Source organism: Oryzias latipes, chromosome 4 (assembly GCF_053564925.1).
Source record: "Oryzias latipes strain Hd-rR chromosome 4, Olatipes_Hd-rR_3.1".
Taxonomy (NCBI): Eukaryota; Metazoa; Chordata; class Actinopteri; order Beloniformes; family Adrianichthyidae; genus Oryzias; species Oryzias latipes.
Window position 1 is genome coordinate 9,971,774 of NC_136240.1, and position 281,819 is coordinate 10,253,592.

Consider the following 281,819-nt stretch of genomic DNA (forward strand, 5'->3'; position numbering starts at 1 on the left):
TACATGAAGAAGAAAGACAGACACATTTGTTTTTACACAACAACACTACACAACTCAGAATACTGAAGGTGTGCTGGCCCCCCAGGAAAAATTATGTTTGTCTCCAGAAAGGACTTCTCTGCTCCCAGGAAAAGTAAACGAGGCCTAAAAAAACAAGAACTTTAGGTGAAGCTGCAGCACCAGAACACATGCAGGCCTCAGTCGTGTTTAAAGGTTTCAGCATCTAAGCAGAATATTTATGGTACTGCAGTGAAATCCACCGTGTGGCTTTTCACCAGCTTAACACCAAGACGCTGCAGGGAGATGGTGGAGACGGACACAAAATGCAGGATGGCAAACTAAACTTTTCAACTGGAACTGAAGGGATCAACAAGATGAACTGAGGAAGACTGAAAACCATGAAGACAAATGACAACTGTGGATGATTGACAACCAGAAGCGGGCGTAACTGACAGGAAAAACCTGAAACAGGACAAAATGCTGTGGGCGACAGGTCATAGTGAACACTTCTACAACACATAAAGAGGAAGTAGGCGAGATACAGGTGCGTTGTAGGGATTTTTCACATTTTCACCCCTCTCCCAAATCCTGCAGACTGTACAAGGATCCCGTTAGTGCTGTTCATGTGATACGTGCGTGCTCCTTGCTGCAGCCGGAATGAAGAAATTAGACAATCAAAGTGTAGTTTGTGTGGATATGCAATGGCACCTGCGGATCCTGCATCCACCCCATGAGTGCAGCATTTGTGTGGTCAGTAAGGAGCCAGTACTACAGTGTGGCGTAAAGACGCCGTACGACGGCATCACCCGCACGTCATAACTTTCATTATCCTCACAAATACTTCCCAATGCGTATGCACAACAATAGTACGTTCCATTTTCATCATGTCCCTTGGAGAGGTCGTACAAGCCTGAAGGAAACTTCAAGACACACGTTAGCTCCCCTTCAGATGCCGCCACTCCTCTCTACAACCCTTCACGGACTCGGACAACCAAAAAACCTGCAAAAGCCGTAGAGGTCAACCCCCAAACTGTTTCTGTGACTAAAGCTTGAAGTGAACAATCCTTACAGACACATCTGGACTCTTCTAATCCAGATCAGGGTGGTCCAAAAACCAGAAAATAGTTTTTCTGAGCAGAAGAGGACCGTCGATCATTATTTCTGTGATCTTTCTGTCTGGAAGTGGAGAAATGGATCCTTTAACTCCAGGTTTTGTTTAGTCCAAATTCAACATGTCAAAAGTTCCATCTGTGGTTTTAAACCAGCTCTTGTTTCAAACTATATAAGAAATAAGGATTTTAGGGGTTTTTCATCAAAAACTCCTGAATGAATGAAGCCTGCCTTCAGCAGGAAGGCTGTTCCACTTCAGCAATTTCATGCAAAGTCACAGTCAGGTCTGCAGCACCTTTGTGATGAAAGAAAAAGAGAAAGCGTATACACATTCATGAATTTTAAGTCAGCCTTTGATCCCGTTTCTTTAAGACTAAGACTTACTTTTGAAAATAATGATCTGCTGCAGCCTGAAGATCCTAACTGTGAATCCCTGAGTGTGAGAGATTCCAGGTTAAATTAAAAAACTGCTTCTGTCGGTTCCGATGAGGTTTTCTTTATAAAACCTGGAGGATAAATTAACTTTTTTCTGCTTCTGCTGTGTTTTCTCCCTCCAGAATGGCTGCTTGCTCTGCACACAACCAGGAGCTGCAGAGAAAAGTGTCGCAGCTGGAGAAATGCAACATGTAAGAACAGAGTAAAGAGTAAAATCTCTTCTGATGTCACAGCTTTAATGCTTCTTATCTGCTTTTTATGACATTTCTTCTGATAATAACCTGCTTTTCTCTGTTCCTGCTTCAGTAGTTTCTGTTTGTCTCTTTATCCCGTTGCTGTCTGCAGATCCTTGATGGACCAGCTGCGCAGACTGCAGGCTCTGGTCATGAGTTCATCTAGCAAACCGGCCCAAACTGGGACATGTGTGCTGGTACATGCTCTCCTAAAACACCTGGGTTATTTCTTCAACCCAATTCTTAGATTATTCATGTTGGGATATATTTTTGGGTAACTTTATGCAGCGATACCAGTTTTGAGGTAATGGTCATTTTATTTGAACCCAATTTATGTTTTCATCTGAGTTTTCTTTCTTGAGTTAAAATTACTTAGAAAGGTTAGTTCCTTTTTAACCTCTGAGTTGAATTAAAATCAACTCAACTTGTGTTATTTTTATCTATGGAGATTTAGTGTGTTTGTGTGTTTGCATCATAAAACAATAAAATAAAAAAGTTGAAGTCTAATTAAAAAATGTCACCTGAACAGCAAAACATAACAAAAGGAGTTGTTTCATGATTGTCAGTTTATGAAAACAGACAAAACAAATGAGAAAGAAGACCGGAGGGGAACGGAAACCAGCTGCTGTCCCTGAACAACAGCTGGGTTTTAGCCTGACTCCCATCACGGAAAAACCTGTGTGATCTTCTTAACCCCAAACTCAGCTGGTGTCTTCTGTTTTCTGGTCCAGGTGCTGCTGCTGTCATTTTCTCTGATTCTGTTCCCGAACCTCAGACCTTTCTCTGACTCCAAGGTCAGCGATGGAGACTTCAGCCCCGTCAGAAGTGAGTGACCTCCAGCTACCTTCTATATATTTATGACCAATCCATCCATCCATCCATCCATTCATCCATTCATCCATCCATCCATCCATTAATCCATTCATCCATCCATCCATCCATTAATCCATCCATCCATCCATCCATTAATCCATTCATCCATCCATCCATCCATCCATTAATCCATTCATCCATCCATCCATCCATCCATTAATCCATTAATCCATCCATCCATCCATCCATTAATCCATTCATCCATCCATCCATCCATCCATTCATCCATTCATCCATCCATCCATTCATCCATCCATTCATCCATTCATCCATTCTTCCATCCATCCATCCATTCATCCATCCATCCACTTTCTAACCTGCCCTAACCCTTACCGGCCCATTTATGACCCGTGTGGTGAAACAATAGAACTGCTTTTTCAACTTTAGGGGATTATTTTTAATACTTCCATGAAGATATCTGTGTGTAACTGAGAAAGTTTTTTGTGTATCTGACATGTTTAACATTTGTTTGTTCATCTTCATCACCATCATCATCTCTCTAGCTGCATATCTGTGGTTTCAAATGCTCACAAATGAGTTTGGGATCGGTCTCGTTCGATGCACGTGTGCTTCACCTGTGAAATCCGACTCTCCGTCATGGCCAGTTACAGAGCGAGCTTCCCTCAGGGAGGTGTCACAGGTTAAAAACCACAACGGGTTCAAAGCTGAGTCTGGAGATGAGCTGGTGGACAAATTGCTCCCAGAATGTGCAGCACGGAGCAGAAATCTGTGGAACAGAAGGATGAAGTGCAGGATGGGAAAGGACTGTTTAATTGGTTCCTATAGCCTGGGGGAAGGAGGAACGAAGGCGACGCCTGTTTTTTGTTCCCTACTCTCTGAGCTACTGAAGTCTCAGGGTATAAAGATGGTAAAAAATCCCAAACTGTTGGGTCAGCTTTGATTTTTCTTGCCGTCTTTCCTTTATGGCAGATCGACCTTTTATGAAGGAGAAACGGTCTGTGTTTCAGAGGGACTTTATTCAGAGTTTGTAATATTTGGGGGTCTGTGCAGACTTCAGGTTTTCATTTTAGATGCTCATAAATAGCTCTAACGTGTGGCTCACTGAGTCTTTTCTTCTCCCTCAGTCCAGTCCCGGTCCCTGCAGAACCTTCAGGCCTCCCGGGTGCTGCATGTGGTTGACTCCCGCTTCTCCTCAGAGGAAGAACCGGATCTTCTGGGCCACCGGTTCCCTAAAGAGCGGGAAATGGAGGAGATTTCTGAACTGATGAGGACTCTCAGAGTGAAGCAGGAACGCTCCGGTCTGGAGTCTCAGAACGTCAGTCAGGAAGAAAGCCATTTCCATGTCGACCCGATCACAGGTCACGTGTCGTCTGTGACGCTGAACCCGCAGCGCTACGACCGTCTGCGGCCGCATGCAGACGACATGTGAGCCAGATGAGAACCTGCTGGTCACACCAGGCGCAAGTTTATTTTCATCCTTCAACACCAGTTTTTTTATGAGAAAAAGGATTTTACTCTTTATTGACGTTTCCTGTTGACAATAGCTGCATGTTCTTTGCCTCCATTTGATAAAGTTTACTCTGTGCCTGAAATAATCAATTACAATATTGATAACAATGAAGCTGTGATGGTTTGTTCAATTTGATTGAAATCAGATCAATTGTTTTGATTCTGTTTTTGGAAGCTTGTTTATCCCGAAGAACTGATTCCAACCCAACCTGTTGTGTTTCTGAACCTAAATAAAGGAGATTTATCGTCTGACAGTTCTTCCAGAGGAACTGATTCCCGGTTTGATTGGGGGGGGGGACTGGGCCAAAGGTGGGACGGTCTGGCTCTTATCTGTTGAGTCAGATCAGACTGACATGCTGACGTGGCCGCTTGTTGTAGACCGTTTGCAGACACTCCAGCAGATGCAGTGACTGAAGAGGTCTTCATCTCAACGTCACTTCCTCTGATGTTCAACAGGCCACCACCGCCGCCGCCACCGCCGGTCCGAGTGCAACAACAGCCTGCTTACAATCTTTGATGTTTATTCATATCAGAAAAGTTTATCAAATGAAAATCTGATCAAATAAAAAAGACAAGCTGAACAGATAAACCTGATGTACTTACATGTATCTACATGTGTTGTGTCTGCTTCTGCACTTCATAAAAGATTTGAAAGCATTAAAATATCAGTGAACACGTGTGAAAACAGCTCGTCACATTGGGAAAGCTCTGACCAAAACCAACGATGTTCAGATCCTGGATGTGAGTCTGTCTGCAGCAGTGAATGAAAACAGAAAGAATACCAAAAAGTGCAGCAGCTGACTGCTAAACTAGACAGATGTAGCTAAACTGAGCATCTCTGCCCTCAGACCCTCCTACTCTGGAAAAAAGAAGAAGAGACATCTGTGGTGTTTTGGAGGTTTTCACCACCTGTCTGGAATCCATCAGAGAATAGATCTTCTGTTTTTGGTGACTCCTCATTGGACAGCTGGCCCTTCTGGCTGTCTTTGATGGTGCAGCGTTCTCTACCTTGGCCACTTGTTTCTTCTGTGAAGCGCTCTTGTTGAAAGCCGTTTTCATGGACTGCAGATCCCCGCTTGTTACATCCATCCATCCATCCATCCATGCATCCATCGATCTATTCATCCATCCATTCATCCATCCATCTGTGCATCCATCCATCCATTCATCCATCCATCCATTCATCCATCCATCAGTGCATCCATTCATCCATCCATCCATTCATCCATCCATCCATGCATCCATCCATTCATCCATTCATCCAACCATCCATCCATCCATTCATCCATCCATTCATCCATCCATCCGTGCATCCATTCATCCATCCATCCTGATCTCCAATCCTGCAAAACAGATTCATGCTCATGCTCAGACTCAGACACCAAAGCTGCCAGTAGGAAGTGAAGAAGACACTTGCCATCCATGTGACAACAATCTGCTTGACGTAATCACAGAGCCGGGGCTGGCTCATCTCTGACCCCCATCTGTCCTCATGTTTGACTTTGTCCCTCTTTGTCTTTAATCAGAGTAAAAGTCTCTCCAGCATCATCTCATCATTCAGCACCTTAACCTGTGGCTTTGATTCTCTGGGTCCCCGTGGAGCCAGAGGGGTCTGAACATCAGCTTCCTCTGAGGGAGGGCGCAGAGGTCAGCCATCAATCAAAGCCTTCTCTTTTCTCTTTTAATCTGCAAATGGACCTTTGGTGCACCGCTTAAGCCGCCAGCCTGTTACCCTGTTTGGTTGAATTTTCCTGAGAACCTGAAGGACTTTAGTCTTCAGGAAATTACCTGTCTGAGCATCTGAACTGTCTTCTGAATTTTACATCACAGAAATGTCCGAGTAGTTTCAGTTTCATGACATTTCTCAGATGGTAAAAAGATGAAGTAATACAAAAAGACGTATCTTTCCATTTTCTTCTCTTGAGGTGTATCTGTTTTTCTGGAGGTTTAAATTTCCAGAAACCCAGCAGCTTCTGAGACTTCATCTCAAACATAAGGAAGTCTGCAGTTCTGTCTTGGTCAAATCCAATGATCTCCACCGTGTCATCGGTTACGTTTTAGGTTCTGTTTATACATGTTTTGTTTTTTATGGTTGAGTTTAATCTGTTTGTTTAGTTTCATCCATGAAGCTGAGTCTCACACAAATGGGCCCTCCAATGACCCCCCCTCTCCCTGACCGAGCCATACATTAGCCCCCTCCCACACACACACACACACACACACACATCATATTAACCCTTGTGCTGTCCTAGGCACTTTAACATTGGGAGTGGGGTCATCTAGACCCACTAGACAGCGCTCTGAACCTTTTTTCTTCAATGATTTGTGATCTTCACTGGTGTCCATGGATTACATGAAATCTTTCCACCTTTATCCACCTTAGTCATGGTAGGGAGAACACGTCAATGTAAGGGTGGGGTCATCTAAGATAGCACAAGGGTTGAAGTCATCATGGCAGCAAAGCTACAATGATCTTTCATCTGAGCTCATTTTGAATCCTTGTGGTCTCGTGAGCACATTTCACCAGACACTGCCTTCTCTTCAATTCTATTCTATTTTATTTACACAGCCCAGTATCACAACACACTTGTTCCAATGGGTTAAACACCAATAACTGTACAAAAACATAGAATCTGTCATAAGATATATAAAATTTAATATAAAATAGCTGATTGCTAAACTAAAATAGACAGACTCTGGACAACCCTGCCCTTAGATCCTCCTTCTTATGAGTCTCATTACATCAAACTTTATTTATTTTATTTTATTTTAATCTATTTCATTTTATTTTCATTACAGAGTGAAGGATTTCAAAGGCCTGAACATAAAATAACCAAAAAACAAAAACCTTAGAAGACATGACAAGCATTCTTAAATTACTTATTGACACAGCAATTTCAATATGATGAACTGAGGGTCATGTTGGGGAAGTGGAGCGAGTGGAGGGAGGGGTAAGTTGTTGTAAGTTGTGTTTCATACACCATAGCCCAGCCTGACCACAGACAGCGGAAAGCAGCTTAGAAATAAATAAATAAATAGAGACAAAAATGTTAAAAAAAAAACAACTTTCAGACAGATTTATTCATGCTAAAAGATTTATTAATAAAGTAAAATAATTTTTGGTATCAAAGCTAAACAGACAAAAGCTGACCCTGGTCAGGGACCAGGAACCGCTCTTGAACCCATTTTTGGAGGTGGTCTTGGTCCGTTTCCAATCAGAATGAGCTTTGGTTTGCTCTGAGTGTCCTCAGTCTGAAAACAATTTGTCCTCTGAGCGCAACAACTAAACCAAAACGGCCACCGTAGCCGGTGGTGACATGATTTAAACACAGTAGGAATGAAGCAACAGATGAGCCGCGGTCAAATGTAAAGCAAGGATTGTTGTGTTATCAAACAAAAAAAAAGGATCCAACTGTTTATTTGTTAGAACCTATATTTTAACATCGCTGAAAACACTTCTTACATGCTTTTCTGAGTCTCGTTATGCGGCACGCGCACGGTGCTACTGTGACGTCATCCCAAAAGCTACCTTGTAGTTTCTTAATTTGAATTCTGTAAAACAATACCATAACAACACACAACTCATTGAAATGTGGTGGGATGAATTCAGGCTCATTAAAACAATTTTTAACATGATCCACACCACTTCTCACTGTTTTACCGACAATCTACAGTACAGACCAAAGGTTTGGAGACACCTTCTCATTTAAATGAATGGGAAGGTGTGTCCAAACTTTTGGTCTGTACTGTATATGTCATTAACACTTACCAGTGTACCTTCATACCTGGCATCTCCTCAGTAACAGCCTTGCAGCACGCCTCCGCCGGTGTTGTACCTGACGATGATACAGACGTTTTAAAATGGTCAGTGAAATATAAAGTTTGATAGTGAATTATCCTGACAAGGACTGCAAAGCGCAGTACTGTCTGACTAATGAAGACACTTGGATGAGCACTGAAACGTGTAACCCTTGTGCTATCCTAGGCACTTTAACATTGGGAGTTGGGTCATCTAGACCCACTAGACAGTGTGCTGAACCTTTTTTCTTTCATGATTTGTGAACCTTACTGGTGTCCATGGATTACATGAAATCTTTCCACCTTTCTCCACCTTTGTCAGAGTAGGGAGAACACGTCAATGTAAGGGTGGGGTCATCTAAGATAGCACAAGGGTGATGAAAGAAGACTCTAAGTCCAGGTGTCATGACTCGACGTCAAAACGTCACCTGTATAAATGAAACCAACTTTTTACCACCAATCTAGACTTAGTTATTCACATAAAAAAGGGTTTATGAGAGACATAAAATATAAAGCATTTGATTTTTGATCTTGATTGCCGCATGGTCTCACCTTTCTCCGGTGCCATGCAGTTAAAGATTAACTGATGGTTTTTCCTTCATCTGCAGTGAGACATTTAATATTCTGAGACATCCTCCTGAGATCATTCTCCTGGAATGCTTCACATGCATGAAGAGTTGCTTCTGCAGGACAGTTCCTAACAATGAAGGACATCGTCCAGCCAGGAGATGACCAGGACTTTGAGAGACGACAAGAATCCACCTCAACATCGGTCACATTTAATCTCCATGAATAATAAATTGACTGATGTTTTGAGCAGGAGAAAAGACTCTTCCCATCAGTGTTTTTACAGAGATTCAGGAAAACAAAGACAGCTGCTGGCTTTTCATGAACCAGCCCGGAATGGAAAAGACACTCTAGAAATGTGTAGATGTCACTACAGGTTCTGCAGGCTTTGATCGGCACGTCACGTCAGGGGCAGTCAGACGACAGAAACATGGAGCAGAGGGTAGCGTCCATCAAATATTAGTCATGCCGATTAGAATCTGGAATTGTTCATCTTCCACACTGCAATAATAATCAATAACAGGTTGTTTGTCCAGAGCCTCCTCTGCAGACGGGGGTTTGGTCTCATGATGGCTCTTTTTCCTCCACCATACCGTCACTCATTCCCTCTAAACCGGCAGTGTTTTCACGTTATGTCTCTGTGAAGGTGTGTTTCAGGTGTGAGGCATTCCTCTGCTCAGCTGAGTCAAGTGCATGTCATCTGGGATGAAGAGAGAAGGGACTGTTTACATGCAGAACAGCTCAGTCAATACTCTGACTAGCAGAAAGAGAGGAGCATCATCAGAGGAGCTTTCCCTGTTTATTATTTCAGAACACTCTTATTTTTGTATATATTGTTTCAAAATGTGTATTTGTTAATTACTGTCTGTACATACTTGTGCCAAACTCCATGCTACTGTGACAAGGAAATTTCCCATTCGTGGGATTAATAAACTAATCTAATCTAATCTAATCACCCGCCCCCACCATCAGCATCACCATTCCCCCAAAAAGAGGAATGTTTGCAGTCCATCCTGCCTTCATCAGGGTGGGACTTCTGAGACTTTAGGTTTTTTTCCATAAATCCTGCCTGGCTTTAATGCCTCTCCTCAGAAACTTCCTCCACTTCCTGTTTATTTGTTCATCTTTGCGACGTCTAACAGCAGCTCAGGGCAATGGATGACCTTTTGTTTTAGAGACACTGAGCAGAACGTTTCCAGAAATCTACAAGTTATGAAACATATCGTTTTCATGACTATTTGACATTAAATCTCACACAAACATGTGGAAGGCTTCTGGTTGGCAGGTGTCCGCATGAGCTGGACTGGGTGACCCCTCCCCCTTGGCGTTCCATAGACTCCTATAGAGAAATAAATAGCTGTCACTCAGTCACTCTATTGTTCGGAAAAACAATCCTTGCTCTAACTCGTTTTTCTTAACATCATCTTAATAATCCTTTTGTTTCATGACATTTTTTGCTGTAGTTCAAGTTATTCAAGTTAAAACTAACCAATCAGATGCCTCAAAAAACATAGGTGGAGCCTACTGACCCCCACATTCAACGGTTTAAACGTTTGACAGATTTTGTGTAGCCCCCTTTCAAGTGGTAGGGGTGTGGCCTTCCAACAAGCTCCCCCATGATTGGTGAGAGTGGTTGCCATAGAAACGATGACTCACTGCTCACTGACGTCTGGTTCCAACATGGTGGCGTCCGTTTCATGGAAAAATGACAACTGAATTGACTTCATTGGGTTGAAGCCAGAATAAACCATTTTCTATGGATGACATCACACTCACTCAGTCCAGTTCTCTGGTACAGTCGATGGTTCAAATCCCCACCAACCTCATCTATTTCAGGTTTTGTTTACAAATTTTTTTGATACCAAATCTAATCAAAATCTTGTTTTCTCTTGTTTGTTTCAGCTGATGTTGGAGGTCCACATGTGAGTGTCCAGCTGCAGAACTTTGGTCCAAGTTCAAACTTCAAACTCTATGAGGGACCAAAAAACTCCCCAAGAGAAAGACTTCTGTAGGTGGTGACAGCTCGAACCAAGAGAAGAGCGACCTGCTGCTGCCTCACGACTGCGACCGCGCTCAGAACAGGAGGCTCAGAGGGTTCCTGTGGATACTGAGGAAGAAGCTTCCCTTCGGTTTGGATCAAATCTCAGTGAATGTGGTCATTCTGTGACCACGGACTGTGTTCCCAGCAGAGTTGGCCTGTAGCTGTAACACCAGCCTTTCTCCTGACCTTCATGAAAGTTCGTGACTTTGCAGCTCCCTCCCGTTAAATGGCAATAGTGGAAAGAGCTTTAGGGAAGATTTCAGGCCTTTAAAGGAAAGATGAATGAGTCCAAACTTTTTGTGAATAAGATTATTGTCATTTGACCGAGCAGGGAAACTGCTGAAACCATTTCTATCATCCTGTTTAGTGTCAAAGATAACAAATGTATGGATTTAGTGTCATGCACGTCAGGTTCACTCACATCTAAAGTAATTACTGTCAGTTTCATCTGTATTCCTTGCATCTGAAGGTGTGCTTTGCAGAGGAATTATAGCTTTTTGCAGATAAAATGTGAAATGTTGGCTTTTTCTGAGCCGTCTGCAGACTCATTCCTAATCAAGCACTGCTTAGCACGCTGAAGCAGACACACTGTCACCTCCTGCAAACTTGCAGCTTTGGGGATTGTTGAAATGACAAGAAGTGGGCGGATCAAAAGTGGGCAGATTAAGTTTTTCTTCTTCTTTAATCCTTTTAATTTCTTCCGTGTTTTTCAGTGCGGTGTAACTTTCAGGCAAAGTGTGGATGGAAACAGAACCCAGAAAAACTTCAGGCATTACGTCAAACAGATTAACAGAAACAAAAGCAGCTGATTGGAAGAAGAGTTTACAGCCTTTTGGATGCAGCAGTTTGTGCAAAGAGGAGGCACGTTTGTCTTTTTGGATCCACAGTCATTAACCTGAGAGGAGGAGCCAGGGGGGTATTTCAGGAAGCATGTTTAAACTACCCTAAGTTTAACCCTGAACTCTGGCTGAAATCCGCCTGAACTTGCTTACTCTGGGTATGTCGGTTCCAAAAGACCGGATATGAATTAACGTAATTACGCTCGACTTGGTAACCCTGGGTTAATCTTAATGCACGTGCACTACGTCAAGTACATAAATACATTCTCAATGGATCGCCGATTTCTGGAGTCACCATGGAAATGCGTGGTGAAGAAAAAAAGAAAGCGCTATACTTCAGTGAGACGGAGTCTGAGATTTTAATGACGGCGTATGAAGATTATACGTCCATCAAAAAGTAACACGGCTGCATCATCAGCAAAATAGAGTTTCTGCTTGGAGAGAAAGAACGGACAAAGTAAACGCAAGAGTTTCTGATCTTATTTCCATTTTCCTTGTTATATATATATAACTTGAGCCGGCATATACTCATTTTTATAATAATAAAAAGGACTGGAAAAAATGCACAGAGTGCATGAATTCATTGAAGTGCTTGCTGTCATTATGAGTGCTATATAAACTCATCATCCTCCTCTTCCCTCTCACTCATGGTGCAGACACTTCAGCATAGTAGGACAAAATAACACGGCAAAACACTGTAAAACAGCTAAACACATTTGGTCAAAAACCAACACTTAAACCCAAATACGTCCAGACAGGCAAAGGGAATGGTATCCCACAATCCCTTGCGGTGCCTATCTAACAGCAGCCCCAAAGTTACACCTACTTAATTGAATTAATTTGAATGAAAGGAAAATAATTGTCTGAAAACGACGTTTTATTTTTAAGCTGATTTAACAAAAAAATGATTTATCTTACCTGAAGCAAATAATTAAGTTAGATCAAAGTAAAAAAAAATATTTTTCCAACATCCATATGGTTTTATCACCCTCTCACAGTGGAAAAAGTATTATCTGAGCTTCATCCACTAAATAATTTTCAAATGGACACGCCATGCTGCTTCACCTCTCTGAAAACAAACTAACCTTCAACTAAACCTGCTCCAGACCAGGTTATGTTTAGAGCATGAGTTGCTATAGCAACTTGACATACCCTTGAACATACCTCCATTTCTGGAACCGAAAGCTGAGGTTATCAACTTCCTTAGCCTCAAACTTACCGTGGGAGCTAGCATAACCTGCTTTCTGGAATACCCCTCTGGAGTTAGTGAGGGGTCTGTGTGGTAAAAACACTGAAGACCGCAGAAGTCACATGCTTTTAGTCATCAATCAATCTGACTTTAAACTCTGAAGTAAAAATGTGATGCCGTGCATCAGAGGGAGACTCTTATTTTTTTGTATAAATTCTCTGTTGCAAACAATACAACAAAGATGTGTTTGTTTGTTTGTTGGTTTACCACAAACCAATTATCAAAACAATACAACATACAAATGTTTTTGTATAATTGAAAGAGCAACAGAAAGACGAAAGTTAATTTTTTTGTCAATAAACCATTTTTCACTTTATTTCTCTTTAAAATAATAAACAAAAAGAAAATGTTCGTATTTAAAGCAATGCCACGATATATTTTTTTTAAACTTTATAGACAATTGAGGTATCATACATAACATAACGAACAGTAGCTATATAATCAACATTACCTAGAATAGCAATCACCATTGCCAAACATAACATATAAACATAAAAAATAAAAAATAGAAAAAACGAATGAACATAACACACACAAAAATAAAAATAAATAAATAAAATAAAAAAAACATAGATCCATCCAAAAAGTTTAACATTGGTTAGGGATACTCATTAAGGTTGTATTTTTGACAAAAACTAAGTTATTTCAAGCCATTCTTCTTTTTCATATAGTGAAGTCATTGAAAATAAAAACAGAGCTCTTTATTAAATGTAATAAAAAGTGGTTTGGTCTTCAAATATTTATTTTTGTGAATATAAAACTTTCCTTGCATTATCAGGACATTAAGAACCATATTTTCTCGTCTATTAGATGATACCACCCCGAATAAAACATTTTTTGCGTCTAAATGAACTGTCATTGCAATTTTGGAAGAATACCAAAAGCAGAACTTTTCCCAGAATGTGTTTATACCTCCACAGGTAAAGAATAGCAATGCCACGATATTAAGACCCGGAAAGACGGAGTTTTTGTAGCCCTCCCTCTTCTCCAATCAGCTGCCTGCCGAGGATCGCGCGCAGAGCGCTGCTGCGCGTGCTCGCAGAGGCTATAAACGGACGCGGCGCGCTGAGCGCAGCCGGCAGACTGGCGCAGATCTGATCGGAGGATGGCGCAGCTGGAGCTTTTCAGCGCAGGGCGGCTGCAGGTGCGGAGAAAGTTGTGTCTGTAGCGCAGCAGCTGCCAGAGGAGCCATGCAGCAGAATGAGAGTGCTGTCCAAACTGTGGCTCCAGAGTCATGCCAGCAGCAGATGTTCCAGGAGGACTCCTCAGGAAACAACCTGTCGCTGCACTGCTGGCTGCAGCTCCTCAGCAGGGAGTCCATCATGGAGTTCCAGGGAGACAGCTCCAGCGTGGTGGTGCGCGTGATGATTGCGTGCGTGTACTCCATTGTCTGCGCGCTGGGACTGGTGGGGAACTCTTTGGCTCTGTACCTGCTCCACTCCCGCCACAGGCAGAAGCAGTCGTCCATCAACTGCTTCGTCATGGGCCTGGCCATCACAGACCTGCAGTTTGTTCTGACTCTGCCCTTCTGGGCCGTGGACACCGCCCTGGACTTCCGCTGGCCTTTTGGGAAAGTTATGTGTAAGATTATCAGCTCGGTGACCACCATGAACATGTATGCCAGTGTTTTTTTCCTCACGGCCATGAGTGTGGCACGCTACTACTCCATCTCCTCCGCTTTGAAGATGCACAGCCGGCGGGCAGCAGCGACCAGGGCCAAGTGGACCAGCCTGGGCATCTGGGCTGTTTCCATCTTGGCCACTTTGCCCCATGCCATCTACTCCACCAGCGTCGAGGTGTCGGATGAGGAGCTCTGCCTGGTGAGATTCCCAGACTCGGGCAGCTGGGATCCACAGCTTCTCCTGGGTCTGTACCAGCTGCAGAAGGTGCTGCTGGGTTTCCTGATCCCCCTCATCATAATCACCGTCTGCTACCTCCTTCTGCTGCGCATCATCCTCACCAGGCGCATAGTAGGAGCGGCAGACCCAGAGGTCAAGCAGGGCCGGCAGAACCGGCGCTCCAAGGTCACCAAATCCATCGCCATTGTGGTTCTGTCCTTTTTTTTGTGCTGGCTGCCTAATCAGGCACTGACGCTGTGGGGGGTACTCATCAAGTTTGACCTTGTGCCATTCAGCAAGGCATTCTACAACGTGCAGGCCTACGCCTTCCCGCTGACCGTGTGCCTGGCACACACCAACAGCTGCCTCAACCCCGTCCTCTACTGTCTCATTCGCCAGGAATTCCGGGCCGGCCTCAAAGAACTTCTCCTCCACGCCACGCCATCCTTCCGGAGCGTGACTCACCTGCTGCGACGCAAAACCAAAGTGGCTGAGGCGCCACCTGTCCTGGTTCTGGTCCAGATGGATGTCTGACTGGAAGGATAAGCCAAGCCTCAAACTGCTGAGCTTGTATTGATCTGGAGCTGCTGGCTATGAGGTGCAGCTGTTCTCTGCTGGCGCGTACAATCCCATCTTTTCCTGGGTTTAAAGACAACATATTGACGAGCGGCAGGGGACTCCTTTTGTTGGCGCTCTCTGTGTCTGACATGCAGCAAAGTGGCGTGGACATTCTCTCTGCCACTCGGTGTGTCTGTGCTTCAGTGTTTGTTCTGTACAGATGTGGCAGATTAAATCTAATCCATTATTGACTAAAAAAGATTATGTGGAGATTGAGTTTCTTTATTTCAAATTGATTAAAAAACAATGAAAATGAGATTTAAAAAAAAGCAAAAATGATGAATGATTAAAAAGATTTATGGTTTTCTTGGGAAAATCGCTCCCTTAACATTGCAGCTGTCTGGGAAAAGGCTTGTGAATGATGAACAAACAGTAAAACAAACTGAAAACACACACACTTGCTTCTTCTTTTTAAAGCAATATTGCATGTAAAAGCCGTGTATAGTTAGAGGAGATGAAGCTGACCTTCAGAGAACTTTCTGGATCCAGGTGAAGTCGCAGCAGATCTGCTAGGATGTAAGTAGAACACGGACACCAGAGGAAATAGCTTTTCTGCTCTCAGCCTGCTGACATGCAGACAGGAGATTCAGACAGCTGCAGATTGAGCATTAATAACTTAAATTGGGAGTCAAATTTGCACCGTTTTCTAACCAGGCCAATCTTTTGAAATATGAGCAGTTTCTCTTTTCTGGCAGGGTTTTCTGGAGCTGGCAGCAGTTGTTTACTGGAAAATCCCACAGTAATGTCATTGCATGCTGCATGAAGACTGCTGTGAAAATAAGGCATTTTTGTGTCATTATTCATGAAAGCATAGCATACGTGCTCCTGACTGCAATCATATGCGGCTATTGTGAGGTTTGAGTGAGAAATGATAGAAAACAATGGTCTGTAAATAAACTCTGATCAAACTAAAATGAAAGGTTCTTAACCGGAAGGTAGATTTGGAATAATTGGGCCAGAGGAAGTTAACATTCAGAGCACACAGACGCTCAGATAAAGACAGAAGCAGAGGCGCTGATGTTGTTGTTAGACATTCGACAGGGGCACTGGGGCATCAGGCAAAAACCGCTCTCCTTTTTCACTAATGAGATTTAATTCTCCCTTTGTGTTTGTGTAACATCTCTTCAGTCAGAAATGGGTTTGTGCTTTGCTGAGGCAGAAGTGAAAAGGATCCTTCCTGCTTCTGCTGAAATGAGAGATCCTCACATTCCCATTAAAGTTATTTTGTTGACAGAATTTGTGGATATTTTTACACATGTAGTTATTAAGACGTTTTGGAGAAACTAAAAGCCCCTCAGTGGTGCCCCACCCTAACCAGGTGGAGGGTTTGAGAGCTCAATTGAGCCTGCAAGCCATGTCTGGACTGGGCATTTCCTGTGGGCCCCAACCAAAACTGAAGACAGGGGATTGCTTCCCTCTGGGCCCACCACCTGCGGGAGAGCTCCATAGGGGGGGCCGCTAAGGCGATAATTTTGGTGACCCAACCAACAGTATTTGGGTTTGTTTTCACCACAGACCTCCGGAATTTGGCTTTTGGGACTTGGAATGTTTTCTCTCTGGGAGGGAAGGAAGCTGAGCTTGTGGAGAAGCACAGCCAGGGCTCTGGGCCTCAGTCCCTCAACAGGGGTTAAACTTTTCCAATCTAGAGTTGCGTGTGGTGAGAGGCAGTGAGCTGGTGTGGGCTGACTTATGAGCCCCCAGATCATCTGTTGGAGCTGTTCACCCCAGTGGGCAAGAAGGTCATGTCCCTACGCCTGAAGTCTGGTTTCTGACTGGGTTTGGTCTTCAGGTCTAAGAGCAGTTCGGAGTTCCTGAGTTCCTTGGTATCTATAAAAGGGGTACTGGAAAGTGCCGGAAAGGGAGACTTCAATGGCCTTATGGGAATGACAGCGGCACCTGGAGCAGTGTGATTTGTAGGAATGGCCTCCCTGATCTGAACCTGAGTGGGTTTTTTTGTTGGACTGCTGTGGTTGTCATAGTTTGTCCACAACAACACCATGTTCATGCACAAAGGTGTCCATCAATCCATTTGGCATCAGATGTATCGATGATGGACTTTGTAGTCGCTTCAGGCGACCTTTGGCCGTGTGTCTTAGACACTCAGGTACAGAGAGGGGCGGAGCTGTCTACTGATCACCTGTTGGTGAGTAGTATTCGCTGACGGAAAAGGATGTCAGAAAGACTTGGGAGAACCAAACATACTGTGAGGGTCTACCGGAAACGTCTGGCTGAGCCCTCCGTCAGGAAAGTTTCTAACTCCAACAAAGTTTCAAACAGCTACAGACATTGAGTCCGGGTGGACCATCTTCTCTACCCCCATTGTGTCTGCGGCTGCTCAGGGCTGTGGTCAGGAGGTCTCTGGTGCCCGAAAACGGTGGTGGACACCAGAAATGAGGAATGTCATCAAGCAGAAAAAGACTCCTACCTAACCTGCCCTTTATCTAAGCCAAAGTGATTGAGGTTGTTGAAGGGTTCTTCAGTGGCGAGGCACCAGGGGGATGTTGAAATCAACCGAGTACCTCAAGTCACTGGATGCTATGGGACCGTCTTCACTGACATATCTCTGCAGAGGAGTGAGAGGAAATGGCTGGGGATCTTTGTTTAGACCAGGGGTCTCAAACTTAATGTACCTGGGGGCCACTGAAGGCAGGGTCTAGCTGAGGGAGGGCCGCAACTTCAACGCCCACGCAACTTGTGAGTGTCTGAGAGCCAATAAATTTGTATGGAACATACACTATACTATTAACTATACTCTATTATTAACTGTTTTCTGTACAAAATGTACTCATAGACTCTCATTCAAACAAAATACAAAAATAAAAAAATCAATAAGTAAATAAATCAGTTATACATTTCTGTTTATTTAGTCTTCTATATCTGCTGCTGAGAAGTCAGAGAGTATGTGCTCCCAATTTTGAGTATGTGTTGAATTTTTTTTTAAAGTTTACTTTTACTTTAAGTTTTAAACCACAAATCAGAAAAGGCGAAACAAAATTCATTAACCATTTTTGGATTTTCTTTCTTATGACTTTTTTCACATTTAAACCCTGGCCACAAGTTATTGTAGAGCAGCCGGTCAGCCACTCCTATATTTTTTTCCGGAATTATAACAGTGGTTCCTAAAAGAACGGGCGCTGTTCACTTGAGATCAGAACAATCGTTACCGATTCCTGATCAGAAAAAGCCTCAAAAACGGATGGAAATTCATGTTGGCAACACCAAATATGTGCAGCCAAAATGCACAATAAGCGTGTTTGGGATCACCCAGGTGGACGAAACGCTGCACAGATCACCTGGTGTGAGACGTATGTTTTTGCTCCAACATCACCTGTCAATCATCACAAAAATATCACCAGAAAGGGGCGGGAGCAAGGCCCCAACCTAAGCGAACGCATCTGAAAATTTAATACTGCACTGACTGCAAGCCGCCACAAAACAATGCATTGCGGGAAATGTGTCCTGACGGTTTTTGTAGCTGAGTGATCAATTAAAATAATTTAAAATACCAATTGATTAAAAAAGGCTACACACATTACAGAATATTAAAATATTCATAAAAGATATGATAACACAGATCATACTAAGGGGGAGAGGCACATTACAGTAAAACTAAATTGAATGTTAAGGACAACTCCAACTTCCTGTTGTCCTTCAGTCTCGCTGCAGCATCGCCTTCATCTCACCCCCCACCCCCCCACCCACCCCGGTCTCGCTAAGGATCCAGCAGCGTTCATCTCAAACACGTCTATTGTTGCATTTTGCCCACGTATTTTTAGTGCGTCTAAGACTAAATCTAGTTGTCGCCCGCACGTGTTTAATTTAAAGCCCCTTTAGCTGTCACGCACGTTGGTGTGTGACATTTATCCTCCACAGCGACTCATCTCCTGCGGGAGCAGAGAGAACCGTTTGGTCGGGGTTGATACACCGCCGCGCGCCTAACCGTAACCATAACCTTACCCTCCTCCGGGTCCATGCGGCCCAGAGAAAAGTTCAGCACTGACTGCATGTATTTAGAAAATTACGAGCGAATAGATACGTTCTAGAAAGGAAAGTAAGGAACTCCTTAATGTGGTCCGGCCAGGGAGGGGGCTGTCAGGTTTCCTGCTTTAAATGCTCCTCTGATTTCAAGTCTGGGCAAGAGGACAAGAGTCATATACCCCACTGTGATTGGTTAGTTCGTCAGCTCCGCACACAACACTGAAAAAGCGTCATTCATACAAACTGGCGGGACGCATTAACATTAAACTTTAATATTAAAGCGGGGGCAGCAAAATATCATCTTGGGAGCCGCAAATAGCCTGCGGGCCACAAGTTTGAGACCCCGAGTTTAGAGTGTTCCCTCATTTAGTCCAGCCTAAGTGGAAGAAAACAAATGGATGGATGGACGGACGGATGGATGGATTATTATTTCTGATCATTTGGTTTCTTTTTCAAACTTCAAAAACTGACTGTGTGTTTGGTAAAACAACTTTTCAATTTTAAAGCAAACCTTTGCCTCAATGTTTTTCTTTTTTTCTTGAAAAAAAATCTTTTTCAGACAACTCTCCTTAAATGACCCTCCCTGTCCTGTGTGGACTTGTTCTGCTGCTTTGTTTACCTCTGGAGACACTAGGAGTCAGTGTCACACAGCTGAGGGCAAAAGTTTAAACCCCAAATAAACTCTGGGCGACTCTTGAAATGCAGATGACTAATTCCAAAGGTTTTTTACCGCGTCCTGTTCACCTGCTATCGATGGTACAACAACAGCAACAGACCCTTTCCATCTCGCCACAGTAAACTATAAATGTCCTAACTATTAGTTATTTGAATTATTTTGTAGTTTTCTGTTTTTGAGGATCTGGGTTTACAGCATGTGGACACCAAAATTAAAGTGAGGGTCAGTTCTGCACCTCTGAGTCATGTTAACCTGACCAAGACGCGGGAGAGGGGTTTTGGAGTGGGATGTCGACACTGGACGATAGGAACACAAGGATGAAGGCTTTCATCTTCCTCTTTTTCCTAACCTCATTGGAATTTGGTGTGAGGTTAAATAAAGACATCAAAGATATTTATAATGAAAATGATAAAAGTTTCAAAACACAGTATTCTATTTTTCATCTTTCATCTTTCATCTCCCCTCCTCATGGACCAACATATCTTTTTTACATTGTGTTTATTTTTATATTTTTGTTTTCTTGCTTATTAATATTTATGTGAATTACATTTAGTTGAATTTTTATACATTGATATTTTTACTGCTCTGTAATTGGCTAGCCAGGACCAGAGTTCCACATTTGGTGGTAAAATAACAAAAAAGTTCTTTGAATTTTCTTTTATTTTCTGTTTTCCTGCAGAGGAGTTCCATTAAAGTCCGTCTTAAAGAAGCGCCTGTCGAGGCCATGTCTTGCTTTATTTCCTCACCAATGTTTCCACCCTCGTATGCACAGTATGGACACTCCAACTCTTTCTACAATGTGCGGTAAAGTCAGAGCTGAAGTTGCTGTAAGAGTTTTAAAAACCAGGTCTCACTCTTTCAAACCACATCCATGGCAGGGAATTTGACAAACAAGTTGTGTTGTTTGTTGCATCTGTGAACGTCAGAAAAAATGCCCTCATCCGTCCCAGGAGGTAACATCCTGACCAGCTTTTAAAACCCTTCGCCAGGTGCAGCGTCATTCATTCTTATGGATGCAGAATGAGGTCTTCTTCCATCAAATGGTGGAGATTTGTACCCTCATCATGTGGATCCTCTGAGGCCCACCGGCAAGCCAAGAGGAGGAGACAGGGTCAGCCTCATTTTCATCTCCCACTGGCCAAGAGCCAAATGTTCAGTAATGAATTCCCTGCGTGCAAAGCCACTAATACTAACAAGTGTCACACGGACAGAACAGCTTCAGCATACAAACACGATGACAGGGGATCGAGTTCATACCAATCTGAGATTTCTGCAGCTGAAAGCTTCTTCCACAGATGATTGTCCTCAAGCATCTCTGAGTTACTTTCATCTAAAGCTTCTGACCAACATTCTAGTGTTTAAAATCATTAACAGAGGTTGAACATCGGTCCATTAAGGCTCCACAGATGTTTCAGGAGAAGAGGGTAAGGATTTCATTAGTCCAATGAGAAACCAGCAAATAATCAGCTGCTCATTTTGATCAAATCTGCCTCACGGGCGTGGATTATGATGACTGCAGATCATGCAGGGTAAAGGGCTGATAAGGGGCTTTTGGCAGAAAGATGACAATTGGTACAGATTCAAAAACTAAATGAAGTATGGTGTCTGCACATGTCCTCCAGCTGCTTTATTCTGCTAGAACGTGCATGTTAGCTCTAAATTGTAATAAATGTTCCACTTGAACGAGGAAACAGTTCAGAACAGATGTTCTCCATATTCTTGAAGAGTTTCTGTTCTTTCCCTTCAGATGGTAGGAGTCAGAAGGAAAATGTAGCAGGACATGCCTGTTCAAATATGAAGAAAATTAGCACAAAAGAGAGGTGAAACTGTGTTAGGTGACAGAAAGGATTTTCCTAAATATCCCTGAAACCCAGAAAGGATATTCCTGTTTTATGCTGATCTAAAAGACATAACAAATGTAGAAAAAACATCTTCTTGAGGAGCATGACTACATCTACCAACCACTGATGGAAACCTGTGACATGAAATTTGTGAGGATTCTGTGTTTAACTTGTTTTTGCTTCGTCTTCTGCCTCCTGTCAGTCACTCCAGGTTCCTGTTAATCATCCACAGCGTTTCAGTTCTTCATTGTCAGGTCATCTGTTCCGCTTTGTTACTCTTTTGTTTCTCCATGGGCGTTTGTCATGATTACTTATTAAATTTTTGTAATTTCCTGCCACATGCTTGGTCTCTTGCATATTGGGTCCTCCACCACCAGTTCCTCACAAATTGTTTGAAAATTGGCTGTAAAAAAGTGAAGCTGCTCAGTTCTATTAATTTTTTTTATTTAAACATCCCAGTAAACTTTGCTATGCTTGGACCAAGTTGTTTCTTAATATGGCATTGCTTTTTGCTTTTTTAAAAGTGTCTACACCTTATTTTCTAAGTACGGCCAGTCCTGAACTTTTTTCTTGGCTGCATGGACCCATAGGAATGGTTAAGGTTAGGATACGGTTGGGGTTAGGGTTAAACCACCAAATAATGAGCATTTTTGTTTCTGCAGCTCACCACAGCTTGTCAAGAACACATTTCACACACTTAGGAGCGTGACACCTAATGGGACTTAAAATTTGAAGTTTAATTTAAAATATGTGCGGCCAACAACAAAATGCAACCTTGGACACACTTAAATACATGTGGGCAATGCAGCTTTGTGCATCTTGGCTGCATGTATTATGTACGACCAACATGAATGTCCGTCACTTTTTGTGCTGGTCCCATGAAAATATGTGCTAATAACATCAGCCTTTTTCTAAAACAAGACATGAATAAATCCTCCTGTTTCACTGATTTTTCAGATTGAAGTTTTCTTCTGATTCAGTAGCTTTAGTAATAGCATTCAAACAGTACCTGAGCATGCAGTAGGACACAGTTTCTGCAGAGCGGCAGGAGTTCATCACAATTTCACCTCTGAGTTGTGGCACAGAGTAAGCCCGCCCCCTTTTCTTTCCCTATTGCTGAATAGCTGAGCACCAGAGCGATAGATGCTCAGATCTACCACATCAGACAAGACCCAAGGTGTAGCCTGTGGAAAGAGGTGCCTGAAACAATCCAGCACATAACTGCAGGATGTAAGATGCTGGCAGGGAAAGCATACATGGAGCGCCACAATCAAGTGGCTTGAATAGTATACAGGAACATGTGTGCAGAATATGGACTGGAAACCCCAAGGTAAAACTGGGAAACACCTCCGAAGGTGGTAGAGAATGAGAGGGCAAAGATCCTGTGGGACTTCCAGATCCAGACTGATAGGATGGTAATGGCGAACCAACCAGACATTGTAGTGGTGGATAAAGAACAGAGGAAAGGCGTTGTGGTGGATGTGGCAGTACCAAGCGACGGGAACATCAGGAAGAAGGAACATGAGAAACTGGAGAAATACCAGGGACTCAGAGAAGAACTGGAGAAAGCATGGAAAGTGAAGGTGACAGTGGTGCCTGTGGTAATTGGAGCACTCGGGACAGTAACCCCCAAGCTGGAGGAGTGGCTACAACAGATACCTGGAAAGACCTCAGACCTCTCAGTCCAGAAAAGTGTAGTGCTAGGAACAGATAAGATACTTTGCAGGACCCTCAAGCTCCCAGGCCTCTGGTACCTGAGCTTGGAGGAGAAACCACCCGCGGAGGGTGAGAGAGGCGTTTTATTTTTCTCATATATACTGTTTTGTTAATCTTCCAATTCTATTAAATAAATCAGTTCATTCAAATGAATGGGAAGTTGTGTCCAAACTTTTGGTCTGTACTGTATCTATCTATGATTACCAAGTTTTCCCATTGTTTTCTATCTACAAAACAAAGACAATCAGCAAAACATAAAATATAAATAACTTTCTTAATTTTAGGTCTATTGGGCTATTTAATTTATTCCTGTGTTTAGAATTGGAAGCTCAATTTTTTGTGATCATCAACTTTTATCTCTGGACCTTAGAAATGTGTGGCTTGTGGTCCCTACACTAATGCCATGTATTCTTGCACTGTTTTGAAGGCATTAAATACGCAGTGGCTAGATTTGAGGGTCTCGTCCTCCTGCTTATGCATCGGCGACCATACTGAACCCGCTAGAACTAGATGAGTTTTCTTCTGGCAAGGTAAAAGCCAGCCACAGCTGGAACAGCAGGCGCAGGGAAGAATCAATGATCAGAAACATTTTTGCTGATGATTGACCTTAAGGCCAAAGGACCAAAAGGGCACAAGCCTCATTTTTCAACCTCTCATTTTTTTATACTTTTGTTGACCGAGTGTTTAAAGGACAGAAGATGCTCAGAGTGTGACTGACTTGTAACCACAGAAACTCTAATTTAATGAAGGGCTCTGCTGCAGCCTGGGAAAGTGGGTTTTTAACTGAAAGCTAATAGACTTATCAGCATGCACTAACTGTACCATTCATGTCGGGCTTTTTGATCAATACTCATCTAAATTCTCCTTAGGACAGGAAGTAGTAGTAAAAGGATGTGCGACACCCTTGGTGATGACCTTTCTAGAAGGACTAATGACAGTGGAGCGGCACTTCAACTGTAGAATGTTTAATTGGCTCTCATTAACCTTCCTGAGAGCAGAGCAGAGGCTGGCTTGACTTTTTCAACCATGTAGGGTAAATATGAGAAGATATAGTAACACTTTAAAAATAGACAGTGCAGGTTTTCAACCCAGGAACGTGGATCATGGTCAAGTTTGGACAAACAAGAAAACATTTCATTTTCTGAAAACATTGAGGTTAAAAATGCAGAAGCAGCATGTGAATGTTAAAACAGAAGAATTTATTTCATTTTTATTGAAAGTTTTACTTTTAACAGTTAAAATCCCAAGGTGTTTTACAATGTAGCAGTAAAATGTAACAAAATAAACAAAGATTAGAAAGACGCAGTTAAAATGTAAAACAAATACAAGGCGGGTGGTTGTAAAAAATTTACTAAATACTTTTCTGAATAAAAATGTCTTTAGATGCTTTTTTTCAAGGAATCCTCAGAATCATCAACATGGGGTAGTTAAAGATGGTCCAGAGTCTGGGGGCTACAGCGTGGAAGGACTGGTGTCCAAGGGTTTTAAACCAGGTTCTCTGGACATTAAGTCTAAATTCTAAATATCTCCAGTAGTAGAATCAAACTTTGCGCTGGGGCTGCACAATATGAGGAAAACCTGCGATTTGCGATATTAGTGATCAACATTGCAATGACGATATAACTTGCGATACATAAACAAATAGCTTAACTCTAAGTGTCCCTCGTCTACATGGGAGGTGGTATCTAACATAAAAGAGCTCCATCCGATTGGTCAACAACGTGAAGAGGTCCATCCCTTCATACGATTGGACTTATTTGATTTGTCTAATACTTCAAGCTTCCATGAGATTGCTTTAGGGCATTTAAGGTAACCGTTTATCGCAGTTTTCACCATCTTTTACAATATGCATATTGCACAGCTTGATATAGCAATAACGTAATGTTTTAAAGACCAGCTTCAATGAAAATGTTGTTCTTGGGGTTTTTAACATGTTCTCGTAGCGTTTCTCTGATGATGGAGGACATTTATAAAGAAAACTAAGCTCAAAATTGCATTTCTGAGGATTTCTTCAGTCAAATCGTGAATCAGGAGCAGACGAACCTATCCCCACTCTGAATTTCCAGCAATAAGGAAAGGAAAGGGGGCGGACTAACTCTGTGCCACAACTTAGAGGTGCAATTGTAATGAACTCCTACCGCTCTGCAGAAACTGTGTCCTACTGCATAATTATAATTAATAGACCACTAAGGAATGCTTTGAAAACAGATAAGAAGATGATTGGAATGACACTTTAAGACAAGTCTGGAGAGATTTGTTTAAACCAGAGGAGGTAAAAGCATCTCCAGGTTGGATTTTGATCTCATCGCCCCCAGTTTAGAAATTGATCAAAGATAAGAACAGTTTTTCTGTCAAATGTCTTAAATGGGTGTCCAGAGACATAAACAGAACACCCAGATTTCTGAGGCTGGAAGCAGAGCAGAAAACCAAGGTGTTGTTTTATGTCAGGGACTTCTGTCCAGGAGCAGTGATCAGAGTTTTTTGGATGATTTCAGTGACGGCAGTTGTATGTGAGCCACATTTGAATAGATGAGACACCATTTCAGTTTTCCTAATGACAGCAGAATCCGTCTCTCGTGGCATTGAGCAGGAGTTTTTTATCAAATATATTACGCCTGATGTGATGTCTAAACATCCAGCAGGTCACCGCCACTCTTCCTGCTGCTGTGCTGCAGATTTGTCGATGTGCGGATCACTGACGCCGCCTGACCTACTTTAAGTCGAACGTTTGCTGTCAGACTTGCAGCTTGCACTTTTGATACCAGAATAATTTGGAGGTACTTTAATAATTCGGGAAAGTCATCCTCATCACAGAGGACGTTAACCCTCCTCTTGATCACCTGAAGCTGCCGCTGAGCAGAAGAGACAGAACTCTACTGAAAATCATGAAAAAGTCATTCATGCCAAATAAGAGTTCTGGTACATCGCCTGTCCGTCCTGGAAGAGGATCCCTCCTTCATGTGGACATCCCTGAGGTTTCTTCTTTTTTTCCGGAATTAGTTTTTTTGGGGAGTTTTTCCTTACCAAGAAAGAGGGTCTAAGGGCAGGGATACCCAGTTTAGTTTAGACTGTTTAGCCATTACCTTTTAAATTCTATAACTGATTTCATGTTCATCACACTATTACTAGTATGAAGCCCATTGAGACGACGATTGTTGTAATATTGGTCTATACAAATAAAATTGAATTGAAATTCAACCAATCAATCTTTGGAGCACGTATTATTATGATTATTATGATGAGTGCTAATAATTGAAGCCGGACCTTTAAATATAAAAACCAGAATAATTATAGTTATTATCACGAATGCATCATTTATTGCATTATATATTCTTGGATTGTGCCCATATGCTTGCAGCTGTTTCGAAGTTTTAGAATATTTTCACAGTGTTTATGTTCAAACTCCAGACTGTTCCTGTCAGAACTGGTGATATTGGACCCAGTATCCAGGAGACCGTGTTTGGAGGCAGAAAAAGTATTCTGAACACGATAGAACCCATGGAGAAACAAAAGAGCGACAGAGCCGATGACCTGAAAACCAGACGCTTAAATACACCGAGTACCATCAGCTTAGATGAAGACGGAAACAGAACACGACAAAAACCACAAATATAAACCCAAATGTGCTCCTTCCTCACAGACGAACAAAACGCTTCATACCGTTGGTCATTTGAAGGTTTCCTTTTCCGCTTACATTATGGGATTATTTCTTTTTTTTATTTTTAAAATGCATTTGTTGGGAAAAAATCTGTCATTGTCGTGTTAACAGATCTTTTTCTGTTCCATTAAACAGACTATAAGGTCATCTGTTCTTCTATGCAGAGAAATGAACTCATTAATTTGTCAAAAAGAATTCTGAAGCCCACTTTGTAATATTGTAGCGTTTCATGCAGCTGGTTCTTATGGCTTTGAGGCTTCATTCATGCTCATTTTAAATTTACAGTCAGTCCAAGTTATAAGTGCTCACAATGAGTGCCCCCCCACCCCCCAACAATGAGCACCTGAGGAACACAAAACCCACCAACAGGTTTTGTTTTTATCAGCAGAGAGTCAAATAGAAGTGAGACTCCAGATCTGTTTCTACAACCCCAGTTTGAATTCACACAGGTATTTCTGTGAGGAATCTTTTCTTGACTCGGCTTATCCGGCGCCCGTTCAATCATTCCACTGTCTTGGCAGCTTTGCTGCCTGCATGATGCCCAAAAGAAAGCATCCAACTGAGATAAGACGCACAAATCCCACATGTTTCCATTGTGCCCCAAGGGGGAAAAGCCTGTGACATGCAACTTCTCCTTGAACCAGAAATCCCTGCAGATTAACACAGGAGCTGGAGCTCCGGCATTGTTCAATGAGCATCCTGAAAATAGATCTGGAAATTCAAGCAGACAGCCAGAGGTTTTCTGCACTCGGGTTAAACTCAAAGGAAAACACAAAAGAAGAGATGAGGATCTTCTATCTGTGGGATTCAGTCTGTTTCAGGGATTATTTTCTTCACATTTTAAAGATGAAACATTTCTAAAGCTAAATTGTAAAAACAAATTTTTTAATTAGTAATCTTCCTCAAAAGGGTCTTTATTTCTGTTGAAACTTTAATCCAGATTTTTGAAATATCTTCCTTCCCATCTGCTACTGATGAGGCTCAACGCTCCTCCTGTGGCGCTTCTGCAAAGGCCGCCCTGTTGAAAATGTCTCCCCACCTTTTGACACGCGCACTGACGTGCACGCGGTACATCTGCCAGTATGAGGCATTTCTGTGTGTTTGTTCTGTGTGTTTCACCAAAACGGGCCTGATAGCGAAACAACGGCACAGCTCCACCTCCTTTGTTTCACAGCAGGGACTTCTCCCGCCTGACGGCTGTGCCTCCTTGGGGACGCATGGGACGGAAGAAGACGACGCCGAAGCGGGAGGCTGATTCACAGCCCCTGAAAAACATGAAGAAGACGTGACTTCGACCTGTGAAATGTTTCTTCTGGCATCTTCATGTGAGCAGAAGAATTCAGTCACTGATCCTCCCTGCCGTAAAAAATGCTTCCCATCAGAAATGCTTCTTTTTTTGTGTGTTTTTGGTGTTTTTAACATGTTATTCTGGTATTTTTCTGATGATAGAGACATACATGAAGAAAATTTAGCTAAAAATTGAACTTTTAAGTTTTTCTTTATTCAAATTGTTGTGAATCAGGATGAAAAAAAGCCGTTTAAAAAAGATCTTCTGGATGGGGCCAGAGTCCCCCTGCTCCGCCCCCATTCTGATGCATCCACCTGCAGACAAATAGATCCATGAACGTCTTTGTTTTCCTCATCTGTGTGAGGGGCTGTAAGCTAGCAGGAGAAAGTGTAAACAAAAAGATGATGGGAAATAAGTGGAGACTTCCTTTTGCACCAGCAGTCCCACCCACAACTCAGAGATGAGTTTCTAATGAGCTCCTGCCGCTCTGCAGAAACTGTGTCCTATCAAGCTGCTCTCTCTGTTCAACCATAATCTAAAATAATGACTAGCCCCTCCTATCAGTTTAACAGCAGTTTTGTGGCAGGGGTGCAGAAAAAGAAGTTACATCCATAACAAGATGCTGTCAGAGGTCTTAATTTCTGTAGTGATTAGATGATCTGTGTGTGAGGAGGGGGGGGGGGGGGGGTCACTTTCTCATTATTTTACCAGCAGGACAAACACTCAAACCCTGGACGATGCTTCCAGGGGAGCCTGAATAACCAAATATGTCTGATCATCACAGAGATTCTGACCCGGTTCTGGGGGTGGACCAGAGCAGAGCGCCACCTGTGGGGCAGAACTGTCCAGATCGTTGTCATTGTAAAGTGAACGAACGAGCTTGAATATGAATTTCCAACTAGCTGTTTTCCTTTTATGAAACCTGTCAGCCGATGTTGGGCTGAGGCCGTGGTCCTGCTGGCGCTCTGACCTTTCTGTGCTGATGGTTTCCTGGAGAAACAATGGCGTCTCTTAAATATCAGCCAGCGGTCTCTGCTTTATCTGTTCTGCGGCTTCATGAAGCCCAGCTCCTGAAGCTGCAGATAGACCTAATCAAATAAGGACGGAGCTGCAGTCACCTGTTCCTCGGACAATTATCTCCCCACCCCAGGCTGGGCTGGGGGAGGGGGGGGGGGGGCAGCAGCAACTGGCTGATTACTGAAATATGTCAGATATGAGACCAACGTTTCTGACATCTTGCCTTCCTAGTTTTGTCGGAGCGGCTGTAATTTGAAGCCGATTGTGTTCAAGTAAGATAAAAGATCTGCAGTGATGTCAGCAGAAGACTGGAAATTATGTCCTTCATGTTCAGGTCATGTGATCATGTGTCGTTCAGAAATGCTGAACAAGAAATGCTGACAATTGACGGTTGAGTTTTACATTTTAAACCTGTCATTTGTTAACCAATTTTAGACTATTCCCTCTAACCAGTCGTTTAAGGTCAAAGGCGCAGCTACATTTTAAATATTTAAGTCGTTTAATTCGAAGCGACAAATGTAAGACGGAGCCACCTAACCCCTGTCTTCACCCCGCTTTGAAATCCTGCAGCTTTTCTAAAGATTCACAGGTGAGAATGACAGGTCAGGTGCTTTCAGCTCTGAATGTAAATTCATCCGAGTCTGTCTTTTTAATGTGGATTGACTCAAAAACTTCAGTGGCTGTCAGTCCAGGCAGGTTTCATCCTCTACAAACGGGTCAGGATTAACATTTTCCATGGGCAGATGTAGCAGCAGTAATGCAGGGAAGATGCTTCGCCTGCTGGAGAAAGCTGAAAAAGATGAGAAGATGAAACGTTTACTTTGATTTGATTTGAAATTTCAATCAAATAGGAATAATACAAAAATATCTTCTAATGGTTCTGATTGCGATGAAATCAATTCGTGAGGTATGGATGTGAAATATGTGATTGATGCTTCAATAGAAATCTGCTGCTGTCGAGCTGAGGTTTATTATTAGCAGTGACGCCTCAGAAATAGATTTTCCTTCAGGTTGAGGCTTTAAACAGACCGTCTGTCCAGTTCTTCCTCTCTGGGACGACTAGATGAAGTTGTCTGGACATCTGCAGCCCATCCAGGTGGGGCATCCCAGGCGTTTCTGACTGACAGGAGCCCAGCAGCAGGTCCTGCAGTTACATTAGCTTATTTATCTCTTCATGTTTGCATCAAACTGATAATCATCATCAATTTTTCTGAAATTTGTTTGTCTCATATGTTTTGGAAGAGATAAAAAAGCAGCATGACATGGAGCCTCCATCAGATATCTGGTAAACGAAATGTTCTGATGGATGCAGAGTGTGATCAAACTTATCTGTTTGTCTCCAAATTGATCCAAATCTATTTTACAACTAGCTTAAGTCTCAATTGAAATGATGTATGTGGAAGTTAACACTTTTATCGGATCCTAAACAGTAAAATCTTTAGTCATTTCCTTCCTTATCTGAAATGTTTTATTTTTTATATCAGATTTTCTGTTTCCTGAGTCAGGACAGCAAGTTCTCTGTGGGTTTAAGGTAAAATGTCCTGAGAAATGAACAGCTAAACAGTCACTGCCATAAACACCATAGATGAGGATCTGCGGAGACCTGAAGTGCAAACAAAGACAGAGTAGAAGAGAGGAAAGGGGTCCCTCAGGAACCATCTGCCATTGCAGAGACGGATGCCTGATTCTCCCATAGACAAAGAAAATGCTTCATTCAGAAAATCCTGTTAGAATGTTCTGGACATCAGAGTCACAGTAGAACCACTGCCGTCCACCGTCACTGGTCCCTCCCGCAGGCATTTCTATGAGTGTCGCAGCACAGAGAGCCTGAAGTGATGAGTGGTTTACCTAAAAATGCAACAACAACAAAAAGATGCAACACATGTCCATGCTAATGTTCATCTAAAGACTTTAGGAAGACGTAAGCATTTTTACGGGTTTTTTTCTCAGGTTGTCAAGTTTCTCTTTCACCACAAGAAATGCACAGCATTAAACTAATCTGTTTTATGATTAAACAAACATTTTCATGCAAGTAATGAGAAAAACTGTAAAACATAAAGAATAAAATAACAGTAGCATGTTTAGTAAATTTTTCATGAAAATTGTTATCATTATTTATGTTAAAAAGTTCATTTTTAGCTAAAGAAATAAAGTTAACACTGAAATGTAATTTAATTTTTTTTGTTAAAATTAAAAATGTCCCTTTAAATCAATGTTTACATACATTTTCAGGAACATTTATTTCAGTTTTATTTGTTTTTTCATTTAAACGGGTTCGTTACAGTCTAATATAGCACCCTGCTTTACAGGAGGAAGACGTCAAAAGGGTTCAGTTATATTACCATTTCTTATTTTTCTGGACTGTAGCCCCTCCTCCAGTTACTACCCCGGATACTCTGACTACCAGGGGCATCATGGTCACCTACACCTTCCAGGCCTTCTCCAGTTCTTCCCTGAATTCCTGGGATTTCTGCGGAGATTTCTCTCCTCGGTTTGATCGTCTGGACCATGTCTACGTGCACTGAGTTGCTGCCATGTGATTGGCTGATCAGACATTAGTGGCCGATAAGTAGGTATTTAATATGACGTTGAGTTTGGGTTCTGTTTCTGTTAAATATAAAACCAATTTTCTAACCAGATGAGAAGCAGCTTTTTGCTCCACACTTATTAACCCCCCTGTGAGGGGTTTGTCCGTGCTGACAGTCAGTCGACCATCACTGATGAAAAAGTTGGGAGAGTTCTAAACTTTTTAATTGTTTTTGACATTGAGGCTAAATCCAAATGAGGTTTTTATGGAACATGAAATCCAGTCGACCTGTGAAAGCGTTGGTGTCGGGACATCACCCCAACACGGCTGCATGTGCGGACACGCCCGCTAGAATAATGTACCCTGAAGGCTCCTTGCTGACGGATCAAATGTGGTCCATAAGGTGGCCCTGCAGTCTGTGCCTGAGTTCTCAGAAAGCATAAGCTAAACTTAAATGTGGCCTTTTCTGTCATTTTCTCCTCTTCGTGTTTTCAGACTGAACTCAGTCACAGAGCTGAGCCAAAAGCATTAGTAGAAGTCTCCATAACATCTCAGCCGCTGTCCTGTTAGTGGCACAATTAATGGCTGCAACGACGTCCACGGGTCACAGACATTAGCATTTCTCATCAGACCTGCTCCACGTGTCTGCAGAGAAAAACTGCAGGGCTGCTTGTTGATAAGGAATTCACTAAAGCAGTCGATGAAAAACCAGGATGCAGAAATGAAGCAACTCCTCAGATCTATGAATTTGTCTCTGTTCCTCAACCAGCTGTTACCACAGTCTGAGGAGAAACAGGATGTCAAAATGGACGGTTGGCTATGTCATTTGAGTGCAGCCTTGGTGTCTTTAAGTGGGTTGCTGTTGCAACTGTCAGGGCTGCTTTCTCAGAGATGGCGGCTGGTGAGCTGTTGGACATGTGACCCTCTGGCTAGGATCATGTCCTGCTATCCTCATATTGGATGTTCTTTCACTCCTTCAAAGTGATTTGACCTCAGATGTGGGCAGAGGGGACAAAACAACAGATTTATGTGGTTAGAAATAAACTCAAGGACCGCTTGATCACCGTAATGATGACGGTCCGTTACCTACAAGTACTCTTACTGGACGGTCTATCTGAGCTCAGAGATAATGACCTGCTCTGTAGAAATACTGCAGGTACTTTTCCCAGCATACAAAGCTGAAAATCTGAAATTATTCAGAAAAATATGAGAAGCAGGAACCAGCATTCTTTAAATAAACCCTGCTTTGGTTTGTGGCACTGAAGAAACATTTATGGACAGAATGAAGATGCAATCAAACTGATGAAGAAAGAACAGAGGTTTAGACTTTAGTTTGATACAACCACATGATCAAACACACACTCACCTATGCATGCACATACGTGCACACCGTTGCAAACGTGTTTCTTATTTATTATTATTTAGCTTATTTAATATTTATTTGAACTCAGACACACTGACATTTAACTATAAGAAACATATCAGAAACATTTCTGACCCTTCTAAGAATGAATGTTGGTCTTATTGTCCAAGTCTTATTTTTCCCGAAGAAACGAGCATTATTCTTTGTTTGGTGGATTAGGCTTAAAGCTCTCTGCATGCCATAAAAAATAGACCTGAGAAACGTTAGCATGGTATGAGCAGCGCGTGGCGTCCATCCAAATGAGGAGGTTGTGCGAGTGATCATCACCATGGGAGCAGATCACACAGAGAAATGGTCTTTTTGGACTGAATGGGTCTTTTTGTTGCCCAGTCTTCACACAGAAAAGAAACATGTCACCTTCACAATGCAGTTTAGGACACAGGGCAGACAGATGTGTGGATTAGAGGATCCGCCAGCACTGAAGAAGAAATAGAAGTACTTTTTATCAGAAATAAAATTCCAGACATTTGCAAAGAATAAATTGGGGGGAAAAACAGCATTCACTATTGTTTAGGTTCAGGTTAGGTAATGCTTTGTATGTCCATGCATTATGCATATTTACATGAATTCATGTAATGCATATAAACATTCATGGAAACTCCAGACTCTTGCACCACTGACCTGCACCACTGGAGCCTGAATCCCTGCATGTCTGTTATTTTGGATGATATAGCAATAAATAAAGTCCACAAGAGGGGGAATGACAGGTTCTGTTTTCATTTTGATACTGCAGTGGTGGTTATACTCTAACTCACTCCCCGGGTGAGTAACCCCTCCATAAAAAAAATTACCCCAATCTGGCAACCCACTTCATTGCACGTGCCTACCAACGTACACTCTATTACGGAGCCCGTGTCCTGACATTAAGATATAAAAATATATCTTGTTCGCACAGATTATTATCTCGTTCGCACGAAATACTATTCCGTTCCCACAAGATACTATTGCATTCCCACAAGATACTATTGCGTTCCCACAAGATACTATTGCGTTCCCTCAAAATACTATTCCGTTCCCTCGAAATGATTAACTCGTGCGAACGCAATAATTATGTCATTCCAACGCAATAATTAATCCATTCGAACGCAATAATTATTCACGTCATAAGTCATTCACGCGGATATGCTCTATGTACGCCGGCAAAAGCCGCTTTCAGCGGTAACTTCCGTGTCTCTGTGACCCATATTGGTTCAAAAAAGAAACATGAAAAACAAAAATGATCACTTTATTACCGTCTCAATGAATATAAGAAAAATATCAAAAGATTTATGATAACTAGGCTGCTTTGTCATACGATAGCTCCTGCTAGGCTACTACTAGCGCCGCCGCAGAGCTCTTTGATGTATGACGGCACTTGAAATAAATAAAACAAATCAATTAAAAGTAGAGCAATAGTAAACTGAGATAAATGAACTATAGAAACATTGTCTGTCTGCCATAGTGTAAATTTAATGAAGAAGGGATAATAAACATCTGAGCGACCTTCAGATGCAGTAATGACTGCCTCTCTAAAGATAACAGGGTCGACCTTGGTGGAGGTTTGCTGTTCACTGTGTGCATACATGATGCAATTCTGGGATGCATTGTGGGTAGCCCCCCTCTCTCCTGAACTACCTATTAAAACTAAGACCCACTTGGGTTGAAGCTGCCTTCACGAGCCAAACACAATTTAGCCTGAAGTGTTTTGAGGTGATACTTGCAGGACTAATGCATGAATGTGTGCAAAGTATGAAGGACTTTGTCCTTTGTCCTTTTTACAGAGGGAACACCACACATCTACTAATTATTTCATTCATTTTACACAGTCAGCAGTAGATTGGAAACTTCAATTTTCCTGAATGTAGAGCCGTTGGAAAACATACAGAATTATACAATAGGAATCAAGGCAAAACCAATTTCATTTGTTCCCTACAACAGCCGTTTAGTAATTTACTCAATAAAAAAACATTTAAGTGCTATCAGTGAAGGTTTGATTGGAGGTTTCTTCCTTCAACGTCGTTTTTCTCACAGCTTTACGATTCAATTTTCCGGAAAAACTGGATGTACTGGATGTTCCAACACAAGAGTGACAGATACACCAACATTTGTAAATAAAAAATTCTCTGTCGTGGGATGTCCTGAAACTGACACATGAAAGTAAGACAGAGCAGGCTGTCATTGAAAAAGTAAAAATAGAATAGAATAGAACAGAATCGTTTCTCATGACTAAAGGCAGTGTTGTGTACCTGTGGCAGCACTTTCAGTGTAACAATATTTACACCGATGGTCTTTTTCTGGATGGACTGTCCCATTATTGACTGTTCCATGATGGTTGGTTCATTTTTGGGCTGTTCTGGGATCACATTTTCCATTATGGACTGTTTCTTGATGACTTTTTTCATAGTGGACCGCTCCATGATGGACTGTTGCATAATGGACTGTTCCAAAAAGTACAGTTTTATTTTGGACAGTTCCATGATGTTTGTCCAAAAAGCCGTTGGAAAACAGGACATGTCTTATGGAAGACTTTTGTGAAGAAGGCTTAAGAACGCCACAATTGAACAGGTTTTGTACACATCCACAGTGATGGTTAGCGCAAGAATATTAAGAAATCCCGCCTCTGTTCTCTGTTTGTCAGTCAGCTCTAACAGATTCCACAGCTGTAAACGGGAGTTTCATGCATTATCTATAATAGAATCTTAATATAGATAAAGCGAAGGCTGCAGAGAAGCAGATGTGTTAAAAACCTAAAAGAAAACTGTCGCAAATCTTCAACAAGGAAACAATCCAAGAAAACCAACTACAATCATCCCAGCCACTTTGTACAGCAGAGGTTAATTTTAAATTGTTAAATGCAGCAACAATTTTTCCTTCATGCTTTTTAGTAAAGTTCCTTTTTTCTGAAAAGGAGGTTTTTAAGAAGCCACATCACCATGACATTGTTTTTAGGTGCTTTACAGTGATAGACTGTCAGACCTGGTAAATGCAGAGCATCATGGAAAGTTGCAAAGTGGAAAAGCTGACAGAGGATCTGTACTCCGGGTTCTCTGAAAACCATAAATAACACAAGAGGCATCGCAGACAATATTAATCAGCTTGGAAATGGAAACCTCTGGAGCCCCAGACAGAGCGAGGACAGCAAAGGCTGACTGAAAGCATGTATGAAGGTCTTTCACAAATCAGGTCAGTGGAATGGAATGGTTATGGCACATTTGATGACAACTGGCGCAGCATAGCATGGCATCAAAGAGGCTTTCAGTGTCAGCAAAAGCTCACCTGAAATCCACCTGTCAGCCGCTTTCAGGTCAGACTGATATTCAAACCCAAAAGTGCTACAGTGAGCCACTCTCCAAGTGAGAGCCGCTCCACCACACCTGCTGCAGTTGGACGTCATCCTTGTTTCTGCTTTTCTTAACCCCTTCAGAGTAAACTATATCCATATGTGTGATCATATATTACCTTTTGCACACTAAAGAAACTTTTTTTAAGGAAATATGAGTTATTTTCGCAGCTCATTTTCCTACCTGGAAGTAAGATGACTCGATCTCTGAGGCTCCGCCTTACTCTCCTTGTGGGCGCTGCCCATTTCATGACGTCAACCTTAAATCGGCCTTGGCAGCGTGTCTGCGTTTCACCCACAAGAACAAACAACATCCAAACTTTTGCATAGATTTGATTGTTCACATAAAAGGAAAGAGTTTAGCCCAGTGGTGTCAAACATACGGCCGTACCCAGACCGCCAGATGGTTTAATCCGGCCCACTCATGAGGAGAAAAAATCATAAGAATGTTTTTTTTTTAAAGCGCATTTCTAATCCATTCTTGTGGCGAGCTATGATTTTGTAAAAAAATAACCGAAATGCGCAACTCTGCCACTAGGGGCAGAGTCACGGTCAGACAGCATATCTCTGCACGTGCCAAAAGTGAAGCCCAACAGCTCTGCGTCTGGGTAAGATGAAATTTACTTCCCCGCAAGCGTCACGGCTGTAATGTTGCTATAAGACTGAGTGGAGTGCCGAGCTTTCCAGGAAAAATAGAAAGAGTTTTACTTGTTCACAGAGCTGAATCCAAAACCCACGTGCTTGGTATGTCATCAACAGGTCGTAGTGCTCAAAGAATATGACATTCAGCACCACTGTGACACTCACCATAAAGAAAAGGTTTACCGTTTCCAGGGGCAGTTAGGAGAAGAGAAGATTTAGCAACTTTTAGCTGGACTGAAGAAACAACCGTCTGCATTAACTGCAGCCGTGACGTCAGTAATGGAGCAGTGACAGTTACCTTATTGCAAAAAAGTTGGTATAAGCATCCAAACCATTTTCAGATGGTGAATGTTGCAGATGAAGACATGTGCCCCAAAAAGCAGTCGACCTATGCCAACATGAGTCTGTCAAGGATAATGATTGCAGATACAAAATCACTGAGGAGACTTGGGCGCCAAATGAAGGAATCTAGTCATTTATTGCATTTTTGGTCACTATTGATGAAAGCACCGACATCACAGAAATATACAGCTGTGCATATTTACTAGAGGTGTTGAGGAGACCCTCACAGCGGAGTTTTTTGAGTTGATGGACACAACATCAGACATGACATAGTCAGCTCTCTAGTTACTGCGCTGGACAATGTTGGAGTGAACTGGTCACATGATGTCTGTGTGGTCACTGATGGCGCCCCATCAAAGGTCAGGAAGAAGGCAGGTGTTGCCACAAAATTCAGGCAGCCAACCAGGAAAAGATTCTTGGACATTTCATTGTGTTTTGCACACTTGAATGACAGTAAATGTGTTTCTGCACAGGATTTGAATGCTGATAGTGATGGCCGGCTGAAGTTTTAAGAGAGAAAGGAAGATTAACTCCAAATTCTTGTTATGTTCATAAATATTTGAAGTTTAATTTAGTTCAATTTTCATTAATTTGTACATTTTACATTTTAGGCAGGGTTAGGTATCGCGGCTTTTGTTTTGTTTCTGTTCACTTCCGGTTTTATTTTGACACTTCCGGTTACTGGTTCCTTATTACACTTGTCTTTACGTTCATTGATTGTTCGCACCTGGTTACGCACCTGTCTCCCATTCACTGTGGTGTATATATTCTGTGTGTTGTCCGGTACATGTCACCGGATCGTTTTGATTACTACTTCTAGGTTGAGTTGATCACGATTAAATCCTTGGTAAACCTACCTTCGGGTGTCCTGCGCTTGTGTCCACACACCCACCTTGACAGTTTCATTTTTTTCTGTAGCCCCCTCTTAAGTTTACTATCAGGATTGCTTCAGTGTCAAATGTTAAATATTCAGTCTGTATAAAATTGAATAAACCGATTTCTTTTTAAGTGAAATGCATTCTATTTGACATCCATTGGCCTCTGTGAATGAATGAACATGTAATAATAAGGGATAAGGCTACCATGTTGGTTGAGGCATTTATTTCAACTGAGTTAAAAAAACAAAGCTGCTTTATTTTGTTTTTATGTTACTGGTCCGGCCCACTTGATATCATATGGGTTGAATGTGATACCCGAACTAAAATAAGTTTGACACCCCTGGTTTAGCCGATCACCACTAGCTCCACTGAGAAAGAAAGTGGGCGTGTGTGTTTGCCTGGTGACAATCTACGGTCAATTGTTCCCAGGTTTTACATGACCGATCCTGACACTGTGGTAAAAAATCGACTTTGTTTAATCCATAAAAGTCATGTAAAGAGCTGGAAACCCCGCTAGCATTGAGCTAGCTAGCATGCTAACACGGGAGAACAATGGTGATAGTTTGTCATGCAACATCTAACTTTCTAACATCTTTTTTCACTAGCAGCTACTGGTGGAGTTCCTCATCTGACTGTGCTGGCGTCCTCTGGTTAAATAAAGTACAAGTTTGATCGTTTAATATAGTAAAAGATTTGAAAAACATGAAAACTTACCGGCACATTCTAAACTGGTCTGTTGACGTAAGACTCGGTGTTATTCGGTAGCCAATGAGCTTCTGGATATCAGGGATGTCCCGCCTCCCTTCCCCTTGACTGACATGACACTGTTTTTACGTGTCGACAGGTTTTAGAATCAAAACCGCAAAAAATAAAAGCGCAACTCAAAAAGATAATTTCAAAATAAAACTGCAACTCAAAAACAGGATTTCAGAATAGCGAGAAAACAAATCGGCAGCTGAGAAATAGGATTGTGCTTTGGGGAAAGGCTTTTGGTTGCAAATTGTGGGTTTTGGTTTTCAATTTATGCATTTTGATTCGCAGATTTGGGGTTTTGATGCGCGGTTTTACTGTTTTGATGCGCAATACTTTAGGCTCTAATTTGACACCATACTGGCAGCGCAGACTGTTCCTGGAAGGGGCGGTTCTTCACTTTTTGACATTACAATGTGAGAACCCACTCGTTTTAGTGGATTGGGAGGGGCTGGTGCTCAGAGAGCAGATTTTGAGATGAATACTCAGAAATGCATTAATGGATCAAGATACCTCTTTGGGGTTGTTTTAGTAAGGAATGAACATTATAAGACAGTTAAAAGCTAAAGAGTTGATTTTGCATGATATAGGCCCTTTAAGATTGAATCTGCCTTAATGCTGCAGCATGATGAAGACGGCAGATCTGCATAAAACTGCATGAGAATAAAGTTAAGAGAAAAAAATATCATTAAATAAAAGTTCTTTTTACTTTTTGAAAATCATCACTGAGACTATGAAAGCAGAACAATAGGAAACGCGTTATAACAGGCTTTTATTAAGCAGATTCTAATTACAAACACATGAATGGCCTAAGATGATAACAAAACAAAGATAACAAAATAATTTTAAGGATTTGCAATGAAATAAAGAACTAAACTTAACAGCAGGACCCTGGTTTAAGACAAGCAAACCTGAATTGATGTTTTCTGATTATTAATAATCGAAAGTCTAACGAAAACCCACAACTGGTTTATTTTGATTCCAATTTCAGGTCTGTTCAGAGACAAATGTCTCATCAGACACAGCTGAGTGTGAGACAACCATGTTGGTGGTCAAACCCGCAGTCCAACCTTTAATTTAAAATTTTTCAAAAATCTGATTAGTTCGGTTTGCCTTTTGGTTTTGCAGTTATTGGACAATGTTACAGCACTGATTGATTTCATTCAAAAAATGCTGGAATTTAGGTTTTGATTTAGACCATTTGGCTTTATGAATATGGAATTTTGCTAATAATAAAAACAACTGTGTAATAAAGATACAATCTTTGTCTACTTTTTCGTTAAGGTAACCCAGAAAAATTTCTTTATCCCAAAATTTTACAATTTTTTTGTCATATTTCCAATATAATTTCCCACTTCCATCCAAAACATATTTGTATGTATGCAGTCCACAAACAGGTAATATCTTGTTTCCTCTTTGGTCCCACAGAATCCATAAGATAGCTACATGTCAACAACAAATCTACTCAAAGTTTCTTTGCCAGGATATATACAATGCATTATTTTAAAGGACACATCTTTTATTTTGCTATTTAAACAGTACTTATTACCAATAGTCCAGTTTATGTCCACAAATTTTGAGTCCCAATAAAGTCTCCCATCATGTAAGGTTGTGGTTCTTTTTTGCTTATTGGAAACAGATCTTTTCCTTCAAACAGGCAAAGGAACAGTGCAAACAGATGCATCACTTTTAAAATACACAAAGCAACCTGTCAACTCCTACAGAGACGGTCCGGACAAACCAAACCTTTGATTGTCTTCAGGTCAGAGTTGGCGGAAGAACGTATCAGAGCGTTTTTCTCCTTTTATGGTGTTTGATAAACAACCTTGGGGGCATTACTGCCACCTCATGTGGCCATTGGTCTCAGGTTGCAGGTGAGTAAGTATTCACCTAACATGGCAGGTAACAGGAAGTGATGTCAGCATGGTGTCCTAACCTGTGTGCAGGTGACCAGCCAATAAAAAAAAAACTGGAACTATAACCTTGTGGGATTTATTAAAGGCTAAGTGAAAGTCGCTGTGACTCTCCAGGTTTACAGCAAACTGCATTGCACCTGTCAGTCATGTTAAAACATGTTTAAATGACTTTTTTCTATGAAACTGCAGACTCTCCTCCTCCTCCTCATCCTCCTGCTTGGGGCCAGAGCCTCCCCGCATGAGCTGTGACATACATGCTGTATGGAAATGTGGAAACCGCTGACAAAACGGGAAAAGGATACAGGCGCTCACACAAAGGTTGTGCATGCTTCCAATAACTCCGCCCAACTCTGAGTCGGTTATTTATACACAGCAAATATGTTTGAATTATTCATACTGATTCATATTTGCATCAAAATGTCCCAGAAAGACACATTGCAGGACTGCCCTGCATCTACATGAAATTCTTGCAAAACCTGCATGAAGGTACTGGTATGGGTCACCATGACAGGGAACCGACAGGTCTTTACTGACATTATGTCATCCATGAAATGTTCACTAAATGCTGAACTGAAGAGAGAAAAAAGATTCAACTAAAAATGAGAACACTCCATAAAGAAAATTAGGCATTTCTTAAAAACACATACGGAGGAAGATGAGAGGATGGATCTGAGGATCCAGGGGGTTCAGATGGTGCTGCTGATGAAGCAGATTTTCAGCAGCACGTCGTCCCGGAGGATGCTGTGGAATTTACAGACATGGCTACGCGCCGATTGCTCAGCCAAGTATTTTCTCTCAAAGTTTGGCTTCAGTGCATGAAAAATGAAATCTACTCACTGCTGGTCTACAGATTCGCCTGGCTGCTGTCACCTGTTTGCACAGCTGACAAGTGAAACATAAAGACATAGAGTCGCTCTGTTTCACAGGAATGAGAAACTGCTTTGACCAGTGACAATCAAATCTTACGAACTTCATTTTGAATATATACCCCCCTGACATCCTCCTCTCCCCCAAAAAACACCCTTCTGTTCTTATTTTGTGTGAAGTCTGTAAGTAAATAAAAATTATCCAGCCTTACACGGTCAAAACTCCTATATCCTCCTTTTTTGAGACATTCTGCAGCAGAAATGTGAATCCTGGCCATTGGAGATGTCCAGCCATCCAACCATCTTGAGAAGCCGCTGAATCCCTATTGGGGTCACGGGGCTGCTGGAGCCGTCTCGCCTAAACGTGACTGCTGCATAACTGACAGCAGGAGGCAGCAGCTCACAGTGGGTGTTACTAACCAGTCTGCTTGTAGTAGAACTTCCTGGATTCCTCTTGGGAAATATTGCATGCAGCCTGAAAATAATCACAGCGCCCCCCTGCAGGTGAACAAAGCCCTGCTGCTTCCTGTTACATTAGTTTTTCTTTCAGCTCTTAAACACCTTTAAAGAGCTCATTATTCCAAAAACAACACATTAGCTGCCGCTGCACAGCAGAGATGTTTAGAAAGTGCTGCATGAAAAGACGATGTCTGCAGCAGGGAAGGATAATTACGTGCACTTTTCTTAATATTCCCTCACATCCTCAAAACAGACAAAGAACATCCTCTCTTTCTTATAATGTTGTTCAGATTGAATCCAGGAAAGATCTGCAGCCGAGAAGAACCTACTGGTCCGCTTCCTGTTTCTTTAAGCTGCTTTGGTTCTGAACTAAGGAGCACAATGGAGCTTTTAAACAAATGGAGCTTTTTACCAGCACTTTTTAAGTTACTGCATGTCCGTACTGGGGGGGATTACATGGAGGAGGGGTCTCCTGTCATTTGTCTAACAGAGCTTTTGAAACCTGAGGAGCACCTGTTGACACCATGCAGCGCAGTGATGGCTCACGTGACACCCGCATGCCCTGAGGGGTGTGAATGCAGAACCAGGCGGGATTTGGAATGCTCCTATGTCACGTGACCTGGTGAGAGAGAGTGAAGACAGAGGGATGATGGGAATTAAAAGTTACTCCCCATCAACAGCCCTGTCCACAAATCAGAGATGAATTTTTAATGAAGTCCTGCCGCTCTGCAGAAATTATGTCCTAGAAAACGACACAGGTTTGTAGATGTTGTCTAAAAACGGCAGAATCAACTTCTCTGACTCTCCAACAAACTGTAAGCACAGAAACTCTCTTCTTTCGTTGACAAGTTTTTTTCTCACTAAAGATGTCCACATACACAGGTAAAAGTTGCCAAATGGTGTCAGTCATTATTTAGAGTCACATGCTTGATTCTGTGCAGAAAACCAAAGGAAATGCACCTCTAGTCTAACCACTGACCAATCAAACAAACCTCCATCCTGATGAGTTTTTACAGAATCAGCAATCAATCTTTTTAAAGGATTTCGTTAATTCTATAATATCCTGCATTTCATTCAAACAAAGCTAAACGACATTCTTGGACCAACCGAACAAAAGGACAGACATGACTGGATTCTGTTCCATGAAGGCAGTCTAACATTTCCAGAGTAATGACACGCCACTTTAGACATGGATTTGTAGTAAGCTGTGACTGCAGGAGCAGAGCGGCGTGCCGTGTCATTAAACCCCATTGATTGGATAGTGATCATGTCTTTAAATACAGTATGTCTGGATATAATTAGTGAGGCTGTGGAGGAGTAGTCTTCCCCCAACACATGTTTTGTATTCACGTACCTCATGTTTTCCTTCACACATTTTCTTTGTGGCGTTCTGAGGTCGATACCGTTGGTTGACACACGTGACGGCCTCTGACAGCAGCTCCTGAAAGATGGCTGTCCTTCAGCTCGCTAAACGCTTTCTTGAAAAGAGCTTTCATGTGGATGTGTTGGTGCTCTGCTCCTTGCACATCACTGACCACCAAACCGCCTTCAAAAATAACTCAAAAAAGAGATTCGCCGTTGTGCGCCATAGTGCTGCACACGAAACATAAACCTGATCCAAGCCCCTCCTTTTTTTCTGTCAGACTGGTTCTGTTGAAGGGGGACACACTCGTTTTGTCTAAACTGTTCACTTAAAGTGTAAGGTTTGTGCCTTTGACTTTAAAAAAAAAGTGCACTTGTGGGTTCAGTCGTTATTAATCGTGCCTGCACGCTGTGAGTCAGAATAATGATTCCCTGGAGAACATCCCGGAGTCTGAGAACATGGAAGCAACATTTATATTCCAGACACATCAAATGCAGTTCGAGCGTATTTTGGGGTTCCTGAGCGGAACCGCTTTTGATGCCTGAGTGTGATGTTCAGGATCAGGGCCGAACAGCAGGGGGGCGGCAACTCTGAGGTCCTCGGCCGCACTGGCGGCTTTCATTTGAGAGGGTTTTACGGAAACCACTGCTGCTGCTGTCTCTTTCTGTCACATGAAGCATTGTTCTGATTGTTAGTCTGAAGTGTGTCAGATTCCACACAAAGTAAGGCCAAACTGCAGAGGCCAGGGGAACCTCACTCCTTCTGACATTTGTTGTCAGTTCAATCTACAGTGGGTGGTCTGAGGAGCTCGCCACCTCTGCCTTTCACTCGCTGATAATGAGAACAAAACAAAGCAGAGGAGCATTAAGCGGCATTAAAGGGCAATAGGCAGCACAGCCTCTGTCATCACAAAATTCAGATTTGCTGCTTTATTTTCTGGTTCTGTGCTTGCTTTTCTTTTTACATCTATGATTTTTTTATTTTCTGTTTTTAGTCATACTCTAACAGTTCCTCAGTTCTTGAGCTTTACTGCTGAAAAACTGCTGTGTCAGCAGATTTCAGTCTCACACACTACAATTATAATCCTCACTTTGGATCCCGAATTGAATGTGAAGAAAGTTGAAACATTGCTGCTATTTCAAACAAATACGTATCTGCATCTAATGCAGAAGCTGACTTGCGCAATAATGCATGAAAGAATTAAAAAGTCTGATTAAAAATAAATAAGTGAATAAACAGAAACGGTAAACCTCTGCACGCGCTAATAGTTGCCTGGTAACGGTGAACTCGTGTTGTATGAAATTACCCAGGTTTATGTGTATGTTGTGTTTGTCTGAAAAATAATTATTACCTGACAAAAATGTTAAAAGCCGTAAAATTTGTCCCTTTGCCATGACTCACCGGGATGTAAATATTGATTCTTTCTGACTTTCCTTACATGTTGTGTCTGAAAGATGGAGCGGAGATGCCATCTGCTGGAAACCGACCGCTCCACATGACACTGACTGGAAATGGAGAAAAGATTTGACTGAAAACATTTCAGTGTCTGTATGGAAGATTCATCTGGGTTTGATGCACTTCATGAAAACAGTTTTAACTGACTTGCTGATGCGTTACTAGTTGTTTCTTCTTGTTGTCATTGTTATTATTGTCATTTCTGTACTGTCATCAGGAAACTTTTCTACTCATAAACTCCATTGCTGCTCCAACCCTATGGAACACTCTGCCCCAACATCTCAGAGACTGCACTGACCTCCCAGTTTTTAAAAAATCACTTAAAACTCATCTCTTTAAAATAGCTTTTAATCTTTAAATCTGTCTTCTATGTTTTTATTAATCATTTTATTATATTAGCTCTGTTCTTATTAACTGTTTTTGCTCATGTGTTGTAAAGCGTCTTTGTGTGCCATTTAAAGCGCTATACAAATAAAATGTATTAATATTATTATTATTATTATAAACAAACAAATGAACATTTCAATGAACAATTACTTTAATATATAACATTCCATTCTCTCGGTTTTGAATATTTATTTTTGTGGAGAGATAAATATGAATCTATGTCTAATAGTTTGCCATCCACACCTGATTGTTGCCACATTTAGAGAAGTTGTCTCTCAAGGTGAGGTACACAGAACCCCTGAATCTGTTTAGCGACATTTTTCTCACAGTAAAATTTAGTTTTTTTTAAGGACAACAGAAACATGTTACTTTTCCAAGCAACACTGAAGACCATCCCAGAACATATGCATTTGGGGAAAAGGTCTCATTAAAAAAAAAAAAAAGAAGTTCATTCTTCAGAAATCAGGGGATGTCTGAGGACAACAATGACAGTCTCTTCAGAGGAACATTTATTGAACCACCAAATGGTTCCCGAGCGCCGCTGTGTCAGCAGCTCACTGCTCCCCCAGGGGAGGGGTCAAATGCGCAGAGCAAATTTCACACACCTAGGTGTGGACAGCAAATGGGACTTTAACTTTTAACTTAATTTATTACACAGAAGGTACCTACAAACAAGAAACAATTTTGTGTATTGATTACAAAACAGAAGTAAGCTGTAATATATCTGTAAATATTTATGAATTTGAATTGTGTTGAGGGTGCACTTGGGTGTGTTGAGGAATGGAATTTCATTGGAACCAAATGGGTGTTTGTTCATGACAAATGAGTGTTAGATGTCTCTGTGTGTTTATTTCTATGTGTAGATTAGTCTGGATGTGTAGTTACATGTGTGTATGGGTATCTGAATATGTTACTCATTGTAGTCCTTTGAGGGTCTGGTCCTGCCCCACCTGCAGACCTCAACAGCCCCACTCTTGGACTTTTCGCCTACAGGACCAACATCCATGCAGTCAATCCAGCCCAAGCCTTCATGCTGCAGTGTCTGGAATCCCCTGGATCATACATCGGGATCTTCAGCTTTTAACGTGGTCATTCCTGCTCTGCTTCAGGACACATTACAACACCTGAATGTTCCTGACTCGGTCTGAAGATGGATCCCAAACTTCCTGACAGACCGCATGCCACAGCTGCGGCTGGGAAAGACCATCTCAGAGGCCGTAAACATTAGCTGTGTACTTTCCTCTCTTCTCTGCTCTCTATACACCAACTGCTGCAGCTCCAGCCACCACACCATCAAACGTATCAAGTTTGCGGATGACACCACCCTTATAATAGTATGTTATATATTCTCTGATTACTAGCTAGTCTGGCAATAAGCCTTTCCAAAAAAGAATGATTTAAGCTTAACTTTAAATGTAGAAACTGTGTTGACCTCTCTTACATGAGCAAGGAGCTTATTCCATAAGACAAGGGCTTGGTGGCTAAAGGCTCTATCTCCAACAGTATTACAAATTCTTGGAACCAGCAGTCCTGCATTTTGTGAGCGAAGTGTTTCGATTGGTTGGTAAGGCCACTTTGAGATCTTTAATAGAGGATGGAGGTCATAACATTTAAGCTAACACAGGAGTGAGATGCAGCTGAGGAAACTCAAGCTGCCCACCAATGTATTGGTGCACAGTGTTGGTCTACACGGCCATCATAGAGTCCGTCCTCACCTCCTCCATCACCATTGGGTACACTGGAGCCACATTGAGGGACATAGTCAAACTACAGACCATCATGTGCTCTGCGGAGAGAGTGGTTGCCTGCAGGCTCTCATCCCTGCAGGACCTGTACACGTCCAGGATTCAGAGGGAGGCGTTAAACTCAGATTAAGGATGACCCTTCTCATTTGGGACACAAACTGTTTGTCCCTCTCCCTTCGGGCAGGAGACTCCGTTCTATCCAGACCATAAGAATAGCTTTTTCCCCTCTGCCATAGCACACATTGGCTGAAATACCTTCAAATGTAAATAATTAAGTCAAGTCCATTTGACATCCTTAGATTTGTATTTATGTTTCGTGAATGTTTTACTGTTGTTATGTTTAATTATGTTCTGCTCTATTTTAGCACCAATCACTGCAAACAAGATCACACTCACCAACAATTGCAGAAAAATATTCTGATTCTGATCTAATTAGAGAGAGAACAGGACTGTAATAGGTAGTGGGTCGGGTGTGGTAGTACATTTCTTGTTTCTTGTACTTATTGCTTTCTTTAATATTGTCCTATTTCTCCTTTAAATCATATGCCGGAAAAAAAATGGTATCTGTATGGTATCATATCTAATGGTATCATATCAATCCTGAAGGCTTTGAGCAGATCAGGAGAAAGGGATCTACTTTTTCCCTTTAGCTGTCTTAAAACACATAATTGATTTGAACTTTCAAAGCCAAGAGCTTTGTGATCTCAGTGACCTCACCTGTTATGTATGTATGTAGAGGCAGTGACTTTTATCATCTATTTACATTTAAGTCATGTTTTTAACTCAAACTTCGTGTTTTTTTGCATAACGGTTAAATTTTTAGTGATGTTTTGGGGCTTTAGAATGTTTTCCATCAGTGCGCATGCTCCAGACCAGGAATAAACAGCATTTCACACACGTGTTAATATTTTTTAGTTACCACACCGACTAGTGTTTAGTAACTTCAACGCAATACGTTAGTACGTGACCACGCACGACACTGACGCATGCAGTATAAAACCTGGAAGTCTGACGTCAGCGGCCTCTTCCCTGCCTATGCCCCTGTAAGGAAGGCAGTGTAAAGTTTCCTGTCTCTTCTCCAGCAAGAGAATCCGAAACCATCCGTCAAAATGGTGAGACTTTTCCGTGTATTTTGTGCATCGTTAAAACATTAAGATCGCAACGCTCCTTTTCAGCTAATATGAATGCAATGACGCAGCTGCCGTGGAAGAAAATCTTGTGTTTTTTAACGTTGGATGTTCGATTCAAAATGGCTACCATTTTTTGTTATCAAAGCGTTTGGGGCCTTTAAGTCATATAATGCAGTTCTGCTCCGATTTTCAAGAGTTTTTGTATTTCTGTGCTGTCTGTGGTTTGTTATTTCGGGGTCATATATACCAAACCTGATTTTAAAACTTGACTTTTCCTGTTTTTCGTGCTACTCGTAATATGCGGGTTGACAGCGTCGGTCGGCTTTTTATGTTGCTCACTGTTAGCTCCAACGACGTTTCAGAGTGATTTGGCAACACAATAAGAGATACTATTACGGCTTTTGTGGTTTTAACCACGTCATGTGCCACAAGGCAACTCCTGTGTAAAATATAGCACTTAAAATGACTGCATTTGTTTTGGCAGCAACTTGCCGGTAATAGCTCTGCTAGCATTAGCATGTAGCATAGGTGCAATGTCTGTACACGTGGCCCTTCGGAGCAGACATATGACGCCGGTCTCATCGCACATTAATGTAGAATATCGGACGTCATCTTGTTTAACGCAAAACGTAATAGTTTGTTTACTTGTTGTTGCACCTGGTTTCCAATTTTCACTTCATGCGTAGTTGCTAAGACCGTCAGACTTTATCATGGCGGACACACAACGCCCAGAAACGCAGGACCTTTGAAATGAGCCATAAGTTGCCTCCATATGGGAGTGTCAACATGATAAAGATGCAGTTAACAGCTGTATATGACCGTTGCACATAAGTGTCTTTTACTTCAAAGAATCTGATCTTTGATAAGTCATAGAATTTATATTAAATCTTTTTTTATGGTCTGTAAAAGCCACATGATGATCACATTTCAATCCCCTCAAGACATTGAGAAGGCACCTGCACTGTTAAAGAAAAGTTGAGTCTCCCTTTAGTTTGGTTTAAATGGAAATTCTTTTTGTCCTCAGGTGAACTTTACCGTAGACCAGATCCGTGGCATCATGGACAAAAAGGCCAACATCCGAAACATGTCTGTGATTGCGCACGTGGACCATGGAAAGTCAACGCTGACGGATTCACTGGTGTCCAAAGCTGGCATCATTGCCTCTGCCCGTGCTGGAGAGACACGTTTCACCGACACGCGCAAAGATGAACAGGAACGTTGCATTACCATCAAGTCTACGTACGTGTCTAGGGGAATGGTGACCAGCTTTATCTGCATCTTTGTCAGTTTAAAGCAGCTTTTTTTTTTTTTTTTACTGTTTATGGTTTTGTTAGAGCAGCTCCTCACAGTCAAAGTCTGTAGATTTTTAATGTGCCTAATGAGCTTTCTTTGAAAGCATTCCACCTTAAGCTATGTTAGGAGCAGAAGTACATTCCATAATGTCTGCCATTTGTTTTATTTAGCGCTCCTAATAGATTTTTCATCTGTGGGTGATTCTACATTTTTTAAAGCATTATATTTAACTTTCTAGCCCAGCAGAGAGGAACATCACCTAAATTAAAGTTTAAAACTCAGATTTACTTAACATAATACTTTATAGACAGTTGACTAAACTTGTCTTTAAATGTGTCCCATTCCTGTGTGTGTCGGGACAGCAGAATGTGATACTATTGTTAATCTCAGGGTGTTTAAAGTTTAAGGCGGAGCTGGGAAACTAGTCTTACCTCTTGTTCCTGACAAAAACACCTTAGTCACTCTCCTGACATGAACTCCAACATTTAGGTTTTCATAATGTTTTTTTATAAATTAGTAACAGGAAAAGTTGCCATAAAAAATGTTTTGTACTGCTGTAATTGCATTAACTGCTCTTGTGTTTTAGTTTTTTTTTTTTTAGCTGCATTTGAATTTTCCTTTAATAAATGAATCTTTAATAAATACAGAGATATGTTTATTGCTGTTAACATGCTGTTTTTATTCTAACCCTCAGAGCCATCTCCCTGTACTATGAGCTCAGTGAAAACGACATGGCTTTCATCAAGCAGAGCAAGGACGGCCGTGGTTTCTTGATCAACCTGATCGACTCACCGGGCCACGTGGACTTCTCCTCTGAAGTGACCGCCGCTCTCCGTGTCACTGATGGAGCCCTGGTTGTGGTTGACTGTGTCTCTGGTAATGTTTTAAAATGACCTTTGCCCCTATCCTCTAGTCTTGATGAGCTTGCATGTTGATGTGGACTCCACAGTGAGGTCACTTTGCAATGATGCTGTTTTAGATTAAGGCTGAATAGCTGAATATACTGTATACATTTGCTCTTCGGGCTAGATGACAAATATTTTGTTGTGACGATAAATTTTGGTGTCAAATTCCCCGTCCTGGAGTGTAATATAATCAGTTCCTTTTTTCCAAAATAAAAGCCTTAGTTTTGGTGCAGACAGCATGTATACAGCTCTGGATTTACCCTGCAAACCATTCTGCTGCTGTTGGTTATGCGCATGAGTTTATAAAGGTGTTTGTGCACAGGTGTGTGTGTACAAACGGAGACCGTGCTCCGTCAGGCCATCTGTGAGCGCATCAAGCCTGTGCTGATGATGAACAAGATGGACCGTGCCTTACTGGAGTTGCAGCTGGAACCAGAAGATCTTTACCAGACATTCCAGCGAATTGTGGAGTCTGTCAATGTTATCATTTCCACCTATGGAGAGGATGAAAATGGACCAATGGGTAACATCATGGTATGTGGTGGATTAAATTAACCTTTTTTATTCATTCATAGTCCTGGGGGGTGGTGGCTATGGAAGTTGCATATTTATGTAATTATCCAACAAAATATGCAAATCAGGCTCCAGCTAAACCTTTTCCTCCAAGGTGAAAAGGCATTTAGTTGAGAAAAAAATTCTGTCATTCTGTCAAAGACATGAACATAAATCTTCTCCTACGTCTCCATAACCCGTCTATCTCATCCAGGTTGATCCGGTCATTGGAACCATCGGCTTCGGTTCTGGCCTGCACGGTTGGGCTTTCACTCTGAAGCAGTTTGCTGAGATGTACGCGGCCAAATTTGCTGCCAAGGGCAACAGCCAGATGACTGCAGCTGAGCGCTGCAAGAAGGTGGAAGACATGATGAAGAAATTGTGGGGTGACAGGTGTGTCTCATACTAATTTGCCCAGATATTTAAACTTCCGTCATGAAATCTCATCAATGCTTTGCTGAATATTATAGATACTATGACAGCGAAAATGGAAAGTTTGTCAAAAGCGCTATTGGCGCTGATGGCAAGAAGTACCCCCGCACCTTCTGTGCTCTTGTCCTGGACCCCATCTTCAAGGTAAACCACTTTGAAATGTCCTAACTTTTGAACATTTTGAACCCAGCGCCATAATCTATAAACCTGCAAGTGATGACTCAGCTATTCTTCACTTTGACCTGAATTAAGCAGTGATGATGCATGTAGACCTGAGCAGGTGCAAATGCCGCAGATGTGGCTCATGTTTTGTCAGTGCCTGAAGCCAAATTGGATTTCACGTTGTTGCAGGTGTTTGATGCCATCATGAACTTCAGGAAGGATGAAGCAGCTAAGCTCATCCAGAAGATGGATGTCAAGTTGGACAACGAAGACAAGGACAAGGAGGGCAAGCCTCTCCTGAAGGCCGTGATGCGCCGCTGGCTGCCTGCTGGAGAAGCTCTTCTGCAGATGATCACAATCCACCTGCCTTCCCCGGTCACTGCTCAGAAGTACCGCTGTGAGCTGCTCTATGAGGGACCAGGAGACGATGAAGCTGCAATGGGTACGAAGTTGCTCTTTTTACCATTTTCCTGACGGATCTGATTCTGTGTGAAAGGATGTTCCTGTTTTTAACGCAGTTCAATACAATTTGTCTCCCAGGTATCAAGAACTGTGACCCCAAAGCTCCACTCATGATGTACATCTCAAAGATGGTCCCCACTAGTGACAAGGGTCGCTTCTATGCATTTGGTCGTGTGTTTTCTGGGTCCGTTTCCACAGGCCTGAAAGTACGCATCATGGGACCAAACTTTGTCCCAGGAAAGAAGGAGGATCTGTACCTGAAGCCCATCCAGAGGTATGTTTCAACATCTGCTCTCCAGAACAAGGTTTGAGTTTTGGTTTGAGAACATACTGACGCAGATGTGGGGCGTTCGCTCTTTCAGGACCATTTTGATGATGGGTCGTTACGTTGAACCCATTGAAGATGTGCCTTGCGGAAACATTGTGGGTCTGGTTGGAGTGGACCAGTACCTCGTCAAAACGGGAACAATCACCACCTTTGAGCAGGCTCACAACATGAAGGTGATGAAGTTCAGCGTCAGCCCTGTGGTGAGAGTTGCAGTGGAGGCAAGGAACCCCGCAGACCTGCCCAAGCTGGTGGAGGGCCTGAAGCGTCTGGCCAAGTCTGACCCCATGGTGCAGTGTATCATCGAGGAGTCCGGAGAGCACATTGTTGCAGGAGCAGGAGAGCTGCACCTGGAAATCTGCCTCAAGGATTTGGAAGAAGATCACGCTTGCATTCCAATCAAGGTTCAACATTATTCCTGCTGAGATTAGGATTATACAGGCAGAAACATTTCATCTGTTTGTTGGGTGTGGAGTTGTTGAAGCTTCTTTTGTTTCCCACAGAAATCTGACCCGGTGGTGTCCTACAGAGAGACAGTCAGCGCAGAATCTAGTGTCATGTGTCTGTCAAAGTCACCCAACAAGCATAACCGTCTGTTCATGAAGGCCCGTCCCTTTGAAGATGGTTTGGCAGAAGACATCGACAAGGGTGAAGTGACCTCCCGGCAGGAGCTCAAGGCCCGCGCCCGCTACCTCGCCGACAAATACGAGTGGGATGTCGGTGAGGCCAGAAAGATCTGGTGCTTCGGACCTGACGGAACTGGACCCAACATGCTGGTGGACGTGACCAAGGGAGTTCAGTACCTTAATGAGATCAAGGACAGCGTCGTGGCTGGGTTCCAGTGGGCGGCCAAGGAAGTAAGAGCCTGAATATCTAACGGTTGAAGTTATTGGTGTTCTTGCCGTTTACAAGGCTTTTGTTACAGGGAGTTCTGTGTGAAGAGAACATGCGCGGCATCCGCTATGACATCCATGATGTGACCCTGCACACAGACGCCATCCATCGCGGCGGCGGCCAAATCATCCCCACAGCCCGCAGAGTCTTGTATGCCTGTCAGCTGACAGCAGATCCCAGAATGATGGAGCCGGTCTACCTGGTGGAAATCCAAGTGAGTCTGGGGTTCCTTTATTTTATTTTTTATTTTTTTTTAAGAATATCAGCAACACGGGTTTTATTTTGTAGTGCCCTGAGACTGCGATGGGTGGGATCTACGGTGTGTTGACCAGGAGACGTGGACACGTGTTTGAGGAGTCCAGGGTCATGGGAACACCCATGTATGTCATTAAGGCCTACCTGCCTGTCATGGAGTCATTTGGTAAGTCTTTTGGTTTGCTCCTGTTTGCTTTGAGATTCTTTCTTCACCTTCCAGCCTGTTCTTGTTGGAATGTTTGACCTCTGTGTGGCAGAAGGTCGTCTGCAGGCGTGTTTCAAGTAATGTTCTGTGTCGCAGGCTTCACAGCTGACCTGCGTTCCAACACCGGTGGCCAGGCCTTCCCACAATGCATGTTCGACCACTGGCAGATCCTCCCAGGAAACCCCATGGAGCCCACATCCAAGCCTGGTGTTGTTGTCACGGATACACGCAAACGTAAAGGTCTCAAAGAAGGCGTCCCAGCTTTGGACAACTACCTGGACAAATTGTAGTGCACCGCTCTTCGCCATTCCTCCATTCCCACATTATTTGTTTATCATTTGGGACCGGACTGTACAGAACAGCAAATACTCAAGAAAGCCAAAAAGATCAGAAAATAAACACAAAAATTGTAAACGATAAATAAAACATTTAAAAATCCAGTTTGTCGTCTTTTCTCTCCTTGGTTTCATTTATTCACAAAGTTTCATGATTCATTTGCACGTCTGGTCAGGATTCTGAATCCTGCTTCAGCCCTTAATAAGGTAGTTGGTTCTGTGAAATTAAAAAATTGGTTTTAAAAGCGTTTTTCAATAAGAATGGTGTGCTGCTGCGTGTTCTCTGTATGGGATCCATGTTTAAAGTCCTGTCAGCTTTATGATGAGCCAAAGTGCTACATGAGTCCTATATGGCAGGTCCTTGGAGAACAGGCCATCCTGTTTCAGTTGAAAGTGTTCAGTGCCTAATATTAAACGCTGGGAACTGACAAGAGTACAGCAGTGGTTGGATCTTTACAGGTTTCAAGTGTTACAAACTTCATAATGGTCTGAACTAATGTTCAGTTTGTATGTAGCGGAGCAGCAGACAGGTGAGCAGAACACCTGCAGACAGATGCATCTGCAGCCACGTTGGTTTTATTCAGACTTTTGAGAGCTAGTTATTTTTTAGGATTATACTGACAGATTTTTAGTTTTTTTTTTTTTCTTTAAAGAAGCGCAAAAAACACCATAAATGAACTGTGGGAAAGGTGTCAGTGGAAAAACAGGTTCATCGCATTTCTGTTCCACTGAAATCTTAGCCGGTTCGGTTATGGAAGCTTTTCTCGTGGACTGAGTTGCTTCTGGTTTGGACGGGGAGGGGTGGAGTTAGTTTCAATCGACCAATCAGCTGTCTTCCTATCGACCAATCCGGTGGCAGATCAGCTCCACTTCCTGTTTGACCGAGGGACACATCTGCCTAGAAAGAGTCGTATGTTCACGAAAGTGAATCGATTTTTAAACTGAACAGGTCAGTAATTTCACCTTCACCAATATGACACTTTGGATCTACGACCGTAGTTTTTCCAGTCCTAAAAACTTGCGGTTTGGTTACCTTTGTGTGAGTTGTGTCTGGTGTGCGTGTGCGCGTGCATGACACTGGCCAGTTAACATTAGCCATAACTGACCGTTAACAGTAACATGAGCAGAACCAGAAGTGCAACATCTCGCTGTCAAATCGGTGCTAATGTTGCGCGTTTTTACGTCTTTCCGCGCAGCTGAAGTCTATCTGCGGGGAACGAGTCTTAACGGAAACTCGCAGAAGTGAAGCATCATGGGAGGAATCAAGCAGGAGCACGGGGACGTTTCCCAGCAGCCCAGGGCTCCGCACGCGCCGGACCAAGCCCAGGAGGAGGTGAGCCCCGCCGAAGGAACAGTCTACGCGCGTTGTCGCGCACGCGCGCCACAGAAAAGAAACTTGTTTTTACTAGACATTTCCCTTATTTCAGATCCTTAATTGAAATACAGTTTTCCCGCCTCCTTTGAACCTTAATAAAGGATGTTTATGGTTATTTATGTCTTTTGTTAAAAAAAAAAAAACCTTCGTTTTTGTTTTAGTTTGAATATTTATATATATGTATATTTCCTTCATAGATAAAGATAAAGTAAGGTTTTCTGAACAGTTGGATGAAAACAAACCATGTTTGATGTTAACCCCAAACAGAACTGTATTTACCTTTTCATTCCTGTATATCTGTTCATCCTTTACTGTCATCCTTGTCAATGTCTGACTGGGGGGAACATCATACAGTCAGTGGGTCGATACACAGATCGCTGCAGATGTTCCTCTTTGTTATCACTATTTGGTTCCTTCTCTCTGCAGCCTAAGAAGAGAGGCTGGCCAAAGGGGAAGAAAAGGAAAAAGGTTCTTCCAAACGGTCCAAAGGCGCCCGTAACCGGCTATGTCCGCTTCCTGAACGAGCGGCGGGAACAGATGCGGGCCCGATACCCTGACTTACCGTTCCCAGAAATCACAAAGAGACTGGGGTCTGAGTGGACGCATTTAGCTCCAAATGACAAACAGGTATCTGTTTCCATCATCATCATACGGCAGAGGTCGTACGCTCCTTTGGCGGTTCTGGTTTCAAACATGTGGGTCTGTTGACAGCGTTACCTGGACGAGGCAGAGAGGGAGAAGGTGCAGTACGCCCAGGAACTGAAGGAGTACCAGCAGACCGAAGCCTTTCAGATCAGCAGCGCCAAAATACACGACAAGAAGATCAAGAAAGGTGATTGTTCCTGTCAGTCAGCCGTTTCCGTGGAAACGTTGATCTCCTCATGAGTGCTTTTGTGTCCCCGCTGCCCCTCATGTTCACTTTGTGTCTTCCAGAAGAACCTCCCGTAGGTTTCAGCAGCTCAGGATCGTCATTGGTGAAGGTATGTAGACGGCTGTGCCGTCCGGTTCCGGCTGTTCTCCTCAGACGTTTCTCAGAACTGGACGGTTGAAACAGATTGTCTTTTTCCGCAACCACGTTCGCTTTAGGCTTCCGACATCCCGAGCAGGTTTGACATCCCGATTTTCACAGAGGAGTTCCTTGATCAGAACAAAGGTAGCTCCACGCGATCCTCAGGAACACGGGTTTGTTTATCTGGGATTCTTCTTTTTTATGTGACCTTCTGTTTGCAGCTCGAGAGGCGGAGCTGCGGCGGCTCCGAAAAGCCAACATTGAGTTTGAAGAGCAGAACGCGGTTCTGCAGCGGCACATCAAGGACATGAACAGCGCTAAGGAGCGTCTAGAGGCGGAACTGGGTCAGGATGAAAAGCGGACCCAGGCTCTTCACCAACACCTGCTGGCCATCAAACACTCCCTGGTCAGCAGCCTGTCATCAGTGCCGCTCCCAGGTCAGCCAGCACTTGGATTGGGGTTCACTTTTCTGGTTTCAAGTCTTAAACCAAGTCGCTCAGCCATCTGATCTGGGAAAGTTCACCAATGGGCCCTTTGCTGTGACATCACGTGTCCGCCATGGTCAGCCATTTTGGGAGTCAAGCACACATTTGTTTTGATACATGACGGGTAAAATCTGTGACTTTGGTGTAGAGAAACAGCCGCTAAATGGCATCATGGTCTACAAGCGCCCCTGCTGGTTGTCACAATAGAAGAAATCCAAATTCAAGCGTTTTATCTCATTGATTTCTGAAGGCAGAAAATAAGGATGAATTGCTGCAGTCTGACGGGACGGATGGCGGCCTACAGATGCTCACGGTGAACAATTAGTCTCAGGTTGGCCTTTGGTTACACATTTTGTCTTAAAAGTGATACATATTTAAGGATAAGGATGGTTACAATTTGGGTTTTATCCTGTACCAATCTGTTACTTTTGAAAGGGTGCCGGCTTGAAACGGTACTTTCTTTTCTATCTAACGGTGATCAATAAATGGCAACTTTTCCAAAAACACGGAAATGTAAGGAAGCAGCATCCCAGGTTCCTGCGGAGCCTGAATATACGGTCTCCGTTATCCTCATCCTTACTGGTAAAAGGAGACACCAGACGCTGGCAGACCTTTATTTTTCTCTATATCAACGACATGGAAGGAACTGTCATTAGATCATATATATGATGAAAGGAGTCAAGAGGACATAACAGAAATCTGTGGCAGCTATGCTCTTTGTTTGACTCCTAAAATGGCGGATGGGCGTTCCCACAGCCACGGGGACGTCTCTGTCACGGGCTCGATAGCAACACAGATTAAACACCACAAAACGGGTACAGGAAATGATGTCACGCTGTGTTGCAGCTCCAGTTCTGAAACCAGAACTCCTGTTTTCCTTCACAGATACGGGAGAGACGGCGTCTCTGGGAAATCTGGACTCGTACCTGAGTCGTCTGAACGGAGTTCTTGAGGGAAACCCCCACAAACACCGAGCTCTGGTCAACCAGCTCACTGAAGTCCTCTCACACATCGACAGGTAGATGCGACATCGTTTGATCCACTGGAATATAAATGAAGAGCTGTCTGCCGTCCTTCGTCTTGACTTTGGAATCACAGTTGAAGCATTTTTAGTATCAAGTACATTAGTTTCAAAGCAGATTAGATGTGCATTTTTCTTATTGTTCGGCATCTTTGTTGTCTTTAATTTGGATTTGTGGTGGCGTGAACAGGAGAAGCATGCGGCTCCACAGAAGTTCATGTTTGGGGGGCTTTCTGAGGTCCAGTGGGGTTCATACCTGCTTCTTTATGTCCACGGCCGAATCCGAATTCTTCCCCTACCCCTTCAACTGTAGGGGCATTTGGAGGGGTAGGGCTGTCCGAAATAGTTTTTTGAAGGTGAAATCTTCGCAGCAGAGGACTCTGTATCCATCTGCTGCGAGGGTAATCCACGTCGTGCTGTGCCGCGTAGAAGAAACGCATTTATTCACATACGTGCGCTTTGAAGGACACAAGTTTCCATATAAATGTTAGTAATGATCTTTTGTTCTAGCATGCCTATTTAAAGTTATAAAATCAATGTTGTGTATTTTCAAAGCGCTGGCAGCTACACGCTAACGTGGATGACCGGCAACTGTTGATGACTGTTAGAAGACACTATTTTCACATAAGTCTCCATTTGAGGGTTGGGGTTGGGAGAAGCTGTAGGTCACATGTGTCAAACTCAAGGCCCGCGAGCCAAATGTGGCCCTCCATGACATTTTATGTGGCCCGCGAGAGCATAAAAGTTTTTACTTTCTTAAAATAAAACATAAAGATTGGTGTGTATTTATTCCGTATAAATACTGTTTGGAGAAGAAAAGGAGGGAGTTAAGAATGTGTGCCCTGTCTAGGCTACCCCACTTTGGTGGGACACAGCCCGGGTATATACAGTGAGGTCAATAAGTATTTGATCACCCTGTGATTTAGCAAGTTCTCCCACTTAGAAAACATTAAGGGGTCTAACATTTTCATCATAGGTGCATTTCCACAGTGAGAGACAGAATCTGAAGAAACATTCAGAAATCACGTTGTACGATTTTTTTAAAACAATTTATTTGTATATTACTGTGACAAATAAGTATTTGATCACTTGAGTTAAACAACTTTAATATTTGGTACAGAAGTCGTTGTTAACAATTACATAGGTCAAACGGTTCCTGTAGTTCTTCACTAGGGTTCTACACACAGCAGCAGGGATTTTGGCCCACTCCTCCACAGATCTTCTCTAGATCTTACAGGGTTCAGGGCTGTCGCTGAGCAACACGGAGTTTCAGCTCCCTCCAAAGATTTCTATTGGATTTAGGTCTGGAGACTGGCTAGGCCACTCCAGAACCTTGATGTGCTTCTTACGGAGCCACTCCTTGGTTTTCTTGGCTGTGTGCTTCGGGTCATTGTCATGCTGAAAGACCCAGCCACGACCCATCTTCAACGCTCTGACTGACGTTAGGAGGTTTTTGCCATATATCTCACAATCCAGAGCCCCGTTCATCCTCTCCTTAATACAGTGCAGTCGTCCTGTCCCCTGTGCAGAAAAACACCCCCAGAGCATGATGCTTCCACCCCCGTGCTTCACTGTAGGTATGGCGTTCTTTGGATGATGCTCCTCCTTCTTCCTCCTCCAAACACGCCGAATGGAGTTAAGACCAAAAACGTTCTATTTTGGTCTCATCTGACCACAAGATTTTCTCCCATGACTCCTCTGGATCATCAAGATGGTCATTGGCAAACTTCAGACGGGCCTTGAAATGGGTTGTCTTCAGCAGGGGAACCTTCTGTGCGATACATTATTTTAAACCATGATGTTTTCATGTATTACTTATAGTAGCCTTGGAAACGGTGGTCCCAGCTCTCTTCAGGTCATTGAGCAGCTCCTCCCGTGTAGTCCTGGGGTGATTCTTCAGCTTCCTTAGCATCATCGATGCCCCACGAGGTGAGATCTTGAGGGTCCCCAGTTCGAGGGGCATTGACAGTCATCATTAGCCTCTTCCATTTTCTGACCATTGCTCCAACAGTTGTTTTTTTCTCACCAAGCTGCTTGGCAATTGCCCCATAGCCACTTCCAGCTTTGTGAAGGTCTACAATTGTGTCTCTTGTGTCTTTTGACAGCTCTTTGGTTTTGCCCATGTTGGTAGTTAGACTTCTGACTGATTTTGGGGTGCAGAGGTGCCTTAATGCAAGCTAACAACCTCAAACAGGTGCCACTCATTTAGAATCATGAGCAGAGTGGAGTTGGACTAATTAAAAGCACAACAGCATGTCTTTGCTGGTCAAAAATTTATCTGCTAATCAAGTGATCAAATACTTATTTGTCACAGTAATATACAAATAAATTGTTTAAAAAAATTGTACAACGTGATTTCTGAATGTTTCTTCAGATTCTGTCTCTCACTGTGGAAATGCACCTATGATGAACATTTTAGACCCCTCCATGTTTTCTAAGTGGGAGAACTTACAGGGTGATCAAATACTTATTGACCTCACTGTAGATAGATAGATGGTGTATTTATTCATATCTGGGGGAATCAGACTTGAAATATCAGATTATACATTAGGACTTAAACACTGTCCATATAACCTAACCTGACAGAATCAATGAGTTATTTAACATTAAGGAGTAGTCACATATATTTTCCATTACATTTAGTTACATATATAAGTTATATCTGGCCCTTAGAAGACAGCCACTATGCTGATGTGGCCCTCGGTGAAAATGAGTCTGACATCCCTGCTGTAGGGGAAGAATTCGGCCTAATCGTGTCTTTTCATTTATCACCAGCGAGAAGTTATGAGGAGACCCATAATCCCCCTGCAGCATGAGGGATGCTCCACTCTCCGATCAGCAGAGGAGAAGAACACAAACATCATCAGGAGAGAACGCTGTTTTTTTTTACTCATGGATCCATATGTTTCATCATGAATGTGTTTCTATACCACGATGGAATCAGCTGCATTCAGACTAAGTCTGAGTAGCCGTCAAAGTGACGGCGCAGCAGCCACGTGGCGAAGGCGGAGGATGTGACAGAACTGGAAAAAGATGGAATAAAGTTTGGTTTTCATGTCGCGTCTTAACAGGGATGTTCTCATCACATGTTCAGTAAGCATTTTATATTTGTGTTGCTTGTTTTTATTTTAGAAACTGTCATTAAATGTAGTTACACTTTCAAAACAGGAGAATGTCTGTGGCTCTTTTGTTTAGTGTTTCCTGAAACAGTTTAAACCCAAACTTTTTCACATTTAGTCTCAATATAATGTAAAGTCTGCAGTTGGCGTGGAGCGCCAGGAGGGGGCGCTCTTCGCCATATCCGGCTCAACGGGTCTGGTGTTTTAATCTGGATCGAACCGGTTCGGGAAAAGGTCTAAATATTTCTCGGAAAGCTGCTCCTTCTTTTTTAGAGGCTTAAAGTATGAGAATAGCTTGATTTATTGATTTATATTTTTATTTTTTACAAAAACGCCGTTAAGGAAAAAAAATATGTAATTTTGTTTTAAAAAAGATAATTTATTCTAAATGACATTAAACTGAAACTTTTAGACTACAGTCCCTTTTATTTCCGCTCACTCACGCGGCGTGACGTCACGGCCGGGAGCTGTCCACGCAGCTGGTGGTGCTGAAGCTGAACAAGATGGCTGTGTGCTGGAGACCGGGGAGCTGAGAGCGGAGGAGGGAGAGGCTCTGAAATCCCGCCCGTCGCGCCGCCAAACACACGGGAGGCTCGCTGGCGTCCTCCCCAAACCGGAACACGGTCCGTTCTACCGGTTGACACGCAGCCGTTCGGGTCCTGGTCCCGCTCAGCCGCGGAAAAGGCGGGCAGCCGAACCTCTCCAGCCCAGCATTCTCAGCGGAACTGAACCCGAGCGCCCGCACGAACGCTCCAGAAGCCGGACTCGGACCTGAAGCCACGCTGGAGAGATGTCACTGCTGTGTGTTGGAGGTGAGAGTCCCGTTCGCGCGGTTCGATCCGAACCTTCTGCTCCGAACGTTTTCAGAAATGACATTTCATTGAAACATCAGAATGTCTTTCCTGCACGAGCCAACTAGCGCGCGGGGGCATCATCATCACTGAAAAAAGCAGCTTTATTGTTTCTCAGGCATTTCTTCTTCAGGATTTTGCTCCTCGGGTTGATGAAGCAGAACATGATGAAGCAGATGGATGAGAGTCAGACTTTGCTCCTCGGGCTGCTTTCTCAGCACTTAGACTTCAGTTTGGAGGACAGGTCTCGCTGTTTCTGTTTCCACATGAATGCACCTACACACAAACGAATGTCAAAGTGACAAATAAAAACAGAAGTTTGTCATGATGCTTGATTATCTTCTCTTGGATTCTGGGTGAATCTTCTCTGAGTGACGGTGGAGGTTCTGCTTCATCAGAGTTCGCATCAACTCCAATTCTTAGATAAATAAACCAGACTTTTTCATCAACAATGCATTGTGGGTTCCTGTTGGGTTAAAGGCAGCAATTAGCCCATGTTTGTTTCGAGTGTTTAAAGAAATGCTTTCATGGCGCCCCGTGATGATGGCGTATTTCTGCCGCCGTTTGTCAAGTTGGTTTAAGATCGTGTGTGAAATAAAAGGTTTTGGCTCCAATGCTTAGTCAGCAGATCGATGTGTGGCCAGTTTTGTGGAAATTCCTGGAACCAAACCTTCATCACACACCTCCATCACACACCTTCGTCACACACCTCCACCACACACCTCCACCACACACCTTCATCACACTCCTCCACCACACACCTCCACCACACACCTCCACCACACACTTTCATCACACTCCACCACACACCTCCACCACACCCCTCCATCACACACCTTCATCACAAACCTCCATAACACACCTCCACTACACACCTCCACCACACACCATCACACTCCTCCATCACACCACCACACACCTCCATCACACACCTCCACCACACACCTCCATAACACACCTCCACTACACACCACCACACACCTCCATCACACACCTCCACCACACACCTTCATCACACTCCTCCACCACACACCTTCATCACACTCCTCCACCACACACCTCCATCACACACCTCCATAACACACCTCCACCACACACCTCCACCACACCCCTCCATCACACACCTTCATCACAAACCTCCATAACACACCTCCACTACACACCTCCACCACACACCATCACACTCCTCCATCACACCACCACACACCTCCATCACACACCTCCACCACACACCTCCATAACACACCTCCACTACACACCACCACACACCTCCATCACACACCTCCACCACACACCTTCGTCACACACCTCCACCACACACCTCCACCACACACCTTCATCACACTCCTCCACCACACACCTTCATCACACTCCTCCACCACACACCTCCATCACACACCTCCATAACACACCTCCACCACACACCTCCACCACACACCTCCACCACACACCTTCATCACACTCCTCCACCACACACCTTCATCACACTCCTCCACCACACACCTCCATCACACACCTCCATAACACACCTCCACCACACACCTCCATAACACACCTCCACCACACACCATCACACTCCTCCATCACACCACCACACACCTCCACCACACACCTCCACCGCACACCTCCATCACACACCTTCATCACAAACCTCCATCACACACCTCCATAACACACCTCCACTACACACCTCCATCACACACCACCACACACCTCCATCACACACCTCCATAACACACCTCCACCACGAGCCTCCAGCACACACCTCCGTCACACACCTCCACCACACACCTCCACCACACACCTTCATCACACTCCTCCACCACACACCTCCATCACACACCTCCATAACACACCTCCACCACACACCATCACACTCCTCCATCACACCACCACACACCTCCATCAAACACCTCCATAACACACCTCCACCACACACCATCACACTCCTCCATCACACCACCACACACCACCACCACACACCTCCACCGCACACCTCCATCACACACCTTCATCACACTCCTCCACCACACACCTCCATCACACACCTCCATAACACACCTCCACCACACACCATCACACTCCTCCATCACACCACCACACACCTCCACCACACACCTCCACCGCACACCTCCATCACACACCTTCATCACAAACCTCCATCACACACCTCCATAACACACCTCCACTACACACCTCCACCACACACCATCACACTCCTCCATCACACCACCACACACCTCCACCACACACCTCCACCGCACACCTCCATCACACACCTTCATCACAAACCTCCATCACACACCTCCATAACACACCTCCACTACACACCTCCATCACACACCACCACACACCTCCATCACACACCTCCATAACACACCTCCACCACGAGCCTCCAGCACACACCTCCGTCACACACCTCCACCACACACCTCCACCACACACCTTCATCACACTCCTCCACCACACACCTCCATCACACACCTCCATAACACACCTCCACCACACACCATCACACTCCTCCATCACACCACCACACACCTCCATCACACACCTCCATAACACACCTCCACTACACACCTCCACCACACACCATCACACTCCTCCATCACACCATCACACACCACCACACACCTCCATCACACACCTCCATAACACACCTCCACCACGAGCCTCCAGCACACACCTTCGTCACACACCTCCACCACACACCTCCACCACACACCTTCATCACACTCCTCCACCACACACCTCCATCACACACCTCCATAACACACCTCCACCACACACCATCACACTCCTCCATCACACCACCACACACCTCCATCACACACCTCCATAACACACCTCCACCACACACCATCACACTCCTCCATCACACCACCACACACCTCCACCACACACCTCCACCGCACACCTCCGTCACACACCTCCATAACACACCTCCACTACACACCTCCACCACACACCATCACACTCCTCCATCACACCATCACACACCACCACACACCTCCACCACACACCTCCATCACACACCTCCATCAGACACGCCCCATGTTTTTTATCTCCTGCTATTCTGTTTTGTTTATCCAAATCATTACTGAACCATGCTTTTTGGGAAGTCTCTCTTTGTTACATAACTTGCACTGAAGATTTAAGTTTCCTGTTTTTAGATCTGTGTTTTTGGTCCCTGCTCAGTAGATTCAGTTCTACATCGGTGTTTGGTCTTGGTAGATTCAGATCTCTTCTCTGGATGGAGGTTGTGTTTGGAGGTTCTACTCTGCGGAGGTTCTTCTTATACCATTCAGTGAAGACAGAAACCAAGTGACCCTGTTACTGCTGTGGCTGCAACATTTCTGCAAGGGGTGTGCAGAAAACGTGCACTAACCCCCCCCGACACATACAGAAGTGGTTATTTTTAGTGTGGGGATGCACTGTCCCCGCCTGCATCCGGCGCCACAGAGAGATTATTGGAGCACAAATGAAAGAAAGAAACAGCTAGCGCACGTGCAAACGCGCCACATGATTATGGGGAGGTGTAGGAGTGAGGGTGTAAGAAAAGGGTAGGGGGACCCACACACACACACTGCCCCATGAAACACAGCGATGCTCAAACTAGGCGTCATCCCAGGGGCATTCTGGGTAAAGCTATTTTAAGAAGTGCATGTGTTCACAGTGATGAATGTCTGTGGTGACAGTGACTCTGAATGGGGGAGGGGGGGGTATGTCCCCATTAAAGTACTTCTTCACTTCCTGACATCAGTGAAACGCCCCGACTGGGGGCAGTTTTCATGCTGACCATGGACATGAGGAAAACACAACTCCAAACCAACGATGAACAAACTCAGCTGGGCTTCAGAAGTCTGGTTCCCTTAGGGGAGGGGGGTGTTTTGTCATGTTTCATCTGATTATGATAGGTCTGTCACATTCAGACCTTCAACTCTGCCCAAAGGGCAACATGGACTCCCATAGATCCCGCCCCCTTTTCCCAAAATGTCCATCCTCTGTCATTCAGTGTATAACTTGACCTGTGAGCCGCTGGGATTTGAGGTCACACAACTAAACAGAACTCAACTTATCCATTAAAGCGCTTCGAAAACAGAACGATGGACTGATGCCTCCTTTCTTTATTCCTCTGTTCACAGTGAAAAAAGCCAAACTGGATGGTCTCCAAGGTGAGCCCCTCCCCCTCGCTGAAGGACCTCTGGTTGACTGTCATTTAAACATCGGAGCAAACCAACTCCATGATCTTTGTCCACAGAGAAGTTCAACACCTACGTGACCCTGAAGGTGCAGAATGTTAAAAGCACAACCATCGCTGTGCGGGGCAGCCAGCCCAGCTGGGAGCAGGACTTCATGTTGTGAGTTTGATTCCTTCCTCTGACCTGTTTGCTCCCTCACAGCATCTCTCAGTCCCTCCTGAGGGAACCTGCTCTCTGTTTCTGTTGGACTCATCATCAGCACCAACTTCCTCCATTCAAACCTGATTATCCAACCAAATGTGTGTGTGTGTGTGTGTGTGTGTGGGGGGGGGGTCTAAAAGTAGTTTAGAGCTTTTCAAGACAGAAAAGTGTAAAAAATGACTGTTGAATGTTTGTGTTTCAGCAAATATTTGATGGGTGGGTCTGTGTTTATGCTGGGAATTGTTTGTTACAGAAGTGTCAGCGATAGTTTAGTGTAAAGATGCTTCCGTCTGCCCTCAGAAATGGGAGCTTTGGGCTGTAAAGACAGAATTTTCTTTTCTAAAGATCTTGCTGAAAACTTAAAAAGTTGCTAATGTCCTGTGATCTCAATTTTTGTTTTTGAAAAATTCCTCTTTTTTTAGAGCTTTTGCGTAAAGATATTCTTCATTTATCAATGATAATGACAGGTGGTTTCTAACAGCAGCACACATAGAAGTATAGCAGCATAAAGATGCAACACTGGATACTTTTTTAAACAGGTTGGTGTGCAAATGTGGATAGTATTTTTGGTACGCTTCATTTTACAGTTAAAAAGTTGACCATTATTGAAGACATGAATAAAGCTGTTGGTGCCACTGTTTCCTTGGTGCACAGACACCTGCACAGGTAAAAGATGTGAGGTGGGTGGCAACATTTGTGTTTCTATTCAAAGCTTTGGGGCTCCACACTCCCTGGAGGAGCAGAAGGAGCAGCTCAGAGGATCCCTACTGAAGCTCCAGCCTCCCTTTACCTTTCTGATTCAACACATCTTCATATATTTTAGTGCCGAAGCTGTAAAAATCAGGATGTGTTTAACATTTAAAGGTAAAAGCATTCATTCGCTGTGAAGACGATCATTTTTTCTTCTCTCAGACGTTCAGTCAGGCTGCAGAGCTGTGAAACATGGCTGCTGCTGCGGCTGGTCGTTGTCTGTTTGCTCTTGAATCCTGCCAGACGCTGCGCTCAGACTCTCACACTTTTCCTTTGGGCTCACAGATGGGTTGGTGTCCATCAGCAAATGCGGCGCCTGATTTCACCTCGCCGCCTTTCCCTTCATTTCTGTTTCTTTTCCCACCGTTTCTTCCATGTGCCACACAGTGAGATAAACCGTCTGGATTTGGGCCTCACCGTGGAGGTGTGGAACAAGGGGCTCATCTGGGACACCATGGTGGGAACCTTGTGGATCCCCCTGCGCAGCATCCGGCAGTCTAATGAGGTACGCCGCCTCCAGTCCTTTGTTTCTCCAGGTCTTCTGTACTGAAGCCTGGAGGGTGGGCTGCTTTTTCCACAGCTTTCACACATGAATCCTAAGTCGCAGACGTTTATTTTTACTCAGACCAACAGTTGGTGTTTGCTTAGAAAAGCTGCATTTTCTTCTGCTGCTTCTCTCACTCAACAATAAAACTTCACATTTCCTCAATTAGCTCACACTGTCTCACCGCTGGGTTGAGTCCTGGCTGAGGAAGCCGCTGATCCATGGAGCCACCACCTGCATATCAATGCATTATTCTTCAGGCATGCACATTGTTTAATGCATCTGGAAAAGGTTTAGTTGTTCAAACCAAGTCATTCAAATGGATCAATTAGAGTTGAATGGACATATGAAGTCTGATTGATCACGTTTGCAGTCAGCCTCCATGTTTAGACCTCTCCTCTGCCTTGGATTCTGGGCTTTTCATTAAGATTGATGAGAACGCGTCTGAAGGACTAATCGATTAAGATCCATGTTTAAATCAGTGCCAAATAAGAGTCCGGATGTTCTGCTGAGGTTATCGTTTCTCCTGTTTTCACCAGGAGGGTCCAGGCCAGTGGTTGACCCTGGACTCCAACGCCATCATGTCTGAAAACGAGATCTGTGGAACCAAAGACCCCACGTTCCACCGGCTGCTGCTCGACACGCGCTTCGAACTGCCTTTAGGTTTGACGTTCCAGCTGACTTTGAAAAGTCTTTTTTTTTTTTTTTTTTTTTTATACACTGTATTTTATCCCATGAAGGGAAATTCTTTCTCTGCATTTGACCCATCCCCTTGGGGAGCGGTGAGCTGCAGCCGAAACCGCGCTCGGGAGGCAGTAGCGTTAAGGGTCTTGCCTAAGGACCCTCACTGGGTGATGTTAACTGCTCGCCATTGATATGGTAATTTCCCCCAGTACCATTGCTCATTCCCCTCCGGGAATCGAACCCTGGTTTCCTGCATGGTAGCTTCCCACCTTACCAACCGAGCTACCCAGCCGCTAAGTCCTGCTTTTATTTTGAAAATCATGCAAACGAGTTTCTGTTTAAACTTTACGGTCTCATAAAAAGTTTTTCCTGCCGGATTTGATCCTCTTAGTTTTCCAAACATTGAACATTCTGGAGGACTTTTATTTCGTGATCTCATCTGCAGTGCTGGTGATTTTCCAGCCTGGAGCTTCAGTTTTAGCCTGGCGGCATGCGCCTTGTGTAGTTCCCTCAGAAGTGTTGGACAGCAGAGTAACCAGATGCTTGCTTTGTGCTGCAGACATTCCCGAAGAGGAGGCCAGATACTGGGCGAAGAAGCTGGAGCAGCTCAATGCAATGAGAGACCAAGATGTGAGAAACATTTTTCGCTTTCTGTTCCTCCACATTTTGATGAGTTGATCTGTAAACCTGTCTTTTTTTGTCTTTTTTTAAATGACAGTATGCTTATCAAGAAGAACAGGAGCGTCCACTTCATGCTCCGTCCACACAGTGCTGTAAGTCTCCCCCACTGCTGGCGTTCTAAATGTTGAAGTTATGAGAATAATGGAACCTTTTTAGCATTTAATAGAGGTTATTTCTTCCAAACAAGTCAATCTTCCTTTTGGTTCATTGAAATCTTTTAGTAAATATGAGCTTTTGTATAAACAAACAAAACATTTAATTTTCTTTTGTCTGTTTAAAATTATGTTAATTTAACATTAAGTGACTAAAATGGACATTTTTTTAATGTTATTTTCTATATTTCTGTAGGTTGTGTTTACTTTAGCATCCTCACCTGTAAACGGCACAAACATTTTCACATAAAAGATTTTCAAATTGTTTCCTGATTCTTTTAAATGTTCTGATGAATCTGTCGGTGATCAAAGCATCTGTCCTCTTTTTTTACGGCTGTGCAGGTAACTGGAGTTTGTGGGGCGACCAGCAGAGTGAGTTCAAACTCTTTCAAATGACTGAAGTCGTTCTCTGAGGTCACAGCAGGTTTGGCTTCTGCGTGTTTGATCATTAAGCCTGATTTAACCCTCGTTAAACTCCTGTGCGATCTAAACGTTCTGACTTTACTCCTCCTGTTCTACGGGTCAAAAATGACCCACCCTACCAAAGCCCCACAAGAAAGCAACTCCATTGAATATTAAATCTAAAATCTATTGGAAAACATCCTGCTACTCATTAATTCAACTTAATCTTATTGTTTTTTTAATTATGCATTTTGTTACAAAATGAACATTATTACCCTTTTTCAACTCAACCCAACAGTCATGACAGTTTTCTTTCACACAGTAAAGGTGTATTATTGTTAATATACAAATGTAAAGTTATTACTTCTGAATGAATTATATTGAAATGGAAAAAAACTGTCAAAACTCTGGTATTTATTTGTCAACATTTCTTTTACAAACTTAGGAAATGAACTATGAAGTACTTTTCTCACAACACAACAAAAGGTTTCTTTGATTTTGTGAAAAACTTTAAAAATCAACTATTTAGCGAGTTTTTTTAGCAGTTCTTACATTTCTTTTAAATTATAATTTTACGGGTCATTTTGACCCGTAAATTTATAATTTTTGTGGGTCAAAATGACCCATAAGACAATTCTTGTACCCTAGTTTTGTACACATAGACAAAAACAAATTTTTCTAATGATGGAGCCTCTTTAGGAAAAGGCATAAATTTTCTAGTTAGAAAAGTGGAAGTCGTGTTTTTTACCAGCATACCGCCCCAACCATGGAGGTGGGTCACTTTTTACCCACAAGACAACACAAGGGTTCATTGGGACACTTTCCTGTGTTTCTTTAGTGTTGATCATCCTTTCTGATGAAGAACACCTCAGTTGCAGTCCTCGGTTCTGCTTGGAGAAAGTTGTTCTGTGTCAGGATCGGATCAGAAAGTTCTGTTAAAAGTTTGGTTTTGTTGCTTCCAGAGTTTATGAAGCACGTTTTTGGGAGGGAGGGAAGGAGGGAGGGGGTCTGTTTCTTTCAAATGTGAGCAAAACAACAGGAAACATGGCCTAACCCCCCCGGCGCCCCCCACAGATGAGGATCCGGACAGTGCTGTGGATGACAGGGACAGCGACTACCGCAGTGAGACCAGTAACAGCATCCCACCCCCCTTCTACACCACCTCCCAGCCCAACGCCTCCATGCACCAGTACCCCATCAGGCATCCGCAGTACCGCCACTCCTACAGCGACGACCCCCACCTGCTGGACTACGACCGCAGGAGCATGAGGTAACACCTGCAGCTGCTGTCCCAGCCAAAGGCGCTCTAGTTTGAAGGACGTAGAAAAGTGAGGATGGAAAGAAATGGCATTAGGAAATAACCAAGCTGTTTTGGTTCTGTTTCTCGAACGTGGTAACATTTCCCAGAATGCTCTTCTCCTCCAGAGAGGAACCTGTCTTAGCGTGCTGATGCTCACGCATGTGTGTAGGTCATGTATGAACGGGGCCTTTGAGGTAACGCTAGTAAGGTAACCCATTGGGATTCCTTCTTCGCTGTTTGTTACTGAAGACATGAATTTCTGGACCTTTCAAGAAAAGATGAAAAGCATCCAGCCTGGAGGTCCTTCAGAGAACTCTGAGTTTAGACAGACGTTTGTTTCTCTAAAGTGTGAACATTTGAAAACCAAAGCTGATGTTTGATCACAGAACTCCGGACACATGTGGGCCTCCTCTTCTTCCTCGGGGAGGAGGGAACCTCTGACTGGACCTGACTGAAGCCTGTTCCTCAGGGTGTTAGCTGTGAGCAAAGTGGACCACTTGGACCTGAATGTTGAGGGGCAGTTTAGAGGTTTACAGAGCTTTTCCACTTTGACCTGAAGCTCTACTGATGCTCCTCTTCCCCTCTCCCCTCCTCTTGCCAGACGCTATGATAGTTTAGATTCTGCCACCAACGAGCGCAGTGATCTCGACTCAGGCTCGGGGTCGAGCCGGCGCACCAGTCGTCAGTATTCTCTAGACAGTAGGCACTCACTGTCCGATAGGTGGGTCTCTGAACCTCCTCTGCAACTTCTCCTCCTCCTCCTTCTGCTCCGGCCTGTGACTCTGTTTGGCTGTGACGTCAGTGGTGGACTTGTCCCGTCCTCCTCGCTCGCTGTGCTTGCATGCATGCGCTCTCACCTCTTCTCTGTGCGTGGATGTTTGGTATTTTTCTTTGTAGAAACTGCTGAATCTGTCTCAGCCAAGTTCCCGCCGGAGACACGGTGGTCGGGTCACCTGCGGCTCGTTAGACGCAGTCTCCTGTGTGTGTGTGTGTGTGTGTGTGGATGGATGGATGATGGATGGATGGATGATGTTGCACAGCCCTCAGAGACAGAAAGGTTGGTCGTTGGTGGGACTTCCTGTGTAAATCGGTTGTTACCATATAAACCCCCCCCCCACCTGCATAAAAGACTTTATAAAGCACCGCCCCCACCCCGATGATACACAGGAACTTGGGGTTGGAGGCGAGTGAGCATAGCCCAGATGAGGTCCTTTCTCTTTCATTCAATGATGTATTGTTATCCTCATACATGTTAGGGACAAAAACCCAGAACCTGGTCTGTGTCCTGCTGAGAGACAGACATGAGGGCAGGGGACCAGGACTCAGGCCACAGTTCAGAACCCAGAACTGTCCTGACATTCCTACTTTACCTCTCTGGCTCCTCAAACGATGAGCTGTGAGAAGTGGTCTGGACCTTTTGAGGTCGTTCCTCCATGTTTCAGTGTCTGGACACCCCTCCCCTTGTCATTAGTGTATTTATTTTCTTCTTCTCTGGAAGCTCTTCCAGCTTCATCCGAATCCGTCCAAATTCTTCCTCAGCTTTTGGGAAACGTCTCTTCAGTTGGTTTGTGTCCCGTTAACACCCCCCAATTTCCTGTCCAGTTGTGACATCCGGAGCTAACCTAAGACCCCCGTCCCAACTCATCTTAAAGTAGCTGCCCCGTCCCCGTCCCCGTACACGCTTCCCTCTGGCGTCACAGACCGGTCCGGCTGTGGCGGTGGGTTGGTCTAACCGTGTTCTGGTTTCAGCCCCACAGACAGCCGGTACGCCTCGTCTGCTGAGCTGAGCCGTGGCAGCTCTCAGCTCAGCGAGGAGTTCCCTCCGGAGGATGGAGAAAGCCTCCGAGGATCAGAGTTCTACGACGAGAACGACTCCTACCACTCCTGCCACTCCTCCGTCAGCTACGGCAAAGAAGACTCCCCCGGCTGGGAGGGCGAGGACCACCCCGCGGTCTACAGTGATGAAGGAAGCTACATCAAAGACGGAGGCGAAGAGGGGGCGCCGTATGAGGATGATGAGGGAGACATGTACTTGGATGAAGGACAGTATAACTATGAAGATGGGGAGGAGATTCCTTATGAGGAAGACGAACATTTGTATCCGCCAAATGACGTGCAGAGTAAAGCCCAGGCGTCTCCCTACACCCCAAGCACCGCCCCCGCCCCGATCCCCCCTGAGGGTCTGTCCTCCACCCGGCCTCCGCTGGAGAAGCAGACCTCTCTGCATCAGCAGCAGCCGGTCCTGGATCAGCACCAGGCCCCCCCAGCTCCTAAACTACCTCCAGCCTCACAGGACAGCATCCCCCCTGCTGTTGCTGCAGAGTCTGCCAAGCCCCCCTTTGCTCCTCCACAGCCAGAGCTTGGCATCACAACTTCCTCCACCCCTGCAACCACATCCCAGCTTCCATCTCTGGACAGCAAGACCCAGGAGCCTCCACCCACATCTGAGGCAGCTGTGGAGGAACCCAAAGACCTCGAGCAGGTTTCAGCAGCAGACGCTGCACCAGCGGCCCCTGAGATGACCCAGGAGCCTCCTGTTTCCAGGTGAGTTCATCCGGTCCTGATGTTAGGATGCACCGTAAACAAGCGTAGGTGGCGGTATAGCAGTGTTGTTTGTATCACATCAGAACCCTCATGGAAACATGTTCCCATCAACCTTTGTGCTTCCTCTTTTCCCACCCTTCATGAATCTCTGCCCAGCACTGGTGGAAGTGAAATAGTCCTGCCAAGGTAGCTCCGCCCCTCATTCATTACAGTAGCCAGGGGCAGCCTGCTGATTTCCGGATGGAAGCTGGTTAAGAAATGAAACTTGTGTTGGTCAGTTCACTAAGTAGCTGCTGGCTTCAAAAGAACTTTTCACCTTCAGGGATAAATTTGAAACGTGAGAAGATGATCACGTGATATTTGACTGAGATGGTGAACATCATCATCATCATCTTCATCACAGGCTAAAATACTGACTTTCTGTTGAAAAAAAAGGCTATAATTTAACCCTGTAACAGTGGAGTTTTAACTCCAATGTTTACAATCTTTCCACTCTTCAGCTGTTCACATGATTAACGTAATTCCAGTGGATTCTGAAGCCGAGAAAAGCGGCTTTATGCTGTTATGCAACATTTTACGCTAGTAACCTGTTGCATATCTATGCCATATGAAAAGCCGCTGTTCTCCGTGTCCGAATCAGCTGATTTGCATTGATCGCATTAACAGTTGAAGAGTTAAGGAATGTCAAAAAGGCATCGCTGGGGTCATCTCCAGTGTTAAAGGGTTATTGGCATGTTCACAAACATCCCATCATTTTTTTGGTGTAATTTAGACCTGATGTGAGAGGTCATTGAGCAGAAATTCTGACGCTGGCCCCGCCCACATCCTCCTGTTGACCATCTGCTGAGGTGTTTACCTGAACAAGACGTTGTTCAGAACATTTACAGAAACAAAAATCTTTGCCTCTGAATTTTTTTTTTGATTAATTATTGATTATTGATCATTGATTATTTGATTGCTGTTCTGGTTACATCTCCATGTTCCTACTGGTTGTTTTTTTTTTTTTAAATCACTTTTTTAACTTTGATTTCAGCTTCCCAAAGAGGGAGATGATGGAGCCAGGTCATGCCAGAGCCAAGGCCAACTGGCTCCGACTCTTCAGCAGAGTCCGGCTGCAGCTCCAAGAGGTAGCTGGGGGGGGTATAGCATAGATGCTAAGTGTCTGTATTGTTGTGTGTTTTACTGTTGGTTTGCTTTATGTCTCGGTGACGGCACATGGATGAGCCGGATGAACCGTCCCCGCATGTGTTTTTGTTGACCTGTTTTTCCCAGTTTTTGGTGAGTTCTGTGGAGGATACGGTCTCGTGATTCTAATGGTTTCTGTTTACCCCTGTATTGTTTGTTCCATTTCATTATTTTCTTTTCAGTCGTTTGCCACCCCCCTAGCGATTTGCATGTTGTCCGTTCTGATAGCCCAGGACCAGACTCTCAGGTGGGTGTGGCCAGAAACCTGTCATCACTCTAGTTGACATTGTTTGCATCCTTTCTGCCTCACAGGAAGCTACAGAAATCCTCTCAGGTCAATATTGATGTTACTTTTAGTGTGGAACATCTCTAAAGAAGTTTCAGGAACATTCCAGCTGAATGTTTCAGAGCTCATTTAACATCAGATTAACATTTACAAACTCAAAATTTGTCAAATATTTTCTAGTTCTCTTTAGATCATATTCAGAACATGAACGGTGATGGTGAAATACAGATTTAAATGGAGAAAATGAAAGTTATTATCAGGTTTGAATGAAGAAATAAACAGTGATTTTTTTAATAGAGAAAACATTTAGAAAGATGTTAATAATAATCACATGTAAAGTAAGAGCTTTGTAAACAAGAAATAAATAGATTCAAAGAAAGAACAATGATTTGTTTCAACTGTTTTTATAGAATTTGTGCAGAAAATGATCAATAATGAGGATTGAAACTGTTAGAAGACAAAAGTTTCACTTTGTTTGCAGTTAAACAGAGGTCCATCATGTTTTATAATTAAACTGAAGTCATTTATGCTGCTTTTCAAGCTAAATCCTAAAATTAAAACCAATCCTCTGAGAGGAAAAACATGGGGGCCAAACTGGTCCCCTCATGGATGTTTCAGGCTGTTATTGAGTCTTTAAAGGGACAGTATTCAGAGGTCATGATAGAAGGGATGTAAATACTCATCAGGACAAGTATCTCACAGTGAAAGAAAGATTGTTGTGTCCAGCGTTTGCTCTGGTTTCTCATCTCTCCGTCTGCGTTCAGGCTCGTGGTGAAAGTGTCGGCATCGCATCTTTGCTGTTGTCAGCTGGGTAAGTCGCCGTCCTCCTGATGGATCTGCTCTGACCAAACCTATGAAACCTGTTATTGAATTTTGTGCGACAACGGATTTGAACTCTCCTCTATCCATGTGTGTTTCTGTGCAGCATGGGCGGGGCTCTGTACAGCATCGACAGCATGCCCGATCTCAGGAAGAGGAAAGCCATGCCTCTGGTCAGAGATCTGGTCAGTTTCTGCTCTGAGACAACGACTGACGCACATCGCAGCTTCACATCCTGTTCTCGCCCATTCACAAGCACCTCCTCCTTCCTTCCTTCCTCTCCTTCCTTCTTTCCTTCCTCCTCTCCATTCTTTCCCTCCTTCATCTTTCCTTCCTTCTCTACTTCCTTCATTCCTTCCTTCTCTCCTTCCTTCGTGTCTTCCTTCATTCCTTCCTTCTCTCCTTCCTTCCTGTCTTCCTTCATTCATTCCTTCTCTCCTTCCTTCCTTTCTTCCTTCATTCCTTCCTTCCTTCATACACCTGTAGATCCTCTGAGCAGTTTTTTCCGCTGACTCATCATTTATCAGAAAAACATTTTGACTTGTTGAAACTTCACAGAATCCTCTTTCGTTTGTTTTTCTTGCACATAAACAGAAGAGAGTTGGTTAAATCTCGCTGCCTTCATAGCATCACATCTGTTTGAGTCTTCATGAATTTTCCAGAAAATCCTCTTCATCTTTGAATAAATGTTTTCCTTTTTCTGAACTTTCTTTCTCTTCCGTCTCCTGCTTCTCGCCGCTGCTGCAGGCTATGGTGAGTTTCCTTCACCAAAGCTCCAGTTCCTTCCAGGTTCATGTTGAAAAAAATAATCAAATCAGCTGCTTCCTCTTTGACCCATAAATAAATGCTCTTCTCCTAAATATGAGGCATTTGCTGCTCTTTGCTTTTGGAGAATCAGAAGGAGTCTGCATAAAAAGTTCATTCAAAGCTGAAACACACGTGTAGGAGAACTCAACATAAATGTGTCTCCGAAAGATTCGTTTTTTCAACGATTCATTGTTATGGTTCTGAAAAAAGAAGGAACTCCTCCATGTTCTTCAGACACTAAATGCAGCTTCTGTCTGTCTGTCCCTCAGTCTTTGGTCCAGAACTCAAGGAAGGCAGGAATCACCTCGGCCCTGACCTCCAGCACCCTCCACAACGAAGAGCTGGTCAGGAATCCCTTCCAGAATGTCAGCAATGAAAATCTAGAGTACTTTGCTGATCCGTCTCTTTGTCCTTTTCCAGAAAAGTCATGTGTATAAGAAAACCCTTCAGGCTCTCATCTATCCCATATCCTGCACCACCCCACACAACTTCGAGGTGTGGACAGCCACCACACCCACCTACTGCTACGAATGCGAGGGGCTGCTGTGGGGGATCGCTCGCCAAGGCATGCGCTGCACAGAGTGTGGAGTCAAATGCCACGAGAAGTGCCAGGACCTGCTCAACGCCGACTGTCTGCAGAGTAAGACTCCTGTTTTCAAGGAAGTCTAGTTTCATTCATGTGGATCTAAGGATCCTTAGGTCAATAATAATAATAATAATAATAATGGATTAGATTTATCTGCGCATTTCCAGACGCTCAAAGCGCTTACAGTGTGTCCATTATTCATTCACTCCTCATTCATACTTGGTGTTGGTAACTACTGCTGTAGCCAGAGCTGCCCTGGGGCAGACTGACAGAGGCGTGGCTGCCAGTACGCGCCTACAGTCCCTCTGACCATCACCGGGACATTCATACACATTCTGGAGGCAGGCAGGGTGAAGTGTCTTGCCTAAGGACACAACGACGTTTGACTGGGATCGAACTGCCAACCCTCCAATCATTGGCTGACCTGCTCAACCGCCTGAGCCACTGCCATTGTCATTACAGGTCATCACAGGTCAATACAGGTGATTACAGGTGAACGTAGACTCAAAAGCTTCAGAGACGTTCTCCATGAATCATTTAGGAGCTTTTGAGCTGATGCTCTCGTCTCGTGGTCCCGTCCTCTTCACTCTTTGGGTTGCCCTCATTGCAGCTGCACCTCTGTTGATCTCTAAGTCTGCACAGCTCGGTCAGACACAGAAGATCTGACTTGTTCACTGCAGGTCCATGACCTGAACCTGCGGGGAGCTCGCAAAAAGCATCACTTCCTGTTTCTGAGACAACGCCATCCAATCCACTTATTTTCTTTTTTGTCAGTTTCTTGTTTATCATGTTTTCTCCAGAAACCCATTTGTTTTCTGTCCCCGCTGAACTTTCCCGGCCTTTTCATTGATCTGTTCGCAACCTGATGACAACACAGATCAACATTCTTCCTCATCTGCTGGCTCCTCCTCCTCTTACAATGACATTTTCAGTCACAGTTCAGAGAACATCTTCCTCCTTCAAGCGTCCTCATCTTCTGAGCTCCAATGACATCGATTTGGTTCTTTTAGCATTTTTGTGTTACTTTCAGGAGCAGCAGAGAAGAGCTCCAAACACGGTGCAGAGGACCGGACGCAGAACATCATCATGGTTCTGAAGGACCGCATGAAGATCCGCGAGAGAAACAAGCCGGAGATCTTTGAGCTCATTCAGGAAGTATTTACCGTCCTCAAGTCCACCCACGTCACGCAGATGAAGCAGATCAAGCAAAGCGTGCTGGACGGAACCTCCAAGTGGTCTGCCAAGATCAGCATCACAGGTGAGAGAGGGGGGCAATATGAGAGCCTGGTCCATTGAAAGTTGAAGAACATTTTTGGAATCAAGCGTCCGACAGGTGATCCACAGGTGACCGGCTTGACCTTCTCCCTGTCTTCCAGTGCTTTGTGCTCAGGGCCTCCAGGCAAAGGATAAAACCGGCTCCAGCGATCCTTACGTCACCGTCCAGGTGGGAAAAACAAAGAAGAGGACCAAGACCATCTACGGGAACCTGAACCCGGTTTGGGAGGAAACGTTTAACTTGTGAGTGAACTGAAAAATACACAGAAATTGAGTTTTCAAAGCAGGAAATAATAATAATGTTAAAATATTCTAACTTCCTTTAACGTCTTGTTTCATCTCTGCAGCGAATGTCACAACTCCTCTGACCGCATCAAAGTGCGCGTTTGGGATGAAGATGATGACATCAAGTCTCGTGTGAAGCAGAAGTTCAAACGGGAATCGGACGACTTCCTCGGTCAAACTATCATTGAAGTCCGAACGTTGAGCGGAGAGATGGACGTCTGGTACAACCTGGGTGAGTGAAACACGAGGCTCCTTCAGTGGCGAACCAGCTAAAGAACCACCTGATGAATACTTTCACTCTCCACAGACAAACGCACAGACAAGTCCGCCGTTTCTGGAGCCATCCGCATGCACATCAGTGTTGAGATCAAAGGAGAGGAGACCGTCGCCCCGTATCATGTGCAGTACACCTGTCTGCATGAGGTACATTTTTTGGACATTTTGAGGGGAAATGCTTGTTCATTAAAACTCCAATGCTGCAGTATTTAACGTTTGTCAATAAAATCTCGTTAATCTTATGCTGAGTTCCAATCTTAATGTTTTAAATCCCAGTTTTTTTTTCTATTCTCACTATCAGAATGGAGACAATATGCAGTTAATTTTGTCATTGAAAAAAACCCTCCTTCTTTTGACCAGCATTATGAATGGTGGTTTTCTGCTCATGACGAGTCAATTTACCAAGTTTACTCTTAACTTATTGACTTCAGTGATGATAATGACTATAAAGGACGCCTCAGTCTCTCCTCAAAGCTGCAGATTGATTTTCTGCTGCAGAAATGAAGAAAGTGGAGAAAATGGGACAATTTCTTCTGGATTTCTTCCTGTTTTGGGTTGAAAGTCAGCTTGTTTGGAATGTGGGAAACTCTGTTTCCACCTCCTTCCTGTCTTAGTTCCTGAACGACTCCAGCAGCTCCAGAGGCAGGTCTGTTATGAGTTCTGTGGAAAAACCACAGATTGATCGCAGACCGGCGCAGAGTCGTTACTCGGCTCATTACTCAGCATCTAAACTGCCAAATGTCATGTTTTATGGCTTCACATTAGAGCCTGTAAACCCCTTCAGGGTTTCAGTGGTTTTACTGCAGAGGCCGCGCCTGTGCTGCTCCATAATCTACGTTTATGGTCTTTAAACCAACAAACACTTTGGACTGAGTGATGAAATAAAATCTGGTAGCAAGTTACAGACCTTTCTCTGGCGTTTGACCTCATCTTGGATGTTTTGTCCGACTCCTTTGTACAGAACCTCTTCCATTATGTGACGGATATTCAGAACAACGGCGTGGTGAAGATCCCTGACGCTAAAGGGGACGATGCATGGAAGGTGTACTTTGAGGAAACTCCCCAAGAGATCGTAGATGAGTTTGCTATGCGCTATGGGGTGGAGTCCATCTACCAGGCCATGACGTACGTGTCCACCTGAAGCTGCTATTTGTAAGGCCTCCTCAGTTCAGGCCGTAAACCTTTGCTGTTGCTTTGCAGCCACTTTGCCTGCCTGTCGTCTAAGTACATGTGCCCCGGCGTGCCCGCCGTCATGAGCACCCTGCTGGCGAACATCAATGCGTACTATGCTCACACAACCCAGGCCACCAACAACGTGTCTGCATCTGACCGCTTTGCTGCGTCCAACTTTGGGGTGAGTCGAACTGGAAGCAATCGTCTCCAACATGCCAGCAGATCTTGTTTGTTAGGCTCAGTTTTCACCACACGTGTCGTCACGCCCACAGAAAGAACGCTTTGTTAAACTCCTGGATCAGCTACACAACTCCCTGAGGATCGACCTGTCCATGTATCGGGTAAGAGCCTTCATCACAGATATCAGATGTAGACGGGAGCTGCATCAGTCCTTTAGAGAGAAAACAGTAAAAACCAAGGAGGTGGAGGAGCTCTTCGCAACTCCTCTGGTAGATGTACCTTCAGGAGCGCCGTAAGCTCCCTTTGACCATGCGGGGATTCTGGACAGGTACGATGTTGTGTCTCACTGTCGTTTCTCTCTGTCCTCCACCTGCAGAACAACTTCCCAGCCAGCAGTCCTGAGAGGCTGCAGGACCTCAAGTCCACCGTGGACCTACTCACCAGTATCACTTTCTTCAGAATGAAGGTGCGGTCCGTCTCCAGTTCTGTTAAGGTTCTGCGGTCCTCCTGTGGATTTTCTCGGAGTCTTTTTTAAAATCAGACACACAGACCGTGCATGACATACATAAACTTTGGTCTGAATTTAAGACAAAGATGTTAGTGAAGCTCCAGTCTGTGAGGCAACAAAGTCTAGCAGTTTTGTGTGATTTAGGTCCAAGAGCTCCAGTCTCCACCAAGAGCCAGCCAGGTGGTGAAGGACTGTGTGAAGGCCTGTCTGAACTCCACCTATGAGTACATCTTCAACAACTGCCACGAGCTCTACAGCCGAGAGTACCAGACAGACCCGGTAAGAGCAGCAGATCAAGATCCTGTTGGTTTTTCTGCCTCAGCGCTGTCATTTCTACTCTCTACTTCTAGGCCAAGCAGGGAGCTGTTCCTCCGGAGGAGCAGGGGCCCAGCATCAAGAACCTGGACTTCTGGTCCAAACTCATAACTCTCATTGTTTCCATCATAGAGGAGGACAAGAACTCCTACACGCCCTGTCTAAACCAGTACGTCGGCCGTTTTATTCCTCCTCAAACCTTTTCGGTTCCTCCTGGAAGAACCGAAACGCTCAGATGAACATGTCTTTGTTCTCTTTCAAGGTTTCCTCAGGAGCTCAACGTTGGTAAAATCAGTGCAGAAGTGATGTGGAACCTTTTTGCTCAGGATATGAAATATGCCATGGAGGGTGAGTGTTGGATCCATGGAGGTTCCTGCTGCCCATCAAGCAGAGATTCTCTGTATTTCATCTCGTTCATGTAGTCGAGTTAATTTTGTGAAACTGCAGGAGTTCGAGCCTGAAGACTCTTTAACCCTTTGCACTCCAGGGTCTTTTTTTTCTCTGCAATTTGCTCAAATAATTTGATCTCTAAATTGTTTCTTGTGAGGATGCAAGAAATCCACATTTTATTAAAATCAAAGCTTCTTTTTTTATTTATAGATGTTTGTCATTATTTTACACAAAAATTCCACGACAAACCTGACTGTCAAAAAAAGTCAATTCAGAGGAAAACCTTTAGTCATTTTTTAACTGCTGTTGTAATTGTAAACTACAGATGGTATTGACAAAGAGAACGGTGAATTCAGGGACATCTGAGGGTTCACATCTTTTGTAAATCAGGAATCTAACACATTAGATCCCTGCTCTGCAGATGCAGAGCAAACTTTCTCTGATGTCTGCTTTGCGTGTTCCTCAGAGCATGAAAAAAACCGCCTGTGCAAGAGTGCAGACTACATGAACCTGCACTTCAAGGTGAAGTGGCTCTACAACGAGTACTGCAAAGACCTGCCCTTCTTCAAGAGCCGAGTGCCTGAATATCCGGCGTGAGTCTCCAGAAGAATCGGGACGTGTCCACCAGTCGTTCCTGAACGTTCCCTCACTGACTGCTGCTCTTCACAGGTGGTTCGAACCGTTTGTCATCCAGTGGCTGGACGAGAACGAAGAAGTCTCCAGAGATTTTCTGCATGGCGCTCTGGAAAGAGACAAAAAGGACGGGGTAACCAGCCTCCTCCTCAGTACCTCCCATTCCATCTGCTCTAACCCCCCACCCTCACCACCACACACAGGTTCATTTCCAAAGGAAGTGACTTTTCACTGTCACATTCCTGAATTTTGAGGTCAGAAGAGCTGCTTTCACTTCATTACCCAGACACCCCTGGGGCAGTGATGGTGGGGGCACCCTGTGTCCAGCCCCTCCTCCTTCAGGCCTCGTTCTGTCTTAGTGTGTGATCTTTTCGTCCGTTTCCCGCTCTCAGTTCCAGGTCACGTCAGAGCACGCCCTCTTCTCCTGCTCGGTGGTGGACGTCTTTTCTCAGCTCAACCAGAGCTTTGAGATCATCAGGAAGTTGGAGTGTCCCGATCCACAGATCGTAGGGCACTACATGAAGCGGTTTGCTAAGGTACGGCCCACATCCCAGAACCTTGTGCTTGACTGTTTCTAACAAAGACTTCCGTTATCCTGTCCTCCTTAGACCATCAGCAACGTTCTTCTGTCTTACGCCGACATCATCTCCAAACTGTTTGCTAACTACGTTACCATGGAGAAAGTGGTGAGTTTGTTGGAACAAACCAGGTCATTCTTCAGCAGGGGGGGGTCTAAAAGGATTTCTGTCTTCTTCTTCTCAGCCCTGCATCTTAATTAACAACATACAGCAGCTCAGAGTTCAGCTGGAGAAGATGTTCGAGGCCATGGGGGGGAAAGACGTAAGCCCCTCCTCTTGGTTACTTTGACTGGATTGTGTTTCAGCCGCTCAGCAGAAGAACCCACGGAAGAACCTGTGTTTCCTGATGGAGATCAGTCTGTAGCTCTGAAACACCTGTGATGGTTGAAAAGTGAAACTCAAACTGTTAGAGGGAAAACGAGCAAATCCATCAAATTAAAATGTATGTTTTTATTCCACAGAAGCAAAACAAGGTGGCTCATAACTGAACTGTTTCTCCTTAAACACCTTAGCAGATGAACTGAAAGAGGAAATAACCTACTGCGACTTTTTGAAGGTTTCTGAGGAGCAGTCGCCATGGTGACGGAGAGCTGTAGCTTGGTTGAACGGGCTGAAAAAGGCTTAATAACATCACATGTACGGTCATGGAGGTCTGATGTCTTTGTCTGGACTTTCATGCGTACAGGCTGTGGAAGCAGCCAGTCAGTCCCTGACTGGAGTCTGAGGCTCAGCTGGGTCACGTCTGCACGTGTCTGCATGTCTCTGCATCCTCTGGTCACCTCCAGAAACCCTAAAGAAGCCATGACAGCCTTTTAAGAGGCTCCAGGCTCTGACTCTAAATATTTATGATCTTCTGGTGAAACTATGAAAACAGTTTATACTCCAGACCAGGTCCTCTTGAAAGGCAGAAGCCTCTTAGATGTTTGTTGCAAAGTTTTACCTTTTATTTTCAGGTGGAAGCCCCATTCTGTGCTTTTATTTTGAAGGTGTCTTTGTTTGCGTGTTTCTTATTCAGCTGTGCGTGGACGCCAGTGATATCCTGAAAGATCTGCAGGTCAAGCTGAACAACGTCATGGATGATCTGAGCCGCGTCTTTGCTGTCAGGTACAAACTCACCTTCAGACACGCAGAATTATCTGTGATGACCTCCAGGATCTTCTGAGAAGAATGATTGTTTCCTTCAAAGCTTTCAGCCTCACATTGAAGAGAACGTCAAGCAGATGGGAGACATCCTGGCTCAGGTGAAGGGAGGCTCCAACGTTGGGAACGCCAGCAGTGTGGCTCAAGACGCCGACAACGTCCTGCAGCCCATCATGGAGTTCCTTGACAGCAAGTGAGGAACCTCAGAAACCTACCAACTCACCTTTAAAACCCAAAACCGACCTGCTGCTTTAGAACCCCCTAACCGACCTGCTGCTATAGAACCCAGAACCTGACCAGCTGCTTTAGAACCCCCTAACCGACCTTCTACCTTAGAACCTCATAACCGACCTGCTGCTTTAGAACTCAGAACCCGACCTGCTGCTTTAGAACCCCCTAACCGACCTGCTGCTAAAGAACCCAGAACCTGACCAGCTGCTTTAGAACCCCCTAACCGACCTGCTGCTATAGAACCCAGAACCTGACCAGCTGCTTTAGAACCCCCTAACCGACCTTCTACCTTAGAACCTCCTAACCGACCTGCTGCTTTAGAACTCAGAACCCGACCTGCTGCTTTAGAACCCCCTAACCGACCTGCTGCTAAAGAACCCAGAACCTGACCAGCTGCTTTAGAACCCCCTAACCGACCTGCTGCTATAGAACCCAGAACCTGACCAGCTGCTTTAGAACCCCCTAACCGACCTTCTACCTTATAACCTCCTAACCGACCTACTGCTATCCAACCCAGAACCCTGACCTGCTGCTTTAGAATCAGAATCAGAAATACTTAATTGATAGAATGATGTAAAAAAAACAAGAAAAAGAAAATGTGGGAAATTTGTTTGTCACCATAGCAACTGACAGCAGAGGGAAAAAAAGGCTTAGAATGATGTAAAAAAAACAAGAAAAAGAAAATGTAGCAGAACCCCCTAACTAACCTTCTACCTTAGAACTTCCTAACCGACTTGCTGCTTTAGAACCCAGAACCCTACCTAATGCTTTAGAACTCCCTAACCGACCTGCTGCTTTAGAACCCCCTAACTGACCTTCTACCTTAAAACCTCCTAACCGACCTGCTGCTTTAGAACCTCCTAACCAACCTGCTGCTTTAGAACCCCCTAACTGACCTTCTACCTTATAACCTCCTAACCAACCTGCTGCTTTAGAACCCCCTAACTGACCTCCTACCTTAAAACCTCCTAACCGACCTGCTGCTTTAGAACCTCCTAACCAACCTGCTGCTTTAGAACCCCCTAACTGACCTTCTACCTTAAAACCTCCTAACCAACCTGCTGCTTTAGAACCCCCTAACTGACCTTCTACCTTAAAACCTCCTAACCGACCTGCTGCTTTAGAACCCCCTAACCGACTTTTTACCTTAGAACTTCCTAACCGAATTGTTGCTTTAGAACCCAGAACCCTATTTACTGCTTTAGAAACCCCTTACCGACCTGCTGCTATAGAACCCAGAACCGACCTGCTGCTTTAGAACCTCCTAACCGACCTACTGCTATAGAACCCAGAATCCCGACCTGCTGTTTTAGAACCCCCTTAACTGACCTTCTACCTTAGAACCCCCTAACCGACCTGCTGTTTTAGAACCCCCTAACCGACCTTCTACCTTAGAACCTCCTAACCGACCTGCTGCTATAGAACCCAGAACCTGACCAGCTGCTTTATAACCCCCTAACCGACCTTCTACCTTAGAACCTCCTAACCGACTTGCTGCTTTAGAACTCAGAACCCGACCTGCTGCTTTAGAACCCCCTAACCGACCTGCTGTTTTAGAACCCCCTTAACTGACCTTCTACCTTAGAACCCCCTAAACGACCTGCTGTTTTAGAACCCCCTAACCGACCTTCTACCTTAGAACCTCCTAACCGACCTGCTGCTTTAGAACTCAGAACCCGACCTGCTGCTTTAGAACCCCCTAACCGACCTTCTACCTTAGAACCTCCTAACCGACCTGCTGCTATAGAACCCAGAACCTGACCAGCTGCTTTATAACCCCCTAACCGACCTTCTACCTTAGAACCTCCTAACCGACTTGCTGCTTTAGAACTCAGAACCCGACCTGCTGCTTTAGAACCCCCTAACCGACCTGCTGTTTTAGAACCCCCTTAACTGACCTTCTACCTTAGAACCCCCTAAACGACCTGCTGTTTTAGAACCCCCTAACCGACCTTCTACCTTAGAACCTCCTAACCGACCTGCTGCTTTAGAACTCAGAACCCAAACTGCTGCTTTAGAACCCCCTAACTGACCTTCTACCTTAAAACCTCCTAATCAACCTGCTGCTTTAGAACCCCCTAACTGACCTTCTACCTTAAAACCTCCTAACCGACCTGCTGCTTTAGAACCCCCTAACCGACTTTTTACCTTAGAACTTCCTAACCGAATTGTTGCTTTAGAACCCAGAACCCTACCTACTGCTTTAGAAACCCCTAACCGACCTGCTGCTATAGAACCCAGAACCGACCTGCTGCTTTAGAACCTCCTAACCGACCTACTGCTATAGAACCCAGAACCCCGACCTGCTGCTTTAGAACCCCCTAACCGACCTGCTGTTTTAGAACCCCCTTAACTGACCTTCTACCTTAGAACCCCCTAACCAACCTGCTGTTTTAGAACCCCCTAACCGACCTTCTACCTTAGAACCTCCTAACCGACCTGCTGCTATAGAACCCAGAACCTGACCAGCTGCTTTATAACCCCCTAACCGACCTTCTACCTTAGAACCTCCTAACCGACCTGCTGCTTTAGAACTCAGAACCCGACCTGCTGCTTTAGAACCCCCTAACCGACCTGCTGTTTTAGAACCCCCTAACCGACCTTCTACCTTAGAACCTCCTAACCGACCTGCTGCTATAGAACCCAGAACCTGACCAGCTGCTTTATAACCCCCTAACCGACCTTCTACCTTAGAACCTCCTAACCGACCTGCTGCTTTAGAACTCAGAACCCGACCTGCTGCTTTAGGACCCCCTAACCGACCTGCTGCTATAGAACCCAGAACCTGACCAGCTGCTTTATAACCCCCTGACCGACCTTCTACCTTAGAACCCCCTAACCGACCTTCTACCTTAGAACCTCCTAACCGACCTGCTGCTTTAGAACCCCCTAACCGACCTGCTGCTAAAGAACCCAGAACCTGACCAGCTGCTTTAGAACCCCCTAACCGACCTTCTACCTTAGAACCTCCTAACCGACCTGCTGCTTTAGAACTCAGAACCCAACCTGCTGCTTTAAAACCTCCTAACCGACCTGCTGCTATAGAACCCAGAACCTGACCAGCTGCTTTATAACCCCCTAACCGACCTTCTACCTTAGAACCTCCTAACCGACCTGCTGCTTTAGAACTCAGAACCCGACCTGCTGCTTTAAAACCCCCTAACCGACCTGCTGCTAAAGAACCCAGAACCTGACCAGCTGCTTTAGAACCCCCTAACCGACCTTCTACCTTAGAACCTCCTAACCGTCCTGCTGCTTTAGAACTCAGAACCCAACCTGCTGCTTTAGAACCTCCTAACTGACCCTCTACCTTAAAACCTCCTAACCGACCTGCTGCTTTAGAATCCCCTAACTGACCTGCTGCTATAGAACCCAGAACCCTGACCTGCTGCCTTAGAACCCAGAACCCAACCTGCTGCTTTAGAACCTCCTAACCGACCTGCTGCTTTAGAACCCAGAACCCTGACCTGCTGCTTTAGAACCCCCTAACCGTCCTGCTGCTTTAGAACACAGAACCCTGACCTGCTCCCTTAGAACCCAGAACCCAACCTGCTGCTTTAGAACCCCCTAACCGACGTTCTACCTTAGAACCTCCTAACCGACTTGCTGCTTTAGAACCCAGAACCCGACCTGCTGCTTTAGAACCCCATAACCGACGTTCTACCTTAGAACCTCCTAACCGACTTGCTGCTTTAGAACCCAGAACCCGACCTGCTGCTTTAGAACCCCATAACCCAGCGGTCCCCAACCCCTGGGCCGCGGACAAGTACCGGTCCGTGGGTCATTTGGTACCAGGCTGCACAGAAAGAATAAATAACTTGCATTACTTCCGCTTTATTAATTTCGGAATCTGAAAGATGTTTCATCTTGAAAAATTGCCCAATTCTCTGTTACTTCCATCTATGTCACTCTAGACGCAGGCCAACACTCTTCTTGGTCATGTGATAGGTTACCGCTAAAATAAAACCCAGGAGCTAGCAAAATGAATAAAAAACAAACGACTTTGCAAAGCTTCTTTGCCAAAGGGAAACACTTCCAAAAAACAAAGTTACATTTAATAGAATAGATATTTTTTGCACCATGAGTGTGGGAAGGAGAGAGGATGATGACACCTGTCCCATGTACTTTGTCAAGCGTGTCAAAACAAAAACTCAGGCTTCATCTTGCCATAACTTTGTCATAAGGTTTATCATGGCGTAGCAACAATAATCATCTGTCTACAAATTTCAAGACCGGTTCGTGGAACCTTTGTGTGACGTCATAACGGTCTGTGGCCTTAAAAAACGTTGGGGACCACTGCTGCTGTAGAACCCCCTAACCGACCCGTTGTGCTTCCCTCCAGCCTGACTCTCTTTGCTAAGATCTGTGAGAAGACCGTGCTGAAGCGGGTGCTGAAGGAGCTGTGGAAGCTGGTGATGAACACCATGGAGAAAACCATAGTTCTGCCACCGCTCACGGACCAAACGGTGAGATCAGCTGTCGGATCCGAGCATGAACATCTGCGCAGCACAGATTATTACAGGTCTGGAGGGCAGCTGATCACGTTGATACTCCCACACATGGACCCACGTCTCCAGGTTTTTGTAAACCACATTCAGGGCTGGAGGAACGAGGAGACACATTAGGGGACAGCAGAAAATGTGAGCATGTGCAGAAACATGCGAGGCGACAGAAAAAGGTGGATGACTTGAAAAGAGACGTTTTTGTCTGAACCCAGAAGATGCTTCACACTTACATGCCACCCTCTTCTCACTACCCCATAAACTCAGCATTGCCCCCAGTGCCTTTTTTATCTTAGCAACCAACAGCAAACCCTAAAGCAGGGCTGGACCATACCATCTGAACATCTGCTCATGGCTGCTCTCCAGCATGCTTGAAGTTAAAAAACGGATCCGGCCTGATTCTGAAAAGACGCATTTTGGAGACCAGCCCTGTTTCTGTTTCGTTTTAATATCTATGTTATTTATGTTGGATTATTATCTAAAGAGCCTCATATCAGTGATCATAAAGGAGCCATGCAGACAGCATGAAACGATGATATTTATTCTGAAAGGTCAAGTACGGAAAAACAAAGTTTGTGTGTCGGGGCCCTAAATAACACAAAAACGTTTCTGAAATCTTTTTGCCCTAAAATTGCAGATCAAGAAACAAACCAATTTTAACTTCACATTAAAAATATTTTAAATGTGTCCATTTTTGGTCAGTTTTATTAAACGTTTCTGCATTTCAGGCGTCCAACTCTCTACTAAAAAACATTGGACAGGAACTTTAGAAGCCAAAAATAAAACATTTTATTAAAATTTTGTGCAGAATTTTCATCCAAACCATCATTTTTCTGCCACCAACTCTCACATGCAAACATAATTTCACCAAATTTATAAAAAAAATCCATGAATAGGACTCATGACGTATCTGAACCTTCATGTGACATAGAGGAGGAATGTGTAGATCTGTTTTCAGGAAATAGACAGCACCAAAAAGAAAGCAGAGGCGACCAAATGATGCCGATATTAATAATGACCCTTAAAGATGACTCTCCTCGTGAAGGAGCAGCTCTGGGGGGGGGCACAGAGCTGCCTCCCCTCTGGTTGATGTCACCGGATCTTGAGAAGGTCCGTTCGGTCCCAGAAGCAGTAGAACTGACTTTTGTTTGAAAGGTGGTGAACGCTCTGAAATGCAGAAATCTGAAATGGATGCCGCTTTCCGATGGGACGCAGGCAAGCAGGGGGCTTCCTGCTGGGGTCTCCACCTGCTCTCTGCTCAGAGCTTCACCCAAACGTTTCTTTTTGACTGATGTGCGGCTCTTTGCAGCTTGACTGACCCTTCTCTCTGGTTGTTGTTGTGATTATGGTTACATCCTGCTCCCACCGCTCTCCTTCACAGATGATTGTAAGTACAGCTCTCCTGCGTGTCTGTCTGTCTGTCCGTCATGGTGGTTGACCTTCTGCTTCCTGTGGCTGCTCCTCTTCTGTTCCCACATCACACGCCCCCCCCCAAAGCCTCATCTCTCTGGTCCATCTCTAGTTTGAGAGGAGAGAAGCATGGTGCATTCCTAACTCGCTCTGATCAGACAGGCCACACCTCCCGAACAGTCTCCACCAATCCGTGCCCCTCTTCTGTTGCCTCTTCCTCCTCTGACAGGAAGAGCTGCTTCCTTTGCGCCTGGTCTTGCCTTGTTTCTTCTCATACATTGTCTCCTGTCCCGGGACTCTGATGGGATGACTTTGACCTCTTGATATCTTCTGACCCCTTCTAGCCCCTCTCTTTTGATCCCCCCCCCCCCCCCCCCCCCCCCCCAGATTCCCACACCTCTTCCACCTGTTTGAATCTGTCTTGCCGCCCCCACCCGTTAGTGTGGGTTTGTTGCTTGCGTCTGAACTCTTGGTGCTCTCTGGGTTTCATGTGTGTCTATGCAGACCTGTCCTGTTGGTCTGTCTGGTTTAATGTTCTGTCACTGACGATAATGATGATGATGATGATGATGATGATGATGATGATGATGATGATGATGATGATGATGATGGAATATAAACTTCTGCTCTGATGATCCACCAACCAAAGGTCTGCAGCGTCTATGAGCGGAGATCCAGCTCTTCATCTGTGCCATAAAAGTCTCCTTCATGTCTTAAAGACGCGTCCACAGTGAGACTTTGGCTGCCAGAAAAAAAAGTTCCTGGTTAGCCTTTAGTTCCCCGTTTTTTTTTGTCATTGAGGTTCTCAATGGCACTTGTGTTCCAGTGAGAGCTTCGGGTTTTGTCCGACTCCACTTTTGCTGTGAGTGGGGAGAGAAAGTCATTCTCATTCGATTCTGTTTGCGTGATGCTCCGCCCACACTGAGGTGGGGCCTCTTGCTTTGTGTGGTCCATCTCTTGCTGGCGTACAGGTCAGAGCTGGGACCTAAAGGAGAGGTAGGCAGGCATTTGTTAACTAACTTGTCGACTCTGAGTTGTTCAGCACGTTTGGGTGAAACGTCACAAACCAGAGCAACCCCAGATTATAATACTTCCCCCACCGGGGGAGGCAGACAGGAAGGCTCGCTTTACCAACCAGATCCTACTCTCTCTCTGTAACCAAAAGATCTTTTTCAATCACACACACAGACTTGATCTTTTCTGTTTCCAAGCAGACTGCTGCAAATGTGATTTTTTTTAGCACAAATGAGACGTAGTGTAGAACCAGCAACACTTTTTGAGCGCTAGCTCTGTGTGGCTGCATGATAGGTGTCATGGTTTGAAGGTGGGAGGAGTCATTCATAACCAGACAGAAATTAACATCTTAAATATTGTTTAAATGATGCATAAAGTGAAAAAGCTCATTTACATCCAATTTATTCAGATATGTTGATTATTTGATGCTCAATGGGAATGATGGGAAGTTATAATAATGGGAAATGACCGTTAGAAACTTGGAGAACTGTTGGTTCAGCTTCTCTGTCTGTAAAGTAAATTAATGGAGCTCCGGTTTTACATCGCCAAACGCTGCCAAACGCTGGGGGTCCTAACAACTGCCAACAGGTTCTGCATCATGTCATTTGCTGCTCAGTTAATTATAGATACAGTGGGTTTGGTGTTCTTGTGACCCAGCCCAGCATTCTTCCTTCTCCAAACACGGCGAGTGGCGTCCATACCAAAGATTTCTATTTTAGTTTTATCTGACCTTATGACCTTCTCCTAATTCTCCTAAATTTGTCCGAGATCTTCTTCCATTTTCTAATAATCTCGCCAACAGTTGATCTCTTGTCTCCAAACTGTTAGTTTATTGTAGACTGGTTTTATCCCCACGTTGGCTCAGGTCTACTTTCTTGTCCCTGGGGTCCTTCGACAGCTCTTTGGTCTGGGTGTCTTAATATAGATAACCAGTCTAAACAGGTGACATTCATACAGGTGGAGGAGAGAAGAGCTCCTTAAAAGAAGAAGAAACAGGAATGTGAGGAACAGAATTCTTGTTTTTGGAAATAAATCCTCGTTTTCTGCTCCATTAAACAAATACAGTCTTGTCTCCCACAGTCAAAGGGGTTCTATGGTGAACATTAGAGACCAAACTCTGATTTCTCATTCAAAGAACTTTGTAAATGACGACTAAGATCTTCTGTCTCCAGATGAGAAACATTTCTTTCTCAAAGCAGAAAGGATTCCAGTCCATGCAAAGTTTGGCCAACAGGATCAAACAGTTTTCCAATAAGAGAGATTTCAGTAAAATGATTCCGGTGAATTTGTGATGGATGTGCAGAAACCCATAGGTCTGTAATCTCTGGTTCGGTTCTGGACTGATGACGTTGTTTCATAATCTCAGAGCAAAGATGGATAAACCCCAGAGTTTGGAGACACTGATGGAGACCAAAGTCTGGTTTCAGGTGGAGAAAATTAGGGGGGGTGATTGGCTCAAATGCAAAGACGGGCAGTTAAGCAATTAGTCCAGAGTGAAGGTTTGATGATCTGTGGCGTCCAGAGAGACAGAACCCAGAGGTCCTGCAGGTCAGGTAGATCTTCCTCACTGAAAGCTTGAGTAGAAGTGGACTTCATCCTTGGGCAGTCTCGTTCTATGTAGTTCAGGTAACTTTAGCTAGAAAGTTGATGAAACTCTGGATCTGTTGTTGAACGGATGTTTGATTTTCGGATGCAAACGGATCTGAGGACATTAAAGATCAGCATGTCACCTCCTCTTCCCGCCGCCATTATTGTAGTTTACAGCAGTTTATGATGTCATTCATAGACCAGAGGAAACAGGTTGTAATGGACAGAAAAGTCATGAAAACGTCTCTTCCAGGTTCAATCTTTAAGTTCAAACTTTTTTTCTTGTGAACATACTTGAAATGACGTGGACCAGCAGGACGCTCTCATATTAACCACATGCTTTCTTTTCAGGGGAGGCTGAAGAGTGCTTCTCACAGTGATGTAAGGACTAAATGTGTCTCGTCTTCCTCCTGTCCCTCCTCTGTGTCCTCGTCTGTCATCAGACTCAACAGTGTTCCTGTGTGTGTCAGCGTCTGTAAATGTAGCTGCTTCAGAAAGTGTTTTCAGGCTAAGCAGCGTCTAAACACACAGCGCTGAACCAGAAAGGACTGAAGAAAGAAACACGATCAAATATCAGAAAACCTGCTTCATTAGGAGACAATTGAAAGAATTCAGGTAGAAATGTAGAAACTAGGAATCATCAAAGTGCAACAAAACACAAAAGACAGGAAGGGTTCATGACTCCCACATGACGGAAACACCGGGTTTTATCATTATATTATTATTGTTATTATTATTATTGCTGAGATAAAACCATTTTTGAGAAAACTAGTTTAAGTTTGTTTACATATGAGAGTGTGTGCGTCTGTGTTTGTGCATGCATTTGTGTTTGTATGTACTTGTTTGTGCATGTGTGGGTAAATGTGCGCTTGTCTGCATGTATGTGTGTGCAGAAGTGGATGTGTGTGTACAAGTGTGTGCTTGTATGAATATGTGTAAGTGTGCTTGTGTGTGTGCAGCATGTGTTGATACATGAGTGTGTTGCATGCATTGTTTGCGTGAAATTAATGTGTGTTTTAGTAAGTGGATGCTTGTTTAGTGTGTGGATACATGTTTTTGTGTCTGTGTGGGTGAATGTGTATGTGCTGGTGATGGTGTGTAGGTGTACATGGGTCCATTATTTGTATGTGTGTCTGTTCACATGTCTGCGAGCCTGTATGTGAGTTGTTGTGTATGTATGTGTGTCTTTGTGTTTGCCTGTGCGCATGCATGTACTGTATGTTTGTGTTTCCGTTTATGTGTGTGATTGTGTTATGTGTAATTTGTTTGTGGTTGATTGTGTGCTTTTTTTGTTTGTGTGTGATTGTGTGTTTGTGGTTGTGTGTGATTGTGTGTGTGTCTATGTGATTGTGTGTACGTGTAATTGAGTGTGTGGGATTGTGTGTTTTTGTTTGTTTGTGAGTGATTGTGTGTGTGTTTGTGAGTGATTGTGTGTGATTGTGGGTGTGTGTGTGTCTATGTGATTGTGTGTAGGTGGGACTGGGTATGATTCACAGACATATCTTAGCAGCTAAAATCCAGAAGCTGCCGTTTGGTCTGAACTTTCTTCAGTTTTACGGTTGGAAATTTAGGTTTGTGTCAGAAATTGTGATTTGTGTGACTCCTTTTGTCGTCTGCTAGTTTTACTCCTTTCTTTCTCTTTATCTCTTTTCTTCTCTTTCAGGGAACACAGCTCATCTTTAATGCTGCCAAGGAGCTGGGACAGCTGTCCAAGCTGAAGGTAGTCTATGTTTCTGGATGGCAATGGTTCCTCTGGAAACTGCAGTTTACTTTGCTGACAAAATTTTCCATATTTTGTCTTGCTTTGATCTTTAGGAGCACATGGTTCGTGAGGAGGCCAAGGCACTCACACCCAAGCAGTGTGCTGTGATTGAACTGGCTCTGGACACCATCAAGGTACGAGATTATTAATTCCAAATCAGGAAAACTAAAAAAAAGAAACAAACCTAGTGCAGAAACGCAGGGGATGCAGCTGAAATGTTTCTGCAGCAGCAGGAGATGCAGCTGAAATGTTTCTGCAGCAGTTGAAGATGCAGCTGAAATATTTCTGCAGCAGCAGGAGACCCAGCTGAAATGTTTATGCAGCAGCAGGAGACGCAGCTGAAATGTTTCTGCAGCAGGAGGAGACGTAGCTGAAATTTTTCTGCAGTAGCAGGAGATGCAGCTGAAATGTTTCTGCAGCAGCAGGAGACGCAGCTGAAATGTTTCTGCAGCAGCAAGAGACGCAGCTGAAATGTTTCTGCAGCAGCAGGAGATGCAGCTGAAATGTTTCTGCAGCAGTTGAAGATGCAGCTCAAATGTTTCTGCAGCAGTTGAAGATGCAGCTCAAATGTTTCTGCAGCAGTTGAAGATGCAGCTGAAATATTTCTGCAGCAGCAGGAGACCCAGCTGAAATGTTTCTGCAGCAGCAGGAGATGCAGCTGAAATGTTTCTGCAGCAGCAGGAGACGCAGCTGAAATGTTTCTGCAGCAGCAGGAGACGTAGCTGAAATTTTTCTGCAGTAGCAGGAGATGCAGCTGAAATGTTTCTGCAGCAGCAGCAGATGCAGCTGAAATGTTTCTGCAGCAGCTGGAGACGCAGCTGAAATGTTTCTGCAGCAGCAAGAGACGTAGCTGAAATTTTTCTGCAGTAGCAGGAGATGCAGCTGAAATGTTTCTGCAGCAGCAGCAGATGCAGCTGAAATGTTTCTGCAGCAGCTGGAGACGCAGCTGAAATGTTTCTGCAGCAGCAAGAGACGTAGCTGAAATGTTTCTGCAGTAGCAGGAGATGCAGCTGAAATGTTTCTGCAGCAGCAGGAGACATAGCTGAAATGTTTCTGCAGCAGCAGGAGATGCAGCTGAAATGTTTTCTGCAGCAGCAGGAGACGCAGCTGAAATGTTTCTGCAGCAGCAGGAGACGCAGCTGAAATGTTTCTGCAGCAGCAGGAGACGCAGCTGAAATGTTTTTGCAGCAGCAGGAGATGTAGCTGAAATGTTTCTGCAGCAGCAGGAGACGCAGCTGAAATGTTTCTGCAGCAGCAGCAGACGCAGCTGAAATGTTTCTGCAGCAGCAGGAGATGCAGCCGAAATGTTTCTGCAGCAGGAGGAGACGCAGCTGAAATGTTACTGCAGCAGCAGGAGACGCAGCTGAAATGTTTCTGCAGCAGCAGGAGACGCAGCTGAAATGTTTTTGCAGCAGCAGGAGATGCAGCTGAAATGTTTCTGCAGCAGCAGGAGATGCAGCTGAAGTGTTTCTGCAGCAGCAGGAGACGCAGCTGAAATGTTTCTGCAGCAGCAGGAGATGCAGCTGAAATGTTTCTGCAGCAGCAGGAGATGCAGCTGAAATGTTTCTGCAGCAGCAGGAGACCCAGCTGAAATGTTTATGCAGCAGCAGGAGACGCAGCTGAAATGTTTCTGCAGCAGCAGGAGATGCAGCTGAAGTGTTTCTGCAGCAGCAGGAGACGTAGCTGAAGTGTTTCTGCAGCAGCAGGAGATGCAGCTGAAATGTTTCTGCAGCAGCAGGAGACGTAGCTGAAGTGTTTCTGCAGCAGCAGGAGATGCAGCTGAAATGTTTCTGCAGCAGCAGCAGACGCAGCTGAAATGTTTCTGCAGCAGCAGGAAATGCAGCTGAAATGTTTCTGCAGCAGCAGGAGATGCAGCTGAAATGTTTCTGCAGCAGCAGGAGACGCAGCTGAAATGTTTCTGCAGCAGCAGGAGATGCAGCTGAAATGTTTCTGCAGCAGCAGGAGATGTAGCTGAAATGTTTCTGCAGCAGCAGGAGACCCAGCTGAAATGTTTCTGCAGCAGCAGGAGATGCAGCTGAAATGTTTCTGCAGCAGCAGGAGACGCAGCTGAAATGTTTCTGCAGCAGCAGGAGACGCAGCTGAAATGTTTTTGCAGCAGCAGGAGATGCAGCTGAAATGTTTCTGCAGCAGCAGGAGATGCAGCTGAAGTGTTTCTGCAGCAGCAGGAGACGCAGCTGAAATGTTTCTGCAGCAGCAGGAGATGCAGCTGAAATGTTTCTGCAGCAGCAGGAGATGCAGCTGAAATGTTTCTGCAGCAGCAGGAGATGTAGCTGAAATGTTTCTGCAGCAGCAGGAGACGCAGCTGAAATGTTTCTGCAGCAGCAGGAGATGCAGCTGAAGTGTTTCTGCAGCAGCAGGAGACGTAGCTGAAGTGTTTCTGCAGCAGCAGGAGATGCAGCTGAAATGTTTCTGCAGCAGCAGGAGACGTAGCTGAAGTGTTTCTGCAGCAGCAGGAGATGCAGCTGAAATGTTTCTGCAGCAGCAGCAGACGCAGCTGAAATGTTTCTGCAGCAGCAGGAGATGCAGCTGAAATGTTTCTGCAGCAGCAGGAGACGCAGCTGAAATGTTTCTGCAGCAGCAGGAGATGCAGCTGAAATGTTTCTGCAGCAGCAGGAGATGTAGCTGAAATGTTTCTGCAGCAGCAGGAGATGTAGCTGAAATGTTTCTGCAGCAGCAGGAGATGCAGCTGAAATGTTTCATGTCAGGATGTTTGGTTTAGGAAGATGGAAAGAAAAGAAATCTGTCAAAAGTGTTATCTTATTTTAAAAAGTGTGAGGGTTCTTCTTCTCGTTCCAGATACGAACATTTGGAAATTCTGTTTGTGAGGCAGACAGAGATGTTTTTTTATCAAAACAAGCCTCAGATTTCAGATTTTTATTCTTGACCTGCAGCTTCTTTGATACACTTTCAGTTTTTGTTAAAAATGTACATTTTCTATCTTTATTGAGTTTATTCATCTCAACAGATGTGAAATGTTTCCTGTTTAAAATAGCTTAAATACACCATTGTGAGTTTTTTATGTTAGCTGTTAGAATTTTCCTTTTTTTTTCGTTTATTTCTGAGTAACAACAGAATTTCTTTGGATTCGTGCCACAGTATTGACTAATCAAAGGTCTGAGGTGAGGATAACTGCACTTTTTAGAGCAGAAACTCTTGGAAAAAGAGTGATAAATGATGAAAGTGCAGATCATTCTGGAAGACGTTTCTGTTTTTCCTCCTTTAGCAATACTTCCATGCTGGTGGTGTGGGTCTGAAGAAGACCTTCCTGGAGAAGAGTCCTGACCTCCTGTCCCTCCATTACGCGCTGTCACTGTACACGCAGGCCACCGACAAACTCGTCAAGACTTTTGTCCAATCCCAGAATGCACAGGGTAAGATCTGCGCTTTCGTTGACGTGTTTTTCAGCAGGTTTTCAAGAGTCTTCCTTTGTTTGCTGCAACTCTACTTTTTTCTTCTGCTTTTCTGAATTGTAAAGACAAACTCTCAATCTGAGCATAGCTTTCTGGAAGCTCAGAGGTTTATTTACCTGATATCTACCTGCTGACAGGTAATCCTGATAGGGATTTTCAGGAAAACACTTTTCATTTCTTCTGGTCTTTATTCTGGGGCTCAGCCCCCCCCCCCCCCCCCCCCCCTCCGCCGACGACACACCTCCTCTGAGCACTGCTGGGGGGGCAGATGCCATTTTCAGTGGATGAGGTTTTAAATTTTAATCAGGTAAAATGTCAGGCGCTGCCGAAGCTCAGATGAGAGCGTTTCACTGAGGATCTGCGGCGTTTCTGCAGTAAATCGTTAGAATGAGGGCATATTTCCGTCAGTTTGTACGTGTTGGTGTCTGTTTGACGTGTCTCTCCTCTCTCTGTCTGCTCCCTCCTCCTGTGCCCGTCTGCGGGCCAGTGTTCGGCGGGAAGGGGGTGAGGTTCACCACTAGTGAGGATGTTTACCCAGAAAAGGGTATGTCGCCTGCAGGCTCAGGGCCTGAGTCATCCAGGACTAACCTAAAGACTCCAAACCAAAGCCCCGACACCCCCTCCACCCTCCACCCCTCTGCCCTCCATATGCATCCTGACCCCCCCCCCCCCTCCCGCCTGCTCCATCCCAAAAGCAAGTGCAGCTGCGCCGCACAGACACGCCCACAACAGAGAGAGAAAGAGTTCTGCATTCATGCATGAAATGCGCGTCTGTCTGTGCAGAGCTGCAGTGAATACATACTCCGCTGCCAGTATGTATGAGCAGAACCAGCATGACGTCACACACGACCCGTGGAAATGCATCAAGCAGGGGCGGAAGTCCGATGCTGCATGTGTGTGTGTGTGTGTGTGTGCGCACGTGAGTGCACGTGCATAGATGTATGAATGAGGAGGCCCACACAGCACCACCCTCCCCACCCACAGTTGGAGGAAGTGCTGTCCTTCAGCGATGAAAGAACCGAAGAGGAGCATTTTTCATCCAGGAGGAGCACAATCCTCCCCGAAGCACTGAAGAAGGAGGAGCTAAAAGGAGCCAATCAAAGAGGATCGTTCTGTTCAAAATTATTATTTTATTTTGTTTTTGCGGATGCTACGTAAAAAAAAAAAACAACAACAAAAAATAGTCAAATTTACTTTAAAAGTCGAAAGGAAAATAGTTCTTGGGCTCTCCAGGGTTGAACAGATTTCATAAAACAGAACTTTCGGAAACTCAAAGTAAAACATTCATCCTATGGACCCTGCAGCTGCTTTAGTCTGAAATAACTTCAGTAACAAAAAGTTTGAAAGAGGTGCCATCTGTTCTCTGATAAAAACCATTTGATGTTTTTTTAATTTTTTATTTGTTACAAAATGTCTAAAAAAAAAAAACAAATCTGATTCTTTTCACGTCTTAGAAGAAAACTATGAAAACAGAAGCAAAAGTTGATTCCGGTTTGGAAGATACCACATCTGGAGGTCAAAGAAGGAGCTGCAGAAACGCTTCAGAAGATGAAGATGAGGATGCAGAAGATGTTCAGTAAAGGACGCTGCTGTTCAAACAACTCCAACACTTTTTCCAGATTTGCTCTGAGCATCAAAAGTCACACATTTTTTTCAATCACCTACATTTTGTTACCTAAGCTTCAGGATTTTACAGGAAGACGTTTATTTTTCTTCTCAAAGCTTTTATTTTTGCACGTTCCTTGATGTCAACATTTCCCGTCTCTTCAGCTCACGCTGTCGAGTTTTTTAGAGATCCTTTCTGGCTTTCCTTTTTCCTCGGCTTCATTTCCCTCTCATCTTCTGTGGACGTCCTGCACAGAGCAGCAGGAGCAGATGGAGCGCTGCTGCTCTCTTTGGTCCTGCTGGCAAGCGGAACCGATCCGCCCGTAATGTTCCTCTGAGAGACGGCGCCGCTGCTGCATGCCAGGAACACTCAGCCTTCTGACTCCCACACTCTCCTCAGTGGGCGGGAATCTGGTTCGGCACCGCAGATCCTCTGCTGGTGGACTGAAGACGCATCAAAGGCAACAACAACTCCCATCTGCCACTGCGTCGTCAAGGACCTTTATTCACACCCATCAAGTGACGGACCCGTCCATCACTACAGCCTCGGTGGACCTGCAGATCTCCACCTTCTTCCAGTGCTGCAGATGAAAGATGAAGGCTCTGCTCTTCATCCCACTATTCTGGATGAAAGCAGACCGGATTCCATCTTCCTGTCTGCCCCCCCTCCCAGTGCGTGGGCTGTGCTGGATTGAAAGCCTCGCCTCCCAGCGGCTGCAGCTGGAAGTGCTGTGGAGACTTCATCCCAAACCCTCTGCTGCCGCTCTCGCCCACTCGTAGCAGCTGTGTGGTGCAGACAGCCTGTTCCTCCATGATGGAGGCAGGAGAAAAGGCCAAATCCTTCCAACGCTCCTTTGGGAGATTGGGACAGATTTTGTCTTAATCTGTGTGAGATTAGAATCCCAGAGTGCAGTTTGGTTTGCAGAGAGCAGTGTTTCACCTCCTGTCTGTCCTGTCAGGTTCTGGGGTGGATGACGCCGTAGGGGAGGTGTCCATCCACGTGGAGATCTTCACCCATCCAAACACCGGCGAGCACAAAGTCACGGTCAAAGGTAAGGAGGGGTTTACAAACCAGACGCTGCTCATCAAACCATTGTTGGTACGAGCGCCGTTCTCACCGTTCTGCTCTCCCTTGACCAACCTCCTCTTCCTCCCGTTCCTCCTCTTCCTCCTTAGTGGTGGCTGCCAATGACCTGAGGTGGCAGACGCAGGGGATCTTCAGGCCCTTCGTGGAGATCTACATCATCGGCCCACATCTGAGCGACAAGAAGAGAAAGTACGCCACCAAGTCCAAGAACAACAGCTGGGCCCCCAAATACAACGAAACCTTCACCTTGTAAGTATCTGGAAGTCATGATGGACGAGCGAAGACGACGCTCCATTCACGCCGTTTCCTGCGCTCTGCAGCACCCTGAGCAACGAGGTGGGTCCCGAGTGCTACGAGCTGCAGGTATGCGTGAAGGACTACTGCTTTGCTCGAGAAGACCGCACCGTGGGGATGGCCGTCCTGCAGCTGAAGGACATGGCGTCCAAAGGAAGCGTGGCCTGCTGGCTGCCGCTGGGGAAGCGCATCAACATGGACGAGACGGGCCTCACCGTGCTGCGCATCCTCTCCCAGCGCAACAACGACGACGTGGCCAAGGAGTTTGTCAAACTCAAGTCCGACCAGCGCTCCGCAGAGGAGGGGCGCAGTTAGGACGCCGTTCACAGGTGGGGGGGGTATCCAAGCCGGAGCCTTCCAGAGTCCCCAAGTGACCCGGAGTCAAAGCACAGATAAGAAAACCGTCACACCTGGGGATGTAGAGACCCGTCTGTCAGAGGAGGGCAGACAGAACCACGCCCTCTACCAAGAGACCCCGCCCGTCCTTATTGAGACTGATGTCAGGAAAAATCCTCCTCTGGGTTTACATTTCAAACTCTTCTCACACACACCCAAAACCCTACACACACACCCCTCTTCAGAGTAGTTGTAGAATTGTTGTACTGCCTGTACTGTTTGGGCTTGTTTTTCACCCCTCCTGCACTTCCTCTCTTCTCTAGTTTTGGGAAGAGAAGGAACCACAAGTGCCGGCAAACAATCCCTGAGAAACGCCACGGGCAAACCCAAGCACAACCAGGTCCGGGAGTCCGGGTGACCCGGAAACAGCAGGAATGGCTGCACAGCCCGAAACATTACAGAAGTCTTACAGAAAACGCAGGAAACAAATCAGTGGAGTTAAAGTTGTTTTAATTCAGGTCTTCTAGAGTATATTTCTATCTGAGTCATTTATAGATAAATATATAGATACATATGTACACATCCATACAGGCAGGAGAAGACAGTCTGATGGAGATGAGATACTTGAAGGACTGTCTTTGTGTCCGTTTACCCTGAAACAGAGCACACTGCCCAACACCCTCAATGCCTTCTGCCCTGCTGACCCCAGTCTGTGTGTGTGTGTGCAGAGAATTGTGTAAGCAAAGGTGTGTGTGTGCGTATGAATGTGGACGTGTGTGCAGAGAATTGTGTAAGTACAGACGTATGTGTCCACATGTACGTAGATGTGTGTGTGTGCACATGTAACCCTTGTGCTATCCTAGGCACTTTAACATTGGGAGTTGGGTCATCTAGACCCACTAGACAGTGCTCTGAACCTTTTTTCTTCAATGATTTGTGATCTTCACTGGTGTCCATGGATTACATGAAATCTTTCCACCTTTATCCACCTTTGTCATGGTATGGAGAACACGTCAATGTAAGGGTGGGGTCATCTAAGATAGCACAAGGGTTAAGTAGCTACTTATGTATGTAAATGTATGTGTGCATATGTATGTAGACGTGTGTATCCGTCTGTTGTGTGTTTTGTTGGTGCGGTTGTTGTTTACATGTAAAGAACGTCTCATCGGTTGAAACGATCTGGTTTGGATGTTTTTGGGTTCATTTTCTTTGAGGCCAAAGTTTACACTCTTTTTTTTTGTTTGTTTGTTTCTGTAAACATTCTCAGCGGCTCTTTCTTGGGGGGCCGCGGGGAAGCAGACTGATCCTCTCTGCTTCTTCAAAAACGAAGGAACATGTGGGGGGTGAAAACATGGCTGCAGATCCAGACCCCCCCCCACACATACACATACACACACACACACAGGTCTAAAACTGACATTTACAGGAGATCATTTAGTCTGTTCAAAACATGAGGGGAGGGGGGCACATGTCTATGGATGTCACTCAAATGTTTCCCCGTTATTTTCCAGACTTAAAAAATGTAGAAATGACAGGGTGGACCCCCCCTCCCCCTCCTCTAAATAAACCAGGTCGGTGGTTTATTTAGAACTGACATAGAACTGAACTCTATGCATCTAACCTCCACGTTTGTGTCGACGGGTCGTCTTAAAGCAGTGCTAAAATGTTTACATGGTGGATTCTTCTCAGCACAAGTGCTGCTCTGATATCGTCATGCTGTCTCTTGACTTGTCCCGGGCCAAACCTGCGCTAACCCGTCTGTGCTGAACTGAAGATTGTTGTAAATATCTGGCTGTGAGGTTCTGCTGAATCGGAGCACCTCCTGAGGGAATCAGGAGAACTGGAGGTGAAGGGAACTGGATCACCGGGCCGGACTGGGAGATGCCGAGTGTCCCGGTTCGGTGTGCACGCTACGTGAACGTGAGCACGCTGTACACGCTCGTTCAGTGAGAAGGACATTAGAGTCGGAAGAAGGCTTGCTGTTGGCGTGTGGGAGCGGTTGCCAACACGCCTGCGGGACTCAAACCTGAAGCAGGAGGAAGCACCACGCACACAGGGAAGAACTTCCAGACATAGTGCATGATGGGAAATCCAAAACAAAAAGAAGCTCCATGGATCCAGCACGCAGTAGTTCATGTTTCTGCCTATGGTTGTTCTTTTTCATTTTAATATTCATCCTCGTTTTCTATTTTGAAATGTCTGTAAAGATATAAATATGGGTTTCTGATGGCGTGTAGTGCTTCACGGTGTGCGCATGAACATGTTTTTATACACGGGACGTTTCTATTCTTTTTCCTATTCCACTTGTCTGAATGGGGTTGAGGTTTGTCAGGCTCCAGTCTCTCTGTGTTTCTGCTTCCAATAAAACATCAACCAGAGTTTGTGTGCAGCTTTCTGCTCGTTCAGCGGTTCTGGTGGCGCCAAATGCAGGAGGAACACGTGTGTCAGAAGGTCAGGTTCACGCAGAAACCGTCCCAACAGCCTCCTCCAGCAGGAACATCCTCAGGCTCTGCGCAGAAACGAGATCTTCAGGGAGTCCGGGATGACCAACTCCTCGGCGTGGAGCGCAGGTGGAGGCAGGTACGGGAATCTGACGGGAAACACTTTCCTCACATCCATCAGCAGCTGTGGAGGCTGATGGTCGCAGCGGCTTTTCAGCAGCGCCTGGGGAAAGCAGAGGAGCCTTCAGGAGAGGCTTTGGGAAAGCGTCGACGCTCACGCCTGAGGCGTACCTGCACCGTACGGATGAAGTTCAGAGTCACCCTCTCATCCAGATCGCTGCTGGGGGTGTAGAGCATCAGAATTTTCACGATCTGTGGAAGAAATCCGCTCTGTCAGCTCTTCACAGGAACAAAATCAGAGGAGAAGCTTTGCTGCAGACGCCCACCTGCTGGCTGGAGAGGGCGCTGCAGGTCTGAACTATGGCCTGTGCGTCTGCAGGGGTCTTCTTCCCCACCTGCAGCAGCTGCGCAGCCTGGATGAGAGGCTCTAGTGTGGCCACAGCGCCCCCTGCCATCACACCTCTACTGCGCAGCCACTCCTCCAGCAGGCTGACGTTGTATCTGCGGGGAAAGGGTAGCATGAAGACAAAGTGGAGCTCACGTGCTTCCCGGCTGGCTGCGGTGTGTTACCGTATCTGAATGCCTCGGCTCCAGCAGCACATGTCCTTCCTCAGCAGCAGGCTGTTGATGGCGGACGCACAGATCAGGTAGGTCAGCTGCTGGAAGGCTTGCTCCATCAGACTCAGAGGCAGAGCCTGCTGGGTCAGCGCCGCGTGAAGAACACCAAGCTCCCGCAGCACAGACGCCATGGTGGGGGCCTCGCTGCCTGCGGGCCTGGGGCCAGAACCTGCTCGCTTCCTGGACACGCCCATCTTCACCACTGAGCCAGACAGACCCGTGATGGTCTCACTCTCCAGCAAGGCGGGGACTGAAGAGGGGGATGAAGGCGTGAGGGAAACCCGAGAAGACTTTTTCAAAAAGAGCCCGCTAGACACCCACCTATGATGTTTTGTAAACGCGCCTCAGTGATGGACAGAAGCTGCTGGAAAGCCTGAATGCAGAGGTCACTCAGCCCGCGGCCCAGGTCCCTCAGGTCAGCGGAGAGGGGAAGCTCCTTCTCTGAAGCAGAACTCTGAAAACCAGCAGAGCGCCTCAGGCGTCCACGTCTGGGAAAACAGACAACAACTTCTCTTCACAAGGTCAGAGGATCCGTACCTGCTTGGGAGAGTGCTGCTTCAGGAGGTCGTGCAGCAAACAGGCGTTTTTCAGCCACAGCGCCGTCATTTTCACATCCTGCTGGTGTTTCTGAGGAGACGAAAAAGCAGGAACGCAGCAGAAATGAAAGGATTGGAGTCGGATCTGTGCTCCCACCACACCGACTCGCTGTGGGGGGAGTTCTCCTGACCTCACTGCTGTCCCACAGTTCAGGACGAGGGCTCACCTTCAGCGCGGCCTTCATGGCGGTAACGGCGGCGCCGCAGAAGGAGCGAGCACGAACGGGGTCTCCGCTGCAGTCGGCCTGACGCACGCACAGAAAGAGCACGCTGGCGGGAAGGCCAGGAGGCAGGGAGAGGGCGCCCTCAGCACGGATATCTGGGGCGGAGACCGGGGAGGGGTCAATGACCCGAGACCAGCTGCTCTTTCAAACACGAGTTTACCTTTGAAATTCCTCTCCTTTCATCTTCTGATCTATTGTCAAAGTGTTCCCGGCTGTCTTTTCATTACGATGATGCAGTTTTGAGCCAAAATCTAAAAACCAGTGTCGTTATCTAGGACATAGTTTCTGCAGAGCGGCAGGAGTTCGTTCACCTCTGAGTTGTGGGCGGGGCGTCACACATAAGATCTTTTTCTAACTACATTTTTTGGTCTGCTCCTGATTCACAACGATTTAGATAAAGAAATATTCAGAAATGCAATTTTGAGCTGAATTTTCTTTCTAAATGCCGTCCATCAGCAGAAAACTGCTCCAAGAATACGTTAAAAACACCAAAAACAAATTTTCATCGCAGTTTCCTTTAGAACATCAGTCGTACCTGTGATGAGGTTCTTGATGAGTTTGTTTTCGTCCCGTTTCCTGCATTCCAGTAAACCAGGGACTGCTGCTGCCTTTGGGCACCGTGGGATTTCTGAGCACAGCGACTGTCGCGTCCTGACAGGTGGAAGCTCACTCGCAGTCAGGAGTCGTCTGAGCGACACCGTGCTCTTCAGCTCCTTCAGCTCCCTCCTCAGACGCACACACTCCTGCTCCCGGGCCTCCAGCAGGTCCTGTAGGTCCTTCAAAAGAAGACATGTTGGTGGTCATCAACTGTTCTTTAAGCCACAACAGCTGGACGGCGTCCAGGAAGGAACCAAACAGTGCCGATGTTCCACCAGCAGATCCTAAGACCACCACCTCTGCCTGTGCAGAACCAGACACGGCTTGGTGGAGCCGCTGCCGCACAGCCTCCAGCCCCTCCTCCTGCTGACTTTGCTGCTTTCGCAGCTGACGCTCCAGAAACCTGAAGGAACCAGAGGAAACTCTGTGACGGATGATCTTGTGGATCAGGAGGAAAGTTTGGAGAAGAGGTTTGACGGTAACGGACCTGTTGGCCACTCGGACAGCGTCGTAGGCGTGCTCCAGGTCTTCTACGCTCATTTTTACCACCTGGTCTTTGGCCACATCCATCTTCTCCATCAGCTGGTCCTGTCAGGATGGACACGGTGAGAAGATACGGTGGCAGATTTGTGACAGTAGAAGGTGGGGAGAAATTTGAACTCACCTTTGGAGATTCAGAGCTCCACACCAAAGACTTCCTCTCTGGACCAGGAGACGTCACGCTGACCCTGCGCGCTTCCTCTGGGGAGGGGGGAGCAGGTTGGAAAGGTGACTGCAGAGGTGAGGATGGTGAAGGGGGCTCCAGGCTTAGACTCTGGGTGGAGTCGCTCCTTCTGTGGCCCTTCGGAGTCTGCGGTTTGCGGTGAAGGACAGGAAGCAAAGTTAGAGGTTGTGGTGTTTGAGGGTTCACGGGACGGACGGCGAGGAAGGACCTCGGGGAGCAGACTCATCTCCTTCAGGTTGTCGTATCTCTGTTCCAGCCTGGTGAAGTCCCTCAGGAGGCCCTGATACTTCGTCTTCTCCTCGTCCAGCTCTGCCTGAAGAGCTTCGCTGGCCTTCATCACGGCCTGCTGCACACACTCTTCACACACAGGAAACAGATGAGACACAGACAGAGCCACACGGCTGTGAAGTTCAGACCCACCTGCTTGTGTTTGTTGGAGCTGAAGCAGGCGAGCAGACAGATCTTCCTTCTCAATGGAGACCTGCTCCTTCTCTCTTTGCAGAATTTCCACCTCCTGATGTCACCAGAGTCAGTCACACTCCACCTTACAAACACGGAGAACTTGGAGTTTGGAGGACTCACGTGCTTGAGACAAAGAATCTCCTGGGCAGTTTTCTCTTCAGCTCTCTTTCTGTCATCCACCTCTTTGTCACTGATGGGTGGAGGAGGCTTCTCCTGCTTCTGACTCTCCAGTTTCTGGACGGTCGCCCTCAGAGCCTGCAGCTCAGCCTCAGCAGCTCCTCGATACGCGGCGAGCGTCTCCCTGAGAGACGAATTCTCCTTCGCCTGCAGACAAAGAAACCAGTTCAGAGAAACGCACAGCAGGTGACGACAGGAAGACCCAACGATGGCACAATCCTGAGCCGTCTCTGTGTGAGAGTGAAGTTGTGTTTGTTCATTTGTCTTGATCCAGCCTTCAGAGGCTGCTGACATCTCAAAAAAGCAGCAGGAAATGCAGCTCATGTCTGTCTTTTTTTATTTAACCTTTATTTATCCTGGCCAGACAGCTGAAAAAATGGTGTTTTCAACGGTGGCCCAGCAAAAGGCAAGAGGAAGAGAAATAAAAGGAACTACAGGAGACGGAAACTGAACAAGGATAAAACAGCAGCAACACAGACAGCTATTCAAATCAATAAACTAAGTTACAGCAACATCTTTCTTTCAAATGATCATTAAAGTTCTTCTAAAAAACTATCTTTGTGTCTATTCTTGGTGTTTTTAGTCAATGATTCTGGTCTCCACAGAACCAATAGGAGTTTGATTTAAGGACGGTGAACAGAACCCATTTTGCAGGTGTGTTGCACACGGGGCTGAAGTGTGCAAAAGCTCTTCAGGTGGAAACATTAAACTGCATGAGAAGACGTGCTCCTGTGTCCGTCCTGAAGTCCGTACCTGCTGATCCGCCCTCAGCTGCAGCTGCATCACTTTGACCTCCATCCCTTTGTTCAGTTCTCGGAACCTCTCCACGGAGCGCGCCTCCTTCTTTAGCTTCAGCAGCTCTCTCCTGGCCGCCCGCCGCCGCACGCAGCATTGCATGTAGACCACAGCCGCACGCACACGCCGAAAAGACTGCCTCGCCAACCATCCGCGCACCCTGGCCTGGAGCAGCACGGCTCTCCTCTCAGCCACCATCTGAGGGCAGAACAGACAGACGGCTGAGTCTGGCGAGGTTCTACTGCAACCGGTCCGATTCCTTTGGTGGACCCGCTGACTTGTCTGTGTCTGCGGCGCGCCAGCGTGCCCCGGCTGAAGGCCTGGATGGTGACGGTGGCCTGCCGGATCATCAGGAACAGCTGCCTGACCACCACCATGCGGTAGTTCTTCTGGAACACTAAGGCCGCCTTATCGTGGCGCAGGAGGCGGGCGTGTCTGCGGCAGCATGACCAGACAGAACTTAGTTTAGTAGAAATAAAGGAAACATGACCAAAAGTACTGCAATGTGAACAGTCATTGGTAACAACTGGATTATTAGAATCCTTTTGATTAAATGCAAAGTGTCCCTATGTTTGTGTGTGTGTGTGTGTGGGGGGGGGGGGGGGGGTTGGGGTGAGGGGGTCAGTGTGTCGTGTAGTTTCAAAGCTAACTTTCTAAGCGCCTCTCTATTCATCACTTTTCTTCTGACAGAGAATCTTCTAGAAGATTTTAGTTGAATCAAAGCTAAAATGGAATTGAAAGAGAAACCAAAGTAAAGACCGCAGGTCCACACCTCCTGGCCCGAGACCCTCTGCAGTATCTCTGGATGGTGGCCGCGGCCCGGAGGATCCGGGTGTACCGGATCCGCTGCAGCCAGCCTTTGGCTCGGCTCTGGATGATCACCGCCGCTGCTCGCAGCCTCTCGGCCCTCAGCCTCTCCAGAAGAGCCACCTGACCGGCCCGGAAGAAAACTTTGGTCTTCCCGAAGCAGTACTGATCCGGGTCCGGGATGAGCTGCGGGAGAGTCTCTCTGCACGAGGCCTGTGCACGCTGCAGGTTCTGAGGCCCAGGGAGGAGAACGCGGTACCTGCTGAAGAACTCCTCATAGGTCCACCTGCACAGACGCGTCTTTGGGGTCAGACCTCACAGCTCCGGGTCTAAGCTTATCCTCTGGAAGAACCAAAGCATCGTGAGACCCTCGCACCTGGATGGATAACCTTGTGCGCTGATCCGGATGGTCTCCAGAACTCCGCAGGCTCTCAGCTGCTGGACGGTTCTCTTAGGATCAAACCTAAGGAGAGAGGCTTTGCTGTCAGTCTGCGTGCAGCAGAGGTTGGCAGCTGGTACCAACTCACGTGAACGGCTCCTTCAGGTCATTGGGTTTGATGCAGCGGACGTAGTGAGGGGTGGTGCTGTTCAGAGTGTCCATGAGCATCTGCAGGGACTGACGGAACTGCGGAGAACATCACCAGCTTCAGACTGGATTCACAATCCAGAGCTCTGGTGCGAAGTGAAGACACACCTGGAAGCCCACAGTCAGCTTGTGCTCTCTGGTGGCTTTCCTCCCCAAGCGGGAACCACCTTGGGTCAGAGGGGAGACCTCCTGGAGCTGGAAGAGCTCCGCCACCAGCTCAGACTGACGCATGAACACAAACACGCCATCAGCCGAGGTCACGCTGAGGCCGGACTGGAATGGGCGCCGTGCAGCTCACCTGACTCGCTTTGAGAACGTTGATAAGCTCATCAAAGACGGTGTCTCGGTTCTTCTCTAAAAAGCCCTGACCCTCATATCGGACCTGCAAAAAGAGGCGTCAGTGCACAGGGAGGCGGAGCCTCAAGCTGAGCGGCAGCACTCACCGTGTCAGCAAAGTGCAGGATGACGAAGGCGCTGTTGGAGGTGCGAGGTTTGCTGAAGTGGGGGTGTGGCTTACTGCTCAGGTGTTGGTCGTACAGTTTCTGGACCCAGCTGTCATCAGAACCTTTAGGCATCTGGATCATTCACACACAAGCATGAGGGAGCTGTGGAGCCGCGGCGGTTCTGTCAGGTACCGTCGCCACTGACCCTGCACTCCTCGTCCAACAGGTCGAACACGCCCAGCTGACCCTCCATCAGGTTGATGCACAGCTGATTGTCGCTGAACTCGATGCGCGTCCAGGCCAGCTCCTCTCGAACGTACTCCTCTTGTTCCAGGAGGAAGACATGCTGAGAACACGGATCGCAAACAAAGAGAAAACCTGAAGTGTAGCGACGCCATGAGAAGAAGCCTATTCACAAAAGATCCAAACGGCTCATCGATGTTTTCAGCAGGCAGGTTGGACAAAAATCACTAAAGCACAAGCAGACAGAGCAACATCCAGCTTTTATTTTGATAGTCCACTCCTGCTTATTAACAAGCTCATTTGCATGTTAGCTAAAGATTTAGTCGAAAAACTAAATATTAATTTAAGCTTAAATATTTAGTTCGGAAAATAAATATATAGGTCAGATCAAAATATTTAATTTGCAAACTAAATGTTTAATTAGATACAATTAAACATTTAGTTTGCAAACTAAAAAGTTTGTAAACTAAATATTTAGTTGTAAAAACATTACTTTAAATTAAATATTTAGTTAGTAAATGCAACAATTATAATAAATATATAAATTAAAAGGTGAAAATGTGCATTTGAAAAATGAAACCTATTCTTACTGATGAAACAGGCTAAATAACATAAAATATTGCTGTTACTATTTTACAGACACACACACACAAATAGAAGCACACACAGAAAAACACACAAATAGAAGCACACACACAGGGTCCTACCCATCGACTGTACCAGAGAACTGGACTGAGTGACGTCATCAGTAGAAAACGGTTTATTCCAGCTCCAACCAAATGAAGTCAATTCAGTCGCCATCATTTCCCAATACAGACGCCGCCATATTGGATTCAGACATCATCAGTGAGCAGGGATTGGTCAGAGTTGGTCCAATAAGGAGTGAGCTTATTGGATGGCCACACCCCTACCACTTGAAAGTGGCCTACACCAAATCTGTCAAACATTTTGAATGTGGGACGTGGGGGCCAGCATACTCTGCCTACAATCAAGGCACCTGATTGGTCAGATCATAACTTGAACTACAGAAAGAATATCCTAAAAGAATAGAGGATTAAAAAAAGGTATCAGATCCAGAGTGGTTGTTCCGACCAATAGAATGACTGACAAACAGCTGTCTATGGAATTTTGGCTTCTTGGAGCCAGCAGGTACTTCCTGTTTGGGACACCAGGGGGAGGGGCTACTCAGTCCAGATCTCAGATACAGTCAATGAGAAACCCACTGAGGGGAACATAAGGAAAGAGACTCACCCTGTTAAACTGCTGCTGCAGTTTTTCATTTGCATAATTGATGCAAAACTGCTCAAAACTGTTCCTTTCAAACGTCTCGAATCTGCTCCAAACAAAAACACATCAAAGTTTTTTAGGAAAGAAGTCATTTTCCAAATTCCTGCGGGTCGTTCCCTCACCCATAGATGTCCAACACTCCGATGAAGGACTTGACCTTTCCCCTCTGGCTGCGCAGCGCCGCGTTGAGCCGGTGGACCGTCCATGTGAACAGCTGACCGTAGACGTGTTTAGCCAGAGCATCTCTGGCTGCCACAGCCTGCTGAGCGGACATGGGTTTGACCAGCATCTCTCCCCCCACCGCCAGTCTGCGGTGGCATAGCCAGTGAGAAATCTGAGCCCCCTCCACGCCTAAAAGCTTGGAGAAGATGGCCAGAGAGCGGTCCTCCACCTGAGGTGACAGCAGAACACCTGTACCATCACTGAAGTGAGGACCATAGGAAGAGGAAGAACCTCTGTTACCTCAATGAAGCTCCGGTCTGAACTTCTCCCACTGGACTGAACTCTGACATTCCCCAGGTGTAGAACACCTGAGAGGATCCTGAAGAGCTCCATCTGCTGCTCAGGCTGCACACCTGTGGGATTGACAAAAAGAAGCCCAGGTTTTGGAAGGTTGCTCTTCATCCTCCATTTCTGAGAGAAGGCAGGAAGATCTCACCCAGAACTGTGAAAGCGTTACGAGTGCGCTCCAGATCCGACCGATCGTCAGCGCCGCAAACCCGGGTGTCCCCACCCTGGTTGGTGTAGAAGAAGCGCTCAGCTGCGTCTGTGAGGACAAACATCAGTGAGACCATGGCGCGAGGAGCTCACAGACGTGACGTGGTTCCGTCTCACCCAGCTGGAGAGCTCTCATCTCGGGCAGGTCTCTGGAGGCGCAGAGCTGGTAGAAGATGTGGTAGTTCCTCTCTGCTGAGGCCTTACAGACACGCCAGAGAAGAGTCACCCACAAGACACCAACAGCCGGGCTTCAGCCGAGGATGAAGATACCTGGAAGACGACCCTGGACTTCTCCAGCAGGTATGTCCTCATGTTTGCTCCGATGATGTCTCCGTTCTTCCCGAAGCCGATCTCGATGTACTTCCCAAAACGGCTGCTGTTGTCGTTCCGAGTGGTTTTAGCGTTGCCTATGGACTGAAGGCAGAACGTGGACCCCCCCCCTTTCCTCCTGAATACTTTTAGGGTGGAGACTGGGGCTCCTGTACCTCCATGATGGGGTTGGAGCTCAGGACCCGCTCCTCCACGCTGGTCTGCTGCGATGCTCCTCCTACCACGGCAAAGTATCTCATGGTGAATTTGGCTGAGACGGTTTTTCCAGAGCCGGACTCCCCACTGATGATGACGGACTGGTTCCTCTCCTCCCTGCACACATCCACACAGTCAGCAGAGCCCCACCCCCCACCGCCTGCCCTCTCCCCCGCCGCCACCCCTCACCTGGTCATGGTGCGGTACGCCTCCTCTGCCACGGAGAAGATGTGCGGCTCCATGTCCGTCATGTCCTGACCACTGTACGCGTCCATCACCTCCTCGCCGTATATGGGGAGGCTCTCATAGGGGTTGATGGCCACTAACACAATACCTGTGGGGGGGAGGGGGGAACAGTTTTTAACCATTTTCACCCCATTTCACCCCCATCAGAGTAAAAACTAATGATTCAGAGGCTACATGAAAGACATGTTCAGGGGGCGGGGTCAAAAACAGGTGAAAAACAGGATTCAGGCCAGTCGGTTCCTCTACAGAAACTGATTTCTTACTGAGAACTCAGATGTTTCTGGTAAACATCGGAGTCTGTTTCTGGAATCAGGTTGGTTTCTGTTGTTCTCGTCAGATCACGGAGGGAGATCCTGCCGGATCTGTGATGTCACAGACAGAAGCTCCTCCTCCAACTTCCCTCCATCTCTGCTCACCGCAGTAGGTGTAGATGCTGCTGTAGTCCAGAAAGCGAACCCGGAGGTTGTGCAGCACAGCGGGCTCGTGTAGAAAGCTCAGGGCGGTCAGGTCGTTCTCGGCCTCTAAAATGTCGGGGTTCCTCAGAGGAGGGAGGTCAGACGGGGAGCGCAGTGCATACTGGACCTCCTGTTCATGAAAATCAAACAAACAGATGAAGTTTGGGAGAAAACCTCTGGAACCCACATGACTCCATGAGGAACAGGAAGTCCAAAGCATCTCACGTGGCCGTTCATGAGGCGGAGCATCAGCTGTTTCTCTCCAGGTCTGTAGTCCTGGAGGAGTTCTGCTGGAACCCAGACTGCCTCCGGGTCAGGAACCCACACCCGCTCACCCTGGCAGGAGAGGAACATACAGATGAGAAGCGGGGCTTTGTGGTCCAGCAGAAGGTCTGAGTGGGAAGCCTGTGGACATTTCCAGGAGCTGCTGCTTTGCCTGACCTCACCCAGTCAGGGTTCAGGTCCTCCATCAGCAGAAAAGCCTCCTTAACGGAGTTAAAAATTAACCCGGGTCATCCTTTCTCTGCAGCTCCTCAGCAGATCAACCCTATTCTCCAAATACGCTCAATAGTTTCACTGTTTTTAGGCCTCCAGAAACAGTTCTGACTCGACTGAAAAGAACACCATTTTGGAGTTGGAAGCATCAGAAAGTCGGTGAGAGTAGAAACTTTAAGACTTTGATCTTTAAGCTGAGGAGCGTGTCTCACCTTCGAGTAGAACTCCAGAGACGCCATGTTTCCGTCACAGCAGAAGACCTGCTTTGAGGTTACTGCAGAGACTGATGCTGCTGAGAGAGAACCTGCCGGGATCCGCCGCCGTCCGTCCAGCTGGTGGAGTTCTGCACTTTGTCCGCGCATAAAGCTCCAGGTTAACTGTTAATCTGCTGAAGGGCGAGCGGCTGCATCAGCAGAAAGACTTCCTGAGTCATAAAGATGCTCCAACTCCAGCAGCTTCAGGAGACGACAAAAAACTCTGAGGAGACTTTTGTGAAACCAAGAGCTGTTCTTCAAACAGCCACAAGAATGTGAAGAAGCAGAGAACAAAAACCACACCACGTGTGTGTGTGTGTGCATGTGTGCGTGCATGTGTGTGCGTTTGTGAGACAGAGAGAGAATACATTTGTTTGTTTCTGTATATTTGTGTTTGTGTGAGTACATTTGTGTGTTTCTACGTGTATTTGTGTGAATATTTGTGCGTCTCATCGTATTTGTGTATTTCTGTGTCTATTTGTGTGTGTTTCTGCATAAAGTTGTTCGTCTCTGTGTATATTTGTGTGTGTTTCTGTGTATAGTTGTGTTTGTGAGTGAGTACATTTATGTGTTTCTGTATGTGTTTCTATGTGTATTTCTGTGTCTATTTGTGCGTCTCTGCGTTTTTGTGTATTTCTGTGTCTATTTGTGCGTCTCTGCGTTTTTGTGTATTTCTGTGTCTATTTGTCCTTCTCTGTGTATATTTGTGTGTTTCTGCATAAAGTTGTTCGTCTCTGTGTATATTTGTGTGTTTCTGTGTATAGTTGTGCATCTCAGTTTATCCGTGTGTTTCTGTGCATTTTAGTGAGTATTTGTGTTTCTGTCTACATTTGTGTGTTTCTGTGTATATTTGTGCATTTCTGTGTCTATTTGTCCTTCTCTGTGCATGTTTGCGTGTTTAAATCAGTGTGAATGGAAGCGTTTGTGTATATCTATGTGTTTCTGTATATATTTGTGCGTCTCTGGGTATATTTGTGTGTTTGTGTATATTTTTTGCGTCTGTGTATATTTGTGTTTTTGTGTATATTTGCGCGTCTCTGCATTTTTGTGTACATTTGTGTTTTTCTGTGTATATTCGTGGGTTTCTATGTATATTTAACCATTTCTGTGTATATTTGTGTCTGTGTGCATATTTTTGCGTTTCTGTGTATATTTGTGCATCTCTGTGTGTTTCTGTGTATATTTGTGTGTGTTTCTGTGTATATTTGTACGTCTCTGTGTATATTTGTGTGTTTCTGTGTGTATTTGTGCATCTCTGTGTGTTTTAGTGTATATTTGTGAATTTCTGTGTATATTTGTGTGTTTTTTGCATATTTGAGTGTGTATATTGGTGTGTATATCTGGGCGTTTCTGTGTATATCTGGGCGTTTGTGTGTATTTGTGAATTTCTGTGTATATTTGTGTGTTTCTTGCATATTTGTGTGTATATTAGAATGTATTTGAGTGTTTGTGTATATTTGTGTTTCTGTATATATTTGTGCGTCACTGTGTATATTTGTGTGTGTTTCTGTGTATATTTGTGAGTATCTGTGTATATTTGTGTGTTTTTGTGTATATTTGTACAGCTGTGTTTTTGTGTACATTTGTGTTTTTCTGTGTATATTTGTGGGTTTCTGTGTATATTTGTGCATCTCTGCATTTCTGTGTGTATTTCTGTGTATATCTGGGCGTTTCTGTGTATATTTGTGTATTTCTGTGTATATTTGGGTGTTTCTGTGTATATTTTTTGCATCTCTGTATATTTGTGTGCTTCTGTGTATATTGTTTGGGTCTGTGTATATTTGTGCGTCTCTGCATTTTTGTGTACATTTGTATTTTTCTGTGTATGTTCGTGGGTTTCTATGTATATTTAACCATTTCTGTGTATATTTGTATCTGTGTGCATATTTGTGCGTTTCTGTGTATATTTGTGTGTGTTTCTGTGTATATTTGTACGTCTGTGTATTTTCGTATGTTCCTGTGCACATTTGTGTCTATTTGTGTTTCTGTGTATATTTGTGTGTTTTAGTGTATATTTGTGAATTTCTGTGTATATTTGTGTTTCTTGCATATTTGTGTGTACATTAGAGTGTATTTGAGCGTGAAACACAAATATATTTGTGCGTCACTGTGTATATTTGTGTGCGTTTGTGTTCAGAAACAGATTTTTTTATTCCAATGATGTTACGGCTGTGGCCTAATTTGGCTTGGATTTCTTTTTGTTCTGTATGTAGTGTATTTTCTTTTTGTTCTGAGTGTTGTGTATTTTCTTTGTGTTGTGTATTTTCTTTCTTAACGGGCACAAGAAACGACAACAAACAATATGAAGTGAAGTTCTGGTTAAAGTGATGCCTCTGACCACAGCTTTAATGGTTCAAGCATCAGATGGAGGCGTGCCGCTCAGACATCAGAACACCAGTGGAACCGGGTCACTGGTGGAACCTGATCACCAGTGGAACCGGGTCACTGGTGGAACCTGATCACCAGTGGAACCAGGTTACTGGTGGAAACGGATCACCAGTGGAACCGGGTCACTGGTGGAACCTGATCACCAGTGGAACCAGGTTACTGGTGGAAACGGATCACCAGTGGAACCGGGTCACTGGTGGAACCGGATCACCAGTGGAACCAGGTTACTGGTGGAATCAGATTACTTGTGGAGCACACAAACAAATTTACATCTACAAAAAGTCAAAAGTACAAAAACCCGTTCTCCAACGGACCCTAAAAGACGATCTGCTGTTGACGTGTTTGATTTTCATGATTGTCACAAATATACAAACTTCTCCGTAAAAATGCGCCGCTCGCCGAATGCCACTGACGGATACTCGTCGGTAAAAGTGTGTCCTTTGTTGGTTTGTATCTTTTTGTTCCACGTCTACGATGATCTGGGCTCACGGATGCAGCCAGGAGCCCCTGCCGCCCCGGTTCTGATGAGGGAGAAGCCGGTGCCGAGCCGTCCTGGATGGAGGTTTGGGTTGATGTGGACGCCGATGCTGGGCGGGTCTTCCTGACAGCTGGACTCCACCTGCACAATAAAGCCCCCCACCCCCACCCCGCAGCTATACGGTCTCCATGTCCTCGCTGCTGTTGCCCTCCTCCTTCGGGGGCTCTCCTTCCTGGGTGGCCTCCTCCACCTGGGCCAGCATGTCAGCCATGAGCGCCTCCTCCAGCCTTTTCCTCACGCTGTACACCAGCTCCTCCTGCTTCCTGCACACAGAACCCAAAGAACCTGAAGTTCCAAACGGCTCTATTGTCGTCAGAGCATCAGCTTTTGGGCATAAATACCCCCAGGGGCATTTCCAGCTTTCTACCCTCGGGACTAGTCAGGGGTTATCCGACTCTTTTAGAGTTTATTTTGATGTTTGAGGAGAGCAAAGTTTAATGGAACCTTCTGCATCAAAATGCAGCTCCTAAAACAAATTTCAAAATAAAATACAGAGCTCCTGCTGCTGTGAGGAGCGTCTGCCTCCCCCCTCCTCCACAGCACAACGCTGGACCACCGTCTCCTCCATGGAGGTTCTGTGCTGCAGCTCCTCTGTTCAATCCAAACACCGGAAACTTCTGAACTCCTAAAACTATTTGCCGCTGCCTTGCTCCTCACTCAAAATCTGCCTCGACGTTGAACCAGCAGCCAGTCAGCTGAAGATGAGGGGACATTCCGTCTTCTAGCCTGCGTTTCTAAAGAAGAGGAGCATGGGGGGTTTGTGATGGTGAACGTGGAAAACGTCGAGCGAGGTCAAAGTTCTCGGAGGTAAACGTGGCGTTTGGCGTGAAGCCCCCACCTTCAGTCAGTCCATCTAAATCTGGTCATGTGACCTTCAGACCAGCCTCTGCATCCTCACCTGATGTCCTCATCAGTCACGATGAAGGCCTTGCACAGCGGCTGGGCGGTGTTAAGCCACACCCCCGGGTTCTTCTCCACGGCGGCAGACAGCTGCCCGGTGATGGGGGCGGCGCTGGTGTGGAGTGCGCTGGCTATTGCCGACAGCAGCGTTTTATCCGTGCAGCCGGGACCCACGCCTAAAGAGCAGCGACAGTCAGACCGGGGTTTTCAGCGGAGGGCGGCGTTGGAGCAGCGGATGCTGCAGCTCTGCACCTTGCAGTCCTTTGGGCAGCTCCATCGTCCGCACCAGCTCCTCGGCGATGTCGTACGCATTCAGGCCGCTGAGCTTCTTCTCCCAGAACAGCTGTGGGCGGAAGGACAGGGTCAGTTCCATCACACCGAGCTGCCACAGCCCTTCAGCCAGCATCAGAGGCCGCGGCCTTGCCTGTCGAGGCTGGTCCACGGCTTTCTGAGGATCCGTCTTCACTTTGTTGCTGGGGTGGTTGGTAACCTTGGTAACGGGCTGCTTGAAGATGGAGGCTGTCTGTCTGACTGGGAGGGAGGTGTTGAGGTCCGGTTTGCCCTTCAAGACACACAAACAGGAAGGGAAGATCATGAGGAGAACACACATCCACCCAAAAATGATCAGCAAAGATCTACAAACCAGCTCAAAACATCCTGAAACAACATCCTGAAAGACCCCACCAAAATAAAAGTCCTGAAAGATGCCGTCCGTCTCACCTTGTTCTGGTTGTTGTTGTCGTATCGCAGTCGCTGCCGGTTTTTGTTCAGCTTGCTCATCAGCATCTTCCCCGTGCGGAAATCAAAGGAGCTGAGGTCCATCTGGTTACCAAGGTAACGGGCCAGCTGAGGCTTACTTCGAAACTTCTTTCCAGATGGACTGACGAGCCGGGACAAGAGAAAAAAAACGTGAAGAACCTCTGCGATCCGGAGGACAACAGACCAAAACGACAGCAACACCAAAAAGCAAGCAGAGATGAAGAGCACAAAGGAAACATCACAGCTGGAATCGAACCACAACGTGCAACAACCAGAACACAAGATGCATCCCAGCAGCACAGGAGAGACAGCGCAATGAATGGATGCTGCCCTCCGACCAGCAAGATGTGTCTGAAGAGGAGCTCCAGAAGAGCGCAGCTTCATGGAAACAATGACGAGGAGATGTTTCTGACATGGAAGTCCACATCTGTGCAGACGGTCATGCAGATGTTCGAGCATCACACAGGAACAGCAGGATGATGGACAGGTAGCCTACCACAAACTATACAAACGACCCGCCTCCCCCCTGTCTTGCCTTTGCTCCTCATCTTGTTCTTCTCCTCTGCTAAATGAGAACAAATCTGTCGTTGTTGAGTCGCTTCAAACAAAGAAAATCAAGAGAAACATCCGCGAGCTCTAGGTCGGGAGACCCGGATGTTAGCTAGCCCGCGCGGTTTAAGAACTTCCCAACAACGACGAGGAACCAACCCCTTCCCCATCCCAGCCTGTCCCCTACCGCTGTCTGTGTCGGAGTGGGCTGTGAGTGTCGGAGGTTGTCGAACAGTTAGTACCTAAAGTAATAGACATCGCTTTTCCCGGCTGACAAACCCGACTTTCTGGTCACTTCTTCCATTTTCCAGCCTTTTGGGAGAGCACTGCAATCCCACCTTTTCTTCTCCATTTCCCGGCGAGCAGCCTTTGAGTCTGCTCTAAGTGAAAGGCGGGCTAGTCTACGACAGAATCGGTCTTTGAGGGAGGGGGGCGCAGGCCTATCGCTTCCTACGCTTTTCTTTCTACCATTTTAAACCGTAATGGGATCTTCCAGCTCACATCTCCTCCCTTTGTCGCCGAGCAGATCCCTCCGCCGCCGGCTCAGCCGCATCACTACCTGCGCGTGAGGCTGGCGCATCACGGCCACATCCGCCTGGAAAACTCCACCAGAAGCAGAAAAAGACGCGGCGAGGGGCGGGGCCAAACCAGACAGGAAGCTTCACTGATCAGACTTCAGAATAAAAGCACAGGTCCATTTACCTTTCATTTTAGTGGTAAACGTCACAGAAAATCGTTAATGAGCCCTTTTTTCATTTAGGAAGGACAGTTGTCCTTATAATACAAATAGAGTCTATATAATACAAATAGAAATGGACATGAAAGAAATGAAGGTGAAATATTAGGGGTTAAATTTATGTATTAATGTCTCATACTAAATATAAACATTTAATGTATATTTCTTAATTTCATGAAATGCTGCACACAGAGATGATCAAATCGATCTGATTTGCTGCGTTATTTTATCAGATTTTTGCATCAGGTTCTGCGTTCCTAACAAGTTTAAAAAAAAGATTATTATTCTCATCAGTTTATAAAAATGTGTGACTTCAAACTGATTGTATTAATTCTAAAGCTGAAGTTAGAAGAAACAAAGAAAAAGAAACCAAACTATATTTTGATATTTTAAACATCTCAAATTGAGGATGATCTTATGTTTTTGTGAAACTGCTGATGACTCTCGGGGCCCGTTTTTCCCAAAACCGCAAATGTTGGTTAAACATTTAGATGATAACAAATTAACTGCTTTAACTCTTGTATGAAATTTGGTCATATTTAATGAAATTTTATCCAATTAGTTTGATCAAAATTGCAGCCTTTAGACTGTAAAATACAGCTTAAAATCTTTACTGTTGAAAAAAGTATGTGAACCTTTTGGAAATACTTAGATTTCTACATGAATTGAACAGAAATTTTGTTATGTTTTTTTATCTGTGTATATGTGTGTTTCTGTGTATATTTGTGGGTTTCTATGTAAATTTGAGCATTTCTGTGTATATTTGTGAATCTCTACATTTTTGTGTGTTTCTGTGAATGATTGTGGATCTCTGTGTAAATACGTATATTTATGTGGATATTTTTGTCTATTTGTGTGTTTCTGTGTATATTTGTGTATTTTCGTGTATATTTGTGTGTTTCTTACGTATTTGTGTGCGTATATTGGTGTGTATTTGAGCGTTTATTTATATTTGCGTGTTTCTCTATATATTTGTGTGTCTCGGTGTATATATGTGTGTGTTTCTGTGTATATTTGTGCGTCTCTGTGTATATTTGTGTGTGTTTATGTGTATATTTCTGCATCTGTGTATAGTTGTATGTTTCTGTGTATATATTTTGCATCAGTGTATATTTGTGTGATTCTGTGTTTTGTTTGCGTCTGTGTATATTTGTGTGTTTCTGTGTATATCTGTGCATCTCTGTGTACATTTGTGCTTTTTTGTGTATACTTGTGGGTTTTATGTATATTTAAGCATTTCTGTGTCTATTTGTGTGTTTCTGTTTACATCTGTGCGTTTTTGTGTATATTTGTGTGTTTCCGTGTATATTTTTCCATCTTTGTGTAGGTTTTTTTTTGCGTCTCTGTGTAAAGTCATTCCTCAAGGTTCACTGGGTTTTTTTTTTTAAACTCTAGCTGAAATACTAAGAGCAACCAGATGATGGCGCCAGTAAAACGCAATAAACGGAAGGAGGATGCAGTCTGTGTCTAAAGCTCACTGAGGTCCCGCAGCTTAACGTCCATCAGCAGGAGCAGATCCAGAACCTGATCCAGGTCTCTTCAGGACCACCTTCAGAGGACGTGAGACCTGAGAGCGACTGCAGTCTCTTTTAAAAGGAGGAGCGGGAGTTATCCATCCTTTCTGGAGATGGCTCTGTATTTTGAAAAACACCGGAAGCTCCTTTTGAACGAGCCGTTTGCGATCTCGACAGACGGGATCGGCCATCTGACAGCAAATAGTCCGTCCTCACGAACCAGCGGCGCAACATCCGTTCATGACTCCACAAGATTACCAATCTGTGATCAACACATGCACACCACACACGCGCGCGCGTGAACCGGCCTCAGGCAGCGGGACAATAATCCCGCTGTCACTCAAACCCGGTGCCGGCAGTGAACAAAATAGATCTTATCGATACATGAAAGCCAGTCTTGATGCGCGTGTCACGTACACCTTCACCTCCGTCGCGTTAGATAAAAGCACCGATCCGGCGGGGGTTCGAACGCGAGGCGCGCGCGGAGAACAAGAGATGCTGGGATGGACCTCAGAGCCCACTGTGGGCTGCTGGACAACGACACGCGGAAAACCTTTTCCGTGTCGATGATCATCCTCCAAATATCCACGCGAAGTCAAACGCAGTGAACCTGCGTTGAAAGCGCGCGGCGCCACGAACCGTCACATCATGTACTTACTCGTTTTTATCCATCTTGGAGACGGTGGCGCGTTCCGCCTCTTCTGCGTTAAATCCCTCTCCTCTTTCAGTCCCCTCCCCCCTCCATGATCCGTGCGCTCCAAACCAACAACATCTTCACCCGGGAGGCGCGTGCGCTTTACTGGAGCGCCCAAAATCCTTTAAAAGCAGATTTTTCACATATATGTAGTCTTCTAAAACCCTTTCCTGTGTGGACACGATCAGACATCAGAGTTCATAACCCGCTTTAGAGTTTGTAAACAGAAAACCACAAACAAGAGTTTACTTTCACTGGTAAAAAACAAAAAACATGTCACGGTGCATTTAAGAGAATCGTTTAATCTGTGGACATTTACAGCAATATGAACAGGCGAAAACAGTGGGAAAGACATTTTTACAGCATCTGCAGCTTAGTCAGCCTTCAGTCTGACGGTGGTGTTCCTCCATGACTCCACCTGCAGCTCCACCCTGTAAACAAAAGCACATTCCCATGTTCAGGAACACCTCCATCCCTGACACTGAGGACGCGGAGACCACCTTACGCTCAAGTTTTCTTAGCAACCTTTTAAAAATCCATAAAGTTAAACATGTTTATTTAGTAAACTGTTGACGCTGCAGTCTCGTGTTTTCCTGGAAGACATGAACTAACGAACCTGCAGGAGTAGCTTCAGTCCTGCTGCCTTTGGCTGTGGGAGGGTTTAGGGAGTGTGGGAAAACCCCACGTCGGATTCTGACGGTTGTCTCAATGCGCTGCAAGAATTCATCCATTGCGTTGAAAAGCAGACAGGTGTTTGAGGAACACCTGAGCTCCGACAGGAGCTGCAGACATAACGGTCCAAGCAGCCTCCAACCCCAACGGAAAACACCTACTTCCCATCAGAAACCAGCAGGTGACTCACATTTTGAATGTTATTTGTCGTCCTTGAATTTTCCATTAATGTATGGAACGTAGTCGAGAACTAATCGCCAGTCCGTGAAGTAGACGAGGGCCACGCCGCCGACTGTTCCCCATGTAACCATGTTTGGTACCCTGGAAGAAACAGAAGAGGGTGAAACTTCCCAGCAGGACCATCAAGCCGTTCCAGCTGCACAGCAGACGTCTGCAGCCACATCATCTACTAATAAAGGAGTTGCTCTACACTAAAGGTTCTGGAGCACGTGTCAAACTCAAGGCCCGCGGGCCAAATGTGGCCCCCCATGTCACTTTGTGGCCCGCGAGGGCATAACAGTTTTTAATTTCTTAAAATAACATTTTTTTTAGTTGATTACAAATTATGTGTAGCTGTAGTTGTAATTATTCCATGTTTGCAGGTCTTATGTGTGTATGCAGAGAAATTGTTGTCATCAAACCACCAGTTGGATGCAAGGTTGTGTGTAGCCTTATTTGTAAAATGTTACACATGTAATACATGTTCTTTCTAGCTCAGTTTTATGTTCTTTTTCTTTATTCACTTGGACAGTTATTAATGGAGTTATGTGGGTTTTAATTAGGGGACAAAATTTAAAGGGATTTATGCTAGAGTGACAAGCAAACATATGTTTTCTATGCCACTGTAATTGTCAATTTAAAAAGTTATAATAAATAAATAGAGTTTTTCAACATTAAGGAGTAGTTACGTTTATTTTTCATTACATTTAGTTACATGTATAAGTTAAATCTGGCCCTCTGACGACAATCACTATGCTGATGTGGCCCTCAGTGAAAATAAGTTTGACACCCCTGATCTAGAGCCTAAAGCTCTACCAGACATTGTTCTTTTACTCTCCACTGTGTCTCTTTGGCTACAGGAAAAGAGATGTCATTGAAAAACATTGGAGCTACTTAGTTAGCAAAGCCTTTTGAATTTACCTCCGATGTGCTTCTAAATCAGAGTGATATACTGGAAATGATCAACCATGCATCCAGAAGCTCAATATAAAACACAAAACTGTTTGTTTTTAGAATAAGTTTAACTTTAAAGCACATATAATCTTATGGGGCATTACAATATTTTGTTGCTATCCAGAGAAGGACTAAAATATACAGTGCTCAGCATAAATGAGTACCCCCTCTTTAAAAAGAACTAATTTAATCTGTAGCTTAATGCACACAAGGAAAATGTCCAAACTTTCTACAAGGTTGAGTTTTATTGAACTCTTCTTTAACTCCAGAACATGAAATAAAGGTTAATGATCTAACTTGGATCACATAATCTTCACCCTGCAACAAAAACTACTACATCTAGTGTTTTGGATGAGCACCGTGATTTTTGAGGACAGCACCAAGTCTTCTAGACATGGAATGAACAAGCTGGTGACATTTACCAACATCTAACTTCTTCCAATCTTCAAGAAGAACCTCTTTTAGAGCCCGGATGCTGGATGGAGAGTGATGCTCAACTTGTTCTTCAGAATTCCCCACAAGTGTTTGTTTGGGTTCAGATCAGGAGACATCCTTGGCCATCCAATCACCTTCACCCTGTTCTTCTTCAGAGATGCAAACGCCGCTTTAGAAGTGTGTTTTGGATCATTGTCATGTTGGAAAAGTGCTCCACCACCAAGTGCATGAAGTGATGGCAGCATCTTCTCCTTCAGTACAGAGACGTACATTGAGTTCATGATACCATCAATGAAATGCAGCCCCACATTAGGACACTGCCACCACCATGTTTCACTGTAGGCACCATGCATTTCTCTTTGAAGTCCTCACCTTTACAGTTTTAAAACCAAAAGTTCCAAAAACTGTGAACTTTGTCTCATCACCTGGTGTATTGAGTCCCAGTAGTCTTCATGTTTTCCAGCATGGGCCCTAGTTAATTCTATGTAAGCTTTTTTTGTGCGTGGGCTTTAGGAGTCCTCCTTCGTGGACGATAACATGCAGGTCATTCCTCTGCAGAGAGCGCCGTAGGGCGTCACAGGAAACAGTCACTCCAGTTTGGCTTTCTACTGATTTAGCTAACTGCAGTGAACTTGCATGGCGGTTTTCTTCAATCCTTCTCATCCTGTCGAGATGTTAGCTTCTGTGGACGGTCTGGACGTCTCTGTTAGATGGTTGCACTTCCATCTTTAATGTTTAGATCACTTTTGCTATAGTATTTTGATTAACATGTAAAGCTTTTCTGATCTTCTTGTTGCCCTCACAAAGTCTAGTCTAGTATTTCACTGACAGTGTTGATTCTGAAAGGACTCTAAAGGTTTTCTGACAAATGTAGTGCCGTGTACTCGTTTATGCTGAGCAGTGTATCTGTTTACATAACGTCTGGACTTATTCCATTGAATCAAAAACCAATGAAGTCATGTTTATGTTCGCAGAGGTGATATATAGAGACATACGAAACCCCACCACGAACCACGGAAAACCGGAGGTATACAATTAGAAAATGCAATTTTTGTTAAAAAACAGTTTTATTGAAAATGTTTGATTGGAAAAGTTACGCTAAAGCTGATGATTCTGTGTGGCACAAGGCGTTTTATTTTGAAAGGAAAATACATGTTATATTTTGGGGAAGAGAAGTGACATTTGTTCTTTGATACAGTGTCATAACATGGATAATAACATAAATACAAAGCCAGGTTCAGAAATGACTGCATCTGAAAAATAATACTTCACTAATCTGTCCCAGATACTGCTCTGTCCTCACGCGCGCGAAGGAATTATCGATCGAGATACTTAAATTGATCCACAAAGACATCGAACAGTTGAAAATCATCAAATGTGGAGCTCCGTACAATAATTACCCCACATGTTTGTTTGCTTGGAGAGGTTTCGTTTGAAAAGCGAGTAAAAGTGAAAAAAACTTCCGCGGACGGGAAACAATCATGCTAAGCTAACGGGTTAGCTAGTGGGTCACACAGGAGGACACTGGGAAACTGAGCCAGAAAAGACGCTAACGGAGCTGTCATGGTCTCCAGAACCGAGCCCGTTAAGATTCGAACTTACCACGTCCTCAGAACGGAGATGTACTTTGCTCCAACAACTTTATTTAGTATTTTCTGGACCATTCTGACCTTTCCTCACCGTTTCCCTGGCAATAGGTCTTCAGGACCTGAGCTGGTCTGCCTCTTCTAGTGCCTGATCAGAATGACTCGATGGCGCGGCGGTTTATTTTTAAATTTAATCTTTAAAGTGCCCCAAACCTCAGTCACCCAAACGACAGGCTCACTCAGCACTAATTAACCTGCTGCACATCTGTCTGCTTTATTTTAAATTTGATCGATATTTTGAATGAAATGATCATAAAGTGATACTTCTTCTGGATTGAAACAAACCGAGAGGCCTGGAAGATGAAGACATGAAAACAAAATGTGGTTTAAACCCTTTATTAAAATGGTTTAACTTTCTCTGTATACAATATTCAAAACCAGACATTGGAAAATGTATAAATCTGCTTTAAAAATGGCACATTTATTGCTACATTTACAGGTTATCTTAAACTGATGGGTACATAGAAATATTGAGAGGACTCTGTAGGAGTAAACACGGTCCTCTGGGTTCAATAGTTAACACTTGGTGGTCTCACCACCATTTAGGGCAAAACTTTCATTCAGTGACCCAAAAATAAAGTCCATAGTTTTCAGACACCGCAGCATCTAAACTGCACTTGGGTCCGAACTTTTCCTTGTTTATTTATCCTTAGCATGAAATGATCTTCAGTCAAATTTCCACGACGTTCTAAAGTTATCAGATGTGTTTGGACAGGAATCTAAGAGGCAGGCTTCCCTCCACATCATTTCAGACGTTTGGTCTGGAGGACCTGAACCTGAAAACTGCTGCGGGATCTTTAATGTTCACGCCGACGGGATTTTCAGGGGCTGAAGCGGTGGAGCCGCTGGACCTGCATCCAAAAAGCAGACAGATCCAGTAGCAGGAGGAGGAGGACGGGGAAACAAAAACAAAAGTAAACATGGTCTATGATAACATTTATTTATTAACTAGATACACTGAAAGAAAATCTTTTTATACCATTTAAACTTCTTCCTGAAAATTAAAAAAACAAAAACAAAAAAAACATTAGGAGCAGGAGGGGTCAGGGAATGAACAAGTACCTCTTTAATCTCCATGACAATGAAATGATATGGTTCACAACAGAAAACGCTCAGAACTGAAACAAACTAGTTCAGGCACTGATAAAGCTTCACTCTCCCATCCTGACATCTTAAGTCTTGAGAATGAAAAGGCCACACTGTTGATTTGTATAGGTGTTTTTCTTCATCTTCTTGTAGAAACCAAAACGGACAAAATGCTCTCACTCCCACTTCTGATTACATGTTGGTAAAAAGAAACCTTTAACAACATGACATGGGAAAAAATAAACACAATAACACTGTTTTGTTCTCCATTTTATCCATTGTGTGCAGGAAGCCGACGGAGAGCTGCACACACGGCCGTTTGGTTTGAGGGCGGACCAACCCAAACATGAAACCCTCCTGATGAAACGCCATCCTTCTACCAGAGCTACATTCAAAAACCTGTTGCATAATAATAATTACTGTTGGACACAAAACCCTCCGATCGCCCCGGTGAGAGCGCCTCGACACGACTGCGGCACACGCCGTCCACCAATGGAAAGACAAGAGTTCGATTCCCGGTCGCTGATGATGCGTCTTACAACTAAAACTGGAATAAAAAGGATATAACAAACACTTTTCTTTATCATCTATTGATCATTTTCCTTCTGCCATCCCAGTTCAGTTCAACACGAACTTCCCCTTTTACAGCTCATCTACAATACACTCTAAACTTTTAACTAATATTGCCATTTATGTAAAAAATCTACAATGTATAGACTAACAAAAAATATATATTTTTATATATATTTAATTTTGAAAAATGAAACAATGAATGAATTGAATTTACACGTCACACTTCTCTCAGTGAAAAGGTGAGAAGACTCACTCACTCAGGAGAAAGGTGAGGGGCTGTAATTCAGTGGGAATGCTCGTTTAGGAAAACAACGCCTGGGTTTGCTCAAAGGCTCGTCTGCTCAGGCAGCGGCAGCACGCGGCGTCCTCCTTCAGAAGAACCCAGACCTTTGTGGTTTACACCCCTCCCCGCTGAGCGCCACGCATCTGCTGGCACAGTCAACCATTTGAATAGGAAAAGGACCTGCACCCGCGGTGCTGGTCAGTCCATGGCTTTGATAGAGGAGCTGAGGAGCTGAACTGCAGGCCGACACTTGGACTCCAGCCTTTTCTGGACACTACTGTGCTTTCCATCGTCTGTGTGCCTTAGAACATAAAGCAGGAGAACCTGGATGACACCAGGCGGGGCCGCAGGATTAATGCTAGAATTTGGACTAAAAAAAAAAAAGAGGCAGAGCGGTTCTCCGGACCGGTTCCACCTCTTGGATAATTCATAACAGTCAACGGAAGGAGTCTGACTGCAAGCCCCCACGTTTGGGAGGAGATCGACTCGGCCTGGATCCGGACCGAATCCAGGGACGCTGCAGTCAAACCAGCAAACACGTGCACGAGGAGAAGCGTCAGCTCTGGGTTACATAACATATGTAAGACTGTACCATCACGCTGGGAATGACATACATTAAAATAGTTGCTCATACACATAAGCAGTCCCTCACAAATGTTCCTCGCATGGAAAACAATTTGCTTCAATTTCAGTTAGAAAATATGTAACAATTAGGCACAAATTCCTAATAATTCAATTTGTGTTTGTTAGGTCTCCTTTGCCCCCCCCCCCACCAGAGCACCTCTTGGCAGTGTGTGTAGTTCCCGAGTGCGTCAGGACAAAAAAAGAAAAGTACTCCGCCGTTCGAGCGTGTGGAACCCCGGAAAGCAGAAAGAGAATCTGAGGCGTAGAAAACAAAAGGAAAGTTCTTCACATTTTCACTCGTAGTCTTGGTTGGGAGTGCGGCGGACAGGCTGTGTCAGTTTTGGCAGTATGCACATGTGTATGAGTGTGTGAATCTGCATTCAGCAAACATGAACGGACAATACACAGACATGTCCACGTGCACGTACGCACGCGCACACACACACACATACACACACACACACGCAGAGTAATGGGTGGAAGAAACATTTTAAGGCCACATCCATAGACAGCCGGGAAACACCACCAGGTCTGTGGAAACAGGAAAACACCCAATCAAAAACAGACTTTTACTCTGAAAAGCCACACAGCTTCAGGAAGCCCAACAGCAGTTTGTCAGGCACTTCCTGGACATCAGCTGATGTGTGCTCTCCACCTGCTCCCCACATGTGCATTCATCTTTAGCTGCTCCGTCTCCAGGATAGTCCTGCAGACTCTGCTTACACAGTTAATGTCCCATCAGCCATCACACAGCCGGGTGAGTAGGGATGGGTATCGTTAAGGTTTTAACGGTACTACTACTCTTATCGATACTGCTCATCAATCCGGTATTTTAACGGTACTCTCATCGATACTTTATGAGGATGAAAAATAAATAAATAAATAAAAAATTAAGAACATAAAGGGTTTTATTTCCTCATTTTGCAACAACATTGTTTTTTTTAACGAAACATTTTACTTTATACATGAAAATGTTCCAGAAAGGATATTTATTTAATTATTTACACTAATTTTTATTCTTTATGAGCGTGATGTTTCCTTTGATCTTTTGTCCATTTTCCACAACCTTGAATAGACTTTGTCTGTCAAACACCCAGAGTTAAGTTAAGTTAAATCCAGTAAACCCAATAAATTATATTAATTTTATGGATGACGAATATCATTAGTTATTAATTATTATTAAGCTTTAGGAAGCAGCTGTTAGTTTGTTGCGGGTCTGGAACCATAAGCGGTCAGTCTAAGGCCCGCCTTTCTACCTGTTCGTTGTTTGCTCCGCGTGCAGCGGAGTTAGTTAAATATGACAGATAACGTTTATATTTTGTGGGACACAAAAAAAGCGACTTCTCCAGTACCGATAGCAGAACCGTTGAGGTCAGATCTTAACGATACTGGAAACTGCTCAGGAACAGTTTCATGGTTTAACTCCCCAAATCAAACCCTTTGATGCTGGGTGTCAAAGATCTGAACTCATGTCCCTCCAGTCTCGGGGTGGACACTCGACCACAAGGCCAGAGCTGATTTCTAAATGCATGCGAGTCCACTGCAGTTCATTAGGGGGCGCTGTTGTCCCTGCGGCAGACGTAAGAATGCCCGGTGACTTCAGGACCTACCTGCTGTTACATGTGACCAACTGGGTTGTGGCCGTCTCCGCCCATGCTGGGGTGGCCTCCTGAGAGCTGCATGGGAGCCTCCGCCCCCACCCCGGACACCTTTTCCTCCTCGCGCCGTTTTAAACACGCAGCCTTGGGGTTGAGGTTGCGCTCTGACAGAGGAGCGGAGACAGAGCCGGTGAGCGTGAAGCTGTGCTGGAGGCGCGGCGCGTGGACGTCGGCAGCTCACCTCTGACTTGTTGTTCTAAGTTCAGGATGACGTTGACGGCTTGGTGGAGGATGAGAAGTTTGGTCTGAGGTTTGTCGTGGCTGAGGTGCAGCTGGCACATCCTGCCGAGCTCCTTGAAGGCCTCGTTGATGTCCCGGACCCGCAGACGCTCTCGGGCGTTGTTGGCCACTCGCCGCTCCCTCTCGCGCTCCATCTTCACCTCGGGGGGAACGTCCTCGTCATCCTCGTCCAGACTGCACACACAGATGGGATCAGTCGTAAAGCCGGCTTGAGCAGGTCGTTCTGCTCATGCTTCCAGGCGACCTTCAACCTGCACTAAAAGGTCTCTGTGCATGGCAGCCATGATGGAGCTCGGCAGGATGTGCCAGCTGCACCTCAGCCACGACAAACCTCAGCGTGTCTGTGACCATCTACAAGCAGCTAACACGATCACATCTCTGAGAACGTCTGCTGATGGAATGAAAGCTACAGACGTTTGATCTGCAGAACGTCTGCCGCTCTGATCTACTGCAAAGGAATTCTCTGGAGGAGAAACTTACTCATCTTTCTGGTCTGATAGGCCAGAGAACATCTGGAGGGTCAACGCCTCCTTTCTGAAAACGTGAAATGAAGGGAGGGGGGGGGTTGATATTGTTAAACACCTGACACAGGTAAGACCACAGGCCTTTGACAAGCAGCCTCTGGAAAAACAGCTTCAGCATCACGTCCGTCTGTACTCACAGTCTCCAGCATCAGGACCAAACCTGCGTTTGACAAAAAAGCTGCAGAGGTTGAAGAAAGCGTGTCACCTTGTCCGACTGCGAGCCGATTTGGGATCCTTCTTCTCATCCTCTGATTTGTCTGCCACGGAGGAGTTCTCATCGTCCTCTTTGTCTTCTCTTTTGATGTCGGAGCTGCTGGAGGAGTGTGAGGAGCGAGCCAAGCCCCCGGGGAGACCTTCACACACGCAGGTGTTGTTATTATGATCATGTGACCCGACACCAGACGGTCATTTCCAGGTGAACCTGAAAACCTACCAGTGAAGCCTTCTGACTGGCTGACAGGCTGCGTGGGTCCTGATGCGTGGTGACCGTGCAGGAGAGTGCTGCTGGGAGGAAGTCCGGCAGGTTCCTCGTGTTTCCCCCCCTGCTAGCAAAGACGGAGGACAAAGACACGAGTCTCATTAGCAACAAAAACCGCCAGGATGTGACACAAAAGTGTATCTAAATGACTGATCGATTAATTAAATACACATTTTCCTGGTCAAAGTTGTGGAACAGTTTTTGTTGTGTCACATTTTAGCCAGCAGGGGGCATCGGGAGAAGTTCCACTTGAAAATGATGGCCTGTGATCTGCGCAGCTCACTCCCAGACGCTGCACAGGTCCAATGGTGTGGAGCGTCTGACCGACATCAGGACAGAATCCTCTCTGCTGACAGAGCAGCAGCTCAAAGGGCGGGGACTCACCATGGCCGGATGTCTGTTGCTGAGCGCGAGGCTGGCGTTGGGGAAAGCCGGAGACAGGCCTCCCAGGCCCCCGTTGTGCACGGGGGGCAGCAGGCCGTGCATGTCACTGTGAGTGCTGTCTAAGGCGGGGCTCTGGCCCACAGCGTGGCTGCGGAGAACGTGGATGGCCTCCTCCAAACGGTCCTCCATTTTACTCTGCTGAAGAAACGGCACAGATGAGCGGAGAAGCGGCACCAAGACAAGAACAAGCTCCTGTCCGTCATCCTACCAGTGCGTGAGGTTGGCCTTCAAACGGGGGGGTGGTTGGTCTTTGCCACTGAGACGGAGCTCCTGAAAGACGGAAAAGCATCATCGCAGAGAAAAGGACCGCTTCCAGAAACGAGTTCAACCGCGAGAACCGGACTTATGGTCAGTGAAAGATGGCAGAAGCTGGACGGGTGGAGGAGGCGTACCTGCGATGGCCTGAGGAGATCCAGGAGTAGAAGGAGCAGACGGGAAGTTGTTACTGTTGTGGTCTGACGGATAAATCTGAAAGATTCAAAAACACAGAACTCAAGTCTTTCTGGAAAAATGTGAAAAACTGAAGATCCAATAGATCCTCTTCATCACATCATCTTCATCCTTTCTGGATTTCTACGGAGGTCAACGCTGAACTTATGCAGACAGAGCATTTGGGATTTTATTCCCTGTTAGCGAACAATCGTATTAACCCTTTAACGACTGGTGAACAGTATTTCTTTAAACTTTAGAGGTGTTGCTGTTCCTACGATCTAAAGCAGGACGTTACCGATGCCAGAGCCTTCCCGATCTCGTCCCCCGAGCTGCTGGCTGTGGTGCCTCGGCCGGCCGCTGAAACACATTGAATCCTCTTAGAACGTCTCCTCAGAGGAAACATCACAGCTAGGTGCTCCTGGTGCTTACCCATAATGCTTTCTCCGTTGAGGGTGGGTGTGTGGTTGTAGGTGGTGGGGGCTGTGTGGAAGCCGTTAACTTCGGTGCTATGCAGGGGGTAGTTCTGGGGGGGGAGGCATGCAGGTCATTACTGAAGAGTCAAAACTAAGGACAGCCTCCTGGGGGAGCTCTTTCATCATTTTTTTGAAGCAATGCCCCAACAGCCCTAATACACACAATGTTGGCGGGGGGGGGATACTCACCATTCTGTCGCTGATGGCGGGGAAGGAGCCTGGCTGTCCAATGTTCCCCAGCATGGGGGAGTAGCTGGAAGAGGACCAGGGGTCTTCTGAAGGACGGAGACCAGTGTTAAAAACCCAAACCCTCAATAGAACAGTCCACTCCCCCCTCAGTGGAACTGTCCACTCCCCCCTCAGTGGAACAGTCCACTCCCCCCTCAGTGGAACTGTCCACTCCCCCCTCAGTGGAACTGTCCACTCCCCCCTGCATGAAGTTACCTTGCATGAAGAAGGAGCCGGGATAGACGGCGCCAGGCTTCGCGCCCGCGTATCCTGCACCGTCTCTGGCAAACTCCTCCCCTGACGTGGAAACGTAAACCTGAGACAAAAGCAGAGATGGAAGAAAGTTTAGAGAAGGCGGTAGCGTGAAAGCACGGGTCACTGATGAGACACAACTGCCCACTTCAGTCAACTTCTGAGATCAGAGTTTAATCATGAAGGTGCTGCAGACCCACATGTGGACCACCAGGCTGGAATATCAATGGAATGTCCCTTTTGGTGTGACAGGGCTGCCAGAGCCCATCCCAGTGGGTCCCCGGAGAAAACCCACACGAGCAAACTCCACACATGATTCTGTTTCAGGTGCCCCAGCCAGGACTTGAACCAGGGCCTTCTTGTTGTTAGGCAAGAGCGCTAATTACTGTGGCTGGAATAGTGAATGAAAAAGCCAGACAAACAAGCGTTTCCATAACCCCCTTTGGAATCAGAAGATTCTGCTCCAGTCAGGTGTTCTGGTTCATTCCTCATAAACAAACGTCTCCAATGGTTTTTGTCTGAAACCAGAACTTGCCGTCTTCTCTGGGCGGCAGGTTCCAGCTAAGCTCCCAGAAGAACTCTTCTGACCAAGACCAAGCAGCACGCTCAGCTTCAGAATGAGAGCTCTGCAGACGGTACCGAACCTGCACAGGTTCAAGACACCCCATGTCAGACGCAGCAAAGCCTGGACTTCTGTCTTCAGTCATCGTGGAGCAGCTCCAGCCACAGAACATCTCACTGTGTGGACTGGATTCTGCTGAGAAACTGTCCTTCTGTCCGTGGTACAAGATCAGTGTGGTCAAAACTGTGGTCAACCATGGACACCAAGTCCAGCTTTGAAGGCACCAGTGATGAAGATCAGAAGAGCCACTAGAGTCTCAGAGTCATGCTCCTTTGTTCACCTGAACTTTTTCCCCCCAAATGATTTTGTTGAACAATGCTTCCAATCAATGAAATTCACTGGAGAATTTAGATTTATTAGTATCACTACACCTAACTTCCCAGTTGTCCCACCTGTGTTGTGGAACAATTATTTAAAGTCTTTCTGCTTTAAATTGAGTTCTTCATCTGACCTGCAGAGGCTGCTGATCCAGAACCACAATTAGGATGTTCTTTGGACCCCCTCCCTCCATCATGACTGGAATCCTAAGGCTTCTGCCATGGAGGTAGATGTTCTGCTGTGGTCCATTAGACCAACTTTTGGCTCTGGAACCTTAAAGAACCTCATTCTTCACGTGCGCTTCAGGGAAACCTCAGGCTGCACCAGCTTTAGCCGCCACAAGGTGGCAGGAGGGAGTATTTAGGAGCTGGAGGAAGAGGAGCATGGCATGCTGGGCACAGCACCGGCTCCAGTCCCAGCGCAGCCAGAACTTCCTGTGGACCCCGGTGACACGGCCTGGCCTGTAGCCCTCCCCTGGAAGACTCCCGGGATCACACACACACATACCAGGCATTCAGTGAGCCAACACACCCGTCCAGGCAGAACCCCCCCCCCTGTCCACTACATATGGAACCAATAGAAACGCTGCTGATGAAACTACATGTGAGCTCAACCAGAAAGCCTTTGAAACACAAGAGACAAAAACACGAACCCCGGAGATCCAGAGGGACGCAAGGAGCCCCCGCTCTCCAGATATCATCGCTCCTCACTCCTCTCCGCGCTGAAAGAGGAGGAGAAGAACGGAGGCTATGCTGCAAAGAATGCTAATCCAGAAAAGGGATTTTTTTCTGTAATTTGATTTAACAGAGAGAAGTGGAAAGGGAATGGAGAGATGCACTTCTAATTACAGAGCCATCTGCCTGTTCCTGGACCACGTCCAACTCCACAGGCAGCTGGGCTGAGGAGAGGATGGGGGCTGGGATCAGGCTGCACGAGGGACGCAAGGAACGCCTCGCTGGGTAGGGGGTGCTAAAGGGGCAGGGGAGAAAAATGTACGAGGCCAGAGCAAGAGAACGTCAAGCTAGAGATGAGGCGGATGAGGAGAGAGAGTTGATCGGGCTAAACTCAGGGGAAACACGATGGAGATGATTTCATCCAACTATAAGCTTGGAGACGTTCTTTCAGAGAACAATGAGAACCTTGCAGGTCTGCACGCAGATCCTGGAACCTCCCTGCTTCATGCAATCCAGGTGATGGCCGTGCAAAGGTCAAAGGTTGACATCAAACTGAGCTAATGTGGAAGCAGAGGCTTTATGGGACCAATGAGAAGCTCTCCTCGGACCCAGAGGAGGCTTCAGGTCAACAGGTGTAACAGGAGATGATTCAGAGCAGTGGTCCCCAAACCCCCAAGGCGTGGACCGTCACTTGGCATCGGGCCACAGAGAAATTTCTATTCCTAGGTCAATCTGAGGCAGAATCAAATTGACCAATACCATTAAAAAATCGTTTAAAAATGAGATAAATCAATAATTGAAATCGGGGCCTTAAACCCCTTTAATTTAGACACGACACGTTTATTTTACTATCAGGTAAAAATGACCAAGTGGTTTTAGGTCAGTGAATCGGCAACCAGAAATGCTGAATCGTTGCTAAAATGACTCGTTACACACTTATCCATTTTGTAAAGCAAAATTAAGTCGATTGAGGATTATCAAGAAGATGTAAAAAAAGAGGGGAACAAAAGTTAACAAGTCCAGAACGGTTCTTCTGACCAACAGAATGAGTAATGGCTGTTTATTTCTCTATAGTCTATGGGATTTTGGCTTCTTGGAGCCTTCTTTTGTTTAGAACAAAACCTATTTTGTGACAATTTAATCATTTTTATTTATCCACCACACTTAAATCCTTTGACACGGAGATGTCGCCCAGCAACAGCTAAATAACGGGGGTTGGGCCCGTTTAGGTGGTTGTCCTCAACCAGCAGGTTCTGGAGTTGAAGACGGAGTCCCAAGAATTTCCATACCTGGTCCAAGGCTCCAGTATTAAAGGTCGAACAAAGCTGAAGTTGGCGTCCAGTTGTTTGCTTCCACTGTAACGGTTAGGGGAAAACCTAGATCACATTTAAATGGGCCTAGTTAACTCATGAACAATTACGAATCGTCCAGAAGCAAAGCTCACTCAAAAATGTTAGTACAGAAAATATTCTTCTGTTAAAAGACAAAAACCCAACCCTGTAATTTAGCCTTTCATGAATTTTACAAATCAATTATCAACTCTACATTTTCTAACAATGAGGTTCAGACTATTCTTTTAGGCTAGAATTAACTTTCAAGAGTCTATATTGACCAATACTAGACCTCCAAAAAAGGGGGAGCACAGCTTTACCCCCAGAAACCCTCACAGGATCACATAAGTTGATGAAGAAAGTGGGCGGAGTCATTAATCTGGGCTCAGACTTGGCCTCGCAAGCTCTGCACCTCACAACTGGGTTACCCCCCCCCACTTCATGTGGTGAAGCACAGGGGGGTGTTGGGGGAGGGTCACAAACAGACGTCTCATCGTTCACCGTAAAACCTTATAGCGGTCTGCACTAAGCTTTAACACCCACATATGGAGGGGGGCACCGCCGCGGCTCAGTTTTAGTCATCAGGTTGATTCAGACCCAAACACGAAGACCCAAACTGTCTCAGTTCTGAGGAAGTAGGGCCTGAATCAGGTAGCACAGAGGTGTAGAGGTCAGCATTCTGGCCTCACAGCGAGACGGTCCCGGTTCAAATCTCTTTGTGGAGTTTGAATGTTTTCCTATGGGTTTTGTCCCACAGCCCAGAAACATGCTCAATAGGTTCACTGACGCTTCTAAACTTGGGGTGTGTGAAAGTGAGTGTGTGTCCGTGTGACGGACTGGAAAACTGTCCAGATAGACTTCACCCAACGCTCCCGGTGAGGACACCCACTTCCAGGAGGACGGAGACAAATAGAAGTTCTGACTCAGAAATCCATGACGGCAAGTTCTCCTGCAGCTCACCCATAGACATCCCAAAACACAAACAGCACCTCAAATTCTATCAAATCGACAAAACCGGCGTGGCAACAACCGCACTGAAGTTTAGCTGAGACAGTCGAGTCGGGCTGAGCAGAACCTTTGCAGGTTTGACAGAACTCAAGCAGAGGAGAGAAAGCATCAGTTCTCACCGAGGAAGGCAGGCCGGGGGGTTTCCGGATCTTCTTTGGCTGGGCATCTGTGCACAGAAAAGAAACATTGTGCTCAGGTTATCGGGTCAGATGAGGTTTGAGCACCAGAGGGGAACTTCAGGTGGAAGAAAACATTAGAAAGAGGAGAACAGGAAATGACATTGAGCCTCCAAGTGAGAGAACCTTCTGGATGATCAATTGATCAACCTAAAGCCATTTGTAAACCATGTTAAAAATATGGCAGAAAGTGGTAAAGATGTACGAGATGAGTGATGCTGAAGGTGTATAGGTGGTGTGCATGTGATACAGACTTCCAACCAAATGGGCTTGGTAAAATGTTTCCATCCTGGATGAATAAGGGGCTGACGACGTGCCTCTCATTCGCTCACAAAGGTGCACTACTGAGTTCTCAATCAGAGTGCTAAATGTGACATACAGCAGACTGATTATTCAGAGGTTTTTCTTTTTCTTATTTTTTTTTAACCAATGTTCATGTTTAAACTGGGCCTGTTCTCTTTATTCAACTTGTATTCAAAAAAAAAAAAAAAAAAAAAATCATAAAAGAATCTTTTGGAGGACTTGTATAATAAATACTGTAAAGCTGTTGTACATTAAATGCTTTTCAACTAATAAATATAATTACAAAGAACATTCTGGAAAAACCACGAAGACTCAGTCAGGGAGACCCTTCCTCCTTACCTAAACCTCCTTCGGGCGGCCTTCTCCTGGGGTTGTTGGGGTAGGACGGGTAAAACTGAGAACCAGACTTGAGGCCAGAGGGGGACATGGCATCTGGGCTTGGCATCGGTATGTCGCTGGGAAGAAAATTAGGCTGCAACAAGAGAGATGGCAAGTTTTTACTGTTCAATAAAGACGGAGCATCAATGAAGTGAGAACAGAAGTGAAGTGGAACGTCCTTCGTGTAAATGTTCCTCCAACTTTGGCTTCACAAGAAAAATCCTACCTGACTCCCAAAATGAGGATACGGCCGGTCAGCTTTACCTGCAGGAAACAGGAGAAGATGCAGAACAAGCTTTGATTGACAGCTGAGGTCAGAGGGTGATGAAACCTGCAGACAGGCTTCGTTTACAGCACGAACACGCGAAATGTTGACGGAAGAAAACACGAAAATTAGAGACAAACCAGAAATCCCTGAACTGATGAACGGAGATGACAGGCCTTCATGCTCACTGAAGTGGGTTCCATCTCCGTAGCCCTGCAGAAACAACAGCACCAAAAGAAACTTAGAACCTCCGACAGAACCTGAATAACATCTCTAACTTCCGGCAAATTCAATATCTTCATATTGGGGGGGGGGGGAGCCGCCCCTCTGGCGGGAAGCGTGCCAAACAAATCTGCAACAGCTCCAGGGATTCAAACAGACTTCCTTAATTATCAGCTTGGGGTAATCAAAGCTCTGCCTCCATTTCTGCCCCGGTTCCTTCCATTTACGCAGACAGCTGCCAAACGGGGACGGTGGATGAGGAGAGCAGAGAGACGCCATGCCAGAGCGGGATCCTGAGCCAAGGTAATTAGGTAGAAACCAAAAACTAACACTTCCAACGTGGCGGGAAGCTGCACAGAGCGGCTCTGGTGGATGGAAGACGGCGTGCAGTTTCAGCCCGTTAAAAACATGCACAGTGTCTTGATTGGACGGCACGTGCTGTTCCACGGTAAACCCGTATTGCCCCTTAAAAGAGTCATGTGGATCTTACCCGTCCTTGGCTGAACGAGGGACTGTTCTGTTCTGCAGAACCCCAGGACCCGGAGCCGCTGCGTTCATCTGCAGATGAAGAAACACTTGGTTAGAGAGGACATTGGTCAGGTTCCACGGAGAACATCTGCCGTATGTTCATTTCTAGCTCTGGGACAACGTGCGTGAATTGCCGTGCACTGTTCCCATTAGAGTTCATTATAGTGAGTGAATAGCAGAAAATGAAACCTTCACTTCCTAAAGGAATTCAGGATGTTCCAAAGCATCTTTTCTGACGCCTTTACGTTCATAAACCAGACAGAACCTCTGGAACCTCAGACGCCTCCATTTAGGTCAAACATACATGATGCAGCACAAAGAAAACGCCGCCCAAGCCCGGTGGAGCAGAAAACTCCCAAATACCCCCATCATCCCCTTCTCCCTGTCGAATGCACTAATGCTATCCAGCCTCTCGGGAGACACAGGCTTAATTGCATGCTCATTTGCATAATTGTGCATATTAATGTGGTTTCCTTATGAATATTCATATTTGGTCTTTGATTTCTGCCTAATTAAAAACACGTGTGTGTGCGTGAGCAGCACAGAAGCGGAGGGGTCTGGGTGAGATCAGCAGCCGCTCTGACGAGCGAGAATGAGCGATGAGACGAACAGAGCGGTGCAAGCACCTACACTGGCGCTGACAGCCGTGATCTATGGCGCCGACGCCGGCGGCATGAAAACTCAGGGAAGCAGCAAACGGACCTGAGAAGATCTGCAGCAACAAAGCCCAGAGACGCCGTCAACCACCTCCAAATGCCAATAGACACTGGCGAGGAGCTCACGGTTAAATAAAGACGACAGACTTTGCATGCCGACTCTGGGGCCAAAGGCCTCTGCCAGCAGACGTACGTAGCACCAAATTCTCATGACAGAAACTCACACAAAGCAGCAGAGTGTCCCCCCAACATGGTGCTTTATTGGTTCACATGTTTGAAAGGTGAGTGTGGAAGGTAATCTGAGGAGAAGCCTTTACCGAGCGGCGCTCCTGGGATGTCTCATTTGGACAACAGGGATGCTGAGGAGGAAGACAAAGAGCCGTGCAGCAGAAACCCAACAACCTCGTGAACTCAAAGGCAATTAAAAACAAGCTGCAGAGGGGACACCGACACCTACGACCACCTCGACTTCAGGGCAGAAATCCAACGGTTACTATCCCGTATCACAATCCCTTGGTTACTAGATCCCGTCTCCATAGTGTGCAGCTTCAAGGGGCTCCACTGATGAAAAGCTAAGAACACTGAAACATCCATGTCATCTGTGTGGCATCATGCAGAAGAGCTGATGCTCCACTGATAAAAGAGAAAATAATAATAACATTTAAAAGACAAGTTTCTTCGTGAAACGGAGAGCCCGGAGGTGTGAAAACGGTTCCAGAACTACAGGCACATGAACACAGATTTTGGTCTGAGTCCCTTTGCAAAGGGATCTGAATTCAGTAGAAGCGCACCAGAGTTCACTACAAAGAATCAAACCAAGAATCCTGCAGCACCAATAGTTTAGGTCAGTGGCCCCCAACCTTTTTCACGCCACGGACCGGTGTGACGTCACACAAACTTTAACAGCCCAGTCTTCCAAATATAGGCGGATGATTATTGCAACAACAACGCTAGGATGAGGGAGGATCAAAGACGTGACAAGACAAACACTGCACTTTCATTTTTACACGCTTAATAGTTTGCATGGCACAGGCGTCATCATCCTCTCCCCTTCCCACACTCATGGTGCAAAAAATAAGTACTGTCCATTAAATGAATTTTTTGGAAGCCGAAGGCTCCTCTTCTGTCTGCTGTCTGGGCCTTTTCCCCTTCGCAAAGTACATTTCCAAAGACGTTTGTATTTTACTCATTTTGCTAGCTCCTGGGTTTTATTTTGGCGGTAACCTATCACGTGACAGAGAAGAGCGCCTTGGCTTGCGGCAAAAATGACAGTCAGATGTAACAGAGAATCGGGCAATTTTTCAAAATAAAACATCTTTCAGATTCTGATATGAATAGAACGAAAGTAATGCAAGTAATTTATTCTTATTTTGTCTGGGAGGGCTGGGGACCGCTGGCTTAGGTGACGGGACTGAGGTCCCACCTCCTAAATCAAGGTGATCATCCTGGTATCAAAGCTCAGTCAACAGGGGTTCCTGAATGTGTGGCATGAAGCTCAGGGGAACATTCAGGACCTCCCAACAGCCCAGCGTTTGCTCAGACATCAGTCTGGATCGTTTGTTGTTCCGTTCTTGGATGTGGACTCCAGAACAGATTGGCTGCACTGTGAACAGGAAGCGTGACATCATCGTGGCGTGTTGTTCCATGATAGAGACGGGGAGGTCAACACAAACCGAAAAAAAAAACAAGCTGTTGATCACTCCTCACAGAGGCATGAACAGCGCCACCTACTGCACCAACAAGCACAGTAACTGCTCCCGCCCATGAAGTGATCAGACTTTAGTCAGAGAAGAAAGGAAGAACCAGCCCCCTGTTCTCCCGGCTAAGGTTAATTCACGGTTCTTTAGTCTGCCTCGGGTTCTGTCACACCTATCCTCAAACCAAAACTCGTGGTTTTAATCCAAATGATTCACATTCGGTGGGTAAAGAATAGGGTTGAGATGCCAAGAGTCTCCATAAAAACAGAACTTCACAAAGTCATCGTAAAAACTAAGGAGATCCAGGCGGTACCTGCAAAGGGCGGAGCCACATCAGAAGTACCTGCTTATGTGTTTGTAGCTATACATAAACAGACCCCCCCACACACACACACACACACTAAATGACATTGGGGGGCATCTATAAAGGAAAACTGCAGCTTTCAGCCAAGAAGATTTGGCTGAAGGCTGAACCAAAGCAGTCCATCACTCGATGTGGGAACATCCATAGTGCATTCATGGATTATAAAGGTTCTGGCAAGTTCTACAAGTTCTGATCACTCTGGTTCTGATTGATAGACATTTGTGGAGGGGAAAAAATAGCAAACAGCAAAAAATAGGTAGTTTCGAGAGGAAAAAGAAAGAAAAAATGAAAACGTATTCGATTCCTGAATCAGATCAACAAATCTTTATGTTTAATTTTTATTTAATCATCAATTCTGAGTTTATTTACAACTTTAGGTCAAAATCACCAACACATGTAAGAGATTTTAAAAGAAGTGTTTTGTTTTTAATCGCTTTTGTCACTCAAATGTTTTCTTCTGTCAACTTCCTGGTTAACTTCAGCAGAAAACCAAACCTAAACATCACCTTCACTTTGGATCATTTTATAACGAATCCTGAAAACGTTCTCCAGTTCTTCATCCTTTTTCCTGACTACAGATCCAGTAAATGAAGACGCAACAACCCCTCAGTAGAACTGGAACAACTAGAAAACACCCACTATCCCAACATCTCAACGCACAAGGGTTTCCAACTTTTACCGACCGACTTTTTTCCTCTTTAGTGGAAAAACCACAAAACTCTAGGTAAACATTTTACAGACGCGCGTTCCGGTAGTTTTACTTTGAAAATTAGAACTTTAACCGAGACTTTACTGTGAAGATTTAATTTCCTGTAACAGTAGCGCATTCGGCTTGTTTAGTTTTTACTTTATTTTACATTTTAGAGCTATAAGTACATTGCATGAAGCTTTTTTTTTTACTCTACTCCGATATTGAGATGTGAATCGGGGATCTTGGATATCACAAATATTCACATTTTTTTAACAAGTATCCAAGTATTTAAAAACTCATTACAGCCCTACTAAAACTAGTATTTTCTAAATATGATAAATGTGAATCAACCGTTTGAATAACTTCACTAGCAGCATCTTCAAAACATTAGAATATTCTGCATCATCATTATTGTCTGTTGGAACAACTGTCAAAATAATTCCAGATTTGTAGAAAGGACACCTGGATTTTTGTCTGTTAAAAGCAGCTTTTATTTTGAAGTGGAAGGTTCTTCTGTTTCCTCTTTTCTTCCAAAAGAAACTTCTAAGATACGTTTGTTTTTCTTAACTTTGATAGCTTGGGGGGTTTCAATTTAGCAGCTGGAGGAAGTGCTTTAAGAAAGAGGCGGATGTATAGAATCCAGTCGTTTTCCAAAATAAAACTTCCTTCAGAATCAGATTAGAAATAAAACAGAAAAAATGTGGGCTTTCCCCCCCCCCTTTGTGGCCCGGTACCAACTGCCCCATGGACTGGTACCAGCCCAGAGGTTGGGGACAACTGCTCTTAAGTTTGGAGGTCATTCGGAACAGAACTGTTTACACAGGCAAGTCACATGACTGCTCCGAGTGTTGTTGTTCACACATTACAGTCAGCACTAGTGGTTTAGGGGGAAAAAAAAAAATCGATTAGACGATTTTGCGATATTTCCTTTGGTGATATTTGTATTCATTTGGAATGCTGTCAGGACGATATCTATTTAATTATTTGTGGCCGTCCTTCAGCGTCTAACTCTTTTTTTCCCCACTTCAACCGCTAGTTGGCAGCACCGCCCACTGAGCCTCTTTGAGCAGCTCTAAACTGCACCAAAAAAATAAAAATAAAAAGACAAGATCTCATGGAGAGGCAGCTTGTTTTGTTGTCATGAGACTCGGTGCCATGCTGCTGCCAGTATCATAAAAATGTGTGTAATGCGGTGCTTTGTAGCGGCTCAGATAAGAACGCGTGAAGCAGTGCAGCTGTGCAGCGGCTCATGAACGAAGCATCAGCCAAAATACCATTGGAAAAGCGGGCCAAAGTTCTGCAGAATCTCACAGCAATAGATTCCAGTTTAGCGACCTGATGGATCAGAGTGACGTGTACAACACTCTGAAAAAAGACCAACGTCGCTGCGATGAGCGGTGAAATCTTTGTTTACTTCCGCGTGTCACAAAGCAGAGCTTCAGCGGCAGTAAAGACTGTAAACAAAGCATATTAGCCATAGCAAAGCAACTTTCCTTCGCCCTGTCATGTCACCTCATCATCACACTTTATTTTTTCTGGAAAGAATGTGAGTTTTTTTTTTCTTTATTTTTTAGGCACCGTTCAGGCTCCTGAACCGTTGAAAAGTTCTGGAGAAGCAACATTTAGCAATTTGAATAAAAAATAAACAGATCATACATTTAGAGCCTTTTTTGTTAAGGCACATTCATTCTGAAAAATATTTTGGTACAAAAATCAGACTATGTTGACTGTTCCCTATAAGAACAAATATATCCTATATTACCCAAATAAAAGCACTATGAATTTGCTTGTATAAAACAACTTGTCTATGAGATACAGTTGCACTGCTCAACATTGCGATCATAAAATAAAATGAATTTGACTTTTTTTTTTCCAATGAAAAGAGTGTCTTTTTTAAAGCAATACCCCCCCCCCCCCCCCCCCCCCCCCAAAGGGAAATGTGTTCCGGTACAATGTCGCGATACGAGACTCTTGCCAATACACATCCCTAGCTAGCGCCCCTTGTGGACCTTTAGCCGTTTATGCCAACAGTGCCAGAACCTCATCCAGCTTTTGTTTTTTAATTTATCCCTGATGGGAATCCGGTCATCAGGTATTTAAAAAGTTCCATCTTCCTTTTGTTATTTTTCCTAAAATGTTAGGACCTCCTCCGGACTTCTGCTTGGTCTCAGAAGGAGCTTCCTCCCTTCTGGGGCTTCGGAGCGTCTGAAGGAGGAGAACCCTTCCAGCTTTGAGCTGCTCATGTCTGAACCTGAAAGGTTCTCCTGACCAAAGCTTATCCTTGATTTGAAAACGGTCATTAGCAGAGAAGTAGTTGGCGTAGTAACCACGTAAACAAGGTCTTAAACATCCCAGCATTGTTTTTATGCTTTCCAACAACGGCAGTGAAAAAGCCCCTTTAACTAAAGCGGCAGAGGAGAACCGGAAGCAGAACATCCTTGTTCTATGGCTTTGGTTCTGCGGCGCTCCGCTGCAGTCCAGCAGAGGAGCGTTCTGGAAGAAAGCCTGTCGCGTCTCGTGTGTGAAGGGGGTTGGAGACGTTGCCAGCAGCTGCAGAGGTGACAGAGGGGTCGCCCGCCTGAAGGCTTGTGGGCTTGGCCAACCCCCACCCCACACAGTTGCACCCCCCCTACCACCACCACTACTCAAACATCCCACACTTCTTGGCGATCCGGCGTTTCTTCCCTCCACACCACGCGCCCTGGCGGGAGCGCGCACGCCGGAGAAGGACGCCTAACGCAATTAGCCCCCCGATGAGCACTTTTGTGCTGATGAGCAGACGCGATGTGGAGGGCCGCTGTTCCCGCGCTGCTGCCCTGGCGTCATGGATGGACGTTCCTCAATGGTCATCAAAGCTACATAAGCAGCTCTGCAGGCAGACGTTTGCCCCCACCCCTTGGGGTTCTAGGACCTCCGGGATGAACGGTTCTGCGGTTCAGGAGGACCTGCAGAAGCTCCTGAAGTTGGAGCCGACAGCTTTAAGTACCACATTATAATTGGTGTCAATGACTGAGGGCCACACTTGGGACAGGGGGGGTTAACTCCTCTCTGTTTAGTAATTGCCTGACGTGAGAGGAACAAACAGCCTTCCACAGACTGATCCCTCCATTCAGCAGCGCGGCCGCTCGCTGCACGCTGGGCCGCTTTAAGGGGTTGTCGGCGACATTGTCTCAGACTCCAGCCATTTCCTGCAGATGGGGGGGGGGCTCTGAGCTGTGCTGGGGGAGGAGTGTTTTACACTTCAGGGCGGGGGAATCGTTTCAAGTCCATAAGCCCCTTCTTTGCCTTTGTTCCTGAGTGGCCAAGTTCTCACTCTGGGGAATGCTGGGAGTGTGACTCGATTTCACACACCGGGATGGGGGGGGGGCAGCCCGGCCCAAGTAACGCGACTTACTAATAACCTTCAGGAAGAGAGACACCCCCCACTCCCCCCATCAGTGTGTTAACTGCAGCTAGTTTGCACTTTGAAGTGAGAGGTAAAGCTAACAAAAAGGACAAACACGCTGAAGATGCCCGGTTACCATGACGACATCCAGTCAGAATCATCACTGTTTCAAAACAAACGTAATCGTATTTGTCTTCCTGAAACATCTGCTCACAAACACCAGCAAAGGATATTAAACCACGACAAAACCCAACGTTTCTGCTAAACGTGGACATTAGGAGACACCCCCACGTTGTATTTGGAGGACAGACGGCTTCTGGAGGCATACCTGATCCAGCGAAGTGAGTGCTGGCCAGAGTCATGGTCCGGTTCTTCCCGTTGGCGACTGGCGGCGCAAACATCTGCAAGACACAATGAAGTCCGAGTTAGCAGAGGAAAGAGCAGAAGACGCACACACAGGTAAACCGACCTCCCCACCACCACCTCTTCACACCAGCCTACAGGGTTTGATGAAGTCGGTGTGTGAATGAACGAACAGGGACGAGAGCATCCCGGAACCACGGCGGTTTGCGTGGTTTACTGTCTGCTGGGGTTCACAGCCGCTCCTCTTACAGAAACGTTCACACCAGAAAATTTGGACACGTTTGGTCGTGACTGCAGCTGGATCCAAACCGCAACTCAAGAGGGAAGAATCTACTCTAGCGAACGGGAAGCTTTTCACACCCCCCCTTCCCAAAAACAGGGGCTTCACAGCTTTACTTTAGCTCATCTAGCCCACAGAAGAAGACGACTTTATGTGGACTTGTTTAACTGAGCTTCAATAAACATCAAAGAAGCTTTCCATCCCATGAACCTGCTGAGTCCAGGTGAGGGTGAAACACCAGAACCCTGATGGTTAAACAGCTTCTAAACCCTGCTTTAGAAACCAGCAGCTTGGGTTGTTTTAGAAACTAGGAGATGATTCTGTCAGCGTTAAGCTTCCCCACAGAACGAAACCTGACAAAACCTCTCCATCCACGCCGCAGGTGATGTCAGAACGGCGTTGAGAGCAGACGTGTCTACAGTCTGAAGGGTGAGCCCAAATGCAGGAGCGTCGTCTCTGGTGATGCAGCTGCACCAACTCTAAACATCTGTGGGGAATTCTGGTTGGTTCTTCTGCGTTTTCCAGTTACCTGACAAACACCTGAAGGCTTCATGGATCATTTACATCCACGTAAAGTTAAACGGTGCCGTCCGGATGGTGTACATGACACAATGGGCACTCCTTTGCTGTACAAACATTGAATGCTGATAAAACAAATGTGTTGTTCTGCAGACTGAGGATTGTGAGTGTTCCTGCGGACCCCCTCCTGCACTCTGACTCCAGCTCTCCACCGCACATAACCACACCTGTATTGCATTCTTTTCTCCCAGTGCCCCCCACCTGCAGCACCAGTGCCACCCAGAGCTACCCAGGCTAATCTCCCACTGGCTTACCGCGCTGAAATCCAGGAGGTCGCTGAGTTCCTTGTCAGTTTCCACTGCAGCCATTCTTTGCTGCTGCTCGCTCATACCCTTCAGCCTCTAACCAACCCTACGAGAGAAATTTGCAAATACAGGGTTTTAATGGCACTAGCAGGCACAGCGAGAAGTTACAGACTATGATGAAGGTGGAGATGAATGACTGAGAGGACCTGTGCTACGTCACTGACTCGGACCAGAGTTTCTGCCCCTTCACTTCCATAAAACCACAACAGAACGGACGCCTTCTTCTCACGCATCCATGCAGGTAAACCAGACGTTGTTTACCGGACAGGTTGAACACACGACCAAAACATACAGCTCAGATTTCCGCCATGCAGACACACGAGCCCCCCGGAGAGGAGGAGGAAGACAAAAGAGGAGTTCACCAGGAGCTCTCCTCCATGCACAGGAAGGAGGCCACGCTTTGAAGAACACTCCGTCTTCAGCCAAATCACAGAGTAACGAGCAGAAATGGGGTCTTTTATTTTACGCAGCCCCGGCAGCGAACGCAGCCGCATGTCGATCATCGCTGCATGAAAGAGAATGTAATACACTCACAATCACAGACATAATCGGGACTATTGTTAGCCTGAGGAAACGGGGCTGAAAGGCACAGCTAATGACTGTATGCAAACACGCCATTACAGAATTACCATATGTCACCTCAGAAAGGCGCTTGTCACAAGACACAGTGAGCATGAAGACGGGATTTAGCCTCTTCTAAACTCCACTGCAGGCCCCAGGCCGCCTGATGCTGCGCGGCGGCGAGCCCCACAGAGCGGCTGCTCAGTGGAGGAGGAACAGAGGCGCGCGGACACCAACAGGTGGTGTGTTTCTGCAGCTTCCCCTCGCATTCACAGCGAGGCATGTTCTGATGCCACCAGAGAAACGGAGAGACGCCAGAAGTTCAGGCTGAGCAGAAAAACATGGAGGGAGCTTTAGTGTGAAGGAGGAGGAGTCTCTGAGAAAAGCCTCCTCAGATATGACCAGAGAACGTAAACAATAGACACGGAGCTGGTTACAAATTAAACTGGCATGGTGACCTCGGGATCAGAGGGCCTCTCCATCAAGACCAGAACCAAACGGAGCAGCACATGGGGGGGGGGGGGGGGGGGGGGGGGGGGGTTCTGGAACAAAATGGTATGTTCGCCTGCTGCTGGATCAATATCTGAAGCTGGGAGATCCGGGCTCTTTGTCACCCCAAGCAGGGCAGGAAGGCAGCTCCTTCTCTGCAGAGGCTTCCACCCCAACGATGGAGCAGATGCATCAGACTGCATCCAAACATCAGCTGGGTCCTCAGGAGAGGAGCTGTGGTGACGGTCCAGCCCGAACCGAGCCTGTGGGTCAGCCCCCACCGAACCGCTTAAAACAGACCTCCTTCTATCTGAAACAAAGGATCGGAGGAGCAGAGAAACATGGTTTCCATCTGTTGCTTTAGCCCGCGAGGACCTTTTGTTTTCCAGGAGTTTCTAGACAAACTTTGGATCAAACTCCTCCTGAAGGAGGGGAACTCGCGGACTCCTCATCGCCATGAAAAGCGGAGCAGGAGGCGGCCGCGAGCCTCCGCAGGAGGAGCCCAACTTCAGAGCCGTTCTGGGGGCTCCGCGTTCGGGGGGAGAGGGGGGGGGGGGGGGGGGGCACAAGGAATTTCCTGCCAAATGTGCAATAAAACGGGTCTGAGGCAGCCGCCGCCGTGAGCTCTCGCTCGGCTCACGCGGAAAGTTTGCTCCACGTCTGAGCGGAGCGTAAACGCCGCGTGGCCACAACCACCGAAAAGGCGTTTTTTTTCACCGCCAATACCCCCCCAAAGCCGCCGGAACGAGCGCTGGCGGCTCGGCCCAAACCCCGACGGCCGCCCGCGAGGCAGCGCCAACGTTTCACGTCCGCGGAGGGTTTTAGTAGAACAAAGGAGGGATTTCCTCCCGCGAACTCCATCACGCACTCGGCCCTCCACCTCCAGCCAGACAAAAACTTACATCCCCCGCTTAAACCGCACATTCCCCAAAACTTTTCCACAATGGAAGCGGTGGAGACGGGCTCAATGGAAGCCGTCGAGTTCAGCCCCAAAGAGGCGATGTTGTGAGAGTGCGGGTTTACCTCTCTGCTCCGAGGGTCCGATATCCAACCGTGAAAAGAAACGCAGAGACCCGCAGGGAGAAAAACATAAAACTTCAAGAGAATTTCGACCTCAGTGCATGAAACGCATTGGGAGCACACAGATGTCTTCCTTTTGTCCCGGGGAGCCTGCGTCTCGCGGAGCGTCCACGTGCCTGCCCGAGAGCCGCGAGTCTGTGTGCAAACACTTCTATTTTAGGTACAAATATCACGTCTTCCGTTTTTGTTGTTACAACTGAGATGATTTCATTCTTCTCGTAGACATCTTCACCACCTCCGTCCACATTGTCAGACGCAACAACGTATCCCTCCGCACAAAAAGTGAGGGCCTCAACGCCAGCGGTGTCCGATTTCAAACGCCTTTGAGAGATGTTTGAAATTTTTCGACATAAAATCCCCCAAATTCGATGTCTCCTAGTAGCCAAGGCCTACAACATGTCCAATCTCGACATTCATGGTCAACAACTATGTCGGCAATCCTCAAAATTCGGGCGCTCTGTGAGAACTAGATGGCGCGGCGGAAGGCTATGGCAAGAAAGTTACCTGCGATTATACAGCAGCAGCTTGACGAGATGGCACGATAAATCCAAAGGCTCTCAGCCAATGAGAGAGTACGCAGGCTTGACTGACAGTAAGAAACACTAATAGGGAGGCGTATATCGAATTTGGCCCCGCCTTTTTCCTGACGCTCACTTTCCCTGCGTGCTCAGAGAGGTTGGCTAAAGGGGGCTCCATCATGCCCGCTGACATCACTTTAATTTTTAGGTTGCCGTGTCTTCTTTTCGTTTTTGGTCCCAACAACAACAACGCGAACTCGCAGCTTTGCTTTAGCCTAGAGCTTTCTGCTAGGATCTCCGAAACCCATCCACGCCGGATTCAGCCGGATAATAATAATAATAATAATAATAATGATAATAATAATAATAACAATAATACATAATTTGCTTTTTAAAACGATATTTAGTTGAGTGAAAATCTACCTTAAGCTGGACTTTCTGTCACTTATTTACATATCTGTAAGACGGATTATATATGTCACAGGAAGTCCAGTGTTATTCTTTTGTGAGTTCTGATAAGTAAGACGTTTCGCTCCTGCTCATCTTTGAGCTTAAAAAAAATAAAAGTCTAAATAAGCCACAAAAAAACGACACTATAGAATGAACCTCAATCTATGAAGAAAGACAGAATCAAACGTATTGCATCTTCGTCTGTTGTTCATGCTCAGTTAATTGAAACAAACTGAAAACGTTTTCTGCAGATAAAGTGTTGTTGCACTTCCACCATTCTCCTGCAGGGGGCCGCGCGGGCAGCAGCCCGGCAAACATCAGACCAAGCCGGCCTGCTAACTGCCTTCTCTGGAGCAGAAGCACACGGAAGAGACGCTCCAGCAGCCAAGGCAACTTCACGTTTCTCCCGAGGGAATCAGGCCCAAATGTTTACGTTCAGTCCACGTCCTGATGCTCAGTTCGCGCATAGCTCAGTATAGGCATAAGCCAGCCTTTATTAACACGTTTTTCATCGTAGAGTGATCAATAATCCATAAATATAACGTTAAGCAGGTAAGAGGCAGTCACGTGACCCGTCTCTTGCATTTATCACGACTTAATACTTAATCAAACGTCTTATTGGCATATTTTAGAAATTCAAAACTAAAATGGTGTCAGAAACCTTGCCTAACCCTGAAGTGTGTCTGAAGCCGTCATGTGACCCCGCAGGCGGGATGCTCCAGCTTTGACCTACATCAGAAGGAAGACGCACTAAACTCCAGTCATTCACAGACTTGAGGGTCTGAGCATCTATTTATACAGCAGGTAGTGATGCTAAGGGGATTGCTGTCAGTGGTGCATACAGGTAAATAATCCCCTGGAGGAGGAAGCAAAAGCTCTGGATCAGAACAGGACTTTGTTTCATGGACCATCTGAGGAACATGAAAAGGTTGAACCAAAGGAGACACACATCTGAAAACGACGTCATGCATCATCATCTCAAGTTGAACCCTTTCATTGAGAAGCATCCTCATTAAGGCTTTATTACTGGAGGAGCGGAGGATCCAGAACAGGGTTCCTGGAGATGTTCTGTTCTAGAACTGTGCTGATGTCTGCGTTTGCCATGAAGCTCTGCAGGCGGTTTGTTGCAACAGCTGGGTCTGACATGGAGAGCGTGGATGAGGGCAGGCGGAGGCTCAAACCTCTGCAAAGACTGTCAAACTGAACGCCACTCACCACAGTGCTGCATTTAGCTTATTCAAAGCTTTCACGACGTTTACGCTGCATACGTTTCCCGTCTCAAACCAGAGGAAATGTTTTCTGTTCTGAAACAGAGAAATCCCTCATCTGGACTTAAAGTCTTCTTTCTTTGAAATGTTTCACGACTTGATGAGTTACCTCACCTGGATAAAAGAGAACCTTCATTGACATGGAGAAATCCACATTTACGACATCTTTGAATTAGCTAAAAGAAAGTCTTAAAGATGAGGGAGATTCTCCTGAATTAATGCTGCAATATCATGCTATTAATGGAAATCTACCACTGAGTGAAGCTTCTAAAAGTTATTTTGAGAGGACTCTCTAAAACACTGATATATATATTTATATAATATAAGGCTCAATTTTCTGTCCGCATGTCCCCCCATCCTCAGAAAAATCCCACGAGGACATGTTAAAAACAGCACGAATCTGTTCAAAATGATAAGACCACAGAGCTGCATATCTGTTTGCTGTTAATATCTGTGGGTACAATAAAGCTTTTTGTTTTTTGAACAGAGTCAATCTCAGCAGATCTAGAATGTGTGCTGTTAATCTGCCCCCGTTTGCTCATGGAGGGAAACCCTGAGCGCGCGCTCGTGACGCTGCAGCTTAGTGTTCCCGTGAGTGTGCGTGCAGGCCGCTCGTCACGCAGGAGCACGTCGCCGGGCTCTAAGCTGCTGGATGTGTAGGCGCAGCACGCGGGGCCCAGCAGTGAGGCAAGCTGCTCACCTCTCTCCACAGAGCCCCCCCCCCCCTCTAGGCCTGTAATAGTAGAGGCTTAGGTTGGGGTGGGGGAAGGGCAGAGGTGCACAGGTTTCTGATCAGACAAGAAAACTAGGCCAAGACCAACAGCCCCCCCCCCCCCCCTACACAAATGCAACAACTTTGGCGGGGCTGAGCCGCCCGTGGGCCCAATGGCCGCTGATGTTTGAGACGCAACACCTGCGCTCTCATAGCTGAGTTATGATTCATGCTCCTCGGCCCTTCGGCAGCCGGGGGCGGGAGCGGGGATTGATGGCGCTGGCTGAGCGCAGAGGGAAGCGTGGAGACACCGTACCGTCCCTGTTGGAGGATGTGAGGAAAACCAAACATTTGGTTGGAAGAAGGAGCAGGAACCTTCATCATCAAATCAAATTCCCACCAAGATCCACAGTTAGAAAGTCTGGGACATCACTTAGTTTGAATCTAGAATCAAGTTCATAATCCTCCTGCTAACCTATGAGGCCTTACATGATATAACCCCATCCTATATCAAAGACCTCATGGTTCCTTACCAACCAAACAGAACACTTGGGCTCCCAAAATGCAGGACTGCTTGTGGTTCCTAGAATTAGTAAAAGTACAGTTGGAGGTAGAGCGTTTAGCCACCAAGCCCCTGTCTTATGGAATAAGCTCCCAGCTCATGTAAGAGAGGCCGACACAGTTCCCACTTTCAAAGTTAGTTTGAAAACATTCCTCTTTGGACAGGCTTATTGTCAGACTAGCAAGTATTCAGATAATATATAGCTGATAGTAGGCTGCTAGAAGTTTGAAGCTGGAGAAAGTACGGTATTCCAGATTCCAGTTGGCTCATCCGTGCCCCTGTACCTGACTGTGTACCTGGTCTCTGCTCCTGGTCCTACACTTGGCTGTGGATCTTGCCTCTGGCTCCACCTGGATGAAGCCCATCTGCTGGACTTTTAAAACATGTAGTTGTAGAGTTAGATAAGATAATTCTTCTCTCAGAGTTCTGGTACATCGCCTGTCCGTCCTGGGAGAGGATCCCTCCCTCATGTGGACACCCCTGACGTTTCTTCGTTTTTTCCGGAATCCGTTTTTTTAGGAGTTTTTCCTTACCGAGAAGGAGGGTCTAAGGGCAGGGATGCCCAGTTTAGCTTAGTCTGTTTAGTTTAGTTCACAATTTTCCTATTGAATTCTATGACTTCATGTTCTTATACAATTATGGTATGAAGCCCATTGAGACACCTATTGTTGTAATATTGGGCTACAGAAATAAATTTGAATGGAATTAACCTCCCAACTCACACACACACACACACACACACAGACACACAGACTCACACTATCTATTTACCGAAGTAAACCTGAATCAACAGTTTTGTGTTTTGCTGCTGTCTGCTCTCATTTTACAAAGCCTGTGCTGCACCCCCCTCCTCCTGCTACTTCATGGGACTCCTCCCTTCCATCTTGGATTCCCATTATTGCGCTGTTGCAAGGGAACCTGTACCCCCCCCCCCCACACACACACACACACACACTTCAGGTAAACAAAAAAACAGGGGAGGGGGCCACCAACAGACACAAGGCTGAGCAGAAGGCACACCGGGGACTGCAGGGGCAGTTGGTTTTAACATGAAACAGGTAGCAAACAGGAAGTGGTGTGAAGACGGTGACCAGAGTCAGGAAGAGTCTGGAACAACGCAGCAGCAGATCAGCTGAACTGACTCTGAATCAATGGAAGGAGGCATGTCAGACGGGGGGGCTACGTGGGGGAGGGACGTGAAGATTGTTGGTGTGGTGGGAGCACTGCAACAACAATAACAGCAGTGTGTGTGTGTGTGAATGAGTGCATGTTGTGGCTCATGAAAGTGATGAAATGACATCTCTGCTTCAGCCTGCAGCAGCTGCAGCAGCTGCTGCAGCTGCTGCTGCTGCAGCCAGGACCTCCCCGTCCACATATCTGAGCGACTCCCTGATAGCTGCTGCTGGTCAGGATGCTCCGTCTGCCTCTAATGAGCTCTTCCTTCACAAAGGCTGGTCTGTGTGCAAACAGGTTTATGTCTTTTCATCGTTCCATCGTCTGCCTAATCTCATTTTCATGGCTGTTTACTGAGAGGAATCAGTAAATCCTTCTCCCAACAGAACGTCATGATGTGCTTGCATAGATTTAAAGTTCCTCAATGATGCTGTGGAGCAGTGTCCACCACAGCAACCATCCCATCTCTCCATAAAGCAGAGCTTCCAGGTAGAACATTTGAAAACCGTGTGGTGGTAATGTTTAAATGAGGTTAAAGCTCCTCTTTTTCCTTGTTTTCTGGCTTCTTTCATCTCTTTTCTCCTCCCCTCCCCCTTTCTTTGCAGATTAGAATTCATTAGCAATCAAAGAGCCTCCAGAGAGCTCCAGCTCTTAATTGCCTCCTCATTTGCATTTTTGCATATTAATGACTGCAGGGTTTTGGTGGGATTTTGCCGCAGTGGTTTAAAGGCACCTCAGTCCTCTGGGGAGCAGAGATGGCTGGAGGCACAGCTCCCAGCCGGTCCCTCCGTCCTTCCCAATGGGGAGCTGGACGGAGCCGGAGGGGGGGGTGCGATGGGTCGTGAGGGGACTGCACAGGTTAAAGGTCGTTGTTTCTGCTCAGCATAAGAAAGAACACGTCCTCCACAATTCCTAATTATTCTCATATTGAGCAATTTGAACACCTGATCTGAAGAAAATCTCCCCCAGGAGGAGGAAATCTATACTGCAGAGATTGCACAGTCTCCTCCTCCTGTGGACCACAGCTAGTCCGCATTAGGCTCATGTCCCACCATGGCAGAGCCTAAAAAAGCAGCAGGACTCTCCTTCAGGTTCAGACTCACACAAACTGCACAAAAGCGCACATGCACACACACACACACACACACACACACACACACTGCAGGAGTACCAGTAGCAGGAGAACGCTGGACTCTCATCCTCTGCATGTTAACTCTGAGAGAACGGCCCCCGGGGGCTCCTGCCCCTCAGGTGCTGCGCCTCTTCTTCTCCTCCGTACAACTGGTGTGTGAACACAAGAAACGGCACACAACCAGGATCGTTCCTGGTCTCCCCACAGACTGGAGATGCTCCTCCTGCATTCACATGCTCCTCCAGGAGCAGCGCATTACAGCAGACGGGCTGCAGAGCAGGCCTGCAGACTGCTGCAATGTGTGGGCCACTGGGGCGGGGTTAATGAGCTATTCTGTGACCCCTGTCACAACCCCTCCCCCCCATATCACCCCCAGGGAGCAGGCGAACAGGAAGGCCGGGGGACGAGCAGCCTGCGTCCGAGTCCGGACTCTCCGCTGCAGCGCAGGCAGACACGTCAAGCTTCCCGCAGACAAAAGCGTCCATCAGGGCTGAGAAGGAGTCAGGAGTAAATTCAGGAGGAAGGAGCGTCCCTGCATGTGGAAAGGAGTGAAGATACCGCCACCTGCTGGAGAGCTTCGTACATGAAGGAGGTCACTTTGTAAATGAACGGAATCCAAAGATGTAAACAAAGTAAACAAGCTGCTGTAAACAGGAGGGGAGGGGCACACGAGTCAAGGATCGGACAAAGCAGCTTAGCCACCATTGTTTTAATAGAAATATCTTATATTCTTTAAACCAGATGCCAGACATTTTTGGATACATAAAAAAAACAAAACTGAAACAAAAATCAACACAAACTGGAATTTGACGGATTCAAATGTGTGGATTTAGTGGTCTCTTTACATCACCGTTTCTATGGGAACAAAAGTGCAAATTCTCTCAACTGAAACGTCGGTGTGGCGTTCCCTGCAGCGTTTGTGTGGACTGATGGTTAGAAAAGTAGAAAAGTTCTTCAAAATGCACACGGAACCACGTGGCACCGAAGTCTGCTGCCCCCCCCCCAGGTCTGACTTTGCTTTGTAAACCATCAAGGGCAGCTTACGTGGGAGTGGCCAGGTTGCAGGTCCGATTCCTGAAAAAAGGGGCGGGATTTTAACGGTAGAGACTGTGGGGCAGCAGATTTCTCTGCTTGGGGTCAGTGAACATTTCTTTCCGATTTCAGAGGGATCTCAAACACAACGGGATCATGGAAGAACCGCCCGTTCCTTCTCCCAGCTTCAAACATAAATGCTCCAGTTTAAAGGATTCCTCCGCCCCACTGCAGCGCAGCAGGTTCTCCTGATGTGGTCAAACAGGCCAACGTTCTGCAGGGAACGTGGCGGGAGGTGTACACGTTCTAGAGCATGTCAAGTGTTCAGACGCCAGAACCTGCAGAAGATGCTGCAGGTTCCACATTTAGCACTGAAAGCTTTGAGATGTATTTCTGTCAAAGGTCCTGCCGTCAGATCCACTGACCACTCTCCCAACAAGAGCAGCTGTGGTGCAGCGGCCGTCCTGGGCCCCCCCACCACCTCTGACCACAAAGGAGCTGCAGAATTCTGATCGTAAGACCGTTAGAGATGTTTTGATGTCCAGATGAGCTCCAGCTTACTGTCATCCAGACTGCATTCATTCAAGTTTTTTTTGCTCTCATTTACATATAAATAAAGTTTACACTTAAATAATGGTTTCCATGGAAACCAGGGACAGAAACACAACAGCAGTGACACCCATGAACGCATAGAAAGAATCCAGGATGGCCTTTTGCAAAGTGCTTTTGTTACAATCGCAGAAGCTGAAAAAAGGCAGTTTCAAAGCGATATGGTGGGGGAGGGGGTCCAAACTGTAATGTCCACCGTTAACAGCCCAAGAAAAGTTTGGGGGGAGGGGGGGGGCAGTGTGAGAACTTGAACAACCTGGAACTGCACTGTTTTGTACATATAACCCCCCCCTCCTCAGCGTGTTATCTCTGATCAGAGGACGGTCTCCATTTGGGGGGGGGGGGGGGTGAAGATGGCAGAGATGGGGCAGCCCCCTCCCTTACAGTCCAAGTCATATGGCTGAACTTCACGTGGCTTTCTTTCCTCTGATGAGCGCTTCACCTGATCGATATGGGGGGGGGGGGGGGGGCTAACATGTCAAACAGCCAATCAGAACAAAGCAGACACTGAGACTCAATGCATAGCAAAGAAAATCCACCTGAGTAGAGCTGAGTAGAGGTCAGCGACAGCCGAACCGCTTTCACGGATTTTTATTTTATGGCCATGCAGTTCCTGCTTCCCTGTCTAAACCCCCCCCCCCCCCCCACACACACACACACACACGGAGCCCTTCTCCCTGATGCCAACCTTTGCCTCCCCACAGACGGAGGAACTGCCCCCTTCCATGAAAAACCCAGGCAGACGCAGAGCCAGGGTGCGTATGCGGCGCCAGGCCGGCCAGGAATCAACACAACCATCAGCCCCCCCCACCCCAACCCCCTGGTCCCACAGTCCCGTAATTGCAGTCAGCGTGTCCTGCTTTACGAGATTCCACCGTTTTTATCCGTTTATGGCCACGACCGCCATCAACATCGACAAGATAAGAGCAGGAAACCACCTGACAAGGTATGGGGGGAGGGGGGCACCCATACCTGCTCCTTAAGCAGACAATCCTGCTTTGATCCAAAACCCAAAGATCTTCTGGAGAAGGTGACGCACCGTGACACCCCCCACCCCCCCAGCAGGGCCAACATTTAAGGACTCCTTGGTTCTGTTCAAGTGTGCTTGCAGACAGAGCTGGTGGTGATCTGCAGCAGCAGACGCAGGACGTCCCATCTGCAGATCCCTGACCTCTCAGAGAAGCGCCACTGTCTGCTTCCCTTTTCATACGGAAGTCGCTTTTTTATTAATTTACTTTTAATCTCTTTCCAGAGAAATCAGGTGAAATGGATTTATTCCAGCTCAGGGTTGATGGTTCCAAACCCCCAGAGACGTGAAGGAAAGCCTTTTCCTGCTTTGGTTTGATGGTTCCTGGACATCTTTACATTTTTTAGTGTATAGCATCACTTCTCTACAGGGGTTGGATGGACTGTATAAGACTGTTGAGTCTGGAGCTGCATGCTCCTGAAGCAGCCGGTCTCTGAGGTTCTCCAGTCTCCTTGCTCCTCCTGCTCCAGCAGCAGGAGGAGCACTTTTTCTACATTAGTGCAAACGTTTGCTCTCTCCGCTAAAGCACCACTTCCAGTGCTATCAGGGTTTCTTATTCCCAACCCACCCAAGCACCTCTTTACCCCACCCTCCTGGCATAGTATCCCAACACCATGACCGGGCCCCCCCCCCTCCCAAAAAAAACGAAACCCACGCAAACACAAAAGATCGCTTGACAAAACAGCTAAAGCAGTTATTCTGAGAAACACCAGATTATCCGGACATAGAACGCAACAAAGTCAAGTAAAAATAAAATCCTGCGCATGGAAGAGGAGCTGCGATTCAGCCGGGGGGGGGGGGGGACGCAGACCACGGCGTGAAAAAGAAGAGAAAGCTTTGGTTAGAAAACATCCAGGAACAGATGAAGGTCCAGTTCTGTCTGCAGTCAAGAAGCAGGTAGACACAAGGCTACCCAGCATGCACTGGGGCAGCATGCACTGCCCCCCCTTTGCAGATTAAGACATTAGGAGTCAGCTGCGGGGGCCGATGGCTTGTTTTTGTGGAGACAGAAAAAAGTTGATTTTTTAGGGCCCCCTCCCCTCCCCTAAAAAGTGCATTTAAAACCGATTTTCTAATTAAGGTGCAGACGAGACTCTCAGTCCAAATAAAATAGGTAATGGGGGGGTAGGGGGGGGTGGGGGTCTGACTTAAAACTAAGAAGAAACAAACAAACAAACAGGAAGTTTTAAGACTTAAAAAAAAATAAAACCTTACATCTATAGACTCCATACAATAGATATGTCATCTCCCCCCCCCCCACACCACATAAGACCCACATAACCCAGTGGGGGGGGGGGGGGGGCATCTCTGGCTGCATGCTTGAACAGGATGAGGTTGACTCACACCTCCAACGGGGCCAGGGGGACCCGGATACACACACATGCACAGCTACACACACACATATACACACAAACACAATCACACACAGCGTGCATGGAGATGTAAACCCCCCCTCCCCTCAGTAAACTGCCAGCAGCCCCCCTCCCCCGGTGACACTGGACTCTAATGCAGTAATGCGTCCTGCAGGCCCGTTCAGGCGCTGGGGGAGATTATTTTTTGGAATGCAACAGACATTGTGAGATGCCCCTCCCCTTCCTTTGTTCCCCTCCCCCACCAAGCAGCTGCAGCAGCGCTCGGATTTGGCCTCCAAAACCTGGACAGGTATTTATTGCTCTCCTCATCATACAGGTTGGCTGTGGTCCCCCGGGCCAAAAAGACTGGAATAAGCATGATCCATAAACCGTGCCCCCCCCCCCCCCCCCCCCGCCGCATGTCTTTAGTAAAGCTGTGCAAACATAGAAAAAAAGGTGCTCGTCTATCTCGTCTTCGTACTCTTCGTCACCCCCCCTCCCTGCCGACCCTTTAACCTGCGACCGCTTAAATGCTACCCGCGCCTTGTTGCACAAGGACAGAACCCGAAAAACTGCACGCCATGAAGCACATTCATTCATCCGGGTCAGAACCCCGCCCCGTTCAGAACCGACGGGCGACTAGAAGGTTCTGTTCTCCTCACTAAACATTCACCCCGTTCCTCCCCCACCAGCTTCACCCCCCCACAAATACAACATTCATCCTTTGAGGAAAGACCCAACCGTAAGTACCCCCCAGGCAAGACGGGGCCAGCGTCATTTCACCGCGAATATATACACACGTATACAATATAAAGTGTCATGTACCCGAAGCGGCCAACAAAACCGACAAGTTAAGACAAAAAACAAACAACAAGAGGGGGGGGGGTCATAGTAAAGCCAGCATTGACAATGGTAGTGCTTCAGAAAGACAGACCCCTCTGAACCCCCAGTCCTGCAATCAGTGAGCCCCCCACTAAAGAGGATTTGACTCTGCTTGAATCTTTTCAGTAAAACAAACCAGTTTTTTGTTTGTTTTAGAGTAAGTAACACTTCAGTCGAAGCCCCGCCTCTTCCTTTCTGGAACACTTAGATCGCCATCATTAGTTTTCCTTGCATATACCATATTGTGGCAATTTTGTTTCTATGGTAACTGTCCTTTCAGGCTGCAAAATAGAAGAGTTGTTTTCACAGGAAGGGTTTGTCCTGACTTCACCCCTGCAGCAGCCAGAAGGTGCCTGCAGCCTGCAGCCAGCACCCTCCAGCCTGCAGCCACCCCCCTGCAGCCTGCAGACACCCCCTGCAGCCTGCAGACACCCCCAGCAGCCTGCAGCCAGACCATAAACTGCATAGATGCAAACAGCTGTTTCCGCTGTGCACATATTCAACGAATAAAACATCTACGTACAGAAAGGATCCAGAAAAAGGAGGCTAAGGGAGATCTGAAGTGTCCTTTGCTCTTCAACTCAAGTGCTTTACGTCGGTTTTGTTTCCTAGAATCAAAGGAAAGAGAAAAATAAAATTTTTGTGACACCCTGATTTGGTTTGTAGAGCAATAGTTAGTATTTTTGTCCTCTTTTGTCCATGCTCCCCTCCGTCTGCCGCCTGTCTCACAGGCCCAGCAGAATGACTTTGTTGTTCAGCAGTGTCCTTGATGCCCCCCCCAGTCTCAGGGCCGGGCCTCCAATGCCAGCTCCTGCAGAGGAGGGCTGTGTGCGGCACTCTCCACCTCTGCCGCAGAGGACGCCTCGGAGCGCCGCCTCCCCCTGATGCCGCGGGGCCCGGGGCCCTCCTCGGACCCGGGGCGGAGCGGGCCCTGCGGAACCTCCAGGGCCTCTGGCTCTCGAACCCGCGGTTTTCTTCCGCGCCGGGAGGGGATACCGTTGCAGCCGTCTTTCTTGAGGTGGCGGTGCAGGTGGTCGGAGCGCACGAAAGTCTTGAAGCAGCTGGAGCACTGATAGGGGCGCAGGCCGGTGTGCACGCGCATGTGGTTCTTCAGGTCGTAGTTGTGAGCGAAGGCCGCTCCACACTGTGTGCACAGGTAAGGCTTCTCTCCTGTATGCTTACGCATGTGGACCTTCAGCTTGTCCTGCCTGGGGAGGGAGAACACAGCCGTGAGGATCCAGAAAAACCCCACCCTTCTTCTTTACAGCTTCATGAAGCGCTAATGTACAACCGACTGTAAACGGCTCATTCCTGAATGGTTCTAGTCAGCCTTTCAGGACTTCATTTCATCGCCGGTCGGCTTTTGGAATGGCTCCCAGTCAGCTGGCAAAGACATCCCATAATTCTGACATTTTTATCTGTGATACAGAAGCACAATCACAGCGATAAAAAGCTCCATGACGACGGTCACTCTGCATTTTAACCTCAATCTAGAACTTTTCAACTCGTGGGCCACAAAGGGTTCTAAAATTCGTTAGAGGGGCCCGACCAAGAGCAGAGGATTGGAGGCTTTTGGTAATCCACCTTATAAGAGACAGAAATGACATGGAGGAAAACAATTTGACTGAAAATGAATAGATAATTTAAACAGAACATTCTTGAGGTTTTATTTTCAAAACTGTTGGTTTAGTTCTCATTTTAGAGCCAGTTGCACCGATGACTTGATGTACCTCACGTAAAACCCAAACGTAGAGAAATGCTGTGTTCATGTGGTGTTTGAATGATCTGTTAAATGGAAAACAACAACCGCATGGATGCTGGAGCAGGGGCCCCAAATTTTGTCCTCTCTGATTTGTCTCATTTTAAACTTCTTTAGTCTTTCATTTATTTTGAAGCACTTTGGGACCCTGAAGGAGTTGTAAAATGCTATATGAATAAAGGTTCATGTAGATATTCAGTCATTCATTCATTATCTTTTTAATAAGACAAACAACACCATTTATGAAATAAAAAATAACCAAATACCTCTCTCTGTGACTCTTAACGACTTTTTTTTAAAAATATAAATCAATAAATAGTTGATCCTCTCCCATTATAGTCCTTTTGCAACTTTGAAGGGCTGCAGCTCCTCAGACATCTCATAGATTGTGCTAAACTTTACGAATGAGCAGCTGCAATGTGTCCCGCACGTCTGTTTCTCATCCAGTGATAAAGAAAAAAAAGTCAAATTCATTTGTCTTCTGCTGCAGCTAAGCACATATCTGGATTACCTTTTCACCAGTAGTGTTCCCTTGTTAATTGCAGGAGTTTCGCTCTAAAAATAACCGCGATCGATGAAATCCGCTAGGATTACAGATGTTTTATGGCAGTAAAACTCCTCACTGCACACTTTATACACTTTTCTCAGACACACATGAACATTTTCCCAATAGTCTCTCACGTTTAAATTCTCAAAGTTCAAACCTTCATAGTCATGAAGTCCAGGAATATAGAATGAAAACAAAGATCTGATCGCGATCAAAGATTTATGTAGATCTGGAGAGCTGCATGACATAGAGAGCTCCAACCAATCAGGACACAGAACAGGGTGGCCTAACAGAATGACCGAAACCGCCAAAGATGAACCGCGACGTCGAGAGAGAAGACTGTCTTGTGTTCTATTTGACAGGGATTTTTAGAGGGGTTTAGATCAGGGCATAGATTGCAGAAGGACGGATTAAAATGTCATGTTCAATGTTTTAAACGTCAGTTTTGTTTCATATAAAAAACATGTGACCTCCTGTTTAAAAACAAACGTTTTATTTTGGTAAAAAAATAAACCAAAATTCTAAGCATTTTTATTTTATGTTTTAAATGTTAAAAAAAAATTGTAAATGTAATTTATTGTTTCCTCCTAGCCAGGAATCCCTTGAAAAAGAGATTCTTAATCTCAATGCGAGATTTCCTGGGTAAATTAAAGAAATAAACAAATAAATAAAATGAAACACTGTCCCCGCCCCCGATGTACACGCACAAACTATGTTTATATACACGCACAAACTCACATATAAACATATGTAAAATATCAAAGGGCTTGGCGCTTTACAGTCAGTCCCAGCCTGCTGAACGCTGGCGCAACCTATGACCACCAGGGGGCACCGCCCAGGGACACCTGTGGCAGGAATCGAACCTGCAACTTTCCGATCAGGGTTTGACCACCTACCGCTGCCCCACCATGTAAACACATACACACAAACACATGTAAACAAACACCTGATCACACATAAACATAAACACACACACAAGCTCACACATACACATGTAAACACACACTATGCAGGGACTATGTAAGTGGATTATCTCATATACACAGCAACACCCCCCCCCCCCTCCCAGCCCTAAACCTGCACAGATTCCGTGTGCCGTGGTCATAACCTCCGGCTGAAGTCGCCCTGACTCTGGTGAATTATTTAAAGAGGGAGCGGTTTATTGGTGTCAAAGGCAAACCTTGATCACGCTGGAGGAAGATTACAACCCCAGCCCCCCTTCCCTTCCCCCTCCGATGGTTAAATCCAGACCCGCCTTTCCCGCCTGAACCGCGGTTCTGGTTATTCTGAGCCTCTGGATCCATTTGCAGCACAAGCTGCTGATTAATTCATTTAAGGAATGAATTCAAGGAACAGTCCAGTAAATTCAGAGAACCACACAGCTCCCTGAGCGACACGTGGTGTGGGGGGTGTTCTTTCAGGGGGTGGGGGGGGGTGGTACTCAGATGCAGGCTGACAGCAGATCAAGAGTTCATGTTGGCGTGTTTGAGCACAAAGAGCAGCCTGTAATCCCCCTCTGTATCAGAACAGCACACTTTATGGCAGGTGTCCACCAGATAACAGCTCCGTGGTACTGCCTTCTTTTATGGGACCCCCCCCCAGTTTAAAACTATCTTTCAGGGTTGGAGCGTTCCGTATGTGACCTTAAAAACATCTCCCCTGAGCCCATCTGTGACCATGGAGGACATTTGGGAACTTAATGCAGAGCTAAGGTGGTTAGCGCTAATTCTCCGGCTCTTCAGCTCTTGGCTTTGTGGCATTTGCCTCTGCTGGGGGGGGGGCGTTCGTCGGCCTTGCCAGACCCAAGGCTATTAGCACATGTGACATGAGGCAGTCCCCTGCATTAAATGGGCTTACCTGGTAAAGCGCACTTTGCAGATGGCGCATTCATAGGGTTTCTCTCCAGTGTGCGTTCGGATGTGGCGGGGTAGCTTGCCTGCACCTTGAATGACCTTGGAGCATATGGGGCACTTCTGGAAAGCCTTAGAGCGCATCTTCCTCTCTCCTCCGCCCCCGCCGCCCCTCTCTGCTCTGAGCTGGCCTGGACCGCTTCGTGACATCCATAGTGGCGGTGCTCCCTGCGTTAGCGCCGCAGAGCCCGAATCCTCGTGCTGTGCGCTGCTGAAATAATTCAAGTAAAAGTCCATGTCAGGGTCATCCCCCTCCCCCGGCTCCTCTCCGGCAGCTTCCCGCTCCTTCTGCTTCTCGATGGAGTCCATCATGTGCTGCAGAAGGGCGCTGGCTGAGCCCCTCTCCCCCACCATCATACTCCTTCCACTCTCCTCCGCCTCTGGCCCCTGCCGAGAGTCGGGCGGAAAGTAAAAGTGCCCGTTCTGAGACGGGGGGTAGAACGTTGTCCCAAGACTAGCTCCATTGCCCTGGACCAACTCTCCATCATCATCGTCGTCCTCATCCTCCTCCTCCTCCTCTGGTTCATTTGTGGGGGGTTGGGACAAGGCAAGTGCCAATGGGGAGAAGAACTCAGCTGGGCCAGCAGGAGCCCCGTTGCTGTGGGTCCTTCCGTTATCGACATTAAAGTGCGTGGGCAGGTCCCTGAGCTCAGGCGTGCTGCAGCTGCTGCTCCAGTGCGCCCCCCTCTGGAAAAACTCCAAGTACTCCTGGGCCCGCACCTGGTTCCCCTGGTCCTGGTCTCTTTTGCCTTTGCCCTCTTCCTCCTCCTCATTTCGCTCACATCCCGCCTACACGGGGGGGGGGGGGGGGGGGGGGCAAACATAAAGAAGATCAGTTAATGTTTATAAATATGTTAACAAAAAACAAAAACAACAAATATACTCGACAATGAACGATGACGTTTCATGGGGTTGACCTGGAGCAAATGATTTCAACAACAAAAAAATACTCCAGAGTCCGTCACCCACAACCTGACCATCCGCTTGTCATCTATACCCTGAATGTCCAACCGTCATCTACAACCTGACCGTCCAACAGTCATCTACAACCTGACTGTCACCTACAACCTGAACGTCTCCCCGTCATCTACATCCTTACCATCCAACCGTCATCTATAACCTGACCTTCTGCCTGTCATCTACAACCTGACCGTCCAACTGTCTTGTACAACCTGACCATCCAACAGTCATATACAACGTGACCATCCAACTGTCATCTCCAACCTGAACGTCCAACCCTCATCTACAAATTTACCGTCAAGCTGTCACCTACAACCCGACCGTCCGCCCGTCATCTACACCTTGACTGTCCAACTGTCATCTACAACCTGACCATCCAACTGTCATCTACAACCTTACCATCCAACCATCATCTACAACCTGACCGTCCACCTGTCATCTACAACATGACTGTCCAACCCCCATGTACAACCTGACTATGCGCCCGTCATCTACAACCTGACCGTCCACCCATCATCTACAACCTGACCATCTGACCGTCATCTACAACATGACCGTCCAACCCTATTCTACAACCTCACCATCCAACCGTCACCTACCACCTGACCGTCCGCCCGTCATCTACACCTTGACTATCCAGCTGTCATCTAAAACCTGACCATCCAACTGTCATCTACAACCTTACCATCCAACCATCATCTACAACATGACTGTCATCTACAACATGACTGTCCAACCCCCATCTACAACCTGACTATTTGCCCATCATCTACAACCTGACCATCCAACCATCATCTACAATATGACCGTCTGCCAGTCATCTACAACCTGAACGTCCAACCGTCATCTACAACCTTACCATACAACTGTCATCTATAACCTGACCGTCTTCCCATCATCTACAACCTCACCATCCAACCATCATCTACAACCTGACCGTCATCTATAACATGACCTTCCAACCCTCATCTACAACCTGACCATCCAACCGCCATTGACAACCTGACCATCCAACCGTCTTCTACAACCTGACAGTCATCTAAAACATGACCATCTGCACATCATCTACAACCTCACCGTCCAATTGTCATCCACAACCTGAACGTCCAACCCTCATCTACAACTTGACCATCCAACCGTCATCTACTGTGTGTGCGTTTTTGTCAGTGTGTGGGTGTGTGTTGTGGTGACGGTCCAACCAAGTGGAGGGAATGATGACTGGATGGCCAACGAGCACCCCCCCGTCTGAAAGCATATGCTCTATCAGCACAGGTGAAGCGAGTGGGTGTTTCTTCTCGGAGGATGTACCGGCAGGGAGAGCACTTTGGTATCCAGCAGGTGAGCGCAGACTTCCTGGACTGGTGGGATCTCCAGGAGGCGCGCAGCGGCGAGGATGTCCACCACATTGCTGCGGCTGACGGTCAGCGTGGCCGTGTAGGCGAAGTCCAGCAAAGCCCCCATAGCTTCTGCTGCCACAAAGTCAATGTTGTAGATGTTGTGCTGGTCAGCCGCGGCCCCCGAGGTGAAAAGCTTGTGGAAGTAGGAGCTGCAGGAGGCCAGGACGGAGCGGTGGGCGGGGAACTCCTGCTCCTGGGTGACCAGCAGGACGTCACAGAGGACTCCGCTGAGCCGCTGCTTGTTCAGGCCGCCCAGAACGTCAGCGCTGTGCTCGGGAAAAGGGATCCATACCGGACCTTCCTCTGCCTCACCTGCCCCTCCTCTTCCCCCCGTACTCCTTAGCGGCCTGCCGCCCCTCCCTCCGGCTCCTGACGACATTTTCCACCAGCCTGCCGCCGAGCCGCCTAACACAGCCCCCACCCGAGTATCCGTCCTGCCGTTTGTCCGTCTGCCGATCTGGAAGGAAAGCACAAACAAAGAGGGAAAGATCACTGCTTTACATGCAGAAAATATAATTTTGGTTATGACAGCAAAGAATAACCGGATCATCTTTGACGAAATGAAATTGTGTCTTCACATCTCGGAGTTCAAACTAATAGAAATTCACATTAATGTATAGAAATGTTCTATGAATAAAAATGTTTTAACCTGTGAAATGGTTTCTTCAGAAATCAGATGAAATTCTTTAGTATAAACATTTGTTTGTTTGTATTTTGTTGTTGTTTTTAAGCCCAAACATTACATGAGGACTTTGGAACCACAGGAAGTCCTACGTGATTTTGGCTCACCTGTCCTCACCTGAAAAGACCTGCTGATGTGGCTGCAGCACTTACAGGACCTTTAGATGTTTCTCATGAAACAACCGGCGTGACCTGACTCATGTGTGTGTGTGTGTGTGTGTGCACTCACTTGTGCAAGAAATCAAGTAAGAGGTCGTGAAGGACAGATAAGCAGAAGGCTGTGAAGATCAGAGTGCATGCTGGGAGTTCAGCCTGTGCCTGTGCCAGTAAAGACCCAGCGCGGGTGCAGCGGGTGGAGGAATCAGATGGGGGGGCTGGGCAGACTCAGTGTAAAAACTCCCCAGGAGGAGGAAGAGGAGGCGCAACAGGCTGCACAGGAGCAGCATTAAAAAGGGAGGTGGCCGATCCGGTCTGAGCTGGTTACCCCACCCTCAAGCGTGTGCAAAGTTTTAGGGAGGGCCTGTCCCCACGCACACATACGCATGCATATGTGTGTCAGTAGTGTGTGAGCGTGAGTGTGTGTATGTGAGTGTTGGGGGTTTAACAAACTATCCTCGATTTCTCCATCGGAGCTCCAGTGACATCACAGACGTCAATAACTCCCATGAAAACAGACAGGGACGTCCATGCCGTCCGGTCCTGACCCCTCCATCTGCCAGGCAGACCCTGCCCGGGGGGGGGGGGGGGGGGGGGGGGGGGTTGATGACATCACCTCTGATCTTCTCAGGATGTTCGCAGGCCACAAAACCTGCCCGTCCTGCACCCTTCCCCGGTTCTACTCTGCTCTGCTTCACCCTGCACAGGGAACGCCGCCCCTCCTGCATGGGCCACGTGTCGCCCCCTGCTCAGACTTTAGCCTGACCTCGTCTTCAGCATCTGACACAGATTCAGATTCACAGAAATGGTTCTGTTTGCTTATCGGGACTCCTGTATCTCCTGTGAGGAGCAGCTAGACCCAGCAGACATCTCCAGATAGAACCAGCGCCTCCTCCTGTTAGGAGAGAAGCCACGGAGCGGCTCCACCAAACCATCCCAGCCAAGCCTCAGGAGCGAGCTTTACTGCAGGCTTGAGCAGCACGCAGTGCTGCAGACGTGCAGAGCTGACCCCAGGTCACAGCTTTGTGGGGTATAGAGGCTGAGCTGAGGAGATGAAACACACAAGTGCAGACACACACACACACACCGAGCAGGAGCTCCCTGCAACTGAAAGACATCCAAAAACGCAGAGAAAAAAGTAGCGGAGCCACAAACCTGATCCGGACACCTCCTCATGGCTGAAACCCTCCTCATCACTAATTCATACCTGTAGGTAAGAAGGCCTGCAGCCGGGCTCTGAGCTCCGAGCTCCAGCACAGCCGTCTGCGCAGGTGGCCTACCGCTTTCAGGAACGGCCTCTGCGACTGCAGCGTTACCGCCCCGGCCTGCTTTGCAAGTCAAACCACTGCCGACCCGTCCCAACCTCACCCTCATCACCTCCATCTCCTCTCCAACGTCTCTTTCCGCCTCGTCTATCTCTGAGCTCTCCATGGAAAGCTGTGCTCTGACCTGGTTTTCCCACAACTGGAAATGGAGCCAGCATGACACTTTACCAAACAGTTCCCAAAGTCACAGGCGTGGGAGCAACATCTGAAGGCTGCTTTAAAACTTTATTTAAACCCTTTATGACAGAAATCTGCCCATGACTTTTAGATGAAGCTTCAGGTACAATCAGCAGCAGCTTCGAAAACCATCAGACCGCCACAACAGGTCAAGGTCTGACCAGCACTGGGGGGGGGGGGCAGCTTGCTTTTGAATAAACGCCATCGCTCAGTCACTCACTGCTGCCTGCTGATTGGCTGTTTGGAAGCAGGAAGAGAGCGAGTGGCTGATAAACCTGAAGCTCCCAGAAACGCAGCAGGAAATGCTCCAAAAAACTGACGGCGAGAGGCGCTCTTCCCCACTTCACCTTCCTGCTGGGTGGGGGGCACTCAGAAATCCCAGCAATCAGAAACGAAGTTGAATGCGTCTGGTGTTCTCCCAGCATGCTCAGCTGCTGCGACCATTGTCAAAGTTTTCCACAAAAAGGTTTTAGCTGCAGAAACTGCTCAGGAAACGCAGCTGCGGCTGGAGAAGCTGCGGTCTCCCCTGCAGTCGCGCAGGAGTTCCTGTTTCTCCATCAGCCGTCTGTGGACCCGACCCACCAACACGTGAGCCCGACCGGTCCTCAGAACCTTACAGCAGGCATGCAGCGGACATGCGCAGTCGGCAGGGACAGAGCACTTCCTGTGCGTCTGCGTGTAACAGAACCTGCTCTGTTATCAGATGAGCAGCGCTCTCCGCCTCTCTGTCCCCACTGTCTGACCCGACGCCGCTCCCCTTCCCTCCACCTCCTCCCGTCTCACGGTTGCTCCATCTCAGACTCTGCACCCCCCACTTCCCCTATCTGCTGCTGAGGAGGCAAAGCTGTGGAGACCCGCCCACCTTACAACGTCTCGCCGTCCTTAGCCCCACCCCGCCATCCTCTGTCTGATTTCACTGCAAGCTGTCATGGACTCAACGCCAGACGGTTGAGACCCCCGATAAAGAGCATTCACGTTTGGGACTTTGTCGGTTCTTTTGATCAGATAATCTATTCAATGAACTTTTGACTCAGAAACTGCGACCGTTCACTGCACCCCCCTCCTCTGAACCCCCCAGCCTCCTACCCTAATTCGATCAGGTGGCGCTGGCCTCTCCGTAATAGGCGTCCCAGAGGAGAACAGGAGGAGCTCCTCTCCTGGTCTTCGGCACAACAGCAGAACAGAGGAGGTCTGTCTGCAGGAGCAGCTGACCAGAGAACCGGACGACAACTCCAACAGTGAGACGGGGTTCAAACCCGCGCCTCCTCTCCACTGCCTCACAGCAGACCAGCGCGGCCCCCCCCTCGCTCCAGAACGGAGCAGCAGCCGCAGGACTGGAGGCACAAACATGCAGAAACTGCCTTCAGCCCCACCGCCAAATTGATGGGTGGTGTCTGAGACCTGCCCACAGCCACTGAGGTCCCCTGCAATTCCCCTGCAGTCTATTGTTGGCAACAGTGACGTGCACGGCAGCGTGCACACAAACACACACGTGTCGACCCGGTTCAGCCTCTGGCAGAAATTCACCACTTTCTTCAGCCCGTTCTCCTTCAGACGTTTAAGCAGAACATTTCAGCGCTGAGGGTGAAACGCCATCTCCGGCCGGCGCCGCCTCCTGACTGACATTCCAGCGTGTTTCCCAGCATTTGGGCGTCTTCCTGTTGGCAGCCGCTGCTCCGCACGCCCGCATGCACGACTGAAGAACGGGTTCAGCCAGTCTGCAGCGCCAGGGCCGCATCTGCTCAGGGAGGGGGCCGCCAGGGTTACTGTGCAGGGCCGGCGAGCTTCACAGATTGTAATGTGCTCCGACCTGAGCCAAGGTGGGTGGGTGGGTGGGGGCTCATGAGGCGTTTGGAGGCGAGACTGAGGAAGAAAGGGGGACGTTCTGTCCAATGCCGACCAGGAAGAGACATTGGGGGGGGGCATGTGTCTTTAGAGACTCACTGGTCTCATCAGAACCTCTTCCGAAACAGTTCTGGGGATCTACAGGAGCCTGAAGACGATGAGGAGCGTCCCGCCATGTCCACCTCCATCAGTAGCGGGACTGACCCCCCCACACCCATGAGCTGTATCTCAGAACAGCATCTTGCTCCAACTGGACTGGAAACGTGTGTGTGGTTCTGGCTCTGACCTGCCCCCCCCCCTTGTTTTTAGCTTTGTGACGGTAGCTCGCCACGCCCCCTTCACGGGATAGGACGGCGCCTGTTCCTTTTCCGGAACAACCGACAGTAAAGCATTGTGGGATTTGGAGTCCCGAAAGCCCCTCTTACCTTCTGTCCAGAGGGCTCAGAGACTACATATCCCAGCTGTCTAAGACCCCCCCCCCCCCGCACATCCGCCTGCTGTGACGTCAGCACTGGGGGCTGAATGATCCACTCCAGGTATTAAAGTACAGCGCAGCCATCACAGAGCGGCTGCAACTTCCTGTCACTCTCCCCGTTTGCCACCCCCCCAGCCGGACCCGAGCGTCCTGGACCAGCCCCCCCCCCCCCCCAAACACACAGCCAGCGTCACAACTGTCCTGAAAAAGTTGCTGTCATTGCTTTTGCTTTAGCCTCGTTCAGTTTCTACACCCCCCCGCTCGGGACCCCTCCTCTGTTTTTAACCCCCCCCATCCCCGCAGCGTCCACCTGCCTGAGAAGTTCACACCTTTGAACGCATCACAGAAAACTTTATTCAGACCCTGGTCTGGGGGGTGGGGGTGGGGGGGGGGGACTTTGACATCACGGAGAAAGAGGAAGCTCCGGGACTGCTGCGACCCACCTCCCCTCTCCAGCCGGCCCCCCCACCCTGCCTTCTGCCCCCTCCCTTCCTGTGCCAGGCCCGGGACGGCGGGGGCTCACCTGATGGCCGCGGCGGTGCTGCTGGGGGTCAGCCTCCTCCTCGCGGAGCTCTCTGCCTCCCCGTGCGCGCGCGCTATCCAGGCGGCAGCAGATCCGCTCCTTCCTGGTTTCTGGAGGGCAAAGAGGTCCCTCCCTTCCCTCGCGCGCACACTCACACTCTCTCTCTTAAAGACACAGTGCAGCCTTTCTGACCCCCTCCTCCTCCCCCCTCCCTCAGTGAAGCAGCTTTCACTCATGAACTGATGTGGGAAAAGAGAAAACACCAACCACGAACATACGACTATCCTCCCCATCCGTGGGGGAGATTTGTTGACGATCTGGGCTCCTGCCTCACCCCCTCTCTCCTCTCGTCTTTCTTTTTCCACGGGAGTCGCACCCACCACCCACTGCCTGAGGTCATGCTGTCCCACCCCAAAAGCAAGTCCTGGCACATTCCTGGGGGCTGCCAGCCCTCCCCACCAATGAGAGCGCGCGCTCGGCACGTCGCCGTTCCTGCCAAGACGAAGCAGGTGAGGCTGCCGGAAGTTTCCCAGAACAAACACGGCCCCCCCACCCCGGTTTGGTTTGGAGTCGGATGAACAATAGTCAGAATGATGTCGTCAGGATCCACGTGAGCTTTCTGATCACACACCTGACCACAAATGAAACCTCGTAAATGAAACTTTCAGTTTCCAAGCCGTTAGAGGCATTTTTTGTTAAATTCCTGCATAGGGAAAATGTGAAAAGTATCAAAAAAGGAACAAAATATTGCTAAAGTATTAAAGTAATCCAAAAGTACCTAGTAGAATAGAATAAAAAGCGTTTGTCATACCTGGTATAGCCAAGTCCAGGTACAGTTTTCTCCAATGTGCAAGGTCAATACAGAGAAATGAAAAGAAAAACTGACAGAACACCTTACGTTACGAAGAAACGTGCAAAATCAGACAAATGTGCCAGAAAGAGGACAGAGTAATCCAAAAGTAACAAAGTAATCAGAATGACATCACTGTGTGGAAAACTGCTGGAAGTGTCTCAGAGGTGTCCACACGTCGTCCACAGGAGTCTTTGCGTCTGCGGAGATCCATCCACAAAGCAGAACAGGTTTCATTGATCTGCAGGAATCTGAGGATCAGAATGGGTTCCTAAAACCCTCGACCTCTGTGGGTTTTTTCCGTCACCAACCTGCAGCTTCATGGGAATCACTTTTATTTGAAATGGTTTATTTCAAGCAATCAAAGCAAGAATAATGCACAAAACAATACAATCAGCAGTTATACATTCATACAGAGATGTATCAACAAAGTATAGCTGCAGCTTCTTGCCCTCGCCCTCTTAGAACAGATGCACTTTGCTGCTGATCAGATACCAGAACCAGAACCAGGTCCGGGGCAGTAAAACCTCCATCCAGCAGTGAACACCGGCGGCTAAAGCTGAAGGCCACAGTCACTTCCCGGTTGAAGCTTCGCTCCACGTCTTTCAATAAAGAGAAAAGAGATGGCAGAACATCGACAAATAAGTTTTATTGGAATCTTTTTGTACATTAGAACCAGAACCAACACATCTTCTATTAGCATAAAATGACTCTTACAGAAATCGAAAGGACCAAAATGTTAAGACTGCCGAACAGAACTCCTGTTTTTTGGTTTGTTTTTCGCTTCGTGCAACACTCCGTCTGCACATCACGGGATGGGGGTTGTCAGGACGAGCAGCCAAAAGCAGAAGAACACAAAAGCTCGAGCAGGACGGGAGGCTGGAAGGAGAACAACACAGGACCGAGGCTGGGTCAGCTGGTCGGGAAGATCCAACCACACTCTCCAGGTCTGGATCTTCAAATCGGCTCAAAGCTTCTTCCAGGATGGAGGTGGAAAGGAAGCATGGAGCACCACGTCAGCAGGAGCAGAGAGGCTTCAGGGGAACGTTCAGAAGAACCGAGGAGAAAACGTCCCATCAGGAGAGGAGACTGAGATCCAGGAGGCTGCAGGTTCTGAAGCAGCATCAGCAGCTGGAACTCACGTTCCTACAGCAGGTATCAGGCCCACAGGCGGCGTTCTCATGTCAGAATTCATGCGCCGGGACCCTGCGGCCATTTCTGCAGAGAACGCCACGCCTGGACCACAACGGGATCCTGCAAGGTGGAGGAGGTGGAGGAGCAGGTGACTGCAGGACAAACAGGCTCCAGTCATGAAGCGAGTTTGTGAAATGTAGCCTCCACTGTTGCCATAGAAAAGATTCAACCATACAAAATCAGTTTGTGAACTGTGTGTGTGTGTGGGGGACTCAACATCTTGGAGGCGGAGCTAAGGGGGGGGGGGGGGGGGGGCTTGTAAACTGCTGCTGGTGACAGAAGACGTGAGGGAAAGCCAGAACAATAAAACCTAAGATAGGGAGGGGAGGAGCCCGCCATGGCGTGCTGCAGCGTCACAGCAGCCCCGCGGCGTGCAGCGGCCCGCCTCCGTCCAGTCACTCGGTGACGCGGGTAGGGGTGCTCGGCTGGTTCAGGGTCATCGTTTTGCACAGCCAGCCGGCAAAGTCCACGCCGTCCACCTCTGATCGCTTGATGAACGTGTGACTCTGCAAAGCAAAGAGGAACTTCAGCTGGAAGGAAGAGCGCGGCGAGAAGGTCTGAGGCCTGGAGACTCACCATCAGCATCTTCAGATCTGCCCTCTCAGCCGGGTTCTTGATCAAACTGCAACAGCAGAGACAGAACGTGAACCAAACGCGACTGGGATTGAAATCATGACAAATTCACCGATTTTTGTCTCTATTCAGCAGAAAAGCTGCCTGCGGGTCGGGAGAGATGGCGGCTTCTGTGGGACGCTGTCAGGAGGAAGCTGGTCCTTCCACTGCTCACCATTTAGTCACAAAGTCCTGGAAGTCACTGGTGAAGACACCATGAGGCAGTTTTGGGGGGGGCTGAGGAGGAAACAGCAGAAGCTGAAGATCAGAAGCAGCTCTGAAACCTGGCGTTCATGATAGAGACCCACGCCCCTCAGACCTCATTCACGATGTAGTCCAGGAGTTCAAAGATGGCCATGGCCGGCCTGCTGTCCACGCCGTGTCCTGGAGGGAAGACCCACAGAGACAACATGAAGCTCCGCCTCCCAACCTGAGGAAAGCCCAAACCACGTATGCCTACCGCTCACAGGCCTGCCGGGGGGTCTCGGCCTTTGCGTGTGCGGCTCTCCTTCGGCTCCGTCCAGAATGGCGAATCCGAAGATTGCCTCCAGCTCTTTGGCGTCGGGTGGGGGGATGGGATAGCGGCCGATCGCCAGCTCCACCAAGGACAGCCCCATGCTCCAAACGTCCGACTGAACAGAGTAGTGCGTCCCCTGCAGTCTCTCCGGCTGTTGAGAGAAAACCACATCAGAGGCGGGGGAGGGTGACTGAGCCAATGGGGCGGGGCGTCACAGGGACGGTGGAGGGAAGGGGGTTGAGGTGATAAGAAGGCGGCAGCAGGAAGGACTAAAAAAATGGACACAGGAGCAGCTTGAAGAACTGCTTCAAATTGGAGGGGCCGAGGGACAGGGACAGAGGGGCAGAGGGACAGGGGCAGGGGCAGGGCCAACTCACAGACATGTAGGAGCGCGTCCCCACAAAGGAGTTGGCCATGGAATCGATGAGCTGGCCGCTCACGCCAAAGTCGCACAGCTTGATCTCCCCGCGGGAGTTGACCAGGATGTTGGAGGGCTTGACGTCTGCAGACAAACAAGAGGAGGTGATGCGTTCAGGGACACACAGGCAGTCGGGAAAGCCCAGCTCCTCTGTGAATCAGATTTAACAGACGTCAACGTGACAGAAGGTCTGCAGTTCAGCTGCTCCTTCACAGATCTGAGGAGTGACTCGTCCCCTGTGATCCTGGATTTCCCAAATTTGATTCCAGAAACCCTGAACGCCTCAATCGGGATTTGAACCATCAGACATCGACGGAGAGCTCTTCTCAACACTGGCTGTCCAGAGAAACCACAGATCCACCGGGGATCTTCTGAGCAGGCTGGTTAGCGGGGGGGATGCTGTGCAGACGGGGACGCTGAACCAAAGCCGTGGATTTGAACACCACGACAACAGGCTCCAGACTCAAACCAGTGAACAGACGCCACACATTTCCTGTCCGTCAGCTGTCCAATCAAAGGCAGAAACCTTCCTGCAGAAAACGGCTGTGACCCCCCACCCCACCCCACACACACACAGGACAGCAAGCGTGGGGGGAGGTGGAGGGAGGGGCCACTGGGTGCGGCTTCTCTATAATCAGGTCTGAGAGGCTGTAATTACAGCTGAGCTCCCGGACATCTCCATCCTGAAGCCGACTTCAGCGCACACCTATGATTTCCCTCTGCGGTGGGGGGTGGAGGTCCGCCTCAGAGGGTCTGACCAGAAACAAAACAAAAACGATTTTTACCGAGCCTCTCCAGAACATCAGATCCGTGGAGAACGCTGATGCTTTCAGAGATGTTTACTCCTCAGGAGCCGGCTGTGGTTCAGCGTCAAAGCAGCGACTGTTCCTTCACACCAGCAGGGAGGTTCCTCCTAAGAGGAGCCTCCATCTCAAACGTCTGGCCGCTGTTTTCCTCCCAGATTCAAAGGTGTGATCTGACATTTGGACCGTTGGTTCTGTTCACGCGGTGGTGCTCCGGTTGCATCATGATAATGGTTCTACCGTCATATTAGGAGGAGCCAACGAGCGTATGAGGACAGAAGAGCAGACATGATGTTTGTCGGTGTTGGAGGCGTGGTTACCTCTGTGCATGATCTGGTGCTTCTCCCGCAGGTAAGCCAGCCCCCTCAACACCTGCCAACGACACAGCAGAGAAGATCCAGCAGCAGAACAAACCCATTCCAGAGGAACAGACCCCCCCCCCCAGCCACAGGCTCTTACCGCTATGCTGACTTTTCCAAGAATCTCCTCAGGGATTCTCCGGGCTTCCTTTAGGACCTGATCCAAGGATCCACCATCCTGTGGAGACAGAAGACGTGGATGAGAACCTCAACCAGCAGGACGTCTTCAGGGATCCTGGAGGCTCAGAGTCTCACCATGTGCTCCATGCAGATGCTGATCTCTCCATCGCTGTAGAAAGCCCCGTAGAAGCCCACGATGTAGGGGGAGTTGCATTCGTGGAGCACCTGCAGCTCCCTGATGATCTGGTTCCTGATGGCAGGTTTGATTTCCAGGTGGATTAGCTAAAGGAGGGAAGAGGTGGAACAGTGTGGGAGTTGTCTGCAGGACCATAGACACTTGCAGTACCTCAGTGGAACGTCTGGATGGTTTCTGAGGGGGCGTGCATCACTGTGGGGGCAGCAGATTCAGCAACACGACCCACCGCCCCTCCACTAACAACTACAGGAAACTAAGTCTTCTGATGGAACTTGGAGGCCTTGAACAGCCTGAGGAAGAACGTCTAACCAGTCTGAGGATCTCGTGAGTGTCAGCCAGAGACCGAGTCCTGTCCCGTCTGCAGCAGGCGCAGACCGAGTCCTGTCCCGTCTGCAGCAGGCGCAGACCGAGTCCTGTCCCGTCTGCAGCAGGCGCAGACTGAGTCCTGTCCCGTCTGCAGCGGTCGTGTTTTATCTGCCACTACAGATCAGTTGCATTCATCTGCGACAGCCACAGACAAGTCAAGTCCCGCCTGCAGCAGCTGAAGCAGACTTGTTGTGTCCTGTCTGCAGCAGCAAGAGACCAAGTCATGTCCCATCTGCAGCAGCCAGAGACCAAGTCGTGTCCCGTCTGCAGCAGCCAGAGACCAAGTCGTGTCCCGTCTGCAGCAGGCGCAGACCGAGTCGTGGCCCGTCTGCAGCGGTCGTGTTTTATCTGCCACTACAGATCAGTTACATTCATCTGCGACAGCCACAGACAAGTCAAGTCCCGCCTGCAGCAGCTGCAGCAGACTTGTTGTGTCCCGTCTGCAGCAGCCAGAGACCAAGTCCTGTCCCATCTGCAGCAGCAAGAGACCAAGTCGTGTCCCGTCTGCAGCAGGCGCAGACCGAGTCGTGGCCCGTCTGCAGCGGTCGTGTTTTATCTGCCACTACAGATCAGTTACATTCATCTGCGACAGCCACAGACAAGTCAAGTCCCGCCTGCAGCAGCTGCAGCAGACTTGTTGTGTCCCGTCTGCAGCAGCTGCTGGTAACTTTGCAGTGCAGAAAAAATTGGGCGGGCTTTGGGAGAAAGTCAGGCTTCAGATTCCAGAATTGCCTTCTTCACCAAACCGTCAGATGAGGTCCTCACCTTGCGGGCCATGACGAGACCCGAGGGCTTGTGGCGGACCTTGTTGACCACGCCCCCGTTTCCTGCCCCCAGCTCACAGATGGGTTCGAAGTCTTCGTCCTTCAGCTCTCCCACCTGAGCCTTCTGGGTGAGGAAGGCCTCCAGACGCTTCCTCTGCTGTTCATCCAGGTCCAGCTCTCCCAGCTTCTTCTGTAAGGCCTCTAGGTTGGCTCTGGGGAAGGGTGTGTGTGTGTGTGTGGGGGGGGGGGGGTCAAAGTACAGATAGAGACAGTTTACACCCCCCTACAGATGATAGATCTGTGCAAAAGAGTGCCCCCTGCAGATTCAGGGTACTGCATGATCTGCATAAAAATGTAAATTGTTAACCCCCCCCGGGACTCACTCGGACGCAGCATCGATGGTGTTGGACGTGGTCTGTCCCTCCCCGATGGGTGTGATGTTCAGGGGAACGGGTCTCCTTTTGGGGGCCATTTCAGGGAATCGTTCCCGCACGGTTCCTTCCGGCAGCGAACAGTCAGTGCGGCCGCGCGGCACCTCTTCCTTGTTCGGCGCTCGTGAGCGGCTAATAAGTTTCCTGGCTAACGTTAGCTTTCACTTCCGTTAGGGGGGGGGCATGTCAGTGTAGCTCAGAGAAAGCGACCATCAGGAGAACCGTTCTCCTGAGAACCGCGGAGGATCTGGATTTTCTAGATATCTATCTGCTGCTAGCCATTAGCTGCTAGCAGGTCGCGCCAGTCCCTCAACAAACGTCCGAGTCCCGACACGCAGCAGCAGCTCCCCCCGCGTCCAAGAGTCACCTGCGGCCGAGGTTCGAAAAGGCGGCGCCCACTTCACCACAGCCTCCAAACTGTAGTTCGTCCTGGTTTCAGTCCGCGAGGAACGACTGCTGAACGCGCGTGGCTCCGCTCCTGACCCCGGTGCCTCAATACAGGAAGCAGCAGCTGCCTACGGCGATGGGGCTGTGGTACAGCGGCGAACCCGCTGAGTGACAGATTACCAGAATCCCAGTGGAAGTCGAAGTGCGGGTGCAGGGACATAAAGGTTTTTCTAAGGCTCGCGCGGCGCTGAGGAGGGGTTTGGTCGGACACCAAACTGCAGCTTTTCTGCGCGTTTATGTCCGCAGACAAACAGGCTTCTTGGGAAACACCGCCATCCCGCGGCCAAAGAGAGAAGTGCAGTCATGCAAAGAATGTCACAGAATATATGGAAGCATTTGTGTAGCATAATCAAAAATAATCGTCAAAACCAGAAATGCTTTTTCATTTTCAAAATGAAGCTGCATTTTTTGACTCAAAAGCAATCCACCAAAATTCTTTTTCATTTTCTTCTTCAACACTGCATGTTCTTACTCAATTCAAATGATATTGACCGAATGTGTAGCAAAATTCATTTAGAAATGTCTAATTTGACAATTAAAATGGATTTACAGATATGCTTTTTAATTTTCAAAAGGTAACTACATCTAATGACTCAAAAATAAAATGAAAAATCAATACTTCAAAATGCTTTTTCATTTTCAACATAAAAACCACTTATTCTGTGTCATTATTTAAACAAATAAGCAAAGGGGGGATTGCATTTTCATTTTAACATCCACCCTGCAAATATTTTGCTACACATTTACCAGAGAACCTTTTGAAAATGAAATGTCAAATAATATTTTCTTTATCCTTTGAATTAAGTGACAGAATGAGCAGTGAAGAAGAAAAAGAAGTTTGGTGGATTGCTTTTTCTTTTTGCAGCTTCATTTTGATAACGAATAAGCATTTCTGGTACTTTATTTTTAATTGTGCTATAGAAACACTTCTATAAAGGGGTGCTGGCATCTTAATGCAGAAAATCATCTATTGTGTAAATGTAATTTCAGCTAATTGACCGGTTTGCCTTTCGGCTTCAGCCCATCAACCCTGCAGTTCTGGAGACTTTGACTTTTCAAACGTAAACTTCAGAAGATTCATCAAACGTGTTTTTCATAGAGACTCAGCTGCACACATCTCCAAAGAGCAGATCTCTGCTGAAGTTTGGTGCCATCATGCAAACGTCTCAGCAGGTTTTCAGAAGACGGCGGCGTTTCATCCGAGATAAATTAGAGGATGAACAGTCAGCGCTGCAACCAAAACCACCCGTTTAGTGAAGCAAACCTAGAGCAGTTCAGTCTGAACCTGATAGACCACAGCTGACGCTTCTTTAGGATGGAGGAGACACAGAAAAAAAGAGAAGGAACCACTGGAGTAGGAGCAAATGCCTCCTGAAGGTGGGCAGCTCCTCCCAGAGCAGAAGTTGAGACTCAGGTCACACAGTTCCAGAAAAGAGGCGAAGATGTTTTTTAAGAACAGATTTTATTAATTCAACACGTCAATAACAGCTGTTAGAATACATTTCTTTATGTTACAGTTTCATCGTCCTGAACAGACTCACACGTGGAACATGTTGGCCACAGCGGCGGCGTCCAGAGCTGCTGCTGAACTCAGCGTTTTGTCACCCAGAAGAATCACCAGGGGGAATTCCAGACGTAATAAAATAAGATTTTCATTTTATTGTCTTTATGAACATTTAAAAAACCAAACTCGTACATAATGAACTGTGAGCCACCGGGCGGCCATGCTACGTTCTGCATTTACAAAGAGAAGCCACTAAGAGAAGTAAAAGAAAAAAAAACCAGGGACCCCACAGGCTCAAACCATCTACGCGGCTCGGTCCCACCAACCATGATGTCACGAGACGCTGAGGAGATCCACTCCGGCCGCCTGACCCTCCAACAGACGAGGAGTTCTATGGACAGAACCTTCAGCGGAGCCACAGGAGCAGAACTCCTCGAACACCCGAAGCCTTCGTGTCTTCCAAACCGGAAGATCAGATTTCATTTGACTCCAGCTTCTTTTTCTAACCATGAATCCGCCTTCTTCTGCTGTGAAGGAAGTTCTGATCCAAATGCAACATGGAGATGCGGATGAGAACGTGTCGTGGACAAGCGCGACCCTCTAGTTGAAACCCTCAGAACCTAAAGCCCACGGCGAATGGAAACGGGTCACAAAGTGCAGGAACAAATGAAAACATGCAGAGCTTCCAAACGAGTCCTCTGAAGGTTTTCCATCAAAGTGCAAACATCTCTTCCACCGGGAGATGCGACGGCCTGAAGATTCACTCTGGGACTAAAACGGATCCTGCAAAGCCGGCTCTGGTGTGAGCTCATCAGCAGAGACAGGAGCCTGACGGGCGGGGCAACGGGAGGTTCAACTGTTGTGAGATGTGTGACGGACAACAGCCGCTCCACCTGACAGCAGGAGGTCCAGGAAGCAGAGCAGTGCGAAGAGCGCAGTGATGCAGCTGCAGAGTGACAGCCTCTGACCTTCAGACGTCTCCACTGACCCAAACGCGCAGCTCCGCCCATCACTTCCTGTCCACAAACGTCTTTGCAGGAGCCAGGCAGACCACATCCTGAACTTCAACCAAAATAAGAGCTTCACCTGTGAACCTGGATTTGGACCGAGAACAGGGTCACATCGTATGAAAGTCCAGTGTAGAAACATCTCAGGAAGTCTGCAGCTGCTCCAGAGCTGCTCTCAGATCTGTGGGCCGAGCTTCTGCGGTTGAGGTAGGTTTCTCCATCCGAGGACGCGTAGAAGGAAAGCTTCGGGGGGGTGTTGTGCTCTGCACCTCCATGAACCAGATGATCCTGAAACATCTGGTTAACGTTTGGACTGATGCTATGAACCAAGATCTCCACCTGACCTGCTCCTCAGACCTTCATGTCTTCTCATCTGATGTTTTCATCTTCAACAACAACAAAAAAGGACAGAGGCGGCTGGCTTACAACTTCCTGTCCATCACTAATGTGAGAAGAATGTGATGCAAACACTGAAGGTCCGCAGCGGCGGCGGACAGTCTGTACAAAGAGACGGTGAAGGGGAGGAGTCTGGAGACTAAGGGGGCGGGGCAGCAGTAGTCAGGAGATCAGTCTTTACAGCAGGAACGGGATGGAACGGGGTTTACTGCAAGCTTAAAGGAGGAGCAGCCCCCATTGGGACATGGAGACACCGCGTTCTCCTCCAGAAACCGGCGTTGGTTTGCCAGGACGCCACGAAGAGGAGTGACGCGCTGTGAGCATCAGGCTCCTTCTGCCCTCAGGTCTGAACCTCCATGCTCCTCTGCCTCAGTCTGTCAGGAGAACTGCAGGGTCAGTACGCCGTGACCAAGTCCTTGTCGTAGTTGTATCGTCCCCTCTTGGGGGCGGGGCTGTCGGCGCTGTCCTCAGTGTCCTCACTGTCCCCTCCAGCCCCACCCCCCTCCTCCTCAGAGGAGGAGTCCAGAGTCAGATCTACTACCACACCTCCTGCTGCCGGTGCTCCCGTGACTCCAGCCATCCCTGAGGAGCTGCTTCCGGGTCGGCCCGTCAGGCTGGTGCTGCTGTGGGCCGGAGAATGGCCGTTGGCTTCAGGACTGCCTGCAGACACAAACCCAGCAGGTCACGAACTGTAACGCGGCGCAGACGGCGCTCTAAGAAACGCGCAGACGCTTACATATGTCAACAACCGAGTACTCTGGAGTTTTACTGCGCTCCCGCTCTCGTTCCTTCTCCTTTTCATCTCTGATTGGCCGCCAGGAGCCGTCTGTCAAATACTCGATCTCCTCGATGTCCTCACCCGTCAGCTTCAGTATCTCTGAACACAACCTGAAACCCAGATGTGGATAAAAACCTTTAGGTCTGCCAAAGATCTGCAGAACCCAGACTTACAAAAACACTTCAAGTTGTCCTCACGTATAGACAAGGGAAGGTCAAAACAAACATAGCTTTGATTTTTTGTGGTTTTGACTTAAAAACTTGTCAAAGCCCGAGAGTGCAGATGAAGTTTTCAGTCGTAAATGTTGGACACAGCTTTCCTCACCCATCAATGGTGAGGAGCTCAAAGGGAGCCGGCTTGTCGCACACGGGGCAGGTCCACGTCGGCTTCTTCTCGTTCATTTGCAGGAAGAAGACGGCGTCGAAACACTGAAGATGGGCGCAGGTCAGAACTCGGCACGGCACGCCGAGTCGCATCTTCACCAGCTGGAGGAGACAGGAGGAGGAGAGTGGAGGTTAGTCATGGCGTTTTGAGGAACATCAGCAGCAGGACGTCACAGTGAACCACAGGAGGGACAAAGTCCCATGTCTCAAGTCCCAAGTCGAAACCAACAAGTCTCACGTCACCTCCAAGTCCTACAGTTGAATGTTTCGAGTCCTTTAAACAACAGAGTGTTCACATTCACATGCTTTTAGGAACTGGATTTATTCATCAACATTTTGCAGCATATCAGGTAAATTACCTCTGAGCTCATGCATCCAAGCAGATACATATGGACCGAGGAAGAGTTTAAAATGTTTGACTCCATAAAACCAAAACAAAAATAAATAAATTTAACGTTTAAAATTTCTGTCTTTTTTTCAATCCGAAATTTCACATTAACTTCCTGTAAAAACATATTTTTGACAGGAAGTTAATGGGGGACTTGTATTCAAAACAAAGTAAGTCGTATTCAGACAGAAATATTAAACGTTAAACCAAATGTATTTATATCTTTGTGCCCGGACTATGACTTTTTTCACACTGTAATTGAACAGGAAACATAATTAAACTGGTTAGAATCACATACATAAACTGCATTTAGAGGCAAAGCTCACAGAGTGGCTTTGGGGCGGTCTGTCTGTGTGAACTTTTCAGAGCAGAAATAAATGTCGCTCAGTCAAACAGTTCAAACAATCACATGAATTTGTGTTTCCAGTCGTGTCCCGACAAAATAAAGGCTGATGTTATTCCCACACATTTACGTGCAGCCAAGGTGCAGCGAAGATGCAGATTGCTGCGTTTCTCGCACGGTCCTGGATTTTGTGTCCATCAAGGCTAATGATGTTAGCCCGTGTTAGCCTGCCCTAAGCCTTCTTCCAGCTTAATTCTTCCACAAAAAAGCACCGACCACACGGATTAAATAAAACGATGAGCGAACAGGCGCTTCATAATATTCTTAACATTAATAAAAGCACGTTTGGAAGATCGTCTCGTATTACGGAGCTGCTGCACATGCTGCCTGTTTGTGTGGCAGCGGTTTGTTTACAACGAGACCTGGTTCCTCATCCGGGTGATTTTACACTACTGCGCATGCCCAAATCATTCATTCCGACCGAAAGTGTGAGCCATGGGAACGTTTGTTCTAATCGGAAAAAGGTTTTCTGATCCCATGTGCACGGGTGAATTTTAACCCGACCATTGATCCGATCAAGATATTCTGCCCATGTAACCGCGGCTAATGATCCAAAACCCACTTCTAAAGCGGCGTTTGCATTTCTGAAGAAGAACAGGGTGAAGGTGATTGGATGGCCAAGGATGTCTCCTGATCTGAACCCAAACAAACACTTGTGGGGAATTCTGAAGAACAAGTTGAGCATCACTCTCCATCCAGCATCCGGGCTCTAAAAGAGGTTCTTCTTGAAGAATGGAAGAAGTTAGATGTTGCTGTTGTTGTTGACGGTGCTCATCCAAAATACTAGATGTAGTAGTTTTTGTTGCAGGGTGAAGATTATGTGATCCAAGTTAGATCATTAACCTTCATTTCATGTTCTGGAGTTAAAGAAGAGTTCAATAAAACTCAACCTTGTAGAAAGTTTGGACATTTTCCTTGTGTGCATTAAGCTACAGATTAAATTAGTTCTTTTTAAAGAGGGGGTACTCATTTATGCTGAGCACTGTATATTTTATATTTTGTTCATAGGACTGCTGGGCAAACAGAGGACTTGGTAATGCCAGATTTCTGGGAAGTACTCACCGGACAGATGAGAGACACTCTGAGACCCGTGGTCGCAATTTCGCTCTCAGGATCAAAACGAAGTTTGTCTTGGACTGCAGAAGACAGCAGAGGAGAAGGTCATGGCGAGCTGAAGTTCAGTCCCGGAGCCTAAAGTTCAGTCTGAAGGACTTACTGCGTTCACGGCAGCGTTCTGCACTCTCCACAGAGCAGAGCTTCAGCTGGTTGAAGAGGTCGGCGGCAGTGAAGGCTCTCACCAGATACACCGCCAAAGAGTATCGCTGAAAGCAGGAGTTCACAGTTCGTAAGCTCCTCAGGAAAACTTTGGAAAAACTGAGCAGAAACATCGACTCAAGCTCTGAAAACAATTAGGAGACTGGTTCCAGAACCGCTCAGGAAGGTTCTAATATTCAAGCGATTGCAGCAGCAGAAGAGAAGCTCTGAGTTAACACAGAGCTCTTTACGGAACCTTCTTCAGAACTTCCTGTGTTCAGTAGGATCTGGCTAAATCAGCACATAGAAAAGATCTCACAGGGCTCTGTTTTTCAGAGCAGCTGGACTTAAAGAGTGTGATCTAGAAGATCTTTAGCTGCTTCAACTGAAACACAGTTGATCAGAAGGACAGAACCCTGTGATCAAACTATTGTAATATTAAAATCCATCATATTCTCAATAATCAACAGTGGTCTTCTGTAAGAATTCTGGAACCAGTTTTCTGTGGTCCATGACACTCATCATTCAGTACAACGATGATAAACTAAGACAGCTGCAAGGCCGGGTGGATTGTTGGAGCATTATGGGTACTGTAGTCAGGAGCCTTGCGTTGACACTTCATTGTGATGAAGTGAAAAAGTCAGAATTGTTTTTGTCAGTAAAGTTGCATCTGTGGTGTTGTCCTGCAAAGACTGATAACACTACAGTTCACTAGAAAAACTTCCCATCAACTCCTCTGACCAATCACCTGTCTCTGGACCCCTCTAGGAATTCTGGGTAGCGTTTGGCAGTCATACTACACTATCTCCCAACGTTTTTTGGGTTCATGCGTCTTATGATCCGATAATTTGAATGTCTTGATTTCTTCTCACAGAAGCAGATTCTGGTCTCTGGACCCTCTAAAAAAATGGAGGAGAGGCTCAGAAGAATCCGCAAAGCAGGAAGACTGAAGACCTGAAGTAGGAATTGAAGACTTTTGTTTGTTCGTTTTTTAAATAACTTTTTGGTAATTAAAAGTTTCTAATATTAACAAAAGTCCCGTTGCTTGTACCTTTTTGTTTTGTACTTCTTTTCCTTCGATGAAGTCATCCATTTTTCTTTGCGTTTCATTGCTCATCATTGATTCTCCTTCCATTGTTTGCTGCTGTAACACCTGGATTTTCTCCATCATGAGATCAATAAATGTCCGATTTGATCAAAGAGAGCTAGACCCATCAGTGATTAACCTGATTTAAATGTTTGGTTTCTTTAAATTAACGACGTCCCTTTGTTTTTAAAGAAGGAAGTTCTGGAATGTAGGTCAGTTTTTAATCGAGTCAAAAGCTGCAAACCATCCTGTTAGATTGAGCCTGACATTAACATGTGATGAACACGTTAACGTGGCCGTCCAAAGCAGGGAATACCGTGAGAAGAACATGGAACTGTGGTATGGAAGTAACCATGTGACTGACCTTGCCAAAGTTCCCCCAGGTGATGGTGACTCTGTTGGTGACACTGGACAGGTGCAACCAGGGAGTGATGTTTATGGGACGACAGGGACGCCGTGGTTCAACGCCGGGCTTATTGGAAGGATAATATCCCTGTGAACGAAGAAACCAGAGAACCCCAGGTTTAAACAGAACAGAAACTCTGCAGCAGAGGTTCAGATATCTAATGCTGATTTGATCAGGAAGTCGTTTTAGACAGCTTTGTGTTTGTGTCTGTTTGTCCCACAGAGCTGTGGTGCGTTATGGTCCTGCACAAACGGGAAGAGTGGAAAAAAAGACAGAAGCTCTAGAGAGACCTGTCAGAGCGAGCAGCTATGGCAGAACACGGCCCGGATCGGGTTCTGAGATTCTACCGTCAGCAAACACAGGAGATGCATCTTTGCTGAGAGGTTCATCCATTTAAGAGCAGAAATTTTATAATAGATGTCTTTAGAATAAAACCTTTTGTTATTAAAATGGATTTGACATTTTTTCAAATAAAAAAGTTCAAATTTGGGTCATATTGCAAAACCTAAATGCAGGTTTCAAAAACAGTTGTACTAATTCTGGATTGTTTCTGTTTAAATAAAACTAAAGAACAAAAAAACAAACATCAGAGGATTCATGTCGTGATTAGTGGTTATTGATTCCTTCTGAGCGATCCGATTGGATCCCATTCACCAACCCAGAGTGGATCCAGGACATCTTTAGCCCAAACTTAAACCAGTCTGACTCAGAAATACCAGGTGCTGAACAGTGCAGGTGAAGTTTTCATAATAATTTGGAAAAGGGAAGAATTCCTCAGATTTACATTCCTGCTTCCTAAAATGAAAAACTATCTGCTGCTATGATTTGCTGACAAATATCTTGTGAAAAGAGCAGAAAGAAAGGGATTTTTGAAAGCTGAAGCTCTGCAGAACATCACTAATGTGGACCTCAGAGAACCCAGCAGCAGGAAGGCTTTCAGTTCCAGGTTTAGGTTGGACCATCAGTCCGAGCCCAAAGTCATGAGATTCTAACTCCATCAGAACTTCCTAAACTCCTCTAAAAAGACGTCATCTGCTGCCATGATGCAACACAACTGTGTTTGTGTGTAGTTGCTGCTCATTTTCCAGCTCCAACACAACTGCTGAAGATTTCCTGCTAAGAAGACTGCCTGCCACCTGTCTGTTTCTAAATGCAACTTCCCACATTTTCTAAAAGTCGCGTTCCAACATTCAAGGCCGACTCACAGGAAGTTTCTTCTGTTCAAACCACTACCGACGTTTTTACATGCAGATAGATCTGAAAAAAACAACTAAAAAAACAACAACAAAATATCGTGAAAAAATTCTGTATTTTTTCAGCTCCTCTATAGAAATAGATTGCCTTTGTTGTCATGTTTTTTTTTTAAAGAAATCCTGCCTCCTCTGCTGCCAATAACCTGGATCAGGTGCATTTAGCCAATAAGGAGCTTGAATGGCAGGTTAGTTGGAAAACATGTAGGACACCGCTTCCTTCATGTCATCTGCATTGTTGGTCTGGGGTCTCTTCTTCTTGACTAGAGTCCATGGATTTTCCATCAGGTTCATGTCAGATGAGTTTTCTGGTTCATCAAGCTCAGTAACACCATGGTCACTGCAGAAGCTTTGGGTACTTTAGTCTGCACAGGAACAAGGTCCTGCTGGACAGTAAAATCAGCCTCTCCATGCAGCTGGCCAGCAGAGGGCAGCATGAAGTTCAGCAGAGTTTGATGCTGTCCTGTGGCCAGCTGAGACGCTCCTGGCGTCTGTGGTTCTAGAGCAATTTGACACGGGAAATGCAGCCTTTGCATCCGTCTGTCTCTTGGTGCTCCGCCTCCAGCCTTGTGATGCCTCTCAAGGCTGCCGTTTTCCCTGCAGAACTTTTTCTTTCCCCTCAATGTTCTGGTCGCAGAAATCTGAACTACCAGCTTGTACAGCAGTGAGCTCTCCAGCTGGTTCTCCTTGTGAAAGTGTTGATGAGTGCCTGATGGACATCTGTCATGTCAGCAGTCTTCTCCATGGTTGGAAGCAGACTGAGAGCATTGAAAGGCTCAACAAAGCTTTGCAGATGTTTTCAGTTCATTAACTGATCAAACGGAGACGCCATCCAATACTTTTTTTTTTTAAAAAGGTTTCATTTTCAGAGACACTGATTTTGGGTTTTCATTTCCTGTAAACTCATCAAAATGACGAGAAAGACTGAGCACATTTCCATCAGTAATGACTCTACATGATGTACAAGTTTACAACAGCAAACTTTCCATGTTTCAGCTTCTACGGAGGCCTAAAGAGCAGCCGGTCCCCTGCAGGTTACCAACAGAAGCTTCACTTGCCCATAGAGCAGTGACAGTGTGGGATTTTTGATCACTGCGGTGATGAACCAGCAGGGGGCGCGGTGCCGCGCCGACACACTTTGTTTATAGAGACAAGTAACTTTGCGCTGCGCAAAAAGTTCCCAAACAAAACATGATATTCATCGCACTCTAGCAGTGCATGTTCATGTTCATGTGGAGTGAAAGAGAACAGTAATAAAAGGTTTCTCTCAGAATAACAGTGATTCTTTATGAAACCGCTCTGGAGTAGAGCTGTGATGGTGTGGGATTTCTGATCACCGCGGTGATGAAGCAGCAAGAGTCGTGGTGTCGCACTGGAAATTAAATTAAATAGAACGCAGTCAATTTGTCGTATTTCGTCGAGAGACGGAAACTTCTGTTGTAAAATGAGGATGTGTATGTGCTGCTGAAACTGCGCGCGTGTGTAAAAGAAGAGGGAGCGCGTGCAGGGAGTGAGAGCCGCACACAGGGAGTAAATTTTCCCTCTTTACAAACTGTGACAGGACAAAGAGCGAGTCAACTCACTGGTACGTGACAGTAGGACTGGTTGACTTTTACAGCGATGTTGGGAGGATACTGGTCCTCTTCAACTCCGATGGAGTCTGAGTAACAGATTCTGCAGAGACAAATAAAAGGCATCAGAGAACTGAATGAAGGACATGTCAGGAACAGCAATCAGGGCCTCAAGAGTCACCAGGTTTTCACCTGTAAGTGGAGGAGTCACCACCTAGTTTTTCATGACAAACAAAAGCACCACGTAGTTTCAGACTCGATTGGAATTGGATGTTGGATTACAATCGGATCCGATTTTTTTATCCTTTACATGTGTTTAATTCTATAGATTTCAAGCTTATTATTACAGACAAATGTTCTCCTAGAAGTCTGCATATCATGAACGGATCACGTTTTATTGCCGTAAAGCGCAGCAGAATACGACACCAGTCTGAGAAAGAGGCGCACAAAAACAGTAAAGTTAGCGAGATATTCACTGATTCAGACTTCCAGGATCAATAACTTTTTAGGCAAATATTTTTTTTAAAGTGCCTCTATTGGTTTGTCTAAACTCAAACATCGACCTGCAAACAGAAAAAATAGTTTGTTTTTAATGAGAAAGGCGCTCTCTGTTCTGCTGACAGAGAAACTGCGGGGAAATTTTTGAATATAAGCTTTATTCTAGACGCCAGGTTCAGCACAAAAGTATCAATATACACTGTATATTTATGCAAACGTAGAATGATATAAAATAATCTTAAGTACCAGGGGTTGGAATGAATAACCAAAGTATATAATGGAAACGTTAAACTAGATTTGAAAATATTACAGATCTAACATTTTTAAACAACTTGATGTTGGGAGCAAATTTTAAGACACTTTAAAGCTTTGTGGATTTTTTGAAAAATGAACCGATTTAATAGTTTGACCTCCATCAGAAATAAAAACAATTGTGGGTTTTTTGTCAGAAATTTTACATTTATGAAGGTAAAATATAACAAGGAGTTTGAATATATTTATTAAAACTTAAAGGGCATTTTCTTATGTTGGTGGAAGCCAAACAATATATGTTCCGTCCAGACGCGTAACAAGGACTGAGCAGACGCCTAATCTATGAATAACGAGTGCTGCTCTAAAAACTATGGTGAAAACTATAAGCTTACTACTGCATGATGTGTATTCAAAAAATAAAGATTTTTTTTACTCTAAATCCAATCTAAAGCAGTGTTACTTAATCAATATGCTTTAGTAAAGTCAAGCATCTTGATTATATAGTAAATTGTTGAAGGAACACTATTGGATTTGTGATAATAGATTAGCTTAATGGAAAAAAAAAAGTTTTGCACTTGGAGAAGGTGGTTTTTGAGGGGCATCGAAACGACATATTTCCCAAAACTGCAATGGAAGCACTTTTTAGAATTAAATGAGGCACATGACCAACAACCGGATGGCGATGCGCTTCTTGGTAGGAACCGGGGGCCTTGGGCGCTGCAAAGCAGGCGCCACCAGAGGTCCCAGAGCATCACACAGATCATCAAAAGTTAAGCGTATCGTGTGGAATTGTTGGATCCACAGCTCCTCTGTAAAAATCAACAACCACAATTTCCCAAAATGCCTTCATCTGTAGCCACTCCCACGGCCTGAAGAAGACGCCGACGTCTCCTTTGATATACGATGATGATGAGCGCTAGTGCTGTGGCAGAAATCTGAATGCATCAATCAAAGTATTGTTCACATCAGTCGCCGTGATTCTGAATGAATTATGGTTATAATTATAGTATAATTTGTTCTCATTCGCATAGTTATGATTTATCGGAAACAGTGTAATTTTGTTTTTTCAACGGTTTTAAAATTTTGATAAAGTTTTGTGCTCTTGTGTTATGGAAACACAGCTGATGAAAACCACCTAGCAAACCTGGAAAGAGGTCTTTTTCCAATTTGGAAGGTTTGCAATTCCATGTGGAAAGAGCACTGGCTTGTAAAGTACCAAGTAAACGTCCTTGAACTTTACAAACAACTGTCCTACAGGGACTCCTCCTCTAAAGTTTTGGAAGTTGTGTAGTGGATAGACAGTCAGAGGAAAACAGGCTTTGTGGATGCCTGGAAAATGCATGTGGGGCTCCTTTCTCCTCAGTAGGTGTAGGAGGAATACTCCTTTGAGACCCCGGATTAATGGTATAAACATGAACCAAGAAATACTGATGAAATGCGAAACAGCATAAAAGAATAATAAAAACACATTCAAATGTATACTTTGAGAAAGATTCTGACAAGAAACAGGAGGAATTAGCAGATGATCAAAGGGTGATGGAACGTACCTAAGAACCACTTGAATTGATCGGATTCCCGGTCGCAGCTCACTAAGAAAGAAACAGAGTGATTACATTTCAACCAAACGGCTGTAAATAAAACCGGTATTATGGTTTTCTAGTTACCTTGCATTTCTGATCTGGTCTGCTTGGTTTGGTGTTAATTCAAAGATGCATTGACTGTCCTGCAGTTTGTCATTGTTCTGAGGGACTGCAAACATTTAAAAGAAACAAAACCAGTTACAAAAATCTAGACAAAAGGAAAACCAACCTTCAGTGTGAGGGGTAAACAGCTGTTCCACACTCACTTAGCTCTGTAGGTGGCAGCAGTGTCTCTAAAGTCTGGTAAAAAGACAGTGGGACCATGTTGACCTCCACTGCAGGGGCAGTGAGCGGTTTGGAGATGCCGTTGAGGTAGTCTGTGCCCTGAGAAGCGGTGGGAGAAGAGCTGATGGGCGAGTACGCGACTGGGACGCCCTCTGGACGCCGTGCTGCCAACCAGCCAGATGTTTTAGGGAACCGCGACTCATAAAGCTGCCTGACATTTTTTAGCAGTTCTGGGCTGTACTCTGTCTGCACAAGCCGCAACGCTCGCCCCACCAGGTCCTGCTTCAGCCCACTTTTGCTGCGACCCATTGAGGCCAACAGCGTCTGCAGGTCTGAGACCCGGAAACTTTTGACCATGTTCTGAAACGAGACAAAGAAAATGGTATTTGAAGAACTCTGAAAAAGTGATGAGCTTTCTCAGAAAGAGGGTTTGGGTACAACCAGAGCAAACGGTACAAACATCAAAATTACTTTGATAGAAATAAAAAAGCTCTATAATGTTCTATGTGTTTTTACAACAAAGAGAAGTATCAGAAACATACCAGAAAACACAATGCGGATTCTGTTTTATAATACAAGTAATTATAGAATTAAATCCAGAATAAATTCTGACAGATTCTAGTTTTTAGGAAGAACTTAAATTACAACAAAAAGCAAAATTTATACTATAGATTAACTTGGTTCAAACTAGGGCTGCACGACATAAGGAAAACTCGCGATATTGGTGATTAAGATTGCGATAACGATATAATTTGCGGTATATAAACAAAGAGCAAAACAACCAAAAACATAATTCACATTTCATAGCAACCGTTTAAAAATTATATTCCAAATGACCCTCGTCGACATAGGAGGTGATCATCTAACATAATAGGCCTCCATCTGATTGGTCAACAACGTGAAGGAGTCCATCCGATTGGTCAAATGCATAAAGGGATTTATTTGATTCGTTAAATGCTTCAAGTTGCCATAAGATTGTTTTAGCACAATTAAGGTGACCATTATTGCAATTTTTGCTGTCAAGTTGCACAACTTGATATTGTGAGAAATTTGCGGTATATTGTGCAGCCATAGTTCAAACAATAAGCTACACATGCAAAAGAGAGAAAATGGTGTCCACAACAGTCATAATGAATCACTCTGACAGCTTCATTTACATATTTGACTTCAAGCTCCAGACTAAAATAAATAAAGGTCATAACCTTTCAATGTAAATATGTAAAAACCAAACCTGTGGGATGGGTGGGGATGCTGTTAACCCAGACAGAAAGAAAGCTACAGATTTTAAATGAAAAAGATTGTTTATAATCAATCGGGTGAGGACTTCCATTTACAGGAACGGTTCAATATGAGATGTTTTGTTGCTGCAACATCCTTGCTGGTATTATTAAACATGTTTGTTAAGTCGGCTGGTGGGATTTGGACCCCGGCAGGAAACTGGTCTTCGGTCCAGAGTTTTAAGAATCCGGTGAGAGTGGGATACAGTTGACACAAGCCCTGGTTCGTGTATAGTTCTTTCTAGAAACCGCTCAGACAGACTAGAGAGCAGGCTGCGCTACAGCAAGCTAGCTCCCCTGTGGGTGTTCAATCTCATAGCTACTGAAGGGTTTGACAGGTGCTTTTACTCAACCATCTAAAACCACCATTTACACCGAAACGAAAAGATAAGACGTGAAAACAGCGCAGCTCATCCAGCATCTTTACAGGGAAACACAAACACTTGACCCGCACGTCATTCATTTTCGGTTTCTTCCCTCAGAACCAGCACGGTGCTAGCTAAAACAATGTTCCCATCACCTAGCAGGCTAACAGGTTTAGCAGCACAGCTCGGCAGAGACCGCAGCAGTCTGAATTCATGAGAAAACACGTCCTTAACAACACATTTATACTACAGCCAGGTACTCTACTGAAGGGCGGGATTTAAGCCGCCGCGTTCACGCTCTTTCCACTTCAAATGAGAGTGAACCAGCCTCTACTCACCATCGCCTCCACCAGTTCGGCCGCCATCTTCGTCAAGCAGTACCGCGAGAGTCAGAAGTGACGGCTGGTCTCTCACCAATGAAACTCAGGGTCAGTCTTTATTGACAGGTGGCGGAGCCAATGAAAATATTCATCCTGTGAAAAGGGGCGGGACCACAGGCAACGTGGGAAGCGCTGTCTTTTTTTTAAAGTTACAGTCCAACTATTAATAAAACACTCAGACGAAGGTCTGCGTTTCCAATTAGGCCTCACTCTAAATGCATGAAGTCGTGTGAGGAAGTATGTCGGATTACACTTTGGGTCCGTTTGATAATATCCAGATATTTCGACCTGGCGCTTTAAAGACTATTAAAGTAAAACGCAGATGGAAAGCATGGGGTATCAAATGGAATGGGTCGCATGGTCCATCCGAATCCCGTCCGACCAATAAACTCCGCTCCGGGTTCTGCCTCCAGCCCGGAAAGCGAAGGTAAAGCTTTGTTTGAGATGTTTCTGAATGTAATTCCATTAAGGGGTTATTAAAACATGTACACACAAACACGCGTGCGCGCACCTACACACACTTACACATCTAAAACAGGTTTTAGATAAATAACAATAACCCAGGTAATACCGACATTTATAGGAAACAAAGACATTATATAGGTAACAAAGACATTATATAAGTATCAAATACATTTTACTTGTAACGCAGATATTATACAGGTAATGCAGACATGTTTTAGGTTACAAAGACGTTGCTGTATATAGGTAACAAAGACATTTTATAGGTAACGAAAACATTACATAGGTAACAAACAGTGACGTGCGGTGAGGTTAATGGATGGTGAGGCACTGACGTCATCAATCATATTTACAAACATATGAACCATACTGAGTAACTTATTCACCATTTAATTGACAACAGTTAACGTGTTTTGTTTAAAATATCATTTCAACATGTTTTTTCATATACAAACTGCAGCATAGAAAAAAGCACAAACCTTATTATCGTCTTACCTTTACTTGTAAATAAAGCCCATATGCCGCTCCTTCTGAAGAAAATGACTTGCCGCTTGCTATCACTTCTTCTATTATTTTTAGCGTCATAATCTCAGGGCTCACCGGCGCCCCCTAACTTGAGGCACGGGAACTTCTGGCCTCACCCAGTTGCTTTTTTGCCGGCGTTTAGCGCTCAGCACAAGAAACACGTCCCTCAGTTATTTATAAAAACAAACACTGTACATCATATACCTCTGTTAAATTATGTAAACTCAGCTCATAGAGTACAAGTGATTGAACCGACATACAGAGAGACAGCAGTACCGTCTGACTGCATAGGTATTGCGCAATCCAAGGTGAGGCTCAGCGGGCTGCTGCCTCATCGCACGTCACTTCTTAGTATCTGAACGGCAAATGCGGAAATTCAGCGATTTTGAAAAGAAAAAACACCCAAAAATGATACATTTAAATGGAAAATGACTGCAAAGCACAAATTACTGAACTTAAATATAATAATAATTGAATTTATTTTTCTCTTTTCTTCCCATGACAGGTGAGGCACAGCCTCACCTGCCTCTCCTGACTGCACGTCACTGGTAACAAAGACATTATATAGTTAACAAAGACATTATACAGGTAATGCAGGCATTATATAAGTATCAAAGACATTATACATGTAACGCATACGTTATACAGGAGATGAAGATATTATACAGGTAACAAAGACTTTATACAGGTAATCCAGACATTTTATAATTAACAAAAAATTATACAGATGATGCAGACATTATACAGGTAACAAAGATGTTATACAGATAACCCATTTGTTTTACAGATTAACATATAAGTTACGCAGGTAAAGCACAAGTTACGTAGATATTGCATTTGTTACACAGATAATACATAAGTCATGCGGATAACTCATAAGTTATGCAAGTAAAACACAAGTTACACAGGTAATGCATATGTTACAGATATAATGCATGAATTACAAACAACGCATAGGTTACTCAGAAAAGGCACACAATACGCAGATAACGCATAAGTTACACATATAATGCATACGTTACTCAGATAACGCATAAGTTAAGCAGATAGCGCATAAGTTACGCAGATAACTCATAAGTTACGCAGATAGCGCATATGTTACTCAGATAATGGATAAGTTACCAGATAATGCATAGGTTACGCAGATAACGCTTTAATTAAGCAGATAACTCATAGGTTACGCAGATTATGCATAAGTAACGTAGATAATGCATCCGTTACTCAGATAACGCACAAGTTACGCAGATGACACATACGTTACTCAGAAAAGGCACACATATAATTCATATGTTACTCAGATAACGCATACGTTACCAGATAACGCATAAGTAACGTAGATAATGCATACGTTACACAGATAACATATAAGTTAAGCAGATAACCTATAAGTTACGCAGATAACACATACGTTTCACAGATAACCTATACATTATGCAGATAACGCACAAGTTACGCAGATAACGCATAATTTACGCAGATAACTCATAAGTTACGCAGATAACTCATAAGTTACGCAGATAACTCATAAGTTACGCAGATAACGCATATGTTACTCAGTTAATGCATAAGTTACCAGATATCACATTAGTTACGCAGATAACGCATATGTTACTCAGATAATGCATAAGTTACCAGATAACGCTTAAGTTAAGCAAATAACTCATAGGTTACGCAAATAACGCATAAGTAACGTAGATAACGCATACGTTACTGAGATAACGCAAAAGTTGCGCAGATAACACATACGTTACTCAGACAACGCATAGGAGACCAGATAACGCACAAGTTACGCAGATAACGCATACATTACACAGATAACGCATATGTTACACATATAATGCATGAATTACGCAGACAACGCATAGGTTACTCAGAAAAGGCACACATTACACATATAATGCATATGTTACTCAGATAACGCATACGTTACCAGATAACGCATAAGTAACGTAGATAACGCATACGTTACACAGATAACATATAAGTTACGTAGATAACCTATAAGTTACACAGATAACCTATACGTTACGCAGACAACACATAAGTTACGCAAACAACACAAGTTATGCAGATAACGCATAAGTCACTTAGATGACACATACGTTACACAGACAATGCATACGTTACTCAGATAACACATATGTTACGTAGATAACGCATATGCTATGCAGATAATGCATAGATTATACATATAACACATAAGTTACTCAGATAATGCATAAGTTACACAGATAACGCTTGTGGTTCCTAGAATTAGTATTATTAATTAGTATCCCGAAAGGGATAAAACAGAAGAAGATGAATGAATGAATGATTGCTTTGAGAGTCATTATTTTGTGTTAATTCAGCCAAATTGTTGAAACAATAAAAAAACAGAAAATTTTTGGTCTTGCTTGGCTTTACATGTTCTGTTTAAAATATCTGAATTCTAGTTAACACACACAAATAAAGGCCACATGAGTAGTTTCATCGTAATACTTACCAGTTTTTAGAATTTATTGGCTAACTGATAAAGTCAAAGAATGAACAGTAAAACATTTTGCCCAAAATGTCTTACTCTGGCATCTAAAAGGAATCTTAGAGGTCTTTAATTCTAAAACATACATGCTTTGCACACCATGGATAAATCTTGAGTGTTTAATCTCTGGTAATTACAAAGATTTTCTTGGGTTAATAAAAATAATCCGGTCTTAATCAGACCCCCTACCCAGACCTCCGCTGTGCCTTCTTTACCTCTTTTGTGAGGGATGAATTCTCAGTCATATAAATAGACACCTTCACAACTCTCCAGCACAATTCTTGGTGACAGCAGGAAACTGTTGGCTAGCTAAGGAGAGGTCTTTATTAGCAGGTTTACCATAAAAACAAACCGTTTCAGATTTTATTTTCCAAATTGGCTGTATTTAGACCTCCAGACTGACGTCATTTCCACATGTCGTAGTTGTCAGGCGTGTCGAGGTAAGCGGCAGCTCATCTTTATCGGTGATCCTGTCAACGGGTAGACTTCGCCAAAAGAATCAAGAGGCACTGAGGCATTCGCTTTTGAGGAGTTTTATCCACGGAAAAGAAAGTCCGGGCAATTTTTCTGAGACTTTCAAAAGAAAACTTTTTATTTATGACCTGAGCAGCTTCTGAGCCTGCATGTAAACAAAGAGACCCCTGTGATGAGTCTGAAAGATCTCACTTCAGAAATAGCAATGGAGAACAGACACAGCCACAACGGAAGCAAAGACAGGCTGGGACTGAGCTTCACTATCGACTACCTCCTGTTCAACAGAGTCAAAGGCTCCAAAGACCAGACGACAGGCAGTTCTGCTGCAGAGCAGACAAACAGCAGCACACTAAACGATCAAAACCCTACACTCAAAGAGGTGGACAAGCGTTTGATACTGTCGGAGGAAGACTCTGTTCGACACAAAGCCAGCGAAGAAGAAGAGAACGAAGATCATGGGGAGCAGAAAGTGACCCTCGCCCCACCATCTACCAATCCAGAGAAATCCGCCGACAAACCCAACCAGTCCTACATCGCACTCATCTCCAGGGCAATCCTGTCCTCCAAGGAGAAGAAATTATTGCTGTGTGACATCTACCAATGGATCATGGACCATTACCCGTACTTTAAGAGCAAGGTATGTTCCTGCCAGGCTTTCTCTTTTTGTCTGTGTCTCTAGAGGACGTTCACGTTGGCACAGAGGGCACATTTTCAGAATAACAAATAGCTGCTCTGGACATGAATCCCATGTTATAGAGATGTTTACGTTAGCCAGAACATGACCGCATGTTTGATGGTAGCCATCGACATGCTGAAGTCTGGCATTAAAATAGCAAACTGACCTAGTTGGCGCAGGTAATCTGTCTGAACAATCAGGGACAGTAGATGATCTACTTGATCAGGATAAAGTAATCCTGTTGCTAGGTAGCAAACTGCCTCTGCCTTCACCAGGTGATACAACAGATTGCCTGTTGGATTACCATTGATCGGTGGTTGACGTGCTAAAACAGGACCTTGAGGTGTCATGTGTTACTGCGATCTTGCTCTTAACACAAAATGGCTGCCAACGAGGTTTGCGTCCAGGAGCGGATCCCTGTTTCATTAGACTCTTGCTTGCTGTTGGGATTTAGCCCTCATGTATTTTCTGCACTTGTCTCCACAGGATAAAAACTGGAGGAACAGCGTTCGCCACAACTTATCCCTCAATGAATGCTTCATCAAAGCAGGACGGAGCGACAACGGCAAAGGACACTTCTGGGCAATCCACCCAGGAAACTATCAAGACTTTTCCAAGGGGGACTACCACTGTCGGCGTGCGCGACGGAGGGTACGTAGGGTCCCGGGACAGCTCCACGTTTCCTCACTGACTTCCCCCTTTCACCCTACTTCCACCCTCACCCGCCCTCACAGAACAGCCTGTTGGTGTTGTTCTTCAGCCGCAACGCTTCCTCCGCCCTGCTTGGCACCCAGACTGTACTGGCCTTGGTCCAGCATTCACCCACAAGTAGGGCTCCAGCTGGGTCTGAACGCATCCGTACCCTAAAAAGCTCTGATCATACTTTGGCCCCATAAACCATAAATTCAGCTTCCCCATAGCTCAGTGGAAACCACCATGAAACTTCTTTTTCTTTGAATTCTTCTTTCTTTTAGGACATTTGTGATCTTGGGAAGCATTGTTTTTCAGAGGCTGCTGCACTTTTTTCTTTTGTATGTTAAAGGTTTTAGAATGTTTTCTCATATTATTATTAAATTGTTTCCTATTAAAACACACTTTTTCATCACTTGTGTCGTTTGTGCATTTATTTCACATTACTGTGTTTTATTTTTGTGACCAAGAGTTTCAGCGTGTCCTTTTCTCAGCTAAACTACACTAAATAATATAGTGTTATCATGGATATGACTAACAAAGATGAACCGTGTGAGTCTGAGTGTGTGTGTGTGTGCGTGGGTGTGTGTGTGTGTGTGTGTCCATATGTGTTTGTGGCATTAGACTTGGCTAAAAGTGAGCCCACGGCAGAAATGCCACCCAGTGTCACATGCTAATTAGCCAAAGCTGTTGAGATGCAAAATCTTGAGCCCCAAAAGGTTCAAATCTGGGTTTTCCAAAGTTGGCCCCATAAGGAAACGGGCAGATAATCCCAGCAATCCCAAATAGTTTCAAGAAATAGGAAGCTTATCACACTGTGTAATCTGCAGTCGCTGGTGCGGATAGACGGGGACCACAGGAGGTCTTCCATGAGGGGAGCAGAGGAAAGGTAAGGAGCTAGAAAGAGGAGGGGGCTCTGACTTCTAGAGGGGAGGAAGGAGGCGTCTGAGGAAAATGATGAAATAAAGTCAAAGTCTTTGCTGAGACAGGATAAAGTTTGGAGGCTGAATCGGGTTTGGCTCTTTATCAGGAGAGATGAAATGGAATAAAAACTGATCACAAAAAATAAAACTGATAACATGACAAAAAGATATTCATGCTTCCCATTTTAAGGCTTTTTCGTAACCCTTGTGCTATCTTAGATGACCCCACCCTTACATTGACGTGTTCTCCCTACTCTGACAAAGGTGGAGAAAGGTGGAAAGATTTCATGTAATCCATGGACACCAGTGAAGATCACAAATCATTGAAGAAAAAAGGTTCAGGGCACTGTCTAGTGGGTCTAGATGACCCAACTCCCAATGTTAAAGTGCCAAGGATAGCACGATTACAAACATTCATAAAAATAATGACTTGGCCAACAGTGCTCCAACTTTAAACCCCCCAGGAATCTACAGAGTTTAAAGGCCCAAAGGGAAAAGTGTCAGAACAAATTTAAACATCTTTTTTATTTTTTTCTCTTTTCTCTTTTGAATAGAAACAAACACTCAAGACATTTTTTCCTCATTTTATACAGTTGTGTTTAATTATATGGAGACCTCATTAGAAAAAACAGCTGAACATCTGCTGTCTGACTGAGCTAAATAAGAGTTGAGAAATTTTCTCACAAACTTATAGACTGGATTTTCTTTCAAAATTGAAATCCTCTCTAGGATGGAAACCGTCATTCCGGCTGCAAGGTCTTTTATAAGACGACGGAAATGTTTACTAGAACAAAGGATCGGGTCAGTTGATCTTCCTCACATCAATAGAGAAATTCCTCTCTGACTTGCAAAGGTTGGCATTTCCATCCACGGTGTAGCAGCAGCAGACGGTTGGATCACACACCTACCTCTCTGGAGTTTGCTTGTGTCCGCTCATGTGGCCGTCTTATTTGCAAACGGTCGAATACTTGACAACGGCAATATTTGACATGAAATGAGGTTGTGAGCAGACAAACAACAGGTCAGAGGGATAATGTGTGGTGGATCCTGAGAACAGGTGTTACACACAACACTTCGTTTCAGGCGATGTTCATTAGAACAATGACAAATCCATCTAATTAATTTTTGCCGGCCAAATCTTCCCATTCAGTGTCTTCGGCTAATTGGAGCCTAATTTGCTTAATTCCCATGAACTGGTCTCTGCATGAAATCCTCTTCAATTCACCAGCTTTACAGCTTTAATTTGGTTGCATATGTTTGCAGTGGACACACACGCACACACACACCCACACACACACACAAACAAAGCAGTTTTGACGCAAACAAAGGGCACACCCCAGAGCAGCAGCTGCAGCTGCATGACGCATTTCATGCAGAATATTCTGTCACCAGAACCTTCAAATACTGTTTACAGCACTGTGATCATCTCCGGTTAGAATCGACCACCTTCAGGTCGCATCAGATTGGGGTCAGGAGCCGTGAGTGTGTGCATTCATATGTGCATGTTATTTTGTTAATCTAATGAGATGGGTGCGGGGGGGCTGGGGGCCGTAGATTAACTCCCAAAGATTTTTTGCTGATTAGCAGAGAGTGAGCTTAGCAGATCAGACCTGCTGAACATTATGGCCGTGTTTTAATGCTCTGCATTACCGGAGCATTCCGAAGCGGATCTCCTTAACCTGCACGTCCCACGGCCGCAGACACAACACCCAGGAGGTCACGCCGTCTGAACCCCCCATTTAGGACTTTACAGGGAGAGAGCTTGTTTGGGTTCAGCTGCTGTCAGGTCTCAGAGCCTCCTCCTGTTGAAATGGGTTTGAATCAACTCCAATATTTTTACTTCAGCTGCAAAGTTCTGCACCTGAACTGATGGGAAAACCGGTTTTGGAGTGTTTTACAACATTAAAATCAAAATCTTGTGTTTTCTGTTGAATCTCCTAAAACTTGAACTCTTGTTTGACTTGCCGTTTTTATTCCTCTTTGACAGAGCCCCAGTTTAGCAGCATTAACTATCGTGGTAATAAATTCCAAAATGGCATGTCCATGCATGTGGACGCCACACCGTCAGAGGTTGAAGACTTTTTTCTCTCCTACTTTGTAAATCACAGCTCCATATTTTTCAGTAGCAAAGACTACATAAAACAGTAATGACAACGTTCTCTGCAAGTGACTCCGTGTGCTGGGGGCTGGTGGTCTCAGGGGCTGTTTTTTTTTTTTAAGTGCTCATTCCAGACAGCACATGGCGGTGGGGGACAATTTTGACATCAACATGTTGATTTTTGATAGCTTCATCATTTGCATTTCCAAATTTGCTGGGCAAAGTCAAACCAATGAGGTGAGGTCACAGTATTTATTTTAATGCCTCAGAGCAAATTTTCTTTTTACTTTGCTGTTGTTTTTGTGTTCAGACATTGTTAATTAAAAAAATCTTATTGAAAAATTCCAAAAGTAGATTTATTTTGAGTCAATTTTTAGCTACCGAGCTAAAACCATAGCAGCTAGCTATCTGTTTGTCAAGAAGTCAGTTGGGGTTGGTCGTCACATGTTAACAATAGTTTTCCCCAATGAGGGTGAGCAGACAGGGATGTCTATAACAGAATTGTCATACGTAACTAAATTGAATCCAAAGAAGAATAATGCAAGAATAAACAAGACAACCAACAGAGGCTTATATCCACACGAAGATATCAAACATTGGATAAGAGTCATAGAACTGATTGGTAAATACTCATTCAAGAAATTCATTCAGCCATTCCTCTCAAACATAAATGTAGAACATGATACAATGAAACTATTAAGAGTATCAAAAAAAATTTCAATAGATTGGAAACAAACATGTATATTTGCACCACTTGGCTTTACTTAACTGTTAATTTGACATTTTCTTTAATTTCAATAAGAAGTTTTGAACTTCTGATCAGATATTTATGCTTTACCAACACAGATTCAGATAATTAAAAATCCCATGAGTATCAAAAAATTTAATGTCAAAGATGAAGCACATAATGATTCCTTAAATAGACATTTTTTCAGAAATCCTTCTAACAAATGCAGATCAAGTATCAAAAATATAAACAGACTTGTAAATTAAAAAAATAATTATAACAAATCACATTTTGGAAAACAAAGTGGAGTGTTATGATCAGGAACCAATTACTTTAATCATCTCCAATAATTGATTTATTCATTTTATTAATTTTATTTGGTTTGGGTCAGTGTCTTTGTCACAGACATTGATGTGATTGGCTGACCTTTGTGTCTCTGTTTGCAGAAGAGAGAGAATTTCTCTGGAGTGAAATTTGTTTTATTTGCACCTATTTTTTGTTTCCAGTGCAAAATTATTTTTGAGCAAGTAAGAGTTCGTCTGTGACCAAAGTGAAGTTAGTGTCAGGTTGGATATTCGACAGACATTTAGCTCGTATCCTTCTTAGGGACTGTCAATAAATTAACAAATGCATGATGTGGCGGTGAATTTAGATCAAACCTTAGACTCGCTGCTTTGCAAAAAGAAATGGACTACAATGAAACATTTCCTCAAGTTGTGTTTAAAGAATTTTATTTATTTTGCCTGTTTGTTTTTTTTTTTGTTGTTTTTTTTTTGTTGAGAAAAATGGTTTGAGGTTAATATTCTGGTATTTTGTTCAACAGCTCCCAAACCATGTGACCTTAGGATTCCAAATAAAGGCCGAATTGTGGTGCAGACATACCAACATCAGAGACACCAATTTATTTTGTGATCATAGATGCTGAATATTTTATCTAAATTGTTATATTAAATTGTCAGAAGTTCGTATATGTAAATTCTGGCCATTTTTTCAAAAGCTCTCCAACTATGTGACCCATCCAGTCCAAATTCATCCCATTGGTCCATTGCTCAAGAGTAATATTTGACTGAAGAAAACCATCAAATCTGAACGACTCTATTATGTGCTTTCTTCTTCCAGCTGTTTGCCAGAGATTGATTCTTAACTTTTTTTTAGTGCCTCATTTTGTCAGTATTGTGACACCCCCACTTGGATGCATCACCTAAGGATAAGGAAATTGAGCTAAGCTCTTTGCAAGCTGTCCGTCATGTATGATTGCAAAACAAAGTAGTTTGACTGATGTTGGGATGTCAGTGCCACAATTTGGGATGTATTTCCACTCGTTGGGTCACGTGGTTTGGGAGCGATTAAAGAGAAATTGCCAAAGATTGTATGCGAACCTCTGAAATTTTAATACAATAATTAATTTAAAATATTCAGCATCTATGATTAAAATTGATAAGTTGATTAATGATTTTTTCCTAAAGAACATAATTGTAACATAATTTTGCACATATTTTTATCTTTTGATGTCAATTTTACTGATATAGTATTTTTTTTTATTCATATCAATGACCTTTATAAGTAACATAATCTGCATATATTTTGGATAACTGATCTTCATTTCCCAATTTGATTTCTAAAATAGTTATTTTTTACAAAATATTTTAAGTAATCCATCTTTGTCATGTGCTGTATTGATATTTCAGGATTCTTAATTCTGTCTGATAAAAGTTTGGAACCGGATATTGATAAATCATGTAATAAAATGGTTATAGTATAACGGGGTGGGATTATATAAGTTTGCTTCCTTCCACTCCCTGTCAAGCAATATTTATTAATATGTGTAATTATCCTAAGTTTGATTAGTTACTGTATGAATGTATAACTGCTGATTGTATTGTTTTTGTGTATTATTCCTATTTGATTGTTGAAATAAACCATTTCAAATCAAAATAAAGTGGTGTGTATGTTGTTAAAATATCGGAGCCACATTTCGGCATTTATTTAGAATCATAAGGTCACATGATTGGAAGCTATTGAGAAAACATCAGAATATTAACTTAAAACCATTTTTCTTGCGAAAACATTGCAAAAATAAATAAGATTGTTTAAACACAACACGAGGACACGTTTTATTGTTATTTTTTTGTTTTTGCAAAGCCTTTAGTCTTGGGTTTGATCTAAAATCTTTGCCACATCATGCACTTGTTATTTAATGACGGCCCTAAGAGACACCGCTGTGGATCCACTCTGAATGTCGAATCTGCACCGTAAAGCTAACTTCACCGCGGTTCGTCTGTGCAGAAGCTGCAGCTGAACGGCTCAATGGAGTCTCTTGATTTGCGGGTCTATTGAATGCGTGACTGCACACAAGTCTTGATGGTTTCTGAAGTCCCGCAGTTGAGTTCAAATCCAGCCGCTCTTTTCCAGCAGGTGCAGAACCAAAGGTCCGTTCGGGTTTCAGAGGCACCATAGTGGATCGATCGGTTCTGCAGTTTACTGCTGACAATAATCCGCCTCCCGGAGCTCCGTTACCGCCTCGGAACCGACGGTTTATCCATGATCTGCATCCGCCGCCCCCACCATCCAGGGTCGTGCTGACCTGTTGATTGACAGCTGCGCTCAGACATATGGTGGAACGGTGCATCGACCGAGGCTCCCCCAGGGGACGGAGCACCCCCCCTCCCGTTTTTCACTGGACTGAGAATCCGTGCAGGACGTGTTTTTGGCCGCTAGATGGCGCAAGGAGGCAAGGAATGTGACGTGACGGAGTCAGGGATTCCATTGGAATTGTAATACATGCACGCGCATGTAAATCTGCGGGTCTGCTCTAATCATTTTCACCTGATAAAGACTCCCTCCTGCGCATGCTCCGTCTGAGAGCCACAGCGGCACAGACGCTTCAAACGGAGCTGTGCGGGAGAGACGTGCACCGCAGATGAAGCAGACGTCCAGGAGCCTCAGGCTGTTTCCTTCTTCCAATTTCCGCTTAAAAACATACAAATTGAGCTGCACCAACCGAACACCTGTAAACCGCGCCGACTCAGTGAGTCTCAGGTGCTTTGATCTGTTTGGAAACATCCACCTGCTCCTCACTGCAGTCTGTGTGATGATGGTGTCATTTTCTTAATTGTTATCACCTGATAAAACACAAATGCAGAACCTGAAATATCTTAATTCCACAAAATGAAGGAAACCTGGTTTGAATTTTCCAGGTGGGACAGGTGGATGCGGGCCGTTCTCTCTGCATGCACACTTCGCCTGCAGGCAGCTGTCCTCCTCAGTGACATGTGTGCATCTGTGTGCATGACTTCAGCCCCCAGAATGCATGAAACCCCCATCCCTCCTGTCAGCTCAGCGTTGCCATGGTGCTGCATCCCTGGTCAGAGCCTTGCAGTGATCCCCTGTGACCCTGATTGCTGACCTCTGACATTTTGGCCATGGCCAGGGTCAGAAGGTCAGTGATAGCCGGAGGCCAACAAGAGCACTTCCGTGATAGACACTTGGGCGTGTTTGCTGCAGCTTTCATCTGCAGTGCTCACCTCTCAGGTGCATTAGCTGTAGACCCGCGCCAGCAGGTAACATCCTGCTCCTCATGGAAGAACTTTGTATTCTGGACTCACAGACTCCACCTCCTCGGCTTTGTGTGGAACGCGATGACAAAAATGATACAAGCTCACATATACATCATGATGATTACAACCATCACCACTATCCCCCCCAGCCCAACATGTGAGAGGACGTTAGCAGCTTTGTTTATAAGTCTGTGTGTGTTAGTGTGTGTGTTTTGTGTTTGTATTTCTGAGTGCGAGTCTGCATGTTTGTGTAAGTGTGTTTGTGTGTATGTGTTAGTGTGTGTGTATTTATGTGTGTTTTTGTGCTTGTGTATTTATGTTTGTCTGCATATCTGGGTTAGTGTGTGAGCGTATGTGTTAGTGTGTGTGTATTTATGTGTTTTTGTGCTTGTGTATTTATGTGTGTCTGCATGTTTGTGTAAGTGTGTTTGTGTGTATGTGTTAGTGTGTGTGTGTATTTATGAGTGTTTTTGTGCTTGTGTATTTATGTGTGTCAGCACATCTGCGTTAGTATGTGCGAGTATGTTAGTGTGTGTGTTTTGTGTTTGTATTAAGGGGTATTTCTGAGTGCGAGTCTGCATGTTTGTGTAAGTGTGTTTGTGTGTATGTGTTAGTGTGTGTGTATTTATGTGTGTTTTTGTGCTTGTGTATTTATGTTTGTCTGCATATCTGCGTTAGTGTGTGAGCGTATGTGTTAGTGTGTGTGTGTATTTATGTGTGTTTTTGTGCTTGTGTATTTATGTGTGTCTGCATGTTTGTGTAAGTGTGTTTGTGTTAGTGTGTGTGTATTTATGTGTGTTTTTGTGCTGGTGTATTTATGTGTCTGCATGTTTGTGGAAGTGTGTGTATTTGTTAGTGTGTGTGTATTTATGTGTGTTTATGTGCTTGTGTATTTATTTGTGTCTGCATATCTGCGTTAGTATGTGTGTGTATGTTAGTGTGTTTGTGTGTGTGTATTTTTTTTGTACGTGTATTTCTACGTCTGTGTTTTTCTGTGGGTCTGCATCTTTGTGTTAGTGTAGTTTGTGTTTTTTGTTACATTTTTGTGTTGTGTGTCTCTGTGTGTGTGTCAGTGTACATGTGCGTGTATGTTGGTTCATATTAGGAGAAGAAGGGGGGCGATAGGGAGTAATTACAGAAGGGTGGGGGCTCAGAGTCACGTGACCCGAGCTTTCTACTCCCGAATAATTTATCCCGCCGGCTGATAGCTCGTCAATATCAATTTATTAATTTAACAGTTGTGGACTGATAAAAGGTGGTGCGCACAGTTGGTCTGCTGGAGCAGAGAATAAGGATGAATTTTACAGTGGGAAGGTTTGGGGGGGCAGACTGGAGGACAAAGCGGGGAGGGTGGAGGAGGACTGATCAATGGCAAAGAGACGCATTTTCTCTGTGCAGAAATGGGCCACCATCGCTCATATTTCAAGGCTATTGAACAAAAGTTATGAAAATTAATACACTTATTATCACCTTATTAAAAATTAAGATGGAAGACGGCGCTCGCTTGAATTGATATTTAAATGTCTCCAACATATTGATCAGCCCAACCCAGTTTCTCCCCAACTTCTGAGGGTGAGTTTCTGCACCAGCCTTCAGGGAAAAAGCTGCTTTAGCGTGGAGAGCTTCTGAAGCTTTTCATCAGACGCAGGAAAAACCCCTCAGACGCGTCCTGGAAGCTGCATTCTCCACAGCTCATAGAAACAGGAAGACATCTGCTGTGTGACCCCTCTTGACCTTTCAGGACGTCTTTTTCCGATATCCGCATCAAACACACCACCACCAGCCGAAGTCCTAACCTGTTTGCAGAGCCATTACATAACATCCCTGAAGGAGGCTAAGAGGCATTTTAACAAGACCCAGTGCTCTAAGTGTTGACCTCCTCCCAGTTGACCCTGAGCTCCTGACCCCACTTACAGCAGCGGCTGCTGGCTGCGGCGGAAACGGCGTGCCTCACGTTCCGCAGTGAAGTGAAAGAGAGTCACAAACAAACGGAGGATTCAGACTCCAGACGATCCGGCCGGTTTATCACACTATCCAGGAAATGACCAGAAAAAAACAGACCAAGTCATCGTCAGCTTTGTACGGCGGTGGGTCCTACCCCCCTACCGTCTGTGAGGATCTCTCTCTGAAGTGGATTTCGTGGGGTCTTTGGAGAGCTGCAGGGTAGCAGGTGTCAATAAAAGTGGAGTGTGTGAATGTGAGAGATGATAGACGGAGGTTAAGAGGTGTCAACACAGACACAGAGAGCGCTCAAGGACTCTCCACTCTGCTCAAGCCCTCCTCTGATTAACCTCTAAAGACGGCGCCGCCACACCGATGCCCCACGCAGGACCCGGCTCTACTGGGCGCTCTGGTCTGCTCCCTGAAGCCTCAGACGTCTGTGAGACAGGTTTCAGCTCCGGAGCTGTGAGGTGTGGAAACTAAAATGTTCTGGCAGTCGGGGATGGATTTGTTACACCTCTGATGTGCTGCATAGGTTCAGCCAAGTGTGAGACACAATAGTTCCAGCCCACAGGGCTCTCCACCTGCCAGGTGTTTTAACAGACAGGAGCTGAACACACACCTCTGAGGGGGGCGGAGATGTCCGACTTTGTTTCATTCAGGAGAGCCCTTCGTGCTGTGACTCCATTTAAATCCAAATGAAACGGACCCTTTCTGGTTCTCCACGGTTTCCTCAGAAACCTTTTCTTCCCCACATTTTTCTAAAAAATTCAGACAAAAACCCCCACCATGAAAGCTCAGACTAGTGAGCCGGTTTGTGAAATGCTGACAGGACTCAGACCACACTGGAGGTCTGAAGGCGTTGACCCCCCAGGACCAGTTTAAAGACCCTTTTATGGTCTGACTCTGCTGATGGACAGCCTTCTGTTCACATCTGCTGTTTTCATTCTTACGATCTGACACTTTGTTCTCCTTCCGTTCTGTGATGCGGTTCCTTCTGATCCTCTCAGGAAACATCTCCACGTATCGATCTTCTGCTGCTGGAGCAGCTTTGGTTCTCCTGATCGGGTTTCAGAAACAGCTGACCCGGTTTCCATGGGTTGGGATTTGAGAGCTGGAGCTGGGCTGGGATCACTGCAGACATCAGCTCTGAAACCACAGACACTTCTTCTGATCTGAGATACCCCACCCCACCCCCAGCTGGGTGGGACATACCTTTGCAGCTTTGGTTCAGCGGCACTCCACTCAGAAGGACTCTATTAGAACTTATTGATCTCAGTCTGACACAAAACTGTACAGAAAGATGATCTGACATCATCATCATCCTCATTCATCAGGGATATTCTACAAAAACCTGATGCCCTCTCATCTTTTTTAACGCTGTTCCTTTGTGTCATATGAACCCATCAAAACCTCAACATTTCATGCTGAAAACAGAAACTCTTTACATTTCTTAACTGCATTTTTGGACCAACATGTATAAATGTTCCTGAATGAATGTTCTGAATGGGGTCGTTTTTTCTACCTGAAAATTACTTTCATTCAATAATTCAATCTTGGCTGCAAAGATAATATTAGACTCTGTGGAAATTGGTTTATAAGCTGCAGATGTTTGATCTTTATTGACATTAACGTCACATACGATGAGACGTTGGGCCGTTAGTTTCCTCACATTCAAACTGTCAGTCTGTACATCAGTGGGTTCAATCCAAATGAGTTCCTATTTGGTTTTAACATGTGGCTTTTATCTGATGACCCAACGGTCTGTTCAACACTTATGAGTTTAAAAACATTAAAGGGGAAAAACCTTCGGGTGGTTAAAAACATAGGTGAAGTAGTTTAAGTGGATCCTGGATCAGACTGAAGGATCAGACTGGACTGTGGTCCAGCTGCGTTGTTCCTGTGAGCCTTAGGCTGCTGAGAGAAGAATTAGTCAAACTCTTCCAAATATCATTTAAAACACTGACAATTACAGGGATCCAGCACGTTACATGAATGCAGGAACCTGTTTCTAGCTGTGGATTTTCCATTTGAATGCGGAGGTGACACACGCTCCATCCAAACTGAGATTGAAAACAAAGTTCAGATGTCTGTATGTTTACCGTTTACAGGCCTGTCCTGATTGTTTGCATGTCTCAGCATCACAGCTTCAGTTCTCTGGATTCCAGCGGAGCTCCTGGTTTGGTGAAGGTCACCTCTGATCTCGACGCTGTACACAAGAGATGCTGACCGGACAGAAACGCCTCGATGAGCTTGTTTCTGTCCGACATGTGAAAATGTAAAACATCTCTGACAGACTTGTTTCTTTGTGACTCGTGGATGATGTGTGAGGTTTGGACTCTTGCTGGAAACCTGCACAGAAATGCGTTAAGGTCTTGATATGGAGAAGGAGTTGCTGAAGCTCAGAACAGACTTTTGTCCGGAGCCTCTTTTCCTCAAAAGGATGAGTCTGTGTTCCTGTGACAGGCTTCTATACTGCTGCTCTCATCCCACCAGCAGCTAAGTGCTTCATCAGAGATGATGCTCAGCATGGAGCAAATGGTTGCTCTGCTCTGCAGACCCTGAGCTGTGCAGACGCAGACGCTAGGCCAGGACTGCAATCAGTGCAAGAGTCAATACTGGAATGAAGAAAGATGCTGATGCGAACACAGACATACGAGTCACATCTGCAGAAGCCGACGTTTAGGCAGCTGCATGAATCTTCATCATCAGAAATGAAATCAAATATGTTGGATGGTTGTGGCGAGATGTGTCAGCGTAACGACCCAAGAGTGTTTGAAACAGTCGAGCTGGCGGATATGAGGAGATGGGGGTGGAGGCAGATAAGTGAGGTGGAGATGGAGACAGGTGAAAGAGGTAAGGGTCAGAGCACATGCTCTCCCCGGCCTTCTCGCCAATGTTTTATTAGCCCTGTCAGATTGCAACTTGGCCAACGGTAAACATACAGAACAAGCTTAATTAAGAATTTTTCAACGGGGAAACGGTCAAGTCCGGAAACATTAGCGAGATGCAACCGGGTGTCGTAAAGATTGATTGAGACAGAGGATGGAGGGATGTGGATAGAAACAGAGGGTGGAGGAAGGGGGGTGGGAGTGGTGTGTAGGTTACAACCGGGGGGTATTCTTGTGTTGCTCGGGGCAGTAGGGTGAGATGAGTTTGGAAAGATAGCGACAAACGATTTTTAATGCATTAACAACCCGGCTGTGCGAGGCAATAACAAGGACGAGAGCTCGGCGTTAAAATGTTTGACATCCTGCTTCGAAATCAATGCATCCCGGACGGGGCGCGCACCCACCTCCACCGCCGCTGCAGAGTGCTCACACGCAGCAGCAGAGGAGCATGTAGGAGGGCGCATGAGCCAACAGCCTTCCAACCTCAGGGCCGTGTGTAGGAAACAAAAACAATACCTATATCCATAACAATATCCGCAGGTAAAAGCAACTTTAAATCAACACAGTAAACAGGAGCATCTGGAGTCGATTGTGGAGAGCCGTGTAAAAGGCCAACAACTAAAAGAGTAATGAGCCTTTCCATAACTCCCCACGGACCTTAAGTTTGCATTCAATACATTATTTACAACAGAATTTTTACTGAGGTATAGGTTCCTCTCAGGGGTGTTTACTAGACGAGGGCTCTAACTGCTTTCCAATGCCTGCAGAGTTCAGAGTTAGAAATGATTCTGTTTTTTCCATGTTAATGAGCTTTGCAACATACATGTTCATCATACGCTTCACGGACGTGAAGGATCTTCAGTTGGATCAGATCAACTGTAAACCTTTAAGGCTGGATTCAGACTGGACACATTTGGTCTGCTTAAAGTGAACCAGAGTTTGTTTTCCCCGATTATCCGGAACAAATTTTCAGGCTAAACAGACAAAAGCTGACCCTGGTCAGGGACCAGGAACCGCTCTTGGACCCATCTTTGGAGGTGGTCTCGTTTGTTTCCAATCGGACTGAACTTCGTTTTCTTCTGAGTTTCCTCGGTCTGAAAACAATCCGTCCTTGGAGCGGAACAACTGAACCTAAACGGCCACCGTAGCCGGTGGTGACATGATTTAAACACAGTAGGAATGAAGCAACAGATGAGCCGCGGTCAAATGTAAAGCAAGGATTGTTGTGTTATCAAAGAAAAAAAAAGGATCCAACTGTTTATTTGTTAGAACCTATATTTTAACATTGCTGAAAACACTTCTTACATGCTTTTCTGTGTCTCGTTATGCGGCACGGTGCTACTGTGACGTCATCCTAAAAGCTACCTTGTAGTTTCTTAGTAGAATTCTGTTAAACAATACCATAACACCACACAACTCATTGAAATGTGGTGGGCTGAATTCAGGCTCATTAAAACAAATTTTAACATGATCCACACCACTTCTCACTGTTTTCCCGAAAATCTATATGTCATTAACACTTATCAGTGTACCTTCATACCTGGCATCTCCTCAGTAACCGCCTTGCAGCACGCCTCCGCCGGTGTTGTACCTGACGATGATACAGACGTTTAAAAATGGTCAGTGAAATATAAAGTTTGTTAGTGAACTGACAAGGACTGCAAAGCGCAGGACTTCCATAATTTCTGCGTGTTGTTGTTTTGACCCGCCCTTGTAATTCCTGGCCAATGACTGAAGAGATCTTTATTTACATGGTTTTGTTTACAAGTTTTGGTCCGTAGAATGGGCCGCTTGACGGCAGTCTGAAAACAGACCAAACACAAGGTTCAGGACTTGATCCGGACTAACAGAATACATCCGAAAACGTAATCCAACAAAAAGTCAACATTTGAAACCGTCCATATGGTTTTTCTCTGAGAAGATGTTATCATTTGCATGAAGGTTTTAGGAGAGATCACATCTTTACTTTCTGTGGTAAAATGAAAAGATGGAAGTCTAATTTAAGGAGGTGACGATTTGCATGTAATCTTCTTAATAGGTGCGGCCAGCGCTGAGCTTTTTTCTTGGCCGCGCTGAACTGAAGGAAGGGTAAGGGTTATGGTTAGAGTTACGGTTAGGTTACTACATGAGACCAACAACACCATTAAGCCTTGGACACTTAAAATGTAAGGAATGCAGCAATGTGCATCTTGGCCGCACATATTGCAGCCAAGATGAATTTTCATCAGCTTTTGTGTCTGGCCACACTAAAAATCAGCATTAAAGGGTTTTTTAAGTGTATTAATGTTTGATCCATTCATGCATTTTTGAGCATTCTTCTAAAACCTGCTCTCTGAGCACCAGCCCCTCCCAATCCACAAAAACAAGTGGGTTCTCACATTGTGATGTCACAAAGTGAGGAACACTTTGTGAAATGGGCGGCACCCACCTTCTTCACATTCACATTCTTTTGTATGCCAAAGGTAAAATATGATCACATATATGGATATAGTTTATTGTGAAAGTGTTGAGATAAGCATGATATATTATAAATTTGCATGTTGACTCTTCTAAATGTAGACAAGGTAAAATCCAAATTCCAGCTTGATGATGTACATGTATGAAAACAGAGGCTTGAAGCTTGACTGCTGCTGCATCTACAGCTGCAATGGTTTTGCCATTTAGCCCCCCCACCACCACCACCACCAGAAGTCTGAGGCATCTCTGCTCCCCCTGTTTGTGTCTCCAAAATACAGTAAGTTGTGGGAAATTAGGGAGTCTCTGAGTCCAAGACAAATCCTCCCCTCCAGGATCCCGCTATGCTTTCATCTCTGTCTTTTCAAACAGACTATTTGTCATTGCTGAAATAGAGCATTTTAAAAATTCAACCTGGAGCCAACCCCCACCCTGACTCCCCTCTATTCTCACTCTCAATTCCCCAGACTCTGGCCGGCTACGATCAATAGTCTATTGATCAGCTCTCTCCATTCCCATTACGCACCAGTGCCAAAAGAGCCGACCATTTTCTCTGAAAAGCTGGTTGGAGCGGATCTGTGGCGAGCAGGTTCGGCTCATTTGGCCGGGTTATTATTAAATGAGTATGGCGTGCGAGTTCTGTGGCGCTCTGAGCAGAGCTGACAGGACTTCACTGAACACGTCACCTTTTAATTGAAAGGTATAGCACTGAGGTAAAGTAGAGTATGGCTCTCCACTTAAAGTAAAATACCACATGCGTGGAAAGTAATTCTTTTCCCAGTTGTTTCTCCTTCATCCCCCCCGCCCTCAGTCTTTCTCTGGTCTGTCTCTCCATAGACAATGCTGCGGGCAAAATCAATACTGAAAAGCAAAAAAAGAGAAAAGCATATTTTTAGCCTGTTATTATATGAGCCGTATGTGGAAAGGCGTATTGTGGGAATGACAGAAATGCCAAGGTGTTGATAGGAGAAAGACTGGGGTGAGGAGGAGCGGTAATGATGGTGGTTCTGGGCCCAGTAAGACAGAGCCTAATAGAGATGGATCAAAAGAATTTGGAGATAAGTGGGGGTGAGAAAATAGCCTATATCCTGACCGAGGATGGAAAGGTGCAGTCCCAGAGTTAAATGCAAAGCCCTATGCGTGTTTTTTTTTTTTTTACCAACAACTGCTGCCGCTTTGCAGAATCAGAACATGTTTCTGCTCTCTATGGACCGCTGATGGACTCCCTTTTCCCCACCTCAGCCTCACTCCTGTGCTGCTGTCATTCAAGTTCCTGCTCTCCTCTGATTGGCTGTAGATGCAGTGTTGATCAAACACAGGGCAGTCTGATTGGCTGGGGAGCTCAGGGGTGAAGAAGGGATTGATTTATCTGTGGTATTAGGAGATCAATTAATCCCCATTGTGTGTGCCAGCACAGATAGTTCGATGTGTCTTATTCGGTACGGCTTGTTCCTGCCTGGCTGAGATAAGAACACACCTCCCCCCATCACTGTGCTGTATAAGCAACAGCCCAAATCAAAAAGGGATGATGGCACGTGTAGGGTCCCTACCCAGGCTGACTGGCTGATCACCACGAGGAAAAACCGTCGATGTGAAAGACGTCTGAGCAGAAGCTGCTCATTCCAGGGCTGGGCTGCCGGCCTTGTTACCATGACAACGCTGGGGACATAAACGTTTGTAATAACTCGTCTTCTGTCCACCGATATGATCGATTAGCGACAGACGCACAAAAAGAAATGGATGAAAGTTGCCGTCACTGGCTAGTTAAAGGAAAAAGATCTTCCCTCACTTTATTCTGTTAGCTAGATGTTCCATTATTGACCTTTGAACTATAGTTTGAACTTTACCTTTACAGGGAGATTAGAGGAGCTGCTCCCCAACAGGGGAGCAAGACTTTTCCTGTGTCTGCTCCACCTCAAACCATTTGCAGCTCTACCTCAGATCAACGCTTGCTCGCCCTCAGACCAATATTTGCTCCACCTCAAGCCAGCACATTCTCCACCTCAGATCAGAATCTACTCTACCACCAATTAACACCTGTCCCACCTCAGACCAACGCCTGCTCCACCTCACATCAACACCTTCTTGACATCAGACCAATACTAGCTCCACCTCAGACCAACCCCTACTCCACCTCAGACCAATGCCTGCTCCACCTTAGACCAACCCCTACTCTACCTCAGACCAACCCCTACTCCACCTCAGACCAATGCCTGCTCCACCTTAGACCAACCCCTACTCCACCTCAGACCAACCCCTACTCCACCTCAGACCAATGCCTGCTCCACCTCAGACCAATGCCTACTCCACCTCAGACCAACCCCTACTCCACCTCAGACCAACCCCTACTCCACCTCAGACCAACCCCTACTCCACCTCAGACCAACCCCTACTCCACCTCAGACCAACCCCTACTCCACCTTAGACCAACCCCTACTCCACCTCAGACCAACCCCTACTCCACCTCAGACCAACCCCTACTCCACCTCAGACCAACCCCTGCTCCACCTCAGACCAATGCCTGCTCCACCTCAGACCAACCCCTGCTCCACCTCAGACCAATGCCTGCTCCACCTCAGACCAATGCCTACTCCACCTCAGACCAACCCCTACTCCACCTTAGACCAACCCCTACTCCACCTCAGACCAACCCCTACTCCACCTCAGACCAACCCCTACTCCACCTCAGACCAACGCCTACTCCACCTCAGACCAACCCCTACTCCACCTCAGACCAACCCCTACTCCACCTCAGACCAACCCCTACTCCACCTCAGACCAACCCCTACTCCACCTCAGACCAACGCCTGCTTCACCTCAGACCAATGCCTGCTCCACCTCATGCCAATGGCTGCTCCACCTCAGATCCATGCCTGCTCCACTTTACACATACGCCTGTTCCATCTCAGACCAATGCCTGCTCCACCTCATGCAAATGCCTGCTCCACCTCAGATCCATGCCTGCTCCACTTTACACAAACGCCTGTTCCATCTCAGACCATCACCTGCTCATCAGATCTTAAAATTTCAGTGTAAATTTTCATATTTTAACGGTGGGGGCGGTCTGTAGATTTCTAAATCCCAAGTTATCTGTGATAAAAACTATCAGGTATATTATAATTCTGTTTGCACCCTTGTTAGTGGAAATATTTGATTTTTTTTTGCAAAAGGCCAGTTGGTCCCCCCCAGAGACAGTTTATATTGGTACCTGAACATATTAATGCTGGGGGTATTGGGGGTGTAACACTGGAGTTTCATGTTTCTCTGACTCATCTCTCCGTTTCCTATGAAGTGTCTAGTGGGAACCGTCCAGGTAAAAGGTGCGTTTTCCCCATGAACAACTCTCAGATTGACGTTGAAGAAAACCCAACCATTTCTCCTGAGTTCCCTCTTTACTGGTTTTTCTGCTGTTTGGTTTGTTTTTGTGGTGGTCTTCTGTCCTGTTGTACTTTGGAATCATCTTAGCCTTTTCTGTTTTGCTTTTCAGATCTCTGCTAGTCTCCTTTAGTTCCCTGTCAGTTTTTGTTGATCAGATTTTAAGTTTGCTCTGCAACAGACCGGCGACCCATCCGAGATGAACCCCACCTTCCCCCAACAGTAGCTGGGATAAGGGCCAGCAACCCTGTGACCCAGAAAATGTGGTGCAAAGGTAATATGGTGAAGCTCTGATCAGAAGATCTAAGGTTCGGTTCCTGCCTTGCCGATGTTTGGCAGTGGAGCTGCCATCAGTGTGTGTGTGTGCGTGTGTGTGTGTCTGTGTGCGTGGGTGAATGGGACTGTGACTGCAAAGCACTTTGGGCCTTAAAGACCCACTCCAATTAAAATGTGTTTTGGGTGTTTTTAACATGGTCTTGTGGCATTTTTGTGATGATGGAGAGCATTGATTAAGAATATTAAGATTAAAACTGCATTTCTGAGTATTTCTTTATTCAAATTGGGATCAATCAGATGCATATAAAAATATGCTGTTTTAAAAAGATTGCAGTTGTTCATTTCAAACTAAAATCGGCGGGCTACAATCTCCCCGCATCCACTTGCAGACAAATAGGTCCATGAACGTCTTTGTTTTCCTCGTCTGAGCTGGAACCTGGATCTAAACTGTACGGCTGGATAGTTCTGATGTTGCTGCTATTTTTGTGGCACTGATAATGTTGGATCGAGTGTGTAAGGGGCTGTTAGCTAGCGGGAGAGATTGCAAACAAAAGAATTATGGGTAATGGAAGGTTTACTTCACACCCAGAACTCAAAGGTGAATTTCTGCAGAAACTATGTCCTAGAAAACAACACAGACCACTGGGAACTCTTTGAAAATAGATCAGAAGATGATCGGAGTGGGACTTTAAGGAAGGTAGGATGGATGAATGGATGGATGTTATGAATTCGGTATGTCAGTTAGAAAATACAGTTAAAAACAGGAAGCAGTGGTCACATGATTGCGATTCTGTACCAAACGGGGAATCTGGCGTCTTTCTATATCACCATGAGCTCATTCAGCACTGTCATTACAGAACTGGAATATGCTTTGGGTGGGAAATCCTACAATTTAGAGAGAATTAAGTGCATTTATCAAGTTCAAAATGTTGACATGACAGTAAATCCTCTGCTTTACTTTAAAGTCCCATTAGCTGTCAAAAACCAAAGGGTGTGAAATTTGTTCTCCGCATTTCACTCCTCCCCTGGGGAGGGGTAAGCTGGTGTATTTTCATGTTACCCACAGGTGTTGGTTTTGGCGGCCATTTTGAAACCTTGGAGACATCCCAGACTCTGATGGGACAGAGAGGGAGGGCTCTCTTTCTATTTAAACTCTGTGGTTTTTCCACCTTTGAGCTTCAACATTTGGCTCTTTCTCTGACCTTCTCCTCTGTCAAAATATGGACATTTTCTAACATTTTACATGTCAAACTTTCAAAGCAAACAGCTAAAGTGCGTAAAAGTCGGCTTGCTGTCTCTGCGAACAGATCGTGAGGAGATCGCAGAGATGGGAACTGTGCTTCACATTTGCGAGTGGGAAAGCAGTCATCGTCTTGGGAGGAAGGGAGAGGGGTCAATGGACCGATTCTTGCTGATACTAACTCCAGGATGACGGTGAAAAGAAAAGGTAGCAGAGACTGGGAGAGAAGTGGGTGCTAATTCCTACTTTTCTGTTTAAATAAAGATTGGAGCTGGATAAAAGCCATTAAGGGAGAAATCAGACAGGGCATGCTATGTAGGACAAGAGCTGACTGCAGGGAGGTGAGTGGTGAGATCGATACTCAGTCGATGCGCTCAACACCCAGCTATACACACACACACACACACACACACACACACACACACACACACACACAGTGGGGCATGTATTGCTGGGCATCTGCATGTTTGTGTGTGCAGCAATGACTAATGGAGAAAGAGAGGAAGCCTGGGGAGAAAGAGTGCTTGCAATATACAATTAACTGTCTTCAGAGTGAGGGAATATTAAAGATGGCTGCTTGTGCAGACTGTCATTTGTGGTGATAAAAGTATTAAAGTGAAGCATTTAGACAAAGATGGAAGGGTGGACACTTACACAGATGGATTTATCACCACACGGTTAACAAAGACAGATGTTTGAAAATAGCGTCTTCAGCCCCAAACGTAGCCTCAATACAACTGCAATCACTCTGCATTCTGTCCTCCTCTCCTTTCTCCTTCTCTTCTCTCCTTCTCTTTCATCCCTTCTTTCCTTCCTCTCTCGCCCCCCTCTCTATAGAATTGATTGACTATGTCTCCTCAATCCATCTCTCCCTCTGTCGCTTAGCAACGGGTGCTCTATCGGGTGTGGAGGGTGGGAGTTTCGTGAGGGGAGGGGTTGATGGGTAGATGAGTGGGGGGGGGGGGTGTGTGCATGGGTGGGTAGTGGTGGTATTAAGCAGAAGCCAGTTGGTCCCACATTGAAGATGCTCTTATTTCATCCTTGATGTGAGAGGTCCTAATGAAAACAAGAAGATCTACTTGATAATGGGGGGGGGGGGGGGGGGGGTACCTCCACTCAAAAATAAGAAAAAGCGCAGCAGAGAGAAAAATGCAGAGCAGCTCTCGTTTGATGCTGGAGCCAGGATGACTAGCAGGTCGTCGGTGGGTTTTGTTGGTCTGACTGTTGGATCCAGCCGAGCGGTCCATCACTCTCCCTCCAGCTGTGTCATAGTTTCATACAGCAAGGCGTCTCTGCAGAAACACAAAAGCACAGCGGAGTGAGCCTGCACTTTCAACGCCGCTACGCCTCCGCTTCCCTGTCTCCACAAAAAACTACAGAAACAAAAGAAAAAGCTCCCAGCGCATTCTGCTGCAGCATCTCCACAACTGTTCGGGTCAAACTCTCCCTGCCACTTTGAAGAGGCTGAACTGGGAGGAAAACTGGCTGCTATTTGTTTAAATGTTTAGCATTTGTGATGACTGAACAAGGGAAGTTGAGCAGAAAGAGTCTCCTTTGAATCCCAGGTAAAGTGGTCTGATGTTCAATCCTTGTATGAACACAGAAGGGAATAAAAAAGTGCAGAACTATTGTTCTGTTGGAGGACCTTATCCTTTTGATCTACGCTTAATGTCTGATCCCCTTTGAGGAGGATGCGCCGGCGGTTCTTTAAGCCTCATAAACCCAGCGTTAGCAGTGCTTAAGAAGTCAGGAGGCTGCGGTTAAACACCCGCACGGCGGTGGGAGAAGAACGGTGAACAAAGCTCCTGCAGCTCATGAGACAATGCCAAGACTTTATGAGATGGAATGGTTCTGCAGCCATGAAACACAGAACATGGAGGCATTTCAGGCCTGTAGCTTCTGTGGAGGACTGTGCAGTCAAAGGAAACAGGACTCCCCCCCCCCCCCCCCATTCAAAATGCCATAAGCACAGGAATGAAAATAAAGCGTGAAGTTCAGAATTCACAAAAGCTTTCCTCTAAGGTCAGACACGCCCTGCAACAGTCTGTCAGGGGAAGAGGGTCAATGAAATAGTAGATTTTTTTTTTAAAAGCACAGATTTTAATGTGAAGTCAGATTGTTTCTGTTCTAACACAGGAACATCAGAAAACAAACTAAAGGAGATCTGCTCCAGAAATAAAGATGAAAAACAACAACCTACTGGTTTTTATTTAAAAATATTTTTTAGAAAGTTTTATTTTAATGTTCAGTTCTTCCTCTGAAAAACAACATTCCTGCTGAGACGATAAAAGCTTTAAAAAGGGAGCTCTGATGAAAAACCGTCTCATTTGAACTACAGTCAGGCTGCACGTGGAAAAATGTTTGAATCCCCACCTTCTTCTCCGTCCAGGAGCCGCCGGGTTCCGGTTCCGCTTCCCCACAGCAGAACACGGACGGACCGTTAACGCACAGGACCCTTAATCACGCCCGGTGGACCCGACATGCTGCCCGAAGCGTTGCAGATGACGTTTCCGCCGCCAACAGCTCGTCGGAAAAACAGAGAATCTGCAGGATTTTCTACGAACTTCAGGACAAAATTTAAAAGAAAAAAAATGTTTCTAGACACAGACGGGATGCGTTTGTGAGACGACACGGTCAAATGACCGATAACTGGACCCGTCAGCTTTTTTATTGATTGTATATATTTTTTATATTGAACGAGGAGCCAACTGCATAACCGATTTACAAAATAAAAGCTCCAAAGCGGATATTTCCTTTCTCCAGTTCTTTCTTTGTTGTTCAAATATTAAATAATATATACATATATATATATATATGTATCCTATACATATATATATGTACAGGAATATATATATATATATATTGATTGAAACCATTATATATATATATATATTTGAATAACAAACAAAGATCTGGAGAAAAGAAATATCCACTCACACACACACATATATATATATATATATATATATATATATATATATATATATATATATATATATATATATATATATATATATATGTATGTATATATATATTTACACATATAAAATACGAAAATACACAAATGTTTGTGTGTGTGTGTATGTGTGTTTCATGGACATAAATGCGCACTTCCACATCAAATGGTTTCAATCTAAATAAGTTGCATTTTATTTTGAGAGAAACCAAGAGCGGAGAGGAAATGCGCCTCCAATTCTCCTCAACAATCGATCAGACTGCAGATAGATCGATAAGGCACCAGGGCTATTGATCAGCATGCTCCTCTATTGCCGGGCGCTTTCAAATGCAAATGCACCTAAATTATAATCTATGGCAACACACTAATTCCTTAACAAACTGCAGGCAAACGCTTTCCAAACACAGAGCGATTGAAGGTGAAAGTGATTCGTGTTTCTTTCCTTTTCTTTCACAGCTTCACGGCCGCGGAACTCTCCGTGAAACGGACGGTTTAACAGTAGGCTGCCTTTTAAAGATTTAACAGGACAAACACGCAGCATTCAAAAATGCAGCCTCTCATCGATTCAGGCCAAAAACAGTTTGAAGCTTCGCAGAAAAGATCGAATGAGTTGAATGCGAACATTTTGTGGTCAGAAAATGGGATTTTGAGTAGAAAACAGGAGGTCAAAACATGAAAAGAGGATTTTAGAACGCGCGTAAAAAAGATGCTTTTTTCCAGAGATGGATCGTTTGGATTTGTGGATTCGGCATCCTAAATTTTATTTACAATATTCTTCATGTAAATCCACTCTGACTGCAGAGCCAAAGGCAAACAAGGCGGAAGTGAAGAGTCTGGTCTCCACGAGGCCTCAGGAGTGTGAGGGCGTCCGCGCGCGTGTTAGAGTTGGGAAGAGAGCGGCAGCTCCCCGTCCCACTGACTCGCTCAGAGGCCTGATCAATGCGACATTACTAAACACTGCTACTTAACTTTTGCCAATAGCCAGATTCAAGTAAATATACTTTAGAATACATTAAGCGCGATGCATCAGCCGCGGAGTCATTCAAGAAGTCATGAAAAGATTAGTCTGTCTCCATCAGTGATTCCTGGGAAAATAGACGCGCTGAGGCCGATGGGAGCTGCTGCTCTGCGGACAGGAGCTGCCCGACATCCCCGGAAGAGAAGCTCATAGTAATAATAATAATAATAATAATAATAATAATAATAATAATAATAATAATAATAATAATAATAATAATAAACAATGACAACAACGTGTGTGCGTTCTTGGTGACGTTTACGCAGATCTCAGTGAAATAAAAGAGATTTGGCCCATTTGGAGTCGGTCCAAGTCACCAATACGTGAAGCCTTTTTATGGAGCATCATTGATCATCGATTGCCGCTCTGGGTTCAGTATTGATCACCTGATTGGTAACCGGCGTGACTTCATAAAAACGCACGTTCGGGCCTCTTGAAAAGTCTTTGGACAAAATGAGAGGAAAGTGCCGCGCGCTCCCGCAGTTGCACTTGTTTCTGTGACACAAACAGTGGCTGAACAATCAGTGATCTGCTGTTCGGGGTCGATGACGCACTTCCTCGTTGATGCTAAGAAAAAGAACTGATGTTTCTGAGGAACATCAAGTCAAACCTGAAGAAACTAACCTGAACATATAAGAACTTTACATTTGTAAAACATAAATGTACTTATGTATCATATTTATAGTGGTGTCTTTTTTGTGTCTTTCCTGCAAATCAACTTGATCATGAATATAGAGGATTACAGGATTAAATTGGACCCCCCCTCAAGCTGATTGACCTGAACACTTCTCTGAAAGTAAAACTTTAGCGCCTGCGTGCGTGCTCTGCTGCGTTATAAAAGTCCGTGAATTAGGAGCAAGAAGCAGCGATGAAATTTAACATCCATCACCGCCGCAACCGATCCGCTGCTGTGGCCGCCTGGCTGAGCACGGATGACGGATTCGCTGCTGCTCCGGCTCCGGTAATTCCTTTTCGATACTGGTGGTTGCTGTGATCAATATGGGGACATTAACCCCGGTGGACACCTTGCAGGACGCGCCTATACGGCCGGAGCTGTACGCCAAGGTCGCGAACACCCCAAACCCCCGGCGAGGCCGCGAACGGCCGCGACCCACCAGCCAGAAACCAGAAGCGGGACCCTTCTACGCAACCTCTAAACGGCCTGCACTTTTTAGATTATTGTTTTGTCTCATTTCAGCTCTTGGACTCAAAGCCCGACCGGTTCTGTTATCCCTTCATGACTTGACACCTTCTCTCCCACCAGGACCTGAAGGCCTGACGCTCCTGGGTACCAGCTGCTGCCGCGCAAAACAGATCAGGAGGGTTTTGGCAAAAACAAAAATGATGACAAAGATGCTGGGCAGCAGCCATCAGACCTGGAGTTCCACAAGTCCCACAAACACAAAGTGAGCGCACGCGCACTGAGCTCAGATTATTGAGGTTCAAGGCAGCAGTTTCACCCCAAACAGCAGTCCTCTCTCCAAACCCAAACGTTTGGTATCTCAGTGCCTTTGGAAATAAAATAATATTTAACCTCAATCACCTGTAAGTGCGTCCGCGCGCAGCACCAAACGAGCTCCAAATTGAGCGCGCTCCTGGAAAGTTTGCGCTCCTTTTCGACCAAAGAAACGGTGAAATGCAGGCGGCTTCATTAGATTCACGCGTGCTCCTGCAATAGTCACAGACCTATCGATGGATCTCCTGATCCATAAACTCTGACATTGATGGATGGCTGAACTGGACTGACATTAGAGAGCAGCAAGTTTCATGCAAGAAGTCTGCAAGGCGTGAAACTGCGGCCTGCACGTGAGAGGTAAGGTTTGATTTCCCTGAATCTGAAGAGCAAAGATGCCAAACGGGTCAAAGCCTGGAGGCTCTGATGAAATAAACCATATCTGGAGTTATGGAGTCATATTTTGGATGGAGGAGGGAAAGTGTGGAATTATTTTAAGTAAAAGATCAATTTAAAATAAAAAACAAAGACGAAAATCAAACAAAAAAATCGAACAAAACAAGGTGAAATTCTTCTATTCTGGACTCTACGTCCTCAGCAGAAGAAGAATTTCAGAAAAAGTAACTTTTGGTTCCTGCGTTCCCATCGTTGCCTGCTGTGACGTGTCCATTAACCTTTGACAGCGCCATCACATGCGCTGCTGGCGCCTTGTCTCCCTTCTTTATCAGTGAAGATGGGTGCGCGTCCCTGTTATCCGCGCGCGCAGATGTTGCGCTTCTGTTTTTTATCGAACGAGCTTAATGCAATCTTTTTCTGGAATTCCAGCTTCATTTTGCAACACGAACAACTCATGACAAGCTGGGGCCAGTGACGTCACCCTGACCCCAGACAGAGCACGCGAGAGCGAGGATACACCGCGTGGGCGCGCACATGCGCACAGGCTCGCTCCCAGCTTAACAGGAGCCGGAGCGCGGCAACATACACACACCGCGTCGGTTCCCGTGAAGGTGCTGAGAGCGTGGACACTCCGCACGCCGAGCAGAGCTTTGCGGTGCAGGTCTGTGCGGCGGCCGGGATGCGGGCTGGGACACGCGCGTGGGACTGACTGCAATCAATGGCTTGGCTTTGAAATCAACGAACATTTATTAGAAAGGCGCGAGAGACCGAGCTACCGCAGGATAGAGGCGCGTGAGCGGAGAAAGGGGCGGACATCAACATCCTTTAGCGATGGAGCTCACGATGGAGAACATTGGAAACCTGCACGGCGTCCCGCACTCTCATCAAACCAGTGACTTAATGAACTCCCCGCACGCGCGGCAGTCGTCGGCGTCGCACCGGAACCTGGTGTCTCACGGACGCTCGGCCATGGTGTCCAGCATGGCCTCCATCCTGGAGGGCGCGGGGGACTACCGCACAGATCACGCTTTGTCCGGCCCGCTGCACCCCGCTATGACCATGTCCTGTGACTCCGGGATGAGCCTGAGCAGCACCTACACCACCCTCACGCCTCTCCAGCATCTACCCCCCATATCCACGGTCTCGGAAAAATTTCACCACCCACACCCACACCCTCATCACCACCAGGTGCACCAGAGACTTTCGGCAGGGAACGTCAGTGGCAGCTTCACCCTGATGAGGGACGAGCGCAGCCTCGCCTCTATGAGCAACCTGTACGGCCACTACCCCAAAGACATGTCCGGCATGGGCCAGTCCCTGTCCCCCCTGTCCAACGGCCTGGGCTCCCTCCACAGCTCCCAGCAGACTCTAGGCGCCTACGGCCCGGGGACGCACCTATCTAACGACAAAATGCTCTCGTCGGGGAGCTTCGAGTCCCACGCAGCCATGCTGTCCCGGGGGGATGAACACCTGGCGCGAGGTCTCGGAGGCCACGGGGCTGGGCTCATGACGTCCTTGAACGGCATCCACCATCACAGCCATCCTCACTCTCAGGCAAACGGATCTATGCTGTCCGACCGGGACAGACAGACGGTGGTGGGAGGCGGGCAGGGCGCGGGGTCGGGGCAGGTGGAGGAAATAAACACCAAAGAGGTTGCGCAGCGGATAACAGCCGAGCTGAAGCGCTACAGCATCCCGCAGGCCATCTTTGCTCAGAGGATCTTGTGCCGGTCCCAGGGGACCCTGTCGGACCTGCTGCGGAACCCGAAACCGTGGAGTAAACTCAAGTCCGGCCGGGAGACCTTCAGGAGGATGTGGAAGTGGCTTCAGGAGCCCGAGTTCCAGCGGATGTCAGCCCTCAGGCTCGCAGGTGAGTGAGGAGACAGCTCCACCTGAGTGATGTGAACAGATCAATCAGAAGTCAATGTGGCGAGACTGCCAATAGCTGCTCAAACAGACGTTAGTAGAAGTTATTAGTCGATGGTATCGAGTAAAACTTCATCATGACTGTAGGGGTGTTAAATGTTGGGGGGGGGGGGGTCTACTCTAGCTTTTGACTGATGCCACAATCCATGACAGGAACGCGGACTGTGATAAAACAAAAGAGAATGCAGGAGGGCAGGTCGGTGACACCTTTACGCACGAACGCAGAGAGTGTTCATCCATCCGCTCCCGCTGTCTGCCTCACGCGCACGCGCACCGGAAAACGCACGCACAGATGAAAAGGCCTGACAGACGCAGGTTAAATTCCAGGAAAAAAACACCTTTCATTTTAGGTAAAGAACGACTGACATCTGCCACTACTGTGTGAAAACGAGGGTCTGAGGCCTGACCATTGAGCGTGGGGTGGTGGTGGTTGTGGTGGTGGTGGTGGGGGGTATGACCTCCCCCCGTGGATCAATTTTCTAGGTCCAGCCGTCCCATTTCAGAGGACCACACTGATAAAAGATCGATTTGAATCTGAAAGACACAAACAGATGCGTCTTTCTGTGGCCCGAGTTGTCCTCTTTGCACTTTGGGACCCCACCCCCACCACCCCCTACATTCATTCAGCACCGGGAAAGTTCTGAGTGGATTTCACCCGTCACGATGGGGAAGGTCACGCATTAACTCCGTCCTCCGGGAATGCTTTTCACGCCTTGATCAGTTATTTAATCGGGCAAAGATGATCACATTAAAGGGTGTGACGTGAACCCACGGCCCCGCCCCCTGTACAGCCTTTAACACCTGATTAACAGAACATAAATGAGGAGCATTGGTGGAGATGGGAGAGGTTTCCTCGCATTGATGTTTGTGTAAAGGTCCAGTTCAGACGAGCTGCGCCTCCAAACGTCAATCAGCGCCTCCGTGTCGTATTTCAGGGAAGGGTTCAATTAAGCAGATATAGTGGCATATTTTAGTTCCAGTCGATGCTCTATTGAAAAGCACTTAATGGCATGTAAATTGTTCCTTTGCGTATTTAGTGGGTTCTGGTAAATAAAGATTTAAACACTCCACAATTGTCTATTTAAGTGCCACTGCTGTTAAAGCTAATTGGGCTGTGGGGTTTTATATCTTCCACTGCCGCCACCCGGATAAAAGCTCCCCATCAGCAGAGGGGGCTTCAGCGGGGGCAGTCTCGGGGCTTCGTCACATTTACTTTCATCCATATTCTAGGAGAAGATGTTTCTGTTTTTCTGTCGCCTTTGCGGCCTCTACTGCTCTGAAGCAGACAAATGACAAATGGCTCGTATGTAAATGCGCAGAGCGACATTTTACTGCATCTAAAACCCCAATTACCCTCACGCGCATGTGGGCTGGGAATGGGAGTTGGAGGGGTATTGGGGGTTGTGAAGCTGAAAGTGAGGCTGGACCGTACGCGCTCGGCCACATCAATCAATACATTCAAATTACTATTCCAAATTCATCACAGTCACTCAGATCAATGCAGCTGCCCCCGCTTAGCTAATGCGAAAATTCCAGCTTCTGAGCGCGCACGACGACCCTCTCACGAAAGGAAGACGGAGCAGATCTGGGCCTGCTGGGGGGAGGATCGCGTGTCCTTCACAGTGACCGAGAGGACGCGCAGACTCTGTAATATTCTCCATATCCTGTCAGCTACGAAAACGCGAAGCTCTGGACGCGAAAGCGACTTGACGCGCAGCGACGACGACAGAAAGTCCGGTTCCGGGGGTGTTTAAAGATCGCATTAACCATGAAAACAATTCGTCTTTGCATCTGTGTTAAATTCCGCACTCCATCTCAATGTATTTGGTCGGGTCAATACAGCCCTGATCGATAAGGATAGCCAGTGCATCTATCAATTATCCCGCCTCAGCACTCCCACCCATTGGTCCCCCCTCCCCCAGGGCAGACTGGAAGGAGGTTGGGAGAGGGGACAGCTGCTGCAGAACAAAAACTCAGACCTCCTTTTCTCCCTCCCTTAACACTTGCTGCGCTGCAGCCTTCTGCGCGCGCACTCATCTCAGACGCACGGGGTAAATCTTCAGGTATCATTAAGATTAAAGGCGCGCTGTTCATTCCGGTCTCAGTTGCATCAATGATAGGGACGCAGGAGGTTCGTTTGCACCTGAATAACCAGAACCCGGAACACAGGGTGTGCTGTCCAATACTTCCGGCAGGGGGGGGGGGGGGGGGGTCATGGAGTACACACTGGATTGCTAGCAGGAGGAGTTCTCATCGCCATTAAATCACCAGACCTAATGTCCCGCTGCACCAGAGGGGCAGGAGACACCGCTGATGGTTCTGTGGAGAACGACCTAACGTTGACATGAACCTTGCTTTAAAGTGCTGCGGACACGTACAGGCTTTGTTTCATGTGCTTAAACCACAGAGGGTCAGTCCGGCCTCTGTGGGTTCAGCCTGCGGCTGAAGTCATCGCTCTCCAGGGTGCTGAAGTGGTCTGAACTGCAGGATCTGGTCTTTCTTTGGAGGACACCTGAAGATGGAGGGCTCGACTTGTACCAAATCTTTCTTAATTGTACTGTTTCAAGCCCAAACACCATAATTTCAACCAACAGCCTCCATCACGGATCAATATTACAATCCACGCGCGCGTCAATCACACCATCCTGCCTGCGCCCTACTTTCATGTCAAGCTCAGAGCCCACCGGGGGTGGGGGGGTCTAACATAATTCGTCTCTTTTTAGGACTGAATAATAAATACAAGAAGCGCCTGTGATCAGGAGAACAGGAACCAGGAGAACAGGAGATCAGAGAAGAGCAGAACAGCCGAATAGAATAGCATCAAACTAATATTTCTTTAGAAATGTGATTTTTTTTTGCGTATGGAAAAGGTCGACTCTGAGGATAGTAGCATCTGATTAATAAGAGAAGAGCTACGGCGGGATTTTCTTTCGGGGAGAAACGCATCGATGTTAGTCTGTGAATGATCGATCCGGACTTTAATTATTGATGTTTTAGGGAAAATAGGAGCGTAAAATGTGCAGCCGTGATTTCAGACCTTTGTCGTTCCTTAAACACAGCAGCGCGCGTTGTAAGCACTGAGACACACGTGTACGCGCACCGCCTCTACAGTCCCCTGCACTCAAAAAACGTTCACTTTGAATGAACATAAAAAAATTATGGAAAGGATTTCCACATGATTAGATTGCGTTACTTGAACAAAAATGAATCATGTTGGTCCTACTTAATTTATTTAGGTTGGCTCAACTTAATGTATTTAGGTTCAAACTAATAAATTTAAGTTGATTCAATTTAAATAGAGCAGTTGCACCCAACTTTAAATTGATATTGTTACTCACTCTAAAAAGAAAAAAGTTGATCCAATTTAATTGAATCACTTCAATTGGTCACACCTAAGTAAATTAAGTTTATTTAACTTGAATTTCTATTTATTTCTTTAATTTTATTTATTCATCTGTAATTGGTACATTGTTCCAAAGTTACAACCAATGGGTCTTTTAATTTTCACATCAAAGACATGAATTACCCAGCAAAGTCCCACATCACAAGACAGGAGCTCAATTACCGTGAACTCTGTGTTAAGTATTGGAACATTAACAGTTTGCCACACAAGGGGGTTGGTCTTCATCCTCTACCAAACTTTAACTCATGGTGCAAAAAAAATAAACATAACAGTTTAAATCACTAGTTAAAACAGAGTAAAACAGCTAGACAATAAAACCCATGGACAAAAACTCACACTTAGACCCCAATCTGCCCAGATAGACAAAGAAAATGGTATCCCACAATTCCTTGCGATTACTAATGCATCCAATTTAATGGTATCATGTTGGATCAACATGATTGAAATTAGTAACTTTTAAATGGATTATTTTTATGTACAATCGACATGATTCATTCACGTAAGATTTACAAACATAAAATTTTCTGGTTGAAATGACAAGTTACTTTTTCGTTAACTTAATTGGCTGGTAATTTCCTTTTTTTGAGTGTGTGGGGGAACAACAGACATTTGCAGCAAATACCTCGAGGCTATTTTGGTTCAAAACCGAGTTCAGCGCCTCAAGAAACGACAGATCACGGTTTGGACCGTTGGAGCCATGGTAGGAACAGAACCACAGTAAAAGCCCAGATATATGATGATTTCAGCACCACTGATGAACATCTGCAGGAAGAATAATGTTTGATTTCCGTCTTGAGATTCATCTGTGCTCTACTGTATGTATGTGTGTATGTATGTATGGATGTATGTATGGATGGATGTATGGATGTATGATCTTCTGGGTGCAGTGTGTGTCTGCGCCATTGTTAAGCCCGATCTGGCGAGCCCTGCATTTATTGATTCCCAGACCGCGGCTGCGCCACGCAGCCCCGCAGCGCCACGCACCCCGTCCATCTTCACTGCCTTTTCAACATGAGCACCTGCACGCCCCTCGGGAACAGGTGAATGAAAAGGTTCGGCGGCTTCTCTCTTGACATCAACAGGATGAAATGGCTGAGGTTCAGAACACACACCGATCAGTCCGCCCCCATTTACATAAAGTACATTTCATCGGGGGAAAAAACTCCCTCCAATTTTCACGCGCTCCCTTAGCAGCGCGCACGTCCCAATCCCCGAGAGGCGCGCGCTCAGCAAAGGTCTGTAGAACCGTCTCCATCCCGTCTCTTCTGGTTTGGATGATCAATTCCTCCGCTATGCCGTCGCCCCCTCGCTGAAGCGGATCGATAGCAGAGAACGACCTTTAAATCAAATTGCTTGCAGAGTCAACCCAACGCACGCGGCTGCCTCCAAAGGGTTAAAGGCAACGTGCGCGCACGCTTCCTTCCCAAAACAAAACAAAACAAAACAGTCCTCTCCTTTCTTCCTGGTTTTGACTCGAGCGTTCCCGCCGTCAGACCCCCGGATGGATGAACTTTGTTTCTGAAAAAAGAACTAATCAGTGCGGGCTTTGACACCCCCCCCCCCCCCCCAATCTGTAGAGGTAGGGGAGGGAGGGGGGTACAAAGAGCAAAAGCAGCAGCGCAATGTACATGTGCTGACCGGAGCGCATCCATGTGCGTTGATGGAGTTTATTCACTATGTTATGTCACCCCCTCCCCCCCACCACCAGTAGAGTGGGGGTTGAAAAGGGTCATAACAGCGATAACCGCCAATTTGACCTAAAGACCCCCCCCCCCTACATACACACACTCACCTGGACACTGACAGGCCTTGCGATTGCTCTGTTTGGTGGTTTGTGTGTGATGGGGGGGGGGGGGGGGTGATCATTAATGTGACTTCAGCTCCATCAGTTGCAGGGATTCGGTTCCGTACCTGAAGCCGCGACTGGCCGCCGCAAATTAGTGACGTGTTTACAACGCGCGCGGTGGGGTGGGGGTCAGCTGATCACCGTGGAAAAACCCACCCTCCTGTCAGAGAAGAATCCTCAAACCAGCTCAGGAGAAATGGGCCGCAGCTGATCTGGAACAAGTCTGAGTCCTCCTGCAGGTCGATCACAACAAAACCGCAAACACAAGCGCGCGCACACACAGGCGCGCGGTCACGGCTTATCGTAGCCGCAGATGCAATCCGAAACTCTGGTTGGGCAACCCCACAGATCAACAAAGGAACAAAACGACTGTGAAATCAATTGATGAATGAATCGATGTCGACCATAGAGCCGCTGTAACGTGAAACCAGATTCAGGTTTTCAGAAATTCATGGTTGCGCGCGTGAGGCGATTGGAAAAGACGGATTTATTGTTTGACCAATGATTCAGTTTCAGACCTACAGTTTAAAAATACATTGAAAAAGATGTACAGGTCTGTGAACGAATGTTTTAATATTTTGTCATGATTTGTCCTGTTTGGTCACGAGGTCTAATGGAGGAAATCCTGGTCACTGCGGGGCGAAGGCGGGTTCACCCGACAGGTCACCGGAGGCCAAACATGTCCCCCAATCGACTGGAAAATCAAGATAATTTAATACTGGAAATTATTATTATTATTAATACTGTTAGAAGATGCCGACGCTCTCAGGTCAGGAAAAAGTATAATAAGTATAAATGAAAAAAGTAGTATATTAGTAGAAATTATATTTTTTTAAACTGGAAGTTAATTTTTTTTAAAAGACAATAAAAAAGACTTTTTAAACACAAAGAAATAAAAATATAAACTGAAAGTCACATCAACCGTAAATCTTTATTTACACCTTAAGTTTGTTTGTTTTGGTAATAAAATAAAGCTTCAGTTAACACAACTTTCTGTTCTTCCAAAAACTATAAACAAATATATATATATATATATATATATATATATATATATATATATATATATATATATATATATATATATATATATATAATTATTGGAAATAAGTGTGTGAGGGTAAAGAGAAGGTCATCTTATAATTGAATGAATTCATAATTAATGAACGATTAAGAATTTTTTGTCTTGCATTTATTTATTTAGGACCTGTGTGTCATAAATTCTGGCTGCACGTGATCGTTTTCCTGAGTGTATAAAATAAATCTATGAAGTCTGTCGGTGAGAACGCGTCATTTGACACGGAAGGCTCCCGACAAGACAAACCTTTTATTTTTTAATTTTTCTTGTCAGCAAATTTTATTTTTTTAAATAAATTCCCTAAAATAAAATTATGTGGACCGCAGAACGCATATCTGAGATCTTTCTGTAACACTGACGTCTCACTGGGTCCTTATGGATTTATTGAAACATTTAGTTCTTGCATAAATACGTTTTATTTTTATTTATTGCTGTATTTGCTTAAATATCTTAGATATTATCATAATTTTTTATGCAACTTACATGTATTTCCATGTGCTACATGTCACGTTTGTGGCACATAAAGGCGTCACAAAGCAACATCACCACCTGTTGTTTTGCGCGTTCACGTTGATGCATAACCCGCCATTAGTGATCTGATCATAGATAATCAAAGATTAAAGTGTCCCCGTCGCCGTGGATTCAAACAGGCGCGTGCGCAAAGCCAGCAGGTCAGAGATGAAGAAGGGTAAAAGTCTCGCACCTCAACGGCTGGGTGCATGTAATCCTCGTGGAGAGCGTGTTTTATGATCACGCAGCAGCGCGAACAGATTATTGATATTTTAAATTGTCGACAGTTTTTAATAACATGTAATAAAGCAGGGCGCCTCGCATGCGCAGTCACGACATGTTGGCATCGTTTTGATTATTTCCGGCGCATGCGTCTCTGGCGGCTCATGCAGGAGCTCTGAAGGGACAGTCTGCGACCGCAGGACCATCGGGGGCCCGCGTGCCGGAGTTAAGGTGGGAGGAGGAACGCCTCGCAGCGGAAGACAAACGAAGTGCCGCGTTTTCAGTATATTAACACCAATTCCCACTCATTACATTAAGCAGTATTGAGTTTCGGTGTTCTGAACAGAATTGGCACTGCCCTGCAGACTGTGGAGACGCGCGCGCGCCATCCATCTTCCGCGCACCAGAAGGAAAAGCAGCAGAATTCAGGAAGAAATTCAGAGTCCAGAATTTCACAGCAGAGAAGAATGCAGCTGCGCAGACGCGAGCTGACCAATGAGCGCGTGCACGTTTACGAAAACAGGAATGGAAGCAGTGCACAGACGGAGTGACCGTGAAACCCAAAAACATTTGACTATCTCATTATGAGCGGGAAGAGCAGCGATGATCGATAAACGATTTATGGGGGAGACGGATGCGCATGCGCGGCGGCGGGCAGACACGCGCGAAGGGGAGTCATTGTTAATTTGTGGCTCTGATGGTAAAAATAGTAACTGGTTATTATTATAATTCTCTCCTATTTTGTTTGTCTTCTCCTCCACTTCATGAATCCAAATTCCAATTCAAAGGCATAATTAATTGGCCACAGAATTTCACACACAAGATATTCACAAATCTATTGATCGGTTTCGAACCGTTGGGCCTCTCCCCTTACCTGGAACATTGACGTCGGTCGTCAGCGAAAAATTGACGTAATCAGCGGAAGATTGAACATTTGGACAAAAACCTTGGAAAAAAATCGTGATTTTATTCATAAGCGTTTAATGTGATGGTTTTTTTTAACTGCGGATGGACATTTTGTTGAAGGAAATGCGCATGGGCCGAGTGAGCTCAGAAAGAGAAGAAAGGGGAACCGCTGTTGATCAACCAGGAAGACAAAACCTTTGAAAGTTTCTCCTTTTTCCTGATCTAAATATGAAGCAGGCTCTTGCGCGTGAACACATTCTCTCAACCGGGCCCGCATCTCCGGTCCGGGTCCTTTCTGCGCATGTGCGTCCCTTTCCTCCTGCTGTGGCTCTAAAAGCTGCAATGATCGATTTCCCTCCTTTTCCACACCGAGCCCGGTTCAGTAATCAGGGCCCCCTTCCTCGCCGATCGATCGGTATTGATCACTAAACCCAGCGCCTGTAGCAAAACGCTGCGCGCTGTGGCGCCCCGTGCAGCCGGGCCACGACGACAGCGACACCTGCCGACCAAAATGCAGCCAACTACGCGGTCGATGGGAGAGAGGCGTCCGGTGGACGGGGGGCCGTGTCCGCCTAAACGAAAGTCATTCATTGGTTGATCATCAGAAAACAGTTAAGAATAAGGTCTAACAGCTTAAAGATGTTTAGACTTTTACTAAAATAAACAGAGGAAAAACAAAACAGACTAAAGCTCAGATTATGAATAAAAATTCCAACCCCCACACTATTAGTGAAATAATATTCTAACGTATAAAAGCGCATTTTGTCTTCGTTCTAAAAAATAAATGTAAAATAAAAAACGTATCAGAAAATCGAAAAGATTTGTCACACATTGTATCAAATACAATGTAAAGCTCCTTTGTTTGTCTTCAAACACAACTTTCTCATTTTAATCTCTAATTCTAAACAGAACAGGTGTGAAGCCGGAAGTGCGCGTGCGTCCGCGCCTGCGTCCGTCTGTGCGTGCGCCAGATGTTACAGCAGTGCTGACGTTACATTATGATGATGTGTAGACCCGGTTGTTGTACTGGATTTAGACACACGGCTAATACACAACCAATGATACACAGACATACCCCCCCCCCCCCCCCTCTCCTGGTCGTGTCCATGAATCTTTGGTTCCGGCAGCAGAACATCTGCCGAACTTTTGTTCTGCTTTAATTTTTGTGCTTGCTGAATTCCTCCCCCTCCCCCCATGTGAAGTTTTCTTTTGAAAATGGTTTTGTGGATGGAGGAGGGGGGGGGGGCTTACAGCAGACAGTGGAGCACCTCTGGAGTGTTTGTGTTATAAATACCCTCTCAGAGCTTTATAGAGGGAGGGGCTCCGGTGGGCTCTGTTTGAAGTAGCAGACTGCAGACCTGCTTTGAGGTGGGGGTATTTTCCGACCTCAGTCCCAACAGAGAACACCCCAATTCCTGCAGCAAAGTCGGTCAATATCTGGCTTTCTCCTTCACATGCTGCCCCCCCCCCCCCCCTCCGTTCAGCGTCTCCCTTCAGTTCTTTAGCCCCCTCCAAACTCACACTCTGCCCCTTCTCTCTCCTGTTTTGTCTTTTCCTGCTTTTCACTCACACACACAGAAACACAAAATACTTTTGTGAAACAGTCACTCCGTCCCCCACTGTGACTGCAACTACATTAATATTGAATCAAACAGCAGCAACAGCCCCCCCCTCCCTCCCACCGCAGGATGGCTCCCTGTCTGCTCTCTGCGGGATGGAGGGAATATTCCCACTAGGCAGCAGGCATGGATTAGCTGGAAATCAGATGGAAGATGGCAGCAGAGCTGTAGCATGATGTGTTCACGTGAACAACCTATGACCTTCTGCCCGCTCTAGTTTGGTCTGAAAAACCGTCACCTCAGCTCAGTGGCCTTGTGGTTAGAGTGTCCGCCCTGTAATTGGAAGGCTGTGGGTCCAAATCCAGACCAAAGACTTTAATCCTTGTGCTATTCTAGGTACTTTAACATTGGGAGTTGGGTCATCTGGACCCCACTAGACTGCTCTGATTTGTGATCTTCACTGGTGTCCATGGATTACATGAAATCTTTCCACCTTTATCCACCTTTGTCATGGTAGGGAGAACACGTCAACGGAAGGGTGGGGTCATAGGGTAACACAAGGGTTAAAATGGGACCCAATGCCTCCCTGCTTGACACTCAGCTAAGGGGTTGGCTTGGGGGGTTAAACCACCAAATGGTTCCCGAGCGCGGCTCGTCTGCAGCTCACCTTTGAGGGAGTCAAATGCGGAGAACAAATTTCGCGCACCTAGGTGTGTGACAGATGATGGGAATTTATACCTGTGTGTATTTACCTTTTTCTTTTGTCTTCCTTTTCTTCCGCTCTCATCACCATCCCTCCCACCGCTGCCACCTCCACCAAGCCTGCAAGCGCAAAGAACAAGAGCAACACAAGGATCGCAACACAGCGCCCAAGAAGCAGCGCCTGGTCTTCACCGACCTGCAGCGCCGCACTCTCATCGCCATCTTCAAGGAGAACAAGCGGCCGTCCAAGGAAATGCAGATCACCATCTCCCAGCAGCTTGGCCTGGAGCTCAGCACCGTCAGCAACTTCTTCATGAACGCACGCCGGCGCTGCGTGGACCGCTGGCACGATGACCACGGTTCCAGCCCCGGGCAGCCGGGTACTTCTGCCACCACTTTCTCCAAGGCCTGAGGGGTGGAGCGAGCGTTCAGAGGGACACTGGGCTGTGGAACCTGTCCACTACAACACTACCGGGTCCAGACCGCCTGAACGCCTCTGCTGGAGAGATCCTTCGTGCCATGCAATCATCCTTTTTGTCAGTCAAACCGTCAAAGCGTCACGAGGAGCAACCGGAGCGGCGTGACGTCAGACCCGTTCACCCAGAAACAGACAATCATTGATTTCTTCTTGGTTTCGCTGAGGGAAAATTATTTTTATGGCATTTGTCGGAGCAAAGACACCAAAGATTAGATCTTTTTTTTGGATGGCATGTGCGCCTCCTCCTTCACCACACTGTTGCTTTACTTTCAAGCTCTCCGCGCCTCCTTTGTGTCTGCTCCTCACCCGCCCGTCCACGCCTGCACACACTGGGGCAGAGGAACGGCAATAAATCTGACAAGACAACAGCACAGCCTTATTATCAGAACCTCATGCTGCGCACACACAAGCGCACCATCAGAGAAAACAACAACGCTACACCACCTCTCCACGCCTCCCTCTCGGCCTCCTTCATTCCTCGGCTGAAGGTATTCCCTGAAGGCCAGCCATTTCGGAGAGTAGCTCAGCCTGATCATACAGCAAACTAATGAATTGAAAACTGAATCGATGGAGACAGAGCGAGGGGCCTCGACCCCTCCTGAAGGTGAAACTCAAGACGCTCGGCAGGAGAAACTCAGGTCTTCCAGGCCCAGGTTATATTTTTGCACAGATGTCCAGGGCCTGCAGAGAGACGTGTCGTTGTTCCTCCAGAATCTGTGTTTCTCCAACCACCAGGAGAGGCGGGCGGGATGTCTGGACGCGCTCTTTGTTCTGCTGGGAGCTGTTCCTCAGATCAATATGTGAGAACCAAATGATGACAACAAGATGCTCGGGGATCCAGCCAACTGCATTACAGCTGCATACGAAAAGCAGAATGTAAGAGGAGCACATGGAGCCCTGTGGAGATCAGGACCCACTACAGCACACCCCTTTCCCCTCCATCCGCAGGCGGAGCAATGCTGCCCCCTACTGCTGACAACCCAGACCCTCATCCAGCAGAACAAGGGGCCTCAAAGCCAAGGAGACGTCACGGCACAGCACATCAGGGCCCTCGCAGCTCTTTGAAGGCAGATCAATAGCTAACCATTATCCTATTGTTCCCCCTCCAACCAGCACCAGTGAAGCTGGAGGGGGGGGGGGTGATCCAGCTGAAAAAAAAAACGCAGGGATTTATCAAAGACAAGGATTAATTCTGGCAACCCAGTTCTGAAGGGTCAGAAAACGTGAGTGCTTTGGTAGAATCGTCTCCACCTAAAGCGAAAGCAGCTCTCAGCAGATGCAAAGGAACGTTCTGGACGCTCCTCCACGGATGTCGTGTGGAACTAATCCAACGCGAACCACCATCATCATCTGTTCTAACGCTACATCAACGAGTGCCAATGCTAACTGCCTTAATGTGAGTCAGAATGTGGTCGTAGGGTTAACACCGCCGCCACGCCCCCCAGCGTGTGCCACAGACATCAACAATCAGCTTTTACCTGAATCCACTTTTTTAAAAAATGCAGACAAAGGAAGGAACCGAAGAAAAAGCAGACCTCATCTGAGATGATCCCACAAACACAGAGCTACGGCGCAGCAGACAGCATCTCCAACCTGTGGAAGCAAAAAGAAAGCTTCCTTTCTTTCTTTGGTTCTCTACCTCCTCTCTTCCTCTGCCCCCCCCCTTCCTCTCTATAATGATGCGGGTATTTCATTGGTCCCATAGACACAAAGTTTCTAGTTCTTCTTACTATTGTGCATAAAAGGCACCTTGTTGATAAATCAAAGACAAAAAAGAAAGGACTTTTTCAAAGGAAAAGGGGGACACGGGGGCCGCTGATGGACTTTGGAGTTTTTAGTGAATTTGAACAAGACTTTTACCACAAACAAGAGGGGAACAAAGAAAACCGGAGAGCAGTTCATGTCAGAACTGTGTTCCTTTCTCCCCTGGTTGGGGTAAATTGTCCTTCGAACGCCCTGGTTGACTCAGTATGGAGGTTGGGGTGGGGGTCACAATGGTTATCTGTTTGGTCTTAAGATGCAACTGTAGCATTTCCAACAATGTAGTCAGATGAGCGGTGCAGATTAGGAGCTGATGAGGAGGCGCTGCCTCCCTCACGCTGCTGTGAGCAGGGAGGAGGAGCAGCTGAAAACAACGTCAAGTTGGTAGGTTAATAGCTGGACTCAGCTTCAGGAATGAAGCTGACCAAACGACATTTGTTTGTAGTGAGAACCAATATGGCTACCTCACTGAGCTGAGTGGTTTGTGAAACCGCCACTAATACCAAAGATACTGCAGCCTACCGGTCGCAAACTGCCTAGGGGGACGGAAACCAAAAACAGCCCCCCCCCCCCCCATTTAAACATCCACCCCCCCCCCCCCCATACACACACACACACACATCTGCACAGCGCAGTCGGACTGCAGTGGGCCACGCAGGCGGAGGTGGCTGCCCTGCAGATGGAGTTGAGTGCCTTTTCCCTTCAACCACAGGTGGGACTGCACTGGCATACAGAAGCACACAAGTAGACGCACATAGCTGCAGACATGCACCCAGAACTGGACGGACATGGAAGTTGGGGGGGCAGAGAGGGACACAAAGTGGGGGCTGTGTCAGCATTTTAGCTCATATTGAATTTCCATCTTCTACACTAGAACCCAAAAGCACTTTATCACGTAGGAAGTCTGTGGAAAAAGCATTTTTTTCCTCCATCCGTTTTTCATTCAGCCTTGGGCCGTTCGGCCTGCGTGCTCATCGTCTCAGCTGCTTTACTTCCCTCCAATCAGAGATATTTTTGTGAACCAGAGACAGAGGGAGGTTAAGGGGGCCGGCTTTAAGCACGCATGGGGCGCCACTTTCAGACGCTGGCACTTTGCGTTCATCAAACACAGGAAAAACATGTAGGACTCATGCAGCATAAAGACACCAACAACCCCCCCCCCCCCCCCATCAACAGCTCCCCCTGGCTAGTGCTGCGACTCGGTCAGCGTGTGTTGACAATTATTTCTGAAATACCTCAAAAACCTTTCCTGTAAACTTTATGTAATTTAAAGTGAAAATAAAACTGCTAATGATGAGGATAATTATGAAACTATGATACTATGATAGTTAGTTTTGGAACTCGTGACTTGAAGCTTTATACTGTTAAATTTGTTTGCTTCTTTTTTCGTACATTCTCCTGTTTTTTTTTTTTTTTTTGCTACGGCATGTACTTACTGTTTTCTTAGAGGAGAAGACGCTGTGAATGTTTCTGTGGAGGTTGGTTGGGGCAGAAGAGACAAAAGACAAGGCTGGAACGCAGATTTTCTGTTCAGAGCAGACAGCAGCTTTCAAAGGAAAAAAGTGATGCAAATATAATCTGAACTCAGTCAAAAACACCAAACGTTGATGCCAAACCAAAGGAGGAACAACCTCATTTTCTTTGTGAGCTTTCTTCTGCCTTTACGTCGTCTTTTCTCTGAAAAAAAAAATGTTTCACAGTTACTTTTGAAGGTTCTGGGTGTGTTTAAGTGCTCCTGATGTTCTTAGAATATTACAGACCAGCACCTCCTTTTGAGAAGAAGGTGTGCTTTTTTTGTGCATGGATATTGTATAACTGTATAGAAACCAACAGGAACGACCTGTGTGACTTTGTGGGATGGAGAGGACGGAAAGACTTGGGAGTGGGTGGAGAAGGGGTGGGGACATTTTGGTTTTCAAAATAAGAGACTCAAAGGGTGGGAGGGTTTGGGTTTAAGGTGTTGGAGGGGTCTTTGTTTTTAGAGTTTCTGTCACTGTTGGATTCACTGGTTGTGTGCATGTGTTGTTGCAACCCGCCCCCTTTCCCCATGTTTCTTTGATGTATATAAACCCAGATGGTAGGGGGCAGTGTGTACTGGGGGAGGTCAAACCCCTCCTCTCCCAATCAGCAGCATTCAGTCTTCATTCCTCAGCTTCAGTCACATTCGGGTCCTGAAACGTGTCCTGCTTTTCCAAAAAACAGGGTTGTTTACTTGGAGTTAATCAGAGGGACACGGGGACCCGAGTGACCTTTGTGTGTCCACATGTGTGTTTGCGTGTTCATTCTTATCTCTGTGAAGGACAATGCTTGATATGTTTGGTTCTTTTCCATGGGTCGCAACATTTGTCATGCAAAAACTGAAACCGTTTCATAATGACTGACGAACCAACCGCAGCCCCACGTGGCGACCGACCGACCGTCTGGCGGGAAACGCCGTGGCAACGTTCTGTCAAACAGCATCTGTGTGTCGTTTCCTGGTCGGACTGAACGGTTGTCGTTGGGGGCTGATGTAGACGCCCCCAGTCACACTGTGCTCTCCCTCTTCTGTTACCTGTTAATCAATCAGAACCAAGTGTCTTTGTGATGGTAGAAGACAATCAGTTTCAAAACAAGAATAAAGGTTTAGAGGGCAGGCCAGTGGGGAGGAGGGGGAGGAGGAGCAACAAGAGGCTCTCTGGTTTGAGACAAACTGTAGTGCACAACTGCCAAACAACTGCCCCACCGGCCCCGCTCACACATCCACCCCTCATCCCATTGCCAAAGTTCACACCCCCCGGGCTCGGCCCCTCCTCGGTACTCCTCACCCTCATTTTAAAGAACAAACAAGTTGATTTCCCATCATCCCCCACGACTTCCTGCTAATCTGATGATGTAACCAACCGCGAGGAATAAAAATGGCTCCGGTTGGTGACTTTTGCACAGTGAACTATGCAAACACCTGACCCCCCCAATCCTAATCGTTGCTGCTGGGTCAGAGTGTACAACCCTCAATGCCCCCCCCCCCCCCATCACATTTTAACCCCCTCCTGTCCCACACATCCCATGTACTGAGTGAGGGTGGGGCACCCCTGCTTCTGTGGTTGGTGAGATAAGGGCACCAGAGTCCCCCCCAAACACCACCCCACACCAACCAACACCAAGCGCCCCAAACTGCCACCGACATCAGAATGGAGTCAAAGCTGAGGCCGCTCCTGCAGATCCTTCAATGTTTGATCGTCTTTGCCCCCCAGTGCCAAGGAAGGGCCCCAATCAGAGCAAAGACACTTACGTTGTACGAGTTTACAGAGTCGTCTGGAGACGGTGGCTAATACTGCACTAGAACAGACGCACAGGAGACACGCACACACCGGCGAGGGTTCGAGTCCCCTCAGAGAGTCTGCAGAAACCAAAGACAAAATCAGAGGAGCGACAATCTGGCTGCCAAATCCAAGACAATGTTGAGCTCTCTGGGCGACTCCGACATTCCTCGGCCACGAGGACATTCCACGTCTTGCACTTAGACACACGTGCACATACTTGCAAAACCCACACAAAGGCGAGAAAACGCCCACGTCTCACCAGACAGCCTCGGCCCTCCTCCCACTGCAGAAGCTGGAGAGCCTGTGGAGGACTTTTAGGTTCACTCTGAGACTCTTGAGAAGGAAAAAAATTGGAGTAATAACTGTACCAGAAAAATAAAAACTTAAAAGGATAATATGGGTAATTTGCGTGTTTTGAAATAAATCAAGAAATAAAACAATTGTAAAACAAAGCAGCAAAGTTTGCATGTTTTATTTGATTCTTTTTAACAGACGTTTGTGCTTCTTTAACAGATAAAAGATTGATTTTCACGACTAAGTTAAATTAAAATGATGATCTACAATCTCAGAAATCCCACATCTACTTGTGTAATAACATGAGTCCTGCAGTGTAGTATTTAATATTGCATAAAAGACATTTTCACTTCAACAATTATGTTTGTGAGTAAATCTTCATGTTAGTCCAGCGTCACTGAGTGCGTCAGCCAGCCGGTTTACTAGTCGCAGCTGACTTCTCATCCATCATCATCACTGCACTTCGGGTGGAGACTGCTGAGTTGATGACACGGCCAGGCCCCTCCCCCTGAGAGACGGCGTAGGAGGAGCGGCGCAGAGGCGACCTTCTTGTGAACTTTGAGCTCATCTCCACGGTTTGAGGGGCTGTGCTGTGAACCTGGATTACAGTGGGAACGCACAGTTCCAAATGTCAGACGCTTCCACAGATGAACATTAACAAGGTAACAAACACCTCTCTTTTAAAAAGGGTATCTATTTTCATTTATTTGTGGACCTTTGCTTCTGCCTTCCCAGAAGCTCTCAGATGCCCCACCTTGTGTTTGTCTGGAGCGTTGAGAACTGCTCTGAAGGCGTGGGCAGAGAAGGATGGCAGAACGGCCGTCCAGGCGGCGAGCAGAGCCGTCAGCCAGACGACGGGATCTGCAAAGGCCCTCTCAGACACACCTACACAAACACAACTCCAAGAGTTTCACACAAAAACATCAATAAAACAAATACTGAAGGTGTTGTGTGCACTTGCTGCTAATGTCTCTGCCCAGATGTGGCCTCAAAGCAGCACAGCACACATAAATGGAACCGAAACAGAACAGGATTACTCTGATCAAGAACATTACCTAGAAAGTAATAGTCGCTGGGCGACCTCTGGAAGAGGAAACTGCTGTGGGTGATCCTGCTGCAGATGAAGAACATCACCACAGAGACACACACAGCTGCTACATTCAACTTTGTCCAGTATTTAGTCAGGATCACAATCTGACAAACAGACACAACCATTAGAATGAATGAAAGAAGTACATTTTTATATGTTAGTTCTCTGAAAACAGCAAAACACAGATCGACATGTCAACTGAAGGACATTCTGAGAAAAAAGATCAACACAGGAAGGATGACGGTGAACCCAAACAACAACAAGGCAGACTCTGAAATTCCCCTAAATTTACAAAAATGAAACATATCAACAGAACAAAGAGCTTCATGTACAGATTCTTGTCTCCTCTTAGGTTTTTTGGGATCCCTGTTCTCGCTGGCGTTTTGTTTTTCTCCGTTCTGCAGAAGCTGGGCGGAGCATTCTACCCCTTCCACTAGCCCCGTGTTTCTCATCTTTTGCAACTTCCCTCATCAAGACCATTGACTGTATAGAGAACTGGACTGAGCGGATGTGACATCACTCACAGAAAATGCTTGACCTCCGTCTCTAGCAAAATGAAATGAATTCAGTCGCTATTTTTTTCGCAGAAAAATGGCATATATGGCGCTATGTTAAAGCCTGTTGACAGCTATTCGTACGAGTCAGTCTGAGTGATGTTTCTATGGCAACTACTGTCGCCAATCATGTGTAAGCCTGTTGGAAGTCTACACTCCTTCCACTGAAAGCGGCTCGGGAGAATCTGTCTGTGAAACATTCAAGGTGGGGTCAGCGGACACAACATGCAACCCCATTGAACCATCTGATTGGTCAGTTTATTTATTGAATAACTTCAACTACAGAACAAATATGTAAAAACAATGAGGATTATTAAGATGTTAAAAAAAAGTTTTAGATCCAGAAGGGTTTTTCTGACCAATAGAATGATTGGGTAACAACTGTTTATTTCTCTGTAGAAGTCTTTTGGAGCCAGCAGGTACTTCCAGGTTTGGACCGCCGGGGGGAGTGGGGGGTGTCACTCAGTCCTGTTCTCCGATACAGTCAATGATTAAGACCCGCGCTATTTAAGCTCTGCTCACCCAGCCTCTCCCCGTCAGACTGTCCTTGTTACTGGGAGCTCTGTCTTGCTGTCTGGATCTCTGGCTCTAGACCAAGTCGGTTTTGACTTCTGCCTGATCCAAACCGCCTGTTTTGCCCCCAACACTGCTCTGAAACATTCAGACCCCTCAAACCTCGACTCACCTGCCATCAGCGGCTTTGAGCCTCCCGTTCTGGTCCTCACAACAATTATCAATTCATTTACAAGCCATCTATGGATTTAGCCCTATGTTAATCTATCAACGTCTTACATTTCAATTACAACACAGTTACTCCGGGGGGGGGGGGGTCCCGAAAAAACCCAAATCTCCAGTTTGAGTCAATATCATTTTCATTATTGACATTGATTATGAAGCTTTGCAACAATAACAAAAAAAATTTAATTTTCAGCCCTTCAAATGACGTATTCTTTTTAGATGTATGCATGTGTGATCCCTTCATTTGTAATGGTCTTCCACTCTGTTGCTCATCCCTCCTAAGTCTTCTGCACCCCCCCCCCCCCCCCCCCGGTAACCCCTTGTTAAAACATGTAGATCAAATTTGAGGCAGTGCAGAAAAAGGGCTTTTTTTCCTGAAATTGTAATATTGTTGCACCTCAAACTAACATAGTTGAAGCACAACGTATTAAAATCCCTGAATGTATCATCACTGATATTGTCTATGTCTCATAGAAATGGTATTGTAATTTTTTGTGTTTTTTTTACCAAAGGGTTTAAAAAACAAACAAAAAATGAATTGTGTGTCAATTCTTTGGACTTTACAGGATAAAATGATTACAGCCTGATTATATAAGAAGTCTTTCTGTTTAACTGCTGTGATCTGCACCTAAAGTATTTCCTCTAAAATACCTAATTTTCAATTCCAGCATTGGGTTCAACATTCCTACAGAGTTAAAGATGACCCTGACCTCAGCAGAGGCAGTAAAAGTGGCTGCCATGGCGACAGTGATGGCCATGGTCTGGTAGTCGTAGGCTGTGTTGTAAAAAACTCCAAACGAGACAAAGAAGAGGACGAGCGACGTGTAGACGGCATGCAGCAAAGACAGACAGAGCTGCAGAGGTCCAGAAAGCTCCTGCTGCTGTCCACTCCTGTACAGCTCCGGCAGCTCGAGGCTGGTCTCTGCACTCACATCCTGTGAAGCAAAGACGGAGCCTTCCATAGACAGCTATCCTTAGGATTGTCTGCTGAACGGGAACCTTTGACTTACCTGTTCAAAAATAGCCACGCACATGACAGGTGCGGCCGTGTAGCAGACTGTGTAGAGCGCGATGAACCAGGTCTCATACAGAGACTGCGAGGAAAGAGGACAGCGTTGGTCTTCAGGTAACCTTGTGATTTTAAAGGTTTCAGCTGGTGTCTAACCTGCGAGCTGAAGCCGTTGAAGAAGCCAAACCAAATGTGCACGAGAGCAAAGCTACAGGTCTTGAACAGGAAGTAGCGTAGGAAGAAGGAAATGCGACGGTAGGACCAGCGGCCATGAACCAGCAGCAACTTCTGCAAAAACCTGAACTGAGACAGGGCAAAGTCGGCATTCTGCACTGCCTGACCTCCTTCAACGCCTGCCACTCCCACTCCAATGTGGGCCGCTGGGGCAGTGGGGGGAGAAAACAAAATCAGTGAAAATGTCCCACAGTAGGCTGTCTCTGCACACGCTCACTCAGGCCTCCTGACTCACTCTTAATCATGTTGACGTCATTGGCGCCGTCTCCGATGGACATGGTGATGGCGTCTGTGTGTTTCCGGACCAACTTTACAATTTCAGCTTTCTGAGCAGGCGTGACCCGGCAGCACAGAACAGACTGACACTGCTGTGCCAGGTTCATGAAAGTGGCCCCCCACTCTGGTTTCTGCTCAAACTCCGCCTGAAGGGAAGCACATCCAGCTTTAGTTCTGATGGGGAGTGGATCATTCCAGACTCTGCTTCCCTTTGCTGTTCAACCAAAACCATGAGGAGGCTGGCTGCTGATGCCGGTCAAACCGACCAATCACAACGCTTTTTGAAGAAGAGCAGTCTTTATCATTTTCTAAAAGAACAAACCTCTCTCATGAGCTCCGTACCACAACCATATCAGGTTGTGGCATGAAAAGGAACAGAAATGTGATTTATTTTTTCTTCAGACATTCTGCAGCATGACTGAAGAGGTTCTGGTTACCAGCTCAGGCCCGGTGAAGACCAGAGAAACCTTCGCTGGAGCGTTCTCTTTGCTGGTGGCCCACAGCTCCATCTGCCTGGCCTTCATGAAGCTGACCTGTGGATCTGCTGACTGGAGTATCTGTCTGCAGGCAAACATGGTTGAAATGCTCCAAATGTTTTTTGGAGTCACATTTATTCTCATTGCTGTTACAGACCTGAGGTCCTGCCATTCCAACAGCCTGGCATCCGGATCCAGCAGTTTACACGAGTATCCAATGTTTACGGCAGTTTCTAGGATCACAGGAACGGAGAAAACAACTTCCATAACAACAAGGTATTTCTCTCTGAGTCATACTGGTTTAAGTTTGGGCTAAAGATGTCCTGGATCCATTCTAGATCGGTGAATGGGATCGTTCAGAATGAATCAATAACCACTAATCATGACACGAATTAGATCGTTGGTGAAATGAATCGTTACTCTTTTGATGTTTGCATTTTTGCTCTTTCGTTTTATTTAAACACAAACAATCCAGAATTAGACCCAAATTTTAACTTTTTTATTTGGAAAATGTCAACAAATCCATTTTAATAACAAAAAGTTTTATTCTAAAGACTTCTATGGTAAAAATTCTGCCTTTAAATGGATAAACCTCTTAGCAAAGATGCATCTCCTGTGTTTGCTGACGTCAGAATCTCAGAACCAGATCCGGGCCGTGTTCTGCCATAGCTGCTCGCTCTGACTATTTTCATGAATTTCTAGTTTTTTTTAGATGTTCTCATTCCTGATAACATGATCAAAATACCTTTTTTGTCCCCAGTCAGCACCCATACTTTAATTCTGGCCTTCCGAAGAAGACAGATGGTTTCAGGAACACCCTCTTGAAGCCGGTCTTCAATTGCTGTTACCCCCAGGAGCTTAAAAAAAAAAGAATTAAGTGAGCGTTTCTCAAAGCACTAACTTTATTAAAGCAAATGAACATCACAAAACTGAATATGGTCAAAACGGTCAAAATGGTCAAAACGGTGAATGAAAGCATGGATTGTTCCTTCCTTTGGGAACTGAAGTTAGTCTCAGGTGTCAGAGCAGGTCTTATGACCTCATAGTTCTAGCAGAAGGTTAATATGGAGAACCAGAGTCCACCTGCAGATCTTGCTCCATCTCATCGTACAGCTTCTCCAACTGCGTGTCACGCTCAGCAGTTGCCATGACAGCACACAAAGCCAGAGTTTTCCTCCACTTCTCCCATGATGCTTCAGGAACGGACCGAACCGCGACGCACAGCGTCCTCAGGCAGGCCTCAGCAAACACCTGATGTGACATGAGTCCACAGGCGTGTCAGGGTACCGGCAGTAAAGGAACGAAATGTAGGCAGTTGCAGAAACATAAACATTCAGTAAATAAACGCTGACATGATAAAACCGAGGGAGAACAATGCAGTGACGAAGAAGAGGAGTTAACAATTAAGAACATTATGACAAATGAAGACAGCTGGGGATGATTGACAGCCTTAACGTGGTTGGACTGACAGGTAAACTTGAAAACAGAACACGACAAGAACCAGGTCTAAAACCTGACAAAGGGCTCAGGCCTCACAGTGGTTTACCAAAGGCTTCATCCTCCTCCTCCTCCTCCTCCTCCTCCTCATTGGCTTACTTCAGGGGAAAGCTCCCATGAACACAGAAAGAGACAAACAACACTTTGTCAGTAAAGTCCAGAGCTGATTTACCTGCAGAGCTGTTTCAGTTCTTTCCAGATATGGGGAGTTTTTCTGAAGGCGCTCCAGAATCACCATGTCTGCCCCCTTGCAGTAAAGGTTTAATGCCCCCCCCGGTTCCCGCACTGACATAAAGGAGACATGAGCTGAGGGTTAAGAGGTGAAGCCTCTGCATGAACTGATCAGTGATTCATGGGGGGTCCGCTCACCGAGCACAGACATGCGTCTCCTTCTGCTGGTAAAGTCTAACAAAGCCAGCAGCTGATACTGATGAGAGACGCCCAGCTCAGAGACCACCACGCAGTCCCTGGTCCTGCGCAGGAAGACCCAGCCCAGTTCCCTGGCTGCACCCACCAGAGCCTCCTCATCTGGGGAGGCGGCCTGATAGACAGGAGTCTCTGGAGGGACTCAAACACAAAGCCCCCGTCAAATGAAAGCTAAAACGCAAAGCTGACACAGTTCTAAAACAGCAGGAGTTTGATGCTGTGAGTTGACTTTTTCATCGCACTAAAATGTCATCAGATGTCAGAGTGGAGTTTCTGGATCCCTCTGAAACAGAAGAAAGTGGAACCAAACCTCACCGTCCTTCCACTCTGCCATGACCGTGTGGCACAAGGCCAGAGCCCTGAAGAACTGCCTGCTGGCTGGACACTGGTGTCCTCGGAGCTTCTCCACAAGGCTTTGGGCAGACATGTGCAGGCCTCCGCGCGAGAACGGGTTCCAGCTCAAATCCATGGGCTGCATGAAACATGGAAGGTTTCTCTAAATTCAGCCACTATGAAAGACGCCAGCTCAGTTTGAAGAGTGAGAACAGATACCTCCACTTCTTCTGCCCTGACTGAGCCGTTGCCTAGAATGGAAAAAGGTTTAATTTGACTAAACTATATAAATTCTTAGAAGAAACAGCCTGTTTAGGTAAGATTAAAGTGATTTACATTACGGGAAGGAAGTGACAGAAAAGGCAGCAGTAAGTGACAGATTGATTATTTTGAATGGTTTGAATGACTGAATGTACTGTAAATAAGCAAACATGGAATTTAGCTTCAATGAAAATGATCTGTTACACATTTGGAAAGAAAAAACCTTTTTGTCCAGCGTGGCCCATGTGAACTCACCTGGATCACAGCCTGCTTACCTTATGCCAGCGTTACCTGTTTAATGTATTCTGCTTCCAGTAACTTTTATTTACACATGTAAAACATACATCTAAACCTATAGATACTATAGATCAGGAAGGTGAAAATGACTCCTGCTGCCAACTAAAACCCTGAAACTCTTTCTTTGACTTCTTATTTGAATTTACACTGATTTAGGATGAATTTTCTATGATCTTTTCGTTTTGCTCTATGACACTTCAGCTGAATTGAATCAAAGTGAATCCATATTATTGACTAAAAAATGTACACCACGGCGGTATAGCCAGTATTCTGCTCGCCATAATGGCCAACATGGCCTCTCGCTGCATGAAAACCTGGTGAAAATAGACTGAGACTGTTGAATGAAAAAAGGTGCAGTGAAAGTGCCGCTTCAGCGTTGGTTTGGTGAAACAGGAAACGGCTCTCTTAGTTACCGTAGATCTCGCCGGCAATGCAGCACTGTCTGAAGAGCAGTCGGTTCTGTGTAAGCGTCCCCGTTTTATCACTCAGCAGGTATCCCACCTGGCCCAGCTCCTCGTTCAGCGAGGTGTTCCTGGCCTCTGCCGGTCTGTCTCCCGGCTGCCAGTACAGCTGCAGGTCCCAGCCGATGAAGCGGCTGTGGATGGTGTGGATCACCTCGAACCTGCAGACACAAAACAAACATGCATGTGTGCCCCCCCTTCCTGACTACACACCACTGAAGGAGGCCTAACGTGATATAGAGCGCGATGGGCATGGCGGGACTCAGGAGGATGATGTAGCTCCAGTAGACCAGGAATCCTGAGTAGGCTGGATTGCCGTTAAACACCATCGCAGACAGAGGCCCCTCCTGCCGCATGACCCCGCCTGAAAACACGCTGTTGCCAACGGCGAGGAGTAGAGCCACCAGGAGCAGACACAGGACTATCTGCCAACCAAAAGACAGACATGATGAAAGCTCCACAGGGGTTCCCCTCTGCCAGCCTCCCAGCAACTCACCCCGATGACCATTTTGTTGAGAACTTGCTCGGTTCGTGCCGTCTTTACTTTCAGTTTCCCGCAGTTCCTCATTATCTTACAGTCTGTGCCTGCCACAAATCAAACATTGTTACCGTCGTCTTAGTCCGAAAACCTGCTGAGAAAGAGGTCAGGTTGTGGTCTGGCTGGTGTGGTCTTCAGAAAACGTGCAGAGTCTGACCCTGGCATGGAGGTCAGCATGAGACACAGTCCTCGCTGGAATCGATTAAAGCTCATATTTTACGATGGCTGGCTCTCATTAACAGGAATTTATACCTGCAAAAATGACCAAAGCATTCAAGGGCAGGAAGATAATTTCAACTTTGTCCTAAGAAAGCATTAGCCCTTCAGCTCTGATCCTGGTAAATTTAGAGCAGCTTATGTCAAGTGTGAAGCCGCTAGGAAGTAAAATCGGCAGAGTCAGGGTCAGGCCTGCACAGCTTATGATGGATGCTTTATAAAACTATCTGTGAAGAAATCTGATCTATTGATCTGCTTGACTACAACTGAAAGGGTCACATGGCAGCGCCGCCTGCTCCGGTAATAACCGATCACTGACAGGAGGAGCCGGTAATCTAGAAGACATTAAAATAGCCGTACTTAACACACAGCTGTATGACTTAAGCACTTAGTGCCTGAATTCCACATCATAACATTTGTCATTGAAGGAGGCCAGAGAGGAAAGAGCGCTGAAGGCAGGTGGTCTGGAGACGCTTCAACCCATTGTTCTTAGTTCAGGGTAGAAGCAGAACATTTACACCATAATTCAGGAAAAACGGGAAAGGCTCTGTACCCGAGTACACGACCAGGCCGTAAGCAAAGCCTGTGTTACGCAGAACGGTTCCCCTAAGGAGGATGTGCTCGTTCTCCAGGTGATAACACTCCCCCCGCCACAGCAGATGACCTCGGAAAACGTACAGGCGGTCGTTGGGTTCTTCGCACTGCACAACACCTGCACGGTTAGACCAAGAACACAGGTGTTACTGCAGCTTGAAGGTTTTGGAACACGAGTGTTGAGTTGAAGGTTTGATGACCATCAAAAGCAGCAAGAGCGCCCTCTGATGGGCAGCAGGTCAGATGGATGTGTGTGGAGGAGAGGGCCTGTCGGTACTTCAGGTTGGTCTCTCTGTAGAAGACAAACACACTGATGGACATCAGTTATCAGGAGACATGTCTTCCTCACAAACCCTGGGGGACCGGTGAGCTGCAACCACAGCTGAGTTTGGGAGCCATTTGGTGGTTTGACCCCCCCCCCCCCCCCCCCCCAATTCAACCCCTTAATCCTGAGTGTGAAGCAGGGAGGCTTTGGGTCCACTGACCGTATGGGAGGACAGTTTGTTTGACGTCACCCGTAGAAAACAACCAAATGAAGTCAATTCAGTTGCCATTTTTTCACGATACGGATGCCGCCATGTTGGAGTCAGATGTAGTCAGTAGGAGTGATTGTCCACATCGGTCTGAGTCATTCTTTGTATGGCAACCACTCTCACCAATCAGGATTGAGCTTGTTGGAAGGCCATGCCCATACCACTTAAAAGCTGGCTTGGACGTGGGTGCCAGAAGGCTCCACCTACTTTTATTGAGGCATGTGATTGGTCTGTCTATAACTTGAACTACAGAAAAAACATCATGAAAAAAAGAGGATTATCAAGAAGCTGTGAAAAAAAGGTACCAGGGCAAGAATGGTTTTTCTGAGGGGGGAGATGTCACTCAGTCCAGTTCTCATTTACAGTCAATGATTGGGTTCCATAGAGTTTTTGCTATGATCCGACTGTGGAGTTGAACCTGCAGCCTCCTAGTCTCAGGGTGACTGATGACTTTAGGAACCCTCACTTCAGACTGAAGCTTATTGACTCTGAAACAGATGTTCTTGTTTGTTTAAAGCATTTTAGAGAACTTTGCTCTAAACTTCTAAACCCTACGGCTGATTATGATCTTTATGCCAGTGATAAAGATCCACAACGGCAACAACAAACCTCCCAAACGTTTGCCTCATTCTTTTGTGACTTCTGTACAGTTTAAATACATCTTTTGATCCCAGCATAGAGACAAAACGTCCTCATGACAGTTTATTACGCAGAATAGTAGAATCTTCATTTTTACCCGTCAATGTCGGCCGTCTCCACGTAACATAAGCTGTGAGGCTCAGAGCTGCAGAGAAGCAGAAGGTCTGCCTGTGAGGAGAGAAGCCAAACAGAACTAAGATGTTCAAATTCAGCCTCTGCATCCTGTGATGCTAAACAACAGAAACAGGTCATTGATTTAGTTTACAAAAGTCTCCCATGAACTTTATCAAAGCTACACCAAAACACAAGAACAGACAATCAGAGAAGTGCATGTTTGAGGAAGGCTGAGGCTCACGGGGATGACTTGGTCTTTGCTGATCCGCAGAATGTCTCCAACACACAAGTCTTTCCACTGAGCTGATCTGAAACTGAGAGAAAAAACAAAATTCATTTTCATGTCATTCGTTTTTGGATTTGACCAAACCGGCGGTCTGGTTTATGTGTGATGGTAGTTTCAGACACAACCCACATGCAATACAGTCACTGCAACCTTAAGATGAATCAAAGAGAAGATTAAACATTCATCCGCGTTACCTAAGCAGACATTTCCTTTGTTTGTGTGTTTTTTTATAGACAGTCATGACTTTCCACAACATCAACCCTGACGTCTGTAATTACAGACATTTACACTCTAGAACAGTTTAAGTCAAGCAGAGACAATTAAAGCCCAGAGCTCCCTCACCTTTGGGAGATGAGGACATCACAGCACCGAGAGTTCACCGCAGCATCACAGCGTCTTCTGGCCTGAAATGGAGACACTGCATAAGAGAGAAGACCAGAAGGTGGCGAGGATGGGGGCATGGGGGGGGGGGGGTACCATTATGGGGCTTTACAGTGACACCAGCTGAGAGATTTACACCCCCCACTAAATGATTAGTCAATAGAGAGGGGCCAAGCAGCCGTTTCACCCAGAGCTGTTAAGGACCGTAACTCAGAGATGCACTTAAGCAGCTGATTCACCATGCAAAACATCACGCCTGCATTTAAAGGAGCTTTGATGGTGGGACAGAAAATTGATGCTGCAGGGATGACAGCTTTTTCCAATGACAAGAGGACAAAGAGTCAATGAGGACAACGAAGGACAGAAGACCACAGGCATAAATCCATGCAGGAGGAGATGCTTGTGATAACCTCTCACCATGTCGTTGGCGAGGTCTTTGAAGGCCCTGACAGAGAGGACGACGAGCAACGGGATCATGGTGATGTACCACGGTATGGATGAGATGGCCGGGACACACTGGCGAGGGCAGAACAGAAGCAAAAACAGATGTCATCATGTAGGTGAGGATTTGTGTTGTGTTTTTTAACAGTCGTCTGTGAAGAGTTCCTGCAGCATTGATGTGGGAGGATGGAATGGACCAGCAGTCGTTGTTCTACATGAACATGCAAGTTCAGCCCCTGAAGAGGAACATGAAGGGGATGAGAGCGGCTCTTCAAAAAGAACAAACTCACATCGCCGTCTTTATGAACAGCTTTATTTTAAAACTCCTGCATTTCCTGACACGTCTCCTGATAAAGGAAGTTTTTGATTTATCAGCAGAAGAAACTTCTTCTGACGGAATGAAAATTGCCTGAAAACAAACAAAAAGGTAAACAGAATCAACGTAAAGGCTGAGACCAAAATGCTCCCAATCCCCCCCTTCATACTGAGGCTGAATCCTGGTGGGGGCTCTTTTTTTATCTTTCTCATTCATTAAACTAATCCATATGATGCTATTCAAAACAAAGCAGAAGAGCAGATCTGACCTGCAGCACCACCATGAGGAGGAAATAGAGATTGGCAGCTCTGTGGAACTGCTCGAACAGCGTCAGGGGCAGGAAGGTCAGGGGGGAGTATTTATGACTGTGCACCGCGTTGCCCTGCCAACCCAGAAAAGGGACAACAGGGGGGTTAGAGAGGAGTCCTGGGACATGAGTCCAGCAGGTAACAACACAGGGATGCGTGGTGATGTTTTTGCATCAGGTTGGGTCATGGGCGGGGCTTCTTACTGCATATCGCCCCCATTGGAAGCAGAGGAAGGATTTCTTCTGTCTGGCTGTGTGGAAGCCCCGGCCGTTTGCTCTCGCCTCCCATGTGAAACCTGGAGATCACAGCGTCAGTTTGAGTATGAACTAATGTTCAGTAACTGCATGTGACAGAAGGACAGATACTGAATCATCATGTACCTTTGATATTCAATTCAATTTTTCTTTATTTCAAGCACAAATGAAAATAAACACAAGAGTTTAAATAAGAGAGATAAAACAAGACAGTGTACTTGAAAAGGAGTGGTTTGAAGAGAAATCTTGTGTGATCTCACCTCTTTTTACAACACCTGATGATCTGTGTGTTTCTATTTACAGTTTTGTACATGTTGTACATTCACATTACATTCTGCATAGCACCTATGCAGACGTGACATTTTTGTATTTGTTGATCATTTCTTGCTTTGTACAGTTCCATCAGTGACATCTATAGTTTTTTTTTGAATACATGTAAACTTTTGTTTTGTTTTAAACCTTTCATCCAGTCTTTTACATAAATCCACACCACAAACTGATAAGCACATTTTCTTTTTTGTACTGCGAATGCACTGCTTTTTGAAGTTCAGCTGATGTCATGTAACTCCCATCTCTGTCCTTGAATATTTGTTGTATGTTTACTGGAAGTAAGTTATTTTTGGCTTTATACATGATGAGGGCTGTTTTAAGTTTCACTAGTTCCCATAATTTCAATAAACCCGATTTTAAAAATATTGTGTTTGTGTCCCATAATCCACAACATGAATTATTCGAAAAGCTTTTTTGCTGTTTTGTAAGTATTTCCCTAAACTTCCACACTGTACTGTAAATATGGAAGTATTATCGATAAACATGCTTTGTGAGTGAGTGTTGTTCCCAACACTGATATGCTTTTAGCAAGTTTAGCTTTGTTCCTGCTTTATTTGTGGTTTCCAGCTTGTTTTGTCGTCCATAAATACTCCAAGGAACTCAATTTCAGTCACTCTTTCCAGAACATGATTATCAATAACAACTTTTATTTCATTTTTTTTCCTAACTTGTACTGTCCAACAGCTGAGCAAACAGATGAGAGCTTTAAGCCTCTTGTGTTGGACATATTTTACTGTTACAACAGGGGTTATGAATCTTCTGACACACAAGGTGCCGATTGAATTAACCCCTTTTTGTAGTTTAGGCTGAACTTAATTCATCTTACTTATATTTGTAACCATTTTTTGTTGGACCGGACCGTAAAGAAAAGGAGGGAAAAAGAGAGAGGGATGTTAGAGAGGGGGGTAGGAGGGTGATTATAGAGGTGTGTGTGTGTGTTTGTTTGTGTGTGTGTGTGGGGGGGGGGGGGGGGGGTAAAACCATGAACCAGCAACAAGTTGCTGGTTCATGGTTTTATTCACTACAGTTAGGTTCAGATCTCATACTAATCTAGGAGAGCAGGGCCTGTACACACACCCAAACATCACAAACACACCTGTTATATGTTCACATACAATTTGTTTGTAATTTGTTAGTTGATGTTTATCCCCTGATTTGTGCAATGGATTTACTTTAGCTTTTTTTTGTGTGGAATTGTTCCAGTTTAAAAGGATACATTTTTGATTTTTGAGTTCTTTGATGAATTTTAGAATTTCGTTCACATCCATGGGTTTCAAATAGATCGAGTTTGGATTTCTTTTAATGCAGTGTTCGACAGTTTCCATTTCTGATTGATAAGTACAGTTTGCCTACTTTGCCCCTGTTTTTTTTTTTACAACATATTCATTGAACTCCTTAGTCATATCCTGAATGTTGTTGCATATCTCATATTTACCAACTAAAGAGTCTGGTTAATTTGTTTTCTCTGCATGTTTTCTAATTACACTGTTCAATACTTTCCAAATTTCTTTAGTATTTGATTTATTTATTTTTATAAGTTTTTTGTGTAATGGTCTTTTTGCATGTTCTTATGATACTGGTTAATTTGTTTTCATATTTTTGTATTGCTGCTCCTCTTTAACCGTCTATTTTTTAAGAATTGTTTGTATATATTGTTCTTTTTTTGCATGTGTTTCTCAGTCCTGTTGTCATCCATGGGTTTTTATTATATTTTTTTCTATTACAGTATTTTGTAAGTGGGCAATTTTTGTCGTATATTGTTGTAAACTCCTGCATACATTTTTCACAAGCTGAGTTAACGTTGTTGCTTTCATAAAGGGTTTTCCAAGTTTGGGCTTGTAGTTCTATTTATTTATTCCTCTGTTAGTTTTCTTCTGTAAACTACTTGCCTTTCTTAAAATTTGCTCTACAAACACAATTATTGTTAGCAAATACCGGAAGGTGGTCACTAGGGGTGTTATGATACTCGTGGTTGTATCGAACCATTTCGGTTCGGTTCACTTTGTACCGTTTCGGTAGTCCCTCCCCCCCCAAAATGTATTTTTGCGCCGAGGCGGAAGCAATGTTAACCATGAGTTTCCGCCGAGACGCCATTAGGTGACGGATGTGACAGTAAACATGCCAACAGTATCACCATAACTAATGCAGACGCGAGGCCAGAGATTGAGGATCCCACCCATCTCCTCACACTCCCCTGTGTGGAAACACTTTGGCTTTGTTTTCAGCATCAATGAAGGGAACAGAAAAGATAGCGTATGCCACAGTAACACATCTAATGTACTAACGCACTTAAAACGGCATCACCCGAGAGTAAAAATCGGGTCTACAAGAAGAAAAATCTGCAAGTTAAAATGTTTTTTTCAGGCCAATGTTAATTATCCAAAGTTTTTGGGTTCTGACAGCTAATAGTTTTATTATTTTATATAGCAGATCACCTACATAGGTCAATTTTATTTATTATTATATAAAACCAATAAATGCATTTTGCAAGTCATTTTTTTCTGCCGTTTTGTACTGAAAAATTACAGAAAACATACCAAACCGAATTGAGATTTTAGTGTACCGTCACAGCCCTAGTCGTCACTGATGTCAGTCATCAGCAACCCACTTTTGTTCCGTTTTCTAGACAGTTTGTGAATATATTGTCTATCAAGGCTGCACTATTTGTTGTTATTCTGCTCGGTTTGTTGATTAATGGATATAGGCTTAAACTGTACATTGTATGAGTAAAATCTTCTGTCGTGGTGTGATTTTTTTTGGGTTTAACAAATCTATGTTAAAATCGCCACAAAGAAGTATTACCTTTTGGGGAAATATTAGCAAACATGTTTTCAATAGCACTTGTGAAAGTTTCAATGTTTGATGCAGGGGCTCGATAAACACAACTGACTATGACGTTACTCTCTTATACCATACAGATCTCTACAGATATATATTCCATGACATCATAAATACAGCCAGACATTGTTTCCATTGTGTTGTGTATGCAAAGAGCCCCCCCCCGCCTTGTTTATTTTTCCTATTCACACAGTAAAAATCAGAGCTGTCAAGCTGGAAGTGTAAGCCCTTCTCTGCCTTTAGCCGGGTTTCTGATATTGAAATGTTTTTGAAAGGTTTGTTGATTTGGTTACACAACAGAAGCAGGAAAGAAGGGCTGCTGGACCCAAAAATCCTCAATCTTTAATTCATTAAGAAAATAATCAACTCTGTCCTTCCAGTAAGTTTTTGTTCAACACAGAAACATGAAACAATGATTAACATAAAGAATGTTGCTGAAACTAAAAGACATACCTGATTGAGAATCGTCCTTAACCATGATGTAAAGCGGACTGGAACATAAAGACTCTGGGAAGATGGTCTCTCGGAGGCTTGGTTCAGTTTTGACACATTACTGGACGTTCTTACAGACACGCGGCTGTCAGATAGTCACTGTCAGTGCTAATGAGCTGAACGCTCCCCTGCTGCTCCTCCACAAACTCAACAAATGTTGCTAAGGTGAAAGTCCGGCTGCTGTCCGTCTCCAAAACACAGAGGCGTCTAAACTACAAATAACAAAGATCCGTTTTGAAAAAACTTTACATTTACTAGAAATGACAGTGAGCAGAAAAAGGTGGCCTGTTTCCCTCAATGCCGTCAGTCTGGAGCTCCACTCACCGCAGACCAAAGAGGTTTGGATTAGAGGCTGTTGTGCTTTTCCATTCATCTCCCTTCTTTTTGGATTGTTCCCACCCCCACCCTTTATTTCCACCAGGTGCAGCCTTCAGTATCACAGCCTGAACTCCCAGTCAGGGAGGAGCCTCCAGCCTATCAGATGTCACAGCATAAAAACACTTTGCATAGAAATACTTTGATTACAGGTGAAGTTTGGGAGTGTAAGGTTTCCTGACATAAAGAACATTTGTGTTTTTTCCCCCTAAATCTTTGTTTCCCCTCGAACGTTTTGAACCTGAGAAAGCTGTCGGGCCCAGAGGCAGCAGAGGGAATATTCACTTACAGGTCTAAGAGAGCTGTAATTGGACAATGCCCCCATCCACGAATCTTCTTTCAGATGATTTAGTTCACATCTCAGACGGTTTTTCTGCAGAAACCGAAAATGACAAATTTGATCAAAAGCAATAAAACCCACAGAAATGCAGTCTGATATTCTGGAGTTCTGAAAACGTCAGATTTTAATCATTTGGGAAGGTGCGATAGTCATGCGTGAGTGTGGTGGTGGGGTACAAAAATGCAAAAAGCTTTTTCCAACCAAAGTTCAGACAAAAACATGCAAAGTTCATTCATGTTTTGTTTGATCAGACTTAGTTCTGATTTCTACGAGGAAACGGTGAAGTATGAGGCGTCAGTCTGAGTCCTTCTCTATGGAAGTCCAGGACATTCATTTTGGAAGTCAACAATAAATTGTTTTACATGAATCTAACGCCACCTGGTGGAGGTGAGCACCCACTGCTTACCTCCACCCATCGAAGGAGGGTCAAACAGGTGAAACTGTTTGTGAGGCGAGTGCTGAACAACGGCCGCTCACTGAATTGATGCTAACTCGCTGTCAGTTAAATTCAGCATTTGTGGTTTCATATCTCTTTGTCTCGTTTTTTTTCCTTAGAGAGGACGCCCCCACAAACCCCATCCTTGCCACCATCAACACCTAGAGCTGCATGTATCCTTGTACGCCTTGTCTTATATGCTTGAATGTGCGTGCATATCTAGGCCAATCTTTCCTATCTATTTTTACAGCTGTGTTGTGCAGCAGAGTGGTTAGGGTGATGCACCAGTGGTGTGGCAAAGGTGCTATAAGGCCTCTGCAAACGACAGATATTCAACAGTCCAAGTAGCCTCACTGACAGTTTAACCGTCACCCATCGCGGCTGCCAGGCCTCACAACTATAAATACATATATAACACAAAGGACATCTCTCCCCACTAAACCCAGAGACTAAGCCAAGGCCCATTCATGAAAGCATAGAAAAAAACTCTGACATTCAAAAGCAACCTGACCTCAACACAAACAAACACGTTTTAATAACCATAAGTTGTTATGCAGAAAAAAGTAAACAGTTCATGATTCATAAATGTTAACATGCTAACATACGCAACTCCAGTTCCTTTGGGCTTTTCCCTTCAGGGGTCGCCACAACCAATCAGCTTCCTCCATCTAACCCTGTCTTATGCATCCTATCCTCTAACACCAGCTACCTTCATGTCTTCCTTCACTGCATCCAGAAACCTGCTCTTTGGTCTTCCTCTAGACCGCAGGTGCCCAAATCCAGGCCTTGAGGGCAGGCCTGCAGCTAGGTCTCCAGAAACCCTGCCTTATCTACTGCTGATTACCTGGATCAGGTGTGTTGAGCAAATAAAGAGCGTCAATGTAGGATGGTAGGAAAACATGTACACCGGCCCTTGAGGCCTGGATTTGGGCATCCCTACTCTAGACCACACACACCATGCTAGCAAAAACAACATACACAACCCGGGCGGCCCATTCCCCCCTCTTAGATTAATATTATATTGTAGTAATATTGTAATGCCAAAAGTGTAGATTTTCTATTATTGTCATTATTATTACCATCCGCTATCAGTTCCCTAGAGCATGCAACTCATTATTAACATGTTTGAATTAAATTTAATAGCAATAACAATTAGTTGTTAGTAGGATGCTAGAAGTTAGAAGCTGGAGAAAGTATGGTGAACTGGGGTTCTGTCCTCTATTCTCATCTACTTCTCCTGTCCTCTATTCTTGATCATGTATTTATCATTTAGTTCTCCATGCCGCTGTTTGGTGCACCGCAATTCATGTGTTGCCCATTGAGATGACTGTTGTTGTGATACTGGACTATATAAACTAAATTGAATTGAATTGAATTGATTACACAATATACTATTATACACAAATATAACTGTGGCTGAAGAAAGGTCAAGTCAAAGTGGAATCTGGTATCTTCATAGAATCTTCTGTTTCAGAGAGAAAGTCTGCCGAAGACGAGCTTCGAACACAGAAGAAAAACCACTTCTGCCTGAGCAAGACCCACATTCTAAAAAATTACGATTGGTGTTGCTGTAATTTCACACACACATATTTAAACATGCACACACAGCTGCATGCACAGCCACACATACATGTAAATGCAAAAACTCACAAACACACACCTACAAAGACACACATGCACATAGACCCAAACACACATGCATAAACAAACCTACAAAGACACAAATGCACATAGAAACACACCTGCATAAACAAACCTACAAAGACACACACATGTTTACACAAACCTGCAAAGACACACATGCATGAGCTTTCACCATGAGAGGATGAAGAGAGGAGGAGGAGATGTTAAATATCAGTTCCTCATTTGTGCTCAGAGCTAAATGGAATTTGTGGCTTTCAGCAGATTTCTAAGTGCTGATTAGACCAGAGAAGCAATGAAAAGCAGCAAAAATATTTGGCAGTCATTTCACTGAAAGGTCCTCCAAGACAGCAGCTCAGAGGTTTTATGGGTTTTTGGTCCTTTTGCTTAAACATTTGTTAGTTTGTTAAATCTGGGTAGCCGGTGGACTGAAGTCTGTCTTCTGCTCCTCATCATCACAATGTTTCAGTTCTGTTCATTTTACAGTGTTTTACATGCTAAAATAAATGTTTCCACACAATTTGCAAAATTCTACTCCAATGAGCAAAACACCTCAGCAGATTTCTAAGCAAAAGTCCGCTTCAGTGAGCGAACTGAAGTCACTCTGAGCTCTCAGGAGAACCACATCCTCCAGGTGAGGACGCACACATGTGCTAACTTGAAAACCCAGCACTCAGGTGGGCTATAGAAGGCAGCAGGTGAGTTTACCTGTCTGAAATGAGCCAGAAGAAGAACAGGAGTGAGAATGACAGGGGGAGCTCAAAGAGGAAATGACAGAAGTAGAGGAAGACGAGAAGAAGGCAGAGGAGGAGGCGCAGGCTGGAGGAAAAAAAGACTTAAAGAGTTGCTAGAACCTGAACAAAGAAGACTAGGACCAAATTTGACCCCAGAAATCTGTGCAGGACTTTTTGATCTTGTTATCAACCACACACTAATAGAAACTGAAAAAGGGTTCTTAGCAGAAAAACAGATAAAATAACCACACAGCACATTGAAAAAGAAGCCTGCTGCACTCATCATAACAACTGTTCACTGTAACACTGTGGAGCCAGTGTCCTGACATTAAGATATAAAAATATATCTTGTTCCCACAGATTATTATCTTGTTCCCACAAGATACTATTCCGTTCCCACAAGATACTATTGCGTTCCCTCAAAATACTATTCCGTTCCCTCGAAATGATTAACTCGTGCGAGCACACAATAATTAATGCGTTCGAACGCAATAATAAATCCGTTCGAACGCAATAATTATTCACGTCATAAATCATTCACGCGGATATGCTCTCTGTACGCCGGCAAAAGCAGCTTTCAGCGGTAACTTCCGTGTCTCTGTGACCCACATTCGTTCAAAAAAGGAACATGAAAAGCAAAAATGACCACTTTATTACCGTCTCAATGAATATAAGAAAAATATCATAAGAGTTATGATAACTAGGCTGCTTTGTCATACGATAGCTCCTGCTAGGCTACTACTAGCGCCGCCGCAGAGCTCTTTGATGTATGCCGGCATTTGGGCAACTGGCTGGTCGGTTGACAGACAGCTGATATTGTAAATTGTTGTAAATTGTTGTAATAAAGTGATCATTTTTGTTTTTCATGTTCCTTTTTTGAACGAATATGGGTCACAGAGACACGGAAGTTACCGCTGAAAGCGGCTTTTGCCGGCGTACAGAGAGCATATCCGCGTGTATGATTTATGACGTGAATAATTATTGCGTTCGAACGCAATAATTATTGCGTTCGCACGAGTTAATCATTTCGAGGGAACGGAATAGTATTTTGAGGGAACGCAATAGTATTTCGTGCGAACGAGATAATAATCTGTGGGAACAAGATATTAATCTGTGAGAACAAGATATATTTTTATATCTTAATGTCAGGACACGGGCTCCGTATAACACAGTGGGCTGCTTGAGTATTTCTTCTATATATCCTTTTTCCATAGGATTGTTTTGCCATTGAAGGAAGTGTTATGGAGGAAACCTTGTGATCCAGACAGATGGAGAGGTGAACACTTCCAGAACTCTTGTTGCTTTCACAGTAGTTTGTCTTCGGTCAAAGTGTTTGTCTTTCATGCAGTCGTTTATTTTTGTCTACAGATTTTTGTTGTTTCATTGTTGGTCTGTTACTGGATCTAATAGTGCTTAGAAATACTATAAAAATTGAAATCTTAAGTCTTCAGCATCAGTGCTGTGTGCTTGGTTGTCAGATTATTGCGTGTCTTTTTGTGAACATTCTCCCTGAAATTCAAACTAATCAAGAGGAACATTGTGAGTTTGTCACTATAGTCTCGTCTAAATGATCCCTAACATACAAATTTCTGGTCATAAATCCAGAACATGCTCTTTAGTAAAATACATAGATTGTTTTTACAAATGTGTTTTTTTTACAGCAGTGTGAAACTGGCTGCTTTAGTGTCTGACCACTGAGGTGTGTGTTTGTGAACTAATGTTTACACCAAAATGTGTCATTAGGCAAACAATATGAGAATCATACAAAAAGAGTGTGGTCTTTGGATAATTGTGATTCTATTTGGAAAAAAAGAACCCAGTTTTTTAATATAAGTGTAAACAAAAAAAGACTGTTACAAAGCAGCATGTCACGACAGACGTCTGAAACCAACACAAAAGGTAAAAAAGCTTCAGAAAAACTCACAATTGATCTATTATGACGTCCAGAGCAAACGAAGGCAGAGAAGAAGAAAAGTCCATCTATGGAGGACTCAGGAGAGAGCTCCAGACAGAGTCTGCTGAGGCTGAATGGAGTCTGAGAGGACAAAACATCTGGAGGAGGACCATGTTACTGCAGCAGAAGAGCGAAAAAGGTTAGTCATTACAGCAGAGAGAAATGAGAATGAAAGTCACCCGAGTTTATGATTTTAATGTAAACAGAAACAGAAAAAACTCACAGAAAAAGAATGGAGCATGTGTTGGAGGTCACACAAGTTAATGATGTGAAATTTAAAGGAAAAGAAGGATCATCGTAGAAAAAAAGCCCCCTTTCTGTTTATTTGCCATGTTGTGGTTAAACCATTTTTCCTCATGTTTCAGTTTAATTTGTATGATCTCTGGATGACTTCTCCTACAGGAGTAGCTCCTACAGGAGCTGCTGATCGTACTGTTGACGGTTTAGTGAGTGTCAAACAAGAATTGAGGTCAACGGAAAAGCTCCATGATAGTGTCTGCAGCAGAAAAGATGAGTGATCTGGAAAATACAAACTTCTCATCCAAACGACTGAGAAGATGAGAAGAACTCAGCAGTGGAGACAGAAGAACTTTAAAAGTTGATCAGAGCAGTGCAGCACTCCAGTATTTTCGGAAGAGGACACGGTCAGGTCTTATCCTAAGGCTAGAAGTTTCTTTTGACGAACCAAAAAAACACTGGAAATTGAGGTTCTTCTGGGCCTGGAACCACAGGGATCTCCAAACCAAAGTGAACGAAAAGACTCAGGAGAACCTGATGAACAAGCAGGAAGGGCAGGAAAGACATGAAAGGGTCTGAAAACGTGGGTTTGCAGCGCTGCTCAATCTTCGATGTTACTGCTTACACAACTCTTGCATTGAGAAGAGAAACAGCAGAGCAAACACATTCATCACTTCACTGCTCTTTATCACACTGTTAAAAATACCGACCACATTTCCACTTCAAACTCGATGTCAACACCAGCGTCCTTCTTTTATTAGTATCTCATAGGACCTGTGAAGCACAGAATCCTCAGACCACTCCCATCATCAGACCAGCGCGTGAGAACGTCCTCAGCGCAGGAAAGCATGCACATCTGAGTGGCCTACATTACTACTGCAAGCCTTTCATGTATGGGAACAGATAGTTCCCACTGCAGCTGAGAGAGGAGGGGATATCCTCTGCACTCGCTGAGGCTCCACTTCCTGTCAGAAATGTTTAACACCTCTGCGCCCAATCAGGAATCAGGCCAGAAAACTCTGGGCTTGCAGAGGTCCTGCTCTCAGGAACCCGGAAGAAGCTACAGAGATGCTGCACTTGCCAGGCCAAGCACAAGCAGGACGGGGGGAGGAGCATGTGGGAAGCAGAACCACAGCATCAATAATGTCTACCAAAAAACCAGACCCCCACCCCCCACTACCCCTCACTCAATGAGTCACCTAGTGGTTTAACTTTCTGAAGAAACGTGTGGTGAACAGAAACGAGGTATCGATGCAGAAACTGGGGTTTTGAAGACATTAGAGCAGATTTGAGAGCCTGCAGAGAATGTTTCTGAAAGAGGGGGAACAGTTCTGACGCGTCTTCCTGTAACTCTGAATGTTCTCCGTCAGAGGAACGTGGCTGTGCTGAAGGTGTGGAGAAACCCTCAGGTGAAGAAGGCAGCAGCAGCTGCTGCTGCACCATAAACCTATTCATACTGAGACTCATCAGTGCTGGTGTTGTTAACAATGTCGAAGAAAAAGAACATCTTTATCATTTTAGGATGAATAGGGTTCTTGTACAACTCTAAAATGTTCTGGCCTTTTTTTAATTTTTTATTTCGCGTGTATATATTTGAGGTAATTAAATGTAGTTGTACATATACTACAACAAAAGTTTAAATGTTTTGAATCATTTTTAAACCAACAGATAAATTGAAAACTATAGGATTTTTATCTCTAAATAACACAAAAGCGGCGCCTAAATCAGCATCATGGACTGGATGGGCCTCAGGGAACTGGAAGCGTTGTTAGCCATCAGGCCCGCCTGGCTCGTATATCTGAACCACTGAAGGGACGCCAGGTCAGCCTACTTTAAAATGTCTGTCAGAGCGGGAAAGTCCCAGAAACTCCATCAAATGCAGGGGGCTGCCGGGGAGCTTCACACCTTGGTTTGAACTTGTTTTTACATTACTCTGTAGAAAACAAACTAACCATAGAGGCGGGGCTTCATGTAGGACATGTTCTGACCATCATGACTAAAAACAGTAAAAACAAACAAACAGCTGATTAACCCAATGGAGGTTCAACGATCAACACCAGGAGGTGTCTGCACCTCCTCACTTCTCCATAGACTCCCACAAGTCATCTTCAAACATCCTCCTGACTAGTGTTCCCTCAGGTTCTTCACCTCACTTCACCTTGGTGCACTCAACACATCCTCTGAGTTCACTTGCAACCAATTCAAGAGCTTTGTTTGTTTGTCGACCCTGTCGACCCTCCGCAGAGGTCCCAGCCACACTCAGAATAAGATACTTGGATGAGCAGTGAAACATGATAAATCCGGATGCCGTGACTCGTATTCAGGAAAAGGTCACCTGGAGGAGTGAGAACCTCGTGGACATGTCCTCATCAGAGTTATGATGAGCTTCTCCATCAGCTCCAAGCAAACCACGAGAGAAAGCAAACTCTGAAATGTTACCATTGCCCAGTCTGTTCCTGTGGTTCTCCAGGATTCATCAACTCTGCTTGAGTCAAGAAGAACCCAACGAGGCATCCTTCAGTTTTTTATTCAAGAGATCCTCGATTGAGTTGATTTTCTGATCTAACAGCCACTTTATGATGGAGTCTTTTGTCAAGGAGAATGATGAGAAGAGGTTCTTGCTCTTCTCTGACTCCACATCTCACAAAGAGAGCTTTGCATTTAGTGAGCTTCATGCACCAGCACAACACCAGCTGGGAAAAAGCCTGAGGAGGTCAAATCTATAAGCAAAACCTAAAAACTTCAGCTGAGATTATTGAAACCAGCTAACAGTAAAGATGTTACCTAAAGACGACCCAGAGAAAAGTCCTTTTAATGTAAAAGTCTACGTCTAGAAAACAGATCAAATAAAACATCAGGAAACATTGAGAAGAAGAATCCAGACCAGTCAGATCAGAAACGAGCATTCTGATCCCCAAGACAGAAGCTGATTCCACAAACTCATCCTCTTCAGGGGCTTCATGACCCCCCCGGGTTAATGTGTACTGCAGACGTTTTTGAAAGTTGAAGCAACATGTAAAGGTCATTGATAGAGTTTATGTAGTTATCATTTGCTCACACACACTGGTATCACCCTAATATGATTGTATCTCAGTTCTGTCTTTCAGTGAGAAAACACTGACGTGAAAAGTGCTGATTATACAAGATCTGATCTTTCTGTTCTCGCTGATTGAGTGACTCACTTTCATGTAATTAACCCCTGCCAACAATTAAAATGGACTGCATGCACTGGGAAGACAGAACTGCTCTGTGGCAGTTTGCGCTGTGACAGACGGCTTCTCCTTCTCCATAAGTCTAACAAAAATTAGTTTCCTGTGTGGTTCCTTTTCTTTGTTAAGAAAAACTCAAAACCCCGGCAATTTGGTGCCGTGACCCGGATCTCAACATATCCACCGGTGGTGGACTGAGAACGTGCTGAAGTTGTGCGAATGCCCGGACAACTTAGGTCGTCCAGAAGAAAGTCCAGGTAGGTAAATTCCTCGCTATGCCAGCGTCATTCGTCCAGTCCTCATCTGCCAGCGGTGGATTGACGAGATCCAACCGGAAACGACGAACCACAGGACGAGTGAGTTTTGCTTACGATCACTGTGTTTGAAGTTAAAGGAACTGAAAATAAAATAGCAGAAAAGGTTACTGGCTTACGGGTATCCAGTCCCAGTGTAAAAAGTAAAAGTAGCAGAAAGGCTTCTGCTATGCAAGTAAAAAGTGCTAAAAAACGGAAGGAGAGGTATTTTAGAGACCCTCTCTGGATTTGTACTCCTGTAAAAAGGCAGTACTAAAGTGACAGGAACTAAAAATTAAAAAGTATAATAATATATAATAAATATATTTCCGCATAAATATCAAAGTGACCTTGGTGTCGGAGATTCGAGCTAGTTCGGTCTCTTAGGATCTCGGGACATAGCGTGCCATACCTCCTGGTTGGCCAGGGTCACCAAAGTAATCTCACATTTTCCATTTTGAACAACTCAAAAGTGTTTAGATGGTGGTTAACCTGTGAGTTGAAACAGCAGCACTGGCAGAAACCTAGCTGTGATAACATAAACCAGTGGACTGCTGAAGGAAACTCGCCGGCCCCCATTTGTGACTATGGGTAATAAAATGAGTAAAACCCCTGACGGGGCTCCGTTACAAGGAGATGAAAAATATATGCCACAAAAAGTGCCAAACAGTCTGCAATTTGGTTAAAATAGAAAAAAAAGTATGGTGTGAAAGTACAGCTGAAAATAAAAGAGTGGAAAGAAGTGGTTGTTACTGTCACAAGTAGCTGTCACTCAACCCCTCCTTGACCTGATTTACGCCTAACCAGAGACCATGACTGATAAGATACAATGGACCCCAGAGGCAGAAAAAGCATTTACAAACCTTAAACAAAATCCAACAAACACTACTACATTACAACTACCTGATTATTCCAAACCCTTTGTGCAGACAGTGGACTGCAGGGACGGGTTCATGACCTCCGTTCTTATCCACGGACAGCCTTTTAAACTGTATTTTAGACCTTAAAATGTGGATGGGAGACAACTTTTTGCAACTCAACCAAGACTTCGGGTGTCAACGTGAGTTTACGACGTCACTTTTGAGCTAAAAAACACATGTTGAGCAAATAGCCACATCAGATGTTCGGCATGTTCAGACGTGAAGTTGACGTTTTCTACCAGATCAGCAACACTTCTGAGCAGCCAGCTACAGAAAATGATCAATAAGAAAAAAAACGATAGCATTTGTTAATGTGTCCCATAATCACTTCATGCTCAGACAGTTTTCACTAAATGTTGGTGTAAAGCAACACTTGAGCTCTTCTGCAAAAGTAGATATTTATTTGGACAATTAGAATATAACTGTATATGTCTGACAACAGGTGTTGTTGCATCAGCCAGCTTTAATCAGTTACATGAAGCTCTTTATCCAACTGTTTAAATTCAACACAAGCTGCTCTAACGCTGCTCCACCTCCATCACAAATCTGGGATGGGTCGTCTTCCCTTTAAAAGACCTGAGGGTTGAATGTTGGCTGTGAGGCTGCGTGGTCACAGTGAGTCAGACAGAAACCTCTGCTGGAGTTTTCTACAAACCCCCACATGACCTGGACAGCCCCAACACTGAACACAACACACAGCTTTTACTTTGGAGGCATTTCTGAGAGCGGCTGTGGATCTGAAGGCGAGATTGTTTTTGATTTAAGAGTAAAACTTTTATTGTGATGTCATCCCCTCCATCAGATGTTCAATGCACCAAAACTAAAAGTTTCTGGGCTAAAAACTCCTGAGAAAAGACTTCAGCTAAAATCATTTAAGTTCTCTGTGCAGAGAAGAGGAGTAGACTCGTCAAAGATGACGGATGGGGGCTCGGCTTGCTCCACGCCAACAGTCCCACCCAGAACCCAGAGGTGGATTTCTAATGAACTCCTGCCACTCTGCAGAAACTATGTCCTAGAAAATGACAAAGGTTTTTGGATTTTGGCTAAAACGACATCATCATAATGAAAAGAGCACGAGAAATGCTTTGACAATAGATCAGACGATGATCTGAGTGGGACTTCAATGACGCTTTGACCTCTTGGCCACATCAGCCAAGAAAAGAGATCCTGATGGAGTCTGTTTCTGGATCAAAAAAAGGTTTTAAAAATTCTGGAACTAGTTAAAAAGCTTAGAGGAAGAGTTTGGCCATATAGTTTAATAGTTTATTTAAAAGGGAGCAGTGCAATTTAAAAAACCTCCACAAATGATTAGAAGAGCCAGAATTAGCCAAAGGCTAGTTTCATCCTCTGGCCTGATGTTACAAAGCACACACACACATATATACAATAAAATACACATACAAACATTTACTGTACAAAAACCTGAAATTTCACACCACAACACATCACATCACAGATGTTGGCAGCTACAGGTGTTGATAAGCCACACATGTATTGGAAGTGTTCCTGCCCAAAGGAATACAACCATCGCCCCTGACAGAGCCTGGGGTCCCGCTGAAAGCCGTGTCTTTGACTGACAGCCAGCTGTACTTTGTACATCAGTTTCATGTTAGCAAATGTGTGAAGACTGTCCTAGTTTAAAATATTACATATTTTAAATTACACAGTGATGGTAGCTGCTTGATTTCTTTTTATCCATTACTATAAGTGATTGTAGAAAACATCCAGCGGTTTCTGAGCAGCCTGAGACTGACTGTTTATATAAGAGTGAAGTGACTGAAAATTCATGGATGAAAACACATTTTTGCTGCTTCAGGTGACATTTTGTTGCAAATTGCATGAACATTTGCAAGGTTGAACTTAATTTTTTTACACAATTTGTTAATAGGGGCTTTAAAAGTAAGCCGTGAATCTATTATTAACCTGAGATATTTATACTGGCTGGCAGTTTGTACTTTTTTCTCCATGTAAGTAGGAATTGGGGGATTTATCTCAGTGAAACACATACAGTTTTAGAGATGTTTAACTGCAGACAGCACTGCTGCAACTAAGTTATGACACAGTACACAATTTTAGTGAGTTTAGCTGCAACAGTGTCTTTTGTACGACTATGAACAAAGAAAACTGTGTCGTCTGCATCCGTTGAGCATTTAGCTTCAAGACACACAATGGGCAAATCATCATTATAGAGACTAAATAAAAGGCTCTATATTGATGCCTGGGGGACTTTTTACTTTGAATAGGAGTTTTTTTTCTTCTCTGTTTTCTGAGCACGCTCAACAGGAATTACACTGAAAACTTTTGATATGCATCACATTTACAGGTTATGTTGTTTTGACAAATGGAACTGAATGCAACAGTCTGGACTCAGTTAGTCAACAAAATTGTAATCAGTGAGGTTTTAGTTTGGCTTTGATGATGATGATGCTCTTCATGTTTAACCTGTGTCCTGTGTGGGCGGGGTTTAAATGTAGTTTTTTATTTTCAGTCTCAACCTGAAATTATTATATATATGGTGTGCGTTATGAGTTTAGGGTCGTCGGTGCACACGGTTGGTAATTATCGGTAACAATGACTTATAGACTGTTTACTGCATGTTGACACATAAAACCTCATTTACCACTGCATTCACACCCCCCTCCGCACACGCGCGCACACTTGACACATTTGTCAAGATGGAAATTGAGACAACCCCCCCCCCCCCCCCCCCGGTGGGTTTTCAAACAGGTGGACCGCTGCGTCTGCTGCAGGGGGCGTGACGACTTCAATGGAAGATTTCCGGTCACTTTGCTCCGTTTATCTGAAAGGATAAGCGGCCGTTTGTGAAGGACTCGGTTCTGTATCGAAGCTGCTATCAACAGAGAGAGCGAGTGGTTGCACGCGCACCGCCCAGCCCGCCTGCAGACGCCCTCCCCCCTCTCCCCCCGACAGAGAACGGTGAGAGTTGTGAATGAGATCACTTCTAAACTTCTACCTGAGACGCTCCTGAGGTCTTCAGTCGATCATCTCTCTCTCACAGGCGCCCTCCTCCTCCTCCTGCTGCTGCTCCTCCTCTCAGGTGAGTTCCGCCGCTGATCGGTTGGACTCCGTGAAGTTCATGGAGGAGCTTCAGGTGTTTCGTTTCGACCTGTTTGATTATAGAAACTGTTGGAGCTTCAGGTCTGAGTCAGACTTTAGAGATCTTCAAAGCCCAGAATGGGAAGTTCTGTGGATTTAGACCCAGTTCTGCTGCTCTCAAGGACTTCATTACAACTTATTAAGGGTCTCTTTCAGAGGCGCACCTGCACTTATGACAGTGAGTGAGTGAAACTCTGAACTGATCATGTTTCTGACGTCGTGAAACCCGCAGAGCCTCCCGCACCATGAGCAGCACCAAGGTCAAAGGTTCGATTCCCCCTCGGTCCTCTTGCTCAGCGGACAGCCTTCTCCCCACGGCGCTCCCCCACCAGATGACACTGGACCCCGCGCGCCTGCGCGCCTGTAGCAGCCAACTGGGGTCCGCGAGACGCCGAAAGAGGGAGATGATCCCCGCTGACCAGAAGGACGCCACCTACTGGGCGAAGCGAAACAAGAACAACGAGGCGGCCAAACGGTCCCGAGAGAAGAGGCGGTTTCAGGACCTGCTGATGGGGGGGCAGCTGCTTGCTCTGACTGAGGAGAACGCTCAGCTGCGCGCGCAGCTGCTTAGCCTGCAGTACCGCACGGGTCTGAGCATGGACGGTAACCCTCCCGCTCCACCTGCCAATCTGCCCCCTTTATTCCGGGGGGGGCTCTGGGGCTCTGCTGCTGTCATGGAAACAGGAATGTACCACTATGACGACACAATCAGCTGTTTCAGCCCAGCCAGGAGAGTTGGCGTCTTTGACGCAGTAACGCGTCACTACTGCATGACACCGCAGGGCCAGGGCCCCCTCAATGGGCATATCTCCAGGCCCCCCACTGGGCCCCTGGTCCTTTCTGCGGGGGTCAACCGCATCATGGACGCAGAGATAGATGCTCAGAGAAAGGTCTCCCCCAGTGAAGATGTCTCCATGCAGAGTGTCCTCCCCCCCAGAATCTGTGTCCCTCCTGGACACGCTCCGCCATGGCTCCACCGCGCCATGCTCACCTCAGAGCTACGTGTTTCCTTACCTGACTCCCCCCACCGCCTGTAACCTGCTGCCCTGGAGCTCCTCCTACCTGGCCACGCCGTCCTTTTACCCTGGCCTCCTCCCACACCTGCAGTGGAAGGCCATAGGGGTGGTGGGGCTGAGGTGTGGGTCTCAGCTGTTCACCTCAACCAGTACAGTTCTACTGAAGGCGGAGCTGGCTTCTGGAGGCGGAGCCACATTTTGAAGTAGGGGTGTGTCTGGCGATACGATACGTGTCCCGATATTTTACCAAAACATATTTTCTTTCTTTTGTTGTTGTTGAAAAAACGACCTGAATTTTAATGTCTTCCACTGTAATGAAATGGTCAAATTCAGTTTATTTACTGATCACAATGTTAATCACTGCAACTGTATCTCATATATGAGTTGCGTTTACCAAAGCAAATTCATAGTGCTTTTATTTTGGTAAGGTAAAATATAGAAAGGGAACAGTCAACATTGTCTGATTTCCACAACAAAATATTTTTTAGTACAGTAAACCCTTGTTTTTCACGGGGGTTACGTTCCAAAAAGAACCCGTGATAGGCAAAATCCGTGAAGTAGAAACCTCTCTTTTTTTCAATTATTATACAATTAAAAACTTATTATAAATTGAAAAGAAAGAACAAACCATTTTACAGGCTCAAGCATTTGTTACACAAATAAAAGTAGAAATTTTAGAAAATCTTTTTCAACAAATAATTGCTGTACTGTACTGTCGAATAATAATTTTAATCATCAGTGTGAACAGAAAACTTCAAATTGCGGAGATTAGCCCCGCCCACCGCGACCCGAGAGTAATTGAATTAAATGGGAGAAAATTTAAAATGATGAATAAAAAAAAAAAAGTACAGTGGGACAAATAGCGACTCAGGTGTATTTCACTGCTCATCAGACTGAGCCGCTGCATCCTGACTCTGCTCTGCAGTGTTTTCTTCTGTTGAAGACCCGTGCCGGTGTGTTTGTTCAGGAGAAGAGCATAGTGATAGGCAGTTGTTGTCACTCTTTTTTCTATGGGTTTTAGAGAAACTGGAAATTGCAAGAAAATTTGCACGTAATGTAAATTTGGCAAGCTGTTTTACGTACGTGTACATATTAAACTGCAACGTTATTGATGCACAGGTAGAGAAGAAGCAGAGTGACTTTTTAGCCAATCAGAATACAGAACACAATGCACAATGCAAATCCGTGAAGTAGCGAAACCGTGAAAATAAACCGTGTTATAGCAAGGGATCACTGTATAAGAAAAAACAAAGAATGAATATGCCTTAACCAATAGGTTTCTATTGGGGAAACAAAATGCTGTTTATTTTCAACATTGCTTAATGTAGCTTCTCCAGTACTTTTAAACGGTTCAGGAGCCTGAATGGTGCTTCAAAAATAAGGGGGGGGGGGGGACACACTGATTCTTTCCAGAAACAATAAAGTGTGATGATGAGGCAGCATGACAGAATGAAGGAAAGCTGCTTTATTGTGACAAAGGTGCTTTGTTTACATATCTGCTCTGCTGCACCTTTGCAGCCACGCTTCTCACACGCAGAAGTAACTGGTAACGCTCCTCCCCACGATGTCAGCCTTTTTTCAGAGCGTTGTACACATCCCTCTGATCCATCAGGTCGCTAAACTAGAATCTGTTGCTGGGAGGTTCTGCAGAACTTTAGCCCGCTTTGCCGATAGCATTTTAGTCGATGCTAAGCGCATTAGCCTATTAGCCGCTGCCGTGCTTCACTCGTATTTAACTGAACCGCTAAAAAGCACAGCAATCCACGTTTTTATATGTTACTGGCAGCAACATGGCACAGAGTTTCTGTTTGGTATCCATCCCAATTAAAAAACCAAGTAGTTCATGTCTCATTACAACGAAACAAGCTGCCTCTGGCTGCAGTCTTCCTGTTGTCTTGTGTGGTGTACAGCTGCTCAAAGAGGCTCAGAGTGCTCTGCTGCCAGCTAGCGGTCGGAAGGTGAAGTGGACAACAAGAGTCAGACACTAAAGGACGCTCAGAAATAATTGAATAAATATCGTCCTGGCAGCATTTTGAATCGGTACAAGTATTGCCAAATGAACTATCGCGATATTTTGCCAAATCGATTTTTTCTTACACCCCTATTTTGAAGGGGGAGCTGCAGTTTGAGGGCGGGGCCTCCTTCTAAAGTCGGAGCTGCCATCTCAAAGGAAAGTCACAGTTTGAGGGCGGAGCCACTTTCTGAAAGCAGATGAACTATAAAACAGATCAAATCACAAACTTTCTGGAAACAATTTCAAATTCCAAAAACATTCAGACAAAAAATTGAAAGATTTTTCAAACATTTGAGTCATTTTTCTTGTAATGTTTATGGATCTTTATGTACAGAAAGGTTTGTTTTTCTAAACCAAACCATGGTCAATTTTTAATGCTTTTAGTTTGTTTCTATTGCTGTTTTGAATAAAACTGAATTGAAAACATTTGTTCCTTGCATTATAAAGAGTCTTACCTAATCTCTGTTGAGGTGAGCATAGCACCTCTAGAAGGTTTTTCATCATTCTCCAGGTTCTGGTTTGTTTTAGAATCTAACCATCAACTCCAGAGCTGGAAAGCTGGATCAGAGTCTCAGACAGATTGCCTCAGACAGATTGATCTGGTTGGGGGAATCGACGTAACAATTAATCGTTACACCCCTAGTGATTACTGTCCTCTCCAAAGAACATTCCGTAGTTCCAGGATGCACCAGCAGAGGGCACAACTACACAAACGGTGCCGAACGTGATGCATTTACCAAGAGCAGCTGTTAGAAAAGTACTCTGTCTCTCTGCTGTAACCCTTGTGCTATCCTAGGCATGTTAACATTGGGAGTTGGGTCATCTAGACCCACAAGACAGTGCTCTGAACCTTTTTTCTTCAATCATTTGTGATCTTCACTGGTGTCCATGGATAACATGAAATCTTTCCACCTTTATCCATCTTTGTCATGGTAGGAATAAAACGTCAAAGTAAGGGTGGGGTCATCTAAGATAGCCCAAGGGTTAAGCAGTAAAACAAGCAAACAGTACTGAGTAAATTAAAGATCCATGCTTTCATTTTAGCATTTAACATTTACATGACAATTGCTGCAAGAAAATAAGAAAGAAATGTTTTTTTCCAACAAACATTTAACTTGAAACATTCCTCAAATTGGACTTAAGGATGAAGTTCATTTTAAAAAGCTTAAAAGTAAAGACGTAAGTCATACATATAGATTTATAAGGAGCGAATAAAATTAAAACATAAATAAAACACAAGTAAAGCATTTTCTACCACATCCTGTTCAGTTTGTTCCAACAGGGACATTGAAATCTGATTACTCTGACGCAGTTCCTCCAAGCAAAAGAACCATTCTGTAGCTTTCAAAACAGATTTGTATTTAGATTTCTGAATCTTTGGAGCATTTGACGGTAGAGCAGCCTGTTTGTCTGCAGCGCTGTGATGCATTTTAGCGCCTTTGAAGCTTCTTAACAGGAAGCAAAAATTAAGGCGCCCAGACGCTTCTAAACATAGAAATGAACATCAAGGTGCAGCTGCTGACAGATTTTATTTCATGCACTTAGGTTGAATATGGGATTCCTGGATCATTATAAATGTGATTTAATGTTTGGAGGTCAGGGATGTCTGTTACATCGTCATGGTAACGTATGGTGGGACAGCTGTTGGCAGTGGTCGTGAGTCCTTTACTGAGAGAGAGATGTTTGATTTTGGTTTCTGAACATGCAGAGATGATGCGAGTTGTGTTACTTTGTTCTCTTTCTTTTCTTTTAGTTCTTCTCTGGAAAAGCTTAAACAAACGTTTTGATGCACTCTGAAAAACTGCTCTGACCCCGGCAATGACGGGGCGGCTGACCTCTGATCAGAATATTGCAGGTTTGATTCCACCATATGGGCCCCCGCCCTGCCTCTGGTGGTTATAGGCTGGTGTCAGTGTAGCCGCCATCAGTGTGTGAATGGGTGAAAGGGACTGTAAAGCACTTTGAGGTAGAGAAGCGCCTTACAAGTGACGGGATTTTTGCTAATCTGAAGAAATCAGCACGAATTTGAAGGAGGAGAATGAGAAGAAGCTGTCTGCTTTAAGTTTGAGTTGTTCTGAAGCCGCTTGAGCCTCAGTTTGTGTCCAGGCGGTTAGTTAGAAAGACAAATCAGAACAAAGTATAAAATGTAAAAAAGTTTCTTGCAGATTTTCTGACTCTAAAGTCTAAAAAACATCTGAAGACACAAACAGACGGGACCTCACAAAATTCATTGGGTTTTTATAATTCAGAAGACTAAATATGTTTAAAGGCTTGTGTGGCATAGACCCCCCCCCTTTCACAGCAAGCCACTGACATCACATGATCTCGACCCGGGGGAGGTGGGGGCTGAGTCACACATCTTTGGTGTGACAACAGAGGTGGACAGACAGGAAAGCAGAGCATCACCGGTGAGACCCTCGAATGAAAGATAAAAGTGAGCGAGTTGCTTAGAAGCTCCTGTGACCCCCCCCTCCCAGCTCTGCATTTATGAGCTATATTGCTCAAGAGCATAACGGCAGAGCTGAGGAACGGAACATCACTCAGCATCACTGAAGGTAAGGCCTGGACTCATCTGGAAACACCTGAGGCTTCAGAGGCAGCTTTGATCTCTGGAACCAGCAGTTCTTTGTGTTCATGAAGGTTCGGGTCACGTCAGAGGAAAGGAAGTCAAACATGAAACCGTGTCATCTTCATAAATAGAAAACGTCAAAGTAACAAGAATCTGGCATCACACTTTGTCTGTACTTCGTCTGATAACTGAAACATCTGCTAAATTATCCTCTGGGTGCCAAACACGGCGAAAAGCTGCTTCAGTGTTTTCAGGAACAGAAATGAAGAATCCGCTTTATGGACCACCTAGGAGGCACAGGCAAAGAACCTCAAAGAAGCTCCTATGAAACAGACAAAACATAAATAGATCTCAAAGAAAGTAAATAATGAAATTGATAAATCAGAAGAAGTTATTTTAGAATCAGAATAGTGTCGATGCTTTGTATTTGTTAACCTTTGGAACGTCGTGAAAGTTCTATCAGAGAACGTCTTCATATATCTGAATGTGTCACAAACACAAAGATGGTTTGTTTGAATGGAGAGACTTGAAGGGCAGATTTTGTCACTAGTGCACATCTGTCCAACTGGATCTTGTAGACTCTGCCGTCCTCAAAGAGCAGCTTTGATCCCACAGCAGAGTCTGGGATGAGGAGCAGGAGGAACCCATCGTCTGCTGCACCCAGAAACCCCCAAAATGTATTTTATTCAAACTGGAATTCCCCAAAGTTCATGGCTCCTGGAGCTGCTTGGCAGAAAAGATCTCAGCTCTGCTGCTTTTCACACATTTCTATCACATGTGGCTTCATTTAAAAGCAAAATGAAAGACTGTCCAAAAGAAGAGCATGGACTGCCAAGAACCGCTGGAACTAAAAGACCTTCAAAACGTTTTCCTACTTTTTGTGAAGTTTATTTCAAAGAAGACTGACATTTAAGCACTTTATTTTTCAGGAGTTTTATGGTTAGCTTTGAGAACCTTCACTTCTGGAAATGAGTTTGTCTGTTACTCTTTTCTTTCTGGACTGAGATTGAACCTGCAGTCAGAAATGCGACAGCAGCAACCTTAATGCTGAGGATGCAGCGTTCCTCTCACTCCATCAGGCCCTCCGTCCATCCCGTCATCTGTGTGTCCTGCTCTTCAGGTGACTGTAGTCTTTCTCCTGCTGACACGTCTCACTGAAACCTGCCACCAGTTTTCGCTCATCTGATTGCAAATCATTTCTCAGTTTGAGGGTTTTGAGTTTTCAAAGTAAAACCCAAGATGATCAGTTTCAAAATGAGGCTGAAGCTGCCACAAGAAGAAACAGAGGACTTTCACATCTGCTGTAAAAATGTTCTCACCCCAGTGATCAGAGGAAGATCACTGTCTAAAGAAAAGAAAGAGATGTTTTCATCTCCTATAGATCAGGATGGAAGGATGCTGTTGTTGGAACAGGCTTCATCTCTTGTAACCCTTGTGCTATCCTAGACACTTTTACATTGGGAGTTGGGTCATCTAGACCCACTAGACAGTGCTCTGAACCTTTTTTCTTCAATGATTTGTGATCTTCACTGGTGTCCATGGATTACATGGAATCTTTCCACCTTTATCCACCTTTGTCATGGCAGGAATAACACATCAATGTAAGGGTGGGGTCATCTAAGATTGCACATGGGTTAATGTAACACATCCTCAGGAGAGGTTCACTGGCTGTCACAGCCCTGATGGCGTGAAAAGCTGCAGAATGTGGACAGAGAAGTTACCAAACAGCAGAGCCAGGGAGAACGCAGAGACAGCAAAGGCAGAAGTTTGAGACTTCCTTACTAAAAGCAGCTGCTATTATTAGTCAATGAGGCCGAGGTGCAAATGTGACACAGAGCCGAGAACCTCAGGTTCCTCCACATGTCTGTCAGGAACCTTATGGACACTCCTTCATTGGACCACCCCCCCCCCCCCCCCCCAGCCTGTCCTGCAGCATGCACACAGAAGCTCTGCTTTCAAGCTCTGGGTTGCTAGAATATTTTTAACCGGTTGTGTTCGAAACCACAGAGCAGGTTTCTCATGAAGGTTTAATGTTTCTGCTTCAGTTTGATGAGGGCTGGTAAACCGAGATGTCACAGAAAAATAAAAAAAACACTATGAAGACGATTTTTAAAATAAACCATTAAAGTCAGTTTGATTGACAGATGATTCAGATTGAACCAAAGGGATTTGGGTGTTGTCAAGGTGTGACAGAGACATCAGTGTGGTGTGCAGCAGTAAAAGTGTGTGTGTTTGTGTATCTGCAGGGGAGGCTAGTTGTGGTTTCCACTCTGTCTTCTCATAAATAAAAGAAATTTGAGGATTTTGTGTCAATTTTAGATTTTATGTAACTGTATTATTAAACCCTCATTGGCTGCCACTTCATGCTCACTGGGAGGGGGGGCAGGTCAAACGTAGTGCAGATATAGATAATGGGGGGGGGGGGGGTGACACGAGAAACTAAAGGAGTTTTTCCATCAGCTAATGTGGGTCAGTGATGGCGCTGAACTGATGCAGATCTGCTTTTCCTCTGCAGTGATCCAGGCGGTTGCAGCAAAGCACAGCTGCAGCTGCAGCCGCAGCCGCACAAAGCATGCGCAGCACGAGTTTCCGCAAAACCAGGAACAAAAGTTTCTCAGTTTGACACATGTTCAAACGACTCAGTTCATGCAGGAAGCAGTTTTTTGGATGATCTTCTCAGGGTTCCAGATTTCTGCTCAGTCTGGCTTTTTGATTAATCTCTCAGCAGCCAGCAATACTGAAGTTCATTAGTAAATATGACCCTTAACACACAATATGACTAGCCCCCCCACCCACTTCATGTCTGCCTGAGCTTTCCATGTTCCATCCCCTGATGAAGACTGGTAGGAGGTGAGGTTAGATGGAGGGGGCAGCCAGCGGCTGAAGGTTCCAGACACAGATCAAAGTTTCTGACTTCACTATGGCTTCAAGGTTTTTGTTGGTGACAAAACATTTTAATACACTTTGAATTCAAATTACTTTCACTGTCAAGTGACCTAAACATGAACACAGGATCAATTCTGTCCAGTTCTGTGTTACAACAGACCTGCAGCATTTATTCAGGTTTATCCAGCTGCACCTGAATGCAACACTTTACACCAACTCAAATGTCAAACCTTCAAAATGACTGAAATGAAGGCATCCATACGTAACTCTGCTGACCAAAGAACGACATCACAGCGGCCGCATGGAAATAAAGTTCATGTGGAATCATACATTTTCATTCTACTGTTTTAGTTCAGATTTTGGTGTACAGTTTTTTAAAATGACCTGTTGGATGACCTGTGCTTCATAATAATCTGGTTTTATTTGACCTCCTGTGAACCTTTTCCTCAATTCATCCTGATCTCGTCCATGGAGGTTTTAAAACAAGGACATCATTGGAGATGTGATGTGTTTTACAGGTCATTGTTGTATGTTGCTCCTCCTGGGGGTGGGGGGTTAGAGAGGTAGATGAAGGCCCTTTGATGCAGCTTTTTATTGCATCCATGTAACATGACTCTAGTGATGATGAACCTCATTCACTCTTCGTGAATATTATTTGTAAGTTGTCCTCCCTGTGGTATTACTCTAAACCCTTAACCTTTACCCTAACCTGTAACCTGTAACCTGTGATCCCAAACCCTAACACCCTAACCCCTTAATCCTTAACTCTAAACTCTAAACCAGTGTTTTTCAACCTTTTTTGAGCCAAGGCACACTTTAACAGTGACAAAAATCCCGCGGCACAGCAGCATTCAAAAAAAAGGAGAAACTCTTCTTTAGTTTAACACGTAAAATAATCCAGACGTTATTAGAAAAGTGTTTCAGTTAGAAAGAGGACTTGGACCAAACTCTGGGATGTTTGGCTGTCAATAAACACAACCGGATCAACCGGAAACATTCTGGATCCCGTGGAAAGCTACACCACTGAAGACGAGCTTTAGGTGGTATTTTTGTTGGAACTGAGCGACTTTATGAGCAGAATCGGAACAAGGAAGTGAAGACTTTAATCACTCCTGATTATTTAGACTGATGACGTATGATTAAGCCTCCAAGAATGATTGGTGGAGACAGTTAAAGGGGCGGGACCCAAAAAACAGAGCTGAAGCTGAGGTTAAATCGCGGTACCGTCATTCTT

General features: G+C 45.6%; 17 protein-coding genes and 3 long non-coding RNA genes across 68 annotated transcripts in view; 12 read left to right on the top strand and 8 right to left on the bottom strand.

Moving 5' to 3' along the window:
- creb3l3a (cAMP responsive element binding protein 3-like 3a) overlaps positions 1-4,390 on the top strand; it is a 7,077-nt gene extending 2,687 nt beyond the window's left edge. For both annotated transcript variants that reach the window (XM_020702247.3, XM_004067695.5), the window contains exons 7-10: positions 1,668-1,736; positions 1,891-1,975; positions 2,510-2,603; positions 3,737-4,390. In XM_020702247.3, coding sequence (XP_020557906.1) covers positions 1,668-1,736; positions 1,891-1,975; positions 2,510-2,603; positions 3,737-4,041 — 553 coding nt within the window. In that variant the 3' untranslated portion in view covers positions 4,042-4,390. The remainder of the gene's footprint in view (positions 1-1,667; positions 1,737-1,890; positions 1,976-2,509; positions 2,604-3,736) is intronic.
- An 8,741-nt stretch (positions 4,391-13,131) lies between these two features.
- Positions 13,132-15,462, top strand: rxfp3.2b (relaxin family peptide receptor 3.2b). Its single transcript, XM_004067696.5, has one exon. The coding sequence runs from the start codon at positions 13,806-13,808 to the stop codon at positions 14,985-14,987; it is 1,182 nt and encodes a 393-aa protein (XP_004067744.1). The 5' UTR covers positions 13,132-13,805; the 3' UTR covers positions 14,988-15,462.
- Positions 15,463-48,275: 32,813 nt separating this feature from the next.
- Positions 48,276-54,372, top strand: LOC101171982 (elongation factor 2b). The gene is made up of 13 exons (XM_004067697.4): positions 48,276-48,429; positions 49,472-49,686; positions 50,435-50,616; positions 50,968-51,179; positions 51,412-51,590; positions 51,668-51,773; positions 51,981-52,233; positions 52,332-52,527; positions 52,616-52,982; positions 53,082-53,435; positions 53,504-53,686; positions 53,761-53,893; positions 54,029-54,372. The coding sequence occupies exons 1-13, from the start codon at positions 48,427-48,429 to the stop codon at positions 54,220-54,222; spliced, it is 2,577 nt and encodes an 858-aa protein (XP_004067745.1). The 5' UTR covers positions 48,276-48,426; the 3' UTR covers positions 54,223-54,372.
- A 714-nt stretch (positions 54,373-55,086) lies between these two features.
- On the top strand, positions 55,087-61,330 carry hmg20b (high mobility group 20B). Of its 4 annotated transcripts, none has more exons than XM_020702248.2 (10): positions 55,087-55,216; positions 55,464-55,600; positions 56,069-56,269; positions 56,354-56,474; positions 56,576-56,622; positions 56,729-56,795; positions 56,873-57,088; positions 58,022-58,154; positions 59,979-60,086; positions 60,933-61,330. In XM_020702248.2, exons 2-9 carry the CDS (start codon positions 55,520-55,522, stop codon positions 60,064-60,066), a joined length of 954 nt encoding a protein of 317 aa, XP_020557907.1. In that variant the 5' UTR covers positions 55,087-55,216; positions 55,464-55,519; the 3' UTR covers positions 60,067-60,086; positions 60,933-61,330. The 4 variants fall into 4 exon arrangements, with proteins under 4 accessions (XP_020557907.1, XP_020557908.1, XP_004067746.1 ...); XM_020702249.2 differs by having other exon boundaries at positions 56,579-56,622; XM_004067698.5 differs by lacking the exon at positions 59,979-60,086.
- A 152-nt stretch (positions 61,331-61,482) lies between these two features.
- Positions 61,483-103,660, top strand: unc13a (unc-13 homolog A (C. elegans)). 8 transcript variants are annotated; one of them, XM_078945744.1, is made up of 43 exons: positions 61,483-62,088; positions 66,273-66,302; positions 66,389-66,488; positions 67,668-67,785; positions 68,364-68,487; positions 69,068-69,138; positions 69,227-69,281; positions 69,684-69,713; positions 70,818-71,013; positions 71,645-71,764; positions 72,793-73,587; positions 74,621-74,714; positions 75,823-75,869; positions 75,984-76,062; positions 76,954-77,028; positions 77,105-77,324; positions 78,301-78,528; positions 78,647-78,788; positions 78,893-79,062; positions 79,138-79,253; positions 80,068-80,231; positions 80,307-80,460; positions 80,552-80,620; positions 80,836-80,925; positions 81,112-81,246; positions 81,318-81,451; positions 81,545-81,630; positions 82,139-82,265; positions 82,342-82,438; positions 82,698-82,841; positions 82,914-82,991; positions 83,068-83,145; positions 83,899-83,987; positions 84,070-84,216; positions 88,597-88,720; positions 93,119-93,148; positions 94,431-94,487; positions 94,583-94,663; positions 97,774-97,921; positions 98,448-98,504; positions 100,525-100,617; positions 100,742-100,901; positions 100,973-103,660. In XM_078945744.1, the coding sequence occupies exons 1-43, from the start codon at positions 62,067-62,069 to the stop codon at positions 101,259-101,261; spliced, it is 5,463 nt and encodes a 1,820-aa protein (XP_078801870.1). In that variant the 5' UTR covers positions 61,483-62,066; the 3' UTR covers positions 101,262-103,660. The 8 variants fall into 8 exon arrangements, with proteins under 8 accessions (XP_078801870.1, XP_078801872.1, XP_078801871.1 ...); XM_078945746.1 differs by lacking the exon at positions 98,448-98,504; XM_078945745.1 differs by lacking the exon at positions 93,119-93,148.
- Positions 62,602-63,928, top strand: LOC144991857 (uncharacterized). The gene has a single exon (XM_078945754.1). It carries the CDS (start codon positions 62,741-62,743, stop codon positions 63,797-63,799), a length of 1,059 nt encoding a protein of 352 aa, XP_078801880.1. The 5' UTR covers positions 62,602-62,740; the 3' UTR covers positions 63,800-63,928.
- si:dkey-110c1.10 (unconventional myosin-Va) lies at positions 103,414-114,316 on the bottom strand. Of its 2 annotated transcripts, XM_004067834.5 has the most exons (34): positions 114,053-114,315; positions 113,571-113,681; positions 113,307-113,475; positions 112,834-112,978; positions 112,605-112,761; positions 112,390-112,533; positions 112,237-112,318; positions 112,061-112,168; positions 111,865-111,977; positions 111,525-111,793; positions 111,367-111,448; positions 110,078-110,218; positions 109,873-110,004; positions 109,728-109,811; positions 109,538-109,651; positions 109,371-109,468; positions 109,220-109,306; positions 108,809-109,129; positions 108,315-108,471; positions 107,995-108,234; positions 107,185-107,388; positions 107,023-107,116; positions 106,811-106,959; positions 106,543-106,728; positions 106,366-106,466; positions 106,176-106,281; positions 105,817-106,057; positions 105,225-105,376; positions 104,999-105,088; positions 104,783-104,915; positions 104,414-104,711; positions 104,170-104,344; positions 104,015-104,095; positions 103,414-103,946 (listed from the first exon to the last, which is right to left on the bottom strand). In XM_004067834.5, exons 1-34 carry the CDS (start codon positions 114,200-114,202, stop codon positions 103,785-103,787), a joined length of 5,076 nt encoding a protein of 1,691 aa, XP_004067882.2. In that variant the 5' UTR covers positions 114,203-114,315; the 3' UTR covers positions 103,414-103,784. The 2 variants fall into 2 exon arrangements, with proteins under 2 accessions (XP_004067882.2, XP_020557910.1); XM_020702251.3 differs by having other exon boundaries at positions 106,811-107,116; positions 114,053-114,316.
- A 2,086-nt stretch (positions 114,317-116,402) lies between these two features.
- Positions 116,403-122,258, bottom strand: mbd3b (methyl-CpG binding domain protein 3b). 14 transcript variants are annotated; one of them, XM_011473844.4, is made up of 7 exons: positions 122,137-122,218; positions 119,215-119,244; positions 118,641-118,800; positions 118,345-118,482; positions 118,173-118,263; positions 117,919-118,096; positions 116,403-117,283 (listed from the first exon to the last, which is right to left on the bottom strand). In XM_011473844.4, exons 1-7 carry the CDS (start codon positions 122,148-122,150, stop codon positions 117,136-117,138), a joined length of 759 nt encoding a protein of 252 aa, XP_011472146.1. In that variant the 5' UTR covers positions 122,151-122,218; the 3' UTR covers positions 116,403-117,135. The 14 variants fall into 14 exon arrangements, with proteins under 14 accessions (XP_011472146.1, XP_004067750.1, XP_020557915.1 ...); XM_004067702.5 differs by having other exon boundaries at positions 119,176-119,244; positions 122,137-122,210; XM_020702256.2 differs by having other exon boundaries at positions 119,176-119,241; positions 122,137-122,170.
- Positions 122,259-122,454: 196 nt separating this feature from the next.
- LOC144991858 (cytochrome b-c1 complex subunit 10-like) lies at positions 122,455-126,195 on the bottom strand. Of its 2 annotated transcripts, XR_013655516.1 has the most exons (4): positions 126,055-126,195; positions 123,035-123,165; positions 122,789-122,885; positions 122,455-122,603 (listed from the first exon to the last, which is right to left on the bottom strand). XR_013655516.1 is itself a non-coding variant. In XM_078945765.1 (3 exons), the coding sequence occupies exons 1-2, from the start codon at positions 126,114-126,116 to the stop codon at positions 123,045-123,047; spliced, it is 183 nt and encodes a 60-aa protein (XP_078801891.1). In that variant the 5' UTR covers positions 126,117-126,188; the 3' UTR covers positions 122,455-122,603; positions 123,035-123,044. The 2 variants fall into 2 exon arrangements, 1 of the variants encoding a protein (XP_078801891.1); XM_078945765.1 differs by lacking the exon at positions 122,789-122,885 and having other exon boundaries at positions 126,055-126,188.
- Positions 126,196-126,418: 223 nt separating this feature from the next.
- On the bottom strand, positions 126,419-150,206 carry tcf3b (transcription factor 3b). Of its 16 annotated transcripts, none has more exons than XM_078945415.1 (21): positions 150,173-150,206; positions 147,488-147,584; positions 146,340-146,412; positions 139,181-139,248; positions 138,609-138,681; positions 138,430-138,467; positions 138,165-138,297; positions 137,466-137,512; positions 133,358-133,457; positions 133,103-133,188; positions 132,870-132,963; positions 132,736-132,797; positions 132,401-132,476; positions 132,217-132,278; positions 131,949-132,146; positions 131,520-131,628; positions 131,292-131,439; positions 131,043-131,096; positions 130,504-130,736; positions 130,275-130,426; positions 126,419-129,195 (listed from the first exon to the last, which is right to left on the bottom strand). In XM_078945415.1, exons 2-20 carry the CDS (start codon positions 147,560-147,562, stop codon positions 130,281-130,283), a joined length of 1,875 nt encoding a protein of 624 aa, XP_078801541.1. In that variant the 5' UTR covers positions 147,563-147,584; positions 150,173-150,206; the 3' UTR covers positions 126,419-129,195; positions 130,275-130,280.
- Positions 150,207-150,999: 793 nt separating this feature from the next.
- Positions 151,000-152,392, top strand: LOC144991859 (uncharacterized). Its single transcript, XR_013655517.1, has 2 exons — positions 151,000-151,188; positions 151,345-152,392. It is a non-coding gene; the product is annotated as an uncharacterized LOC144991859 (long non-coding RNA).
- A 7,809-nt stretch (positions 152,393-160,201) lies between these two features.
- On the bottom strand, positions 160,202-172,277 carry zbtb7a (zinc finger and BTB domain containing 7a). The gene is made up of 4 exons (XM_023954115.2): positions 172,141-172,277; positions 166,870-167,415; positions 164,549-165,390; positions 160,202-161,593 (listed from the first exon to the last, which is right to left on the bottom strand). The coding sequence occupies exons 2-4, from the start codon at positions 167,335-167,337 to the stop codon at positions 161,170-161,172; spliced, it is 1,734 nt and encodes a 577-aa protein (XP_023809883.1). The 5' UTR covers positions 167,338-167,415; positions 172,141-172,277; the 3' UTR covers positions 160,202-161,169.
- Positions 172,278-172,511: 234 nt separating this feature from the next.
- On the top strand, positions 172,512-185,187 carry LOC144991860 (uncharacterized). Its single transcript, XR_013655518.1, has 2 exons — positions 172,512-172,649; positions 185,085-185,187. It is a non-coding gene; the product is annotated as an uncharacterized LOC144991860 (long non-coding RNA).
- map2k2a (mitogen-activated protein kinase kinase 2a) lies at positions 173,615-178,858 on the bottom strand. The gene is made up of 11 exons (XM_004067704.4): positions 178,723-178,858; positions 178,341-178,551; positions 177,149-177,295; positions 176,994-177,071; positions 176,855-176,906; positions 175,691-175,815; positions 175,257-175,464; positions 175,116-175,180; positions 174,972-175,033; positions 174,761-174,806; positions 173,615-174,690 (listed from the first exon to the last, which is right to left on the bottom strand). The coding sequence occupies exons 1-11, from the start codon at positions 178,809-178,811 to the stop codon at positions 174,580-174,582; spliced, it is 1,194 nt and encodes a 397-aa protein (XP_004067752.1). The 5' UTR covers positions 178,812-178,858; the 3' UTR covers positions 173,615-174,579.
- Positions 178,630-180,970, top strand: LOC105353893 (uncharacterized). Its single transcript, XR_908613.4, has 2 exons — positions 178,630-180,594; positions 180,735-180,970. It is a non-coding gene; the product is annotated as an uncharacterized LOC105353893 (long non-coding RNA).
- On the bottom strand, positions 180,857-194,383 carry pias4a (protein inhibitor of activated STAT, 4a). 2 transcript variants are annotated; one of them, XM_004067705.4, is made up of 11 exons: positions 194,240-194,383; positions 192,241-192,619; positions 192,059-192,143; positions 191,942-191,983; positions 189,657-189,747; positions 186,782-186,910; positions 185,293-185,398; positions 185,139-185,212; positions 183,227-183,387; positions 182,861-183,012; positions 180,857-182,784 (listed from the first exon to the last, which is right to left on the bottom strand). In XM_004067705.4, the coding sequence occupies exons 1-11, from the start codon at positions 194,264-194,266 to the stop codon at positions 182,519-182,521; spliced, it is 1,512 nt and encodes a 503-aa protein (XP_004067753.1). In that variant the 5' UTR covers positions 194,267-194,383; the 3' UTR covers positions 180,857-182,518. The 2 variants fall into 2 exon arrangements, with proteins under 2 accessions (XP_004067753.1, XP_078801879.1); XM_078945753.1 differs by lacking the exon at positions 194,240-194,383 and adding an exon at positions 193,491-193,652.
- A 3,686-nt stretch (positions 194,384-198,069) lies between these two features.
- On the top strand, positions 198,070-200,038 carry foxq2 (forkhead box Q2). The gene is made up of 2 exons (XM_011473845.4): positions 198,070-198,897; positions 199,423-200,038. The coding sequence occupies exons 1-2, from the start codon at positions 198,433-198,435 to the stop codon at positions 199,801-199,803; spliced, it is 846 nt and encodes a 281-aa protein (XP_011472147.1). The 5' UTR covers positions 198,070-198,432; the 3' UTR covers positions 199,804-200,038.
- A 25,485-nt stretch (positions 200,039-225,523) lies between these two features.
- On the top strand, positions 225,524-239,170 carry onecut3a (one cut homeobox 3a). Its single transcript, XM_023954116.2, has 2 exons — positions 225,524-226,801; positions 237,200-239,170. Exons 1-2 carry the CDS (start codon positions 225,763-225,765, stop codon positions 237,490-237,492), a joined length of 1,332 nt encoding a protein of 443 aa, XP_023809884.1. The 5' UTR covers positions 225,524-225,762; the 3' UTR covers positions 237,493-239,170.
- Positions 239,171-243,058: 3,888 nt separating this feature from the next.
- Positions 243,059-272,084, bottom strand: atp8b3 (ATPase phospholipid transporting 8B3). 7 transcript variants are annotated; one of them, XM_078945768.1, is made up of 28 exons: positions 259,509-259,617; positions 255,134-255,225; positions 254,891-255,004; positions 254,597-254,715; positions 254,283-254,381; positions 253,827-253,888; positions 253,440-253,512; positions 253,182-253,252; positions 252,113-252,204; positions 251,872-252,030; positions 251,061-251,149; positions 250,796-250,989; positions 250,517-250,725; positions 249,765-249,796; positions 249,528-249,684; positions 249,156-249,344; positions 248,959-249,071; positions 248,373-248,540; positions 248,035-248,146; positions 247,447-247,522; positions 247,251-247,374; positions 246,773-246,959; positions 246,460-246,683; positions 246,305-246,388; positions 246,005-246,229; positions 243,968-244,106; positions 243,667-243,797; positions 243,059-243,510 (listed from the first exon to the last, which is right to left on the bottom strand). In XM_078945768.1, the coding sequence occupies exons 5-28, from the start codon at positions 254,340-254,342 to the stop codon at positions 243,319-243,321; spliced, it is 3,162 nt and encodes a 1,053-aa protein (XP_078801894.1). In that variant the 5' UTR covers positions 254,343-254,381; positions 254,597-254,715; positions 254,891-255,004; positions 255,134-255,225; positions 259,509-259,617; the 3' UTR covers positions 243,059-243,318. The 7 variants fall into 7 exon arrangements, 4 of the variants coding, with proteins under 4 accessions (XP_078801894.1, XP_078801893.1, XP_020557921.1 ...); XM_078945767.1 differs by lacking the exons at positions 254,597-254,715; positions 259,509-259,617 and adding an exon at positions 271,958-272,084; XM_020702262.3 differs by lacking the exon at positions 254,597-254,715.
- On the top strand, positions 271,927-273,254 carry LOC144991861 (uncharacterized). Its single transcript, XM_078945769.1, has 2 exons — positions 271,927-272,041; positions 272,333-273,254. The coding sequence occupies exon 2, from the start codon at positions 272,346-272,348 to the stop codon at positions 273,135-273,137; it is 792 nt and encodes a 263-aa protein (XP_078801895.1). The 5' UTR covers positions 271,927-272,041; positions 272,333-272,345; the 3' UTR covers positions 273,138-273,254.
- Positions 273,255-281,819: the final 8,565 nt, after the last annotated feature.

What these genes read in the sequence shown, in the direction of transcription:
- si:dkey-110c1.10 (XM_020702251.3), bottom strand. Translation starts at nt 114,202, where the DNA reads ATGCGCGGACAAAGTGCAGAACTCCACCAGCTGGACGGACGGCGGCGG. An exon ending in GCTCCAACCCCATCATGGAG is followed by an intron (nt 112,534 to 112,604) that starts GTACAGGAGCCC and finishes TTCTGCCTTCAG; the next exon opens with TCCATAGGCAACGCTAAAAC. An exon ending in AGAGGGTCTCGGGCCAGGAG is followed by an intron (nt 108,472 to 108,808) that starts GTGTGGACCTGC and finishes ATGCTGCCGCAG; the next exon opens with ACACGCCCGCCTCCTGCGCC.
- onecut3a (XM_023954116.2), top strand. Translation starts at nt 225,763, where the DNA reads ATGGAGCTCACGATGGAGAACATTGGAAACCTGCACGGCGTCCCGCAC. An exon ending in GTCAGCCCTCAGGCTCGCAG is followed by an intron (nt 226,802 to 237,199) that starts GTGAGTGAGGAG and finishes ACCTCCACCAAG; the next exon opens with CCTGCAAGCGCAAAGAACAA.
- pias4a (XM_078945753.1), bottom strand. Translation starts at nt 193,589, where the DNA reads ATGGAAGTCCTCACCCGATTGATTATAAACAATCTTTTTCATTTAAAA. An exon ending in CATCCCCACCCATCCCACAG is followed by an intron (nt 192,620 to 193,490) that starts GTTTGGTTTTTA and finishes GTCTCGTTTCAG; the next exon opens with AACATGGTCAAAAGTTTCCG. An exon ending in CCTGGGGGAACTTTGGCAAG is followed by an intron (nt 185,399 to 186,781) that starts GTCAGTCACATG and finishes TCCTGCTTTCAG; the next exon opens with CGATACTCTTTGGCGGTGTA.
- tcf3b (XM_078945412.1), bottom strand. Translation starts at nt 147,562, where the DNA reads ATGAGCGAGCAGCAGCAAAGAATGGCTGCAGTGGAAACTGACAAGGAA. An exon ending in CCTCGTTCAGCCAAGGACGG is followed by an intron (nt 138,682 to 139,180) that starts GTAAGATCCACA and finishes TTGTTTCTGCAG; the next exon opens with GGCTACGGAGATGGAACCCA. An exon ending in CTATCAGACCAGAAAGATGA is followed by an intron (nt 130,737 to 131,042) that starts GTAAGTTTCTCC and finishes CTGTGTGTGCAG; the next exon opens with TCTGGACGAGGATGACGAGG.
- LOC144991858 (XM_078945765.1), bottom strand. Translation starts at nt 126,116, where the DNA reads ATGGTCCAGAAAATACTAAATAAAGTTGTTGGAGCAAAGTACATCTCC. An exon ending in ATCTCCGTTCTGAGGACGTG is followed by an intron (nt 123,166 to 126,054) that starts GTAAGTTCGAAT and finishes TGTTTCTTCCAG; the next exon opens with GGTACCAAACATGGTTACAT.
- unc13a (XM_078945744.1), top strand. Translation starts at nt 62,067, where the DNA reads ATGTCACTGCTGTGTGTTGGAG. An exon ending in TCCGGCTGCAGCTCCAAGAG is followed by an intron (nt 74,715 to 75,822) that starts GTAGCTGGGGGG and finishes GTCTGCGTTCAG; the next exon opens with GCTCGTGGTGAAAGTGTCGG. An exon ending in TCCATCTACCAGGCCATGAC is followed by an intron (nt 80,232 to 80,306) that starts GTACGTGTCCAC and finishes GTTGCTTTGCAG; the next exon opens with CCACTTTGCCTGCCTGTCGT.
- LOC144991861 (XM_078945769.1), top strand. Translation starts at nt 272,346, where the DNA reads ATGAGCAGCACCAAGGTCAAAGGTTCGATTCCCCCTCGGTCCTCTTGC.
- LOC144991857 (XM_078945754.1), top strand. Translation starts at nt 62,741, where the DNA reads ATGCTTAGTCAGCAGATCGATGTGTGGCCAGTTTTGTGGAAATTCCTG.
- atp8b3 (XM_078945766.1), bottom strand. Translation starts at nt 258,830, where the DNA reads ATGGTTAAGGACGATTCTCAATCAG. An exon ending in TTGGAATGGCAGGACCTCAG is followed by an intron (nt 247,375 to 247,446) that starts GTCTGTAACAGC and finishes GTTTGCCTGCAG; the next exon opens with ACAGATACTCCAGTCAGCAG. An exon ending in CAGCGACTATTACTTTCTAG is followed by an intron (nt 243,798 to 243,967) that starts GTAATGTTCTTG and finishes GTGTTTGTGTAG; the next exon opens with GTGTGTCTGAGAGGGCCTTT.
- foxq2 (XM_011473845.4), top strand. Translation starts at nt 198,433, where the DNA reads ATGAGTCTGAAAGATCTCACTTCAGAAATAGCAATGGAGAACAGACAC. An exon ending in ACCCGTACTTTAAGAGCAAG is followed by an intron (nt 198,898 to 199,422) that starts GTATGTTCCTGC and finishes TTGTCTCCACAG; the next exon opens with GATAAAAACTGGAGGAACAG.
- map2k2a (XM_004067704.4), bottom strand. Translation starts at nt 178,811, where the DNA reads ATGGCCCCCAAAAGGAGACCCGTTCCCCTGAACATCACACCCATCGGG. An exon ending in GCATCTGCATGGAGCACATG is followed by an intron (nt 177,072 to 177,148) that starts GTGAGACTCTGA and finishes CTGTCTCCACAG; the next exon opens with GATGGTGGATCCTTGGATCA. An exon ending in TTGGAAAAGTCAGCATAGCG is followed by an intron (nt 176,907 to 176,993) that starts GTAAGAGCCTGT and finishes TGTCGTTGGCAG; the next exon opens with GTGTTGAGGGGGCTGGCTTA.
- LOC101171982 (XM_004067697.4), top strand. An exon ending in TCCAGTGGGCGGCCAAGGAA is followed by an intron (nt 53,436 to 53,503) that starts GTAAGAGCCTGA and finishes CTTTTGTTACAG; the next exon opens with GGAGTTCTGTGTGAAGAGAA. An exon ending in GCCTGTCATGGAGTCATTTG is followed by an intron (nt 53,894 to 54,028) that starts GTAAGTCTTTTG and finishes TCTGTGTCGCAG; the next exon opens with GCTTCACAGCTGACCTGCGT.
- mbd3b (XM_020702253.3), bottom strand. Translation starts at nt 119,580, where the DNA reads ATGGAGAAGAAAAGGTGGGATTGCAGTGCTCTCCCAAAAGGCTGGAAA. An exon ending in AGCGATGTCTATTACTTTAG is followed by an intron (nt 119,245 to 119,470) that starts GTACTAACTGTT and finishes GTTCTCATTTAG; the next exon opens with CAGAGGAGAAGAACAAGATG. An exon ending in GCTGCCCAAAGGACTGCAAG is followed by an intron (nt 118,097 to 118,172) that starts GTGCAGAGCTGC and finishes GCTGCTCTTTAG; the next exon opens with GCGTGGGTCCCGGCTGCACG.
- hmg20b (XM_020702248.2), top strand. Translation starts at nt 55,520, where the DNA reads ATGGGAGGAATCAAGCAGGAGCACGGGGACGTTTCCCAGCAGCCCAGG. An exon ending in TAGCTCCAAATGACAAACAG is followed by an intron (nt 56,270 to 56,353) that starts GTATCTGTTTCC and finishes GTCTGTTGACAG; the next exon opens with CGTTACCTGGACGAGGCAGA. An exon ending in GTCCTCTCACACATCGACAG is followed by an intron (nt 58,155 to 59,978) that starts GTAGATGCGACA and finishes TATTACTTATAG; the next exon opens with TAGCCTTGGAAACGGTGGTC.
- zbtb7a (XM_023954115.2), bottom strand. Translation starts at nt 167,337, where the DNA reads ATGTCGTCAGGAGCCGGAGGGAGGGGCGGCAGGCCGCTAAGGAGTACG. An exon ending in CCAAAGTGCTCTCCCTGCCG is followed by an intron (nt 165,391 to 166,869) that starts GTACATCCTCCG and finishes CCCCCCGTGTAG; the next exon opens with GCGGGATGTGAGCGAAATGA. An exon ending in TGCAAAGTGCGCTTTACCAG is followed by an intron (nt 161,594 to 164,548) that starts GTAAGCCCATTT and finishes CTCCCTCCCCAG; the next exon opens with GCAGGACAAGCTGAAGGTCC.
- rxfp3.2b (XM_004067696.5), top strand. Translation starts at nt 13,806, where the DNA reads ATGCAGCAGAATGAGAGTGCTGTCCAAACTGTGGCTCCAGAGTCATGC.